Source organism: Megascapheus bottae, chromosome 28 (genome assembly GCF_031878675.1).
Source record: "Megascapheus bottae isolate mThoBot1 chromosome 28, mThoBot2.hap1, whole genome shotgun sequence".
In the NCBI taxonomy this organism is placed as follows: Eukaryota; Metazoa; Chordata; class Mammalia; order Rodentia; family Geomyidae; genus Megascapheus; species Megascapheus bottae.
This window is the reverse complement of record NC_143536.1, coordinates 1,249,256-1,530,870: the sequence shown is the minus strand read 5'-3', so window position 1 is coordinate 1,530,870 and position 281,615 is coordinate 1,249,256. Positions and strand designations below refer to the sequence as shown.

Sequence of the window (281,615 nt, the reverse complement as noted above, 5' to 3'; positions counted from 1 at the left end):
GGGTCAGGCAGGCCCAGGCACCAGCACACCCAGGCAGCTGGTCCAGGGAAGAGGATCAGGACAGCCGGTCCAAGGACCGGGACGCCAGCGAGGCCTTCTTGAGCCCTGCCTCATCACACTCATTGCTTCGAATATTGGAGAGTGTGGGGCCAGGATTGGCTCCTACTTTCTGTCCTGGCTGAGAGAAAAGGAGGGAGAAAAAGAATCGGAAGCTGTAGCCAAGAGGCCTGAATACATGAGGACTATAACCAGACGAAGAGGCTGGAATATTCCGCAGACCAAATGAATAAACTTTATTTCTTCCCCCACCTTCTTGAGCAAACAAGTAGTGTGTCCTGACTTTTGTTCCTGAGAAAGTCCTACTTTGCATGAGACCATAGACAGTTCCAAGCGATAAAAAAAAAAATATATATATATATATCATCAGAGAGATTATGGATCTCAAGGATATTAAAAAAGAAAGAAAAACAACCTTTATTTAATCATCTTGCCCAACAGTCTAGAAAGATACAACCTATCCCCAAAACTGGTCAGATAGGCAGACTTCTGCCTTCTGACGTTGGTTTATTTTATTTTCTTAGTTTGGTGCTGTTGTTTCGAAGTATGTTTTTCTTGGATGAACTGCCCTTGTCATAAAATCAATTTGTTTTATTTCACTTTTCCCAGTTGCAGTGAAAGATGAGAGGCAGTGAGACTCTGTCTGTACAATCCTGAGTGCTTACTGGTCTTCATTCTGCAGAGCTGTGTAAGGCAGTTTTACTGTGCTGCAAATATAGGGGATTTGCACTTGTTTTCTATAGCTCTGCTGGCCCAGCTGGCAGCCACACGTGTAAAGATAGGGATTTTGTTGTCAAATGATAAAAGGTTGCCAAGAAGGCACTGATCTCCACCCAGTGGGCGGTGCTCTGGGGCTGCATCCATTATGGTGTTTTCATTCCCAGCAAAAGAAACCGACCTGGGCAAAACAAACCTGTCAGAGATGGACAGAGGATCTGCAGAGCTTAGCGCTGAGCCAGACTGGTGAGAGAAGAACTTGAGCTAACATCTGCAGCCGAGGCATGCCCTTTCAGTGTGTCATCCTTGAAAGAAAACAATCGTCACCATTCCTCCCGTTTCTTCTGAGTGAAGAGGGCACCAACATGAGGAAGTGACTTTCACTCTGTGGTACATCCAAGTTGTGGAATACCACTCAACCATGAAAAGGAAGGAGCTACAGATGCATGGAATAACCTGGAAGAGTCTTTAAGAACATTTGCTGAGCTGGGCATGGTAGCTCACGCCTGTAATCCTAGCTACTCAGGAGGCTGAGATCTGAGAATCAAGGTTCAAAGCTAGCCCGGGCACAAAAGGACCTGAGACTCTTCTCTCCAATTAACCTCTAGAAAATGGGAAGTAGGGCTTGGCTTGAAGGTAAGGAAGTAGCCTTGCCCAGGCCAAGTTCAAGCCCCATGACCCACAAAAACAATTGCTAAATGATAAACCGGTCTTCACGGTGACAAAGGTGGCATGTTGTTTGCCCACGCATAGATCACGTTTTTGCTCTTTGCCTGTCCTGGAGCTTGAACTCTGGGCTGGGTGTGTTCTGAAGCTTTTGCTCAAAGCTACCATTTGAGCCACAGTTCCACTTATTTTTGCAGGGGTGGCTTATTGGAAGTAAGAGTCTCACAGACTTTCCTACCCAGGCTGGCTTCGAACCATGATCCTCAGATTTCAGCCTCTTGGAGAGCTGGGGCCCCAGACACTAGCTACCAGCACCTGGCTTAAATAGCATTTTTTAAGAGATACTATTTCAGACCTGGAGAACAGACTAGTGAATAAGCCAGAGGTTAGGAAGAGGAGAGGGTGTCAGGGCGCGGGGACCAGGGGGTGTTACCAAGAGATAACAGGAGGAATTCTGGCTCACATGGATGGATGAACCTGGTCCTTGTGGTAACAGGCACCAGTTACGCCTCTGATGGACTTTTACAGAACGGAACACACACACATGCACAGAGTGAGCATGCGTAAAACCTTGGACATCTGAGGGAAAGAACTCCGTCAGTATTGACACTGCATTTTGCAAGATGTTACTGTTGGAGGAAAGCAGATAAAGAATCCACAGAGCTTTCTGCCTTTCTTCTTATGACTGTATCTCAACAAAATGAGCAAAGAAAAAAAAAAGGCACTGTGGGAGAAAAGCCTGAAAAAGATAAATGCTGCAGGGCTTCTACTTCCAAGAAGACAGAAGAGGAGATGTGACAGAAGAATATGCATGGGTGCTCATGCCCCAGGTGGAATCTTTGCTCACTTCAGGAAGCAGCGCATATGGCTCCATATTTCTAACCCTACACATGCTTCTGGAGCCCGGCCGCTCCCTGGGGAGAGTGGTTTCCAGTCCTGAACTGAGAAGGCGTCGGCTTCCCTGAAGACCAGCACATGAGCTGCTGCCCCAGCACCTGTGGAGCTGTTCTGAAAGATGGCGCAGCTTCCACAGGCCTCCCTGTCCTCTTGGGTTTGTTGGCAGTGGGGACACGGCCTCCACGTTGTGAGGAAGCTCAAGCAACCCAGGGTGGCCACAAGGAAGTGCACTTGCTGCTATTGCAGCTAGCTGGGCACATTTTTCTGCAGGGACCTATGAGCCTCTAGGGCCTCTGAGCCTGTCCAGCCAACAGCTGACTGCATGTGTGACGGAGACACAGTGCCGGGAACGAGGTCCGTCTGAATCACAGGTTCACAAGTACGGAAAGGGTTTACTGCAGAAAATATCAGAACGGTTTTGTAACACAGCAATAACTAACTGGGCCAGGCTTCTCTCCAAGAGGAGGAAAGAGAAAAAAAATCCCTGCGAGGGTGATATTTCCTGGCTAGAAGTGACATATGGCTACCTTGTGGGGGGCATAGGCCAACTGCATCTGCTTTATTCATTTGCCATTCTGAAGGCCTCGCTTTGGGGAACCCAAGACGTTTCGAGGCTATCAGAGACCAGAAGAAATCACCCCTAGAAGATGTAATGGGTGATAATTGACTTAATATTTGAGGCGCAGTATGTGTCATCCTAGCCAAAGTGCCGGGTTTCTTTAAAGTTTCTTGAGTTTTACATAAACCATTTCACCCTGGTGCTCCATGCATATGGAGGGAGAGATAGCCATTAAAATGACAGGCAGGAGGCGTAGATGCGGGAAGTTGGATTTGCAGCATTACTATGTAGAATAAAGCAGAGCCCACCCTGCTCAGCCTGCATCCAGTGCCACGCACCTGGGGTAGCAGGTGCAGCTAGAAGCAAGCGTGGAGAGGCCCCACTCTCTGAGCTGTGTGACTAGTGGATGGAGACAGCACGGTGTACACAAGCATGCAAGCAGCTAATAGCCGTCTTTAGATGGGGGATTCATGGAGAGTGTCCTGGGAGAAAACTTGAAGAGCAAGGCAGGATTTTATGTGCAACTCCAGGAGAAGCATTTCCACTCGTTCCTGTCTCCATTCAGGGGGAAAAAAAGAGCAGGAGCCAAGGGAACTGTGCATTAAAGGCAGCTGAGTTGCCTGAGTCTGGACCTGGTGTGGAAGGGGAAGAGTTAGGGTCCATTCTCCAAAGACTGGCTTGGGCCACTGTTCCTGGAAGGGAGACAGACCCTCAACCCTCAGGGTCTTCGAGTGTGACAACATGAGAATTTCAGGAAGAGAAGATTCACGGACTGCAGTCCAAGGTGGAAGCCCGGATGTTCATCTTCTCTTTACAGCCTCTCTGGTTGAGGATTGGCTGTCTTTTATTGTTAATATAAAAATCAATATAGCAGGAGGCGAGTCTTCGCTGCGATAATGCTGGCTCCTTGCAACAGGCGTGTGGAATTAGATTGCTGATAGATGCACCTCTGTCGCCTCCCAGGCTCTTGATGGAATCTGTGAGCTTTGCCAATAAGCACAGTAACAGAGTGTGGCTCAGGGACCAGCGTGTGGCCAAGACTGGGGGAGAAAATGCAATTCCCTTGCAAGACACGGCCCTGGAGGGAGCCAGAGCTGAGAGCATGGGCCCAACTATACCCTGCATCTGGGCCAGGGCTGCCCCGGGAGCTGGAGACCTCTGCAAAGTGCGTGGGGGCCCCTAAGAGAAGAAGAGAGGGGGAAAGGTGGGGAAACAAAATGCAGGCCTTTGAATATAAGAACATATCACACATGGGACCGGGAGTTTGGCCTAGTGGTTAAAGTGCTTGCCTAGCATGCATGAATACCCGGGTTCGATTCCTCGGTACCACATGCATAGAAAAAAGCCGGAAGTGGTGCTCAGGCTCAAGTGGTAGAGCTCTAGCCTTGAGAAAGTCCAAGGACAGTGCTCAGGCCCTGAGCACTGGCAAAAAAAAAAAAGAATATATCACACACAGGTGCATGCATGCGCTTTCTCTCTCTCTCTCTCTCTCTCTCTCTCTCTCTCTCTCTCTCTCTCTCTCTCTCTCTCACACACACACACACACACACACACACACACACACACACACACACAGGTTTGCCCTGGAAGCTGCCTGCCACATGGAGATTCACTGTGGGTCCCCTGCAGAACCACACGGCTGTGAGTCCGTCTCCCATCTTCTGCTCCTAAGAGTCCGTGTGGGAAGTGAGATGATGGCTGAGCAGATTTTTAGGGGTGGAAATAAGACAGGGACTTGCCTGTGGCTGGGTTTGTTGAGGTTATGGTACTGATCCCTGTAAGCATGAACTGAGGCTGTTGGGGATGTCACCCGGTGCTGCAGTGTGTGCTGAGCGAATCCCAGAAGCTGGGCTCCACCTCCAGCTCCGAAAGAGGAATCAGTGTGTAAGGGGTGCTTTGGAAGCTGACACTGGTGGTGGCTCAGCCCGAATCCTGCTACCCAGGAAACGGAGATCTGAGGACTGCAGTCGGAAGCAAGTACAGGCAGGAAAGTCTGAACTCTTGTCTCCAGTTCACCTGCCAAAAGTGGAGCTATGACTAAAGTGGCAGAACACCAGCCTTGAGGGAAAAAGGTAAGGGAGAGCTCCCTGCACAAAAGAAGGAAGGAGGGAGGGAGGGAGGGAGGGAAGGAGGGAAGGAGGGAAGGAAGGAAGGAATCAGATTACTGAATGACAGGCCCTGCCACAGGACAAAACAATCTGTGCCCTGGGGAAGGGGATGTGGAAGAGGAGCTACACTGGCCTCTGTCACCTTTATCCCCAGACCGAGCTGGCTGGAAACGAGGCAGAGGTGCCGAAGGACACATCACACATTCGCTCTTCAAATTCTCACTACTCCATGATGCCTTTTCCCCCTTCCACAACATAGCGAGACAGCAGCCCGGAATTAATTGTATTTTCAGTAAAGCATAGCGTAGTTCATGTTCCTGTTCCTCCTCCTCCTCCTCCCCCTCCTCCTCCTCCTCCTCCAATTCTCAGAAGTAAATTTACTTGTGATGCTTGCCCATGTTTTCCTTCGCTTCTGTGTCTCCCTGAACCCCTCTGCCTACCTGTGAAATCGCATCGCCAGGCAGGTGGGCAGCGTGCACGTCGCTCTTCCTCTCTCTCTCAGTCGTGGTGCACACACGGCCGGGTGGAGGGGAGGGGTGCTGGGGTGGGCAGCCATGACTCGCAGCCACAGAGCAGGGGAGACGAGATGGGAAAGGACATACACACAGGCAAACATGGCTGTGATAAAAGAGGAGGATCTGACCCCCTGGAAACTGCCACGCCAGCACCCCCAGCTGCTGAGCACAGGCTGGCGTGTACGGGAGCCAGTGCAGGGAGAGACCCTCCAGGGAGAAGCATGGGTCACTGGAGGACCACACTGTGTGGTGGAAGCTGACCACAGGGGCAGAGCAGTGACTGCTGCTTTCCACGAGGGCCGCAGACCCAGATAGCACTGTGATTCAGACCAAGTGTGATGTGCCAGGCTGCGTGCAGGGGATTCCTGCGCCAGGTTGCCCTGCTCACTTAGCAGGCAGAGCTTCTCCCCAGGCTGGCTGTGGTGTGGTGAGCCCCGGAGCCCTGTTTCACTCTGGTTCTCCTCCCCTGTCCCCTGTCCCCATTTCCGTGGGGACTCTGCTTTCCTTGGCCTCGGATTTCTGCTTACCCCAGACTCATCAGAATTGATTGAGGGCAGCCTAGGATCCGAGAAGTGTCGCCATGTCTCCTCTAAGAAGTGTCAGGAAGTGGAGCTGTGGCTCAAGTGGTAGAGTGTCAGCCCTGAGTTCAAGACCAAGGACCGGCAAGAAGAAAAAAGAAAGAAAGAAATGTCACAATTCACTCTAATGCAGATGAACTGTCAATTTGTACAGAGATAAAACTGTAATATTAACATGGCTAGATGTGTTTTCTATTTAAAACAAAACAAAACAAAACAAATTTGCTTTAATGCTGTGATCTCAGCAAACCCTGGCAGGGAGTTGTGGAAAATCGAAGGCAGTGAGGAAGCTGGAGCAGAACCCTTGGCAAGTGAGCCTGAGCCCGTGACTTCAGCGCCTCAGGCCCCTGTCTGAGGGAAGGTGGCTGGGACAGGTGCCTGGGGCTGGAGGATTAGAACATGGGCTTGTGAAAATACCACTTCCTTGGGACCAAAATCTGGAGTTCCCAAGGCCTTGTGTCTAGGAGGAGTGACACACTGTGGTTCCCTTTATTCTCCTGTGTTCAGAGCAGGAACAGGCCACCATCTTGGGGAGACATCCATCTTAAGACCTGCCTTGGGGGGAGGCCTGCCTTGGGGAGACACCTGCCTTGGGGAGGCTGGCTTTGGGGGAAGGCTCACCTTGGGGGATACCTGCCTTGGGGAGGCTGGCCTTGCGGGGAGGCCTGCCTTGGGGGGAGGCCTGTCTTGGGGGAGGCTGGCTTTGGGGGAGGCTGGCTTTGGGGGAAGGCTCACCTTGGGGGATACCTGCCTTGGGGAGGCTGGCCTTGCGGGGAGGCCTGCCTTGGGGGGAGGCCTGTCTTGGGGGAGGCTGGCTTTGGGGGAGGCTGGCTTTGGGGGAGGCCTGCCTTGGGGAGACACCTGCCTTGGGAGGCTGACTTTGGGGGGAGGCTCACCTTGGGGGATACCTGCCTTGGGAGGAGGCTCACCTTGGGGGATACCTGCCTTGGGGAGGCTGGCCTTGGGGGGATACCTGCCTTGGGGGGAGGTTCACCTTGGGGGATACCTGCCTTGGGGGAGGCTGGCTTTGGGGGGATGCCTTCCTTGGGGGGAGGCCTGTCTTGGGGGAGGCTGGCTTTGTGGGGAGGCCTTCCTTGGGGGGAGGCCTGTCTTGGGGGAGGCTGGCTTTGGTGGGAGGCCTTCCTTGGGGGGAGGTCTGTCTTGGGGGAGGCTGGCTTTGGGGGGAGGCCTTCCTTGGGGGGAGGTCTGTCTTGGGGGAGGCTGGCTTTGGGGGGAGGCCTTCCTTGGGGGGAGGCCTCTCTTGGGGGAGGCTGGCTTTGGTGGGAGGCCTTCCTTGGGGGGAGGTCTGTCTTTGGGGAGGCCTTCCTTGGGGGGATACCTGTCTTGGGGAGGCTGGCTTTGGGGGGAGGCCTGCCTTGGGGGATACCTGCCTTGGGGGAGGCTGGCTTTAGGGGGAGGCCTGCCTTGGGGGAGGCTGGCTTTGTGGGGAGGCCTTCCTTGGGGGGAGGCCTGTCTTGGGGGAGGCCTTTCTTGTGGGGATACCTGTCTTGGGGAGGCTGGCTTTGGGGGGAGGCTTTCCTTGGGGGGAGGCCTGTCTTGGGGGAGGCCTTCCTTGTAGGGATACCTGCCTTGGGGAGGCTGGTTTTGCGGGGAGGCCTTCCTTGGGGGATACCTGCCTTGAGGAGGCTGGCCTTGGGGGGAGGCCTGTCTTGGGGAGGCTGGCCTTGGGGGGAGGCCTTCCTTGGGGGGAGACCTGTCTTGGGGGGAAGCCTGCCTTGGGGAGGCTAAGCCTGCAAGTTGGGCTGTCCAGCTGGAGCCCTGGGCTGCTGTTACCTCCTGCTGGCTCTGACTTGCAACTTGGAGGAGATGGGGGCTTGGCAGCACTGGACCCTCAGAGAAGGCACATGGAGGCCATTAATGGTGCTGTCCCAAGATATCCCAGCAGAAAGAAATGTTCCTCAGACACAGAGATGCAGACACACATGCACACAGCATGTACAAGACACACACACACACACACGTACACACGCATACACACGCGTACACAGCATGCAGGCATACCAAGGCCTGGGCACAGACCTGCCCTGTGTCTCTGTGGTGTGGCCTCTGCTGTGGCAGACATCTGATTGAACTGACAGTGAGCTAAGTCCCCTCTGCCAAGAGCACATGGTAACTAGCAGTCAGCTTCTGATGTGACCTGGAGACTTCACAAGCCCACTCTAATGGGTTGCTGTGAAGAAGTTCATGTCATACTCATGGCAGGCTCTGGGATAGATTGAAGTCCTCCTCCTCCCTCTTCTCTCCCTCGTCCTCCCTCCCCCCTCTCCCTCCCATCTCCCTCGCCTCCTGACCCCGCTCTGTGCCCACAGTGGAAGACAACTTCTTTTAACAGGAAATAGATTCCTCTGGGGCCAATCAAGGTCAGATTTTAAAGAAAGCTTTAGAAGGCACTGGACTTCCATATGTATGCCTTAAAAAAATAAACACGAAAAAGCCTATACAATGTAGCAATTTTAAAATAGAAAATAATAGTAATACAAAGTAGCATTTATCACAAAATTACAAACATTGCAATTGCATGTTTGTGTCAGGCAGTGATGGCTCATACCTGGCATCCAGCCACTTAGGAGGCAGAGAGCTAAGGATCAAGGTCTGAGGCCAGTCTGTGCAGATAAATTCAAGAGACTAGACAATCATTTCCAGTTTACCAGCAAAAAAAGACTCCCTAAAGTGGAGGTGTGGTTCAAGTGGTGGGATGGCAGCCTGGAGCCAAGGAAAATGCCAAGGAAGAAAACACGAGGTTCAGAGTACAAGCCTCAATGCCAGCACACCCATGCCAGTGTTTTCATCTTTATTTCAGATCTTGTGTTTATATTTAAAAAAAAGTGGCATTACTTGTGAAGCTCATGTCTTCCTGGAGCACTTTGCTTCTTCTCAGGAGCTGGCCACATAGCCCTGTGCGTCTCCAGGGCCTCTTCTGTCCATCCTCCCTTCCTGTGTGTGTGTCCTCCCCTCATCTCCCTCTCCTGTGTCTCCTCCCCTCCCCTCCCCTCCCTTCTCCTCTCCCCTCCCCTTCCCTCTCCTCCCCTCTCCTCTCTATTTGCCCAACAGTTGTGAGCATAAATGTGGTGTCCGTGTCCCCACAGTGCATCTTTGGACGTTTAGCAGCAGGTACCTCACCACAGAGCAGTGACAACAGAGGCCAATGATGTCACGGTGTGACTTTTCTCCCAATGGAATGTTTTTTGCCAGTCCTGGGCTCGAGCTCAGGACCTGAGCACTGTTCTTGGATTTTCTCAAGGTTAGCACTCTAGCACTTGAGCCTCAGCACCACTTCCAGCTTTTTTTCTATGTCTGTGGGATCAGGAATCAAATCCGGGTCTTCATGCATGCCAGGCAAGCCCTCTACCACTAGGCCACACTCGCAGCCCTCCCAATGGCATTTTTATGCGGTGGATGGTTTCAGACTCTGGCTCTGATTCATGTGGGGGGGAGGGGAGGACTAGCTCCCGTGCTTATTTAAGCTTTTCGTGTCTTAGGCCCGCAGAGAGCCCCACATCCCTTCTGATGCTGGGGGGGGGGGTGGCCTTTTCATGACGCTAGCAAACCTGTGGCTTCCCCCCGTCCAGGTGGGGAGTCCTCCTCCTCTCCAAGGCCCACGTGGGTGTGTGACACCTCTCATGAGCAGTGCACAGTTGACGCAGCCAGCCAGGTGACAGGAGAGACGAGCAGAAGGCCCTCCAGCTGGGTGTGCCCAGCCCAGAACCACACTGGCCTTCCGCCTTCAGTATGGGCAGCAGCTCTTCTTCTCCCTCCTGCCAGCGCAGTGGTTGCCTCAGAAGTGATAGACCGTATAATTCTCACATGTCAAGGTTCTAAGCCGAAACCCTCTGGCACCGCCGCTGCCTTTCTCAAGGGATGAAAAGGACAGACGCCTCCCTCCCCTGCGGCAGCCCCTCCCGCCCCTCCTTGGTGCCCCACACCTGTCACCCCAAGGCCTCAGGCTGTGAGCAGGTGCTGGCCCTCCCTGCACACCTCTCTGTCCTCATTTCCTCCCCGAGGGGACTGTGTTCCCGCAGCTGTCCCAGAGATCACTCTAGTCTTCAAGGAGCCACTGCTCCCTGGGCTCCTGGAAATCAGCCAGACCCCACCTTCCAGGCCGCGCGCCACGGGCTGCAGGAGTCCCCAGTCTGTCTTCAGGCAGCCGGACACAAGGCTGAGGCGGCCCGCCTCGCTCGGAACAAGCCAGGCGTAGGAAGTTGCTCCCTGGTGTACGCGTGGGGGCGTGGACGTGCATCCTGGATGTGCGCCCCATCCGGCGTGTTGCAGGCATGGGTGGTGGTGTGTTGTGTGTTTGGTTCATGAGCGCGTGTAAGAATGTGTTGCGTGTGTGGAGGTGTGGCATTTGTGTTTGTGCCTCTGTATGTGTGTGTGTGAGGATGTGACAAATGGCCACAAAAATGAGGACAGGGGGTGTAGCTCAGTGGGAAGAGCACCTTTGTAGTGGGCGTAGAGCTATGAGTTCAAGTCCTAGTATCGCCACAGTGACCCAGCCTGGCCCGTCCCAGGGGCGCAGCCAGGCGAGTAGGGGTCCCAGGCCTCAGGAGGTAACAGCGCGTGCTCCTACCTCATCTCACGCCACGCTCATCCTGGCCCGGGCTGGCCTCCCGTCACGGAGGAAAACAGAAGCCACCAGTAGTGGTAGCTGGCTCGTGGAGTGACTGATACAGGCAGCGCGGGCAGGGCTGTCTCCCCGAAGCTCACTTCATGGCTTTGGCTTCATCTCCATCCCACAGATAGGAATGGGAGGCACTGAGAGGGCCCAGTACGGGCTCCGGAGCACCCAGCCAGGGAGGAAGGGAGCATGGGGCAGGGAGGGGGGGAGTTCTGGGGTTCCACCCTGGGCTCAGCCACCCCACTGCAGGCCTGAGAGACAGGAGACCAACCCCACCACTCTAAAACCTTCCTTCTTGTGGGATTATCTCATTGGAAACACAGAGTGCAGATACTCTCCAATATCTAATTGGTAATTATCCACAATATTTATCCTAGCTCGTTAAATTACATCAGTGGGGGTAGCAAGCACTAGTTTGCCTCTGTAGTATTGGGGTTTACAGTTTTGCGCTTTTGAATAAATAGAGCCAGTTCATTGTGGAAATACTTGTCTCCTATTGAGCAATAAACGGGAAAGTGGCTTTGCCTTAATTATTAGTCACACCACTGCACTGGATAGAATAGAATTGTTTGGGTTTTTTTTTTTTTCCATTTAGATGAGAGGAGGCTGAATTTATAGAACTGTAAGCATGCCTTTCATACTGCATTTAAATATAAACATATGTAAATAGATGCTTGCTATTTGGAGAGCAGGCCATTGTAGAGACTTCCCCTCGTCCTGTCTGTGGGAGGAAGGCCGAGCCCGCTCGGTAGCGTCTGCGGTGGAGTATCCTGTGAGGAGGGAGTCCCGGTTGTGGCTCTGGTGTATTTAAAATCGTTCCTATTTCTAGCGAGACCATTCTTCTGAAAGGTTGATAAGCCACTCCTCTTATTTGACTCTCCACATTAAATACCAAATATGTATCATTTCTCTCAAATGTGTAATCTCTCCTTACTAGGCTCAAGGATAAAACAGGGTGCCGGGGATGAGGAGAGTCTCTTGGCTAGCCATCTGCCCATCTGCGAGCTGTGGCGGTGATTCGGCTTCCTTGCATCTGGGCTGGTGTCAAGTGTAGTGCCAATCCTTACGTCTGAGGCCTCTCTGCCCAGCTTTGGAGGGGGCGTGCTCGCCAGAGTACCCCCTGGCCATGCTGGGGGCCGCCTGGAGGCAGGGCTGAGGGCAGAGGCTGGCTCACCTTGTCTCCTGCGCTGTGCACAGCTGGTGGGACTGAGCTGAGGCTCTGTGGCTTTTGCCCGGAATGTTTCTATTTGGCCCACAGTTTGGCCTCTTTCCAAGTTGGCATGACAATCTTTTAAGACCAAAGCCATGGAAATCAGAAACCAGTCAGCCTTGAAGAAAATGCTTTAAGCCAAGGAGAGAAACAAGCCATGGAGAAATGTGATTGAGGAGAGAGAACGTCAGGCAGAGACGAGAAGCCGGAGACCCCGGCTCCCCTCCTCGCCTCAGCATCTCACCGGAAGGTCATCCTGTCTTGTGTGCTCTTACTGTGCAGGGGGTGGGGGGGTGGGGGGGCTCAGTCCTCGGTGGTAGCGTCTGCTGTTTGGGGACTTTCGCGGTGGGCACAGTCCAGCCTTCTCATGAGCAGGCCTGGGGGTTTTGGCAAAGCTAGGTCAGGAGGGAGCTTGGGGAAAGCACCTGGTCAGGTCCAGGGTATGGCTTGGGCTGGCGTGTCCTCGTGGGCTCTTCGTGGATTCCCTGTGGGTGGGGCGAGTGTCTTGGGACCACCACTGGAATGGCCCGCCATCTGGGACATGGCCGCCCTGGGGGGCAGTTCAAGTCCTCACCGAGGCCCGTGCGGGGCCGGGGTGGGGGGCGCTCAGGCTGGGGTGCTGGAGTGGCTCCTCTCCCTGCCTACCACTAGGATTCTTTTGCTCCCCACATCCCTTTGCAATTACATTCCCCTCCTTGATGTTTCTTGTCTTGGGAAGAGTTCAGAGCAGCCTTCTCAGGTTTCAAACGCACTCCTCCGGGCTCTTTTCATCCCTGTGTTTGGACGACTTCCTGTCTGCCTAATTCCTTCCTTGTGGAGCTCTGCAAATGCATGTGCTGACTTCAAGGTGGATTTCTTTTTCTTTCTTTCTTTTCCCTTTGGAATCTCAGTTCATAAACAATACTTGAGGCTGCAGTGATGCTGTGGACAGTAAAACCCAGGGAAGACCAGATGTGTGATGGTCCTACAATGCCAAGCTGGGAAGGAGCCCAGGAAGCCCCCACTCTCACTCCAGCTCCTGGCACCCCACAGCCCACACGTGGCTCTCCCACACACCCAGGCAGCGCTGGCATCTGACTGCCCTGGTTGCCGTTAAGTTTTCCGACTTTTGTTGCCAGTGGTTTTCCTATCGTTTATTGCCTCTGTGTTGTTCTTTACCTCCTGGCTGCATGGCCACCTCTCGTAGCTCCATTGCAGCTGCAGTGTTGTATTGTGTTGTGTTGTGTTGTGTTGTGTTGTGTTGTATTTTCAGTAGACTGGGAAGACTGATTTCCAGCATCCCTGGAAGGGCAGAATCTCAGCATCTCTGGGACCACAGCAGGGAGACAGTAACGGAAGCCCGTGGGAGAGCCAGCTCTCTGCATGTCGGGTGTGCGTCCTAGTCCAGTGTGCATTCTAATCCAGCGTGCATTCTAGTTGAGTGTATGTTCTAGTCTAGAGAAGGCTGCCTTAACCCTGTCAACATCACTCCCAGTGCAGGGCCAAGAGTCTGGATAAAAATGGTCCCTGCGTGGGCGTGGGCAGGGCTTGGTGGGGGGACATTGGTCTAGTGTGACCCTGAGTTCCATCTCTAGCACCACAGAAAATGTGAAAACTGAGATTGATCATCCAGAAGGCCAGACTCGGGATTTCCTTTGCGGTTGTTTTCCGTCGTGCGGACATGCGGTGGTCACACGGAGTCACTCTGCGAACGGGAGAGGGCGTGTCTGCCCTTCCTGGGGCAGCCCGCCCATCCGCCTCTGTCCCGGGCAGTCTCTCTTCCCTGTGTAGCCAGGCCCAGCCAGCCCTGTTTGAGTGGATCTTAGAAAATGGTCGAGCGAATTGGAACGTGCTGAAAGGGGTTTTAGAAGAGACTCTGCCTTCTCCTCTGCGTAAGTCACGGCAGGGACTTTTCGGGTACTTGGAGCCTGGCTCCAGGAACGTGGTAGACTCACAGCTGTCCTGCTCGTACCTCAGAAAGCAACACTTGTGTGGCATCCCACTTGTCTACAGGGAAAGCAAAATCGACCCACAGGCTGCCAAGTCGGACTCCAGCTCCCTCCCTCTGCCTTCCTCCTTGGCTGTGTCACCTGATTAGACTCCCCTCCGTTCAGACTTCACATTCACACTAGAGCAAGCCTGTTGAAACGGACAAAATCCAAATCCCTGCCAGCCCTGGCGGCGGTGGCATTGTGGAATGCCCTCTGGTTGCTGGTTGGAAATGCAGAGGGGTGCAGCCACGCTGGAGGTAGCGAGCTTCCCTCAGAGCTGAGCATGGCAGAACCACACTGCCTAGCAGCCAGCTCCTCCTCCTCCTGGTTACCCCACCCCCATGGAAAGCAAAGGTACCAACAAATGTTTATGGCAGCTGTCCTGCAGGGGATGGAGATGGAGGGGGGGGAGAGAAGCAAATGGTGGCGCATGGGGACATTTTATCCAGAGATGAAAACAGAGGGACATTCGCACATGCGGAAAGACTGCAGACGGTGTGATTCCAGCCTGGCCAGGTCCATCCTGGCAGAGGTAGTGAGAGTCTGGGACTAAAGGTGGATAGGGGGGTGGGGGGGGGCTGGCAAGAGGACAGAGGGAACCTGGGGTGCCCTGCTGTGCTGGGCAGTCCCTCAGGATGGAAGCAAACCACCACACCTTTGCAAGACCTACAGGAAGTGCAATGCCAGGAGTCAGCCTTCATATCAAGCGTCAGCTTTCATTCATATCCTGTCAGGATCCATATGTCAGTTCAAGGCAAATGCCTGACCAATGCCATTAATGGGGGAGGTGTGTGTGTGTGTGTACACTCGCGTGTGTGCACTGGGGGCCAGCAGCTATGGGAGTTCTTTGTACTTACTACTTAATTCCGCTATCATCCTAAAACTGACCTAGGAGGGTAGAAGGATTAAATGAAGAAGGATGGAGCCAGGAGCAGCGCCTGCTGTCTGTAACGGAGCGGAGCGAGCGAGCGGCTCCTCTAATGCATATGGGTTGTTGCCTGCCCCAGCCCCTGTGGACAAGCCTTCTGCTTGGGGTCTGCTTGTCTTTGCTCCCTGCCGCGTCTGTGTGCCCAGGGTGGAGCTGGGCCTGGGCCAGGCCCCCCCACGCTGCCTCCTCCAGTGCTTTCCCCCCGGCTGTGGTGACTCCAGCTCTCTGATCAGCCAGCAGATTACACTTAGAGCAGCGCACAGCCCTTTCTTCTCTCCCTTCTACACATACGTCATTTTTTTTCTGTCTTTGCTGCAAAGATGAAATCCATCCCAGGGTCTTGAGATTTATGAACTGGGCTGGAGCTGTTTCGTGTGATGTCAGGGGAGAGGGCTTCACTTAGGAGTGTCTGCACAAAGGCTCTGGGTAATTCCTTGATTTTGTAAAGATGTCGGGCTGGCTTAAATGATTAGCGTGTTAGTCCTTAAGGAGGGCTTCACTTAAGCGTTTAAGGTTCTTCCGAGTCTCTGAGAGGCTCTCCTGGGCTGCCTGGATTCTTACATCTGGAAGGAGACTCACAAAGAGCCGTTCCCAGTCCTGGCATGTCTCTGCTTATTTTCCAAGCCCTGTTTGCTTGCATCTGTATTGGGGGTCCTGGCTTCAAAGCTCGGAGGTCAGCAGCCTTCCTCCAGCATGCCTCCTGTCTAGGGAACCGGGCAGGCACCTCCTGGGGCTTCCAGCTCGGCAGGCCCAGGGGATCAGGTTTCAGAGGCCTGGCTCTTCAGTTCCTCTGGAGGGGTCCTTGTCAGCCCCCTGCTGGAGTCTGGCCTCTTTTGGCCTTTGCCGGCTTAGGTGGAGCTCTGAGGACGCCTGCCCACTTTTCCTTTGTACTTGTCTGTGAAGGTCTAAGACTTGGCCTGTCCTTCCTGCAACTTGCCTGCTCTGCCTGCTTCCAGATTGGAGTCCCTTCTGTCCTGCTGGCTCAGTGGGAGCCCAGAGGCCACCTGTGGTGGGAATTCCGTGGCGCCTGGCAGGGAGGAGAGTGTTGCTGACGTCACTCTGCCAAGATGAGTTCCCCCAGTGGCACCGAGGGAAGCCTCCATCCCTTCTGCTTCCAGAGCCCAGCGTCTCCCAGGCCATTCTGGCCAGCAGAACTTCTCCATAAGTCTCTAGGAGCAGCTGCTTTGAGTATGGACCAGCAGCCAGGAGCCAAGGAACCAGCAAACCCTGCTTCCCCAGCAGGGATATGCCAGTCGGCCTCAGCCCCCCCCCCCCCCCCAGCCTGTCAGGAGTGCCATCCCTGTGCTCTGGAGGAATGATTCCTGGCCACATACACTTGCACACATATGAGTACACGTGCATGTGTACATGTGTACACACACACACACACAGAGGGTGGCCCCAGCAGCAACTCAGAGTGGCTGAGCTGCTGTCCCTTCCTTGATGGGGAGGGGCCATTCCTTTGGAGTTTGAGAACTCGAGTGTCTGAATTCTGGAGTCCTGGAATGGAAGCACACTTGCCTTGAGAAGAAGTTAGTACTCAAGGGGAAAAAAGTTAAAAAAAAAAAAAAAAAAAAGCTGGGTGCGGTGGCTCACGCCTGTCATCCTCGCTGTCTACTCAGGAGGCTGAGATCTGAGGGTCACAGTTCAAAGCCAGCCTGGGCAGGAAGGTCTGTGAGACTCCAGTGAACCACCTGCAAACCGGAAGTAGCACTATGGCTCCGCTCTGCTGTGGCTGTGGCAAAGCAGAGCATCCTGGCAGCAGAAGCCGGTGACAGGGGAGCCGTCTGCTTCCTCCAGACGGCATGAGATGAGGGAAGGGACCAGAGGCAGGACAGAGCCTTGAAGGGTAGGACAGGCCCCCCCCACTCCATGATCCTCCTCCCATTTCCTAGTGTCTACCACCGCCCGGTGACGCCACCCGATCGCAAATCCATCCATGTAGCAATGCCCCTCCCCTGCTGACCCTCAGCTTCAGATGACCAAGGAAGGAACGTGTGTCTGTGTGGCAGATGCTAATGGAACAGGAGATTGTGGCTCGTAAGAAGGGACCCTGAGAACCGAGGGCAGGGCTCTCCCCTGCTTCTTGCTGCTGGTTCCCAGGAGACGTCATGGCTTGACCGGGTGCAGCTGTGTGAGCCACGAGGCCGAAGACGCAGGCGGAGGAGGGCGAGTGGATCTGGGGTTCTCTCACCCCAGGTCAAGCCGGCCTTGGCGTTACTTTACCTCTTGGGACTTCAGATGGGAAAGAAATGAGTCTCTGTGTACGGTGTAAACCAGTGGTGCTTTCATTGATCTTGATCTCTGTGCCATGGGTTCTCTTTCCTCTCTCGCTCATCAGTCAGTTCCACCCCCTCACTGACAGCTCACCTGGCTGTGCCGTGATCCTCGTACTGAGAGGGAAGGAGGAAGGCAGAGCCCTCGTGTGCAACACCTTTCGGACCACAGCCAGAATTGTCGGTCAAGGGCTGTGTCCTCTGGACAGCCCGTGACAAAAGCCCCTAACTGTGCTTGAGCATAGGAAGGAGTGGACTCCCCGGGGGGATTCTCCAAGGGTTTGATCAGCCTGCAGCCATTTCCTCTTCCTCCTCTTCTGTGCTGGAGTGGGGGCCAGCGGGGAGCAGCCGTGGCCTCTGGTTTCCCTCAGTACTCCACGCTGTCTGCGTACCAGATGGGTCTTGTTCCAGCCTGCTCTGATCCTGCCTGGCACGGCAGAGGTGGGATTTGGGAGAGGAAGGCATGCCCTGTCTCCCACAGGTCCTCACGCTTTCATAAGTAGCGCGTTGACAAGCTTGAAGGAACTGTTAGCCCTTCTCAATATCCGAGACTATGGCCTGAGACACTTATTTTTATCTTATTTCAAAGGTAGTACCAAGGTTGTAACTCAGGGCTTCACGTGCTCAGTTGGCTTTCTTGCTCAAGGCTGGCGCTCTACTGCTAGAGCCATGCTTCCAGCCTAGCTTCTGCTGGTTAATTGGAAGTAGAGGTTTGCAGACTTTTTGGCCTGAGCTGCTCTCACATCCTGAGTAGCTGCGATTCTAGTCCTCCCTAGAAGATACTTTTTTTTTGGCCAGTCCTGGGCTCAAGCTCAGGGCCTGAGCACTGTCCTTGGACTTTCTCACCACTTGAGCCTCAGCACCACTTCCGGCTTTTTTCTATGTATGTGGTACCGAGGAATCAAACCCAGGTCGTTGTGCATGCTAGGCAAGCACTCTACCAGTAGGCCACACTCCCAGCCTGAAGATGCTTATCTTAAATAACAATTGTGCTGTGCGAGGAGACCTCCCCCCACCTTTTAATGTCTGCTTCCCAAGAGTAGGGCATGTATTCAGAGTTGACCAGCCACTGCCTCTATCTAATTTTAGGATATTTTCTTTGCACCCTAAAGAAGCTCTGGATCCCGCCTGCAGTCACTCTGTACAGTCCTCTATCCCCCAGTACCAGCCAGTGCACAGTCCTCCATTCCCCAGTACCACTGAGTGCACAGTCCTCAGTCCCCAGCCCCATATGGCTTTCTGCAGTGGGATTTCTCACTGCATGGAGCCTGTCACACAGATGAGGTGTCTGGAACTCTGTGCAGTAGTACATGTCGTAATGCAGTGCTTGGTGGATGAGCCAAGTACTCTCTCAGCATGCACTTGGCGTCAGGAGCTCATTGGGGGTTGCGGCTGAAGAGATTCACGTGGACTAGACAGGCTGTCTTTTGTTACCCCCTCCACCTTTCCCAGTGGTTTTACTTTGGGGCTACTATAAATAATTCTGCCAAGGTCCGTTGCCTATAAGCTTTTATCCATTTGGGCGGGCCATGTAGAGCTGTCACACACAAGCTCGTTCACTGCGTTTCACGTTTGGAGGGACTGTTTGTCCCCAAAATGGCTGCAACATCTCACAATCCAGAGCAAGGGTTCCAGCTCCTCCATATCCTCACCAGCAGTGACAGGCCTCCCCTGGCGTCCCGTGGTCTCTCCTAGGACCTGTGAGAGTGTGCATCTTTGCAAAACACATGCGTCTTTTCTGCCACTTGCAGTCCAGATCTGTGGTCCATTTGTGGAGCGGGTTGCTTGTTTTGTGTCATTGAATTCTCACCAGAGTTCACAGATTCTTGAACATCTTGTCCAATATAATTTGTGATTATTTTCTCCTCTTCCACGAGTGGTCTTTGCTTTGCCTTTTACTTTCGGTGGAGCATATGATTTTTAAATTTCATCAAGTGCAATCTCTTTGCCTTCCCTTGCAATTGCTTTCAGAGTTAAGTATATCTAAGTTGGTTCATCTAAAGGCACAAATATTTGTCACTACGTTTCCTTCTGAGCTTTAAATTTTTTTTTCAGTCTTAGCTCTTATATTTGGTCTGTGATGCATTTTGCCTAATTTTTCACATGGAGCAAAAGAGCTGGGCTCTTTCATTTCTCTACACACCACCACCCAGTTGTCCTGACACCATTTCTTTTTTCTGAGAAGGCCGCAGTTTCTCCGCTTGGATGATCTGGGAGGGAAGATGGCTGACCCCATCACAGGTGTTTAGTCTCTGGGCCGTGAATCCTGTTGTGTTGATTTGCGTGGGCCCTGTGCCTCTCCAAGGCCTCCTGGGAGTCAGCAGGGAGTCTCGCCGTCAGGAGGGCGACGCTCGCACAACCTTGTGTTCTCCACTCACTAGCTCTGTAGCCATTCTGGGCCTCGTGCAAGTCCGAGGGGCGGCAGCTGGGATTTTCGGAGGGGCCTGGCGTGGAATCGGTCGAGCCGTGGACCAGTTTGTTTGGAGTGCGTCTCCTCTGGCACCAAAGCCCTCTTACTCATCAACGTATCCCCAAGTTCTTGCACATTTCTCTTGTTCTCAGCAGAGATGGCTCACGCTCCCTTTGTTGAATTTATTCCTAAGTATTTCATTCTCCTTCATGCTGTGACAAGGGGACATTTTAAATCATGTTTCATTTGGGATTGCTTCTAGTGGAATCCAATTAATATCTCCGTATTAACTTTGTAACCTGTCCCTTGCTGTCCTCATCGGCCAGTTGGAGTCCCTCTTCATTGGCTCCTGAGGAATTTCTTGATCCGGGTCATGTGATCTGAAGCCATTTTTCTCCAGGGGAAGGGTGGCTGCATCAGCCAGGGGTCTACAGAGGATGGAGCCTAGAGGGAAGACGGGCCTGTCAACACACACGCGTGCATGGCGTGTACCCGAGCCCAGAGTCACACGCATAGGACAGCAGCAGGGAGCCACAGCCTGTCATTTGACAGGAAGACACCAGAATGAGGTAGATTGGGAGGTTGTAGGGAAGCCATTTTGTGTCCCAATCTGCAAGGCCATCTCCGCCCTTTTCGGTCTTCAGCCGGTGGTCTGAGAACTGCCCACTTGGGCAGGGTGGTCCGCTCTGTCCCGTCTCACCCAGAGCTTGACAGCTTGACTCCATCCTCAGGCACCTTTGTGGACACCACAGTGGTGTGGGCCACAGCTCTGGCCCCAGCCCTCACTCCAGCCCTGGCTGCTCAGTGAATACACCAGCAATCATTGCCGAGGGAGGAATCCAGGGAGACTTTCTACACAGCAGCTTCTTATGTCTTGATATGGACCTCAAACACAGTTTGAATGCCTGGAGCCATTTCTGCCCATGCATTTACCTAGGACTTTCCAGGAAGCCAGAGCCAGGGAGCCGTATGGCTGCTGTGGTTCTGGGGAGAAGTACACGAAGGGACAAAGACGCCCCCTCCTAATGTAGCCCTGTAGCCCACCCCGGGAGAGCTGTGCGGAGAGGAGAGGCCCATCCATCCTGTGGGCTCTGGAAGGAGAACCTGGAAGGCCGGGTTCCTGGCCTTTATTCCACATGGCTCTTTCTGCCCTTTCTTTCACAAAAGATAGAAGGTAGATCACAGAAGGCCTTCACCAACAGAAGTCCCCCAAAACCAAGGGAAACACAAGCGGAGTGTCAAAACAGAAATAAATCCAGCCACGGGGACTCAGGCCCACGAGCCGGTCCTGTTTCTCCACGGCAATAGGAACTTGACTCACAAGGTTTGCTGGCCGCACCAGTGAGCAGGGAAAGGTGACAGACCCCAGACCCAGGACTCTCCCCGTGGGTAGAAGTTAGACCAGCCTGGGCAGCAAACCACAGAGACTTGGAGCCTCAACCTGCTGAGTTTCATACAAAGGTCCCTCCCCCACCCCCTGGGCCAAGGTCCGAGACAACCCCCTCCCCTCCTCCACCCCTCCCCAATGCTTCTTAAAATTCTGCAGGGATTTGTTAAATCCTCCCCCCCCCACACCCGCCCATCTCCCCATGTGCTTAGCAAAAGCTAAAGGCATGAAGACAAAAGAGGTCTCAGAGAGACTGTTTTATTTACGACCTGGCTTTGCCGTCCCTCCCCTGGGAAGGCTTTTTGTAAGGCTGCTTCCTGTGGGAGGAGTCTGGGCAGACCGGCTCTGGTTCCCACGGGGACTGGACCCTGGGGACTAGGCGGGAGACAACTGCTTCCTCAGCACTCAACACCACAAGTGATGTGGCCATGCCTGGTGATGGCACCTATAATCCAGCCCTTAGGAAGGCTACAAAGTCTACCTCAGCCTGGGCCAAAGGAGGGGTGGAGAGCATCCTGGCTTAGATGCTGCAAACAAAATTTTAAAAAAAAGAAAGAGAGAAAAACCACCCACAACACTGTCATTCCAACCCCTGGCCTGAGTAAGAGATGCTTGAGAGGTCGGGTAACTCACCAGCCTGTAGGTACAGGTGCCCTGCCCTGGTGGTTTCGGCCTGGCTCCCACCCAAGAAATACTCAGCATGAATTCCAAGGCCACTTTGTGTGGGGAATGCATCCGTCAAGACTAGGGTTGCCATGCAGGGGTGGGGGGCCCCGACGCCAGGTGGAGGCTTAGCTCTACCTGAGCAGCATCGCAGTCAGGGGCTCCGAGCCCCGCTCTGCTGCCAGAGCTGCCGTTGTGTGTCCCTGGGGCCCGTTGACTTCCAGAGTTACCCACCCCGGTGTCGGCATGGCCGCTCTGCCCTTTTCTGGGTCCTGGGCCTCGCACCATCTGTTGGCACTGACACTGTGAGCTGCTGGGTAGGAAGGAGGAGAAGTGTGGAGAGGAGGCCCTGGGACTCCCGGGACGGCCCGGGACCACGCTGGCATGGACCTTTGACGTCCACGCCTCCCGGCATTGCAGCTTCTCTCCTGGTGGTCCCAACGCATTTGGTTACTGGAAAAAGAAAATTGATGGTGATTAGCATGCGGGCTGGGTAACATCTTGAACTGTTTGCAGGCGTTTGAAGCGCTGCATAAGCTGAAACATATTTCTCCAAATTCCTCTTCCTTTTAATGCTTTTTTTGTTTTGTTTTCTGCTCGTTGCCTGCAGAGGAGGTAGAGGCCATATGTTTTCAATTCCCGGCCTCTTTCTGTGCCCCTATGGGCCTGGGCGCCCAGTGTGGGGTCTTCCTGGGTCCAGAGTCTCCTCGATAACCCCTTCCTCCCCACGCCTGTCCTCCGAGGATGGTGACTGTCTTTCTCTCTGTGAGGAAGCAAATAGGAATGGCAGGTCACCTGGTGAGGGGCCTTACAGCAGGGTAACTCTCCTGAGGGTCACTGACCACCACACTGGGGTGAGGGAGTGGTGGACAGGTCCAGCGTCCGCCGTCTGGGGGGTGCCCAGGCCACTGTCTGTCCACTGTATCTCTTCAAGGGACAGGCTCTTCTTAGACCTTATAAACCATGCCCTCGTGTGTGTGTGTGTGTGTGTGTGTGTGTGTGTGTGTGTGTGTGTGTGTGTGTTAGACATTATAAACCATGCCCTCGTGGGTGCGTGCATGTGTGTGTGTTAATTATAAACCATGCCCTCTGTGTGTGTGTATGTGTGCATGTGTTAGATGTTATAAACCATGCCCTCTGTATGTGTGAATGCACATGTGCATTAGACACTATAAACCATGCCCTTGTGTGTATGTACATGTGCGTTAGACGCTATAAACCATGTCCTCTGTGTTTGTGTGTGTGTATATGTGTATGTGCACATGTGTGTTAAACGTTATAAACTGTGCCCCCTGCCAGGATCTGTGTGTGTGTGTGTGCACGCGTGCACGTGCGTGCGTGCATGCACGTGTTTGCTTGCTCGTGCCCCAGTCTTGAGACTTGAACTTGGGGCCTGGGCACTGTCCGTGAGCTGTTTTTGCTCCAGCCCAGCTCTCTACCCACATGAACCACAGGGCCACTTCCATTTTGGTGTTTCATTGGCGATAAGAGTCTCCTCAGCTTTCCCACCCAGGCTGGCCTTGATGGAGATCTACAGATCTCAGCCTCCTGAGCCCTTGGGGTTGTGGGTATGAACTGCCCACTCCAGGCCCAGGCTCTGTTTTTTGTTGTTTTGTTTTTGTTTTTGTTTTACATACAATTGCATTTTCTTCCCAGTTGTCACACAGTTGCTGTGTGTGCCTGTGGGATGCAGTGCAACATCCCAGTACATGGATTCAGTGTCTAAGGGTCCGATCGAGGGGACAGGTATCTATCCATGTCATTGTAGACAGGCCCTGTCTGTGCTCTGGGACAGTGAACTGCCTGAGACGCCATGGCTGCTCTTCCACTACCCCCCCGCCTCCCCGCACCCTGGACCCTGGAGCTCCCAGCTGAGAGGAGAGCATGTTCGTGGGGTGAACAGTGCTGGAGTTAGCTCAGCATCCCTCTGGTGCCCTGAAGTTGAAACACACACATTGGATCCACTGACGGGCAGTGGTAAATGGTGCTGGTATTTCAGCCACAAAGGGCTCGCTCCCCAGAGAGGACTGCAGGCTGCAGGCCCTTTTGCCTCCCAGGGCCAGGGTTCCTCTGGCTGCAGAAGTCCTCCCTGCTGTCTGTGACGTTTCCTTGTCCATCCTCAGATGCAGAGGGTGACATGTTGCCCAAGTGAGTTTGCAGCTCTCAGAAAAGACACAAACTTTCTCGCAGTTCACACGCCAGAGCCGCGCAAAAAGCCGGTGGATCATGGCAAAGGGAGGGGTGGGGGAGGCACCCTACTGGGGACCCCATGGAGAGAAAATAGAAGGGGAGTGACTTTAATATTACAGGAGTGGAAGATGGCTTCAGCAAACCTGAGGAGACCTCGCCCGCCCTCTGCCAACAACAACCACTAAAGATAAAATAAAAATAAGACATTCATCTTTTTGACTGAACTGGGATGTCAAATGGAAATAAAGACCTATTTACAAGAGATGTGCAGATCTTGGCCTTGTGGGTTAAGTCAGATGCCATTTTATTTTTCACCCCCCAAATCACACGTATTCCACGTTCTATATAGTCTAACCCTGACCACATGGTTTTAATTAAAACCTGTGTTTTGTAAAAAGGCAGCTCAAATGTAATTGTTTTCATAACTTCAGCCTTAAAAAAAAAAAAAATCTCATCAAAGCCTCTCCCGCCTGCCCCATGTGAGCTGTGCCGGGAGCACGTACGTTTCCCTGTCCACTTTCCGGGCACGCTGGATGTCCGGGAGAGCCACACCATCCAGGCAGCTGGGTAGAGCGGCCACCCCTGGCAGGGTCCAGCCTGGGGGTCCCAGACACCCCGCCGGGGCTTCAGGGAAACCAGGATGAGTAAGAGGGGGTCCTTCCTGAAAATCCTTGTGCCGTGAGGTGGAGGGGCACCAGCGGTGGGGGAGGGGCATATCTTCACCTCCCTAGTGCTGCAGGGCAGAAGAACAGCCATCAGCCAGGGCTGAGACCGTCTGTCAGTCGACATGCCCGCTCTCCTTGGGGTGGGGACCCTGAGCCAGGCACATGGCTGAGCCCCACAGAGGCTGACCTCGCTGCGACCACCAGGCGGGCGCCCATGCCAGCATTCTGGTGGAATCTCAAGGAGGAGCTCTTTTGCCCAAGCAACTCTACTTCTCCCACTCTTCTCTGTCCCCAAATGCTTACACAGGAAGGGGGCTTTGAGCCCCGCTCTGTTGGGGAAGGCGGATGGGGCCGTGTGTCCCTGCCTGGCCAGTCAGTGTGTGCCAAGTGGGGGACCTGGCAGTCCTGGGGAAAGGCCCGGTGCCACGATGGCTTTTCCTTGTCCCCATTCCCTTCATCCGATAGATGCTGGAAGTGTTATTAATTCGCCAACATAATATTTTGATGGTTAAATAACAAGTTATTCATTTGAAAATCATCCCTCTCATTCTTCTTTCTCAACCAAGTGTGCATTCCTGATTTCTCTTTCCTGAGAACCCCAGAGCATGTTCTTTCTGGAAGCCAGAAATCATGGCTGTGCTCCATTTTTGGGGACAGTACAGCAGGGGCTGTGGCTTTTCATGAAATGCAAATCCAGAGCATGAGGTGCTCCCCCCTCCTTCCCCCCCCCACACTTTCTGAGCTCTGCTTTTTACAAGGGGCCTTTAAAGGCTCCTGGGCCAGTGGAGAGCCCCCGGCCCCCTTTGTCCAGATGGGGGCGGAGAGGCCAGGCTGCCTGGTTGGCTGTGCTCGGTGGCCCTTCCAGGGAGGCCTGTGATTTATACGTGTGGGCTTGTCACCGAGTGAAAGGAGGGACCACTTTTTCATTTTGATCAAATGTGAGGTTGGAAAGCCACCCACTGCTCTAAACCCAGCTGGATCCGAGAGCCAAGATGAAACACATTGCCCGCTTTGTGGCCGTGATGGCGTTTCAGAAGGCTGTGCGGATGGGCTTCCGAGGCTGTGCTGCTGCAGGCGGGTGGGGGCTCCCTGCAGGGGTGAGGCTCTCCTCCCGGAGGGCTCCCATCTCCACCTCCTCTTCCGCCCAGCTCCCAAGTGCTCCCTCTTGCTGTCCTAAGCCTGGGTGCTTCCCAGTCTGCCTCCGCACAGTGCCAGCGGGCACCGTGTATCACCAGGCCTGTGGCTGCCCTTCGTGGCCTCGTGGAGTTCCCACCAGGCTCCGATCAGACGTCCCCGCATCGCAGTGGCCGTCACAGACTCCTGGATTCCCAGCGGAGTCCGGCCTCTCGGTACACAGGATGTGGCCGTGGGCCTGACCAGGAGCTGTTCGAGGACTATGCATTTATTAAGTACTTTAGCAGCTCATGGACTGTGCACTTATCAAGTACCCCAGCTGCTCATGGATTGTGCATTTATCAAGTACCCCAGCTGCTCAGGGACTGTGCATTTATCAAGTACCTCAGTTGTTTGTGGACTATGCACATATTAAGTACTTCAGCTGTTCGAGGACTGTGCATTTATTAAGTACCCCAGCTGCTCATGGACTGTGCATTAATTACGTACTTTAGCTGTGCGGGGACTGTATACTTTGTCTAGTACTTCAGCCGTTTGAGGACTGTGCATTTATTACCTCAGCTGTTCGTGGACTGCGCATTCATGAAGTACTTCTCGTGTGTGCCCAACTTGGCACAGCTTCATAGGATGTGTGACCACCGTGCTGGACAGCGTGAGCCTGGCTGCATCAGGAAGGGGACACAGTGCCAGAGCCCAGGCTGGACTGGGGTCCCCTAAGCCAGCTCACAGCCTGTCTGATGGGGGAGCTACTGATTCCTCTGCATTACCTTACAAACCTACAACACACGCCCGAAGAGCACTGGCTGTGAAGCCGGGTACCCAGAACGCATGGAGGAGCCAGTTCTCAGAGGGGTGGTACAGGAAGGGACTTGTGTTTGAACTCTTGAAACTGAATGTGTTTCTCTGGAACCCTCAGGACCCAGGCCTCATCTGTGGCTCCAAGAGCGTAACTGAAGCCATTTCCTCCATTCTCATGCTGGCTATCTTTCCAATGGCCTGAAGATTCGTTTGTTGGCTCCTGCCCCGGGGCCTTTGTTTCCTTTCTGGTCTCAGCTCAGTTGTACCTTCCGAACGAAGCCCTTCTCCAGGCTTGTCATTAGCAGTCCTTCTCAAGCTTGGTGTGTCTTACTGGCGCCATCTCTTTTCCTCTGTGTCCAGGTGAGGCGTTCACCTTCCTGGTTAAAGTGATTGGCTCTGTGATGGACATTGACATCATGTGACATGGCCCGTGACTAGACCCCTGAGAGTCGGGAGGCCCATGCTGGAGCTTTCCTCAGCTCTGTTGGGAGAGGAGCCCTGTGAAGGAATGTGCTTTCCCTTGGGAATATGGGGGGTGCAGAATCCTTCCAACTTTACATCTGCTAGGTAGTCGGCTCCCTCTCTGGGCCTGAGATGGCAGGATGTGCGGTGAGCTCTGGCTCCGCTGGGGAAACCGGAGAGGGTCGGAGTGCGTTTATGGACTGCTGACCTACATCTTAAAGGATAAGTGATCCCCTCTGAGGTAAAGAGAAAGTACAGAACGGGTTCAGAAGGCCGGGGCCTGAGCTAAGCCTGCTGGGTTTACATCTGCTCAGTGCTTTGGAGGAGACTCAGCAGGTTCCGTTGTATTGTGTCACAATCCGAGAGTCAGGAGAAGAGACCTGAAAGGCACGTGGGGACGAGGTAGCTTTGTGATGCCATGCCCAGAGCAGCCGCTGCCATTGCTTCAATTAGACGACTGAGTGGAACTGTGAAAACGCATGTGAGTGAGTGAGAGCAGAATCTAAACCCCCAAAATGGAGCCACTCGGAGATGCAGAGGGAATTAGGTCACACCAAAGGAGACACCTCAAGGGAGGGTGGGGACAATGCTCGGGAAAGGCCAGGGACTCCGCCAGCACCCGGTGCCTGTGGCGGGCAGAGTAGAGACAAGCCTGGGGTGCTGAGCAGAGGCTGGCAGGCCTGGGGATGAGTGTGGAGAGCCAGGCAGGGCCAGGTCGTCTCAAGAGGCACTGTTGGTTCTGAATGCCACACAGTGGGCAGGGATGGGGCAGGGGGAGGGGAAAGGGGTTCTTCAGAGCTCTGGGCCTCTACAGCATGTGGCGGTTTGTTCTGGGCGTGTGTGTGTGCGTGTGTGTGTGCGTGTGTGTGTGCGTGTGTTTCTCTTTGGAGATGGCTGAGCAGCTGTGATCATGAGGAAGCTGTAATCACTGGGAATGTTTGAAATCATCAGTAAAAGATTTTTTAGAAGGAAGTGAGCCAAAGAAATGCTGCAGGAGTCTGCCCTCACATTTCCTGGGCGTAAAGTAAGCAGGTGTGCCAGGGAGATTATTTTCTCCTCTTCTGATTTACGGAGGTCTCAGAGTTCAGATCTTGAAACTGCTGAGACAGATGTTCTGGGAGGTTGTCACATGAATCTGAATTAAAATAAAGTTTCTTAGGTGATTCACTTAAAGTTCTGGGCAGTTTTAAAGTACCCACTTTAAAGATCTAGGCAATCGTGTGATATTTATTGCCACCCAAAAGAAAAGAGAGAACAAAGACTTTTGCAGAGCCTGCAAAATTAAAGCCTTAGGGAAAGCCCTGTACTCTCAGGTTGTAGGCTCAGGGGCTGGTGTGTCGTGCAGTCGACAAGAGAACAACACAGGAAGTGATGCAGAGCCTCTTGGAATTTGGAAACGCAGCATCTCTTTCAGACACTATTATAAAGCCAACTTATGAAGTATAGAGCTTGAGAAAAAAAGGTTTTAGGGCGGTGGCTGGACCCCCAGGTAAGGGGATTTTTCTTTCATTTTCCACCATCTGCCATGGTGCTTTCTGAAGAATCGCGACATGATTGACTGTCTACTTCGCTTATGGTGGACCAGCTGGCCAGAGGAGAGACTGGAATGGAACCTGACAAGCAGAGCATGCTGGGCTCATGGGATGGAAGCACGCACACGTGTGCACGTGCACGTTTGCCTCGTGCTGCGGGTCTTCCGAGCTGTGAGACACGGGCAGAGGTTGGGAAGCTAGGCCAGGAGGCTGGTTCCTCCCTCCAGGGGCCGTAGGCTGAGTTGGGGAGGCTCCTGCATGCGGGTTGTGAGCGTCACAGGCCCCCGGAGGACCTGGATCTTCACACATGCGTCTCTGACTCAGGTAGTTCTCTCTGCGTGTCCTTCCTAGGGCAGGCAGCTGGAACACAAGTGGGGAGACCTGAAATACTGCCCGTGCCCCACAGTACCCACGGCCAGTCACCAACGCTGACCGTGGCCCGCTGTGCTGGACAGGAAAGGCCCTGCCACAGGAAGCCAAGAACCGTGGGTCCAGGGCAGCAGCATTTTAGGTCCTCCACTGCCCACTTTCAAAGATAATTTGGAGGTTTGAAGAACAGACTTTAAAAGAAGCACGAAGCACGGCGTCATTGACACCTCCATTACATCGGGAGGGCACCCATTAATACTGGGGCGGTCAAGTGAATCCCCGGTCACTAGGCAACCGACCCCAACAGCCCTTCAGCCTGGCCTCCCCAGGGAAAGCCCAGGGCTGGACTGGCCCTGAGCCCTCTTCACACACAGGCACGTGCCCATCAAAAAAGCAGACTTGTGTTTTCAGAGTTTACAAAGTTACCCAAGGCCATCATTGTGTCCAATATGGCACCTGCTGCTATGACGATACTATTTGTCTGGCCTTGTAAACTTGGGTAACAAGTAACGTGTCACCAACTGTAGCCTGGGAGAGTGGTGGCTGGGAACTACCGCGAGGACAGGCATGGAAGTTGTGTTTGGGTTCACTGCAGTAATGAACCCCCGTCCCACCTGGGGTAGCGGCTGTGACACAGAAGCAGTCACTTCTCCGTCCCCTGTTCTGGTCCTGAGTCTGGTAACAGGACCTCTGCCAGCACCCATCCAGTGATAACCTTGTGCCTCTGTAGTGCTCTGAGCGGGGCACTCCTGAGACACTTCCTCCTTCTAACTGGTCTGTGGTCATGTTTACCAATGTGCTGTTACAGTTCCATGGCCTTGCTGTGTGTAGGTGGGTGGATGATTGCATGGACGGACGGATGGACGGACATCTAGATGGTGCCTAACTTTCTGCAACGCTCCTGTGTTCACTTCTCAGTGTACGTGCTTTGTGCTGTGCGTGTCTCTCTGTGTGCACATCTGATGGTGTATGTGTGTGCAGGCGCATTATGTCTGTGTGGGGATACATCTGCATGTGTGTGCGTGTGTCTCTATTTGGGGTAGTACTGAGTGTGCATCTCTGTGTCTGTACAAATGTGTACTGGCAGACAGGGTGCGAGTGTTTACCTGTGCCTGTGGTTTTGTGTGTGTGTGTGTGTGTCTGTGTGTCTGTGTGTCTGTGTGACTGCGTGTACATACACGTAACGTGTGTGTGTGTGTGTGTGTGTGTGTGTGAAAGTGTGTGTTTCTCCAGGAGGAAACTGGGAAGCGAGTGTCAGGCAGGTGGCAGTTTTTAGTCTTTCCAGCTGCCAGCTGACTGTTGGCCAATTCATTTCCACCAGCAGTGAAATCCACTCAGGGCTGAAATAAGGTCTGGGCGCTGAGGCGCTCACAGTCACGCTGAGCCGGCTGTACTCGAGGGTGCTGGAGCCATTTCCCATGGTGCCCTGGCCCGGCACCCAACTGGGAAGCCCTGGGTGTCCCTGGATTTGAGGCCAGATAAGGCCTTCAGATTAGTGACACAAAGCCTGCCTGTTCTCGTGATCATCTTATCACTCCTTAGTTCAATCAGAATTTGTCTCCTCCCCCAGGGGAACTTCTCCCCCCCTCCCATCTCAGCTGGTCTTTGCAGGGTAGGGGCCCAGAGCTTACTTGAAAGAGTTTTTCCAGGCGAATACTTTCCCATAAAGACACAATTAATGCAAGAAGGAGTCAGAGCCCAGCGAGGGAGAGGGCTAAGCCATTTTGCTTTTCTAACCATTTGCAAAATTCTTCCCTGCTTGGAGAAATCCTGGTACTGTGATCGCTCTTTCACCGAGAAATCCCTCCACCTAGGGATGGGCTGTGGATTTCCTAAGCAACTATGCCTCTTCAACTATGAAGAAAACCCGTCTCTGGTTGAGCAGCCTGTCAGCGCTGTCCCAAAGGCTCATCCCAACAGCGATTTCAGCTAAGCTGCTCAGTTTTAAAACAACAACAGAAAGGCCCCCTTTCACCGCGCAGCGCCCAGGGAGGCGAGGCTGGAGCCAGCCAGCAGCTGTCACTCACCACGCTGCCGCCCTGAGGACTGAGGTCCCGCCTCTTCTTTCTTGCATAGATTGAAGAAGTCTGGGGATAATCCAGGCACTGTTTGTGAGAGGTGCAGGCGTGTGTCTGGGTCACAGGATGGGAAGAGAGTGGAGAGCACCTCTCCTTTCCAAGGGTGCCTGGGTGGATCGTGGTAGCCCTGTGTGTGTGTGCATGCACACACACACTGTGATGATGGAGGGAGGCAGGTGGCTCTATTTGGGGTCCATCAAGGGAAGAGAGTCAAGGGCTTTACAGAGCTCCACTTAGGACATAGGCTGCTCCCCAAAGACCGGACACCACAGCTGCACGAGGCCAGGCTGCGTTACTGGGTGGCGTGGTGGTCTTTCTCTCCCTTGCTCTCAGCACCTCCTCCCGGGAGTCCCCTGGACTTTTCCTCAGTACGGGGAGCCGGCCCCAGCCCTGCTGATTCCAATGCCTATTTCCAGGAAATACTTTCTGACCCCACTTGAGTGGGTCTGATGAGGAGTGGACATTCTGCAGTCCACCCCCAGGGATGGCGCCAGAGTCTCAAGGCAGTGAGGGGCTTTCCCTCTTCCATCACTCCTCCAGATCAGCCTCACAGGCTCTGGACCAGTGTAGGCCATGGGTCACTCCACCCATACTGTCCACTCTCCCTCAGTGGTCAGGTCACTCATGTCCACACTCCCTCTCTGGTTTGGGTCACCGGTGTCCACGCCCACCCTGGCTCTACTTCCCACTGGGTGGTTTTCACTGCAGGAGCAGGCTCTGGTTTCCTTTTTTCAGTCCAGCGCTACCTTCCCATGCAGCGCGAAGACCACGGCCATGGCAGCCTCCCCCAGAACCCCAACCAAACCTGTGCTCCTGGAGACAGCTTGGAAATCCCCTGCCGTGGCCAGAGCTCCTTGGTGGTCTGTCAGCTGCCCACCTTCATACTGCACTTTCTTCCCATGCCACAGAGTCTCCAGTGCAAAGAGCCAGAGAGGCTGTCAGGCAGCAGGCATTCATTCTCAGTCAGGGAGCTGCTGCCAAGGTCACCCGATGCCTTCTCATCCACCTAGTCCACTCACCAAAACATCCATTCATCTGTGCATTCATCTACCCATCCATCCTTCCATTTACCCCACTCATCCATCTCTCCATCATCTACCCACTTGTCCGTCCGTCCGTCCGTCTGTCCGTCCATCCATCCAGTCCCTCCTTCCTAGGGGCCCCTGTCCCATGCCCTGGCTTATGCACTGGAGAAGAGGTGTGTTTCCTCTTTAGTTCTTGGTGCAGGCCCAGCTCACTTACGGCTGGCATCGTCCCCATGGGGCAAGCCCCCCTGTGCATGCTGGCTCCCCGTCCTGCTTGGGCCTGCCAGCTTCATCATCACTGTTTAACCATCTGTAAAGCTCCGATGGAAGCAAGGCAGCAGAGGGCTCGTGAAACCTCTTAGTTCATGGATATTCAGTGAAGACCAGCCCTCCCCCCTCCCAAGCCGACTGTTTGTCCCTAGGATTAGCAAGATTAATGTTTGACCCCTGCATTATTAAATACGAACAGTTGTAAGCTCAGTGGGCTCACTTACCAAAAACAGTGTTAATTATCTGTTTCTTCCAAGTGTCCAGGAAGCTCCTCTGCCTAGTAGAAGCCATGAAGGAGCCAATCTGTAGATCCTGCAGCTTCAGGCTGAGCTGGATTCAGGGACCAAACCAAGCACTATATGGTAATTCTCCTCCTCCTCCTGTTCCTTCTCCTCCTCCTCCTTTTCCTCCTCTTCCTTCTGCTCCTCCTTCTCCCACATCTGTTCCTCCTACTCTTGCTCCACCTCGTCCTCCTCTCTGACCCAGAGCCTCGTATTTTCTAGACAGGTTCTCTACAAGTTAGGCCTCATCCCCAGACGTTTTTGCTTTAATTTTCTTTCAGGCAAGGTCTCAAGTCTATGTCTGAGCCTAAGTGGACCTCAGTCACCCCACGTGGGCCTCCTTGGTTGAGACAGCCTCAGATTCCTCCCCCCGGGCTTGGCAGGGTGCTCCTCACGTTTGCTTCCCCACGAGCTGGAATGACAGGCACCTGCCACTCGGCCCAGCAGGAATGGCCGTGGTGACCACTAGGGTCACCAAGGGTCCTGCTTGCCAACGGTGACACGGAAGATGACAGCAGGAGATGGGAGGCGAGAGGTGAGCTGAGGAGCGTGGCCTGTGCACAGGGCCTGGGTTCAAGTCTTGACTGCGCAGCGTGCCAGATGGGCATTCTTGGGTAACTCGTGTCCCTGAATGCTGACGGCAGATGGGTACGTGAGGGTGACTCGGAGGCAGACTGCACAGGCGTGTGCTGAGTGCGGAGGACTGGGTACATGAGGGGGGGCAGCTGGACCTACAGGTGGGCCTTGAGGGCCCCACAGCCCCTACCTCTCTCTCCACCGCCTTGGTCTCATGAGGCTCAGTGTTCAGCCCCTGCATAAGGAGATCCTCTGGTTAAACTCCCTTGTGCATAACGAAAAAGAAACCCCTTTCATCGCGTGTGTTTTCTCCTCTTTCTCTTGTTTACCCCTTCACCATCAGGAAAGCATTTTCTACTTTGTACCAAAGACTTGCCATTAATACAATCAACCTAAATACTGGCATAACCACTCAAACCTGCAGATGCTAACAAGCAAGCAAACACAACTCACATGTTGGGGGGAGGGGGTAGAAAGCCATGTAGATGGTTCAATGACATAGAGACTTTAAAAAAAATTATCTGCAATTACTGGGGGGAAAATGTGGCCACTATATTAAAAAAAAAATAAGCTATCTGCAAGGAAAAAGACCGTCATTTAAAAAAAAACAAAACAGGAATGCTGTTCTTTTTATTTACATGAATTGAGATAATTTGGACTCGGGATTAATGTGAGGTTCCATTATGGATAACACTCCATCTGTAGCTCATGCTGTTGTATCTCTCTGAATAGACACTGTTAAACCTTCTCCAGCCATATGCTGCCTGAATGCAAGGCCATTATTTAAATTCTACTGGAAGAAAGCTCCAGTTGTATGTCTCCATTCCTCCTGATATATATATACACATACACATTTATACCTACATATCCTGATATATATATGCATATAGGTATATAGAGGTATAGATGTGTGCGCGTATATATGTATATATATATATATATATATATTATATTTCTTCTACCTCCATTTCCAAACTGTTTTGGAGGCATAGTAGAGGCCAGGTTCCCAGGTTGGCTCAACAAGGCAAACTCGGCATAGGGGTCCAACTGCAAAGACCTCTGGGGACAAGTCACCATCGGCTCTGGGGACATGCTCAGGGCAGTCGCCGTGGCTGTGGGGACAGGCTCCCCACAGGTTGGTGTCCTTTGTAGGGTGCTTAGCTTCCCCAGGCCTTCCCCACACAGAGCATCGGGCTCGGCCCCCTGAGATCCCAGTGCAGACCTCCACCTGCTTTTATATGGCTAGACACCAAGTATGTTTGATTTAGAAGATTATTAGTAATGGGACAGGGCTTGAGTCTGTAGGAAAAGCCTGTGTTTTTCCAGGCTCTGTCCACAGCAGGTCGGAGAGCTACAAGGAGACTCTTTGGCCCAGAAATTCAAAGAAACACGTAGATCCACTGCCTGGAAGGAGAAGTTTCTGGCCCCTTCCTCAGATCTCTTTCTAAGCTGGGTGAGCTCAGTTGTGTGACCTGAGAGGCCTTTGCCGGACTCTGATATGCCTTACTGACTGTGACACCACAACAGGAAAGGCCAGAGGCAGGATCACACTGCGTCCACACAGTGGTCACCCAGGACGGTCACATTCAGGCTGTCCTCCTCTTACATCCTCCCTGTCTCTGGCAGTGCAGCGGGAAGAAGTGGACATGGAAGTATCAACCCAGGGGCCTCACCCAGGTCCACACCAGGAAATACCAATGCCTTTCATGAGACAACCTGCATGTGGCTTATTACCTTCCCTCTGTGCCCACCCAGGGCACTATTCCATGCTGACCAGGCCGGAGACTCTGGGTATTTGCCTGCTTCTCCCGTGCCAGCCCCGAAGCACCTGTGAGCCACCAGGGCGTGTCTCCAGCTCTGGAGAGAGGGGATACCCCCTTGGGGCTCAGCAGGAGTCTAAGCACCTGCCCTTCTGAAGGGGTTTTACTGTCACAAAACCGCAAGCTGGGAGATGTAATTTCACCAAAGGATATTTGGAGTTCACTCACAAGAGGCATTGAAATCAAATAATCCATTTATCAAGGTGCCTTTTGTTTCAAGAGAAAGGAAACAATGGCTACATTTAGCAGAAAGAGACATTCTGAGTCTGAGAAATGTTAATAAATCACAAGCGGGGAAGGGAAAGTCTTGGGCTGGCTTGTGTTTCCAGCGAGCCGCAGTGACATGGAAGGTAAGTCCAGTCCTGCTGTCCTTGAGGCACAGAGAGGCAGGGGATGGGGGCTGTGCCTGTCAGGTGTCTGATGTCACCTGGGTGAATGGAGATGTCTGAGGCCGAAGGCGCTGCGGCCATTGAGATCGTGAGCCTCCCTGACTTCAGCTTTCCTTCTGGCCTGCATACCACACAGCCGTCAGTCTTCACGTGTGATCACTGACAATCTCTCAAGCCCCCAGAGCTTTCTTTTACAACTTACCAATGTAGTTGAGATGATGATGATGATGATGATGATGATGATGATGTTGTTGAAAGGAATAACAGTTCCCACATTCTTGCCAGGCTTGCAGAAAATATCGCTTGTTGACCTATGGGAGTTTTAGGCAACTCAGTCAAAACATAAGGATTGTATTGTAAGACTGGGGTATTTAAGGTATTTGTGAAAAGAAACCCCACCAAGTGAGTGCTGTGTGCTTTAGGGACACATTGACTCCTTGTGGAGCTTGTCTGGCTCTGGAGATACTTGCTGTGGTTACTTTTGTCTTCTACTGGAGAAGACTGGACTCACATGCTTCCTGCGTTCCTTCCATGTAATGCTGGATGGCCACCTGGCACTTTCTCTGAGATCACGCTGGATTGGTAGTCTGCCCAGACTTGATGCCAGTCGCACCCTGCTCCCGGTCTGCCCAGACACTGCTCAGTGTCTCGTGGGGGCAGAAGTCACCCTCTGCTGGGAAGCGCCCACTTAGATGGTCTTTGTAAACAGCCCTTTCTCAGCCTGTTCTGAAGCAGCGCCCCCTGTCTGTGAGGCTCCTTGCAGGGGGTTCGGGGCTCTTCCCAATATGGCCCATCCTGAGAACTCCATCCCTGTGAAATTCTTCCATCAGGTGAACACCACAGAGCGGGCCCACAAAAGCCTGGATGGTGTGCGTTCACCTCTGGATGCAGCCCCCTGACGCAGTCCCCATGCTTGGTGAACAGAAGACAGCTGAGGCATCCGCTGGTGTAGGCCTCCGAGCCGCCTGTGGCGAACCGTCTCCTCTCTAGCAGAAGAGAACGCGTGGGAGCAGAAGCAGTGTTGGTTACCGTGACCGAGCATTCTGCATGTGTGTAACTGGACAGGCTGGGTCCTCCTAGGGTGGGCACTGTGTCAGGCTCACTCACACCAGCACCTCCACGGAGGCAGAGCCGTGCCTGGCACTGATGCTCCTGGGGCGAGGATGCCATGCGAGGCTGCAGCCGCTCACAACATCGGCATTGTCTCGGTGGATGGCTCTTGACCCAGGCACCACTGTGCATATGCCTGTGTTTCTTTTACAGCCACAATGGGTATCCATCTTGGAGCAAAATCCATCCCTGCCTGTCTTGCTAGACTGGCTTCCTCTCCCCCCAGCCCACGGGCCACCGCCTTGCTCCTTCACCTTCCCTCAGAGTCAGCCAGGAGGTGTCACCCAGTCAGCATGTCTGTATGTGAGCCTGGCAGTGCAGGCCATGAATGCATCCGGTCAGCTAACAAGGTCATCCCCCGTGTGGTTGGGTCTGGATGCCAGGTGACACAGCCATTCCTAAGGTCTACTATCTCCGCACCTCAAAAACTCCATTTCCAGCTACAGCTTTGCAGTGGAGTCCTGTGAGGAGCAAGCGATAGGGCTACACGATCCCTGAGTCTGCCGGCAGACACAGACAAAGAGAATGGATAGACCGGGAGGTGACAGTGATCAGACAGCTGTCACCAAGGACCCGCAGAGAGGCACAGCTGTCATCTTCTCCCCCCTGCCCCCCCACAGCGCCTCTTTCCATGGCCCTGGGACGCCAGCACTGGGTTCTCCAGGCTATTGACTGGGCCCTGAGAAATCACTCAGTCGCCGTGTCTCTCTGGTGTGAGCGGCTGAACCAGACTAGGAGAAGACTGTGTCACAGGGCTCCGGTGACATGGCAGCCGTGGGCTGGTGTCCTTGAAATCGGCAGATAACGTTTTAGAAAAACGTGTCCAGCAAAAGCTGGCATTCGCCTCCAGTTCCTCAGTCCACTGTGCTGGCAATTCCTGAGACCCGAGAGGTGCTGAGGGGACAGGAAGGCTGTTCAGCCTGTCAGGTGCATACGGGCCATGGGGATGGGAAAGACACGCCGTGGACCAGTGGCAGTCCGTCTTTGGGTACTGGACAGGCCTGGACCTGTTGTACAGTCAGAAATGAACGGATAATAACAGCCAACCCTCCTGGAGCCCCTAGGCAACTGGTAAACACGGGAAGGGTCGTCTCACCTCACTGCCCTTGGGTGGGCCCAGTTGTCCCCTGGGCATGACTGTCCCGTGGTTCGGGCCAGGCTGTCCCGTGGGTATGGTTTTGTGCCGTGGGCAGAGCCTCCAGCAGCAGAAGACTGGGTGTGACTTCCAGCCTCCCTTACCATCAGCATGTCACATGGCTGGCGAGTCGTCCAGCCTGGGTCTCTCTCTGTGGCTTCCATGTACACCCTTAGCCTCTGCCCAAGGTCCCCGCCCTCCCTTCACAGCACTCTTGGCTCAAATTCAGTCTTATGACTTAGAATTCAGAAGTGGGCTCAGCAGAGAAGGCTGGAGCTTGGTGCTGTCTGCTCCCTGCTTGGGAAACGGAAGAGCGGCCAAGAGGTGACAGGCAGGCAAGCCCATGTGGAGACTAAGCCCAGCATTTGTTCCTCAGCAAAAGTCCACCTTGAAACATTCTTCCAAATCTGTGCTTGCAGAAGGAGGATGAGGAGACAGTGTTTGACCCAGGGGCAGACAGGCTTTGGCTTACCATCCTCTAGTTGGTTTCTGAAGCCTTCGGCAAAGAGATAAATCTCTATTTCTCTACGCTTTGAGATCCAAGATACTTTTCTGTTTTGGGATAGGGATGCATATTTCAAAAGAAAAGGATTCGATGTCACAATTGGTTGGATTTTTAAAAAATTAAAATATTACAAGTTTTGCTAAAATTTCTGATGACTCCATTGAGTATGGAGATCCAGAACTCTTCCTGCAGTTTTATGCCGTGGGAGGGCTTCTGGAGTGATGGGTGGAATGGGTTAAGAGAAGTGCTGAGCCCCTCTCAGAGGGAAGAGGACAGGTGCCCACGTTGCTGTGTCCTTGGGAGGGGACCTCGGGGCCAGGCACAGGCAGAAGCCTCATTTCCTGGAACGCCATCTTGACAACTCAAGTTCATCTGGCTGCCTCAGCAAAGGTAGCTTTGATCTGTGGGTAGAGTCCCTGCCACGGAAGGATTAAGGACTCCTGGCATTTAATACTGGGGCTGCTTGGCTTTGTTTGTGAGGGAGGACTCGACGCCAGCCTGCAGGCTGGCGTACTGCAGCAGGCCTGGCTGTGTTCCTGCAGGAAGGGGGAGGTCTTTGCTCCAAGGATCGATAGCTCCCTGGAAGAAAGGGTTGTGGGGAAGAACACCTCTGATGCCCCTTTCCCCCCACCATCTCTCTCTCTCTCTCTCTCTCTCTCTCTCTCTCTCTCTCTCTCTCTCTCTCTCTCTCTCTCTCTCTCTCTCTGTGACAGTTTCAATGTCCGAGACTGGTTCGTACATATAATGTTCCTTTCCTACTATATACTTCAAAGGATTTTTTTTAATGAAGAGATGCTCTTACATCATCACAGGACACTAATGAAAACAAGGCAGGTAACATTGATACAATCTTATTCACTATTTTGGAGAATGATTGCAGATGTTGTCCCCCTTTTTCTCAGTAGATGGTTTGGCTTAGGGTTTTTACTCACCAAGTTCATTATCGTATGTAAAATGCTAACATATTCCAAAAAAAAAATGCATCCACTCTGCCCTTTCATTCCTCTTCCCCAGCCTGAACTCTCGGCTCTTCTGTCTGGGCACCAGTTGATAACCAGTCAAGAATGCTGACTGGTCCTTGATGGGCTGTGTGTGCCACAAATGGGCAGACATAGACTGCTGTGATCTTCCCTTCTTTCTCACACAAAAGGCACCATGCGATAAGCGGTCTTTGTACTTGGCGTTTGTACTTAACAGTACGCCCTGGAAATCTGTCTGTACTGGCTGGTACAGACCGTCCGCCCTCGCTGTCGGGAGTGTGCAGTCTTTTTGGCTGTGTGAAGCCCACCATTTCCTACCTCTGTGTGTTGGTTTGTGTCACAGTGTGCCATGCCACTGTAGGAACAACTTGTGATTAATAACAATGTCCCAATGCAGACTCATCCCGTACCCCCAGCTGTGTCTGTGTCACGTGGATTCAAGCAGGACAATGCCTATGGCGTGTCATTAGATAGTGCTGATTTCTTACGGAGGCTAGGGTCAATGTGTCAGTCGCAACGTGCTGGAGTCTTTTCCACCTACATAGTCTTGTCCTGATGAGTTTGCTGAGATACTTGGTAATTTCTGCCAGCACGATCAATAAGAAAGGCGATCTGTTCATAGTTTTGAGTATGTAAGGGCAACTTTAATGGGGATTGTTTCTTCTCTTTTATTATTATTATTCCTTTCTTCCCTTCACGACAAGATCTCTCTCCAGCAGTGGCCCTAGCCTCCCGTCACCAGGACACGCGGTGCCGACGTTCCCCAGCTTGTCGTTTTTCTTCACTGAGTGAACGGGTCTTGGGCCTGACTGGAGGCCGGCTCAGCCCTGCGCTGGGACGCAGGGCCGGCCCTGGCTTCACCGCTGACCCGCAGCGCCCCGGCACTGGGTGGGGCGGAGGCGGCTCCTCTGCCTCGGCCTGAGTTCTTCTGCGGTTTGCTGATGGGTTTGTTTTGCTGCCTCACTGGTCTGTGTCCCTGTTCCATAAAACCTGGGCGGCCCTGGCGGCCAGGCGCCCCGGCTCGGCGCCCCCGGCTCTGCGCCACGCTGACCCCGGACGCGGCTCCCGGGCCTCGGCGGACCTGCCCGGCCTTCCGCCCGGCGAGGCGAGGACGTCGGCGGCAGTCCTGGGCGGGCGTCGCCGGGCGGGCTCCGGAAGGCTCCGGGAGGTTCCGGGAGGAGCGGCCTAGAGGTGCAGCGCCAGCCTGGGGACGGACAGGCCCGGCCGCAGTGTGGGGCTCCGAGTCCACGGCGCGGGACGGGACTGCGCACGCGCACACGCACCGCTACACCCCGCACGCATGCGCACGCATGCGCACGCACGTGCACGCACACACACTTGCTCACACGTGCACGCGCACGCACCCACACGCTAACGCGTGCGCACACCGTCCCAGCCGGGCCCTGGGGCCTCGCGGCGCTGACGCCGCGCCCCGCCCCCCCCTCCCGGGCCCGGCCCGGCTGACGCCTCCCCTGTCTCCCTCCCTCCGCAGTGATCGAGGCCCGCGCCCCCGCCGCCGCCGCCGCCGAGAACCTCCAGGGGCTGTCGTCCTCGTCGCCGCCGTCGTCGTCCGCGCCGCCCTACCTGCCCGCCAGCCTCCAGGTCCTTGGGGCGGACACCTCCTTCTTCCTGCGGGAGAGCCGCCCCGACCCGCCGCGGAACGCCAGCCTGCGCGCCCGCGTCCAGTCTTTCTTCGCCTACAGGGCCCGGCGGCCCCCGGCGCTGGCCGCCAGCTACGGGCCGTACTCGGTGGAGACGGCGCTGCCGCCCGACGCCGCGCCCTCCGGCTGGCGGCTGCGGGCCCACGTCCTGCGGGACCCGGTGGACGCGAGCCGGCCGCGCCTGCAGGTCCTCTTCCACGTCCTGGGCCGCGACTGGGGCGACGGCCGGGCCCCGGAGCAGCCGCTGCCCTGCCTGCGGGTCTCCGCCGTCCGGGACTCGCGGGAGGTGCGGGGCGGCTGCCGGCCCGGCGGGGCGCTGGGGCTGTGCCTGGCCGAGCTGGAGCTGCCGGCCGGCTGGTTCGGCGCGCCCGCGGGCTCGGCCGGGCGCGGGAGGAGCCCCGAGCCGCAGGACGCGGGCCGCGTGGAGCTCTTCTACTCGGTGCAGCCCGGGGCGGCGGCGCGCTGGGACTGCGCCGGGGGCGAGGCCCGGCAGGGCAACGCCATCCGCCCCGGGCGGGACGGGCCCGGACCCGAGGACAGGACCGCCCGCCCGCGGAGGATCGGCGCCGTCGGCCTCCGCCGCGCGCAGGACGCCGCCCAGCTCCGCGAGCTCCGGCTGGACGCCAACGTGGCCGTCTGGCTGCCTTCCCGGCCAGTCAGGCCGGGAGACGTGGTCACCGCCTCTGTCACCGTCGCCGGGAACTCCACCGTGGACCTCTTCGTCCTCAGGTAGGCGCCCTGGCCCAGCCGGGCCCTCGTGGGGGTGGAGGGGAGGCTGCGCCGCCTTCGGGACCCTGGCCCGGGGCCGAAGCGGCGGCTCCCGCGGAGGGCTGCCCTGGGCCACCGGGGCCGCCCTGCCCGCGCCCTGGGCCGGCCCCGAGCGTACCAGCCTGCAGCGGGATCGGCAGCCGTCCTTGCGCTTGGTCTTCACGCGCGGTCTGGCCACGTGGGACCTGCCACGGTTGAGGGATGGGAAAGGACGGGAATGCTTCACTACGTGTGCGCGCAGGCGAGCGCGTGCAAAGAACCAAGACCTGTAACTTGTGGGGGTGCGGCCAGTGTCGCTGTCGTTGTTTCTTAAGCTTGGTGGGGTGACATGTTGCCGGTGAGTGGTTGGGATGCGGGGGTCTGCACCACAGTTAAGCAGTGATACACGGCGCATGCCCAACCAGGCGCTGGGTCACAGGGCGCATGCGCACCCAGACGCTGGCCCGCAGAGCGCATGCCCACCCAGACGCTGGCCCACATAGCGCATGCGTTCCCAGACGCTGTCCCGCAGAGCGCCTGTCCACCCAGACGCCTGTCAGCAGAGCACATGCCCACCCAGACGCTGGCCCTCAGAGCGCATGCCCACCCAGACGCCGGTCCGCAGAGCGCATGCCCACCCAGATGCTGGCCCGCAGAGCGCATGCGCACCCAGACTCTGGCCACAGAGCGCATGCCCACCCAGACGCCTGTCCGCAGAGCGCATGCGTACCCAGACGCTGGCCACAGAGCGCATGCGTACCCAGACGCTGGGCCGCAGGGCGCATGCCCAGTGAAACCCTAGCCGGCCGAAGCCTTCAACTCCTCCAGCGCCTCCCGGAGGCCGCCCCGCAGCTGGGCCCGCAGACCATCCCGAAGTCGTACCTGTCTCTCTGTGCTCTGGGCACGTTCTGGGGACGGCATTTCTTCAAGCGCAGATGGGGATCGCATGCTAGACATAGAGATCGCCAAAGTCAGTTTCTCTGCTAGGCCAGTGGGTGACAGGCAGTCATGGCGTGAATCTTTTGTATGAGTCGCTGGGGAAATGTTGATGACGGGAACTAACAGGATGTGATCCCATGCTTTGTGTTACTTTAAGTGTGGTTGACAAGGATGGTTACTTTAAAACTTGGCTTCGCCGTTTTACATAAAGTGCACTGAAGCCCCAGACGCGTGCAGCTGAGGACACTTGTGTCTGGGACCAGCTGGCCTCAGTAACCCGGGCGTCCACAGGCTGCCTGGAGACTGTGTGAAGGGATCCACCCTCTTCCAGAAGATGGAGTCTCACTGTTTAGAAGGTCAGGTTATAGAGAGAGTGGACACATCTCAGGGCCCGGACTTTATCTGTATTGAGCAGGTGATCCACTCTGACAGTTTGTCAAGTGGAATTTCAGTCTGCATGGGCCCTCCTCTACCCCTCTTTCCTCTCTTTTCCTCCCCTTCTTCTCCACTACCCTCCCTTTCCTCATCCTGTCATCTCTTCCTCCTCCTCACCCCTCCTCGTCTTAAGCCAATCCTCACCTAACGTCAGCGCAGGGACTTCTCTTTCTCCTCTCTGCCCACAATTTAGGACCTTCTGATGATTCTCAAGAATAATAGAACAGTTTCCTTGCTCTGTCCCCTCTGCTGTGTAGGATTTGTGCCAAGCTGATAATGCAGCCCTGGGGACATCAATCCTAACAAAAGATCTTTTCAAAAGTCAAGTGTGGTGAAGCAAGAGGTACAAGAGAGGCTATTCCACTCAGAACCTGCTGTCTCCAGGACCCCTGCTTTGATTTCAGCGTGGGAGCCTGAGCTGCCATGGAGGGCTATGTTCTGTTCCTCTCCAGCTCTTATGGTTGTGGGCCCTACAGGTTCCTGAGTTCTGCCCTGGCTTGACTGGTGGGTAAAATACGGTCAATGTCATTAGCCACTGAAGTCCTCTTCCCCTCTCCCCCCTGCCCTGTCGGAATCAGCACCACTGCTTCGCCTGTGCTTAACAGCCAAGAAATGTTCCCAGCGTGTGCCAATACATAAATAAAAAGGATGGATGCAGGGGAGGAACAAGCTTTTAGAGACATGTACAAGGTGACTCTTTGTGCAAGAATGCTGAGAAAAGTGTCATTTTCTCTGGCAGATAGGCAAGGTCTTTCCTGGAGGCTCCACTGTATGATAAAGGAATTCAGGTGGCCCTCAGATGTTGGAGTTCACCTCCTCTAAAGGGGATTGTTTTTGGGAAGATGAATCTACTACAGACAGACTCCATCCCCAGCCCTCTCTGCTTATATCCATAGGCTCCTGGTGTGATGCAGAGTAATTAGAGAATGTTGCACAAGCAGGAAGAGCGACACCATTCGCCGTTCCCACAGCATGGGAGCTAACACACTCAGGTGTCCACCCCTCCGTGGGTGAACGGCAAACGTGATGTGCCCAGTTAGTGGAAGATGACAATCCCATGTAAGGGAATTCTGGTGCACACTGCAATGCAAATTAACCTTGATTGACTGATGATACTGAATGAGAGAGTCCACACAGAAGAGACCACACAGTCAATGACCATTTTTTTATGAAGCTTCTGGAACAGGTGACCCCATAGAGACAGGAAGTAGAGTAGTGGCTGCCAGGACCCAAGGAGATGACAGGGATGAGAGAGGAGATTGGGTAATGGCCATGGGATTTCCTCCTGAACTAGATAGCTGTGATGGTTGAAAGGCCTGTGTGTAGGTGGAACGGACTTACATAAGATTGTCCTTTTGGTCAAGCCGGGGTTAGAACCCAGGGCCTTGTCCATGCTAGGCCCCTGTACCACTGAGCCCCAATCCCAGCTAGACGAATGGCCCTCCACCCAGCTGTGCTTTCTTGCAGTGCTATGTAGCACCACTGTGGTGGAGCGGCATGAGCAGGGGCCTTGGGGAAGTGGAGCGTGCGTGCTGCTTCTGTAGGGACAGTGATATGGCAACTCCATCAATGGGTTGTGTGCACAGCTTCAAGAGTGCGTCAGTCAGGGTCAGAGGTTTTAGAGAGAAGCCAGAGTGTGGGCTCTGTGGGATCTTTTGCTTGGTAAGAGTGGGTGGACATCGGAGCCTGCTTTCAGCCATTGCTGTCTGTGAACTGCCATATTGTTCCTCCCCCCCCCCACCCAGAGCAAAAGTTTGTATTAGATTTCCACAGCTGCCATAAAAAATACTTTCACCTTGGCAGTTGAAGCACAGAACTTCCTTCCACTGCAGCTGTGGTGGCTGGGGCCTGAAAGTAAGGTTCTAGCAGCACCACGCTCCCCAAAAGTCTTGTTACTCAACTTGTGGCCACACCACAAGTCTACAGTGACTTCCTGTGCTCCCCTTGCTCCTGTGTGCCTCACATGCCCCTTTCACAAGGGTAACAGCCATTGGGCTCTTGTGGCTGTCCAGAGGGATTTCAGTGGGAGACTCTAATTTTAAAGTGTGCTGCACACGGGTGTGAGTTGCCCCACTGCCAGGCAGCCCCGATGTGCTGAGACCCTCCACTCATCCTTCCCTCGGCTCTTCCGAGCTCTGACATCCTCTGGCATCCTCAGGGGGCTCCCTGTGGTGAGGGAGCAAACTTATAAGTGGAAATCTTTGCCCTGGCCATGTAGAAGGATAAACCCTCCCCTGCCGGAGTCTAGACCAGCTCTCAAGTCCATCCCTCTAATTACTGATCACAGCCTGTGTGTATGCGCTTGTAATTTAATTTCAAGGCGTCGTCTCTTTTTTTTTTTTTCCTGATCTCTTCTATGTCTTCGGATTTGGAAAACCCTCAGAGGCATTTTCCAGATAGCTGCCTGGCTCTGGGCAATGACTGGACCCTCACTTCCCACTGGGCGCAAGTCTGGTGCCTAAGCATAGCTGGACCACTCTCAGACTTTGTCATTTGGGGAGGAGACTGATTTGGGTTGGATTCAGAAGTTCTGGAAACCCATTTTCCCACACTCTGTCTGAAGCTCATTTCCCCCCGTCAGATGCCTCCAAAGGCAGGGGATGTTTTCATTTTCCTCAGCTTGTCATCTTAAATGTATTCTCCTGGAACAGAGAAAAGGAACAATTTTCTTTCCGCTTGGGAAGAAGTGAAGAAATAATGTTTCCTGCCCTGCCCGTCCCCTCACCGCCTCCCCACACACATCTGGGTTGCCAGGCAGCCCAGCCACGGCACAGCTTTTGAGACTGTGGTTTTACTGTGTGGGAAACGACTCCAGCTTTGTGGAGCAGAAAGAAACCAGAGCCCTTCCGACCCTTCCTGCCTCACATCTCCACGTTCTTTACACCACTTAAAACTCGTCTTCGCTCTGGGGCTCCCCGGACCACAACTTTGCCTGTAGCGCACACAGGGCGATCGACGTGGCCAGAAGCCGGCCTGTGATATGCCTTGTCTTTCTAGGTGGACAGACAGACATGGGGAGGAGAGACGGTCTGGTCGGGCTGGCGTTCCAGAGCCCTGGGCACCAACCTGCTGACGGGTGTCTCACGCTAGTATCACTGCACAGTGTCCTCCATATGGGCTCTCTGAACCTCGAAGGTCTTGCAATTCCAGAAGCTTATTAGCCGGGTTGAAATCCTGGCTGGGGAGAAAGACTGTCCATGTTCCCAGAACATTCTGCTCGCGTGGGCCTGGTGGAAGGTCTTTCTTCCCTGGGCCTGTTGTGTTCCTCCCATGTCCCTAGGGGCCATGAGCACGTTCCCTGGGTTTGGGGGTCCTTGGAGCTCCTGGGGGTGCAGGCGAGCTCCTTCCTCAGGTGTGGAAGGAGCCGCTTTCCAGAATGGCAGATGCTCCTGGAGTGCAAACAGGAGGGAATGGGGGGGGGGACTGGGGGTGAGGAAAGCGATCTGCCCATCTCAGCACCTCACGTGCCCTGTGGCTGGACCCCCCTCTCTTCCCATCTTCCCTCCAGGCTGACCCCAACATTCTTACGGCTGACTTGGCCATCTTAGTTTATCTTACATCACCTGGGACTCTTCTGCCATCCAGGGGCAGTGGGCTGGAGGCCTCAGGACGGCCCCACCAGGAGTTCCTGATGCTCACCCTGCCCTGCAGGAGCGACATCTTTACCTCAGCACGTGTAGACACGCTTTCCTGAAAGATGTGTCTCTCTCTTCTGTCTTCCAGAGGAGACCTTTAAGAGCAGAGCTTCCTACGCAAGACAAAGGAACACAGAGCATCACCGCGGTCAGGGTGGGGCTGGGGCTCCGGGGTCTGCCTGGGGCCGCTGCCTTCCTGACTGCCATGTCTGCACTCATTCCTAACCTGTTCCTCAGTGAGAAAAGAATGTCTCCCGATGGGCCAAATCAACCTAGCTGGAGAAACACACTCAGTCCCCTGATAGCTGAAATGCCCCGGATTCAGGTTAAAAGCCTCTGGGTTGGGATGTCCCTCTGTCATCCAGCTCTCTCTTGTAGGCATCATTACGTCACTGGCTGGCTGCCTGGTGACCTGCAGTGATTTCCAGCTGGAACCTCGCTCGGACATGAAAGTCTGCGTCTCTTCTCTAATAAGTCCAATAAGTGTCCTGTAATTGAGTTGCCTTGACTCTGTTTGGGCCGCCTCCCCTCCCTAATCTGTTTACTGAGACCAGCAAATGTTATGTTTGCCTAGCATGCTTATTCTGCAGGTTCTCCTTTGATCTAGAAGGAGCAAACTCATCTCACCCAAACGTGTCCCCTCCAGGTGTACACACAGCCTTTGGCAAAGAGGAAGTCGAGAGGCAGGTAGAAAAGAAGTAGGGTGTGTGAACCAGGCAGGAAGGAAGAACAGAGGAGGAGCGGCCTGCGGAGACTGACCGTCCTACCGGAGGCCACAACCTGGCCCCAGCTCTGCTGTGCTGACAGGTTCCTGAGCTGCCGTGGCCTCCAGAGCTCGCGTGGTCAGTCATCACGCTCGCTCTGCCTGCTCCTGCTCAGAGGCTGTGGGTGTGGCAGGGAGCCTCCTGGGGGGAGCTCACTGCTGCGGCCCCGTCCACAGCCTCTGGGGAGGAGGAGGGCGGCCGGAGCGTCACCGGGGCCAGCCAGGGTTCCCAGCCAGGGGCCACCCTGGACCACCGCCTCCCCAGGGCTGCAGCGGACGGTGTCTGAGACCTGCAGTGGGTGCTCAGCATGGCAGAGGAAGTTGCTATGGCTCATCACAGGCAGAGGCCAAGACATGGCCCAGACAGGTCACTCCATGCAGGGCACATCCTCCCTCCCCTGGGGACCTGTCTGCCCCAGCATGGGCCTGGGGGCACCTGCCTGTAGTGCCAGGTCCTGAGTCAGAAGCATCCCAGCGTGAGCATGTCCCTGTCTCAGAGGCAGATACTCCACACCAGCGTGCCGGGGTGGGAGTGCACGGTGACTGGCACATGTCCTCTGGGCATGGGGCGAGAGCTGTCTGCCCAGACACCACGGCCAGCTCTGCTCAGCAGCACCGGGGGCTTTGCTTCTTCACAGTGTTCTTCCCTGAGGCTGGCTGTAGGTAACGCTGCGGGAACCACTGGCCTCAAGGCCAGTTTTCCTGTTTATCAAGAGCAAGGACTGCCTGTAGTCCAGCTACACTTGGTAGTGAGGATGTCTCCACACGCCTGCCTTTAGAGTAACACAAAAATCACTCTGAAATGGGGAGCACTCGGAGCTGAGCGGACCCCATTGTTCCCCACTGTCAGGCTCTGGAACTGGCCTGGAGCTGAAGATCCAGTCCCACTGACAGACAAACACACCATGCCCCAGAGAGCCCAGCAGGGGAGGCTGGAGCTCAGCAGAGTCCGTGTGGCCCTGGAAGGATGCCAGTGGCTCGGTGGGGCTGTGCAGGGCAGCGTCCTGGGAGCAGCCACATGAGCCACAGAAAATCTCTTCTTCTGCTTTCTGCGGGAGCCTGCCGTGGACACTCACTTGCTCATTAGCACGCCGTAGGTGAGGGACAATAATTTGATAAGGTAAATGGTATTTTCGTGGCATCGCGTTCTTCTCATGCCACTGTTCTCAAGATTCAAGCCAGAGGCATGCTGGGCACAGGCTCCCGTGCGGTTCTCCACACAAACGGTGGATCAGACAGCAGAGCCCTTGCTAGAGTAAATTAATACAGGGAGGGGGCCTGAAGGATCTCCGGGTAGTCAGAGCCAGCGAGGTCTCCAAAGGGACCTTTCTCTCTCTCCCATGTTCACAAGTGTAACAGAGCTTGACGTAGCCACATCTCACAGATGCATATATTAAAGATAAAAAGGAAATGAAGCCCAGCCTTATTTATCCCCACAACCTCGTTTATCATGGTGTCACGAGGGCCTTCCTGCCGCCTAGAGCACACCTGGAAACTGGACACATGGACACATGGATACTCCTGGTCCCTCCTGCCTGCACACCTGCGCTCCCGGCCTCCACCCTCGGCAGTGAAGTTCCTCAGTGACGGTGACGTCAGCGTGTGTCAGATCACGCGTGGAAGAAGTTCAGCAGCAGCCCAACCCTGCCAGGATGTCCGAAGCCTCGGGAAATCAGCCAGGAAGGGAAGATGACGTGCTGGGAGTGAGAGGGCTCTGTCCCTCCTGTGCCCAGCGTGGCGGGAGGGAAGGGTGGTGGGGAGGGGAGTGGCTGAGAACTGCAGGGCCTCACAGGGACAACACAGAGAGGAGGAGCGCTTTGCCGTGGGTATGCAGCCTCTCTGCTAGATGTAGACTTAAACCCTGCAGATCCACTCCGGGGGTGCGGTAGACCTAGGGTTCTGAGGTAGAGCTGGTGGGTAGTTTCCGGAAAACGCCCCGTACTGACTTCCATAGTGGCTGCAAGTGTGCAAGGATTCCTTTTTCTCTGCGTCCTTGACAACACTTGTTTTTTTTGATCATGGTCATTCTGACTGAGGTGAGATTGCCCCTGACCTTCTCTTGTTCAAGTCTAGAGCTCTACCACTTGAGCCACAGCACCACTTCCAGCTTTTTCTGTGCATGTGGTACTGAGGAATTGAGCCCAGGGTTTCACGCATGCGAGGCAAGCACTCTGCCACTAGGCCACATTACTGGCCCTGAGATGGAATCTTAATGGAGCTTTGAATTACACTTTCTTCTGGCAGAGTGGACGGAACATTTCTGCATGTGTCTTTGTTAGTCATTGCCTTTCTTCTTCCAAGAACCATCTGTTCAGTTCATTTACCCCATCTACTGTTGGGCTGTGAGCTTGTGTGTTCTGGTCGTGAATCCTTTACCTCTTAGCTAGGGAAGATTCTGCATGCTGTCTCCTGATTCTAGTCATTGTTTATTTTATGTGCAGAAATGTGTGTGACCTGGTGTGGTCCCATTTGTTAATTGGAATAACCTTCCCAGGCTAAGGACACACTTCCCAGAGAACACGAGGCAGCTGTGAGGCAGAAAGAGGGGCAGGGGTGCCTGTCAGGTGGGAGAAAAACACGGCTTGCCATATGCTTGCCAGATCCTCGGATGAAGTTATACCATCTTTTTAAGTCATGGCCCAGAAGAGAAATTGGCTCAATGAAGGGTCCAGGAGGCTGCGTGTTTGTAGAATGAGATCTGTAACGACGAGATTTGTTATCCAGAAAACAGCAAAACTGGTTGTGGCTCACGGTGTGTTTCACAGAGGTACTGTCTCTGTTGTGCCATTGCATTCATTCTCTCTATCCTAGAAACCTCCAGAGTTTCTACAGAAGGAGGAATCAAGGGTTCCAGTTACCAGCACTCTCCCTTCAGAGCAGAGTTGGGCGTGGGGAACCCAGAGACTTCCTTCCCAGGCAGCGCTGCGTCTCTGCGCTTTGTCTCTGAGAAGGGAGGTCCAGGATTGAATCTGGCAGCCTGGCCTGAAGTGAGGGGGGAGGGCAGTGTGTGCGGGAGGACCAGCTGGTGCTGCAGAAGGGGGGTGCCGGGGTCCCCCAGTCAGGCTGGAGCACCCTTCAGAGCCATCAGCAGGACTGCTGGACCGGAGGGACGTCAGCCACGTCCTGGCATAGTCATGCCATATACGGAAGATCTGTTTTTATTTTTGAGGGGAAGATTGTCTCTGTGTGGCCATTGCCGGGATCTTATGACCCCTCTGAAACCATCTTCCCCGTCTGGCAGTACCTTCCCATCACCTCTCCCGCCTCTGGCTCAGATGTGAGAGTCATAGCTCTCTGCCTTCTGGCTGCTCAGCTCCCTAACTGGGTTTTTATTTGCGCCTCTAAGTGCTTATCGCTTCCAACCAGGAGCTGGCTCCAGTCAGTCCAGTGATGTTGAGTTTGCCCTTGAGTTGCATGGCGTGGGGCCAGGCGCAGACAACACCTGATCCGGGGCTGCTGCTGAGATCAAGTCCTGGGGCCTCAAGAAAGGGGCCTTGCCTGCACTCAGGAGAGCGGCCGGCGGCCACATGCTGGAGTCTCGGCAGCCAGCTATGCCTGTCCTACCCTCACACTGGCAGAGTGCTCCCTGCCGGAGGCTCTGCGCGGGACCCCGACAGGAAGTGGCTGGAGAACCTAGGTCAGCGCAGTCATCAGGGCATTCCATGGCCAGCAGGACCAAGGTGAGGCACACCCTAAAGACCAGGGTGCTGAGTGCCCCTCCCTGGAGGCAAATGGAGGCCACCCGCGAGAAACCCCTGCACCATCCTCGGGTTCAGCCGTGGAGTGTGGCCGCACAGGCCTTCATCTGAGAGCTGCCTCCAAAAAACAAGCCACCGCCTGTTGCTATGGAAAGACAACATTACATTAAAAAACAATACTAAAACTTGTCCCTCCCCCCTCTGGCCACCATCATTTTGTCACCTAATTTAGGCAGCGTGGCGGAGTGTGCCTTTGAACAGAATTGAACACACATTGAAAGAGAAGGGTGCAATTTATAAGATTCCAGTGACCTCTTTTCCTTCTCATTTCCTCTCTGAAGGCTGTGTACTCAAGCTCATTGCTGTCCTCTCTGCCATTTTGGAAAATTCCAGGCATGCCTCCTCCTCGGGTTTGTTATTTGAGGTACAGCCCTAGCGCGAAGGTGCCCCAGGGCGACAGTCCCTCTCCAGCTGCTCATCTGACCTCCCCTGACTGGTGGAGGTCCTGTGTCTGCTACAGAGAAAAGCTTTTGGGGGTGGCGGGTGGAGGCCTGTCCCGATGCGTGAGCTCACAGACCCTTCAGAAAGGCCGCTCACTGGGCTCCGGCACTCGCCAGAATGTTTATGGAATAAGAATGGATGTGTCAGAACAAAGTCAGTGGTGATTAAAAAGGCCTTCCCTAACCCCAGCCCCAACCCTGCCCAGGGATTTACACTGGCTCCTAGAAAGTTCTCCTGCAAACATGGGGTCAGAGCTCTGTACAGAACAGGAATTGCGGGCCTCCAAACCTCAAAGAACCCCACAGCTGAGACACAAGTGTTCTGCTGGAACTTTCCTGCGGGGAGCGGGCACCATTGCTAGAAAAAGAAGAAAGCAAGTTTTCCAGGAAATGGAATGAAGTGTACCACTCCGTGGGCACCAGGGTTTCCCGGTGAAATATCCACGACGACTTTGAGATGGAGGCCAGCGAAGGCTGGGCAGACCGTGGAAAGTGACGTGCCAGGCGACAGCCTGTACTTTCAGTGCCCCTCGGCTTTCCATCGCTGTGGGAACACATCAGAGGCCACTGCCTTTTCACTCAAGACTGGAGCTCTGCCACTTGAGCCACACCTCCAATTTGGGCCTTTTGCTCATTAGTTAGAGATAAAGAGTCTGACAAGCTTTCCCACCCAGGACTGCCTGGAGCCTCCGTCCTCCTGGCTCCACCTCCACAGTAGCTAGGATAACGGGTGAGCCACCAACCCAGCCTGGGAAGACAGTTCTCACCAACAGTGCTACCTGTGCTTCTGGCCAACTCCAGTGCTTCTCAGACACTAATTCACCAATTAGGGTTTATGTTTTATATATATATATATATATATATATATATATATATATATATATATATATATATATGGAGAGGGAGAGAGGGGGGGAGAGAGAAATGAAGGTGCTTAGCAACAACTTGCCAGCACGCATAGGAACCAGGAAAACACTATTTTACAGTGAGTTAGATTTTTGGGATAGTGTAGAAATACAATAGACGGGTTTGCAGGTGAGGATGTGACTGGAGGATGGGGCCACTGGCTGGGGGCGTGGACACATTTTGTGTCTTGTTACAAGTTTTTCCTCTTCCTTTATTTTTGAACAGATACACATGCCTTAGACATAAAATCCTGTCCTTCAGGCCTTTGTGCAGCTGAGTGAACTAGTTTTTCTTTCTCCCTTGTTCCTGTTGGCTTCGCTCATGTTTTTTTTGGAAATAAGCCCTAAATATCAATGTTCATGATGCTATTAGACAAAATTTCTAAACAACAACAAAATAATGGATTCAGTGATTTCCATTGGCCGATCCCTGACCAGAGTAAAAGCTCCACGGAAAGGCCACCATTGGAGATTTGTCTTGTCATTTAATTTTGCTGTAAATGTAGTTGTTTGGCCACTGAGGTGTGAGGAGGAATATAGAAATAAAGTATGCTTAAATCTTACTGCTTTCTTCTCCTGAGCATCAGAAAGGGACAAGATAAAATGGCTAAGGAGGAAAAGGAGAAATACTGTTTTCATTTTTCCTATTGTGCCATGAATAAAAGAAAGAAAAGAAATAGACATTTAGAGCTAAAAAGCATACCTGCGATTACTAGGGCTCCCTTAGGTTCCTGATTCCCAGAAAATTGATCCTCCTCATCTTTTTTAATTTGTGTAAGTCTCCACCTGCCACTGGGAGGGCACGGCCTGTTTGGTGAGGTTGATTAATCAGTGCGTTATTCTTCCTCACACATTCTGGCCGCTCAAGACTGCCCATTTTTCATGAGACCCATTGTTGCTTGGCAGAAAATAAATACGCTATCAAAAATGTATTGCAGCAAGGACTACCCGAGGGAGGGAGCAAGCGTTTCACTCGGGGTCTGTTCAAGCCGAGTTGATTTAGGAAAGAGAAATTCCCTGGAGAGTCTTTCGAAGCAGCCAAGTTCACTTGGCACTTGTTGGGAGAGGGAGAGGGCTTCAGCCAGTCGATAACATAGTCACCCATCACTAAACGTTACCAAGCATCTGCTGAGCACAGGGCATCAGGTTTAAGAGTGAAGGCAGCAGCCGGGGCCGGGCTGCACGGCAGGCAGAGATCGATCCGATCGGGGGCTGTGCTTGCAAGGTCTGCACAGGCAAAGAAAGGCTCACGGGGCCCCATCTCCACCCGCGTTTGGGTGTGGTGGGATGTGTCTGCCAAAAGGGGAGGGGCGTGGAGGGGTGGCACCCTGAGCACAGCTGGGTGGTTGTCAAAGAACAAAACGTGGCCCCTTGAATATGGGGGAAGACAGGCAAAGAACGCAACTTAAACTAGAGTATTATTGTAGGAGTGTCTGCTGGGACTGGGATGGAGGTGTAGCAAGGCGGGGTGCAGGAGAGGGAGTGGGGGAGAGTGAGAAACAAATGACAGTGAGAAGACAGAGCTGCGGGAGCTCTTCTCCAGGAGAGAAGAGGTATCCATCTTTGCCTCTGTGCATTCCTTCCCACCTACATCAACCAGGAAGTAGTCAAGATAACCAGATTTTGCTGCGAGCTCCTTGGCAAGGTACAGAGGAAACTGAAGCACCTTCACTCGAGGAATAATAATAGAAATAACTGTCATTTATCAAGTCTTCATTATATGCCAGGCGTTATGGAAACGCTGTGCGCACATTAATTCACAGGAGGTTAATGTGCTGAGTTTTAAACACAGAGGACACGCTGTGGGTTACCTGCTGAGCGTCGTGTCAACAGATCCTGGAGTTTGGATCCATGTGACCTGTCCACGTGGCTTCAGGAAGATCGGCCGCCATAGTCTCCAGCAGTTAATGGAATTGATACCCAAATTACATGGCTAGGTGCAAATTACCCTGAAATTTAAGGGGTTGGCACGCATAGTTATCTTGCCTTTTTAAAATTCTTTTTGCTTATGATTTTGTGCTCTAGGCCTGGGGTCTCTCATGAGAGTGCAGAGCTTTGAGAGAGCCTTTCTGGGGAGGAGTTTCAAGATGTGAGCTCACGTGACCGGTACTTGGCACTGACCAGTGGCAGGAAGGCTGGGGGCCCTCTGTGGGCATGGCGTTCCCAACAGGGCAGCCTTGGGTGGTCATTTCTGACATGGCGATTGGGTCTTCTCAGAGCATCCCAAGAGATCTTTCCTACAAGCAAGCCATCTGCAGCCTGTCTACCGCTCTGCGGCCCGGGGTGGACACGAGCATCTCGGACTAACGGAAAGGGTTCAGACACCACCCTCTTCACCAGGGGCCTCTGCGAGAACGCGGGGCCCTGTAACACAGCCGCTGCAAGCCTGGTGGCCGTTGGTCCCCCCCGCCTCCAGTTTCCTGGGGCATGCACGTGGGGAGTGGGAGACGTGGAGCCCCTTTCCCTCCAGTCGTCAGGCGTCGAGGGTGACGTCCCGATCCCGGCGGCCTTCTCCTGGGGGCCTGGGCCTGATGGCTGCTTCCACCAGGGGAGTGTCGGGCTCTGAAGCCACTGAGCTCTTTTCAAAAATGATGTACTTTAAGTCATTGTACGGAGGGGTTGCAATCCCAGGAGTCAGCGCAGGAGTGCGATGGGTCTAGACGGGCATCCTCCCTTCCATCCGTGAACGTTGCCTTTCTTCATCCCATCCTCACGGGAAGCTTCAGCTTTCACGTGGCCCTGGGGAATATCGTGGCTGCACACGTCGCCGTCCCTCCCCGTCGCTGCGTCTCCCCACGAGAAGGTGTTTTAGCTTTCTGGCTACCCATCTTTTGATATAGCAGACTTCCTCACGCATTAAATAAGTCGGGCTGAATGGAGTCCACGTTCCTCCGCGAATGTATGTGACACTTAGTGCTGGTAACATTGGTGAAGGGAAATAAGCAGGCTGCTGATGCGGTGAAGACGCATCCTGCCCCGGGTCTGGGTGCTGAGTCTCCAGCCTTTGACACCTGGTCGTGGGGTACCAGTCCACGGACTCATGCAGAGCCTGGATGTGCTTTGGAAATACTGGGCCTGGGCCGTGCTTCTTTCTCCTCATTAACGGGCATCTTTGAATTCTGTCTCCTCTCTGCGCTTCCTTACATAACTGTGTTTCTGTCCATCTTTCCCTGTGTTTTCTTTTCATGGTTTGCTTTGATGTTCTCAAGCATCCTGTGCATACCTTCAACCGCCTTTGCTGGAAGCTTGGAACTCAGGATATCAACCCTTATAGATTGGTGCGGTGATCATTTCCCAAGCATTTCTTTCCAGAGTTCAATGATATTTCTGGGAAATCACACATTTCTTGCAAGGTAGCAAATTAGGTCAAGGTGATTAAAAGGGAACCGTTTCATGTTTTAAATGTGAAATCAAAAGAATATAAAACGCCATGCCGCAGAATCTGCTCGCCTCCTGACATTTGTAGATGTCACTGTAAAAAGTAAGATGCCTTTTCCTGATCTAAAATTAAATCTGAATTTAAATAAAGATGTAACAAATAAGTGCAAGTTTTTGAACCCTGCACATTTATCAGCCGAGCAGTGAGTGTAACTGTGCCTGACAGACCTGATCTGATACAATTACTGCTCACCCAGCCTCCGCGTTTAATGACTTGCCCAGTGTAGAAGACAGGCGCTTCATAACAGTGTCCCTCCTGTCAGAGACTTCCTGCGGTCTGTGGGATGCCAAGGCAGGGCCCGACGCTGTGCGGGCGAGAGGGGGGAGCCTGGGGTCAATGGCGGGGACCAGGGCAGAGCCTGGGAGGAAGAGGTGGGGCTGCGCTGCTGCAGGGTCAGCGCTGGCGCTTAGGGACACATGGGGAATTCGAAGGCCTTGACAGAGACCCAGTGCATGCTGCATTCTCTCCTGTACACAGGTATCCCTACAGTCCCTTTCCCCTGCCTATTGGAGCCCTAAGCCATCGGGACCCCACACGGCTCTGGGAAAGGCTGCAGTCAAAGCAGCCCCTGGATTAACACCCCACAAAGCTGTCCCCACCCTAAGAGCCAAGGAGCTGTGCTCGGCCACTGGATGTCAGCAAGCAGAGCCTGTGTGGTCCTCCCCGGGGCCTGTGTGGTCCTCCTGGGGCTTGTGTGGTCCTCTCGTGGCCTGTGTGATCCTCCCCTGGGCCTGTGTGGTCCTCCTGGCACCTGTGTGGTCCTCCCTGGGGCCTGTGTGGTCCTCCTGGGGCTTGTGTGGTCCTCTCGTGGCCTGTGTGATCCTCCCCTGGGCCTGTGTGGTCCTCCTGGCACCTGTGTGGTCCTCCCTGGGCCTGTGTGGTCCTCCTGGGGCTTGTGTGGTCCTCTCGGGGCTTGTGCGGTCCTCTCGGGGCCTGTGTGGTCCTCCCCGGGGCCTGTGTGGTCCTCCTGGGACCTGTGTGGTCCTCCCCAGGGCCTGTGTGGTCCTCTCGGGGCCTGTGTGGTCCTCCCCAGGGCCTGTGTGGTCCTCCCCGGGGCCTGTGTGGTCCTCCTGGGACCTGTGTGGTCCTCCTGGCACCTGTGTGGTCCTCCCCGGGGCCTGTGTGGTCCTCCTGGCACCTGTGTGGTCCTCCCTGGGGCCTGTGTGGTCCTCTAGGGGCCTGTGTGGTCCTCCCCGGGGCCTGTGTGGTCCTCCCCGGGGCCTGTGTGGGCCTCTTGGGGCTTGTGTGGTCCTCCTGGCACCTGTGTGGTCCTCCCCGGGGCCTGTGTGGTCCTCCCCGGGGCCTGTGTGGTCCTCCCCGGGTCCCGGGTGGTCCTCCCCGGGGCCTGTGTGGTCCTCCCTGGGGCCTGTGTGGTCCTCCTGGGGCTTGTGTGGTCCTCTCGGGGCCTGTGTGGTCCTCTCGGGGCCTGTGTGGTCCTCCTGGCACCTGTGTGGTCCTCCTGGGACCTGTGTGGTCCTCCCCGGGTCCCAGGTGGTCCTCCCTGGGGCCTGTGTGGTCCTCCTGGGACCTGTGTGGTCCTCCCTGGGTCCCAGGTGGTCCTCCCTGGGGCCTGTGTGGTCCTCCCCAGGCCTGGTGGCCTGCTTCAGCACCTGGACAGCGGCAGCTGCTCTGCAGTCTTCCTCTGTTCACCTGAGGAGCAGGTGCAGTTTCGGAGCTCCTGTGCCGCCCTTGATAGATGGCAGCCCAAGAGACGTCTTTGTTAATAGAATGTTTTCTATGACTCTCATCGGCCAGGGACCCCCAGTCCCAAGCAGGATAATAAAACCAGGGACCAGAACATAAATTCAGAAAGAATATTTTGCTGCAGCAAATACTGGCGCATGCTTGAGCTCCGGCTCTTCAGGCTGCAGCCTTCACACAAGCTGACCTCCCATCTCTCTCGAAAGAAGGCACCTGACCCTGTCTGTGCTGGTCAACTGTCCAGCCACCTCCATGGCTTTACTGCAGATGCTGAAGCCACCGGCGGATAAGGACAACGGCCAGCACTAGGTCCCAGTGACATCACAGAGAGGGGTGTGGCATGGAGCCAGTGCTCAGGTCCCAGCAGCTCAGCAGTGGTATCCATGATCCCTTAAATGCACATTCCCCCGTGAGCTCGCTTCTTCCCGCCAGCCCCTCCCGATGACATGGCTTCCTCCCACCTCTTCACCACCTGCCAGTAGCTCCAAGCTGAGGGCCCAGCCCTCCTCACCAGGTGAGCCTTGAGGGACTCCACATTCAAACTGTGGCCCTGAAACTTCTTAGATGGGCTGAGGCAGAGCCCATCCAGAATTGCTAGGTAGCAAATTAGGTCAAGGTGATTAAAAGAGAACTGGTTCGTGTTTTAAGCATGAAATCCAGCCAGACTCGTCTCCATCCTTCAAACCGTCCTCCCCAACCGCAAACTATAAAAATTTGAGATCACAGAGTTGACCAAAAGGGGGTGGGGAAAGGTAAGGCCTTTGTGGTCTCTTTCGTTCCCTCCCCTCTTTTACTAGGACTCCAGAGTGTCAGGAATTTTTGGTGCTCCAAGCAAGCTTGAGATAAGATGAGTCTTCGATGTGATTATGGCTTGAAGCAAAAGAGCTCCCGGTAAATAAATCATGGCTGTCAAATCCAATTAAGTGGCTGTGCTGTGACAGTGCCGCCACCTGAATTCAGCTTCCCTCCAGACCCAGCTCCCAAGACTGGGGAGGCGGATGGTTTAAGAGGCTGATGGGGTGGACGGGAAGGGGCAGGTGAGGGCCTGGCGTCCAGCACCTTGGGCTGGGCTGGGATGGGGTGCCACATGGAACGGGGGAGGTGGCGCTGTGGTGCTCTGAACAACGAGGGCCTTGTCGGTAGGAAGGAGTCACGAGCTTGCTGTTCTCGTCTCTTTGAGACAGGCTGGATGACAGTGAACACATTCAGGACACGGTGGCCTTAACTGCAGTGCTAGTGACACTGGCTTTCTCTATCGCGAGGTTTTAATCAGCCAGGAAGCAACAGAAGCTCTTGTGTGGCGGGGGATGAGGGGACAGGACCGCTGGGCTCCTGGGGGGGGGGCTCTGCACGCCTGGCCTGAGGAATGACGTCAGCGACGCAGACGGGCAGGGGGGCCGGCATGTGGTGGACGACGCCGAGGCGCGAGTGATGGGGAAGGTGTGGCTCTGCCACACCCCTACTCGGGCTCTGGGCCCTGGAAGGACACGGCTGTCATTCAAGACGGCGGGCACCTGTGTTGGCTTTTGCGCTGAGTGTTGGTGACATGAAGTCGAGGGTGGTTTGTCTGGCCCTAGACTAGCTCACTTCTACTCCACGTGGAAAACGTGCCAGGTCCAATCACTGTGACCTGCGTGGAAGGACGCCTCCGCAGAGGGGACAACAGACATGGTGTTGATGTTCCCCGTGACATGGAAGGAGAACGGCAGCCATCCACCGCCTGTCACCTACGGGGTCCCAGCCACCGCCTGTCACCTACGGGGTCCTGTGCTCCTGGGTTCCAGCCACCGCCTGTCACCTACGGGGTCCTGTGCTCCCGGGGGTCAGGAACCCTGAGGGTCCCAGCAGCCAACCGCTGAAGGCCAAGTCTAAGACACGGTGCCAGTTCCTGACGCGTTTGTTTGATCTGAATGACTTGTTTCCCTTCCTTCTCTTTGTTCCCCCTTCCATTGATTATGGAATTAACCGATACTCGCTCACCACCTCTACCTTCCATTTTTTATTGACATCACTTTGATTAAAATCTCCGGTCTGATGACTTTCGACCCTGTCACTAACCTCGTCACCCCCAACCTGCTGAAGCACAGCAGTTCCTTCAGCAGCAGCCCTCCCTCCCTCCCGCCTTCCCTCCCTCCTTCTCTCCCTCCCTCCCTCCCTCCCTCCTTCCCTCCCTCCCTCCCTCCCTTGCTCCCTCCTTCCTTTCTGCCCTCTCTCCCCAGAGCCTTCATGCTTCCTATAGGAGCTGCTGGCACGCTGAGCTCTGTCACCAGAGCTCAGCCTCTGTCCTTTCCTTGGCTCATGTGGGGGCTTCTGTTGAGCTCAGCGTGTCTGAGACTCATCCGCAGGGCAGGTCTCCGCTCTTCAGAGCTTCCTGTAGCATGAACGCAGGCAGCACATTGAGTTCTCCCTTTGGTGCTGTCTGATTTACGTAATGGTGCAGACACTGCTGTGAATGTCTACATGGTAGTGTCTACCTGGAGCTGTGCGTTCAGTGATTTTGGGATCACTGCCTGCCTGTCTGCCTGCCTCCCGCCAGGGGAATCTCTGCCTCTGGTCCTTCTAAAATCTTTGTAGAGGTGGATCCATTTGAACCATTAGAGTGTTGAGGACCACGAGCTGGGCAGAAGAGACGAGCCTGGGGGTGAGCAGGCAAAGTGGCCCATTTCCATAAGTGAGGGGAGCCCAGAGCAGACTGACTTAGGAATGGGAAAAGGAAAGAGTGGCCTGGCCAGCAGAAAAGTGCAGTGCAGCTCTGGCTTCCATCGCGCTGGACAGGGCCCAGGCAGGGCCTCCGGGCTGACCTGTCGCCCTGATTGCTTCCTTGATGCCTCTCGTGGTGTAGCCTTCCGCTCCATGGGGTTCAGGCAGCGTCCCCACCCCTGTGTCCCCCCTCCGCCCGGCCCTCTCCAGATAGCCACCAGCAAGTCCAGATCAAGTGGGTTGTCCTGTGTTCTCCCCGCCATTCACCCTCACCTTCTACCCCGGGCACAGAAGATGGCGGTCAGGGCTGTTTCCCCCGCGCTCCCCACACTGGCCCGGCCTGCACCCTGGGGTACTGGCCAGGGTGCAAGACGGGGTGCTGGCTGGGGTGCAGACCGGGGTGCTGGCTGGGGTGCAGGCCGGGGTGCTGGCTGGGGTACTGGCCGGGGTGCGGGCCGGGGTGGCCGATGCCATGGCTGGCCCTGTGGCCCTGGCTAAATTTGGGAAGGAGTAGCCTGGAAGAGGAAGTGTGTTCATCAAAAGCGGGGATGTCTCTGTACTGTTTTGTTCAGAGGAGGTTAATGAAGGCAAGTTTGTCGGGGGGGGGGGATAACAATAACGTGGTTCTGTGGCTGACCTTGCCGGTGACCCAAATTAAAAAGCCACTTATCTTCTCGGGATGTGTGTCACCTCAGAAAGTTTGCTCCTGGCAGCTGTTAATTAGAAGGATAGAAAAGAGGCAATTGGCATGCTCAAATGCCTTTTCTACTTCTTCTCCTTTCCTTCTTCGGGAATAGAAATGTGCACGGGGAGGGGGCGGGGGGGAAGGGAGGGAGCAGGGGGGGGCGCCGAATGAAGAGAGAGGTGGGACCTGTGAACAGTTGATAAGTGAACGTATGTCCCACGTGAAGACCTTCTAAAATGCTCTGAGTCATTTGAGATCTCTATGTAGGTCATTTTACACACCCGAAGGAAGCAAGGACTGAGGGAGGGAGGGAGGGATGGGGAAGGGAGGGAGGAGGGAGGGAGGGATGCCTCTAGGCTGGAGCAGTGTCTGGCGCTGATGTACTGGTGAGAATGCCTCTTGGGGCGACTCTAAGCCCCGAGGAAACACTGAGGAAATGCCATCCCACGGCCTCCCTCACGCCTCTGCTCTGTCCTGTGCCAGCCTCTGTCCTGTCCAGCCTCTCCCAGCCCTGCGGCTGCAGACGGCTGCCCCTGCCCACTACTTGTCTGAAGGTGGGAGAAAGGGCCGTGTGTTAGCACACGTGTGTCGGGAACATGCACATCCTCTCCATCTTCCTTGTCTCGGAAACCCAGCCACACACCTCCTATTTCCACGTGCCCCTGCCGCGTAAAGGTCCTGGGGTGGCGGCTGTGTTCCCCACTCCACAGGTTTGTTCCCTTTTGCTCTTCCATTGTGCTTATGTCTGCTTTCAGCATCATTTGTGATGCCGAGTATAAAGGCCAAACGATACCAAAACGAAATATTCACTCAGAAGGGTTTTGTCATGTCCGGGAGCGATTTCTGCTGCAGGAGCCTGACCCGAGCCTCTTTCATCTCTTTCCATGTGACCACCTCTTTGATTTCACCGAGGAACGTACACAAGTCTCTACGCCAGCAGTGGTGAGCCGTCGCCCACAGCGCGCGTTGGAGACGGGAAGCATCCTTGCAGCCAGTTTGCCAGTCTGAGGGCCAGGAGGAAGGTGACAGGTGACAGTGGCCTCTGAGGGGTGGCAGCACTGGAGAATGCTCTTGGATGCCTGTGACACCTAAGTCACAGCAGAACAGCCACCTAGCTTGCTGCGGCCCACAGAAACAGTTTATGTTAGGTCAACTTTACATTTTAATCTGCTTAAGTGCCAACATTTAAACATTGTTAAAATTTATTTCTTTATTTTTGCCAGTCCTGGGAATTAAACTTAGGGCCTGGGCACTGCCCCTGGGCTTCTTTTGCTCAAGGCTAGCGCTCTACCACTTGAGCCACAGCACCACGTCTGGCTTTTTCTGTGTATGTGGTGCTGAGGGATGGAGCCCAGGGCTTCCTGCATGCTAGGTGAGCTCTCTGCCACTGAGCCACTTAAAAGCTACACTTTGTGGATTTCTGATTATTCAGTAATACAAAGCCACAGGGGGAAGGGAGCCTTGTCCTCCCCACTCCCCTCACCCGTCCCTGGGTCAGCTCACACTGGAGGGCTGGGCCTTGGCTCCCTGACCTACAGCTTTGTGGGGTTTGAGACAAAGCTGGAAACGTTCAGGTGGTGGAGGAGCCCTCGCCCATCCCAGGAAACCAGGTGAAGAGCTGGCGGATCTTTGAGCGAGCACTGAAGGAGAAGCAGGGCTTCCAGGATGAAGATGGGGGTGGCGGTACAGACACCAGGAAGGGTGCCCTGGTCCACAGGCCGCCCAGAGAAGCCCATCGGCAGGGCCCCGTCTGGGCGCACACTGCCGGCGCAGACCTCTGTCAGCAGGAACCAGAATTCCACCCTAAGCCTGCACAGCCATCTGGCATTCCCACTGAGTCTCCACGGCTTCTCTTGCACACCCAGTGTGTGGAGGCAGCTTCTCTCCTTCTTACTGTGTTTGGGGACTCAGGAAAGCCACAGCTAGCACAGAGTGAAAACAGGAAGACAGCACCTGCCACAGAGCTTCTCTGCACCAGTGAGAAACTCATTTCTTTAATAAAAATAGAGCAGAACAGACCATGGCTGCATCCTGTGCAGAGGGGCGCTGTGAGGCTGAGGGGGAGAGGCCTGGCTGGCTCCGGCTCGGCTGGCGGGTTGAGCTCAGCGAGTTTACACTCGGATGACGGAGCTGAGGGCGATGCGGATTGTGAGCTAAGTGAGCCGAGTTTTGTTGTGTTCTGATCTGTTTCTGTCCGGCGTGGTTCTGTGAGCTACTGTGGATCTGCTTGGCTGGAGTCTCCAGTACCGGGCAGCAGCCTCGGCCCTCGCAGCCACGACTCTCATGAAGGGAGCAGTGACAGCGTTGGGCCAGGCCATGGACACGTTCCGGGCTGTTCGGGGGCCGTGAATGTGTTCTGGGTCATTTGGGGACCATGGATGTGTTCTGGGCCACTTGGGGACCGTGGATGTATTCTGGGTCATTTGGGGACCGTGGATGTGTTCTGGGCTGTTTGGGGGCCATGGATGTGTTCCAGGCTGCTTGGGGGCATGGATGTGTTCCGGGCTGTTCAGGGGCCGTGAATGTGTTCTGGGTCATTTGGGGACCGTGGATGTGTTCTGGGCCACTTGGGGCCCGTGGATATATTCTGGGTCATTTGGGGGCCGTGGATGTGTTCCGGGCTGCTCAGGGGTCGTAGATGTGTTCTGGGCTGTTTAGGGACCGTGGATGTGTTCCAGGCTGCTCGGTGGCCGTGGATGTGTTCTGGGTCATTTGGGGGCCATCGATGTGTTCTGGGTCATTTGGGGGCCATGGATGTGTTCCGGGCTGCTCAGGGGTCGTAGATGTGTTCCGGGCTGTTTAGGGACCGTGGATGTGTTCCAGGCTGCTCGGGTGCCGTGGATGTGTTTGGGTTCTCTGGCTGAGCAGCCTGCTGGGTCTGCGAGCCCCTTAGAGGAGCAGCACAGGCAAGCGTGGAACTTTGCCCTCAACTGAGGAGCTACACGAGAGGGAGCGTCTCTCCCCCGCCCCAACACCCTCTTCTCCCCATCTGTAGAATGAGGCCATGTTCCCTCGCCTGTCTATACTTCTCTCCCTCCCTGCATCCATCCATTCATTTATTCACTCAACAAACACTTGCTGAGCTCCCACTCTGCATTAGCCCCGGGGACTGCCACCCTTACAAGGTCCGCAGCCCATGCCCGAGACACAGGCAGGGGTAAAATCCTCAGTGCAGTGCCCTGGGCTGCACCGCAGGCCAGGCTGGGAGGAGCCTGGCCCTGCAGGCGGTGAGGAGGGGAGGGGAGCACCTCAGTCCTGGGGGGTGAGTTGGCACAAAGCCGGGCACAGATGCTCACGGGTATCCATAGATGCAGGGCAGGGGGACCTCCGCCTCGATCCCTGGGAGCAGGTCTGGGCCCAGACACCCAGCCTCAGCATCTGGGCTCAGGTAGTCACTGCCTGCCGGGCGCGTGTCAGGCTCTGGGTTCAAAACCCAGCACCCCGCGACCACCGTGACTCCCAAACTTGACCTCCATGTGTCAGTGGGATCTGCGTGGGCCTCTGCACGCACACGTGTGCACATTTGCATCTGGAATGAAGAGGATTTGTTGCCAGCTTCCAGCAGTGGCGCTCGGGGCTTGCAGGGGCTGCCTGTGGGGACGAGCTGGCCCCGAGTGCCATTTCCCCTCGCTGCTTACGAGGGCTTCGCGATACCCACTGCGCAGAACTCCAAACACAGCAGCCCCTGCGAGCCCGCTGGAGAGGCAGAGAGGAGACATTTCCACGCCAAGTGGATGCGCTTCTAAGAAGCCGGGTGGAGTGTGAGCGGGCAGGGCGCCAGGCCACCCTCTCAGTTCACTTCTGTCAGGCGGGGAGGACGGGAAGCCTCGGCCACCGAGCCCGCAGCCTGCTGCCTGGACACGGTGCCACTGCGGACAACTTCTCACCAGGAACCCCTGCCCGAGAAGCTGCAGGGGGGCAAGGAGGAGGGAGGACGCCCCTTTCCCGGGCCTCCAGGCCCCCAGCTCCAGTGGCTGCCGCTCAGGCACCAGCCTCCCATGACCCATCCCCTGCCTCTCTTTTATTTCTGGTCTTGGCTAGAGTCAAGTTTCTAACAATTGCTCATTTGGAAGGAAAATATGCAGAATGCGAAGGAGAGAGTTGCAAGGAAAATTATCTCAGATGTGGTCACTTAAAACAACAACAAAAGTGTATTCTCTTGAAGTTCTAAAGGCCAGAAGCCCAGAGTCCAGGGGTGGAGGGCACTGTGCCTGCTGGAGACGCTGCGGGAGAATCCCTGCCACCACCGCCCCCCCCACCAGCCTCTGCCCCCTCCAGCAGTCCTTGGCCTGTGGTGGCATCTTTCTAGTCCTTGCCAGCACCTCTCCATGGTGCCTCTTGTAAGGACACTGTTATGGATTCATGACACACCAGGTGATCCAAGAAATCTTGTTCTGGCATTCTTCATTCATATCTGCAGACTCTTTCCCAGCGGGGGTCATGCCACCTTTCCAGGGTCCTCGGGGTCAGCATGGGGTTCCTCTAGACACCGCCATGGCCAATAGTGTGTGCTGTGACTGGCCGCTCAGGTGCCTCCCAGCACCGATGCACCAGTGTCTAGGCTGCCCCAGCTGGCCCCATAGCTCTACAGGACCAGGAACGTGCCTCCGTGGGGAGCCTCCGGTGGTGTTCATGCTGCCAGTCCAGCACCTGGCCTGCTGGCTTCTGGTCTGGTCTAGAGGGAGCTCACGAGGGCCCTGGCCCCACCTCGATGCATGGGCTACGTTCCTGGCCAGACTCCAGTTCCTGAAGTGGCAGCTTGCGGTCCCTCGTCCTTCAGCGTGGACTGTGGCCCAGCAGACGCACTGCCCTGAGGACAGGCTTGGACCACGGGGAGCGTCCCCACCTGGGATCCAGCTGGAGCAGCTTCGGGGATTCCGTTTTCTCCCATCAAGGTGACGAGACAGCACTTCAAGCATTTTTTTTCTTAAGATGATAGCAACAGCTGGGTCATATTTTGGTACAGGTCCTAGTAATGAGAGGGCCTGGCAGAATACTGAAGTGGAGAAAACGCTGACATCCTGGGAGGAGAAATTACAGTCTGTCCTGTTTGTGCCCCTCTGTGTGCAGCCAAACAGTGTTGTGAGCTCCACAAACGAGCAGCGTCTGTGAAAAACATCCCAGTTGGCACAAAACAGGGAGTCTCCAAAGTCACCAGAGCCTTTCTCCAAGCAGCAGCTTGGTGGAGAGGAGCCATCTGTGGCTTCTGTGTGTGTGTGTGTGTGTGTGTAAGTAATTGTCAGATATACTGAATAAACCCCTTTTGGAATCCTTCTCTGTGGAGAACAAACATACTCAGGGTGCAGGGCTCTCTGTTTGTCTCAGTCTCTGTCTCCACCCCAGAGGTGGAGAGCTGGGGACAGGAGTCCAGCCAGCGGGCTTTCCCCATGGGGTGGAGTCACCTGAGACCCCGGCCTCCCCTCCGTCCCCCACAGGGTGGAATCCCCTCTCTCACAGAGAGACACAGCCTCCCATGCTGGCTTGCCACAATGATTTGTTCCCCTTAAGAACCATAAGTGCTTAGAGACTGGGGGAAAGCAACAACCATAAAGCCAGCCATCAGTGTTTTCCAGTGACCATGAAATGGGCATCCGTTGAGCCTCTGCGTGGGGCTGGCATGGGCGGGCTGTGGAGTTGAGTTGGTGACCCTCGCCAGCCGGGGCCCAGGTCCTAAGCTGCGAGAGCCCTGAGCAGTACCTGTCCACTGGTGGACACAGGAGCGGGAGGACGTGGAAAGGCTTGCTAGGTCATCGTTTTCTTGTCTGAGGGAAGCCAGGTGTGGTGATGGGAGCTGAGTGTCACCTCTGCTTCCACCACGGAGGGGGCCTAGGGCGGCTTCCGTCCCCCAGGCGTCCCCGCGCTCCTTCCTTGCCACTCCTCCTCCCCCTCTGCGGCCCCGCGCGGCCCTTCTAGGTCAGGGTGCTTCCCTCCACCATCTCTGAGCCTGGCCAGAGGCTGGGTTTTAATGAAGAAGAAAAGATGGGGGTACCTGTGTGCCCCTTCTCCTCGGACCCGGAAAGGCAGTTATCCTCAGCACCTCCCCCAGCTCATGTGCCAGGGGCCAGGCCTGCATACCCCCCATCCTGGTTCCAGCAACTCCTCTTCCAGTGGCCAGACTCCAGAGTGCCCCGCTCCACCCTGCCGGCCAAGCTCCTTCCCCTCCCTGCCACAGGACGCTGAGTTTGGCGATGATTCGCTGAAGCAGATCACACCCCCGAGAAAAGTACTTTTGATGGAAAAGAATTGCAGCATGGTGGTTTGACTCTCACACCAGAACCCGCAGACAGCCAGGACCGTGCAGCAGAGACGCAGGGAGTGTGCAGTTCCTCCTCGGAATGGCCACAGTGCCTTCCCCGGGGCCTCTGCCAGCCTGGCTGTCGTTTTGGTCACCCGGGAGGGCCTGCAAAGACCTTCAGACACACGGAAGGGCCAGCGGAGATGCATCCACTGACAGGGCGTCCTGGAGGTGAAAGGCTTCGGCCAGAACCGGGCTGCCTGGCCTCAGGAAGTCCCGTGGCGGCGTTTCCATCCCAAGCCGGGCCTGCGACCCAGGCCTGTGGGGGCCAGGTGTGATGGGGTGAGGATCTGGGCCATAGGTCTCTTACCTCACTCAGCTCTGTGACTGGGTGGGCAGAGCCAACACACAGACACACTCACATCTGAGCCGCCTTCCAGGAAAACTTCATGGGCATTGAAATGAGGATTTGGCATAATTTGTACTTGTCACAAAATATTTTCCCTCTTCTGCTGTTTCTTCTTCGCTCTTCTCTTCTCCAACGCTTTAAGCGCATTCTTACTTGCGGCTGCTCCAGAGCAGGTGGGCAGGCCGGCTCGGCACCTGGGCCCCTCCCTGCCCTTGGCCGCCGTGCAGGGCCTCTCTGTTTAGACACAGAGGGATGGGGTTTGTTTGTACAGGGTGGTTGTTGAGCAGACTTGACTCGGCCTCCCTCTTAGACGTGGAGGCAGCAGGCCCTCTGCCCCAGCACACAGCCACCTGACCTCCCCCCGCCCCCCACAGGGAGGCTGGAGCCCCGTGAGGGTTTGGGGCGCCCACTTTGATGGCACTCTCAGGGGGAGAAGGCGTCTGTCTGACTTCCCTGTCTCAGTGACCCGGAATGGGTCTGGAGCAGCCCAGCCTGGAGAGGCCGGATTCCAGCTGGACCTGGTGTCCGTGGCTCTCCGATTGTCCCAGGCTGCCCTGCTGTGAAGCAGTGGGCACAAGTTGCACTTCCCCAGGCTCGCGCAGCCCAACCCCGCTGAGCCCTTTCCAGAGAGCCCGCAGCTCCACACACACGGAGCCAACGGGCTTAGCGACTCTCCTGTGTGCCCAGGCCGTGAAGGCAGCGAGCAGCACAGCACAGACTGAGCCAGGGGTCGGAGCGTGGACCGTGACCCTGAACCCTGCCTGTCCAGCCCTGCGCCCTGCACCCGCCGTGTGCGGTCGGATGCACAGAGGTGCAGGACTGCCTGGGCGTTCTCTAGAGAAGGGAGGAGGCTGGTGGGGCTCTCGCTCCACAGTCATGTCACCAAGTCACTGCTTAGCCGTTTGAGCCCCTCCCTCTTCCCGGGCAGGGCAGGGGGTGGCAGGCACATCGGGAAGCTGAGTGGAAACCTCTCAGACCCCAGGACCGGAGGTTCTCGTCTCTTTCTGCTTCTCAAGCTAGCTTCCACTCTGCCTCACGAGGCTCCATCCCGGGAGCTTCTGGGTGTGTCTGGAGTGTCCTAGCCCTCTGTGGATTCGCAGAGTCAAGGGCCTGCTGGGAAATGAGCAAGATCCGTGACTCAGGGCTTCTGTGTTTCTGCCTGGCCAGTGGGACGCTCGGCTCCTGCCCCCGTGGGTCCTGTGTGCTGTGCAGGCCCCAGGCGAATGAGAGGCCACGCAGTTCTCCCTTGGCTCCTCAGCACGAGAAGTCACCAAGGTGTGGACTTGAAGGAGGCAGTGGGCAAGGCAGGCGAGGCCTGCAGGGGACGGGGGGGGGGGAGGGTAAATGGTCACTGGAGGGGTCCAGCTGGGACCTGAGGACTCAGGCGTCCCAGTCTTCCAGTCCTGTCGCCACGCCTGCGCTCTGGCCACATCTCCTTCCTCACCGTCTTCCCAGGATCTTTCCCTCCCCGCCGTTTCTCTTCCTGTGGGAGGTGGAATGGCCACCCTCAAGTATTAAAAGGGTTATTAAAGCAGGAAGAAGAACTGCCATGGGAACAGTTTCTAGGAAGAGTTCAGTGCCATTAAAGAAAGAGGTTCTGTAGCAGCCGGAGGTGAGTTGAGTCGCTGGAGAAAGAGCTTCCTCCTCTGACAAGAAATGCGCAGAGTTCAGGCGGAGCCCCTGGCCCTCTGCGCGCGCGGCTTTGAGAGGGAGCAGGAATACCATTTCTTCCATCTGAGGGGATCTCAGCGGTGGGGGTGCAATCCTAACCTTTGGGAATCGAGCAATCTCTGCAGATATTGTGGTTCAGTCTTGATGTGTGTGTGTGGGGGGGGGATCCCCAGAGTCTAGAAGGATGCAGTTAAATGCCAGGAAAAGCAGAAGACAACCCTTCCGCCCCCACACACACACAGCCAGCCTCCATCTCAGCCCGGGAACCCGTGGATGGGCCTCGGAGCCCCAGAAGGCCTCGCCCACCCCCGCACGTTGAGATCTCCAACGCTTCCCCTTGACAACAGCTGCAGATCACGTTGACAGCCGGCAACCCTTCTAGGTTACACTCTGGGCTGTCAGGTCCAGAAAAACGGCCTTGCCCCGACGCCTTGAGATTGTCGGTTCTCCGTGAAGACAGGCGGGGACTTGTGGTGCGTCGGCTTCATTTTTTAAACTGGGGACGGCGCATCACTCGTGGAGGTGGAGTGGACGTCATGGCACACAGCTCTGGGCGTGAACGTGTCGGAGGCTTGTCCTGTGGTTGTGTGGTTTTATCATCTTATATCAAAGTGTGGCGAGAGAAGCCCATGTCGCCACTCCGGGAGGCCCTGGCAGCATCCTGTGACCTGATGAGAAGGTGGCAGTGGGATTCAGACATTCCTATTTCCGAATTCCCATGACTGACCCAGTGGGGAGTTAGGTGAGATGTGGGCAACTCTAGTATTTGTCAAGTCAAGGGAAGGAATTAGCAGTACACCCAGAACTGGACGCCAATAGTGAACATGATTTGGTGAGAATTGGCCTACTGTGTGTCTACAGCCACAGTTGAGAGCGTCTCCACAGGCCTTCCCTGCCCTGCCCTTCCAGGCGCTCCGGCTGCCAGGCTCTCTCACCGTCCTGTCTGCAGGCCCCGGGGTTGGCAGGACTTCCCTGGAGGATGGCAGGACTGGAAAACTTGCCTTCTTTTAGAGAGTTGGTGACAACTAAATGGCCCCCTTGGGGGAGGAGACTCAGTTCTCCACCAGTGCTGGGAAAGCCCAACCTCCGCCCCTGCTCCCTGCCAGGCGATGGGAGCTCACAGATCCCCCGGGTGGGTCATCAGAGGTCATGTCAGGGTGCCCGGCCTCACCCACAGGAAATTCCGCCTTTCCCGTGCCAGCCGGGCTGGTGAAATCTAAGATGCCACATCAAGGAACCATGTGTGGCTCTCTGAGACTAATTTCTCTTCTAGTCTAGACATCAGGGGGAAACCAAAGGAAGGAGTGGACATGGGATGCTTGGTCCAGGCTAGGTCCCAGGCAGGAAACGGCTCTGAGAGTTGGGTGGCTCTGTCTGTCACATTATCTGGTCCTGGCGGGGCCAGGGCAAAGTCTGCCCTCGGGAGACCAGGCAGGCTTATCTCTTTCTCTCCTTCCGTCCATCCCTGCAGGTGACGTTTGTTCAGTTCTTCAATCAATGTCACGATCCATTCTCAGATGCAGACTGCAGCCAGAATCTGGTGATTCTGGGCCGTTGTACCCGAGCAACGGGTTGTGTTCATCTCAGCTCCCCACATCGATCCTCTGTGGAAGAGGACAGGTCTGACTTCCGTTGCCCGAGGGCAGGAGTCTGGCTGCTCTCAGGACGTTGTACCCACATTCATACAGCGCCCTCAGCGTTGTGTTGAGGTTTGCTTGCAGTGGCGCATATACCCAGGGCTGATGCCTTTCACCTCCTGAGTGACATCCTGCCCTTCACACCCTTGCTCTGCTCTGGCCCCGGGTCAGGCGACTCCCCTCAGACCCCTTGGCCTAAGCACACAGCACCCTTGGCCCTCCTGCACTCGATCTGCATAGCAGCTAGGTGCGCGCGCCATCTGCACTATTGAAATAATTTCATATACCTGACACCAAACTCTGAGGACGCTTCCTCACCTGTGCCATGCCAGCCAGCACAGGGGTGGCTGAGGGGCCCGGCGGCTGGCATTCTGTGGAGAGAGGCCAGACCTGGGAGGGAGCCGTGCCCCTGGCTTCCACGACAGCTGCGCTTTTCCTGACCGGCTTGCAAAGCCTCCCACGTGTAGCCAGAGCCTCCGCGCCATCCTGGGCGAGGCAGGTGCTACACCAGGTCTCTCCAGGGAGAGTTTATTTTGTTTGTGTACTTGGCCTGAATAACGGACTTTTACCATTTAGCATAACCCTTCAAAGAAACGTGTTCATAACAGTATTACTCACATGAACATTGGCCTCTTCCTCATGCAACCTGGAAATGAACGTGTAACTAGCAGTAGCACGTGGGAGGGCTCTGCAGGCTGCAGCACACAGAGGTCTCTCGTAATAAATACGCAGGGCGAGAAGCATCTCAGTGTCTCTAAACAGCCACGTCTGTAGACGGATGACTTGTGCACCAGGCCTCCCTGCTCAGCTCTTGTCGCATCCTCATCAGTACCAGCTCCGGGAAGCGGTGGTGTTTCATCTTCAAGCACAGAGAGGCCCTTCAGCTTCTCCTTCTGGGGCGCCTGGGGGAGACCACCGCACAAGTCCTTGGAAGGGATGAGGAGCAGATAGCAGCGCCATCCCAAGGCAGCAGGAAGGCGGCTCCTGCTTCTCTCCACACCTTCCCTCTCCCTCCCTCCGCCTCCCCTGTGACTCCTGTCCAGCCCCTGCCTCCCTTGCACATGCACATACACACACACAGGACACACGGCATGCACGCTCTGTGGGGAGAGGCCACGTGCACACGCAATGCCCACCACTCAGGAGACGCCTTTGCTCCCCCCACCCCAGGCTCATGGTAAACCAAGAGGAGGAGGGGAGGGAAAGCAGGGAAAGAAGAGGGCAGACACTGGAAAGGACCGGGTTCCTTCACGGGGCACGCGCAGTGCTGTGTGGTGTGAACATAGCTCGGTTCAGGGGAATCCTGGCTCCTCTTTGTAACTGCTGGGACAGCCTGGCAGGAAGAACTCCCTGACTGGTTGCCAAGCTATCTGAAGGAGGCAGAGAGGCTGAGCCAAGGTGTGGAAGATAGGTGAGGTTTAAAGCTGCCTCTCCAAAATCAAGTCTTTTAGAATGAGTGAAGTCTGTCTCACAGCATCTGTCTGTCCTGGGGTGTCACGTATTAGCTAGGGCTGGTCATGGCACCATGAAATACGCTTTTCTGGCAAGCAAACACTGGAAGACTGGAAGTGTCCAGTTATCCACTTGTGTCCAGATTTGTGGTGTTTTTAAGTGTGTCATGAACCCCCAAAAGACTGAGGCAGGCACTGGCAGTCTCGCTGACTATTTGTATTCCTAGCTATTTCTTCGAAATGCAATTCCAAATGAATTCCAATTAAGAGGACCAAGTTTGTGGCAGCGAGAATCAATGGAGGTTAATGGGGGAGGTAATTTGGAAATGAGATCCTTTCTTACCCTATCTCCGAGAAGACTTACTTCCCTGAATTGAATGTCTGTGAAACAGGCTGGATTTTGAGCCAGGGGCTTAGTGTTGACTCGGAGATAAGCTTTGGTCATGGATGTGACTCTGTATTGTGCTGGCATGTCACTTAATTTAGAAGTCAGCTCTGCTCCCCAGACATCAGCAGGGCTCTGGTTCCCTTCCCTCATTCTACAAGCCACCCCACTGTGTCCACATAACTCTCCCAGTCCCTAGCTCCTAGACGGTGGGACAAAAGTCTCTCTAACACATCCCTGCCCCCTCCTGGCACCCATGACACAGGCTTGGGTGTGGGCCGGGCACCTCTGGACCTATGCGGGCACAGGCCGGGGACAGGATTAGGGACAGAAGTCAGAGTGACTGTGGTTGTCATGGGGGAAGACAGGTTGTCACCACAGACTGCAGACCACAGGCCTCTGTAGCTCTGCTAGGGCTCATATACCTGTGAATCCATTCTAATTTAGAAGCCAGTGGCAGCACCAAAAGCCCAGGTAAGAGAGAAAAGTATTTGCTAATAAACCAGGAGGCTGCTAATAAACCAGGGTCCTGTAAGGTGGTGGTATTCTAGAAATGTCCCTGGATTCTGATTGCTAAGTCTGAATGCCTTTGATAATAATGTTTGTCTTTTGTAGCACATGAGATTGTTTTTGTTTTTTTTTTTGGTAGTTTTTCTCTTACTAGGCATTTTATAACCTATTTACCTCAGGCCCTACAGTACCAATTGAGGGAAGAAAGAAAGAAGGAAGGAAGGAAGGGAGGGATGGAGAGAGGGAGGGAGGGAGGGAAGGAGGGAGGGAAGAAAGGAGTGACTGGTCCCCAGGAAGAAGCTGAGGCTGGCACCCAGCGTCGTCTGACACCAGGGTTGAGCTCCCCTGCAGGTGGTGCTGGAAGGGGGTGCAGGAGCTGGGCGGGAGCAGAGCAAGGGGTCTTGTGACTAAAAGCTACAAAACAACATTACTAGATACAGAAGAAAAGAAGTCCTGCATGTGGACAGTCATCTGGTTCTGGGATTGGAAGACTTAACTTGGCTAAAAAGCTCGGTAGAAATGATGCATCCAATTCAGAAGTCCACACCAAGGGGCCAAGCCTGTAGCTTCCCGGTAGAGTGTTTGCCAGGCGTGCGGAAGGCCCTAGTTCAGTTCTAGCACCACATACACACAGAGAAACAACACAAGGTTGACTTGAAAGAACAAATAGGGTGTGTACTTGCTGACTCCACAGATTTTTCCAAAGCTATAACAATGACAGTATAGAAGTAGCTATAGGGGCCGGGAGTTCGGCCTAGTGGTTAAAGTGCTTGCCTAGCATGCACGAAGACCCGGGTTCGATTCCTTGGTACCACATACATAGAAAAAAGCTGGAAGTGGTGCTGAGGCTCAAGTGGTAGAGCTCTGGCCTTGAGAAAGTCCAAGGACATTGCTCAGGCCCTGAGCTCAAGCGCAGGACTGGCAAAAAAAAAAAAAAAGAAGTAGCGATAGATAAAGCTATAATAATAATGACAGAATATTAGAAGTAGTTATAGATAAAGGTGCAGATATAGTTACAGATACTGATACATACCGTTTTCTAGAGATCAATGGAATGGAATTAGAATTTCAGAAGTAAGCTGCTCAATTTTGGACCAATTGATTTTCAATGAAGGTTAGTGAAAAGAAAATTCAAAGCAGAAACAATAGTCTTTTCAGCCAATAGTTTGGAGACAACTGGTTCCCCTCACACAAAACCCCATACACAGAAATCAACTTGATGTGAAGACGGGGCAGATAAATCAGAAGCCCTTGGAAGCAGGTGTGTTTTAACCCTGGATCGGGCAACGCCCCACAGTCAGAGCTCTCCGCTCACAAGCCACACAGGAATGATGTTCATCAGACTTGGTCTAGTTAAAAGCGTTTGTGTTTCCAAGAGCCCTATAAACAAAGTGAAGCTTTAATCGGCAGAACAGGGGAATGTCTAAAAGTCACTGTCTGGTGAGCATTCTCATGTCAAGAATTTATTAGTGATTACTTTAATGCAAGGATAAAAAGATGAAGAGCTCCATTGTAAAAGCAAACAAGAGATATTAGCAGACTTTTCCCCTAAGAAGATACACAAGTGGCCAGTAAGCACAAGAAAATATTTTCAGCATAACTAGTCATTGGGGAAAAGGAAATCAAAGGCACAGTGAGATGCCACTTCATATTCATTAAGATGAGCGCGATCCAAAGATGAAAAGAAAAAAAAACAAAACAGCACTGCTAGCAAGGACGCAAGCGTATTGGAATACTTTCTCATTGATGGTAAGAAGAACAATGGCATGCTGCACTTCGGAAAACAATTTGGCGATGCTTCAAGAGATAAAGTGGTGTACAGTTAACATATTGCCCAGTTATTATTATTCCAGGATTATTACTATATTGTTATTATTGCCTATTATTCTATTATACATTTGAAAGAACTGAGACATCTATATACACACGTCTGTGGACAGACAAACAGACGAACAGCATGAGGTACAGCCAGACAGTGGAGCACAGGCTGTGAAAATGAACAGAGGACCAGCTTGTACCATCGATGGACGTTGGCGGCACAGTCCCTGAGGGACGTCACAGCCCCTGAGGGACGTCACAGCCCCTGAGGGACGTCACAGCCCCTGAGGGACGTCACAGTGAAAGTCTTGTGTGGAGCCTCCTCCCCTTCCTCCTCCTCTTCACTGCCCAAGCTCCTCTGCCGTATTGTAGTAAAAGCCTGTTCCTTCCAGACACATAGCTCTGCTGCTGTTTGGGACGTTGCACGGACGTCAACAGGACACAATGCCTTCTAGCCCGCCTGCGTTAAATCTGGGCCTGCTGGGGACAGCCTGCTTGACCCTTCAGTGCTTACCAGTCGGCTCGCCTCGGGAATTCCTTTACCACCCCTACATCGCCTTCCTCTCCTTTCCTCCTCTACCGGGTCTCCTCATGCCTCACGAAGGTGACTAGTAGTTCAGAGCCACCGTCCCTGCCGGCTAGGCATCTCCTGTGAGGTCGCCCTCAGCTCCGTGCAGCGCTGGACTGTGGAAGAAGCCGCCGTGTCCCGAAAGGAAGCCCTCGGATGCCCACTCTTGGTTTATTTTTTCCTCTATTTCTTTTTGTTTGCCTAGTCTCCTCTGTGCACCAAGGGAAGAGAGTTCTTGTAGCAGAGATCTCTACCTAGGCTGAGGTAGAGATCTCTTGGGGAGAAGTCCGATGATCCACCCTGAGACAGAACGAGGAGACTGGATCTGGGTATCTGCATAAACTTTTACAAGGCCTCAAGTTAGCTAAGCGCGGTGGGAAAGGATGTGCTAACCCTACAGCACCGGTGATAAAGGCAAAATGACACATCCCAAGGGACTGGGTGTGCCTCCGAAGGTGACGATGGCTGGATGGGGCTCTGGATGTGGCAGCCAGGTGTCACCACTGTGGCAAGGATGCAGCAGAGGCAGGCGACAAAAGGTCCTGCGAGCCACAGGGAAACGGCATGTGCAGAGACACCGGTCTGCACAGTGGACATTGCTGGGATGCTGTGATCCAGTCCACGGGGAAAGCACAGTCAAGTGTGGACAGGCAGGAGAGCTGTGGGGAGCAGGAAGGAATCCAGCTCCTTTGGTCCTGGAAAACATCTAAGTTGTCATCCTGGATCGTTCAGACGGCAAGGACACTGGCTGGTCAGCCTGAGGTGCTGGTCACGTGGTCAGCACACTGGAGTGTCCCTGTGAGCCACGCCACATCTCAGAGCAGGAACGATGGTGGGAAGGAAAAGGGCAGCGGCTGGCAGGCTCTTGGTTTTGACCTGGCCTAGCCAAGGTGACGGAGATCTATGAATAACCTTGCCCCCTCCAAACGTGTCCTCCCGAGAGGCTGTAATGGCCCAAGTGTGTGACACCCACGCCCGAACCCCGCCATGACAGAGAGGGGAGGGGGGGCAGCTCCGAGCCTGGGCCTTTTGAATAGAAGACACACATCAGTAGAACTTTCCATCCACTCTCTTCTCCCAACCGTCTCCTACTCTGTCCCACTTAACCAGTCACAGGGCCTTTTAGACGGCTGCGTCAATCAGAGGCTGGGATAATGGCTCTCCATTACCTCGAGCATTGTTGAAACATGAAGGGCAAAGTGTGTCTCATTATTCAGGTTTTCAGAAGTGATGGCACCTAGCCAAAATGGTCCCATTAACTCTGGAGCCCTCACTTTGAGGCGCTTTACCTTTCAATAATCACGTCTTTGAAAGGAAGGGAAGAAAGTTGAAGGCTCTCATCGACCTCCACGTGGCAGGCATCCTTGCATCCAGCGATGCATTATCTATGCACGAGGCCATCTTTTGAGGGGTTGACGTATACTCCTTAGACTCAAAAAAATCCTCCCATCCTTGACTCAAAACAGTAAGGAATTCAAAAGAGCAAGGAGCAGGGGTGGGGGAGGAGGTGACGAGTCTCCATCCGGCCTCTGCAGGGCTCTCCTTCCAGCGGGCCGCTCAGACACACCCTTGATCTCCATCTGTCTCTTTGTGGAGTAGAGAAATGGCCCAGGGTTCAGCTGGGTGCACATGGTCGGCAAAACTACCAGCTACAGCTGAGAGTTCCCAGGGAACGATGGGCAGTCTGACCTTTGCCCTTGTCATTGTCCTTGTCCTCTCCTCAGGGTCATGAAACGTCCTGTCACACCTTCACCCTATGGAGGATAGGTGACATCCATGTGGTTTCACCTTCCCACCATTCCACCATCCACCATCCACCTTCCACCATCCCACCATCCACCATCCACCATCCACCATCCCACCATCCACCATCCACCATCCCACCTTTCACCATCCACCACCCACCATCCACCTTCCACCATCTATCATCCCACCATCCACAACAATGACCCCATTGGTATCTCCCACCCTCCTTGGACCAGGTGATGGGAAGGACTTGGCCAGCTGGCCCTAGCTCAGACACAGATGGGATAGCTGAACAGACCTTGAAAGCCTATGCCATGAACGCTTGCCGCCGTGCTTCCTCTGCCATTCCCTTTTCTGCTCTGCCCCCCACACACATGCCACCTGGCCTTATATTTTCCCATCACCTCAGGTCTTCTCTTGGCTCTCTGTATTGAGGTTAGAGGACCACGGGGCAGTCAGACGATTTGAATGGCAGATCTAGAAACAGAGAAGAGGGAGAGAGAGACAAATGTGTGAAACAAAGACATAGGCCCTGTACTCCCTCTCTCCTTGTAGTGCTCCTATGAGCTGGGCCCACAGCCTATGGTCTTCCTAATCCCGTCATTCTCCTAGAGCCTGAAGGTCAGATAATGGCCACACTGGGTTTACAGTTATCCTGGGGGGGGGGTGCCCTGGAGGGAGGGGTCCTTGGTCACCTCCTCTGAAGTAGAGGCTCTTACACAGCTCAGTCAATGTTCCCCAGAGTCAAACACCAGGATGCGGCACCAGCTACCACAAAGCTGAGCTCTTGGGACAGCAACCGTACCGGGCGGGGTCTGGAGAAGATGTGCTTTGTAGACAGCTTCTTTTGCTGACATGTAATGAACTGGTAACGGGTAAAGGGCAATGTCAGGAGGCCCTGTCCCACGCTGGACGGCTGCTTTGGGCCTGCAGCAGCGCAGCACACTGCAGTGGGAGCACGTGTGGAGAATGAACGCAAGAGGAAAGAGGGTGGATGAGGTCCCCCAGCCGTCTGTGGCTCCCTGCTGGGTCTACTGGGACCCCCAAGGTCTTTCCACAAGGGCCACACTGTAGCGTGGGTTTGGAGTCTCATCTGGACAACAGCAATACCCTGGCATGTTCTCTGCCTCCCACTGAGGGACCGTGGCCTGTGGGCAGGGCGGGGCCTGAGGGCACCTGGGGCCTGGCTGGAAACCTCAATCACCCCTTCTCTGCCCCTGCATGCCTCCCGACTCTGCCCTGAGCCCGGGACCTCTGGCCACATTTGGTATAGGATGCCACCGTGCCGGGTGAGGGTGGTACTAAGACACCGTGACACTTTGTTGCCACCATGCGGGTGAGGGCAGTACCGAGACACAGTGACGCTTGGCTGTCAAAAACAAGGCCCTCTACCTTCTCCCCGGCATTGGGAATTGGGAACTGAAGCCTGGTGGAGAGAAGCAGAGCAGGTGCAGGAAACAATGCTTTCCACCAAGACAGGCTGCCCTGGTGACCCTGCTCCTGATTCGTTTCCAATTCCATTATCCAGAGTTCACCTGGAGACCTAATTGGACTTGAGACATGCTGGTCCACAGATGAGAGGAATGTGATAATGAGATTTTAGGATGGAGAGGGACAAGAAACCAGGACTCACAGAATGTCTGCGTGTGAAAGCTTCACAGGCTGCTTCTTTTTATGAGACCAAGACGTCCCTGCGGCAGCGGCGGCTTTCAGATGAGATTCCGAAGGACGGCATTTCTCCCGAGGCGCCGTCGGTGCGCTCGCTTTCCGTGGCTTGTCTCTCGTAGAAAAAGTTCCAGCAATGTGGGCGAGAAATCTCGGCGGGGACAGGAAAGAAAAATCTTGTAGTAGGAAGGGTGGTCATTGACTGGGCTGCATCTCACACAAGTCACCGGATCTGGTAAACACTTTAGGTGTCGGGGACAGGGGTGAGGGCTCTCAACCGCTAACACGTCTGTGGAAAAGTGAGCAGTGCTCTCATAACTGCGTCCGGAAGGAGGAGGGGCCCCCAGGCCAGACCATCTCTGTGGGTAAACATGCCATGCTGGTGAGCAGAAGCTGGTGCAGGCCACACTCCACAGCCCCGGGTGGCCTGCACCTGGCCCTTAGCAAAGGCAGCTCACGGCCTCAAGGGTCACGTGTCTCCGTGAACTCATTCTGATCACTGCTCCTGATCGTGGCCCACTCAGTAACTGACAGCAGAGTCTCCTCCAGGCTGCTGGCCCGGCGACAGAACCCTCCGAGGCTCCCTCCCTGACCTCTGGCCCTGTAGATGGGAGCTCACTGCCCGCTCTTCCAGGGAGAAAGCAGAGGTTGTGGCCTGCAACCTGTGTGGCCTCAAAGCCGGTTTCTTCCCCCAGACCTGCCTCAAGCAATAACCACTGCCTCTGCAAAGAGCAGCCCCTGGCTCTGACCACCACTGGAGCCTCTTGGCGTGCGGTGACCTGTGTGTCCCTCCTACTTCGTGCGCAGCCTTGGGGCCCTCACCCTTGGGGAAGCTGTTCTCTTCAGCACACATAGCTCCACCCCCTCCAACAAGCCCATCCCCCCATCGCTGTGGATGGGGCGCACAGCCGCCTCCTTCCCCGCCTCCTTCCCCGCTTCCGGCCAGGACCCAGCAGAGTGCAGGGGAGATACCGGGGCCCCACGGCTGTGGGTGTTACCCCTTGCTCTCTGTCCCGCTGGGTGGACTCACCTGTCTTCAGGTGGTTTTGCACATTCTGATTTTTCCGAGTGTTTGGGCAGCTCTGCTGCTAAGTCAAGAAACATCTCTTGGCCTTGTGGGTTTGTTTTGCAATTGGAGGTTTATGTCAAAAGACTTCTCTATGCAGATACATCTCGTACTAAAAGGACATCTTCTCTAGTGCTAACAGAGTTCTCTCACAAACACTTGCCATGTTCTCAGGAAGTCGCTTCCAAGCTCTTTACCACAGTAACACTGTACAGGAAAGGGGACATGTTTGCTGGACAACGCGTGCTTCTTGATTAAATGGACTCTGTGTAACTGGAGCCCAGGGGTAGGCCCGCTGGGCAAATGAAAGGGTTGCCACCATTCACCCCAGGGTGGCCCAGAAGGAAGCCAGACCTCTGGAAAACAGGGGAGATCTGCTCCTGTGGGCACCAAGTGCCCAGTGGCCATTCTTCCTAAAAAGAAGGCAAAGAGCCTAGCTGAATCATGTGACAGAACTGAAAGGAAGGCACCGGCTGGGTGCTGGTGGTTTATAGCCATAATCCTAGTGCTGTTCGGGAGGCTGAGACTCAGAGGTGGGCAATTCTGCCCAGCCTAGGCAGAAAAGTCCCCTGGGTTCCAAAAGTAGGGCTCAACATGTGGTTCAAGTGGTAGAACACCAGCTCAGCAAGGAACCCAGACTCTGGGTTCAAACAGAAGGAAGAAGAGGAGGGAGGATGGCCTCGTTGCTTCGTCGTGGAGAGGCTTCCCCAGTGTTCATTGGCTGTCAGGGACCGTCAGGACCTGCTCTTCACCCATTGGAAAGCAGAAAGCAGGATGAAGAAGGTGGCCAAGCTTATGCTTTAGGAAAACAAGAAGTGGCATCCTTGGTGATGCTCGGGAGAACTCCACAGTCCCCGGCTTCTGGAGCAGGGACCAGCAAGGAGTCGGCTGTGCTCCAGGTGTGAGCAGGGCGTGTTGGCCTGAGTGGGCTCCGTCCTCCTGGAGTCACTGTAGTAGCAGATGGCAGCCCTCTCCTCAGGTTAGCATTTACCCTCCCTGTGAGATCGTTGAGTCCCTGTTCCTGGATCCTGAAGGCACCCTGCTATAACCCGAAGGGTGGCGGGAAGAAAGGGTCGCCCGCTTGACCCTGCCGTAAATCTGCTGAACCAAGATGCTGGGTGGGAGAGTGTCTGCTGGGGAGGCAGGGGAGGAGGGAGGAGCAGGGGATCTGGGGAGGAGGAATTGGGGGAGGCAGGACACACAGCGCCAGGCACCCTGCGCCTAGACTTGGCAAAGGGAGCCCGTGCCAGCTCTCTGTGGTGGCCCCAATGACCCAGCTGTGTCCCCTCCGCTCTCTACCGTCTTCTACTGTGCCTGGCTGGCCGAGGGCTGTTCCCTCCCGGGCCTGCTGAGGAGCGATGCCCTCTCGAGCCGGCAGGCAGGGCAGGGGCCTCAGGAGCCGAGTGAGTGCCGGGCCAGCCTGGGTGACCCAGCACTGGGCTCCACCAACCCCGCCCGCCCCACGTCACCTCGGGCGGAGCTCGAGGCAGAGGCTGCTCTGGGATTTTTCATTCCCCAAATGTCCAAAGAGCATCTCTTTGCTCTTGGACTGAGTCCATGGATACTTGGGTACAGAGGATGAAGGGGCCAGGACACAGCCCAGTCGCCCTTTGTGAGGTCTGGCCTGCCAGTGGGGGATTGCGGGTCTCACATGTGGAATGACAGCTCCTGGTCTCCCTCCTTGCACATGGGCGGGGACGGGGAGGGGGTGGAGGCTCCCGGTCCCACAGAGTGCAACGTTTGCTGTGGGGCTCAATCCTCAGCCAGTGGAAGAGGGGAAGCAGCCTCGCTTTGTCAGAGCTGCCCTGACATTGCCAATTACGCTGGGAAACTTTGTTCCCAGAGAAGAAGGTGAAGCTAAGTAAGAGAGCTGACAGGTGTAAAATGAGATGCAGCCCTGGGGAGATTTCTGTCACCAGAGCACAGTCTGGGAGCTGGGAAGACATTCCCTTTAAATGAACAAACAGCTTCACTGTGCCGGCCCTCCTCTGTGGTCAGCAGCCTGGACCCCACCCAGACCCCCAGGGGACGGCTCCTCCCCAAGGTGCCAGCCCAGGTCAAGCCCACCCCCCCAGCACACTCGGCCTCTGCAGGAAGGGGACATCTTAACCTATGCTCACTTTGCCATTCATACTTTGAGACTGCAGAGCTTTCCAGGCTGGACAAGGAGTGAGGTGGAGGGGAATCAGAAACTCACCAGCCTGCCTGGTAGATGAAGGAACGAGTCTTCTTCCTGTGTGGACAGAAAGATTATTACCCATTTCCCTCCTGGGGAACCCTGAAGCCCAGGCTCGGGGACATTCCCAATCGAGTTCAGAGCTGGGTAGTCCCAAGGAAATCAAGGCCACCGTCCCAGGGGATCGCTTACCACTGATGCTCATGAGTACTCGTGACTGTGGCTAAGTGCCTTCCGAGTGCCTCTCCTTCCTCTGCCCCTCCCCGTCCTCCAGGGTTCGGTCTTCAGGGTGGACTTCTGCTCCCTTGGTGAGGGTGAGCTGACCTCCGCTGTCTCTTCTGCCTGCGTCACACGTGGAATCTTCTGGTGGTGAGCACAGCCATGCCTCCCTTCGGAGCCTATCGTCCACGTGCAGGGCTCTCCTCCCGTCTTTCACGCCAAGCAAATAGGTGTGTTTGCCACACCGATGTGTTTCTTGTAGATAACGGATGGTCAGATTTCGCCTTTCGATCCCACTCAGCGTCTGTGTGTTCTGTTGGTTTTGAGTCCATTTTGATTGAGTATTAAGAGTGAACGCTTTGTTGCCGTTCCCGACACTGGTTTTCAGCCTCAGTGTCAGATTCTTTCCTTCCTCCGGTGTGGCTCTGCTCATCTCGTTGGGCTGGTTTTCTCCACTCCTCTCTGCCTCCCTCATGTGTCTTCCGCGGTGTTATTTTTAGTGCTGCTGAACTGCTTTTGTTTTATTTGCCTTGGAATATTTTACTTGCCCTTCTGTTATGAATGATTGCCTCCTGGTTAGCATGTTTTCTGGGTGGGTAGTTGTTAAACTTTTTGGTGTTTGAAATACGTCATTCTTAGCCATCCTTGTTTCTCAGGTTGCTGTTTTAAAATCTGCTGTTATTCGGATGGATTTTCCACTACAAGTAACAGGCTTTTTTCTTCTCTCTTTTGTAGCTTTACAGTCTCCTTTTCTTATTCTCTGTACTTACCGCTCTAATTATGATATGCTGTGAAGAAGTTCTTTTCTGATCGTGTCCGTCAGGTATTCTGAAAGCTCTCGGTCCCTGTATGAGTGTTTCTTTTTCAAAATTTGGAGATGTTTCTTTTTCCCCCTCAATTACTGAGTGGACCATGTTTTCCACACCCTTAGATATTTCCTTCTTGCCTTAATCTATACCCATTGTTTGCAAATTTGGCATTCTTGCAAATTCTTCCATAACCTCTCCCTTTTCATATTTTCTTCTGCTCTTCCTACTGTGTATGGCGTCTATGTATTTAAGTCTTGAGAGTCTGCATTCCGTTTCACATGTGGCTGGATGGCGAGATCTACCATTTTCTTTTCCGTCTCTGCTACTTCAGTTTTGTGGCTGTGGCGGTCGGGGTGCCTGCCTCTTGAGGCCCTTCTTCATGCCATACACTGGCTCCTTCACTTCATTCGGTTGTTTCTATGGTCTTCCTCGATCTCATTTCACCACTTAGCTCTGGGCCTTCCCTCTGGGCTTGTGTAGAACCATTTACATGTGTCTTTCCTTAGGGTCCAGTCAGCTTTTCATCCTGCCATTCTGGCTGCATTGCTGTAGTTGTTTGCTTGCCTTTGAGTTCATCCAGTTGCTTACAAGTATACATACAAATATAAACACACATATATGTATTTATATGTATATCTGCATATAAAATTTATATTTAAAATGCATTAACTCATATAAACTGGTATGTAAATAAAGGCTCCCGTGGGCATACCTGGGCTCCTGGAATATGGTGATGCCATGGGGCTTTGCCTGTCCACGGAAGAGACCTGAGCTCGTCCTACAGCAGGAAACCCTCAGCAGCTTGGCCCCCTGGGCAGATCTCATGGTCCGGACTGCAGACCGAGGCCCCGGCCTCCAGAGATGCATCCACACAGAATGCTTTCTCTCCAGCAAGGTCTTGGGTCTCGCCTGTGAGCTTCAGAGACTGTGTAAAGCCAGTCAGTGGAGAACCAATGGTTTACATCCCAGGGGAGGGGCAGTTCGGAAACCACACACTTGTGGTGTGGCAGGAGTACAAGCTGTGGACAATCACCACGCGGGATTGGGGGACGGAGAAGTCAAGGGAGCCCTCGCTATGCTGGCCTCTCTAAGGGATGGACAAGCCAGACAGCGAGGGTGACAAGTCATCAGACAGGCTGATGTCATTAGAGAGGTGTCTGGAGAGAGGAGCAGTCCAAACCAAAGTCAGAGGCAGGCCCCCTGCCTGGAGAGCAGGAGGGAGAGCAGGAGGGGAGCCCATGTGGAGAGCAGCCCGCTGGAGCTCCGAGTGAACAGCGAGGTGGAGGTTGGACGCTGACAGAGCTCAGGCGTGACCCTGGGCGGGTGGCCCCAGAGCACGTGCTTCCCGTCCTGCCCCTGCCGGGCTTCCCACGGGGTGAGGACATAAAAGCATACAGCAGGGAACAGTGTGCTAGGAGGAGTGTGAGAAACTCAGAAACCAACCTCAGGATTCCCTGCCCTCCAAACTGCCAAGAATGACAGGGAGACGGATTTCTGTCTCAGGGGGCTCACAAACTCTGCCGGATGGAGCGCTGAGAGACTCAGGCTCCTTCAGGGGCAAGTTAGTGGGTCGGCCATATCAGATATTCATGGGCCAGCTGCACTGAGTTGTCCTCACCCTGCCCTGCCGTCACACCCTATGAAGGCAGCCGGTGCTTGCTAGAAGTTACTTATGGAGCCATTTGGCGTTTGATGGATGGGCTCTTTTGCCCTTACTGGTGTTTATTATTAATGCATTCTTTTGCACCAAGGGCTCTTGACCAAAGAGCAGTCTGTTTGCGGATCAAGTTAGCAAATTTGTGTATGTGTGTGTTTGTGTGTGTGTTAAGCACACGCAAGACATACAGCCTTGTCTATTTGTGAAACGGAATATGCCTCTTTGAAATGGCAGCAGAAATATAGAGACCATGCTGGAGTCTGCCGGGGTGAGGATGGGCAGAAAAGAGCACCCCAGGCTCCAGAAGCCTGAGCTTCAGCTGTGGTGTGGGTTTCAGACTTCAGGGGATGCGGCTGTGCAGAACTCCACACCAGAGGAAGCAGGTGATGTGAAAGCAGGACTCTGAGTCACAGTATCACGCCAATGTATTTTCTGACTTTCACAGTGAGCCATGATCATGTATGGTATCATCCTGAGGTTATCATTATTATTATTATTATCATCATCATCATCATCCTTGGTAGACATGTAGGACTCTCTCAAGGGGCTCTGTGGGTTGCTTTTTTTGGATTTTTTGTTGTCGTTAGTGGTGGTGGTGGTGAGTTATGGGGAGAGTGGTAGCTTCTTGTTAATTTCAAGCTATTAAATTATATCAAACCCCACTGTTACTATAAAACAGCACTGCTACAATGGTTCTCCTTCACTGCCCTTTTTTCCTTGCTCAAAGACAAATCTCTCCCTTACCTGGTATTTTCAGCTTATCCCTAAACACCAGGCTAGTGTGGTTATTCCCTAAATTAGATAATACCTTCCACCTCCCACTAGACAGGAAAGGCTGTGTGTCACTTTCAACCTCCCTTCAATCACCACGCTTCCACAAGAATGGCATCTTAGATTCAAATTCAGTGCCTAAAGTATTGCAAATGAATATACAAATGGGAGTACAATGAAGTATTACGAACATCTTCAGAATCAACCACTGTTTTGGTTTTATTCTTCTTCTTGGTCTACTGGAAATTTCATCTAGGCATTCCAAACTCTACCCAATTCGTATAAATCCCAGGAGTGTTCCTTCCCATCAGCCTGTTAGGAACAGCCCTGTTTGCTTGAAAGTTCCTGCAGGTGTCCTCCAGGGCCATGTCCCCTGGGAAAGGTGTAGGGAAGAGAAGGGAAGGGAAAGGAAGAAGGGGGGAGGGGAGAGGAAGGGAGGGGGAGAAAGGGGAAGGGAGGGGAAGGGAAGGAGAGCAGAGGGGGGAAAGAGAGGGGAAGGGAAGGGAAGAAGAGGGGAAGGGAGGGGAGGGAAGAAGAAGAGGAAGAAAGAGGAGAACGAGAAGGGTTCCTTCACCTTCCTCTAAGTAGGATTTGGGTTGGCTTTATGCACATGTCGGCGCTAGAGCAGCACTCTGTGTTCATCTATGAGGAACCTGAGGTCTAAAAGGCCATAGTTTGGAGAAACAGCAGCCCTGTGTTTTCCTGGGCGGCGGGCTCGGGGGACCTTGGGGGGACCTTCGTGCCCAGTGTCCTGGGCCAGCCACGCCAATCAAGGAGAAAACGTGCCCTAAAGAATCGCTGGACTAAGGAACAGGCATGATGTGTGAGCAGCTTGTGCCGCCCTGGTGTGTGCTGACACGTTTGCCCGTGGGGCAGCGTTGCATGGGGGGAGGGTGTGCCACGTCGTTAGAAAGCCAGCACTGGGCCAGGCGTCCTCCTTCCAAGGGGCCCCACACCCGCTGAGACACTGTGTGCCAACCTTTCCCGAGCTCTGGCCATCTGGCCTCCTCCCTGCCTCTGCCGTTCGGGGACAGCACCCAGCCTCGGCGGGGACAGCACACGTAAGTCTCTAGACTGAGCCCGACGGCCAAGCAAGACACAGACACCTGGAGTGCGGCTGGCTGAACCCCCAGTGCTGTTGGCCCTTCACTGGGTGCCAGTTGGGTGGGTGGCGGGGGGCAGGGGGGGGCGAGCCAGGGCCCCTGTCCTCCCCGTCGAAGTGGAAAGTTCCAAGATGGAAGATCCCCTGCGCAGTAGCCTTCTGTGTCTTCACTCAGCAGCCCCAGCACAGCCTGTGCACTGTGCCGGGACCCCTCGGGGGGAGCCTCTGAACCCCTCGGGGGGAGTCTCTGAACCCCTCCGGGGGAGCCTCTGGGCCCCTCCGGGGGGAGCCTCTGGACCCCTCGGGGGGAGCCTCTGAACCCCTCCGGGGGGAGCCTCTGGACCCCTCCGGGGAGAGCCTCTGGGCCCCTCCAGAGGGAACCTCTGGACCCCTCCGGGGAGGAGCCGCTGGGCCCCTTCGGGGGGAGCCGCTGGGCCCCTCTGCCGCGGTGGATTCTAACACCCTGGCTCTCGGTTCCTCTCCCTTTGCAGAGCCAAGGTGAGGAAGGGGCTCAGCATTCTCGGGGTGCGTGCCGGCGAGCCCGGGCAGTGGGCTGTGAGGCAGGAGACCGGCAACGGCGGGAAGCACACCACCGCCTCCGTGGCCTGCCAGCGTCTCGGCCCAGGGGCCAGCAACAGGTAAGCAGCCCGGCCTGGGCACGTCTGGTTCTCGCCCAGCCCCACCTGGGCGGCTCAGCCTGGCCTTGCCTTGACCTCTGGTGGCGGGCCGAGCAGTTGAAGGACAGATCCACCTGACAAGGCAGGACATGGGCTCCCCACGTGGGGCTCCAGCCTGGGAGCAGAGCTGAGTCAGCCCTGTGTGGTCGCCGGAATTCACCTCCTCGGGGTTTGGCCTGCGTTGTCGGAAGAGGCCGTAACGGATGCTCTTACACAAGGGCCGAGAATTTTGTCTCCAGGCGGAAGTGGCAAGCCACTCAGGGCCGTGCCGAGGGAAGAGAGGCCGTCCCAGGTGTAGCCCTCATGAGTCAAGCCCTCAACAGATTCCGGGGGACGAGTGTTCACTTAAAACAGTCGCGTTTTCTGGTCACACAGCCAGCACCGCTGCATGTTAGAATATCTGTAAAACAGTTATTCCACGGAGCACATCCGTTCCTTTCCATGCAGGGTCACATCATTCAGAGAACTAGACAGATAGATGCACGAGTGAGTGATATTTCAGTACATGTGTGCAGTTATACTATTGGCGTCTAGTCTCAAAACGATGGTTTTCTAAGGGCATGATTCTACCTGCTGTGTTTTCTTGAACCAACACTTAGTATTTATGGAAGAAGTGTTGAGTTTGTGGCCACGTTTTCTAAAATGAAGTGGCAAAGCTAGCTTGTAAGTCAGGGAGTGCGCACACACACACACACACACACACTCACTCATCTCCCACTTGCTACTGTTTCTAAACACTTCTTCAGTCATCTGGCTCAGAACAGTCCATGGCTTGTAACACCCCTTGTCACCAGCGTGGGTCCAGCAAGGGCTGTTGGCACATTTGGGAATGGAATTGAGATGGGTTCTGAACATCTGAATGTTTGATGCTGCTAAAACATGGCAGGAAAGAAACATGTGCCAGTGTCCCTTGGTAGAAGAGAGATCAGAGGCCAAATTAAATCTCCTGAATCAAATTCACATGAAGTCTAATTAACCCACAAGATTAGTGCTGATTACACAAATGAATGTGAGTGTGTTAATTAACAGATTGAATTTATGTATGTCAATAGTTCTTGGAGTCAGAGACAGAATGCCAGCCCAGGAGAGGACGAGAGGTAAGCCTGCAGGCTACAGCCTCTGTTTGTCTTGGGGCCTTTGGGAGCGGGCGCCGGCAGGCAGAGCCCACAGTGTTTGCTCAGAGGGTGATGTCCTCAGTCTGGGAAGGTCTTGGCAGCATTGGGGTTGATTCTAGTATTGACTCCCTTGCAGACTTGTTTCCTGCTACTAGTCTGACCCTATCCAGCCACCAGTGTGTGTTGGGGTGGAGAGGCCTGGACCCACCCTGCCTGCCTTGGCTTTTGTGAGGAATTCCTAGAATGACGTTCTGCCTTGGGCTTCTGTGCCGGATGTCTTGAAGGCAGGTCTTCCTCGCCAGAAGGAAAACCACAAAGGAGCAGGTTGGAGTCCTGGAGGAGGGGTTCTTCCTCCTACAATCACCTGCACTCTTTGTGAAGGCCCTTGTGCTAGCGTCTGCTTCCCATGAAGCTGACCTGGCCCCGGCAGCACCCCAGCTGGCCTCTCTGGGGCAGGGGGGGGCCTCTTGTGTGGAAGAGCCCAGGGCCTCCAGAAGACGCATGGACTCCTGGTCCAGAGCCATAGGTCTGAAAGCCCAGGGCCGAGGGAGATAGCTCGCCCCTGGGCCTGCTTGCCCCTGGTTTATGCCACTGTCTGGTTCTGTGGCCTGGCATGTTGGCAAGCTGAGGCAGCCACCTTGGCCTTCAGGCAAAGCCAGCTAATGACTTGAGGAGAGCCCCTCCCCTCCCTGGGGTGAGAGGCCCACCAGGCCGCTTATGTCTGTTCACACCTTCCCCACAGGAGCCACAGACTGAGGGAGCCCCGCCGAGGCCTCTGTGGGCAGGGGAGGCAGGTGTGGGGACGTAGAGTCTCAGGCAAGACTACGTTCCCTTCGGGGGTTTTGTTGTTTTGTGGGGGGCCTTCCTCTACACAGTCTTAGGGAGCGCCTTGCACTCCTCTTCTGTCTCCCTACATCGTTCTGAGCCTTTGTTCAGACCTAAGTACCCAGGCTAGTCTAGTTGGAGCAGCTGGAGATCAATTTTCCTGAGGGCCTGTGAGTCTGACCTCGTGTAACTGGCTGCAAGAAAAGCCTGGCTCACGCCCCCTTGATTTCTGTGCCATACCTTCATCTAATGAAAGCTTCTGCCTGGAGCCTTCTCTGAGCCAGAGAGGGAGGGAGCAGGGGAGGGAGGGAGCAGGCGAGGGAGGGAGGGAAAGAAAGAAGGAGGACGAGCCACACCTGGCGACCAGGTCTGTAAAGGGCCTTCCTTGGTGGGTGTGGAAGCCTCCAGACAGCCCGGCGAGGTTCCTTAGACAGTCTCAGAGCTTTGGGAGAAGCCCAAAGAGGGACAGGCTTTTCATCTCCCCGGTCTGGCAGGGGCAGAACCCCTTCTCTGCCGAGGGCCACGTGGACACGTGTCACACGTGTGGACCCATGTAACATACTTTGCGGGTTGTGGATAGTGATCTGCGCCGGCAGCCGCTACGCACAGTGGCCGATATGCCTGGAGGAGCACAGGTGTCGGTGCCGTCCTGAGCCTCGTGATTCCCTAGGCCCCCCGCAGCCGTAAGGAAAACCCGGGGTCCTTTGGGACCCCCCACCAGGACTCCTACAGAGGCTGTCCCGGGCTTGCAGGTCTGGACTGCAGGACTGGAGTTAGCCAGGAGTGCAGCACAAAGGGTTCAAGTGCAACAGAACCCAGCAGAGAAGAACCTTGGGCCTGAGAGTACAGCCAGCCCCAGGCGGGGAGGGGTGGGGCGGCCACTCCCAGACTGGGTGCCCTGTGGGGACACAGGCTGCACTTGCCTGCAGGGGACACTTTCCCAGCTCCCAGAGTTTTCTATGCCGCCAGATCTCCGGGGTGATTGTTTTTTAAGAGGGTCTGAAAATCACATTGCCATGTGAAATCTCCCAATAAACAGCGGTTTAGATTTTTTTTTAAATTGCTGTGTAGTTCAAACAAAAGGATTATTGTCCCGGAGAACAGCTCAGCAAAAAGCCAATCTGAAGACAGAGCAGCCAATTTCTGCCAAGATAAAGCCAGCTGGCCTTCAGAGGCCTTCAGAGGCCGATTGTCGGAACTTGCTAGGTTTAGAGCCTGGGCAGCACAATGTGGCCAGTGCGGTCCTCACCGGCTCCGGGGTGTGGTGTGGTGGGTGGCCTGGGGCGTGGACCAGCCAGCACTGCCCAGGAGTCTGGGGAGAGCTTTCAGAGTTCACGCCCTCCCACCTCCCAAGTCAGGAGCAGCTGCTGTGACCCCCAGTCCCTCACCCGAGCTTCCGGCAGGCTGGGCACAGCGGGGAGATGTAAACCAGGCAGGTCATATGAGCAGAAGGGCTTTCAGAAAGCAAAAATCACTGGGAAAGGTGAGTAAAATGCCTGCCGGTGGCGTTGCTCGTGGGACGGGACGGTGTGCACACGCCACCCGCGTAAGCAGCTCCGGATTCTCCACGCGCCCAGCTTCTCGCTGGCCTCTGCAGCCCGTGGTTTCCAAAGTCACCTTGGGTGTATACAGATGTGCGTACAACGTCCATGGCTTCTCCCCTGCTCCCCATCGGTATAGCCTGCCTTTCCCCAGGCCTGTCCATTAGATTCTCTTCTTAGCTTTCAGACGTCTGCACACTGTGGCCTGGAGTGCCACATGACCCCCCACCCCCACCCCCTTAACTGGGTTTAGGTGATTCCCAGTCGTCTGCCTGAAAGAACAGGCAGGAATCGCTTGTCCACACAGCACGTCACCCTTGTGCCCTTTCTGTCTCTGAAGTGCTCTGGAAGAGGAATGGCTGCGGAGAGGGCAGGGGCATTCGGAAGATGTATTTCTGACATCCATGTGTCACCAGAGCCTGCACCAGCGCACGCCACAGCCACTGGGCCCTGGGCTCTGCCAGGCTCCGGGCACCTCTCCCGATTCCCACGGCGACCTCTCTGATTCCTGACCACGGATCATGTGTCACTGCACACGAGAACCTGTGACGGTTCATCTTCACTATACACTTGGTGGCAAAGGCCAAAAGTGAGGACCACGTGAGAGCCCAGCGCCGGCCACTCCCTTCCCCCACACCACAGGCGCCAGAGGACAGAATGCGTAGGGCTTTTATTCAGAAAGAAGACATAACAACACCTGTAAGAAAAGCAGAAGTGGGGTGTAAAGAGACCATCTCTCTACGTGGAGTCTTCCTGTGGCGGTGAGCAGGTCCTCCAGACCTCACACGCCTTCCAGAGACAGGATGGCAGGCTGTGCTGCAGACTGTTCTCAGCGCCACTCCTGAGCCCTGCACGCCTTCTTCCTCTCTGTTTTCGGCATTGCATTAATTCTTCATAAGTGGTCCTTATTATTCAGCTCTCGCTTCCTCTCAAGCACAGCACTTGCTCGCTGGCCGTGTGTAAACTAGGCCAGCTAAATGGCAGAGACACCTCATCCATCATGCTGCTAATGGCCCACCTTGGGAAGAAGTGCCGAAGCTCCAGTGAAGGATAAAGAGAAGCCACCTTAATCCTCCAGCGGCTGTGCCTTCGCTGGCGAGGGGCCCCGAGCGCCACGTGGGCTCCGTCGTGACGGACGGCCAGCGCCTGGGACAGGTCCATCCCAGACAGCCACTCATTCCCAGGACAGGAGTCACCTTCTCTCTGGCACGATCTGTGCCGTCGCCGTGCATCCCCGCTGCATCCAGGCAGCCACATGTCCTCAGACTCCTGCAGCTCCACACAATCCAAAATGGCTCGCCACCGCCAAGAGCTCCAGCCTGTGGGAGGCATGGTGGGGACCGGGGGACTCCTGCTTCCTTTTGAAGGCAGCACCTGGGCAGAGTCCACGGTCCCAGCCACGCGCATCTGTAAGGAGACTGGGTAGGCCGTGTGAGGCCCAAGCGGGAAGGAGGTGGTGGAAGCACAAAGGAAGACCCAAACTGGTGTCTTGTGGTACAAGGTTTCTGAGTACCCACTAGAGGCAGGCTGGTCCGTGGAAGCCAGGCGCGAGTGGAAGGCTCAGGGAAGGAAACAGATTTCCAAAGCAGGGGACAGGAGAGGCAGAGGCCCCCGTGGCCTGGAGCCAGGAACTTTGTCTGTGCTCCCAGTAAGGGAGAGAGAGCAAGGAGATGACCAAAAGCAGCCGTGTCACTGCACAAGAATGAGCCCCCGAGACCCGAGATTCCAGGACTAAGCAACCCAGAAAGCTGGGGTAAAGCGACTTCAGTGGGCAAGGTGGAAGGCTCCACTGGTGGAAGGCTCCACTGGTGGCTTCCCTGTCGAAGCAGTCCCTGACTCACGGCTTCTGTCGTGTCACGTGACAGCATGGTGACCTCCCAGCTCTAGTCTAGCAGGACAGAAAAGGGCCGTGTCCCTCTAGCCAGAGTGGAGTACCCCAGGCCACGCGGCCAGTCCATCTCTGGCCTGCACACCTGCCTCTGGATGAAGTTGCACCAACAGGGCCCTAATTTTACACACACACGGTAGTGTGTGCGTGCCCGTGTCTGCCAAGAGCCAGGGACAGATTTGATCTCTAAGCCCTGCCAGATGAGGAATGTGCTTGCCTATGTTTTACCCATGACAAAACAAGCGCAGGTTGAGAAACTGAAGCTGGATGATCCATGGGCGGCCAAGCTGGGATGCCGTAGTCACCCAGCAGCCCAGCTCAGGGCCCCAGCTCTTGGCTTCCCAGGATACGGACAGGGGGCCACCTCCAGGGGCTCTTTTGTGACCTGGCGGATTCCAGATGTTCAAGTGTGTGGTGAGATGCTCACCAATGCTTGCCTCACCCTCCTGGGCCCTTCTCTGGCAGCCTCAAGGGGACGGGGGGTGGGAGGGGTTGAGCATGCACAGGTCGTCTGGGGAGCCTGGGGACACAGGTACAGGGCCGGGAGCAGCAGGCCAGTTCCCCCAGCATTGCTGTATGACCTCACCACGCTGTAGGGGCCTTCCTGCCTCTGAGGGTGGGGACCCCAAAATCTTCACTGGTGACTTCCTCAGCACACGGAGCCCCTCGAGGGCCCAGAATCCAATCCTCTCGTCTTCTGTCCACGTGTGTTCCTGACCCTGCCTCTTTCTTCGTTGCTGGACCCCTGCAGAGCTCTGTGAGCTCGGGAGGGTGGAGCGGGGAGGGTCAGGAAGGGAGAGAAGAAAGCGCAGCTCGCCTTCTCCGCTTTCACCATCTTTATTAGCCAGGTCCACGGGGAGACAGGGCTGGCGCTAGGCACTGCGTGTGGGGGGAGCCGTAAAACTTGACAGGCAATTTGGTAAATCAAGGCAGCCAGCACACAGCTGCAGAGGGGGATATTTGCCGGGATCTGTTGTTTCTGCAAAACCTTACTTCCAAGTGGGCGCAGAACAATTCTTCATTGTCCCCAGTTAAAGAGGGGATTGCTTACAAAGCTGTCCCCCCAGAACCTCAACGGCTTTCCGTCGTTTGCCAGGAATCATAAAAGACATGGGGCTTGGAGGAAAGAAAATATAATCACACAACAATCTCACATGCCTTGAAGTGGTTTCGCCGACCCCCCCCCCCCCCCCGCCCTGTGCTTTTGTGGTTGTTGTTAGGCAGTGAGTTTTCTTTGATCAATCGTGGTCTTTTTAAGATCCACACGAGAAGCAAAAGGCACGAGGGAGAGCATATTGGGGGTGAAAGTATTTGTAAAGCATATCGTAGGCAGAATGGAGAGGACTGGAGTCTGGATGTTCTCATCAGAAAGCTCCTTGGCACTGAAGGAGAAAAGCAAGAAGAAGAAAGCACAAAGCCAGCCAGCACTGTACCAGCACGCTGAGCGTGGGGCACAGGAGAGGGGGCTTGAGGGGGCTTGAGGCGCGGGGGGCGGGGGCTGGAGCGGCCGCGGTGGGCGGCTCTGATATGGAGCTGGAACACAGCCACGAGGGACACACGTTGTGTTGTCAATTTCCTCTCCAAATAATTAACAACACTTGAGTGCCTTCACATATCTTGTTGTGACATGCACGTCAGGGAAACGCAGCTCTGATGAATAGGGCTTGGGTTAGAAAATTCCTTCCAGAATTTTCTTGGATTCTTTTCTTCTTTAAAAAAAAAAAAACCACACACACACACACACACACACACACACGTTCATTATCCTAATGATGCTCTTGCTGCTGCCCTCAGCAGAAACCGCAGGACAGCGGCCTAGTAGTTTGTGAGGTTCCCTCCACCGGGGGTGACGGAGGTGAATGACCACTGCCCTCAGCCGAAGTCTGTGTGGACTGCTCTGAAAATGTCCAGGAAATAGAATCATACACCACAGGCTTTTTTCACCCCACGTGGCTGTGCAGTCCCCCGTGGCTGTGAGCTCCCTGGGTGGACCTCTGTGGGGACCACAGGGCCTGGCCTTGGCCTTCCACACTGCCCCGCCGGAGGGATGGGGACAGGGCCCAGGGCTGTTGGGCCACCTCTCATGCCAGGGTGCCCAGCCCGGCCCAGGTGAACGCTGCTGTCGGGAACCACGCCCCTCCCCACCACACCGGTGCCATTTCCACTCCAGGCTTCCCTGGAGCCCTGCCGTGAGGCCCTGTGTGCTGCGCTCGGCCTGGCCTGGGCCCTCGTGGCTTTAGCCCAAAAGCTCAGAAGGTGCAACCAGGGCCCGCTCTGCCCTCACCTCCTGAAGCAGCACTCACCATTGGAACGGTATAACCCATCTCCGTGTCACACGTGGAAGGGCAGCGACAGTCCACTGGGCAAGCGGGATGTGCAGCCACCGTGGACAGCGTGTCACCCGTGGGTAGCGTGTCACCCGTGGACAGCGTGTCACCCGTGGATAGCGTGTCACCCTGGACAGCGTGTCACCCTGGACAGCGTGTCACCGTGGACAGCGTGTCACCCGTGGACAGCGTGTCACCGTGGACAGCGTGTCACCCGTGGACAGCGTGTCACCCGTGGATAGCGTGTCACCGTGGACAGCGTGTCACCCGTGGCTTCCTGCCCTGTGCTCAAGGCCTACTTGCTGACTTGCTGACTGCAGGATGTTGGCGGGTCTTCTCATCCTTGAATTCTGCTCTAAGCTTTGCTTTCTCTGTGTACACCACCCGCAGAAAAGCAGTTTGTTGCCTTCTGGATGCAGCTATACTTGCTGCGCCAGCCTCTTCCCTCATTGTGGGTTCCCAAGGATTTCACAGCCCCAGGCCTGCCCTTCGAGCAGGAGGAGGAGGAGGAGGAGGAGGAGGAGGAGGAAATAAAGGTCATAGAAAAGCAGTTACAAGTATAGAGGGAAATCATGAAAACCTGACCCCAAACAGACGTGACTTCTGTTCTTCGGGAATGACTCATGTCCTGCTTATGTGGCAACAAATAAAACCAAACCCCGACGGCACTGCAGTGGAATACTAAGGCCGACGGCTGACAGCAGGGCCAGCGATGGGGAGCAGGAGACGCCACTGGACCGCACGGGCCCAGGTCAGGCCAAGGCGCTGCCTCTGCATCGCTGGTCCCAGAGGGCTGAGCTGCTCTAGACGGGGCAGACAGCTGACCGGAAGAGGAAGAGGAAGCCGGAGCAAGAGAAGAAGAGCCCGGGCCAAGGCGGGGCGCACGGGCTCTCGAACAGAGAGGGGGCCCTGGCCGCCACCCGCAGGACTGCCTGGAGCACCTGGGACCGAAGACGGAATCTCCCCAGCCTCCGCTCCTCCATCTGCAGAATTCCAGTCCTCCCTTCCTCTTCCTCCCTCCCTCCTGTCCTCTTCCCTCCCTTCTTTCTTCCTTCCATCCTTCTTCTCTCTCATTCAGGTTTCCCTTGCAGGGCACCCTGGTGGAAGGTCAGAAAGACTTAGCAGTATTTCAGCACTTGCTTTGAAGAGGACTGGTTCTCGTCACGATCACAAAACCCCAGGGTCCCTGCATCGGAGCCTCTTTCCCCAGTCCTTAAAACACAGCTTCCTGCGATCACAGCCGTGCAGGATCTGAGGTGCGCGTGAGACCCAGCTGGGATGCATTTTGGAGGCAGGCAGCGGAGGTCGAAGTTCCTGGCTTCTCGTCTTCTCTTTTACAGCATTAACTCGAGGGCCTGGCTCAGGGCATCCTGGTGCCAGCCATCACGGAACAAAATGATGAGGAAATGGAGAAAACAGATGATGGACGCACATTCTCTGGAGAGATGGACTGGGCGTGATGCACGGCTGATGGTCCGGTGCCACTGAGAAAATCCTGGGAGGGGGACAGCACAGGAAGGGTCTTGACACTCACTGGCCAGCTGGCCGGCGGGGAGCTGGCCAGAGAATGGCGGGAGTCACATCCCTCAGCGCCCACATGCCCTGGCTGGAGAAAAACACGCCAGATAGACTGGCAATGTTGCAGCTCGTTCAACAGAGGATAAGTCCTGAGAATAAGACAAAGATAAACAAGCCCGATGGAAAGTTGTCGAGCAATATACAAACAGGCCTTTCCCTACAAAAGAAAATCAGAGTTGCTCACAAACCAGCAAAAATGATACCCCTGCTTAATAGGAGCTGAGGGGGCACACAATTAAAAAATAAAAGAACACATGAATTCCAGCCCAGGCACCAGTGACTCAGCTACTCAGAGGCTGAGCTCTGAGGACCTCAGTTTGCAGCCAGTTCAGGCAGGAAAGCGCACAGGGCTCAGACCCCCACTCACCTCCCAGAAAAGCCACAAGTGGAGCTGTGGCTCAAGTGGTAAAGTGCTAGCCTTGAGCAAAAGAAGCTCAGGGACAGTGACCAGGCCCTGAGTTCAAGCTGTAGGACCAGCACACACACACACACACACACACACACACACACACACACACGAGCGGGGTTCTGTGTCTGTGGGTCTGGTGCTGGCTCAAGCATCTAATAATCTCATGTACCGAGACGTGCGGGACTGTATATTGGAACTGACACTTTGCAGAGCGATTTGGGATCCTCTCTTCAACTGATAACCATTCTCTGCTTTGGGTACAGAAATTCCAGGTCTTTGGCCACTCCAGAGGTCTTGGTGACACATTTCCTGGACTTCACTTGTGGCACAAATAAGGGAGAGGCGTGTGAAAGCCTGCTGGTTAAACTCCTGGGCCGCGGACCTCCCAGCACCTTGGCCCTTAGTCTCCTCATGTCATTTCTGAGCATGGAGTTGGAGCTACGGGCTTCTGTCAGGTTTGGGTGAGTGCAGGCCTCTGAGCTGGAAGGCTGTGTTAGCAAAGGAAGTGACAAACCATCAGGGACAAAGCGTCCGAGTTAGGGCCTTACGCCTGCCAAGGCAGGAAACCTGGGAGAGCCAGCAAGAAAGGCTCCCCACCGAGAGGAAGGGTTCCAGCTGAACCTTAAGGAGGACCTGTTGCTCCCCAGAGGCAAAAAATAGGGCAGCTGTCCAGAAGCCGGGCTGTGGGAAGCTACTCTCCACACAGGAGCTGTTGGTCTCTCCTGTGGCCAGGCCCAGAGTTGGTAGTCCTCTGAAATCCCGCCCGGAGGTGGCCATCCTCCACACAGCAGCCCCCCCGAGATACCCGAGCAGAAACATCACCTGTCCAGTCAGTGCCCCGCGCTTGCCGGCAGAGAAGGCTGAACGGAGGGGCTCGTTGGGGCCTCTACTGAATGGGTCTGCGGGAGTCTGGACTCAGGAGGTAACTGGACAGCATAACTGCTTCCGCCCGGGAAAGGAGAAGACAGGCACGTGGCTGGCTAGGCCCTGCGGTTCGCTCCGTTAAATAAACACCAGCCCGGCCATGACACAGGTCTGAATGCCAAGCTTAGTGGTGACCCAGATGTCGCTGTTAGAGATAGTTCTGCCGTCACTCAGGCCCCAGCGTCCAGCCTAGCCTGAGCTGACAGCCCTGAGCTCTCACTGCATGGGAGAGGTCCCACCGTCCCCGAAAGCACATGAACCAGTGTGGGGCTGTGAGAGTCGTGTGCTTGGCCGTTGGTGGTGGGATGGCGCTGGGCTCCTCACGAAGCCAACTCGCCCCTCCCTCCTTGCCCCATGCATTCTTCCATGCGGCCGAATCCGAATCATCAGCCTTCTCTCCCTCTCTGCCTGATCACCGACAGGCACTGTCAAAAGCTGGGGTTGCTTCTGCCTTTCCGAGTTTTCTGTGCCCACAGCACTGATCGCATCCGCCCTGACCCGGTTTCCACGGCCTTTCTCCGGCTCACCACGTGCCAATCCTTCAGGTCAGTGTGGCAGGGTGGACCTGGTCTGGCCCAGCCTCGCTCCTGTCACACCCAGCCAAGATCTCCACCAAGAGAGGAAGGTGGGGTCCAGAAAGGGTCATCCACTGGGGGCCCAGACAGGGCACCAGGGCTCCCGTTCGTACCCCAGCCACGCGGGAGGTGGGGGGCTGGGTAGAACTGTGGTCTGAGGCCAACCACCGAACACACCCAGGAGACCCCTTCTTACCCGGATTTGTGTGGGATGGCACTGTCACCCCAGCTCTGTGGAAAGCTGCAAAGCAGCAGAATCAAAATGCCAAGCCAGCCAAGATGGCTCACTCCACAAGTCTCCGTGTCACCAGAGCTGGTTACGAGGGAAAGCCTCAGAGCAGGCGGTCACAGTCCAGGGGAGCACACAACAGGGGCGAGGCCCTGTCTCAAAATACGCAGCCCCCAAATACTGATGGTTCTGTTTAGCAGCCGAGCATCCTCAGGATTCCAGACCTGTGAGTCCAAACACAGCTCCGCCAAAACAAGCCGACAAAGCAAGCGTGCCTCGTCCAGTGCAGTCTACTTCTGTCGGCTGCTGCCCTGTCCTTAAACTTGGTGTTCCTGTGGTGAAATGTCTGCACGGAGGCCTTGCTCTTTTGAGGTTGTCCTGTGGAACAAGTCTTTTGTTTGCAGGCAGTGCTGGAGGTGAAACCCAAGGCCTAAGACTTGCATCATGCAGGCATTTCCTTCCCAAGTCTTTTTTTTTTTTTTTTTTTGCCAGTCCTGGGGCTTGAACTCAGGGCCTGAGCACTGTCCTTGGGCACATTTTTCTCAAGGCCAGCACCCTGTCACTTGAGCCACAGCACGACTTCCAGCTTTCTCTGAGTATGTGGTACTGAGGAATGGGACCGGGGGCTTCGTGCGTGCTAGGCGAGCACTCTGCCAGTGAACCACACTCCTGGCCCTCCCTCCCCAGTCCTTGAAGCTGTAATTTGGCTCTCGCTTTGGGGACAGCGTTTTGGTGAGATGAGATTTGAAATGCCAGTCCACGGTGACCCACCATGCCCTGTGGCTTCTTACAGATTCAGTGGCACCGTCTGCCATGAACCGGAAGAAATGAGCAAAGGACATTCTAGTGCTCCCATTAAGTGGAATCCTCATTGGAGATGAGATCTAGAAAGGCCCAGAAAGTTCTCTAGGGAGCCCTGTGAGACCCTGGGGAGGAACCCAGCGCCCTGGGGGTGGGAGCTGTGCAGACGGACGGGAGGTGCCTGCCCCCCCCAGCACCGAGTGCTTGTGTACCCCGTGTATTTTGCCGTAATTGTAAAGAAACAATAGCTCCATGTGGGAGTGGACGTGCCGTGGGTCTGAGCAGCTGCCCGGAGGGGGGGGCATGGGAGCTCAGTGGTGGGTGGGAACTGAATGCCAGGGAGTGCGGTAGTAAGCCTTTATTGTGTGGAGTGCTTGGATTTTGTGTGTGGCTGCAGGCAGGTGTCACATTCTTAACTGTCTTTAAAAGTCAGGAAAAGAATTATCAAATAGGCTTGCTTTGGCAATATGTAACAAATACGTACTATCTGCTTACATGTAAATGACAGCCTGGATGGCACTGTGTGACTTCACAAGTGCACAGCATTCACATAGCAGTGTATATTTAGCAATCTGTAACCTACTTTGCCAGACTAAAATTCTGCTCTGTTATGGTTAACGGGATTATTGGCTGCGGGGTGGAATGAGACTTGGGCTTGTACTTTTCCACGCTTACATAAACACGTAGAGCCACTAGACTGCCCCGTGTGCTTCAGCATTCCTTTAGGTGTGGGGCCCACCCCTCGTTCCCACCATGCCCCCCATCTTTCCACGGGGAGAACCATGGCCCTTGTTAGGCCGGAAGCTAAGCTGAGCCGTCCAGGGGTAGGCAGATGTGTCTCTGAGGTGGAGCTGTGTAGAGAAGCCCCCCGCTGCCCAAGCAGGGCCCTGAGTCAGGGTGCTCCCCACCCACCCCTTTCCCTAGGCTGACTTAGAGCTGCTCCCTTCGGCCAGTCTGGGTGTGCAGCTGGCATGAGTAACAGACTTCGGGGTTTTGCCTGTGTGTGTGGTAAGGGGGGGGGGGCTGCACAGAAATTAAAGCGGGGCAGACCCCGCTCCACAGGCCCTGCGTTTGTGAGGAGAGCGCTTGATCTGTGCACACAGGCTGCGTGTGGCCTGCAGGGCTCCGACAGTGCTGTCACTGCCACCCCCACCCGACTCACCCAGGAATCCTGAAGAGGGAGGCACGCCCAGCGGTCAGAGCGAATCTCACTCCTCGCCACCGAGCTGCCTCAGTGGGCGTGAATTTCCAGTTGTCTCTGGTGCTGAGCTGCAGAATCACAGCCCTCTGGAGAGGCCAGGGCCCGCCCGGTGGGAGGCCAGGAGGAGGGGCAGAGCCTGCCCGGCCCTTCTGGAGCTCTGTCAGGAGCAGGGTCCATGCCTGGAGCCTCACACCACCTCAGAGTCTGCCCCCTCCCATTCAGCCCTCTCCTCTGGTCTCTCCCACCCAATTTGAGAAACCACTCTTCGTTGCTGTTCCGTCTCCGTTGGCAAACCACCTTGCACGTTACAGATGCACAATCCATGTTTTCTGGAAGGTGTGTGTTGTGCAGTGTGATGAAGGTCCCTAGAGGCCCCTGGCCTGCCGGGGACTCAGCATTGCCCCCTCCCCTAGGCAAGGCCATGGGCGGGAGAGGGGACAGAGGCCCCATCACCCTCTCCTTCCACTACTTGGGTGCGAGGAGGGCGGTGGGATTGAAACCATTTTTCAGCAAGCTGATGTTTTCCATTTGTAGTGTGAACACAGCATTAGTCAATTCCCGTCGGCCTCTGAGTCCAGGGAGCCCCCTAAACAGAGTTTACTCCAAGACGAAATTGCAGCCTTTACACTGATTTCTCAAAGGATGCAGTTCAGCGCAGCCTCTTTACTCTCTACTCGGGCTGTTTCCAAGACATCTAAGAATGGCTCTTTCTAAATTGGAGGTCCCCTCGGATGGCCCCGGCTAAGCAGCTATGGCTTCAGTGGCTCAGCTTTGAAACGCTGGGCTCCGGGCTCCGTCTCTGCTGCCTGAGGGGAGGCGGGAGGGGCTCCTGACAGCCAGGGTTCCGTCTGTCCGTCCTGTGGGTCCCATGATCCAAGGAATTGGGAAGAAAACATGCTCGCTGGAGAACAGAGTGGGGAAGATGGTTTTGATCCTAGTTACTGGTTTTATCATCCCCTGCCCTCCCCCACACCCACTCCCTGATTCTCCCGCTGTGTCTGGTGACAGCTGTGGAGGAGGAGGAGCCGTGGTCCTGGTGACCTCCACCTGCCTCTGTCACAGGCCACTGTGGAGTTAGAACACGAGGGCCCTGGAGAGGACAGCAGGCCTCTCGTGGCTGCCAGACAGCCCGGTGAGGCAGGGATCACTGTGCAGGTTTTCCACGGCTCTGCGTCCCCAGTGTCTTTCTGGAGCCAGAAAATACATATCCTGCTGTCCGAGCAGTGGCTTACGTGTCCTCTTACGAAGAGGAAACTGAGGCCAACGGAGGCGCAAGAGTCACGAGCAAACAGGTGCCTGGAGCGGGGCTGGGAGATTACAGAGCAACGAAGGCAGCTCTGGGAGCAGGGGCCATGGGTCGCTAGAGGCAGCCGGAAAGGCTGGGGTGCGAGGAGAGCCACGAGGGGCCGAGGCCACGGCCCGTCACACGTCCCCCGCTTCCTTCTTGGCAGCGCAAGAACTGGGAAGGGCCGGTCCAGCCGGCTTGCCTCACCAGCCCTGCAGAGCTGCGGTGGACTCCGACATTCTGGGTTCAGGCTGGGTTACCCCCAGGAAGTGGCCCTTTACCACAGGTCCGGCTGACAGGATAAGAGCAGTCCGCAGACACACGCTGCCAGGCTGCCATGCTAGCCGATGGGCGGCCGTGCTGTGCCCTGAGATGACAGACATCTAATGCATCAGAGCTACATGCTTCTCCCAGTCCTTACGGGACTCCCGGGCTGCTTCGGTGGGGCTCTGAGGCGAGTGAAGGGGGGATTGAAGGGACTGCTGCCACCGGGGCAGGACAGCCCTCAGCCACCTGGCCCGCTGAGCTGGGTGCAGCACCCGTTATCCAGTGCCATGCCATCTGTACAGTCACAGAAGTCCTGGGTGACAGGGGTTATTCTCTTCTACACGGTAGTTCTGTTCTGATCCTCTATTTTCTGTGGCCCCCAAACGTGGCTTTTCCTAGACTGAAGGTGCTGAGCAGTTAAGGCCCTGGGTTGGGTGGATAGGGGAGGCCATGCCAGGACTCCCCCTCCCCTTCTGGTGGCCCTGGAGATTCAAATTCAGCTCTGTGGGCGTAAGGTGGGACTTGCAAGAATTTGACTTTTCTGGAGCAGGGACAGATTGAGGGTTCTGGAAGTTATGACAGCTGTGCTCTCCAGTGGCCCCCCATAAGTGAGGGTCACTTTGTCTCCTCTCCCTGAGCTCGAATCTGCTCCATCTGCCTGCTGTACCCCTGGGAAGGGAGCGGGCGGTCTGCAGGAGGTGGGGCTGGGGCATGCACCCGCAACCCCAGCAAGGAAGCTGGAGCCCACCAGGAGAGCAGTAAGGTGCGTTCTTTAAGCCAGGGCAGACGTGATCGCCACCTCCCAGGTTTCCAGGCATCATGCCCAGGGGACATGAAGGTAACCCAGACTAATTTCACATCTCAAGAAGCTGATGCCACGGAGGCAAGTGAGGAGAGGGCCACTGAGACCCACAAGAGTTGCAGTAGGCATAGCTTTCTGGCAGCAAGATGCCATGGGGTGGGCCTGGTGCAGAGACCAGGGCCCAAGCATTTGAAGGTGGTGACTCCTATGTGGAGAAGGAAAGCAGGGCCAGCTGTGCAAAGGACAGCCAGAGGGACGGGCCGCTTCAGGGGTGAGGTTGGCCACCCTGGCCTCCCCCAGCCGCAGCTCGGCTCAGTTTCCCTCAGTGGCCCTTTGCCGTTGTGGCTGTGGCTCCCCTGGGGTTCGGTGTGGTTCCTGAGGCCATCGTGCCTCCTGCTCTTGCTGGCCTGCCTTTGTTCCGTCCGGGCCTTCCTTGGTCACTGGAGAGAGCTCCCTCTGCAGAGTTCCCGACGCGCATGGCTGTGTGCAGCCCGCAGCCGGGCTGGGGTGCCGGCAGCCAGGCTTCCTGCAGGCCACCGGGAGGCCCGGGGTCAGCGTAAACCCAGGACACCACAGCCTGCACCTGGGGCTCTGCTTAGATGAATCTCCCATCTTGCTGCTACTGGATTTGACACCCTTCCACCCAAAGAACTAAAAGAAGACAAAAGAACCATCATGCACTCTAGTTCTGACCCTGGCTGCCAAGGGGTGCCCTGAGAGCCTTTTCTAGAAGGAAAAACGACGCCCAAGACCACCAGAGCCATCTGGGAAGTGGAGGACAGAGACTGCTCGTACAGAGTCCACCACGCTGAGTGCTGCATGTACTCTGTGTGCAGCGGTTCCCCAGGGGCAGAGGGAATGCCTGCCTGGTGGACCGTGACATTGCACTGGACTCCAGGACCAGAGCCAGGGAGCGATGGCACCCAAAGCCTGGCCAGCCTGCCTGCGCTGGAAAGGTCTCACTACTTGCTGTGTCTTTAGAACAGGAAGTGAACAGCAGATATCTGGGACTTCTTGAGGTGACCCTCACCCCTCCCATCCACAGGGGTGCATTGCACAAATCGGCGCCTGTCAGATAGGTGGTGGATGGATGAGGGGGCCGTGGGGTGATGGGCAGAGCAAGCCTTCTGTTCCAAATGAGAAAACTTTCCCCGGATCCCTTTTGGGGACTTTTTGTCTCAGCAGTCGGTACTGCCACCGAGACCCACAACCCATCAATTACAAACATTAACGGTAAATTACACTTTTGCATAGTTAATTCAGCCTCCTCATTATGTATTTAGTAGAGCTTAGCAGGCATAAAATTCAATACCGCGCATTGGAGTGGCTCCAGCATCTGTCCTCGGTGATATTTGGGGAATGCAAAGTTTTCAGAGCGGACTCTCGAGCCTGGCTTGCTTCCTTGGAAGCTTTCCAGTGGAGTCTGCCTCTCTCCCTGCTGCTGGAACCAGCCCAGCCCGCCTGGAGAAGCCGAAAGCTTCGGAGGATGCCCTCCCGCCGTCCCCAGCCAGGCAGAGCTGCTCGCTCTCCTCCCGAGCAGAAACTCATGTGCACCTGAAAGAGAGGTGTGAATGTCAGAAGCTGGCTCCTGGAGCCGCTCATTCATTATTCAGTCAGCAAATATTTGCTGCATGCCTCCCCTGAGCAGAGCAGCACTGTGTCCCATGGTGGGGACGGAGGGACACAGCGTCCACGCTACCACACAGCCCGCACTGGCGAGAGAGGAGGCAGGAGAGGAACTGCCAGGGCGGTAAACACCCACAGTCCTGGCCAGGAGGTGCCTGGTACACACCCTGAGCCCTGGTGACAGTTGGCAGCGGGGTGAACAAGCGAGCAGTGGCACAGCATGGCCACGGTGACCCGTGAGCCGTGGTGGACGTCGAGCGCAGACACCTGAGAGCAGGACAGGTCGGGGCTGGGCAGAACGCTGAGCTGTCACTCTGCACACCTGTTCTTCTTGGACTCCACTGTGTCTGGTCGTGTTGAGGTGTCCGTTCAATCTTCTCTCCCTTATCCGTCAGTCCAGCAGTGGTGGAGACTTCAAAGCCAAAACCCCTCACTACCCCACAGTGGGGAAGTAACATCTTTGGTGCGTTGTTTGTTTGCCGCGTTCTCAGACTCCATTTTCTCACCATTTGAGTCCAGTGGTCAGGGGCTGGATGCATTGGGTCTTCACCGATTCAAAGCTGTTGTAACCGTTGGGAGAATTTATTTGCTTTTGAGTAAGAGGGGTTTTTTTAAGCCAATTTTGAAATTTTTCTTTGAAGAGTAACTGCGGTAAATCACAGTATTGATTTTAGTGAGTTGTGACTCTGGGTCACCTAAGTGTGTAAATCCTCTATTTATTACTCCAGCAGCACTGCAGTCCCCACCAACCTGGGGCGGGCTCTGGGCGTGCTCAGGGGAGGGCATGGCAAAGTGATCAGCTCGAGACAGTGAGGCTCGGGCCACAGGCAGACCCGTGGTGGACTTCCTGCCACCCTGCATCTGGGGCTCAGTCTGGGGGGGGCGGGGAGCTGGGCTCACAGACTGGAAGGAATCAGGGTTCATAGTGAGTGGCGGAGTCTCCCCGCTCCTGGTCGCCGTCGGAGAGCTCTGGGCCAGCCTTGAAGAGCACGGCCCCGTCCAGGCTCTGCCAGTCCAGCCAGTGGTCCCTGCAGGCACCCTCAGCATCCAGTCCTGCTAAAATCCACTGATGTGTGCAGAGCCTCAGCCCCCACTCAGCCACCTTCCTCACGCAGAGCCCACTGTGCTGTCCATCGCGGGGTGGTTGGAAGAGTAGCTCTGACTTTTAAATCCAGGGGTGTTAGAGAACGACTAGTTTCCAGCCGGCCCAGGCCAGTCTTGCACTCGCAGCCCCTGCCAGGCAGATGTAAGAGGAATGACGTGCAAATGCTGCTTAGGAGAGTGAGGACCAGAAACATGAGACGCCCCCGCCCTCCGGCCCCCGCCCCTGTCCACTAAGTGTCTCCTTGCTCAGGGCTTGCTTCTCCCCTAGGCCATGGGGCCGCGTCCCTCAGAGCTGGAGGAGGCTGGTGGGCCCGGGCTCCCCGATCCTGGCTGGTTTCCGGCAGGCGCCTCTCTGACTCCCTCCCAGACTGCCTGTGGGCACCAAGCAGCTTCTCCTCTCTCGGGGCCCAGTGTGGGTTCTTCGTGCCTAGATCGAGGGAAGCTGGCGTGGGCGCGGTCCAAGGTCGGGGCCTGCGTGAGCTCGTCCGTGGCGTGGGTTCATCAGGGCTGGTCGGCCCTTACGGTTTTTCAGCCCAGACTCTGCTGCTGGGTGAGGCTCTGCCCCAGTGCTCCGCAGCCAGCTGGTAAGCCTGGTGGGCGGGCGGGGCCCGGGACGGAGCCACTGACAGCCCTCTCCTCCCGCCCTTCCAGGAGCGGCAGCGTGCTCACCGAGGTGGTGCAGGTGACCTTCGAAGTGGGCAGCGCCAGCGGCCTGTCGGGGACGCAGCTCATCACGTGGCAGGTGGAGTACCCGCGGAGGGGCACCTCGGACCTGGCCGTCTCCGAGATCCTCGTCAGCCCGAAGGAGCTGGAGGGCATCGTCCCGCTGGCCGCGGTGAGGCTCTGCCCCAGGTGGCCGCATCCCCCCCCCCCACGGCACCGTGGCACCCTCATCCTGCCCCTCCCCTCCTCGCTGGGATGATCACTATGGGGCCCGGCTCCCTGCCGCCTCGGCTGGTCCCGCTCATCTCCTGCCCTTGGAAGCAGCATTTCTTAGCAAATCTCCCCTTCCCTGACACTTCCAGTAGGCCTGACGGGGTGTGCGGGCGGCTCACACAAAGGACAGGGATCGCGGTGTGTGGAATGAGTATTTCAGGGCGCTTGCTGAGATCCGAGGGCCTGGCTCGCAAGTTCCTGCCTCACATTGCCGCAGACACCGCCTGCTGTGGGAGGCCGGGAGGCTGGCGTCCCAGGCGGCCACCGAGGTTCAAAGGCAGTGCTTCGGGGAGAGCCCAGAGCAGAGTTCAAGGCGGCCTCCAGCCTCACCCACCAAGCATCCTTGAAAGAAGAAAGGACAGGGAATTTCATTTCTGAGAAGCTTACGTTAGGTGCACATTTGAATGAGAATTAATCTTGGTATTCTGCTTTATAAATTAATATAAGGCCAACTAGATGAAACAGGATTTTCCCTTCCATCTGGAGCTTATAAAGGTCAGAGTCCACGCATTCATTTATTTCCCTGAGAGGTATTCCCTTTCTTCGCATGTGTGCATGTGTGTGTGTGAGGTAAACAGTTGTCAGAGACACAGCTCAGCACATGACAGCACACAGTCTAGAACCCAGCCATTCTCACAGAGACAGTACGCAGTCTAGAACCCTGCAGTTCTCGGGTCCTTTGGACACCAAGCCATGTAGCCCTCACGAGGTAAAAAATGGGACCAAGCGATGGGCGTCCAGGTGACAGCCACAGTGAAGGAAGCCAGCATAAAGGAATCACATGCCTAAAGGAATATACAGGACTGCATATTGTAGGAAACAAACTTTCCAGAAAGGACAAAACCATGGAGACAGGAAGCAGACTTGCCATTGCCTGCCCAGATTTCCCAGCAGAGATTGAGTAATGGCCTGAGGGAACCTCTCATTGCTATGTTTGTTTGTCCTGTGTTTGGGGACAGGCTGGCCTCAAACATTGATCCTCCTGCCTCTGCCTCCTGCGTGCAGGGATGCCGGGCACAGGCCACCACGTTTGGCTTTTGAATGCTGGAGGTGGGGTGAGACAGGGTTGGGTCTCGAAGGCCCACGGAGTTGAGGTTCGGGGCCCAGGACTCCTGATGTGATTGCATTACATCTCATCACAAGCACTTCTGTGATCCTCGGAGGCGCTCTGGTTCTGTTCACCGTGGTAGGAGGGTGAGCTCCACTCTGCTCCGGTGAAGCATGGTGGTTTTGCTTTTGCTGAGTAAAAGAAAAGGGAAAGGCGCTCGGGTTGTTTGGGAGACGCCTCTCCGCCACTAGGGGGAGGTGTCAACCACTGTTTACAGCGGGTGCTGGTGGGGAGGCCCAGCGGGGCACGGGCTGGAACCCGTCCTAGGCTGCACCCCATTCTGCATCCCCCCACTTCTGGGAGCGGCCGTGCCCAGTGCAGACCTCCAGGCTCCCGGGCTGCGGTGGCTGCAGCAGTGATGGGAGGACAGCGTGGTAATGACGCGCTGTCTCCGCCCCGGGTCCTTTCCTTTCTGGGCAGGGAGCACGTAGCATTGCTTTGGGATGTGGCTCTCACTCCCTCCCCTCGCCACCCCAAAGGACAATCCAGGTAATGGTGCAGTGATAGCCGGACCTTCAGAGAACAGCGGCTGCCCAAATTGAATTGCTTTCTTGTTTTAAATGCGTGCTTGTGGAATGGCTTCTCCATCTTGTGTTAGCAGCAAATTGACAGATGGGTGAAGTGTGTGTCCTGTACCCAGCTTCGCGCCCAGAGCGACTTGAACGTGGAGGAAGGAGGAGGGGTCTCCCGCAGATAGGGGCGCAGTGGTGGCTGTGTCCTCGGGAGGGAGGCAGGGACATTCATTTGCTCAGCCGCCTTCCGAGGGGAGAGGCGTTTCCCTGGGCTGCGTGGCCGGCCGGCGCAGGTCAGCTGGCCTCCCTCGGCCTTCCCGTCCCCAGAGGCCTGTGGAAGCCTCAGCTCCCCGTGCTCCCTGCCACCCTCCCGGCGCCACCTCGATGGTCCCATCACTTGCACACTTCTGAGTCTTTGCCTGAAGTAATTTGGCACTCTTGATGAGTGTAAAAAATTAAAAATACAATTTGTGAAAGGGCTAAAGCAGTATACACTTACGGGGAAGAAGGTCAAAGGACAAAGATGCAACCTCTTTCTCGGGGAGGGAAGATGTCAGCTGTCCCCACCCCGCGCCCTGATGCCCAGGCACACCCCAAACCTGCCTCTGCGCACACGAAAACCACGATGGTTAAGCGCTCCTCTGGCACTGCTCCCCTTGGGGACGCGGGGGAGACCGAGGCTACAGGATGGCTGGCGCTGGCAGGCCCAGGGGCGGGAGGGGGCCCGGCCCTCGGTCACTCGAATCTGCTTCTCGGCAGGACACGGAGCTCCTGAACACGGCCATCCTCACCGGGAAGACAGTGGCCCTGCCCGTCAGGGTCGTCTCTGTGGAGGAGAACAGCACGGTGAGGGACATCTCAGAGCTGGTGGAGTGCAGGGCCACCGACGAAGACGTCCTCAAGGTGAGTGACCCCGGGCCGCCTTGCCCGCCTCACTCCGGCCTCCCAGGCACAGAAAGCCAGCACTCCACACACTGCACAGGGGGCTCCGGAGCCGCGGTGAGGCGAACGCTCTGAAGAGAGTGAGGGACAGGTGGAAGCTGGCGCAGTGAAGGCGTGGGTGCCAGGAGGGCGGGCGCGGCCACTTGGGGTCGGGAGAGTTCTGCAGACGTCCTCTGGCCTCTAGAGGAGAGACGTCTCAGAGCCTCTGGTGGCCAGGAGAGGAACGAGACTTGGAAGCGAATGTGGTGGAGTTGCATGCAGAACCCGACCTCAGTCCCTGAGAGTGGTGGTGATGTGCAATGCACTACTGATATTTCCAGGAATAGAATCGGCATCCTCGGGGAAATAAACGCATTCAGATTGGAAATTGCCTCCTGGAATGAGCGGGGAGGGGCTGGGCGGGCTCCAGGCAGAGTGGAAGAAGCCAGGGGGCTGTGCTGCTGTCGGGTGGGCCTGGGCAACACGGCCCTGAGCCCAGGCTGGGCGCAGGCTCCCATCCAGCTATGTGAGGGACACATACAGAGCTGGCTGGGTAGGAGCCAGGCCTACTGGGTGCCCTCTGCTGTGGGTTTAGTGGGCGATCCTCACCCGGGGCCTAAGGCCCAGAGATTTGACCCTGGATGCACAGCGGGAGCTGCCAGCAGAAGGCAGAAGATGGGGTCAGAGGCAGAGACCGGGGCATCAGGCATCTTCCTGCTGTCCATCCCCGCAATGTAACCCAGGGTGAGCCGTGTGTGTCCCCAGCTGTGCTGCTAGAGAAGCCTGGGCCTGGGGAGCGGCCCCTGTCTCTGGCGGGGGGATACGCGTGGAACACGCCTGCACTGAGAATGCCTGGGTTGGTGACTACACCTGGAGGTGTGCGTGTGGCTCTCAGGACACCACTCCTGTCCTTCTATAGAAAAGAATCCTGAGCTGGGAGTGTGGCCTAGTGGTAGAGTGCTTGCCTAGCATGCATGAAGACCCAAGTTCAATTCCCCGGAACCACATACATAGAAAAAAACAGAAATGGAGCTGTGGATCAAGCAGCAGAGTACCAGCCTTGAGGGAAAAGCCCAAGGACAGAGCTCAGGCCCTGAGTTCAAGCTCCAGGACTGGGGGGAGGGGAAAGAAAAAGAAAAAGAAAGGAAAAGCATCATGAGAGGAAGTGGAGTTGGTGTCTGAGTCCTCAGCTCACAGCAGCCTGTGCTGACCGAGCAGGGAAGCAGGGTTTTGGTTCATCCCGTGAAGCCCTCAGTGTGGTTCCTGCCACCGGCCGCTCAGGACGTGATGGACAGACTTCTCTGGATGTTTATGACCCCGCCTGGGACAGCCGGGGCCCGGGCTCCATCCACTCAGCAGCTCCAGCCCCCGGCGCTCCTCTTAATGATTGATACATTCTGGAGAGGCCGCGTTCCCTCCCGCCACGCACAGAGGAAGCCAGTGGTCTGTAAATTACAACACTGACTGGAGGCACGCTCTCGCTCTTGAAGCTACTCTGGCCAGGAGTGAGGAGACGGGTCCTCAGGCTCCCTCCCCGCGGTTGATGCCATCGCCCCTGACAGATGGCGGCAATTCTCCAGGTCCAGCCCTTGCCAGCTGCCTGCACGGACCAAGTGTGAGTGGCAGAAGGAAACGGGGCCCGGAGCGGCCGTTGAGAGTCTGAGCATCGTGCACGGAGATCACGGCTCAGCTCTTGGCAGGATCCACGGCCCCCGCCCTGGGGCCATGAGGGGACAAGACGTGGGACAGAGACGCGGAAACCAGCTGCTGTGGAGGGACTCCATCACCCGAAGGCTGCCTCCCGCCGTGCTTCAGCCAGAATCCACTTTCCAGTATTCTCAAAGGAGCCCGTGGCCCCACCACGTCAGGAAGCTCTACTTGAGAGCTTGCTAGAAGTTTCCAGATAGATATGTGTCTCCACTGTCAGGCTCCCTCAACTTCTCATAGCCTCCAGACCCACGATGGGTGTCCTGAAGCCTTGTTGTCACCCTGCCTTCCCATCTGTCCATCCTCCATCGGCCCTCTGCAGCTGTACTCCATCCGTTCATCTATGTGTCCGTCCCAACTCCTTCCCGGTCACCTTGTCCACTCCCCCCTCCTCGATGAAACCACCAGCCCCCGTCCCCTTCAGTGCACCGGCCGCCCCTCCAGGCTCGGGGAGCAGCCCAGACTGAGCGCACGAGCTCTGCGAGCAAAGAGAATGAGCTGCGGGCGAGGCCCCGAGCACCCCCCTCTGTCTGTCTTTGCAGGTGTCCGACCACTGTAACTACGTCTTCGTCAACGGCAAAGAGGTGAAAGGCAAGGTGGACGCCGCCGTGAGCTTCACCTACCAGCACCTGAGCGCACCCCTGCACATCACGGTGTGGGCACCACGGCTGCCGCTGCAAATCCAGGTCTCCGACACGGAGCTCAGCCAGATCAAGGGCTGGCGGGTCCCCATCCCGACCAGCAAGCGGTGAGCCGGGCGGGCGGGTGGGGGTCGGGGCCTCTGAGGGCCCTGGAGAAGGCCCTTGAAGCTCCTGATCCCAGCAGCAGCGTCTGCCGCCGACTCCAGCTCCTTGTTTCCACAGGCCCACTCGGGAGAGCGAGGAGGAGGAGGAGGAGCAGCGGGGGCGAGGCTGTGCCCTGCAGTTCCAGCACGCCACCGTGAGGGTTCTCACCCAGTTTGTGTCCGAGGGCGCCGGGCCCTGGGGCCAGCTGAGCCACCTGCTCAGTCCCGACTGGCAGCTGGACGTCACAGACCTGGTGGCCGACTTCCTGAAGCTGGAGGCTCCGCACGTGGCCACACTGCACGACGGCAGGGTCCTGGTGGGGCGGGAGGTCGGCATGACAGCCATCCAGGTAGGACACCATCTAGTCACTCAACAAACTTGGTCCACAGTCCTACATCCTGTTCATCAAAACGAATAATAAAAACCACGTCCTCGGATTTGGGGGACGACGTGCTGGTGGGGCGGAGCGGAGGACCAAGAACTCGGCTCTGGTGCACAGATCGAGCAGAAAGCATCTCCCGGGACTCCGGTCTGCAGGCTCACCCTGTGCCCTTGGTCAGGCTGGGCAGGTGCAGGGACCGGGCCCCCCCATGTAAACAGCAGGGGCCTCGTGTAGCAGCCCTGCAGACGGGACAGAGCTGGGGCTGGGGGGGAGGTGTCCGTGGGGAGATCAGTGGGGGCAGGGGAGGAGGGGTCTGTGGGGACCTCAGTGGGAGGGGGGAGGAGGGGGTGTCCGTGGGGGGGATCAGTGGGGGCAGGGGGTAGGAGGAAGAGGTGTCCATGGGGACCTCAGCGGGGAGGGGAGGGGCTGTCTGTGGGGACCTCAGTGGGGAGGGGAGGGGGTGTCCATGGGGACCTCAGTGGGAAGGGGAGGAGGGAGGTGTCCGTGGGAACCTCAGCGAGGAGGGGAGGAGGTGTCTGTGGGGACCTCAGCAGGAGGGGGGAGAAGGGAGTGTCCGTGGGGACCTCAGTGGGGAGGGGAGGTGTCTGTGGGGACCTCAGCAGGAGGGGGGAGAAGGGAGTGTCCGTGGGGACCTCAGCGGGGAGGGGAGGTGTCTGTGGGGACCTCAGTGGGAGGGGGGAGGAGGGTGTGTCCATGGGGGGGTCAGCGGGGGAGGGGGGTGTCCATGGGGACCTCAGTGGGGAAGGGGAGGAAGTGTCCCTGGGGACCTCAGAGGGGAGGGAGGGAGGGAGGTGTCCGTGGAGATCTCGGCAGGGAGGAGGAGGTGTCCGTGGGGACCTCAGCGTGTCCTGTGCTGTGTGCCTCACGCCATTGGCATGGAGGCACATGGCTGGCAGAGACTCCAGCTCTGCGTCCCCATGTCCCCGCCCCACAGGTCCTGTCCCCGCTGTCTGACTCCATCTTGGCGGAGAAGACGGTGACCGTGTTGGAGGACAAGGTGTCGGTGACCGCGTTGGCTGTGCAGCTGGTGGCGGGGCTGTCGGTCACCCTGCACGCCAGCACAGACAGGAGCAGCGCGGTCACCGCCGTGGTCACTGCCGAGGAGCTGCTGCGAGCGCCTAAGCAGGTGTGGGGGGCGGCGGGAGGGGCGGCCGGCCGGCACCGGGCCGCGGTGGGGGACACGCACCCCCTGACGGCCTCTCCCCCTCCAGGAGGCTGTGGTCAGCGCGTGGCTGCAGTTCAGCGACGGCTCAGTGACGCCCCTGGACATCTACGACGCCAAGGGCTTCTCGCTGGCCGCCGCCTCGCTGGACGAGGCCGTGGTGTCCGTCTCGCGGCCCCGCGGCCCGGGCGGGCCCACGGTGGTGGCCGAGGGCGAGGGCCAGGGCGCCCTCCTGCGCCTGGACCTGAGCATCGCCGAGGCCTGCCAGAAGTCCAAGCGCAAGAGCGTGCTGGCCGCGGGCCTGGGCCGCGTGCGGGTCAGGTTTGGGCAGCGCGACGCCGCCGGCGCGCCCGGCCGCCCGGAGGACGGGGGCCTGGAGAACCACGCCAGCGACCGCCGGGCCAAGGGGCCGGAGCCCGCGCGCCCGGGCCCGGACGGGCGCCCGCCGGGCGGCTCCTCGGCGGAGCGGGACGAGGGGGCGCCGCCCAGGACCGGCGCCCCGCCGCCCGACCGCCGGGTGGTGAGGGGCGGCCGGCCGGCCGGGGTGCGGCCGGCCGGGGAGGCGCCGCTGCACCGCATCCCCATCGACTTCGCCCACTTCCCCGCGCCCGCCGGCCGGCCCGGGGCGGGCGCCGGGCCCCCGCGCGCGCGCGGCCCCAGCGACCTGGAGGTGGGCATGTACGCGCTGCTGGGCGTCTTCGGCCTGGCCATCCTGGTCTTCCTCGCCAACTGCGCGGCCTTCGCGCTCAGGTCCCGCCGCAAGCGCGCGCCCCCGGAGGGCCGGGCGCCCCAGGCCCACGCGCACGACTGGGTGTGGCTGCAGGGCGGGGGCGCCGCGCCGCCGCGCCCGGACGAGCGCACCACGGTCCTGGACCGAGGGCTGGGCGGCGGCGAGGAGCGCGACCGCCTGCTCCTCAACGGCGGCGCCCGCGGCCCGGGGCCCGGGGCGGCGCCCGCGGCCCCGCGGAAGAAGGTCAAGTTCGCCACCTTCTCCGCCATGCCGCCCCAAGACGGCCGCCGCCCGGACGAGGAGGACACGGAGTGGGTGTGCAGGGGCCTGGACGCCGCGGCCCCCGAGGAGCGCAGAGACTACCTGGGGAAGTAGGGCCTGCGAGGGCGCCCTGGGCCGCGCAGCCCCGGAGCCCCCGAGCCCCGCTGCGAGCCGGCAGAGGGCAGGGACCACGGGCAAGGCCCGCCGGAGCGGAGGCCAGGGGCGTCCTCGTGTTTCCCAGGGGTGAGGGCGGATTTTTGGAATCCAGGCCCTCCGCCACCAGGAGGGGAGAGAGGGCAGGGGGTACGGGAAGCTTATTTTACCAGTCACACGACAACACAAACTACCAAAAACTATTTGTTAAAAAATACAAAAAGACAAATAAAAACAAATAACCGGTTTATATTTCTAATAAAAAAAAAAGCAAAATATAAAGTAGGGCGCGCCAAGACACATTTTCCATTTGGATTCTCCGCCCAGCGTCCCGAGTCAGCCCGTGACTGTCAGCCGGGCAGGGAAGAAGGAAGCTCCTTTTGTTTGTTTCACACAGAGCCGGGCTAGCCGGAACTTCTAGGTCTGTGATTACAGACTTGAGCTACCACGCCCCGCCGGTCATTGCTTCACATTAGCTACCTCCTGGGGTAGAGGCAAGGAATTTCATTTTAATTGAACAATGGCATCTCTTTTCCGTATTCGTGTGTATGTGTGTCACCGACTTCCATTTGATTAATATTTAATGCTTCCTGCGCAAGTGGCATATTTTTCTTCAATGAAATATAAATTATATTTCCATTCTTTAAATGATGTTGTTAGAGAAATGTCAGCCCGCCACTGTTTAAACGATGACTGCAGTGCATCTCTATTCCCCAGCAGGGATGGTATTTGCTGGGGCTGTTGTTGTTGTTACTGCTGTTGCTGTTTTTTTTTTCCATTACAAGAAGTGTCTGTTGCCTTCTGTGGGAGATGGGGGCTGTGAGAGCCTCCCTCCCCTCCCCTCCCCTCCGCTCCCCACACCACAGGGTCACCGCCAGAAACTGCCCTAAGCAGACCATGCAGGGTCTCCATTCCTATGGGTCCAAGGAACACTCCTGCCTGAGGATAACCGCATCCGACTCGAGTGACAGGACAGCCTGACCTGGTGACTGGGACACCATACAGGACTAGCATGGAGTTCTGCGTGCTTTTTCACTCAGCTGTGTGGAGCACACCAGTACTGACTCAGGAGGCTGAGATCTGAGGATCGCTGTTCAAAGCCAGTCTGGGCACTAACGACTGTGAGACTCATCTCCAGTTAACCACTAGAAAACCAGAAGTAGCGCTGTGGCTCAAGGGGTAGGGGTGTAAGCTTTGAGCTGAAGAGCTCAGGGACAGCGCCCAGGCCCAGAGTTCAAGTCCCATGACTGACCAAAAGGAAAAATAGAAAAAAAAAAAAAACCTGTTAGCTAGCGTGTCCACTATGGTTCTGAGCAGCAAAACTCATTTGGCCAAGTTGCATGCTCGTGCAGCGTGTGTGGGGACAGTGACCGGGAACCTTGGGTCCCCTACACAGCCACCAGGGCCCGTGAGAGGTGCTGTCCTGGGGCTGGGCAGGAAGACCTGCGGCCGCCCCTGGTGTGCTCAGCCAGGCAGAGGTGGGGTGGGTGGGTGTGTGTGTGCGTGCGTGTGCGTGTTGCTCCAATCAGTAGATAAGAAGGGTCCTGGATGCCTCATAACCCGGTTTGGATCTATAATGTTCGTAGCTCATGTTATGGATGGAAAGAAGGCATTATTGATACCCACAATGCCAAATGTCATTAAAAGGCTTCCCGTGGCTTGACAAGCCTGCTGTGTCCCTGCGATGTTTCTTGGCTCACGGATACTCTCCCTTCTGGAAGGACTACCTGGCGCACAGCAGCATGGCCGCAGACCTCCTGCCTGTGGCCTCCACACGTGTGCACAACCCCCACGCCAGATCCAGCACAGCCGCTGACACGGCAGGTCCGCTCTGAGACTCCGGAATGGCCCCTACCCTGGGGACGCAGTGCTGTCTGTCCACACCGGCCCACGCCTTGCAAGCCATGCGCCCACAGCATGAAGGCCCCAACAGTGCGCAAGTGGGCTAGCTCTCACGTGAGAAGGGCTGCTTTACTCGAATGTGCTCGTGCATGCTCAAGGCTGAGCGAGGGGCTTGTGGCCAGGAGCGTGCCTGAGCAGTCCCAGCGCCCCTTTGAGGGTTCGGGTCCAGGCGCTGCTCTCCAGCCGGCTTCGCCACCAGGTGTCCAGACGCTGCACAGGCTCACCCACCCAGACACAGCCTTCCCACTCCGTGCTCACGCTCTCTGGCTCCTCGGTACCTCTTGCTCTTGCTTCCTCCCTGTGCCGCTCTAGTCTGCAGCTTCCAGGAGCACTGGGGCAGAGCACGCAAGTCCTTGTGTGGCAAGGGCAAGAGTGGCCCCTACGCTGGGAGCCCCTCCAGACAGACTGCCCATGAGCTGGAGCACTGAGGGGAACGCAGGCTGCACCCCTGAGCTGGCTCAGTCATCTCCCTGGATCCAGAGCAACCCCCCCCCCCTGGAACCCGGACCTCAGTGACTTCAGAGTCACCTCAAACCAGAGCAGAGCCGTGGCCAGCCCGAGGGAACCTCCCCTCTGCAGCCACGGACACCTCACAGCTGTGAGCCCAAACCTGGTCTTTGTTCCCCTTTTTTGCAACGCGCCACACTTCCTCTCCGCCCCTGGAAATAGACCTGCATCTCCGAGCCCCCTTTCTCTGTGCCTCCCCCTGCTCCCTCTTCTCTTGGGGAGGGCCAGGGCACAGGTGGTAGAGCGGAGATTCTCAGAACCTGCACGGTGGGGGCCTTTGGCCCTAAAACCCCGAAGCTGGTTCCGGCCAGGCCTGTGCAGACGTGGACAGGGTCTGCAGCTGGCAGGCCCCGCACCCTGCAACGCCAGGGAGCGCACCTGCTCCGGGGCCTCTTGGGTGTCCTGTCCTCCGGACTCGGGAGCTTGGGAGCCAGTGCTGGCACCAGAGCGCTCGGTGGAAAGCTGACTCAAACCAACTTCGTCAGCTCACTTTCTAGAAACCCGATGAAAGTGTGAGCGAGCCTAACTGACCTGAACCTGGCCTCCTTTCCGCGTGGAATCCACACCCAACAGTTACAATAGGTTACTCTCCCCCAAATCCAACCATGTACCTCCACCCTTCCCCACAGTCAGGCGGTGGGAGGGCCTCACAGGGGGCAGTCTCTGGAGGGACCCCGCAGGCCTGTGCTTGCCCCTCCAGGACCCAGAGAAGCCCCACACACCCAGCGGTGGTGACTACTAGCCTCAGAAAACTCCAGAGTCTCAGTGCAGTCCCCTTCCCCCCCCACCCGCCCCCGCAGGTTTAATGCCCTCAAGTTGCAGAGCCTGGAATTTTCGAAGCATGCCCAAAAGCCAAAGGCTTCCCTCTGGGTTGAGACTGGGTTGGAAACCTCCGGGCCCAGGTGTGGCCTGGGGATACACACCTGTCCACAGGTGGAGGGAGCACTGTCTCCTTTTGTGTGTTCTGCAAAGACCTATGAAGCCCTTATGTCACTCTAGGAGGGCGTGAGAGGCCAGTGTGAGAGCCAGGCAGACTGCCAGCCAGCCAGGGACCTGCAGGACTCACAGCCAGTGACTAAAGTGACCATGACGAAGGGTGGGGGGCGAGGGAAGAACCATCCTCAGCCCAGGACCCCGAGCCTAAATCCTGTACTCCGATGCTTTTGATTAATCAAGTGGTTGTCCCATCAAAAGAAAGAGAGACACTTTCTTGCATTTCCTTTTGTGAATAAATGCTCTGTCTTTTAGAAACTGTTGGAAATCTGCTTTTTTCTCTGCCACCCATATCAGGCTTTCTTTCTTTAGTTCTGAAAATGGTTAATCTAGCAAGACCGGGTTATTTTTCTATAAGGCATTTAAGTCAATTGTCCTGCAAGCCAACTAATACTGGCAAAATGCCACTGGCCATGCCAGGAGACCCGCAAAGAGTTTTGTGGTATGCACAGAACAAAGCTGGTGTGGAGGTAAGACAGGCAGATGAGAGACGTGAGACTTCAGGCAGACCCAAGGCCACCTGGTCGGATGAGCTGGCCTGCACCACACCACCACCAAGGGCTGCGCTCGGCTCTCCTGGGCCACAGTAGGGTCACTTGTCACTGTTCCTAACAACATGGGTGGCCTCTAAGCTTAGGTCCTAAAAAAGAGGCAGTTCCAGCCTGAATGTCTTTATATAACTCATGTTCTAAGGCAAGAGAACTGCTTCACATGGTGTAAGAAAGCCCATCACGAAAGACCACACGGGCCCTCCCCAAGAGACCACACAGGGAGACCCTGAGAGTGACCACACAGACCCCACCAGGGGAGACCCCGCAGGGACCACACAGACCCCACCAGGGGAGACCCCACCAGGGGAGATCCCACAGGGACCACACAGACCCCACCAGGGGAGACCCCACCAGGGGAGATCCCACAGGGACCACACAGACCCCACCAGGGGAGACCCCGCAGGGACCACACAGACCCCACCAGGGGAGACCCCGCAGGGACCACACAGACCCCACCAGGGGAGACCCCGCAGGGACTACACAGACCCCACCAGGGGAGACCCCGCCGTGACCACACACACTGACCCACTGATGCATAAGTTCCCTTGTGACCCAACCACCTCTCAGGAATGTGACCAGCAGAAACCCAAGCTTTCAACACAAGTCACTGGAGAACATTCTAGAACAAAACCATAGTGCCCAGTAGTGGTAAGTTTGCCCCAGTAAGTTGTCTCGGGAGGACACAGAGCAGGTTCCCAGGGCTGGGTGGGAGGTGAGGGCACTGGCGAGGGCCCTCTCAGAAGATGCTCCCCCAAGCAGCCAGCCTGGGAGAGCAAGCTCATGGCTGGCCCTCCGAGACAGCTGAGAAGAAAGCTTCCAGCCTGTGGGCTCCAGCAGCCTCTCTGGATCCACATCTCAAGATGTTGGGCTGAGGTCCATGTTTTGCCACGTGTAACAGCTTCTCATCTATTACAGCCCCGAGAAAGGCTGGTGAGCTTGAGCATCGGACCTGAAGGGAGCCTGGGCTCCCAGGGAGGGAAATCAACAGATGGAGCGGTCAGGAAGGTGCAGGAGGCACCGGGGAGTGGTCACGGAGGAGCCCAGAGCCACCGAGGCCCGCACGCCCTCTGTGTGGAGACCAGTGAGTCAGAGATTGCAACAGTTGTCCTCTCTCTGCCTTCTACCCTCCTTCCTCCTCCTGGCTGTACCTCGAGGGCTGCGTGCAGCGGGAGCTGTCTCCCAGGACACGGGGAGGGCACATGGACGTGATGGAGGGCTGTGGAGAAACAGCACCCCAACACCCCATCTGAAAAGCGCAAGGAACAGAAGGGGCCCTCCACACGGTTAAACGGAGATTCCACGCCGTAACAGGCAGCGAGGAGCTCCGCTCAGTGCCTGGCACACAGCAAGACCCAACCAAAGAGCCCCATCCTGGCGAAGCTGAGTGACCGTTTCAATCACTCCCCAGTCCCCCAGCTCCAGAACACGATGTGGAGGAGAACTTCGCTCATTTATCCCAGGTCCAGCCCCACGCCCACCCCTGCCCTGCCCCTTGTTAGTTTGGGACCCTTGAGGGCTGGGTTGGGGCTGTGCTCTGCCCACAGTAGCTGAGCAACTCACCATGGAAGGAAGGGATGCAGGCGTCTCTGCATGCAAACGCGCTGCCGCTGCCCCACTCCATCTGCACCAGTGTGGCAGCCGTCTTCACGTCTCACACAGAGCACACCCTGTGACTGAAAACGCGCCCAGAGAAGCCTCTGCCTTCCACTGCCTGCTTCACAAACGCATCTACCCTCCCCTCGGCTCAGAGCCAGCTGAAATCACCCAGCCTCTTCTGAGCGCCGAGACAGGCCGTGGGCCTTACTCAGTCTCCCCCACAGAAACACCACCTCCGGGACAGTGTAGACTGTTTTGTTCTCACTGCAAACCAGCTCCAGTCTTCAAAGCCCAGTGCGTCATCAGAGACGCAGGATACTGGTGAGTGGACAGTGTGGGGTGTGGTAACGGCCGTCCCCGCTGGCATCACACCCCTGCACGGGAAGACCTGCGCCCGGCGTGGCATCCCGGACATCAGGAAACGCTGGGCCTGGGCCCCTGGTTTTCGCCTTTGAGTCACCTCCACCCGAAGGGTGGTAGGCAAGAAGCCCTCCAGGTCCATCTATCCTGCCGAGTACCAAGCCCTGGGTGGCTCTGGTCGGCCGTGACCTGCATGCACCCATTCCTGTACAGCTTACAAAGACCACCCACTGTGTGGACGTGGTGCTGTGAGCTGCAGCCATGGGGGGCCGCTGGGAGAATGCATCCTGGGGGCTCATGCAGCAGGTGGCAGAGCAGGGATGTTGCGTCCCCACCACTGGCACCAGCCTGGGGGTCCGCTGATCTTGGCAGCCGCCAACTGTGACATGCGTGGTGGCTGGCACTGAGACGGTGTGCCTGCAAATGACACCTTCTGGCCACTGTGGACTTTTCTCACATTTCCACTCCACTTTGAATTATCTGGCTCTTCTCCCTTATTATGTTCCATCTCAACAAAACCCGTTGTGTACTCTTCCTCCAAAGATGGCCTGCCATGTGCTGTAAGGTGTGCCGTGGGCTGCCTCCCCGTGCCAGCTCCACTCTGCTAGCAGCAGACCTGCGTGCAGGTGTCTGCAGGACCGGGCGCCTGCCGGGGCAATGGACACCAGCTGCACTGGCGCTCCCTCGGCCTGCAGGTGCCCCTGGTGGACCTCAGCTGGCCTTACACCCGGGTGGCCGCTAGCCCGGACTTCAGGACAGCAGAGGCGCAGCCAGGCCTTTCTCAGCACCTCCCCCATGACACTGGCCGCTGTTCCCACTCCACCACGTGCTCTGGCCGTTCCCCACACTCAGGTGAGAACGTCAAGGGTCTCTAGTCAGGGGTGAAGGCCCCAGCCAAGCCACTCCTCCAAGGCACGGACCGGGGAGCCTGCCATGACACTCAGAGCTGGCATGCCGGGCGGAAGACAGCTGTACATGTGGTTGACCACTGGGTCATCTGCTCTAGTGGCTCCCAGAGCTCTCATGTAGGATGGTGGCCAGGACAGACAAGGCAGCCAGGATGAGGTGTGCAGCAAGGGCTACCCCTGAGACCCCACACCTCCACGGCCAGGAAGCTCTCTGGACCTGCGGGCGGCCCTCTGCTGTGCACAGCACTGGGAAGGTGTCGTGCTGCTGGATACCACAACCGGCTGTGACCACTCCCAGCTGGCAAATGAGGCTGGAATCCAACATGCTGACAGCACAACTGCCCCGGTGGCCAGTCCCCAGAGGATTCCAGGTACCCCAGACAGGGCCTGGTGAGGACAATATGTTTCTGCCACCTAGGAGACTGCACAGGCCAAATGCTGACAACCCCTGGCACCCAGAGCTCTGGCCAGGACCAGGCCGAGGCGGGATGCGTGCTTTCCACAGGGCTCTACAGGGAGGTGAAGGCCACGCCTGGGCAGACCCCGTGTGGTTCAGAGGAACTGAGGGCAGAGCCTGGGCAACCCCTGCTTCCCCACACCAGAATCTAAACAGTGTTCTGTCCTGCGACGCAGAGCCCAAGGCAGGCAGAGCGCGCTGTGCGTTGGCCAAGTATGGCCAGGCATACTTGAAGAATGAAAAGTCACAGGGCTGTGCCAGGGTGGACAGGCTGCCTGAGGTCTTGACAGGGGGAACCTCAGCCCACCCACTGGTGTGCACACGCCTACCAGAGACGCGTGCAAAGACCACACGCACCATCATGCCTGCTCACAGCCCGGAAGCTTTAATAACTAAATGATGCCAACCACAACCTCAGACAGAACGCAGCATAACAGTGCCCGCAGCCCCCGGTCTAAGTGCACACCCATGCCAGTCACCAGGTCCGCGGAGTGATTCCGTAACACAAGGACCTTCACACAGCCACCCACGCTCCCTGTCCAGTTTCACTAGTATGCAAACGAAGCGTGGACATGGGCAAGGTTCACGACACCCTTACTGGCTCAGCAGCAAGGAAGGGCTCAGTCTCGTCCCTGACACATGTCCCTGCCTCCTTTCAAGTCATGTCAGTAGTTTAAGGAAGAAGCATCTGGAGGCAGGAGCCATGCACACCACTAACCTGTATCTAAGACGCCTGCAAGGGCAAGACCTGCAGCTATGAAAGTGGAAAACCACCTGGCACCGGACATGTCTCTGCCTCAGGCCAAGTCAGTGCCTGCAGATTTACAGACGGAGGCATACAGGAGCCAACCACACACCTACACTTCCCTAAGACTTCACGCCCTCGACACCTGCGTTTCTCCCCAAGGCAGGCCAGGCTGCTGGGAGACAGACCACAGAAGGCACTTACCCAGTTCTGGGCAGAGGGGGGAGGAAACAGTTACTGTGCCACGCAGGTCCGGGAGGCCCAGTGACAGCAGGACCAGGGCCAGGTACCTGTCTGGTGTGCGCACGAGGGCCCCAGGCCCTCAGGCTGGCACACATGGGGCAGCAGGCCCACTGTAGTCAGGTTCTTCCGCTGGAGGGGCCACTGTCCACTCTTCTGCTGGCTGGTCCGCCATCTACTCTTGACCGGTGGAGGTCGTACTTCACAGAGACAATGAGAAAAAGCAGGAGCGTGACTCCTTGAATGGCAGCCAGAAGAAAGAAGTAGTAGTTGAGGTGGCATCCATTGATGTTACCTGTGGGGCAGACAGGAGGTGTGAGGGCAGCCCTAGAGCAAGTCTCAGCTTCCCACCCAAAGCTCTCCAGTAATCACTGCTCAGAAAGAGAAATAGCCACTTGCCCACCATTCAGTGCCCACCAGAGAAGCCACACAGCCAGCACCGCTGGCCTATGTAAGTCTTATGGAATTCATTTCTTCAGTCAGGTCATGGGGGGGGTGCCACCTCAGTGGGATTCCATGCACACAAGGAACACAGGCATCCAGCCAGAGGAGAGGGGAGGAAGGCAGGGGAGGCAGGAGAGGGTGGGGCCCGGTCCTCCCCTCTCCCCGTGTCCCTCACCTCCTCTGCCCCCTCCCCGCAGGCCAGCCCTCCAGCCTGGTCACCCCACGGGAGGCTCTTTACCAAAGTCCTCGTGGTTGCTCATCCACCCGATGGCTTTGACAGACACCAGAGCCAAGAGCCCTGAGCCCACGAAGGAGCCGACCCCCGAGAAGAAGAAGAAGAGGCCCATGACGGCGCTCTGCATGGACCTGGGGGCCGCAGAGTAGGCAAACTCCAGCCCTGGGGAGAGAGGGGGCATGTCACCGACAGACCCTGCAAGGTGGTTTCCATATCCCATCACCGTGCTCCTACAGATAGTCCAAGAAGCCGAATCTCTCCTGTGTGAAAACCAAGCATGTGTGCTGAGACAAGGAAGCTCCCTGGGGACTTGCTTGAAAGGCAATACATAAAACCCCTCAAGAAGTCCACGGGAGCAGGTGGAGAGACACGCCACGTGGTCTAGTGAAAGCCCACTTCCCCCACCCCAGCAGGCAGCAGTCCACACTGTGAAGTGTCCCACAAGGCCATGGTCTCAAAATCAGATCTGCTTTAGACCCAGGAGCCGGCTGAGCCACAGGGGCCAGCACCAGAGGACAGCTGTTGGCTCTTTTTCTGTCTGGTGACTCATGGTGGGAAAGCACTGTCATGCAAATATTTTTGAGGACACTGTTTCTGACCAAGCCCAGCCTCTAGCACACCGCTGTGCACCCACTTGGTCTAACTGCCTGGGATGGCCAGGCTCCTGGCACCGCGCTCACCTGCGATACTCGCAAATATCTCGCTGATGCCAATGAGCACGTACTGGGGAAGCTGCCACCAGATGGGCAGGTCTGCTGCATGGTAGACCACGTTGCCGATCGTCTGGTTGATGGTTTTCTCTTTAACAAGGTCCAGCCTTTTACTCTCCAAGATCCCTACAGTGTGTAAGTGAGTCAGTCAAGCCGTACCATCAAATTCAACAAGCAGGAGCTGCTTCCAGTGACTTCTGGCAAGTATGATTCAGGTGTTCAAGGCACTCACCCGCAGCAAAGGCGGAGGACATCACGAAGAACATGCCCACGGCGATCCTCTTGAGGGGGGAGGGCAGCAGGCCACTCCTCCGCAGCACGGGGTCCACCAGCTTGTCCTTGAGCGGGATGAGCAGCAGGATGAGCAGCGCGTCAAACATGGTGAGCCAGGCTGCTGGGAACTGGGCAGAGCACAGCACAGGGGGCTTAGTCCCCCCTCACAACACCCCCGCAGGGAGACGGGAGACAGCCCTGAGCACCTCGGAACCACCGGGGAGGGGGGAGGGAGGGTAGGGAATGGGGGGAGGGGAAACATTGATGTTCACTTGTCCAGGAAAGCTGAGCCCGACAGACAGAATGGCACTTTAGGCAACTGTGAGCCAGTGCGTGCCACCTGCTCACACTAACAAGAGAGTCTGTGGGCAGGTCTGTCCCACGCCACCCCAAGTTCCTTACCGTGTGAGGGATGGTCGTGATGCTTGAGATCTCTGGAATCTTCAGATGAAGACTCTGCAAGACGTATGTGGTCTGCATCTGCATACAGCAAACAGGACGTGCGGGTGATGCAGCAGCACTCTGCAGGCCTGTGGCACCTGCCACCATGGCCAGGAGGCAGAAATACACAATGGTTCAAGCTACAGAGCAATGGGTCAACCAGCTGCCTGTCCTACAGCCCCTTGAGGACCAATTTTGGCAAAGATGGCAACTACCAAATAAGACACTATGCTAAGGGGCTGAAGAGTCAGAAACATGGGGCCACTCCTAGCTTTTCCTTGGAAAAGCTTCCGAGTGCACAGAACAGACAAAGGAGCCCATAGCTAAGCCCTGACTCCAGACCCCAGACGCCAGGGGTGGGAAGGCCTGGGGGCGGGAGGCCGGAGCCCTGCCTGCGGCACTCACTTGAAAGTAGACCGTCCAGTACGGAATCAAAGCCAAGAACACAGGCACGATCTTGACCAGGGCTTTCATGTCTTCCACTGTGTCCTCTGTGAACGGCCCTCCACGCGACATCTTACATGAATCAAACAGACTTTGTTTAGAAGACTGCTGAAAGACTCCACTGCCTTCACTTGGGAAACAGAATGAAGGAATTAGTCTTCTTCTACCCCACACAATTACTTGGCAGCAAATTCAGTCTGGGGGTAGGAAACCAGCTGACTATCCTGAACCTCCTCTAACTCACTTCATTATCAACTGCACACACCCAAACGAGAGCCACAGTTCTTCCTAGCTACAGTAAGCGGCCATCACTTGCTGACCCAAGGGCCTGCTCAGTGCCACGTGTGGAGGCCAGGAAGGAGACAGACAGCAGAGCCTGCTCACAATGCCACAGACAGGCCAGTGTGACCGGCAGCAGGGAAAGCTGCCAGCCGACTCTTAAGAGAAGGGGCGACATCGAGCCTGGCGGCAGCACATCGAATAACAGTGCCTGGTGCATGGGGGGTACAAGTACTCATGTGTTAAGTCTTGACCGCAAACCTAGGTGTTTTGAAAGGGCAATGCAAGGAGGACATCAGGGCACAGAGCAGTCACAAACTACACCTGGGGCTGCAATTCTCCCTTGGGCAGTCCCGGCCTGAGGGGTACCACAGGTCACAGCTACTCCTATACCCCCAGCCTTGCCTCGGCCCCACATGTCGAGGCATAGAGAATGCTCCCTTGCCAAGGACCAGCAGGACACCATGCATCCTATCCTGTGTCACATGGGGTGGGGTCAGGTGTTCCCCACCCGTGAGGCCGGGCCTCCCACAGGAGCCTGGAGAAGGCTGGGGGAGGGGGCTGCACATAAGAAATGCCAGGCAACAACTAACAGCAAGTTTGCTTCCAACTCTGGACTCAGCCATGGCCAGGGTAGAAACCCAGTCTCCTGCTTTCCCAAGCTGCCACTATTTGGCCTTATTCTCTTACAAAACACACACGTGGATCTACTACAAGCCACGGGCTCTTCTTGTTGGGTACCGGGGGCATATCGTACATGTTTTTGAGGACACGAGTCAAATCCTTAGGAAGCATGGTCTATACAACAAAAGGAAGTATAACTTCCAAGGTATTACTGATTCCTTTATCCAAAAGATTTTCTAACTCCTAACATCCTGATCTATCTAAGGCAGTTATTACCAGCAATTTAGATCATGTAAATGAGTTTCTATAAAAGCATGGAAGTCACACACAGAGTCCCTCTCTGCGGAGAAATTGCTCACACAGGCTGCTGACAGGATCCCTGTTACCGGAGCCATTTCAGAACTGCTGGCTCCATGCGTGGCATCATTATACCAGTGCCTGCAGCACAATGTGAGGCCATGGGCGCAGAGGACAAGGAGGCAGAGCAGACTCTGCTCCTCACAGCCTGTGCTGGACTTCCTGGCTGGGTCAGGTAAGGTCCCAGGGGCACATAGAGCCCTGCAGCCTACAGCAAGGGCCCACAAGTTCTCAGACGGACTCTAGGATGTGGAGAGAGATGGAAGCTCCTGGGCCACTTCCAGTCCAGCATGAGGAAAGGAGTAATCTTCACCTCTCAGTTAAAATCGGAATTCCACTTGAGGGGATAGCAACTGAGGCCAGATGAAGCTGGGCCGCTCAGGCAGCCAGGCAGCTGCCACAGACAGCCCCGTCGTGTGTCAGGTGTCTGGGAGAACTCCAACTCCCTACAAGCCAGCCGCTGCCACCACACAGGGAAGCAAGGTGGCATGGCCGGGCCACCATCTGGCCACGTATCTGGTTGAACATCTACCTGACCACCACCTGGCCCACTATGACTGCCTGCCACCTTGTACTGTACTTGGGAGGGGCTTCCAGGACTCACGTCTCCAGCACTCCAACTGGTACTGAACCACCCACAGGAGCGCCGTGGCTCTCACGACGTCCCTCAAAACTCGGCCTCTGGAAAGTGCAGCACTGACTGCGGCTCCCATATCCACCACTGCTGAAATCCTTTCGTGATCAAGCACCACTCAGAGGGCATGCACTCCACCCGCCCCCATCCTCTGTAAGCCACGCTGGCAGCCAGGAAGCTGAGCATGGGGATGGCACGAGTGCCTTCGCCTCAGAAAGGGCACACTGCACCCTGACCTCCAGAGGACGCAGGTCGCAGGACCCCAGACAGCGGCCTGCACACACCACATGCTGCCTGAGATGACAAGGAAGCACTTACCCACTGCCTGGGTGCCCGGCCCGGCGCCGCTTGGACCAGCAGGAGTAGGTCAGGATTTTGAACATATCCGTGAAGGCACTGCCATCTGGGGGCTTGGTGATAAAGACCCTCTGGCCACAGAGGAAAACCACAAACGCCACAGCCACGCAGACCGTGGGGATCAGATAACCAGAGAAAAAGCTCACGTTCTGCTGGACATAGGCAATGCCTCCTAGTGAAAGGATCGCTCCCAAGTTAATGCTCCAATAGAACCAATTAAAAAATCTCCTGGTGGCTTCCGGACCTCGATCTTTGACCTACAATAGCAGAAAAGGAAAACACTTACCAATGCATGGTAACATCTCATCCTTTAGTTCATCCCTTCCCTCCCCCTCTCTTATCCATGATGGCAGCACACGCACCTTCTCAACTTGTAGACAAAGCTCACCTTCCAAAGGAAAAAGATAATCCTCAATGGCTTCACAGAATCCTAACCTTAAATCTTAGCCACCCTCATTTCCTATAAACTTCCTGGTAGTGAATTTGTCTCAACTTTTCCGAGGGTCTATAACCAAAATGTCTTTATATCCAAGGCTTCCCAGGTCATAAGCCCACACATCAACCATTCCACACAAAAGGGTGCTGCCTCTGTGACAGACAGATAAATGCCTCTGGCTCCTGGCTCAGGGCTACCACTCCACTGGGCATCAGTCAAATTACGTCACCAAGGGCACAGCTGCATCCAGCCCTGCCAGGACAAACAGCTTTTCACATGACTGGTCCAAAGGAACTCCTAGAATCAAGCCAGGCAGCAAAGCTAAAGGCCTGGATTAAGTAACTTGAGCTAAACAGTTGGCTGTAGACATGGCTGACTTGCAATTTTCCCCACTAGAAAAAAAGGCATTATTTGTCCTTCCTCTTTCCGATCCCTATTGCAAATACTAGATCCATCGCTCAAGGACTGTCACTGGGGTGCCTGGAGCTAGCAGAAGCACTCTGGAGGGTGTCACCCTTGAACTCAGCTCACATCCCATGAGAACCATCCACCCACCCCCTTAAAGCTGCCGACCTGTCCCACTCACCTCTTGGCAGAATGCCTCCCAGGGCCCAATGTAGACAGATTTTAAAGAGTACCTTAAACACAAAGACATGGCCTCCACAGGAAAGGGCAGACAGATGGACTAACCCCACGCAGACAGCAGCTTTCTTCCCTGCAGGAAGCAGCCTACACCTGAGGGACCACAAAGGCCTTCGAAAGCCCCTCAACGGCCAGCCAAGATCAGGTAGTTGGCATAATATCAAGGGCTAAACATGCAACATTTATGTTAAACATGTGGCCTTTTGTGTATTCAGTAACTGTCCACCCCTGTAGTAGCAGCCACTCAACTACCACCTGTGGTCACTGAGCATCTGCCTGTGCTGGGTGCTCTAAACAACTCTCAGGGGCGCGAGAGGGAGACCTGCATGTGCCTTCCTTCAGTACATCTTCAAGGTCCGTCAGAACTTAAGATCTTTTTGTGCGGCTGAATCACAGGCCACCGGGAGCCTCTAGCAGCAGAGGTGTCGTGGTAACTAAACCAGTACTGAGCAGACTTGGCACAGAGCAAGCCCTCAGCCACAGCCAGTGTGGGCCAGGCACCCAGGGCCTTCCTGGGTGCTCCTGAGGGCACCCACCTACCACTTCCACACAAGCAGGGCTTGTTATCCAGGTGTCTCTCTGGCCAGGAACAGCAGACTAACCTGGAGCCCCGGGTCACCACCTCCCACACGGCACTCTCTGGACAGACATAACCCTCCTCCCATTGGCAAGGAGCTGACCGCTGTGAGCTGAGGTGCCAGGGGCCCCTGTAAGGGCCGCTGGATGCTGCCATGTACCTAACAGGTGGGGGAAACCCAGAGGGGCTGTGTCCAACAGGTTTCACTTTGGAAGACTGAAACCCACGCCTCACAGCTTTCACTCATTACACAACTCTTCCCGTCTCCAACCACTTACAAGCACAAAAGAGGCCCACCAGAGCCCTCAAAAACAGGAAGTAGCCCTGATTTGTCACCGGGGCCCCTTGAGCCTTTCTTTTCCCCTGGGAGATTCTTGAGTCCTCCCTCCTTCGTGCCAGGGGCTTAATGCCAACCAGAAGCACGCCTCTTCTTTTCCCATCTGGCCCGTGTCACCAACGAGGCCTTTGACGCCCAGAAAACAGTGAACAGGGAGGAACCGTGCATTCTCACTCTACAGCCATGGCAGGGGCGCCCAGGCCTTCCCGGGCCCAGGCCCCCCGCATTTTACCCTTATGTGCAATCCTGAGAACAACCGCGAGCTCCCCTGTCTCTCAAGTCTGGGTGCAAACGGCGCCCCCGACTAGGCCTTCGGGGTGATCCCGCTCGCGCTCGCGGCGCCTGCCCACCGTGCCCGCCGGGCGCTTCCTCCTCGCGGAGGGCGGGGACCCCCCGCGGGCCGGCGCGGCGGCCTCACCTGGTCGGCGCCAAAGGGCGCGATGTTGGCCTTGACGGTGGCCACGCCCAGCCCCACGAGCGCCAGCCCCGCGAAGGTGGCGGGCGCGCAGCGGCGGGCCGGGCCGGGGCCGGGCGCCGAGCCGTTGCGCGGGCGCCCGGGCCGCGGGGCCCCGCAGAGCGCGGCGCGCGTGGCGGGCGCGGCCAGCAGCGGGAAGGCCAGCATGCCCAGCAGGTAGAGCGCCAGGCTGAGCAGGATGGCGCGCGCCCGGCCGAGCCGCGCGTCGGCCAGCCAGCCGCCGAAGGGCGAGCCCAGGTAGGTGAGGCCCATGAAGAGCAGCAGCGCCTGGCTGGCCTGCGCGCCCTCCCAGCCGAACGGCGCGCCGTTCAGGAACAGCACCAGGTCGGCCGTGACGCCGTAGAAGGCCGCGCGCTCCAGCAGCTCGGCCAGCAGCACCGCCCCGCAGGCCAGGCGCCGGCCCGCGAACGCGCCCGCCGCCCGCCGCGCGCCCAGCAGCGGCGCCCGCTCGGCCGCCGCGCCCTCCATCCGCCGGCCGCCGCCCGCAGCCCTCGCCGCGGCCGCCCGGACGCGTTCCCGGAAGACCCTGACGCCGCGATCTCGCGAGACCGCCCTTCCCTCGGCGCCCCCATAGGGCGGGGCTGCTGTCCGTCATCCCCGGGGACTTCCTGCCCCGCCCCGGAAGCGCGGCGGAGCCGCCCGCCTGCGCTGCCTGGGCAGGTGCTGAGGGCCGCGTCCGGGCGCCCTGGACCGAGGGACGGAGCCCGGCGCCCCGAGGCCGCGGCCGCGTCGCAGCCCGGGTGTGGCGGGGTCCCGGTGGCCGTCGTGCGACGCGAAGGGCTTGGCGTGGGGGCACTGAAGACGGTAGGGTGCCCTCGGGGTACCCGGCGGCCGGGGCACGTGGCTGGGACGGCGAGGCCTTCCCCGGGCCGCGGGGCGGGGCCGGAAGAGGCCCAGGCCCCACCCCGCCCCGGGCCCCGCCCCGCCCCGGGCCCCGCCCCATCCCGGGCCCCGCCCTGCCCCGCCCCGGGCCAGCGAGGCCGTGGCTCCAGGGGCCCCGCCAGCCGCTGCGGAGGCGCACGCCTGCCCTGCTGGGCTCCCGAAGGTCCCCGCCCGTCCGCCATCCTCGCAGTCCTGAAGCCCCGGGAGCCCCGGCCCTGGCCTGCCCTCCAGACCTGAGTCTCCCGGAGTAAAATGCTTTCGCGTGCAGTGCCGACCGCAGGCAGCCTTCACAGCGCCCGCACCCGAGCTAAACGAGTAACCACGGAGCCAGGCGCAGAAGGGGCTCGGGGCCTTCATCCTGAGGCCAAGCAGAGCCCCCACAGCCGCTCGGAGCGCACAGCCTTCAGCCTTGAGGGTGACATGGCTTACTTTTGTAGAGGATGTGAGAAAGTCAGGTTTGGGTGTGACTTTTTTTTTTTTCCCCAAGCCCTCATTTTAGTGGATCCTATGAACAGAAACTTGGGCCTCTTAGGTGCTTTTCCTCCAGTGTTTAAAAAACCCACAAGACCAGTGTTCACCCACAGGAGGGGCAGGAGGAGAAGCCGAAGAAAGGGAAAGTGAACTTCCATTTCAGTCCCTCCTACCCCCCAGGATGTCAATGTCAACACCCAGGCAGGACAGCCACACCTAACCACCCTGTGTCAACTAGTCCTTTTAAGGTCCCTGACTTGCGACCCTAATTTATTTGGCAATCATAATGTACACAATTGGAAGTTACGAAATGTATTTTGGTATTAGGTTGGCCCCTACAAGGAAAAATAATGGCGATGAATGAACAAGAACTGAAAGTGTGGTATGAGTAACAGCTGATATATGAGGAAAGGATAAACTGATCAATAAGCTCTGTTGGGGAAAGTGACTAAGCATAAGCTTCATATTTAGTACCAATTCCAGATGGATTAATATGAAACCAAATAGACCAAAAATATAAAAGCATTAGGAGAAAAAAAATTGGCAAATAAAAATCTTGGCAGAATGTTTTACTAAGCCAAATCAGAAGCAGTAAAGAAACAATTGATTTGACTACGTAAAGTCTTAAAACTTACTTGGATAAATAACAATAATTGCAGAGTCAAGGGTTGTGATGTTAGTGGAACCTGGAGGGCCAGTTTGATCCTCTGCATAACAACACTGTGCGGTGTCACCCCTTCATTCACTCTTTCCTCCTCACCCCCACCCACAAGTTGTACAGTTCATTTGCAATAGTGTCCAGTGAATGTTTACCCTTTGTCCCTCCATCTTTCTTTATCTGGTTTGAGATAGGCTCTTACTAAGAGTTGAGGATACTCAAGACCCACCTCCACACAGTGATCCTCTTGCCTGTGCCTCCAAGGTGCAGCATCTGTAGCTTGTACCACCATGACTGGTTGGGCTGAAGAATTCATAAGACCAGGATGAAAGTGTAAACATACCATACAGAAAAATGAGCAGAGTGGATGGCCAGGGCCCTTAGGGAATACTGCTCATATTTATATTGGTCTCTTTTCTCTATTGATAAAACTGCACGTAGGGATCTTTCTTAGTTAATCCATGCTGCCTGTGACTTGGGTGGGACTGCCCGGCATTCAGGGTTCTGGAATGAGCCTGTAATCTAAATCTATCCGATCCATCAGCATTTTATCTGCCAAGCTAAAGTGATTGGTTCACACAAAGGCACATGATCCATGATGAGTTGCTCAGGTTTAAACCCAAAGCTTATTCTGGAATGAGCAAGAAAAAAGATTCTCCTTTCTGCTGTATTTAGAGTTAGAAAAATATAATGGACCATCAAAAAAAAAAAAAAAAGCAACCCAGAAGGGAGAAATGAGACAAAACGTCTTCCAAAAACTCAGCCTGTAGGACTTGGTGCTGGTCTTAGCTAAAAGCATTTTTTCTGATATTACACTCACTTATGAGCCTGTAAATCCTCTTTTTGATAATGCAGATGGGAATTTATCTTAGCTGCAATTGCGATGGTGCCAACTAATATAAGTAGTACACACTTACCCAGAGAGGAAGGCAGAAAAGAAAAGAATACAGATGCTTTTCATGAAAACAATCAGGTTAAACCAGTAATTCTAAAATGCAAAGGGGGGGCATGTTTTGTCACATGACATGAAAAGAGTTTGGTGGGAGCAACATTTTGGGAAGTGAGCATGCTTGTAAGTGGTCCATGGAAAGGTGAACTCATGCAACTTCTCTGGATGGCAGAGTCCAGTGTGTGGAAACTTAGTTTACAGATGATGCAATTCTACTTGTAGGAATCTAAACACCTTTACTGCAGCATTGCTGATAATAGCAAAATGCTCAGAAACAGCACAGGGTGAGCACTGGGAAAACATTGGTTGAATTATGAAGCATGTATATGCCAAGGTTCTATGTAGTTATTTAAATGATTTGGTCCATGTAGGACTATGAAGAGGAAAAGTACTCATTGTCACAGTTTTCTTGTTGGAGACTGCCTCTGGGTTTCTTAACTTGTTGCCTAGGACTTTTAATATGATAGGCTTAGCAAATAGCTTTAAGCTGCTCTGCTGTGTTAAGAAACATCTGGACTGTTATCTTGACAGTTGATATATAGACTGTTCTGATTTACGTTAAAGAAATGTTTGAAGTGTTATCTCGACAGGTCGACTTGCTCCATCTCCTGTCTTCTCAAACCCCCTTTCCTGCTTATAATGAGATTCTCGCAAACTCCCTTTTCCTGCCTATAATGAATCTTGCAAATTAAAAATTCCGCTGCACTAGCCCCTGCTTTAGAGCCCTATATAAACCCCCTCTGACTTTCAATAAGCAGACCTTGATCAGAACACTGTCTTGGTCTCATTTCTTTGTGTTTGTCTGTCCCACTCATTTAGGTACAGACCTAAAGCGTCGCCACTTGTGGGGAGCCGGAGCAGCCGAGACGGCGCCTGTCCCCTGTCTCGCTCATTGTATACAAACTTCTTAGTTCCCCTTATCTGGTGTGTGAGTGCAGAGCCTTTGCTCGTTCCAGTCTGCGCGTATGACGTCAGAGGCCTGACCAATCCTGAGTTTTAAAATGATCCTGGCAACACAGCAGCCAATGGAAAAAGTCCCGCGTTCCTTGATTGTTTATAAGCAGCTGCCCCTCTGCTTCAGCTCTCCCTTTAACCAAGTGGCTCTTCATTAAAAGCGTGATCCGAGAAGGATCCTCGGGTGGTGTCCGTTCTTCCCTGCTGGTCAGGGGTGCCGGGTGCCGCAGCCACTGAGAAGGACTGCGCAGTCAAAGCCACCCCAAATTCAGAGGATGAGGAGAACCCGCCTGCATCCACTGCCAAGGTAGGAGAAATTCGACGAAATGGGACAGAAACTTAGTAAGCAAGAGTTGTTTGTTCAAGGCTTAAAGACTTCACTCAAAACACAAGGAACGGTTAAAAAGAAAGATTCAAAGGCATTTTTCGATTACCTAGAAGAATTATGTCCTTGGTTCCCCAAAGAGGGAACGATTAATGAGGTTAAATGGCAAAGAGTTGGGAACTGTTTAAATGATTAAGAAGATTCATGTTTTTATAAGAATTTTCATTTAATTATTGCAATTGTGGTCAAATAAGGAACATTTTCTGCTTGAAACTGTAAATAGTGCATGCTTGGCCATGTACACTGTAAATAGCCTTTACCAAATGTGTTTGACAGGGAATTGTTTTTATGTAGATAAAATGATCATTGAGTTTAAAGATTGCTTTTTTACAATTCCCCTACACACTGATGATATTTTGTTGGCGGCTCAGGACAGGCCAGATCTACTTTCTAAAGCCTTTCTTAACCTTGGCTTGCAAATAGCTCCTGATAAAGTCAGTTTCGTGTTGACTGCCTCCATACCTTTAGATATTCAATGGCTCAGGCCTTATTTAAAATTGCCTAATAATATCTTTTGCCCCTCAATGATATTCTGCGAGGAGACTCTGACCCCCTCCTCTGCCCCCCCCCTTAAGCTTACAGCAGGACTGTCTCCACACCCTGTCCCTGAGGAGCTACAACCACCTGCCTCTCAGGCCTTAAGTTCCCAGGTCCTAGAAACTGCTGCAGGCCCTAGCTCCTGGGTGTAGCTGGCCTAGCAGCATCCTAGCAATTGGCATGCCCCTGGTCCTGGCCAGAGTCATTCAGCCGCTGCTCTTAAAGAGAACCTGCCCTATAATCTCTAGGGAGAGACAAGATACGGATGTTGTGACATTCTATGATGACTGCATTAGTTATGAAAAAATTGGCATAGAACTGCTCCCCCAATTCTAGGGGCCACAGTCTAATCGCATGGGCGGGAAAAACAATTGAGGCTACTAAAATTCATAAGGATCAGGCAAATACAAGTTTCAAATACAGGTTTCTTCATGATCTCCCCGCAGTAAATATGCTCATGGGAACCACCCAACCAGGGCTCCCAAGTCTTTCACCAATTCCTAATAATTTGTATATTTATGCTATTGAGATAAAAGATGGCTTTTTTCTAGAAACAGTGGTTTTCCTTTAACAACCTTTTTTGTAAAAGATTCCCAGGTGAAAAGCAAAGGCCTCCGGAGGTAAGTAGAAATTGGCTGACCCCCTGTATGTCTGTGTTTTGTTTTGTTTTTAAGAAAGTGCACTGTGGTCCTAAAACAGAGAGAAAAGAAGGCTGGATGCAGCAAGGTCTCTAAGGCCTGGGTGGTCAAGGGATGCCTTGACCCCCCTTCTGAGTTTCTTGTGGATAACAGGGCATACCTGAGAGTCCCACCAGCAAGACATGTCTAAATCTAAAAATAGCTGTTGGGTGAAAACATTCATCTGAGCTCATGTTTTTGTGTTAAGTGTATCTGATTAAGTCCAATTTTCTTGTTATATGTCAATGTCTGATTTTGTTTCAGAGCCTTTTGTAGGTAGGTTAGGATGGCCTCCGTCTGCCAGCTACCAGGGAACGGAAATCTCTTTCCGTCACTCTGGTAGTTTAAGGCCAGGCATGCCATCAAAACTTTAGGAGTTACTTAAAAGTCTCTGCTTCTCTGTCTTGTTCGTGTTACATATTTTTCCGTGTCCAGTTTTGTCTTTAAAACTGGTACCAGTGCTAAATATGTTTCCTTGTGATTTTTATGTATGTATATGTCTCTGTTATTTATTTGAACATTTCTGGGCCTGGTGTGGCAGCTACCGCGTGTCTGCAGTTGTAACAAGCCCTGGAAAAATAAATTCCAGCTAAGTTGCCTTGTAAAAAGTTTTGTTTTGAACCTGGTTCTCACCTGTAAGAGTAAAATTGGCAAAACTCTCTTGAAACAAACTTCGGGAAAATGAACGGCCGATATTAATTTTGCGCGCTTTAAGATCTTTGAGTATGAATGCGTGTGTGAATGGGTGTGAATGAATATGGTCAAGGTTAAATTGTCAGCATGCTATGTAAACAAAGGATAAATTTATACTTGAAACACAAAAGCAATTGGGTAAATTTAAGTTTAAACTTCAAGAAAAGTATTAGGTTTAAATGTTTCCTATGTCTCAAAGGTGCATTGTTTTAAAAAGAAACTGGTAAAAAGTATTTTTCTAAAGATCCTGAAATCTGCATTTTAAAAACCTGGTATTGCAATGGATACAGCTGTTTACATTGCAAACATTGTATCCTGTTTAGCACAGAGATATTAGGGAATTTGGGATTTAAGTTAAAGTTTGGAGACATGTATTAGAGATTTAAATGTAAATTTGTTTATTAATGTCAAAAATTTTGCCTGTCTGTCTTTTCTTGCAGACTGACACTAGAAATCTGATGGTAAAATGTGGATAATGTGATTAGTATTTTAAAGGAATGTTTAAAGGTTTATCTCCATGCAATTGGGTGTATTTTTAAAAAAAGGAAGGAAACTAAGTCCAGATTTAGACTTTTGGTGCACTGATGTCCGTAGTTCTTGCATTAGGGAAAAACTGTTATTTGAGTTTAAACTGTTGTAGGAGTTCTAGGCAGTAATCTAAACTGCAGGAAAAAACGAAAAGCCTCTTCTAAGGCAAGGGGAGAGCCTTGAGCCCTAAGGGGCCTGGAGACAAAAGGAAGTTCCTTGAGCCCTTGAAGGTTTTTCAAATGCAAATAAAGACTAAAGTGTTAAGTGTTTAAGCAAATATCTGTAAAAGTTTTAAAGAACATTAGAAATGGGTTTCTGAATAAAATTTGAAAGTGAAGTTGTCCTAAATGTTTCAAGAAAGAGAAAAAAGGAAAATTAGGACTACCAAAATGATTGCTTAATTGCTATTTAGCCTGCTCTTATAAAGTCTCATAGCAATTTCCAGCTGGCCTATGGAGAAGGACAGCAATCCTTATTCAGATGTAACTTTGGCTCTTACCAAATTCCAGGTAAGATCATGCTTAGAGACTATTTCTGTGTTGACCACCTTGTTGCTTTAATTGGAGTAACGTGGCCTTTTGTAGGACTCATTGATCTGAAAGCTGCAGTTTCCAGCCAGCCCGGGCAAAGCAAGATCCCTGTGAGACTGTGGTGTCTAATCTGCCAGCAGAATGCTGAGGCAGAGTTGCTTTGGAGCTCAAAGTGGCAGAGTGCTGGCCTTGAGCTGTAGAGTTGAAGGACAGCACCCAGACCCTGAGTTCAAGTCCAGCAACCAACAGAGTGAAGTGCCAATGGAATGTTCATCCCTGTGTGGAAAGACACCACTGGGACAAAAGAAATAAAGCATCCAGATGCAGAAACCTCTGCTTGGATGGCAGAGATGGTGTCAGATCCTAGAGTCACTTGTGCTTAGTCATTCAATATTAATCAGAACCGGGAGGTCATAGAACAGTTTGTAAGCATGCCTTACTAATGCCCGTGCCTTTCATAACTGGGCAGGAACTTGTCAATTATCTGTGATAGTGGTAGTTTCAAGCTGACTAAGTGAAGTTTGATTTGACACCAGCCACAAATTCAGGAAAGTTTGTGGATCTGAGGTTTGTGTCCCTACTATCTGTTTAGATCTGGCAACTGAAGCATAATTAGAGTTGCAGGGATTAAGTTCCCCAGACAATCAAGAAAATGCCTTGGCAAATGGGTGCTAAGTAAGCTAAACTATTGTAGCCAAAGAAGGTTTGTGCAGTTGTTAAAAGTTGAATATGATCTCTAGTTTGGAGCAAATCATTGTTCCTGATAGCTAATCCTGGCAACCCCTTGGTAAAATAGGCTAAACCTTTTAAGGTCCCTGGTCAAGTACAGAGACAACACCCCTGAGTCAGCTTGAATAAGTTACAGAAGCTGAATCTCCACCCATCAATCCCCTTTAGATAAAGGGACCAGGGAATCACTGGGAGAATTCACTGAAGTCAGGCCTTAAGTTAAGCTTCTTCAACCAGTTTGTGCAGAAATTTGCAGGCAATCCAGCAGGAGGTGTGACATTCCATTGGAGTTCCTGAGAGATGAAGCTGCTGCCACATAGTCTGCCCTGCCTGATTCCACTACCACCGCACAACTGTTTCCTGAGAGGACTGGAAAAACTCTTGGTGATGGGAATTGGAGATGTACAAGCATTATCTAGTACTGTCCGAGATTTACAGGAACAGCTAGATTCCTTGGCAGAGGTAGTACTTCAGAACAGGAGAGGGTTAGATCTGTTAACTGCAGAAAAGGGAGGTATCTGTTTGGCTTTACAGGAACGATGTTGCTTCTATGCAAACAAGTCTGGCATCATCCGAGACAAAATCAAAAACCTTCAGGAAGATTTGGAAAGAAGGCAAAAAGAGCTGGCTGACAATCCCCTCTGGAGAGGATTCAATGGACTCTTACCTTATCTCTTGCCCCTGCTAGGACCCTTGCTTGCCTTATTACTAATTGCTATGGTTGGACCATGTATTGTTAATAGGCTTGTTTCATTCATAAAGCAGCAGATAGATACCCTGATGGCAAAACCCATACAAATCCATTACCACCAATTGGCTCTTAAAGACCCGGATGTACCATATGGCTCTCCTATGGAGACTGCGCCTTAGTCCCACATGGCGCACACCCTTTGGGTGAAGGCATCTGCTTAAGAGGTGCACTGCTAGTGCAAAGGGGCTAGTAAAGCTAGCATGTGGGACCCCTTGAGAGATACGCACGATAGCATAGGGGTTGGTGTCGCATCATCATGGGACGCGGCCTTGTGAGTACAGGACTGTTTCCCCTGACAACCCCCTCCTTCTCAAAACGACACCCGAGGCTTTGAATAAGGGACACGACTGCCAACCAACAGTTCGCTCCCCTTGTTCCACCTCCAAAGTGCATGAAGGATCAGTGCCTCTGTCTCCCCTCTCAGATTAATGCCTATTGTCACCAATGTAGCCATATGTGGTCATTTATAAAAACAAAAAGGGGGATTTGTTGGAGAGTGCCTCTGGGTCTCTTAACTTGTTGCCTAGGATTCTATATGATAGGCTTAGCAAATAGCTTTAAGTTGCTTTGATCTGTGTTAAGAAACATCTGGACTGCTATCTTGACAGTTGATTTGTAGACCATTCTGATTTACCTTAAAGAAATGTTTGAAGTGTTATCTCGACAGGTCCACTTGCTCCATCTCCTGTCTTCTCAAACCCCCTTTCCTGCTTATAATGAGATTCTCGCAAACTCCCTTTTCCTGCCTATAATGAATCTTGCAAATTAAAAATTCCGCTGCGCTAGCCCCTGCTTTAGAGCCCTATATAAACCCCCTCTGACTTTCAATAAACAGACCTGGATCAGAACACTGTCTTGTCTCATTTCTTTGTGTTTGTCTGTCCCACTCATTTAGGTACGGTTCCCTCCCGGGTCTCAGTTGACTGAACCCTGCGGGCTGGGGCATTTTCTGTTGCTGCGTAACAAATTGCACAATTCCTGTAGTTCAGAACAACACTGTTTATTAACTCAAAGTTCCACAGGTCAGTAGTCCACATAGGGCCACAATTGGCCCGTCTCTTAATGTCCTCAAAGATGAGTGGGTAGACACTTCACCCAGAGCCCTGAGTTCTCACCCCGCTGCAGAGGGCCTGCTGGCATACAGCAACTTGGGGTGGTGGGTTGAACTGCCCACTTCTTTGCTGCCACAAGGATCTGGGGGTTCTCCCAGCATGTCATGCCACATGGCACCACCACAGTGAAAACTGGCAACAGAGAACTGCCCAGGGCCCCTCTCATTCACCTTAGGAAATTTTCAGTCCCTTCACTCTACTTTTCTCTTGTTAAGATGCAGTCTCTGGGTGGCCCTGAAATTCAAAATCCTCCTTCAACATTCTCCCAAGTGCTTGGATTAGAGGCCTAGACCCTGCAAAGGCCACCCCTGGATTGTGGAATGATCACTGCCGTTAAAGGGGCAGTCACCAGGTAAGACTTGCCCTGCATTATCTTCCTGTCACAAAGAACCAAACCACACCTGCAAGTTCTCGTCCCAGGAGCTCTCTAAATGGTGTTTGATTGAACATAGCTGGGGGAACAGGTAAGCATACCACATCGCTTATGGGCCATGCAAGAATTTTGACTGCCACAATTATTAATGAAAAGAACTTATTACCACCACCAAAAAAATAGAGACTTCCTATTTCTTGTAACAGTAATAACAGAAAACAGAGACAACAAAAATCAGCAACGAAACTATTTCCCATGGGGGAACCAGAGAAAACCAGTGCAAGAATACTTCATGGTGGTCAGGTTCCAGGACTTCTGGGTCCCAGGCTCGTGTGAAACTTGTTGGGGACACAGCACTCCAGCTGAGGCTGGCTGGGGACTCCCAGAGGAGCAGAGTGCTAGAGCTACATTATGTATAGCGAGCACCTCGAAAGCAGGTCCAGGAGCGTGGCTCGTTTTCCAACTACAAAGGCTAGAAAATATGGAATATTGGCAGCAGCACTTATCTCAGGGCTGTGGGATGTTTACAGTTCTTCTTTGTTTGCTCCCTGGCAGGGATGAGAATCTTTGGGATGTGCACCAGCACACTGAGGAGTTACAGTCCAGTGCTAGAAGGCTGAGGCTCTGGGGAAGAATGCTTCTGCTGGACTTCAGCCTGTGGGTGAAGCAACCCTTCACCTCAGGTAGACTATATCTGGTCTTTATTAAGTGCTGTTAATGAAAGTCAGGGACAGGAAACAGAACCAGAGCACACAAACTACAGTGACACACATTTCTTCTCTTCTTACCATCTTTCTGTTTCTTCTTCTCTGCCACAAGCAAACATGCATGCCTGTGGACACCACACACACACACACACACACACACACACACACACACACACACACACACACTAGTAGTTCAGGAATACTGAAAGCACAAAGACCAAAAAAAAACCCCAAAAAACTGATAAAAACAGGTGCAGGGTGCCCCACTACTGACTGCCATGAGGAAAAAGATGCCACGTGTTGATTTTTACAGCAGGGCTTCCCTTTCCCTCTGAAGCCAGTAAGCCCATAGGTCCAGGAAGACAGTAACCTTCATTTGTCCTGGTGTGGGGATCTGGAAGCACACCCAGCGCCACCACTGGCTCTATGTGCATTTCATGGCCTCTCTTGGAATGTTGAAGCAGTCCCATAAGAGGCGCCCTGTATTCTGCCTTTGACACCCGTCCTCCTCGCCAGAAATTTTGTATAGATACCTCATGATGATGTGTTTGGCTCAGTAATTACATCCTGATACCCCATGATAACATATTTACCTCTGTGCTTCTTTCTATTACTTGATTGGGAGAATCATGAAAGATTCATTAAAATGAGCTAATTAACTATGATATTGTTTATGATTTTCTGATTTTACAAAGGAGTAAACGGAAGCAGAGAATATATAGCATAATAGGTCCCAAAAGATACATAAAAAAAATCTCTCTCCTGACAAAACAGGTGCATTTCTGAAAAATCAGAGTTGCCATCCAGCGAAGCTTCTCTTATCCCTGGCTCCTCTGAAACACAGGAGTGCAGGTCAGGTGTCTCCAACCTGGAGTCTGAGCTTCTTGGCAGGTAGAGATTGAGGGACCATGGTTTGAGGGCAGCTGGCACAAAGGTTCTTGAGACTCAGTTTCAACCAGTGGTTGGGTGCAGTGGCACAGACCTGTCGTCCCCATTCATATGGGAAAGAACAAGTAGGAGGTTCAGCTCTCAAACCAGCCTTGGCAAAAAGCGAGGCCCTACCTCAAAATTAACCACAGCCTACAGGGGCTCCAGGCGCGGCCAGTGGGGAGGATCTGCCTCCTATGTATAGGCCCTCAGTTTTCCTCACAGCGCCGCCACCAATTTAAAAGGCAAACCATAGCCACACTCATTCAGTGACTTGGTTGTGTTTGGCATGTGTCTTCTGAGTGCCTTGGTAGCACCTGTGCCCTCCTGCTTGGGTAACAGAGTAGGGCCAGTCAGGACTCCATCAGGGGCAGGGCTGACGGCTCTACCACCACGATGGCTCCAGCGACTGGATCCAGGACGTGGGAAGGGCACAGAGAACCTTCCCAGATGGGGTTGTGGGGGCCTCCAGGGGCAGCACCTCTGGAGCAGGGAATTGTGTGGAAGGCGGAAGGGCCAGAGAAAGATATGCCCATGTCCTAATCTCTAGTCTCCATTTGTGCTGCTAAACACAATACCATCTCGTCTCCTCTGGCCCCGGGAGTCCATGGCCCATGTTATTCACAAGCCTTCAGAAGCCACTGGTGTAAAATCTGCTGGTCCTGGTTCTCTGGAGACCCCTGAGGAAGGGAGGCAGCTGTTGACATTTCGGAAGGATAGTGCTCTTTGGGCAAGGCTGTCCAGCACACTGTAAAGTGTTAGAACTGCCTGGCCTTGTAAACCATAGAGGGCTTTCCTTAATCACACTGACAGCAAATTCCATCCATCCCCACCTTTCCCAAAGTCCCCTGAGAGCAGCTCTGTGTCTGCCATAGAGGGGCTGGAAAGGAGGAAAGTCACAGGCAGGCAGTTACTACCTGACAGGATTAAAACCCCAATGATGCACCTGCTTATCAGGAAACTGGAAGGTGAAGGAAAAGAGCAGGGTGCAGTGGCCTTTGGGGAGAGAGAGGTGATGTGTCTCTAACTGTGCTGCAAAGGCAGGATCAACCTCCTTCCCGCTTCCTGCTGTAAGGAGTGGGTAATGGGTCCTAGGTCCTGCTGAGCAGAGCTAGTGGTGGTACTTGGGGCTCTTCAGGCTAATGAAGGGGCCGCAGGGGCTCCCCAGCTGGAAGGTATCTACCCGTGCTAGGGTGGCTTCCCTCGGAAGTATTTTGGGAGTGTGACCCATTCCAGGAGTTATGAGTCAAACAGGTTGGGCATCACTGTCTGTATGTATCATTGCAAAATTCTTACCACTGGGAGTATTTTACAATCACCCAGATAACCCACACCCGCTGTCCAGGTGTGCTGGATGGGCCTCTCAGAGGAGGTCCAGCTGGGAAGAGGAGCTGCACTCACTGCGGTCCACACAGCTCTCCCCAGTCAGTCAGCCCACTAAAAACCTCAAGGCTGTGTCCTGTGGGACAATCATTCAGGCACTGAAGAAGTGAGCTTATTAGGAAAGACGGCACACGGGGAGATGGCACTCCAGAGTGGCTGTGATCTCACGGGAGGGGGTCGGGTTCTTGAGGTGACGCATGTCAGAGCAGGACATGATGCCATGGGGAGATGGCACTCCAGAGTGGCTGTGATCTCACGGGAGGAGGTCGGGTTCTTGAGGTGACGCATGTCAGAGCAGGACATGATGCCATGGGGGGATGGCACTCAGAGTGGCCGTGATCTCACGGGAGGGGGTGGGGTTCTTGAGGTGACCCTGTAGCTCTGCGGTGCAGCCCGATCGTGAGTGAGCCTCGTGCGGGGTGACCTGTCCCCGCCAGCGTGGACAGCCGTCCTCCTGGTGATGGTGATGGACCCGGGCAGCTCGAGGGCAGAGGCCTGTGCGCGGGGTCGCCCCACCTCCTCCCCAGCGGGCCCCCCGCGCCGCCCCCGCCCCCACCCCGGCTCCCCGGCCCTGGACCTGACCCGCTCTCAGTCGGTGGCCTCCGGGCCTCCCGGGCGGCCACCCGCGGGCGGCCGTGCGCGGCTCCGGCCCACGGGCGTGGAGCGGGCAGCCCCGCCCCCCGGCTCGCGCGGGGCGCGCGGACCCCGAGGCCCCGCCCCGCCGCGCCGCCCTCCGTCCCTCCGCCCTCCCACCGCCCCGCCGCCCCTGTCCCTCCCCTCCGCTCCCCCGGCGCGGCCCCGCCCCGGCCCGCCGCCCCCTCCCCAGGCCGGGCCCCCCCCGGGGCCGGGGCGCCGGCGGGCGGGGGCGCGGCCCGGGGAGCGGCGGGAGGGCCCGGCCCCGCGCCTCGCGCAGCCCGCGGAGCCCGAGCGGGGCGGCGGCGGCCGCGCCGTGGATGGCGGCATGCGGCTCCTGTTCCTGGCGGTGCTGCGGCCGCACACGGGCAACGCCGTCACGGCCCAGCGGGTCCGGTAGGCGCGGGGCGCGCGGGCGGGCGGGCGGGCGGGGCTCCCGGCGCGTGCCGAACCGACCCGGCGCGGGCCCGCCGGCCACCGGGGCGGGCGCGGGGCGCGGGGCGCGGGCGCGGGGCGCGGGGCGCGGGCCGGCCGGGCTGGGGCCGCGCGCTCGCTCCGGGTCCCACCGCTCCCTTCACCGCGGAGCCCGGCCCAGGGCGCGGGCCCTGCGGGGCGGGCGCGGGGCCCTCCGTCCCCCCGCGGCCCGCTAGCCGGCCGGGTCACCCGGGGCAGTGCCCAGGAGGAGCTGTCCCTGCCCTGTCCTGAGGAGCTGGCCGGCAGCATGGATCCCCACTGCCTCCCCGCGTGGAGGAGGGGCACTGACGGGGAGCTCACTTGTGTGGCCCACGGGCACGGATGCCCCGCAGAAAGCCAGGCTGCTCGGTCGTGGGTTCCGAACCCCGGCCTGGGCGCTGCGCTTGGCGCCGGGCTAGCGCTCCACCCCTGCGCTCCTGGGCTCCCAGCCTCTTGAGGAGCGGGACGGCAGGCGCGGCCCCCCGCACCCGCAGCAAGCCGATCCCGCCCCCCACCCAGTGGAATGGAGTCTGGAGGCCCGGCAAAGCACGCCTTGAGCCCGGGAGCTCCCTGCCCCCGGCATACAGGTAGCAGGGCCTCACCATGCGTCGTCGGTAGAGTTTCCGGGGACCCAAGGACGCGGCCGCCTGGGTTTCGCTGGGGCGAACGGGATTCATCTGAATTACCGCCATCATTGCCCGTGGGAAGCCAGACTTCGGGCCCGTGGCGTGTGTGCCCGCTCCCTCCGCTCCCTCCGTCCTGGGAGCCCCAGGGGCAGAGCCGGGAAACCAGGCGGAGAGGCGCCGGGAGACCACTTGCAGCACTTGGCCTTTCCGCTCAGCTGCTCTCTTCTCTTTCTTTCCCCATACTTTCCGAACTCAGGGGCCCACAATCGCCAGGTGGGTGCTCTCCTCCTCCAGCCATGTCCCTTACCTTTTTGGCTCGCATCGATTTTGCCCCCTTTTCTGGTCTTGTGTTTTTGCCTGGGACTAACCTTGTACTGTGAACCCACTTCCTCTGAATCTGAGACCACAGTCGTGGAGCCACCAAGCATCAGCTGTTTCGCCTTTTGGTGGGGAGGGGTGCCAGCCCTAGAGCGCGAACGCAGGGATCTAGGCCTAGGGTTATAGGCAGAGCCACCTGGTCCTGGTATGAGCTGGGTCTTTGTTTTGTTTTCAGTCCTCCCGATCATGGCCTCCTGAGTAGCTGGGATTACAGCGGGGTTAGCTGCTTTCTGCTAGTGGAAAACAAAGCATGAGGGGACGTGTTATTAAAGTTCTTCTGGTGTTTCGTCAGAACCGTGCGGCAGAACACCTAGGCAAAGTCAACTTAAAGCAGCAAAGGCTTCTTGACTCCAGTCCTTCAAGCATTCCGTCTGTAACTGTTTGGTCCCACCAAACTCTTCATTTTTTCTGTGAGATGTTTTCATTCTCAAAAAAAAAAAAAAGTTTCCTTTAGAAGAATAAAAAAAAGCTATCAGAATTCCTTGGGTTGATAAGTGCTCTGAGAATGTATTAGTAGAGTTGAATTATGACTTGATGGAAGGAATAAAGGCAGAGCAACTTAAAGGTGGTATAAGTCAACTAGACACAGGGTAGAATATTGGTCCACAAGGTATTAAGCTTAACTTTTTATGTAGAACATTTATGAGATCATAAAGGGAGGTGTCCGAAACGGACTTACTAGATGAGTTTTCCGTACTATCTTGTTATCTGTACTGACCGCCTTCTTCACTTGGTTCTCTCCCTACCAACCCTGCAAAAGTCATGGATCTCTCAGGAACAGACTCTCCTGAGTGGAATCCAAACTGGACACATTTTCCCTGCCTCTTATTTCTTAGTGCTTCCTGAAGACACAATGACAGTTCCTTGCTCTGTTCAGAAGTGTGTAGGAGCCTGGTTTCTGTGTGATGGAGTCTTCAGGGGAAGGGACACAGGACTGGGGCTTCTCTACTACTGCTCGCCTGCTAGGGCCCGCAGTCGCAGACCGGGAGCAGAGACGACTGTCCCTGAGTGCCAGTGGTTGAGTTGGATTCCACCGTGGAAACCAAATGTACAATGGGCTTCAGTACAGCACTCGCCGCCTTGTCTCCAATGCTGATTTTCTTCATTTGCAGGGTTATTGGTAGAACGTGGTGTACTGAACTTACATATCAGAAGGGAAACAAAGAGGGACAGTTACCATTTGAGAATGATCATGGGGTAGTCATGTCACTATGCACCCCAGAAAGAGCTGGAACTTGGGGACTGGAGCCCTCCCCAGGCCTGTGCTGGGCTGTGGCCCCCACACCTGGGTGTGACAGCCTTGTGCTGGTCCACTCCCAGTTATCATCATGCTATGCATGTGGCCATTGACGTGGTAGAGAAAAGAGGTATATGTCGTTCATCCTTGAAGAGCTTCAGGCTTGAGGGCCACACAGAGTGCTGGACCTCTCGCTGGCAGTCTCCAGGCAGGTGCAGAGCGTCCTGTGGCGAGGGATGGGCACACATGCAGGTGCGTTCTGGCCTCGCTTCCTCCTAACATGCCACCAGTTGTCCTTCCCCAGAGCTCTACCTTCACTGCACATTCTCAGCCTCCCATAAGCCCCGCCTGCAAATGCCCCAGGTGAACCATCCTTGGTCTTCATGGAGCCCAGTGAAGATGAAATTTCCGTACTAGCCTAGGGTGTGGGGTGGGTGTGAGGGGTGCCACATCTGTCACATCTGCCTGTCATACTGTATGACTTCATGCAATATCGTCCATCAATTCAAGCTAGCCACTTGGACTGTCCAGTAAAGGAAATGACTACTTCATTACCAGAGCTTAAAGAAAAGGCTCTGTTGGACTTGAATTTTGTACTAGCAAGCTATTAGATTGGAGGCTTTGCAAGGATAATTGTAAGCAGATTTGACAATCATTTATTTGCTGGTTTTGAACCAGAACACCAAGTGATTGCAGGACTGTGGTCAGAGCAGGCCACCAAGCTCATGGGTCAGGCGTTAGGAGGGTGATCTGAGCTCCATGTGCGGGGGCGGAGGCAGCGCTGGAGCTCTGGGAGGGCGTCCGGCATTGCTGTGCCAGTCTGGGTCAGGGGTGTGCAGGTAGGGCTGGTAGAGGTTCCATTCTCACATTGTTTAGAGGGGCTAGGACAGCTCCACAAACGCTTCAGTCAGGGCAAGGAGCCAGTTCCCGTATCTTATTTACTTGCCTATTTGATTAGTTAGGCAGTACTGGAGTTTGAACTGAGTCTCACACTTTTGAAATCATTTGAAGGAAGTGGGTATCAGAGACCTGAAGAGAAGCCTTAACCATCACATTGCTGGGGAGGGAAGGAGCAAGAGGGAAGTGGAATGGAGGCTGGGATGGGGGTGGGGGACGGTTAAGACCCTGTGGAGCACACACCACTGACTGCAGATGGCAGAGAGCACCAAACCAGCCTGAGTTAGGTTCAGGGTTCAGCCAAGGTCCCAGACACTGGCCCAGGCGTGGGCGACAGTGGGGCATGTCCCCGGGGACGGGCTCCTGTGATTTAGGGCTGACAGCATCAATGGGCAGTGGGCATCGTCTCACCAGTGTGTCCTGCCCTGCCCTTCCTTCCTGTGTCTGTGGTACAGGGACCACCTGGAGGCTGCAGGACACGTGTGCATCCTGAGAGATGCCTTTGACTTCGAGAGCCCCTCCGACGTGGCGGACCTCATCACGGCTGAGAACGTGGACGCAGCGCTGGCGCTCCATCTCTACAGGGGGGGACGGCTCCTGCAAGGTAAGCGCTGCCCTTGCGAAGGACCGCGGTGGAAATGCCCTGACTGTCCAGCCCATGCGCAGTGGAAGGCATCGGAAGCCTGGACAGTCCCTATCCACAACGAGTAGATAGCAAAGCCATGTCTGCTTTCACATTTTTGGATGAGGCACTCTCAACCTATTCTCCATTGCAAGAAGCCCCAGGACTGCCTGAAGGCCATGCTGGCCATGGCTACAGCCTCTGACAGAATTCTCCCTTCATCCCCCGCTAGCACACATTCCCAGGTTGAGTGCAGGGTTTGGTTTGGCGAGTCACCCACAGACTGCCATCCGCAAAGGTCCCTTGTTCATGCTGTGAACAAGGCCTATGAGCCAGCCCTACTTCTCCTCACGGTGGTGGGATTGCCCCAGGCTCTCCCCCGATTTTGCCATTCTTGACGTCTGCTTCAAATAAACACAGAGACGCTCTGTGTTAGGCTGCAGTCCTCCGAGAACTGGGCGGAAGGACACCCTACCATCCGTGTCACAGAGACAGGACTCCGGGCTGGGGCTCCACTTAAATATCAGGAGCTGCAGCAGCCCCGCTCTTGGTAACTTTGGTTTAACTTTTACCTGTGTATTCCTGGTTGTTTCTATGGAAATTCAGCATCATCTATACCTGAGACTTGGCTTTAAAAAAAAAAAGTCAAGCCACGTAGCCTGACTTGTGGAAAGCGTGGCCAGGAGGACAGGACAGGCCTCACAGGACACTGTGTCAGGCCTTACCCCGTCCACCTCTGCCCCAAGACGTGCTCCTCCAGCATGCCATCACTGCATATAACCCCGATGCTACCCCGGCACTGAGCTCCAGGACCGTATACGGCACCGTTGAGTAATTAAGACGTACTACTCTGTAGCTACATATTACCAACCTGTGTGCGACACCGTTAAAAGATCCACCAGGCTGGTCCAGAGGTGTACTCCAGGTTCACTCAGATATGCTGCGTTGTTACTAAGATACGCTACGTGCTGACTGAGGTGAGCTGCATTGTCACTGGATAATGTGAAGCTGGCCTAGTGTGTTTTCATGAAGCCTTTCTGTCTCCGGTGCAGAATGTGCTTTAGGTCTGAATGTAATAAGAAAGTGGATGGGTCAGTTGACTAAGAACAGCGGCATCTCTATTGGACAGGCATAAGACCTATCCTTTCTTCTCCCTCCCCTCTTTCTCCTCCCCTTCCCTCCCTGTCCCCTCCTTTCCCTTTCCTTCCATTCTCTTCCCCTCCCCTCTTCTCTCCCCCTTTTCAGGCTCTCCTTATCTACCCATGATGTCTAACTCTGTGTGTTGTGCATGCCTTGAAGACTTGGTCAGGATCTCCTCTCATATCTGTGCCCTCTTGGCTGCCAGTGGACATGATAATAAAGTGCAGCACTAAATTTGGAGGCCCTTTTTCTGTCATAAACCTGGAGGACTGCAGATTAACTAATTTCCTCGGAATGAAAGCGTGGCTTTGATAAATGGTGATAAATAGTATTTTCCACTTGTTAAAAGTTAAAGCAAATTAATTGGAAACTGTCCTGGCAGTGGTGGTTGGTGCCACTCTCATGAATCTCAGCACTGCTCTACTGCTCAGGAGACTTACATATGGTCAACAACAAAACACAGCCTGGGTGGTAGCACCCCTGTGTTATCCCACTATACAGAAGGCAGAGGTCAGAGGCTATCCCAGACTGTGCTGCCAGACTCCATCTCAAGAGCACCCGGAACTTAGCTCAACAACAGACCATCGCCGTGTGCTGGGAGTTCGGCTTTCAATCCTTTGCTTGAGCTGGGTTGCGGGGGGTCCACAGCTCACCTCTGCTCCCGAATGTCATCACTTTGTAGGTCATCACATTCCTTTTGGGATCATCTTTGGAGGGACTGATTTAAATGAAGATGCCAACCATGGATTCAAAAGCGAAGTAATGGGAAAAGTTCTTGAGGAAGCCAGGTAAGACCCGAGTCAAGAGCCAAAGCCCTCTGGAGGGAATGGAAAGAGTTGTTTGGGAGTTTCATATCTTACCCCATAAAACCACTTCCATGTCCTTTTTTCTTTCATTTGACAGTTCTATTTTGCTATTTGTCAGATAATTTGGCTATTCATTCTTTGGGGGAGGAGGGCGTCCCACATTGTTAAGACAAAGTTTGTGTTTTCTAAGCAGGAACAACACAGGCAAGAGCTCCAGCTTCATGAGCACACGAGTTAGGGTCCAGGGGCCCTCAGGTTCACAAGGTATCCGTTCTCGGCCCGGCCCTTATCTGCAGAGCTCCCTGAGCTCCGTCTAGCAAGAGGGCTGCAGCAGATGCTGAGCTGCTCACTCACTCCTGTTCCCATGTGGCTCGCAGCCATCCAGGGACTGCCCTGGACGTCACACATATCACCTGCCTGCTGTGGCCAGCACCCCCAGATGCTGCCACCATCTCATGGGCCTCTAGTGCCTTGCTGAGCCCTGGGTGGGGTGCTTCTAGCCCCCCAGCACAGAATGCCTTCCAGACCTGTGCTCCTCGCTTGTTTGTGGGGTTGTTAAAGTTGTCAGAGGCTGCTTGGCCAGCCAGCCTGAAACAGTGGCACTGCTGCTGAGTGCCAGGCCATTGGCCTGGATACCCACACGGGTCTTCCTTCCACAGGAATGGAGGAGCTCGTGGGAGGCCCCATGATCCTGAGTCAGGGTCATAAGGACCCCCCCTCCATGAGCCCCACAGAGAGCCGGCTCTCTCTGCACTGTCCTCGGCCTTCCCTGCCTCTGTGGCCACCTTCCTCTGCTCAGCTACACTCAGCAGTTATCACTGTCACCTGGTCTAGAATCTCCTGAAAGCTGGCTGAGGTCTTGAGAACTAAACTGGTTGCTATCCTGTCTTTCAACAAGGTGTACTTAAAAGACAAAAGAACATTTATTCTGCATTCTGGAGTGAATTAGGAGTTTTAGCAGGACAAATGAAAAGCTCTCCACCATTTTCTTTGTATCACAAATTTGACAATAAACATTGAGAAAGTGGTGATAGTAATCCAATTTCTCTACATGCATGCGGGAAAAGAGAAAATCATACAAAACGAAGTAGAAGTGATTTATACCCAAAATGGAGAGCCTGACTAGTGATGAATTGTCTGCGGGCAGGTGGGGCGTCTGAGCCCTTTAACTGTCTCAGGCAAGCGCGGTCTGAACAACCTGAACTTATTCCTTGTACCGGGTGGGGGCGAGGGGAGTGGGTGGTGATGCTGATGGAGCATCCTTTCTTGAAGTCACTAGAAAAAGAAAAGAAAACCAGGGGATATATTTTTAGTGCAATAAACCACAGCCACCATCTCCCCTGACTCTCACCTCCTGGAAGCACTGGCAGGAAGGAGGGAGCGTCTCCATCTCGGGGTGACTTCAGGGTGGGGACTCCTCATTCTCTTGGGTCATCTTGGTGGTTTCTCATGTAATGTGGGTATTGGTTTCTGTCACTTGTCAATGCCGTGGTGACAGGAACTTGTCAAGTTTCAGGGCCCTCATTCGTTCACAGTATTTCCTGAACATAAGTACTATGGAAATACATTTCAGAAGTGGAGATACGTGTCGTGTGTGTGTGTGCGTTTGTGCGTGCGTGTGTGTATGTCAGTGAACAAAGGCACCTCGGGCTTGCCTTGGAAGGCAATCCATCATTCCAACTTTCCTTGCATTCTAAAAATGCATTGCCTTTCCATTCACATGGTTTGTGATTGCACAGTCTCACAAAGGGAAAGTAATTCCGGTTATTGGAAACAACATCGAACGAGTCCGCCTTACACTGTTACCCTTCATATTATTCATTGCATTGGTATTAAAACAAGTATTGATTTTTATTTGGGGTATTGATTGAGGTTAGCAGGCAAGAAAGTTGCATGAATCACAGCCGTTTCTTGTCCAACACAATACAACACACTTTTCTATTAGATGAGGTATTGAATTTGTCTAGCTTTGTAATTAGCGTTTTATTCCTTTGTTTCTTTATTTTGGTTGGTTGTGGGGCTTGAACTCGGGGCCTGGGTGTGTCCCTGTAGTTTTTTTTTTGTTTTTTTTAATCCAAGGCTAGTACTCTATCCCTTTGAGCCTGGGGCCACTCTGGTTTTCTGGTGGTTAATTGGAGATAAGAATCTTACTGACTTTCCTCCTCGGGCTGGCTTTGAACGTTGATCCTCAGATCCCAGCTCGCTCCTGAGTAGCTAGGTGTTTATTTTGTAATGAAATGCATTTAAAATCAGTGTGTTTTTTATAGTGTATACCCTGTACTTTTGCAGTATTTTAAGCCCTTCTCCTTTATGGTCTCCTATTCAATCTTCATTGAGCATTAGCTTTTCAGCTTGTAAGATAAAATAGTAGAAACTTGGGAATTGTAAAAATAAAAGAATTTCTGAAACTTGTGGGAATTGGTTTGTGAAGGGCCATGCAAGTACATTTTGTACTTGTCCTATTTGAGTTGTAGCGACAACGAAGAAGATTGCAAACCTCACGACGAGTTAAAGTGAATAAATGTTACTTGAAAGGGCATCGTTGAGCCCTAAGTGGTGAAGTCTTGCATCGTTTGTAGAAAGTGTATTCTTTTGTTTCCTTGCACTCTCAGGAGCTTTGGGCTGGACCCCAGCATGTTCTCTTAGGGAGAGGTCCAGCCAGGTTCCGGGGAGGGCGTTGCTGCCACCGCAGTGTGGGTCCATCAGTGCATGGGGCAGGAGGACCACATTGATATCAGTCCTCCTGCACCCCCTGTCCCCCAGTCCCTCTCCCCCAGGCACCCCGGGGGAACGTGGCCTCCACGCGCCTTCTTCCTCCCTGGCCTTGCAGTAGCATCTCCTGTCCCCTGTGGACAAGTGACTGCCAAAGGTGTGATGGGAGGGGTAGCCCGCCCTCCCCACCCTTGCTCTGTAACTCTGCTCCTGGGGCTATCATTCTTTTGTCCTCTTAACTTCCCCATTCATGATCCCCTCTCCTTGTCAGACAGGTTTTGGTTTATCAGTTTACCCTGCCATCTACAAGTTGATTGGTGGCCAGTATCAGTTGTGTCTTTATACAATGCCTGATTCCCACTGAGGCTTGGGCCACCAGGTCTCTGCATTATGGTTCCATGCGTAGCCAAGCGCGTGTGTTGAAGAGATGGTGTTACAATGCAGGCCGGGGCTCTTGTTGTGCTCAGCCTCCTGGCAGATCCCAGACGCTGAAGCTTGTCCTTCCTCTGGCCAGGCTCGTGGTTCACAGCCCCGCTGCACTCTCATGAGTAGCCATGGCTCCACTTCTCTTGGAGTCCCTGTTGTGATTTTATCCCTGGTTCTCTGGCCTTAAGTGGAAAGAACAAGGAAAGTAGGAAGTTGAGGCCATCAGAAAAACAAATAGAATTTATTTTTTAAGTGGGTAGCGATTTAGCCCAGTGAGCCTAATTGTCTCTGTTGTCTTTGTTTGCTCACCAGGTTTGCGGTGGCTTTCACCCAGTCCATGAAGGAGAAGGCGCAAGCTCAGTGGGTAGGTGCTCTCCCGGCGTTTCCTCGTTCCTCAGCTGTCCCGGTGGAATGGTAGACTTGGGACTGGGGCCTCTTTGGTTAGACGCCATGGCCCCAGAGTGGATGGGTAATTCCCGTAGACTGATTCATTTTTTCATGGATATATACTTTGAAGACCTCACTGAATTTTTTTTTTTTCTGGATGCTGTCATTGGACATCAAGGAAACCATGTAGTCACATCTTTTTACGTTTTCTCTTCAAAGAGTCGGGACCTTGTAGATGGGCAGATGAATTCACTCATTGCCTTTCCTGTTGGTGCTGTGTTTGGCACGTGACGGGAGCTGGGCAGCGAAAGGGGCTCTCAAGGAGGCGGGACGCCACCCAAGAGCCCGTGCTCTCTGCAGAAGTAAGGAGAGCCAGGGATCAGCGTGCTCTGGTTTTGAGCAGTTAATGTTTGCTCTTCATTATAGAATCATTGGTTTTTCTTCTATTTTAGTGAGCACCTATTCAATGCAGGTGCAATGAGTTCATTTTACCCAATTATTATCAGACCCAAACCAACTTTCAGTAACTCTAATTAGGAAGATTGGGTGGGAGTTGCCTTTGAGATTTCAAAAATAAGAATCTATATTTATATGGAGTTTATGTAGGTAAATATAACTTGGAGCAGACAAATGTAGTCCACAGTCTGTGTGCTTTCTTTATCTTCTTTGAAGGAGTTGACTGGGTGAGGCAGGTGTGTTCACAGGCTTGCTTGACACGCATGCTAGCCCACGGGATGCAGTGCCAGCCGGAGAGAGTCGTGGGCGTAACTAAAAACTGCAGTAGTTGCATAAGGAATAAATCAAAACCAGTGGAGTTAAGTTCAGTGTATCTTTATTACCATCTGCAATTCGAGGTGTAGTGCTTTGCAAAGCATGGAGAGGGTCTTTTGTGGATCCCACCTGCGGCCACAGGAGGAAGCCGGGGGCCTGGGCCCTTCCAGGGAAGGACCCACATTAAAGCCCCCCAGAGGCTGGGATGTCCAGGGCGGAGCCTGTGGCATGTGCTCCACCTCAGGGGCACTGACCGAGTCCGGGGCCCCAGTTTTTATTGGGGTTTCTGTGTGTCGGTGTGTCTGACGCTGTGTGTCTGTGCATCGGGGTGGCTGACTCAGTCGTCTTAGCGAGGCCAGCACCACTAGATCCAGATTTCCCACCCTGAATCACACGTCTGGTCTTTCTGGTAAGGCTGGCCCCACCCCGGGACCACTGAGTGGGTGTGGACGCCAGCGAGGTCTAGACTGGTCAGTCCTGTGAGAATCATGGCCGCCAGCAGAGCCCCCAGAGCCCCCGGGCCAAGTTCTTTACCACACACCCACTGTGCCCAGTGTGTCACTCCTACCTGCAAAGCCCCTCACTCAGACCAGAACTCCAGGTTCTCCCCTGCGCTGTCGCCTGGCGCCTGTCCTGGGAAGGGACCTGGGTCCCTCCTGAAGCACCGGCTCAAACAGCCTCTGAGCCGGGAGACGCAGTTCCAGCCACGAGCAGTTCTGTCCCCCGGGAGACACCTCCAGCCTCTGAGAAGGCCAGGGCATCTAGGGGAGGCTGCTTGGACCTATTAACGGCCAACAGACTCGACACAAATTGGTTTCATTGGATTTCAATAAAGATGGGCTTATTTCAGCTCTTTTAATTTGGGCTGCTTTTATTGAGGCTCAAGTCATTTTTTTAAAATTTTTATTGTGGGTCCCTAAGTTGACACCATGCCTACTTTGTGGTGGCCCAGCCGGGGCTCTCCCTGACTCACACCACGCTGGGGGCGGCGTGTGTCACCTGCCGGGCTTCAGGCCGCATGCTCTGTTGCTCTGTGGGGTCATGTCCTCGTTTGCTGTCTAAGGAACAGATGGATGGCTCATTCCACTGCGAGACGTGCAAGCCGGGGATTTACGAAGCATCGGGACTTGGGGCTTCAGATTCTTGTTACTGTGTGTTAACAGACACACCTACTGCTGCACTCAGAGTGTGGCCGCTTCCAAGTCTGGTCCAAGCTTAGAATCCTTCCTCTGAATTCACCGGACTTTTTAAATTTATTTATTTTTATTTTTTTTTCCAGTCGTGGGCTTGAGCTCAGGGTCTGAGCACTGTCCTTGGGCTTTCTCAAAGCTAGAGCTCTACCACTTGAGCCTCAGCACCACTTGTGGCTTTTTTTTCTATGTATGTGGTACTGAGGAATCGAACTTGGGCCTTTGTGCATGCTAGGCAAGCACTCTACCACTAGGCCAAACTCCCGGCCTCACCAGACTTTTTCTAAATGTGAACATTTTTACCACAGTAATAATAAAAGTTGTGTGTATCAATGTCAGCTTCTTGTCCCACCATAAGCACACTTGCATTTACTATACCCCTATTGTGTCCAAAATCCTCCAGCCTTACCCAGTTAGCTAAACCGCAAGTGAGTGAATACACTTGAAGTGGTTATGAGATTAGAAGAAGCTGGTGAGGAGCAGATGGCACACTCTGGGCTGAGGTCCGCACTGAAGTCAGTTACTGTTATTTTAGATTTTTCTTTCTTCCCCTTCCTATCCTTCCCCACGAGTTACATAGTTCATTTCCACATAGTGTACATTGAATGCTATGTCTGCACTTGCAGTCCTTTTTATTTGAGTCAGTGTCCTCTGGGGCTTCATTTATTTTCTCCACCTTATAACGAGGGGGAAAAAATGCCTTCTTTGAAGTAGCTCTGTTAGGCAGTACCTCAACAGTAATTTTATTTTCAGCAGATGCATAGACTCATCCAGATTCTTCTGGGAATTAAAATACAGAGAGCCTGACAGAGGTCAGTGGTGGCCCCGGCCAAGTGGGCGCTGCAGGTGCATCCAGCAGGTCCCTGGAGGCGTCAGGGCCAAGCCGACCGCACCACTGCAGCCCACATCCCCGGGGTGCCGTGAAAGCCTGTCCCCTACGCCGCCCAGCCCTTCCTGCATGGCCACCGCCTCTGTCTGGTTGTCCCCACAGACCACCTCGATGGTAGTGGAGCCACTCCACACACCTCTCCCCCTCTCAGCTCCTGAGGTGGTGGAGAGCACAGCGCCCAGGCCCTGGGGTTCTTCAGGCCGCCTGAGTGGTGGGGGCTCTGCACAGAAATTCCAGGGCTGCTTCACGTCTCGGAAGCAGATCACGTCAATGATGTCTTTCACTTAAGATGGGCTGTACCCCGGGGTTTCTTGATAGAAATGTATGTGCTACTAACTAACCCCAGCTGGGCTTCAGGGCGCCTCCCCTAACCTTGGACAGGTGGCTTCAGGAGGGGAGGGGGGACATTCCCCAGCATCCTCTTGTCTCTGTCAGAGCAGAGTCTCTTCAACTGAGCTGAAGTTGTTTCTTTCTATATTTTTTTCTTTTTGGCCAGTCCCAGAGCTTGAACTCAGGCCTGAGCACTGTCGGACTTTCTCAAGGCTAGAGCTCTACCACTTGAGCCACAGCACCATTTCTGGCTTTTTTCTATATATATGGTACTAAGGAATCAAACCCCTGTCTTGGTGCACACGAGGCAAGCACTCTACCACTAGGCCAAACTCCCGGCCCAAGCTGAAGTTGTTTGAAGGGCAGAAAACCCCTAGGCTGGGCTGCATACGTGGCCTGGGCTTTGTCAGGGTTACCCTCCCCCTGTCCCCTGCTCTCCTGCATAGAACAGGGCACCAACTTGCTTTGAATGCTACTCACCACCTGCTCACGTGTTTTCATGACTTTTTTGAAGTCCAGTTCACTGGCAGCGCTGGGCCCCCCTTACCCCTTCTTTTTGAATTTGAGTTTCTTTCTTTGCTTGGTAACAGATTTTTTTTTAAGAGAAAAAGAACAGGAGGGAAGGAGGAAGGGGGGAGAAGGGAGGGAGGAAAGGAGAGTGGGAGGGAGGGATGAAAAGAGAGGGGGAGGGAGGGAAGAAAGGAGAGGGGGAGGGAGGGAGGAAAGGAGAGGGGGAGGGAGGGAGGGAGGAAGAGACACCGTATCCCATGAGACATTCCCAGTTTACATATGATCCATGGCGCACACCTATGTTGTGAGAATTGTAGGTAGGGACTATGATTTCTTTGAAGCAGTTTGTAATTATTTTACATACACTTTTACAAAGCTAAAATCAAAAGCTGTATGGTAGTCACAAAGAAAGCATATCATTCTTTTTGTTTCCTACCCAGTACCGGGTTGTGCTTGTATTACAAAAATAATAATCTGTTGTGGTTCGCATTTGCATAGTGTAATTTCAGAAGATGGGCTTCTGTTTTATTTTGGTTGCTGTTGTCTATTTTTTGTTATAAAAATATAGCAAGTAGCATTTGGGCCTCTTACAAAGCCATACCTGTTTCTAAGCATCTATTCAGTGAGGTTTGGCCTTAAATACCTAATAATGGGGCCAAATGACACCATAACTTATCATAGACACACCTTCAAGTTCATTCAGTCTTTATTTTATTTTATTTTATGTATCAGTGAGATAATCTAGCAAAGCAAATAGTGATAGACAGAACGTGGACTCCTACTATCTCAGAGCAAATGGAGCAAGAAATATTGAGCAAAGAAAACCATTTGTATTTGTAACGCTTTAATACAGAATGTGCTTTTCAAAGTCAATACAAGCCAATTCACTTTTGACAGATTTCTTGTAGTGTATTATTGAAGAAAATAAAAACACAGGTCTAGGTCTCTTCTCTATGGGAACTCTGTTTTCTTGCCTTGCTCGGAGGAGCTCTTATGATGTCGTTGATGGCTCGTTTTAGAGGTCTGAATGAGACTGGGTACTTACTTACCAGGCTTTCATTAAAATTTAGCAAGTTAGCACTGCGGTAGGTGGCGAGGAGGTCTTCATGTATAGTTACCCCCACTGGTGGTAGAGTTGAGAACACAGTTTGGTGATTTTTGTTCTTAATGAGTTTAAGCATTTCCAGTGGATGAAGCAGCTTCCTGAGGACCGTGGCAAGATTGTAGCTCTATGTTTGCCTCACCTTCAAGAATCAAGTTTCTCTGGAGTGGAAGCTGGTATGTCAGGCGCGTGCCCCCACCCAGGCTGCCAGCCCTCGGCCTCGGCGCCACTGCACCGAGGTTTCTGCCCAGCGCTCATCACAGACCAGGGATGATGGTTCTGAGATGCCGGCCTCCCTGAGGCTCAGCTCGGCTGCCCTCTGGAAGAATGACTGACATCAGCTTTGCCTTCCACTGGTTGCTGTGGCTGTGCACCCTGTGGAAGCTGGTGTATTTTTGTTTTTATTATTTTTAACTAGAAGGGAGAGGGGGTTTCCCTCCAGCTCACGTTCATGATGCTCAGGGGTGCCTTGTATGGCCTGTCTGCTGCATGGTTCTCGCAGAGGGCAAAACCCAACCAGCTGAGCCTCAGTGTGCTGCGGGCTTCGGCCTGGAAGCCACTCTTCCAGACCTTGTCCCACCACCCGGCAAGGCCCTCCCTCTCCATGCCCTGTCCCTGCCTTGTCCTGGGCCACCTCACCCTAGCCTGGTCCCCAGACTGAAGGACTGGCTTGGGAACTGAGTAGAGCAGCCAGTGCCATAGCCATGTGGCCTTCAGGACGGTGCCCTGGCCCGGCCCCTGCTCAGGAGAGGGCTGAACCGCCGCGAGCTGGTTGTCCGGTTAGATTGGTCATTCCCACATTCATCTGGAGACTAGGACGCAGAACAAAAACGTCTCACATCTGGGGCTTGATTGGTGTTGGCAGCCAGAGACTGTCCCCTTGGCAATGAGTGGTCGATCTGCACTGAGCCGTGGGCCCTGTTCCCAGCTACCTCCACCTTCTGTTACAACTTAATTGCAAAAGTTCTACCATCATTTCTCAGTGAGCCCAGTTCACTGAGTTCTTTTGAGCAGCTTTGAGACAGATCACACAAGGAATAGTGAGCTTTAGTACCTTGGAACATATGCCTACACGGGCAAAGCAAAGGTTACTTCATCCCTGGACTCCAGGAGGCGTCAGAGCAATGCCACTGCCCCAGACCCGCCCTGGCACAGGGCCTTACCACTGCCTGAGAGCGCCTTTCTGGGCCCCTTTCTTCCCCTGGTACCCCTTCTTTGTATCCCTTCTCTTCTCCCTCCCTTTTTCTTTTGATCTTCTTCCTTTTCCCTCTCTTTCTCTCTCCCTTCCCCCTGAAGGCTGGGGGATTCTCATCTCCATTCCAGGGGTTTCTTTGCTCCTAGAAGTCTGGGCATGAGCTGCCCTGTGGCTCTGTGCACCCTCCAGCTTCAGTAACTTCTGCTGCCCTAGCAGAATGTTAAAACTGCATCTGCCTTTTTACTTCTTACCTTCCCGATGCTTGGTTTATAGCAGCAAAGCCCATTAATGGCAGAAGTAATCCGCAATCTTAAAGATCCGAGCAGCATGCCAAAGACGCGTAAATGTTTTTCAGCTGAAACTTAATGACTTTTATTTCATCTCTAAAAAGCATAAAATAAATCATCAGATTTACTTTGTTTTTCTTTCTTCTTCTTTTCAAAAGCCACATGCAGAGGGGAAGATCTATGTCCAAAGCCAAGGTAAGATTTAGTAATTAACATGTATATATATTTAAGAGATATATACTGAAATGTTGATTCATGACACAATAATGCTTTCTGGGATTTACATAAATAATTAGAATGCAGGCATTTTTCTCATTAATGTCTAACATTAGAATAAAAGATGAATGGGCCAAATGATAAAATAATAATTGCGGGGTGCCTGTGGCTCACACATCTGTAATCCTAGCTACTGAGGAGGCTGAGAGCTGAGGATCAGGACTCAGAGCCAACCCAGGCAAATAAATCCTAGAGACTCCTAAGTCTGAATAGCCAGCAAAAGGCCAGAAGTAGAGGCATGACTCAAGTGATAGAGCATTAGGCTTGAGTGATAAAAAGCTCAGCGAGAATGAGAAGCTCTGAGTTCAAGTCCCCAGTACAGTAAATACACACACACACACACACACACAATAAAATGCCAATCACTTAAACACTTCGCCAATAGAAGTTCAATATATACTTCATCCCCTCACTGAACAAAACAGGACACCGTGTTGAGCGCCTCTAAGCTGGCTTAAGTCAGGGTCCCTGGACTCCTCTCCCCCACCTCCTGCCAGGGTCATGGCACCTGGCTCTTTTACTCAAATGCTCCAAGCTCACTTGCACTTCTTATAAGACCTGTGCGGCAGGGTGGAAGCTGAGGCCTGGAGGAGGACATATAACTAGTGCTAAACCTAGGTGAGCCCAGAAGTATTCCAGGTTAGGGAGGCCCTGACTTTACCTTGCCATCCCCGTGCCCACACTCGAGGCCAGAGGGAAGTCAGCTGACCCCTTTGAATCTTGGTTTCAAAGACTGGAGGAACGAGCGTGCCCCGGGGGTCTCCATGGCTGGAGCAGCGGGTGGAAGACACCAGCTCGGTCAAGATGAATCTGTCAAACACTGACAAGTGGAAATTTGGGACTGGGGCTGGAGCTCTGTAGTTGGGCACTTGCCAGGGTTCTAGTCCTAGGACCGGGGAAACCTAATGAGCACACAGAAGAGACAGAACAGAAGGCGCAGGGATTGGACTGGGACATGTAGAGGAATAGGGAAGTGCACGGGGCAGTGAGTGGGGAGGGGCTGTGAGCCAGAGCTCCTTCAGGGGTGAGTCCCAGAAACCCGTCCCCATGGTGAGGGACTGGGAGCTGGGCAGCCTGGGGCGAGCGGCGGGGTGTTTCTGTGGAGTCTGGGGCTCTGCTTCAAGCCCACTCCTCGGGACTCTGAGCAGCTGGATAAGCTGGGAACGTCACAGCACGGTGGCCTGCAGTGTCAGCTCTTCCCGTCCCTTCCTTCCCCCAGGAATTGCAGCCACACCTAGCCCTGCCTTCAACTGGGAGGGATTTCTCCAGCAGTCAGGTAAGGAAGGGGCTCTGAACCCTCAACTGCCTAACGGTGCAAAGAGTGTTTTCCTTTTTCCTCCTTCCAGAAGTTCTAGCATTATTTAATGCTCTCATTTAAGATTGTAAATTCACCTGAGATCAATTTTGGATGTGATGTATGGTAAGGATTTATTCATTTTTTTATGTCCCATCACTCCACTGTCGTTTATTGAAAATATCCTTTTCCATTGAATTGCTTCCCTGCCTTTACTGAAAATTAATTTATCATGTATGAGAGTTTCATTGATGTGTCAACTGATTGGTCTTTATGCAAATATTAACTGCCCTCTTGGCATAGACTTTTGTCAGTGTAAAACTCAGGTGGTGTTAGAACACAATAGCTATTATGGATTTTGTGGCGTATCTGTACAAATGTTAGTGTTTGCATAGGCTCAAGGCATTGAGCCTAGAGGTCAATTTAAGGAGAGGTGACATCTTAACTAGGTATGTGTTGGTCTAATTAAGTCATAGTTACTTCACCTTCACATCTCCACAGATTTCTTCCGTGCCTTCTGTTTCTATCCTGAGTTTTAATTCCTTCACACTATTATAGTGAACATTATAAGTTTATGAGTCCCCTGTCCCTGGCTCTCTTGTGCCCTCATGTCAGTGGTAAGTCTTTGATCTTCCCGCCATGCCCAGTTACTGGTCATTTCCTTATGAGGAATTCCACACACCAGTGTCCCCGTGTGAGGCTGGGCCCTTATCACAGCCCTCCAGCATCTGGAAAGATCGTCCCCTGGGGCGAATTCTCCTGGCGTTGGTACCCAGCTCCTCAGCGATGGGCAGGTGGCAGAACCCTACCTGGAGTGGAGCTGAGGGCATCTCACACTGTGCTTTCTCCTGTGCTGTAGAGTGAGCACAGAATTTTACTGTCCAACACCCATAAATCTAGGCTGTTTGGTGTTCCGAGAATGAGGCCCAGATTACAGCTCCCATTCAGGTTGCCAACCGGGTTAAGTCTGAGCAGAGATGCCAGAACAGGTAACGCTGGCTTTGCACATGCCAGTGGAAGCTTGAGACTTCTGCACTAAAGCAAAACCTGCTTCCTTAGAGGCCAGGACGGCCGTGCAGAGGGCTGGGACCCTCAGCTGAAGTGGCAGGTCTTGCCAGGCCCTTCCCAGGAGAGCCCAGGAAACCAACACAGAAGGCCTGCTTTCATTGCAGAGACTTCAAACGATGGGTGCCAGCATGAGTTTCCCTCGAAAAGAAAAATCTCCAGGCATTTTAGTGGAAAGTTTGCGTGGTGTGTTCATCCACGCTGGTGACAGCAGGCTGGCAGTTCTCCGCATTACAGATGACCCCATGTCCCCAGATGGCTTCATCATGTCAGCGCCGGTGCCGTTGTTCAGAACCAGGGGCCCTCTGTAAATTGCCTGCTGTAACGTTACTTCATCTTCAATCTATCACAGGACACAATTGCAGCCTAACTGAGACCCATCATTTCCAGCAGCAGAGTGGTTGTCACCAAATCCTGCCATCTCATGGCTAATGTCTGGTCTTGCTGCTGAGCAGATTAGAGACCAGCCAAGGGATTTTAAATCCTCCTCTGGAGACCCAGTGGGCCACCTCCTCCTCTTGCTGTGGTGCAGCTAGAAGTCGAGAGAATGTGCAGAGAGCCTCTGGCCACTCGGGCAGCTGGTGGCCGACTGGAGAGACTGACGTAGGGGAGCTGTGGAATTAGTCTGCGTCTGTGGGTTTATGATCAGGCGTCAGCCCTCATTTGTTCGGTCCTTTGTCTCTGTCGTGTTCTGGGCTCTGGAAATGGGCTGTCGTGTCATCCCCACTTTGTCTTACCTCGCCTCCAGAGCACAGTGCGCTGGATGACAGAACGCTAGTGGTCAGTCACCTCTGAGCTCCGCCACCCCCTCTCCCATCCAGACACCAGGAGGAGGGCAGGGGCTGTCATCAAACATGCCCTCTGAGTAGCTGGGAAGCCCGGCGGTCTCGAGGCTTCACCCTCCGCCTCTTGAATGTCTGATGCCTATGTTGCAGCGTGCTCCTCATGCGACTTGAGACAGGTCTTCCAACCACGCCCCGTCCTGCCTCTGATCACTGGCTAACCAGCGCGTTTCCTTCTGCTTATGACCCGGACCCATCTTTAGGCTCGCTAGGGTCAGTGTCCAGGCAGATCAGCCAAGGACAAACGAAGAGTGAAATGAATTAAATGCGGTAAGCGGCCTTGCCTTCTCTCGTGGCGTTTACGACATTTATTCTGCTGGGAAGATAGAGATCAGAAGTCAGGTTACTTCCCTGGCCATTGTGGCTGCCTCTGCCGTTGTAAATGTAGGTAAATTATGATTCAGTACTCCACCATTCCTGTTGTGAACCCCGTGACTGACCTCTCTAAGTAATGACCTGCAGACCATCCATCCAAACCTGGGAGATTGGCCCACACAGCCTACATACCTTTTAATGCTTCCCATCTTATTTTACTTCTCGTTTATTTACTACGCCATCCCCCTCTCTGTCCCTGCCTCTGCCTTTCTTTATTAAATCTCTATTTGCATGTCTCTCTGGAGACCCCAAAGCCTGCTGTCGTTTTTTCTCTTCTGCTGGCTGTAAGAAAAGTCACTGGTTCTTCAGTGCAAGGTGACTGCTCTACGCCGGCACAGAACCAGACTTTCTGGCTAAGCTTTACAAATCCTAAATTTCCTGACGTAAGTCTCGAGTGCTTTTTTTCCCCCCCTCAAGCATGTGAAGAGAAGAGAGAGTTTGGAGCAGAGGTTGGTGCTGAAAGGTGGGAGAGGAAGGGGACTCTGTCACCCACCCTGGATGAGCCTCTGTAGGGTGCAGACAATGCCATGTTTAGTCAGTCAGTGACAGACCACAGAAATGACACCTTTTATTTTGAATAAGAACATTATTCTGCAGGAAACGATGTTATTGGAAAGACACATAAATGTGTGCATGTGTAAGTGATGAGCTCACACCCTGACTCACGTCTCACCTGCATATCAGAGGAAAAGTGACTGTTAAAGAACAAAGTTCACTGAAGCACAAGGCAGATACCAACCTTGTCTCCCAAGGGAGGCTGAGGTCCCGTCTGTTTAGGTTCTTTTCTTTTCTTTTTTCTTTGTTTGGGTGGGTCGTGGGGCTTGAACTCTGGGCCTGGGCACTGTCCCTGAGCTCTCCAGCTCTAGGCTAGTGCTCCACCACTTGAGCCACAATTCGGTGGCTAACTGGAGATAAGAGTCTCAGGTGTCTGAGAGAACAGCCCTTGGGTCCCTGACAAGGGCACAAAAGCCACCCGGCCCTAACCATGATGTCTGCATCGTATTTTTCTTAAATCTTAGAATAAGACCAGGCATGAGATACTTCATTCTGTCATCCTGTAATTTAATTTCCTAGATTCCATGACATTCACTCTCCCGGCTGGGAAGAAGATGGTGGAGAGGCAGGGCATTTGGCATTAGCGCTGTCAGTGCCCTCTGAGCCAGTAGCCTCAGAATCAATCTAGAGCTGGGGACAAATACTTTACAGAATCGAAATAGAACGATGAGAAAACATCACAGTGTTTTGCAGTGACTAAAGCAGCCGCCCTCCCATTTTTTTTTTGCATGTACTAGTTGGACAAAGGAGTTTTATTTCATTGTGATGTCTGCACGCGTTCGTACGATGTACCCCTATCAGATTCACCCCACCCCTCTCCTCACGTATCTCCCCCCTCCTCAAAACAGTTTCAACAGGTCTTACTGTTCCGTGTGCAGACACGTGTAAAAAGTGCCAACTATACTCACCCTCCTCTTCCTTTTCACTTGCTGTCCCAGCCTGGGGCCAGACAGAGCCTGTGCTCTGCTGCTGCACAGAGCAAGCAGGCTGCACTGGGTGGTCAGCTCACCTCTAGTCAGGGGCCCCAGGAGTCTGAGCTAGGCACTGGCCCAGCCTCCCTCTGGACAGGGGGGAATGGGCTGGGCCAGGCAGCCTCACCCCACCTCAGCAGGGCCTGCGTCTTCAGAGCCCACAGTGCTCCCAGAAAGGAGCCACTCAGGTCCCCAGCACCTGTGCCTGCCCATGGCGTCAGTAAAGAACAGGTGACCATTTCACCAGTGTGCCCAGGCTGCAGCTCTGGGATCATCCTTGGGGGACGTTTTGGCTTTCTTATCTGTACCCCTCCTTCAGTGGTGCACATGTCTGTTTTCTCTTTGGAGAGCCTTCCCTCTTAGCTCTTGTGCCTGTGTGTGCACAGGTGCCCACCAGATCAGAAGTGTGACTATCTCACTCGGGGACACACAGATTTTAGTGAATAGATGGGCTGTGTGTGCTTGCACATGTGTGTGTGTGTGTGTGTGTGTGTGTGTGTGTGTGTGTGTGTGCATGCCGGGTCAAGGTCTCTGACATTCATGAAGGTGACATCTTCCGATTTCTCCATCTTTCTGGCAAATGTGCTGTCCACCTCTGCCCTCATCGAAGTTCACTCAAGTTCCAGCATTCACGAGTGGTTCTCCCCTGAGGATGTGGACATTTCTCATGTCCAACCCTCTCTCCTTACATTTCTTCTTCCTTTTTGTCAGTTATGGAGCTCAAATTCAGGGACTGGGCACCGAGCACTGTCCCCGAGCTCTTTTGCTCAAGGCTAGCACTCTACCCATTTGAGTCACAGGACCACTTCCTTTTTCTGGTGGTTCACTGGAGATGAGAGTCCCACTGGCCTTTTCTGATCAGGCTGGCTTTGAATCGCAATCCTCAGATCTCAGCCTCCTGAGTAGCTGGGTTACAGGTGTGAACCACCAGGGCCTGGCTTTAGATTTTATTAAAGAGCAGCATCACCCATGGCTTATTAAAGAGAAGGTTTTGTCCTCTCACCTCAGAATCCAGTGCCTGACTTCAGATTCCCTGACCTTGAGTTCACATTCTCCACATAGCTTCTAGGTCAGAGTTTAGGTCACACAAGTGACCATTCAGGCTTGGATTAAAGGTTGATTTTAGTATAGTTCAGGTATGAGCACCGGCAGTGCCTGCCAGGTGGGTGTGTGCCTGGAGTTCACACACAGACTCCACAGGTCCCCTCGCACATATCTTAACCCCGTGGAGGCCAGGGCCTGATGACCAGGCACCAGTGTGTCACAGACGGCCACTGGAGTGGACAGCACCAGCCTGGGCTATAGCCCGGACAAGGATCAGAGTGAGAGTCCTGGGCTGGCCCGGAGGCCAGGAGAAGGGTCAGAGGGCGAGTCCTGGGCCGGCCCTGAGGCCGGGAGAAGGGTCAGAGGGCGAGTCCTGGGCCGGCCCTGAGGCCAGGAGAAGAGATGGCAGCCCCACTTCTTTATGGAAAGAGGTGTCAGGAATGGATCTCCTCAGCTGCTCCCTGCAAGCAGCTTGCTGTGTGGGCAGGCAAGCCTTTCCTGGAGAGGAGGAAAGAGGGTGGTAGGGAGGGAGGGAGAGAGGGAGAAATACGTAAGAGAAAGAGACACAGTCTGATATTTTTATTTTTTAAACTTTTCCAAAGACATAGAGTTGTAATGGATAAATCCAAACCAGCTAGGTAAGGCGTACCACAGGCGTGACTGGACATCGTGGCTATTTTCTTTTGCAATCCATGGGCCCATGTTCACTTAGACATGCGAATGTGAATTCTCAAGTTTGCGACTGCATAAGCCATTCTCGTCAAGGAAACGTTGGTGCCAGCTGGCACCAGATCCATTCCTCCTGGACCCCGGGTCAGGGGTCCTCGGTCTCGTCCTTCCTCATTGTCTAGGCGATGAACTTGGACTTCACAGGCTGGGGACGGCTCAGAGGGAACCGGATTCACAGTGGGGAGGTTGGGGCACAGCTGGGAGTAGGAAGTTGCGTCTGGAAGCTGGGGGCCTCTGGCCTTGGCACCATCTCTGGTGCCCGGGGCTCCTGGCTGACACATCCTCCCTCTTCCCTGACAGAGATTAGCCCAAGCTCTGACAACCTGCACATTTTCCTTCTGATCTGCGGCCTGCGGCATGTGAAGGACCCTCTATTCTTGGTGGACGCGTTTTCAGGTAGGCCCCAGAGCCTGCGCACTGCCAGTGTTCCTCATAGAGGAGCTGCCAGGGTCTTTGGCAGTGTTCAGGACTTGGCGGTTATACCAGAGCAGGACTTGAAGACGGTTGCTGTGGAAATAACCAGAAAGATAATTTATGGTATTAATATCTCAGCATAGTAATTTCAGTGTCGTTTTCTGCCCGCCTGTGTCATTTTAGATCCGGGGGACATCATAAAAATCGCACATAACTTATAAGGCTAACAGAATTTTATCTGGAAATATTTTGTATGCGCTCGTTTTTAGGATACGCCTGTGGTCTGCTTTCATAGCTTAAACTGATGGCATGTACTTCAGTTTATCTATCCTGAAGCCCAGATTAGATTTCCATGACAGTTTAGTGTATTAGAAATGCAGATAATGCATAGCATTGTATGTGTGTGTGGGGAATCTTATTTAAAAGTGTAAGATGTCAAATATTCAAATTCTAAATTAGTGCAACTTATATTGGCTAGTAATAGGGCTGAAGCCATAATGATTTGAGATCATTTGTGTTATAGAATAATTTATGCTAAACTTAACTATTTATAAAGGGTTTTTTTATTACAGTTATGTGTTTTAGATTTTATTTTATTATAAGGGTGGTGTCAGAGGGATTACAGTTACATAAGTAAGGTGATGAGACACTTCTTGTGCACCTTTTTACCCTCCTTTGTTTTTTCCCACTTTCTCTCCCCGTACCCCCAACTTAGTTTTGAAGGTTTAAAAAACCCGTTTGAAAAGTTGTGTTTCTTTCTTTTGTGTCTTTTTCTTTTCAAGAATGGCACGCGGAAGAGCCTGGTGTGTTCTTGGTGATTGTCGGCCCTGAGGTAAGGTCCGTAGCTCACTTACCAGCGTGGTTTCTAAGTAGGTTGTGTTACTCTCTAGTCAACTGCACTTTTGTGTATGTGCACGTGTGTGTGTGTGTGTGTGTGTGTGTGTGTGTGTGTGTGTGCGTGCGCGCGCGTGCATGCGCATGTGCCATGCACACGTTTATTTCTGTAGCAAGCCACACAGGTTCAAGCTTTTCAGAAGGCCTGGCCCTGTCCTGCTGTGAGAGGAGGCCTGTCTGGACTGGTGGTGGTGTACATGCACGGCACAGGCTCCAGTGCTTGTGGCTCAGCTGGCGGTGCCTCCGTGTCTCCATCTGCAAAGATGGAATAAGATGCAGCACCTGCCTTGTGGTGGGTCGTGAAGCCCCAGGAGTGAGAGCGCCAGGGTCTGCCTCCCGGACGTGCCCTGGGGTGTCAGAGGAGAGGGGCTGCCAGGGCAGCCTTCCCTCCTTTCTGCATCCACGCGCCCAGGTCCTGCCTTGGTGGCAGACACTTGGTGCCTGGCTTTGGTTTTCCATTTCAGCAAAATGCATAGCTCCTGGTCTGGGCACCTGGTGTGGTGCTCGCTGGGGCTCCTAGATAAGGAGCGAGCAGGAATGTTCCTGGTGGGTATGGCGGCTTAATAACTTCTCATATCAGATTATTTCCCCTAAGCCTGAGAGCAGAGACAATAGGTTGCTGCCAGAAAATAAACAAGCTCAGAAGGAGGAAATGAAGACAGCCTCTGCCGTTCACTGTGCTTTTGCCTTGAAAACTTTCATAGCTTTCATTAAATAAAAGTATCTGCCTTTCCTTCCTCCTTATCACGCGTTTGGTTACACTTGACTTCCCCAAGATATTTGAAAATACCTGATGTGGAAAGGAGACCCAGAGAGTAGTGCAGTGTGTAGTTCCGTCCCCCGAGGCTGTTAGAACTTCTGAGAAACTCAGTTCAGGGGCTGGGTATTTCAGAGGTCTTGGGAATTTTTATTTGATTCCTTGACAAGTTATCTTTCCCTGAAGAGTTAATTTTGAGTGTAAAAGTATGCTAATCAATCAACGGGAGGAAGTTGGTAAGCTAAAATTATTAGAAGTAAATGATGAATGTGAAAATGAATATGAAGAGCAAGTCATGTTTTCAGTGGACGTTTATTTCTCCCCATGCGGTGCCCAGAGATAATGGAATTAACTTCGAGGCTCCAGGGGACTGGGCCCGGGAGGGACCAGGGGTGGGAATGGAAAGCTGTCCTTTCAGCCTGGATTCCCAGCACAGGACTGTGCGCCCAGCAGCTTACGGGCTGCAGAGCGGGTAGAAGTGGAGGGCAGCGGTCCCTGCTGCAGGCTTGTGGGGAGGAGCTGGTTCTTCCAGCAGTGTGTCTGTGAGGTGGCATTGTCTACCTGGGAGGAGGGTCTGAGCGACACGCCCAGAGAGACCCGGACACAGACAGGTACAGACAGGACCCAAACAGGGATTCCACGATACCGTTTATGAGCAGAAACCAGCCCGGTATTATGAGCTCACTTGTCTCTGGTTGTGAAGACTGGCCAGCTCCTTCCCAGTGTGTGAGAAATAACCTCTCCCAGCCTCTGTGTCCCTGTGAGTCAAAGGGGACGGATGCCTTTCAGGGAGGAAGTTAATGTGTGCCAAGGGCTTAACCTCGAGCGGAGGAAACAAGTGAGGAAATAAGCCAGCCCGGCTCCGTCCCAAGACCTCGCCAGGCTGAGGTCCAGGCTCCACGCAGCCTCCGGCCGGGGCGACCAAGGCCAGCAGCTCAGTGGCCTCCATGTGAAAGCGCCTGGCACCCCAGCCCCACGGTCCTCGCCCAGGCCCCAGCCTCGGGTGGTGTGGGTGTGGCACACACACAATGAAACTCTTCCCTTGGACCCAGGCTGTCATGGCTGCGTTCCCACCTGCCTCCTCCCTGAGCTGCAGCGTCTGGCTCGGCCGCCATTCCGCATAATTCTCTCGAGGCTGGACTCACGTCCACTCTTCTCAGGTCTTCCTCTCTCTCCCTCCAGGTGGATCCAGAGTTTACGAGAGAAGTCAAAGCCCGGGTGAAGAGGTGAGGGAAGAGGAAATCTGCATGTTCATAGTGCTCTAGGACTTGCCTGGCCCCCGAGGGCTCCAGTCCTCTCTGCCCCACGACGCAGGCCTGGAGGTGGACAGGTGCACGCCGAGAATCCCCACCCCACGCTGGCCAAAGCCACTCCAGGGCGATAGGTTTTTCCGGGGCAGATTGGCAGAAACAGAAAAGACTGTACGTCTTTCCCCTCTCAGGGTTTGGGAGCACAGGGAGCTGCTGAGCGGCCGGTGAGGGTCACTGCAGCCAGGCACAGACGGACTCCCGAGCCCTGGGTGTAGTGACCAGATGCTCATTGAAGAAAATCTGAGTGGGGCGTGGGTGGCACAGGCTGTAACCCCAGCCCTGAGGCTGGGGCCTGGATTCCATGCCAAGATCCTGTCTCCAGAACAAACCTGAGAAGCATAGAATGGAGGACGGGTGGCGGGGGGCTTCACCGAGACTTCAGGGCTCGGGCTGCTGCTGACTGGCCTGGCACCCCTGGCCTGTGTCTCCCAGCCTGTGACAGGCCGTCTGCCACAGGACCCCATCCGTCCTTTGGTAGGCTACTGGACAGGGCAAGAAGGGCCCGTCCTCTGCCGAGCCTGTCCCTGGAAGGGCTGCCTGCCTCCAGGGCCCGCGAGTGTGGTGGAAACGGAGAGGCTTCCCCTGCATGTGAGTGGGGTCTGCCACTGTCACAGGCAGGTGCCCGTGTTGTGTCAGGGGGCAGCAGCGAGGGTAGGGCCAGGAAGGAGCATGGATGGAAGCAGGCCCAGCCCCTGCTCAGTGACCAGTGTGACCCGCAGGGCTTGGGCTCCGGGTGGCAGGGCATCGGCTCTGGTGTGCACATCCATGCGGACCCTGCACGGCCCTCTCACGGATTCCGCTGCCTTCCCCCGGAGAGTAAGCCGGGGGTGCCTCCCCTGCCTCTCACCCGCCTCCCCTGTGTTCCCTCCCGGCCCTCAGGGCCCCCGGGGTGCGGCTGGCCAGGGAGATGTCGCAAGGAGACCTGCACGCGGCCATGAAGAATTGCTTTGCGCTGGTGAACAGCTCCGTCTCCGAGGGCATGTCGGCCGCCATTCTGGAGGTGAGTGTGGGGCGCAGCCTGCACCCCTGCCTGCTCTCCGTTCTCATCTCCACGCTCAGCCCTCACCCCCGCCTGCTCTCAGTTCTCATCTCCACGCTCAGCCCTCACCCCCGCCTGCTCTCGGTTCTCATCTCCACGCTCGGCCCTCACCCCTGCCCGCACCCCTGCCTGCTCTCGGTTCTCATCTCCACGCTCGGCCCTCACCCCCGCCTGCTCTCGGTTCTCATCTCCACGCTCGGCCCTCACCCCCGCCTGCTCTCGGTTCTCATCTCCACGCTCGGCCCTCACCCCTGCCCGCACCCCTGCCTGCTCTCGGTTCTCATCTCCACACTCGGCCCTCACCCCCGCCTGCTCTCGGTTCTCATCTCCACGCTCGGCCCTCACCCCCGCCTGCTCTCCGTTCTCATCTCCACGCTCGGCCCTCACCCCCGCCTGCTCTCGGTTCTCATCTCCACGCTCGGCCCTCACCCCCGCCTGCTCTCCGTTCTCATCTCCACGCTCGGCCCTCACCCCTGCCTGCTCTCGGTTCTCTTCTCCACGCTCGGCCCTCACCCCTGCCTGCTCTCAGTTCTCATCTCCACGCTCGGCCCTCACCCCTGCCTGCTCTCGGTTCTCTTCTCCACGCTCGGCCCTCACCCCTGCCTGCTCTCGGTTCTCATCTCCACGCTCGGCCCTCACCCCTGCCTTGCTGACAGAGGAACAGTTTACAACGCCAGTGGTACAAAAGAAGAGTCCTCTTCCCAGACCTGAGCAGCCAGTGCTGCATGGCTGGAGTTTGGCGTCATTTAACAAAACCCCCCAAACAAGTAGCATCACATGCGGTTTGGGGCGGGTGGTTTGCAGGGGTGTGGCCAGGCACCAGCCAGCGCGCTGTGCCTCGCCCTGCCGTCCACCGTCGGGAGCTCTCAGCTCGGGAGCTGGACCGCTGGGCCTCCCTCCCGATGGGGCCGGTACTGAGCCCCTACCGGCTGCTGCTTCATCTGTAATCACATTGTCTTTTTCCTAATGAGGGACTTGGGAAGGATTTTATAACTAGCACAGGCTGCATTTTGCTGTGGGTGAATTGCTGTCAAACCTCGTTTACTTCAGAGGAAAGCAGCTGCTCACTGCTCCAACTGCCTTAAGATGTGGACACCTCGTTCTTTTTGAAAAGTCCAAAGTAACGAAGGGTTTTGAATAAAACTGACTTCCAGGGAGTGGCGAGAGGGAGCTTTATCTCAGTCGGTTCAGAGGACCAGTGCAAATCCCAGAATGATCACTTTACCTCCCCAGCCGGGCTCTTTTCCTGTGGTAGCATGTAAAAATGCTATTTGCCAAAACACGCTTCTTACTGACAAGCTGCCCCTTTCCCAACACCGTTTTGCCAGAGCCACCGTCAGGCTCTCTTCACCCGGAAGCAGCTCTGCAGCGTGCAGGTTTCCCCAGGTGGCCCTGGGTGGGCTCCTGCCGACGTGCAGCCCTCGGATGGCGTTAAGCAGAGGCTGTCTTCCACAGCCTGGATCTCGCCCCAGGGTGCGTCCAGGCCCCGCTAATCTCCACAGTAATTGAAAGGAAACTGCCAAACTGTCAGAGGGCTGCTGCGGGCCCTGGGTGACACTGCAATGATGGTGTCAGGCAGGCGGTGACAGTCCTGTCTCCGGAGCTTCCGCGCAGGGGCAGTTACAGATCAGGTGTAGCTTCCCAGGGCAGGCTGGTGGGGGTTCGGCCATTTTGGCCAGCCTGTGTTTTCTGAAGTGGGTCCCGGAGTCCACAAACCCTTCTGCAAGCCCCTCGCCCTCAAAGTGACAGTCCACCCGTTTGTCCCCCATCTCCCCAGGCCATGGATTTGGAAGTCCCTGTGCTGGCCCGGGACATTCCTGGGAACGCGGCCGTGGTGGGGCACGAGGTGACCGGGCTGCTGTTCTCGGACCCCCAGGTAAGCGCAGGTTCCGGCCTGCCTCCCCTGGCTGTGCCCCGTCCTCCTCCCTGCCACCTCAGCCCTGTGTGCCTCCAGGGTGGCCTGCGGGTGCCCAGTCCTGGTGGGCCAGGGTGTGGCTGAGGAGTCTGGGGTGTTTGAAGATGCAGGGGCCCGAGCCTCACTTCTGGGCCCCGGGGTGCCCGGCTCAGCCACCTCCCACCTGGCGGTTCCAGCGTGCCGTCCCGCGGGGCCCGGCCCAGCCCTCCGTCCACAGCTGGCTTGTCACGGGTCACAAAGTGATTCCTGCAAAAACAAGCCCCAGGTCAGCTTTTGGGGCAGAGGGTCCGGTGCGTCCCTGGGCATGGACGGGTGGTGGTGGCACTCAGGTGTGGCGGGCAGGGAAGCCTCCTGGGACCCTGGGGTCACTGTTTCTCTCACCAGGTCTCTGTCCGGCCGGTGCCTTCCCCTCCCCTCACACCTAAACAGAGCAGCCAACACCGAGCCGGCTCAGGATACCACTGACGCGTCCTCGGTGACCCTGTTGGTACTCCACACACAGGACTGTTCTTGTCACTCAGCCAGTCCCGGCCAAGCTCCAGGGCACAGAATATCGTGTGCCGTGCTGGCAGAGCTGTGTTTTCTTGTCCCTCAGGGGTGTCCATTATCCCGCTGGGCTCAGCTTCCCAGCGTGAGGAGGTGTGAGGGCTCTGCTGGTGCCTGTGGCAGTGGCACACTGGACGGGACCCTGGGCTCTGGGCGATGCCTACAGCTTTTCACCTGCCACCAGCCCGTGCCCAGAGCTGCCAGCCTCTGCAGCGCATCACAGGCATGCGTCCATGCAGCCCTCCCTATTCGTTTCACAAAGGAGGCTTTAAAATTTTGTTTAACACAACACAGGCCTTTCCCTTCCTGGCTTCCCACGGGAACGGCTGATTCTGTGCAGCCTGGAACTGCACGCTAGACGTGGATGGCACACCGAGTTTGGCGTTTGTTTTCTTCATAGTTTCAACCAGACGTCACCAGTTCAGGGTGGGAGCTTTGGCTTTAAAAACAGAGATGCGGAGTTGGTTTTGTTTTTGTTTTTGTTTTTTTAAAGCAAGTCTAGCGCTAGATTGTATTGATCCCAATGAAGAGACTCAGACCGCGGTCGCGGATGGCCGGCTGCCGGGCTGACAGAATGAATGTGCTTTAGAAACTGCTTTCTTTCTTCAGAAGGATCCCCAGCCTTGCAAGTTAAATATGTATACAAAGGTATATATCACAAATGACAGCATGCTAGTCTAGTTAATAATCTAGTCTGCCTTAGCTTTTGTATTCTTTTTTTTTTTGCCAGTCCTGGGCTTGAGCTCGGGGCCTGAGCACTGTCCTTGGACTTTCTCAAGGCTAGAGCTCTACCGCTTGAGCCTCAGCACCACTTCCGGCTTTTTGCTATGTATGTGGTACCGAGGAATCAAACCCGGGTCTTCGTGCATGCTAGGCAAGCACTTTAACCACTAGGCCAAACTCCCAGCCCCTGCCTTAGCTTTTGTAACTCCCAGAATATACAGAAACCTGACTCTCAAAGCTAGATCTCCAGGCCAAAGGCAGAAGTTGTTTTTTGTTTGTTTTGTTTTTTTGCCAGTCCTGGGGCTTGAACTCGGGGCCTGAGCACCGTCCTTGAGTTTTCTCAAGACTAGAGCTCTACCACTTGAGGCACAGCACCATTTCTGTCTTTTTCTATGCATGTGGTACTGAGGAATTGAACCCTAGTCTTCGTGCATGCTAGGCAAGCCCTCTACCACTAGGCCACACTCCTGGCCCAAAGATTTTAAGAGAGGCTGGAGTGGCTGGGGCCTGTGCAGGGGCCAAGTGGCAAGGAGCCAGAGGCAGCCCCCGCTTGTTGAGAGGGTCCCCAGACTGCAGGAGAAGGGGGGCCTCTGCCCCAGGGTCACAAGGAGCTGAATTCTGCCAGCAGCCACGTGAGCTGGATGGAGGAACCCGTCCTGCCGCAGGGCAGAGCCCAGGCCAATCGAGACCAGCCTGGAAGGACAAGGAACGGAGAATCAGCTCTGTGGTGGACTGGCTTTGGCCCGTGGACAGGGTGAAGTGGGTTGGTGGCAGCCCATTGGACTTAAGTGGCACAGGAGAGGCGAGGACGTGGGCAGCACCGACCCCAGTGCCCCAGCCCCTGGCTCCTGCTGAGGGAGCCCCGCCCCGCCCCGTGCCCTCCCCTGAGCTCTGGCTCCCACCTCGCTGCTCTAGAAACGACTGGAAATAGGAACCCTGGGTGCAGAGTGGCCAAGCAGCTGGACCTTCACTCTCGTGATGCGTACTTGATGTGGAGGAGGGCACAGACGAGGAGAAGCCCCGCCTGACCCCAGTGGGCCGCGAGCCTCCCCTGCCTGCCACGGGGTCCTGCATGTTGCAGGGCTCCCCTCCTGGAGGTCAGGAAGGTCCTGCTGCTTTACTGGGCCTCCCCCCAGCAGCGTGTGCAGCTGGGAAGTGGGGACAGACAGGTGCCCCTCTTTCTCTTCTTCCTTCTCACGCGTGATGTGTAGAAGGGATATGGTTACATTCGTAAGGTGGTGAGTACATTGCTTCCTGGACCCTGTTACCCCTTCCCATGTTTTGTGCTGGTAGGTTTAGTGTGGCCTTGTTTCTGGACACCTGGGTAAATGGTTGCCCCTCTTTCTTTTGGAATGTCGGGCTCTACATTTTGGAGCTAGGCACTGGAGGCAGTGCCTGTTACCACGGGCAGACTGAGGATAAGTACAGGGAGCAAGATCCAGCACCCCCAGAGCCAGAGCTGCACCCCCACAGCCAGTCCATTTCCCAGATCCAGCTTGTCTGCATAGCTAAGTGGAGCCTGGAAGGCAGGGGCTAAGTTTGCTGGGGTCGCTTATGAAGGAAGCTGACCAAATCAAATACAAAAACCATCTTGATTTTAAAAAACTGATGACTGGACACATTGAGCTGTGGGAGGGACAGAATACTCTTATTTTTATACACCCAACCCTGGAAAACTTCAATTTAAGCAAAGCTTTGCAGACCGACCCAGCATTGATTTTTCATTACTTCAACAACCCCGTTATTTCTCCTTTGAAGAAGGGGGAAGAGCACAGTGATTTTCCTATTTGTTTTATAGCTGTATTTTATTGCTACCAAATTAAGATCCGTGTGGCATTTAATAAAAGCCATGAATCCATTTTCCCTCTCAGGGTCAGACTCTTAAAGGGGAGCCCAAGCTTATTTTTTCTGGACAGTTCTATTTGTTTTATAGAAAACCACAGGGGGGGAGGGGGAGTAAGATTTGGACTATTAGTGAGGATGGTGACATTTATCAGGGACATCCTATAGTCTAGTCCCTGTCCTTTGGAATTTTGAGGCATCACAGGTCTTTTTTAAAATCAAGGATCCGTTCTTTAAACAGCAATTGTGTAGCTGAGTTAAAGGTACCGCGGGACCCGTGTCCATAGCTCAGAGAGTGCCTGGAGAGATGGCCGCTGGCTTGGACACAGTGTGCCTGACCTGTGAGCCTGACTGGCTTCAGCCAGTGCTGCTACCATGGTCCCAAGAGGCTGAGCCACAGTCCTGGCTTATCCCAGTGGGACCACTCTGAGACTAGCCTGCAGGATTCTCCCAGGCCAGGACTAGAACCAGGGAGGCAGAGTCCAGGGTGGGTGCTCAGCCACAGCGAGCCATCCCCCACTCCCGGCCCTTCTCCCTGCCTTCGGGGTGCGTCTCTCTCCTCTCCCGCTCACTGTTGGCCTCCCACTTCCTCCTCCTGTCTCTTCCTGCCCACCGTCTCCTCCCCTCCTCTGTCTCTCCTGTCTGGTTCTCTTGTTCTTCCTCCCTCCGTTGACTTTTTCTCATTCTGCAAGGGTTGTGTGCACTTAGGCTTTGGTATCGTCCTGCTCCTGGGGAGAGTCCCGGGCCTGCCCCTGTCCTGGGAAGTGTCCAGTCTGCTCCCCTGATCCCTGTCCTGGGCCTCCCCCACTGACCGGCCATTGCTGTCACCACAGAGGGTGGCGTGGTGGGGAGTGAGGGTGAAGCCACAGCTTGGCGGGTGGCTGGGACAAGACCGGCCACCAGGTGGGGCTCATTCCACATCACAGCTGTGGCTGGGAAGCCCTTGCTGGGGGCCTGGCCTGGCCAGGGTGGAGCTGAGAGAGGACCAGCCCACCAGCCCACCGGCACTGGGGCTTCGGCCTGCCAGCGGCGGTGGTGAGGGTGAAGCCATGGTCTTCTGTCGACGTGGGCGCTCGGGACCCCATGTCCCCGGGCAGGCCTTTACCACTACTGTAGCCCTTCCTACAGCAGGTTAGGTTTTCAAGTAGGCTCTTGCACTTTTGCCTGGGCCTGGCCACAAGCCTCGGCCCTCCCACCTGTGCCACTCGTGTAGCTGGCGACTAAAGGCCTGGGCCCTCCACCCATGAGCTGTGTGTGGAGAGGGGATCCCACTGGCAGATTGCCCGGGCTGGCCTGGGCCCACACACAGCTTTGCTCATCTCTTCCCGAGTGTCTGGGATCACAGGCCAGCCTCCTCGACTCCCACGGCCCTCCTACAGGAAGAGACACTGCCGAACCTGGGAGAGCCCTTGCCTTTCAGAACCCTGCGTGCATTCCCCTTGCCCTGCCCGGCACTCGCTGCCATCCACGCCAGTGCCCACACCGAATCCAGCTCTTCCCTGCTGGGCTTAAGTCTTCTGTTCCATTTTATTTTTCTTTTCAGACTTCCTTATGGCTAGGAGAAAGAGGGCATTCTATCACAACCCATTCCTAGAAACTGTCACTCAGGATTTTGCTGTAAAAGGGCCTTACGTTCCATAGAATTGTCTAAGCAGGGCATTGGTTTTCAGCCAAAAGTCTCTGTGTTGGGTAAATCAAAGATATGAGCAATATCATAAAATGATTTTCCAGGGCTATAAGTCTCTGTGATAATTTTAATATGAGTGCTGTGCTGCTGCATTTTTATTATGAAAAGAACACCAATTTACTCTAAAGTGTACACACCATACATAAAAATATAATTCTCTCATAAATATTGCTATTCCTATTGTTAGCCATAAAAGGCATCCAATGCTGAATTAACAATAACTTTGAGGGTATGTGGACATTTCCTTTACAATAGCCGCGTACCAGGGCTCCCGTGGACTTGTGGGGATTGGTGGAGGGCCAGTGGGAGTGGCGACCACTGGGTGTGTGAGGCTGGGCCTTCAGTGCTGTGTGTGGCACTGTGCTTGTGTCGACAGCTCAGGGCCGGGACCCAGGTGCTGCTGTTGGCGAGGACAGGAGCCCCCGGCCTCGGCGACTGGCTGGCCTCCCTTCCCCAAGGCTCAGGCCTGTCTCTCCTCCATGTCCTCTGTTCCAGGAGTTCGTTCAGTTGGCAAAGAGGCTGCTCCATGACCCGGAGCTGGTGCGGGAGATCGTGGCCAACGGGAAGGAGTACGTGAGGCGGCACCACTCGTGGCAGGTGGAGAGAGACACCTACCAGGACCTGGTGGGGAAGCTGGCCGGCCCCACGGAGGACTGAGGAGGGGCGGGGCCCAGCGAGGCTCCCTGTGCCGCAGGGCGTGCACTGCCCGGGCCTGGCCCAGAGGGTGGGGTGGGGGCTTCGGGGCCCCTGGAGGGGGACTGGATGATCTTTGCAACTTCCTCATGGACAACTACCTTGGAAGACCTTGAGTGACCTGTCCCCACCACTGCCAGTTCAGAGAGCAGAACAGCAACGGGAATGGTGAAAGGAGGGCTCAGTGCGCCGTCAGTGTTTGTGACCTGGTCCAGGGCCCCTGACCTGCCGTCTGCACGAGGCGCTGGCTGCCTGGCGCACAGGCTGCTGCCACGGGCCCTCGAGGAGACGTGGGAACCACAGCTGGCACTTTCCCTCTGCCGATGCCCTGCAAGGTAGGCCTGCTCTGTAGAAGAGGCCAGGCTGCCCCCAAGGCCCCGCCCGCCCCTCCTACCACCTCTCCACGGCCGGAGACAGTGCTGCCCCTGCCTCCCAGTGGAGGCTGGGCCTCAAGGAGCAAGGACAGGCCAGCAGCCCCCAGGACTCCGCTGTGAGATGCTGCCAAAGGCACCGTGGCCGTGGGGGTGGCCACCCTGCACGACGCCCTCTGGAAAGGCCATGCCCACTGCCTGCAGCCGAGGCCTTAACCTGTGCAGAGCTCTGCCGGGGCCCAGTGCCATCCTTTCATAGTAAGCGGGGAGTAGAGGCCTGCAGTGGCTTGAGCCAGCTGCTCGGAGGAGAGGGGAAACCCTCTGAGAGCCACACAGGGAATGTTCCTGCAGGGTGTGTGCAGGCCACCAGGATCCTTACTCCAATCCTGAGGACACATCTGAGTGTCTGGATCCCCACCATGTTCTTACCAAAAAAAAAAAAAAAGCAAAAGCATCCTCTCACTTCAAGTGTGCACAGGCCCAGTCCACGCGGGGAGAGGGATGGTCTTGAGTTAATAAAGCGTGTTGCCATCCCCTGGATGTCAGCCACTGTGTGTATTTGAGAAGCAGCCTGCGGCCTGGGTCCCAACTGCTAGCCTCCTCCCCGAGGAGAGCCTGGCCCTGGAGCACTGTTTAGACGGTGCATTCATCCCCAGGTGCCTCGGCCTGCTCTCAGTGGCTGCAAGAAACACCTGTGACAGTGCCTAGTTTTGTGGCTGAAGGCTCAGCTTGCAGGCTGCACGAGGATGGGCTGAGAAAATCCACCCAGGCCTTCTAAGGCTGCATCTAGATTTGTTTTCAGTGGGCAGTGCCACGTTGTCGTCCTCTGTCCCACGGTAGTCCTGTGACTTTACGAAGGGAGGATGCAGAGGCTCTGCCATCACCCTGGGGAGGTGACCCCAGGAGGGAGAGGGGGCCGGCATGTCTCCAGCTGGGGTTTGCAGTGAACTCTTCCTGCCTCCCCTCTGTGCAAAGCCAAGACAGGTGTCCCACCCAGGCCTGCCCAAACAGTTACCTGGGGCAAGTTATGTGGCACCAAGTTTGCTGCTGAGAAGCAGAGGGATTTTGATCAATGTGTTAAATATAACCAGGGTTTTTTTTTTCCAGAATGCTTTTTAGTGGTCTTGAAATAACTATCCCCTGGCAAACCCTCTTAAGCTATGGCACCACCCTCTATGTACACATCTGAGTACATTTTGGTGACAGAGTCATGCCCTTGAGTAGTAACGGGTGGTATTTCTTTGCATTTGCCCACATTGGCCTGTGCAGATGTGGCCCTGTGGCACGTATGTGTCCAGATGGCCACGGGAGCTGCCTGGGGCATGCTGATGCATATTGCCCATTCCGATTAAAAGTCAAGTTCTTGACTTTGGATTTCATAAGAGGCTTTTGAATATCAAAAGAGAACAACCGTCATGCAAACCAGCCTTTGAATTGCAAAGTAGAGCTCTTTTGAGAGAGAAAGGTTTTAACATTCAAGTGCAAGGTCTGTACATGTGCCAGAAAGGGCAGCATTGTGTCAGACTGCCTGGGACGGGTTGTGGGGGTGGCAGGGAGCAGGTGCTATCTCCCCCCACCCCAGGTGTAGCACTGGGGATAGACCAGGACATCTTCATGGGAAGCTAAAAATCATGTTCTATCCAAGGACCTCCTGGGTTCTAGCCTTGAGGCTGGGTTTGGGGCTCCTAGAAATATTTAATAAAATGTTGGCAAGATGGGAATTGGACATACAGTCAGACAGGCCTCAAATGGGATGCCCTGAGATTAAAAGTTGAAATATTGGGGGCCGGGAGTTTGGCCTAGTGGTAGAGTGCTTGCCTAGCATGCATGAAGACCCGGGTTCGATTGCTTGGTACCACATACATAGAAAAAAGCCAGAAATGGTACTGTGGCTCAAGTGGTAGAGCTCTAACCTTGAGAAAGCCCAAGGACAGTGCTCAGGCCCCGACCTCAAGCCCAGGACTGGCAGAAAAAAAAAGTTGAATTATTTCTTGTATCTTAACCAGGACCTCCCATGCTAGCTCATTCAGGACTTCAAGAAAGAGATTTTGAGTAAATTTCCACTCAAGCACGGCATGTGCTTATAAGGAATCTGTATGTTTGAAAAGAGAAGAGCACACTGTCCTCGCGGGATGTGTATGACACAAGCCAGCCCCAGACCGTGCAATGAGTCGTTGCTTACAGTGGGAGTGGAGAGTGTGATTGTCGCTGGGCACGGGCGCCTTCTGAGCAGTGTGGCTCCTGGGCCAGGCTGCCGCTTCTGGGAAGCGCCCAAGGTCTGTCTCTCTCACCCATTCCAGTCCCATGGAAAGGAGAGTGTTTGCCGAGCGTTTGCCACGCTCGAGGGAGGTTTCTGTGAGGAAAAGGAGCCTCCATCCTCACCGAAGCTGAGGTCTTTCATGACCTGTCCAATGCTGGTCAGTGCCATTTCCTCATTCGGGACACGGTCCTCCTCGTGTGGCTCTTTGGGGCTTGACTGAAGGACCCTGGGAAGTGGGCAGCAGCATGCAGGGGCCCAGGGAGTGGCCAGCGGGCCTCACGCCCAGCGTGCCCAAGACCTGCGCTCTGGACTTGTGCTCCAGCGCCTCCGTGGTGTGTCCTTTCTATGGCACATTCTTCCCCAGGCCGTCTCCACCCCTCCAACCCCAGCCCATTCCTTCCTCCTTCGTGGATGCTGAGAACCTGAGAGGGTGAACGCCTGTCCTCGTGGCTGCAAACCAGTAAACACATGCATTTACAAACGCTAATTCTAATGGTGCTGAGTGGGACGAGGGTGATAGAGCAGGGGTAGGGGCTGGCTATGGTCTCACATGGTGACAGTCCCAGGTAGGGAAGGTGTCACCTGCCCCGGGGCGGGTGTAGACAGTGCGAGATAAAGCTGTCTATGGGAGGGGAGAGGAGGTTGGAGTCCCATAGCGGAGAGGGTGATGGAGAGGCAGGAGAAAAAGGCCACCGTGGACAAAGCACACAAGACAAGCGATGGGACTGGAGGTAGGTCAGGAGTTGGGGTGTCGGTGCTCGGGGCTTGAACTCTGGTCTTCTGTTGTTTCTTGCCAGTCCTAGGATTTGAACTCAGGACCTGGGTGCTGTTCCTGAGCTTTTTTACTCAAGGCTTGTGCTTTACCACTTGAACCACAGCTCCACTTCCGGCTTAAGTTTTTTTTTTAATTGTTATCTTTACATAGTTGTACAGAGAAGGTACAGAGTAGCTCTTGCCACGAGTGACAGACGCAGGTCCCAAGGATGGGGACACTGAAGTGTCATACCTGCCTCGCGCTCAGCGTGTGGCATCTGCTGGTGACTGGCGCGGGTCCGGAGGGCAGGCCAGCTGCCGGCGGCACCTGCCGATAGGAGCCAGCTGCCCTCTGCTCAGTGGACGCAGGTTGACTCCGCAGTGAGATGGTAGCAGCTCACGCCCGCAGTAGGGTCTTAGCAAGCCTCTGTGGAGGTCATGTCAGAGGTGAGAGTGGACGTGGCTCTCCCTCCGCTCTGGCCTGGCTCTGGGGTGCCCTGCGACAGTGGCTGGAGCCTGCCCAGCTCCACACAACCCCCTGGAGCATTCTAGTGCACGTGTGCTGTGCTTCCACCTCCACGGGGCCCGTCCCCTCCTCCATCTCCTGGCAGGGGTGCAGCCACAGCCTTCCCTCCACGGCTGGACTTTTAATTTGGCTTCCTTCGGTGGCAATGACAATGGAGCAGAAACACGAACACCGGATCTCCCCGGCTTGAGTTTGCCAGGTGTAAAGAGTAATTCCTCTTAATTGCTCTCTTGAAAATCCAGTCGTTCTTCCCCAGCCTCTGGCTTTCATTACAGCAAGCCGCAAAGTCCCAGGAGTGGTGCCAGAGACCACGCAGAGGTGTGGCTTGGCTGCAGAATGCACACAGGCACACAGCAGAAGCCACGGAGTCACGGGGACACTGTGTCCTCTCCTCTGCCCAGGCTCTGGTGAATGTAACCTGGTAGAATTGGTATTCAGAGGGCACCAGAGTCCACAGATCCACACCAGCCACAGGGAAAGAGGCCTGCTGGAAGAAGCTTTGGCGCCCAGATGGCTCTAGAGTTGAGGTCAGCCCGGGCCAAGCGGCTGACCGCGGACTCCTGCATGAGTCAATCTTTGAGCAGGAGAGGGTGACTCAGTGCAGAAGCAGAGTTGTGAGCTGTATGTAGGATAATTAGAAGCCACTAGGATAAATCCTGAGCATCATCTGAACGGTGCTATCATTCAGAACCTGTTGTAAGTGGTCAGGGTGAGTAAGCTCCTTCACTGTAAGTCAGTGAGGTTGTGGTGTGGTTTGCTGTGCAATGGCAGATAGAGGCGGGCTGGAGTGAAAGGAGCACAGGCAGGGCTGTGGTCTCTTTTCTCATTGCAACTGGATCTAAATAGGAAAGACAAGCTGAGACAACACTGAATAAAGAATTTCCAGTTTCCATTTCTTCAAGAAAATGAAGCCTCTGCCCAAACTAGTGAGTCCTCCCGGGTGAGGGGCCCTGCTGGCTGGAGCTCGGCGGGTCCAGGGCCTGCCTGTGCACTGGACTCACTTCCGGGTGCATTCCCGCGGCCTGCAATGGGGCCTTGTCCACGGACACTTCGCCTCGTGGCTCCCAGGCCGTCTATGAATGGAGCAAGAAAGCTCCTGCATCAGTCACTCGGATGTCTTACCCAGAGCCACTGACTGTGTGGCCTGGACAGCCAAACTCGTACTTTTTCATAGCTATGGAGGCTGGAAGTGTGAAAGCGATGACAGGAGAACAGAATCCTTCTGACTGGTGGATGACGTGAGTGGCTGGGGGAGGGGGGAGGAAGAAGGGGAAGAGGAGGGATGGGGGAGGGGAGAGGGAGGGGAGGGGCACCTGAAATGGAAGGGGTGTGGCACGGCACCACCCGCCACGTTCACTAGAGGAGAGGCTGCAGGAGGACTGGACAGAGGGACCCCCTCTGGGGACTTGGAGCCACGTAAAAGCCTCCGAGAGGCTGCACTCAGGTAACTTCACTCCGCGTTGTTGTTGTTTTTTAAAGCATCCACACACGGATTGTGGTGGAGAAGCTAGGGATTCTTTCTCAGTTTAGCCTCCTCTTGAATAAGCAACGCATTCACGTGGCACACACATGAAGCCTTGCCTTTTCCCCGGCTCTGCTCCACACAGGCCCGGGCTGGCACGCAGAAGAGGGCGCCGCCATGCCGACAAGAGAGCCTAACCTACTCGCCTGTTTTGCATACAGAACCACAACTCGCTTTTCTCCTCCGAAATGTCTTTTCTCACACCGGTCCAGTGGGGGACACCAAGCACCCCGTCATGAGCCCAGCAGGAGGCGGAGGCCATTGTTGGTCCCTCTGGCGTGCATGGGAGATGGGATGGTCTACCAGCAGCCGGCGAGGGCCGGGCCGTCATGGTGGGTGTTCTTAGACATGTGTGTCACGAGTGTGTGTGTGGGGGAAGGCCCGGCAGCGGTGGGTCAAGGCGCACACAGGTGTAAACTTGGTGGCCATGCCAAGCCCCATATGTTGCCGGCGTCGGCTTGTGTGGCCGGCAGCGAGGTGTGATCCCCCCTTTCCACAGCTCCGCCCGCACGGCGGCTTCCCGCGCTCCGTGGCTTGTGCCAATCTGCTCAGTTGAAAAAAAAATGCTATTTCCATCTACTTCTAATTTATATGTGTGATATTATGGAGTCAGATTGAAGACTTCTTCATATGTTTTATATGAAAAAAAAAAAGGCTGCTTTTCCTTTCAGAGCACAGTTTATCCACGTGAAAATGACATCTGTGAGCCGGGCTGTTCTGCACAGGTATGTGCGTAGAAGCTCTCTGTCCTCACCTCCCCCTCGGCTCCTCTGTGGTCCAGAGCAGCCTGGGGGACAGTGGCCACTTGATGGACTCCCAGAACCCCGCAAAGGGCTCACACACACGGCTGCCGTTTAGAACGACGGTACAGACTAAAAGGAGCACGGGCAAGAGGTTCAGCGCCAGGAGAGTCCAGCTCAGCTCTCCCACGGGAGTCTGCTGGACAGCTCGTCCTTCTCCCCGCCACCATGACAGCAGAGCGGGGAACCAAGGCGAGCCGCACCTCCGCTGCGGAGTGGTTCTGCAGACACGGCTGACCTAGGCTGACCGATGACCACCCCGCCAAAGCCCTGCATTGCCCTCCGGCTCAGGCAGGGGCAGGCCCTGCTACACGGAGACACCGTGCTAGGATGGACTTGGCTGTCACTCGTGGGCCGTGCCGATGTCCTCGAGGCGGAGGAAGCGACTGTCCACCCCTCCCATGTCAGAGCACAACCACGTCCCTGGCCTGGCTCCCTGGCCCTCCAAGGAGCCGTCTCCGGTCTCTGGAGGACATCCACAGCCGGCGAGGGGCCGGACCACTCTCTGCTTCACACAGCCCACTGTCCAGTCTGTGCCTCTCCTCTCGGCCTCACCCTGGCCTCCACCTTCCACCTGTCTCTGCTGTCTCTGTATCAGCACTTGCTGCTGCTGCTCCTCCTCCCCCCTTCCTCCTCCCCCTACCTCCTCCTCCACCTCTTCCTCCACCCACCCCTCCCCTCCTCCTCCTCCCCCCTCTTCTCCCCCACCCCTCCCCCTTCCTCCCCCTCCTCCCCTTCCTCCTCCTCCCCCTTCCTCCTCCTCCCCCTTCCTCCTCCTCCTCCTCCCCCTTCTCCTCCTCCTCCTCCTCCCCCTTCCTCCTCCTCTTTCTCCCCCTTCCTCCTCCTCCTCCTCCCCTTTCCTCCTCCTCCTCCTCCCCCTTCCTCCTCCTCCTCCTCCCCCCTCTCCTCCTCCCCATCCTTCTCCTCGTTGCCCTCAGCCTCCCTGGGAAGGAAGCACTGACTTCCACCCAGGTCTTCAGCCACCCCTGCTGGGCTTCCCGCCCCGGCCTCCCAGCCTCTCCGCCTCAGGCTCTGGAGGACAGGGTCGGAGGAGGCCCTGCCCCGAGGGAGGTGAGGCCGGCCTGCTGGGCTCTGCGATGGCTGACCAGCCGGGCCCCAGAGTGTCTGCCGTCACCTGCAGTAAGCATGCGCTCGTGTGTTGCACACACACCAGGCACTGTTGCTCAGTAATTTTGGCAAGGCCAAAAGTTCCCTGGAGCGTGGTAATTATCTCCACTGGAGCTGTCAGGAGTGTTTACAGCTGAGGAAGGAGGCGGCCGCGCCGAGGAGATGCTAAGATGCTCCACGGATTCCTCAGACTGCGGCCTGGGAGCCAGGAGCAGCCCTTCCCCTCCGCCCCGCTGCCTGTGGTCTGGGGTCCTGCAGGAGGAATGGCAAGCAACCAGCGTGTGCACCCCATCTTCCGTCCACGGAGGCCCCGCTGGCCAGGGCAGGGCCTCAGGTCCCCCGTCTCTCACAACCCCAGGGCTGGGACCAGAAAGTAGCGAGGTCCCGTGAGACGGGGCGGGCGCTCGCAGTGGGCCAGGATGGACTTGCGGGCTGCGATCTCCCGACCCGAGCGAGCGTCTCATTGATGTTTTTTCCCTGTGCTGCTGTGTCTGGACCTTTGGCCTGGCGCATGGAGAGCGAACACTGCCCGTGAGCCCCACCCCGGCTCACCGGAAGCAAGAAGCACACAGCTCTGTCTGCCTGGGCCCTGACTGGTCTTGGTGGGCCTGGACAGGGCTCTCTTCTCACCATACCAGGACAGCACACTGGGCAGCCAGGTAGAGGTCATGCCACCCTGGCCCAGCCGATCAGAGGCACCCGCCTCAGACCCAGCCCCAGGCTGGTCCCTGGCTTGGCCCTTGGGCAGTGGGGAGCTGTCTGGGTGTGGTGGTGTGGAGGGGAGCCTCCAAGTGGAGGCAAAAGACAAGGTGACCCCGAGGCCTGCCTTTGGCTTCCCTGTCCCCTCTCCCTCTCGGTGGGGCTTCGGGTTCCCCACAGCCCATTGCTGTGCTGCTTCTCCTCTGGTCTGCTGTGCCTTGAGGTGTTTGGGGCCATCTGAGGACCACAGGGGACACAGCCCAGCCTGTGCATCCCCCCATCAGCAGGACAGACTCTAAACCCCCAGCTCGTGGTCGCAGGGAGAAGGCCAGTGTCCATACTTGGCACAGAGAAGGTAGACAGGTGTCTGAGTGCGGGGCCCAAGGCCTCTCCAGAAGCTCTCGAGGGCCACTGCTCCCCTGTGGACCTCTTCACCCCACAAGTCCAAAGATAAGCAGAGGTCCCCCCACTCCCAGCCCTGCCCCAGCTCCCCAGCCAGGGACACATGTTTGCCCTCCCCGCAGGGGCCTCCCCTGCCCCTCCGGTCCACGGAGCAAGGAGCATGAGAACACATCTTAGCTACTGGAGGCTTCAGAGCTTTCTGCACTGTCACCCAAAGAAATGGCCGCCACTGCAGGGGGCAGCATGGCCCTGGCCCCGTGAGCACACCAAAAAGGCTGGGGACTCCACCCCGTGCCTGGAGAGCACAGGAAAGGTGCTCCTGAGCCCCTCCTCACCGGTGGTTGGAGCTAGCCACTAATCACCAGACGCCACCACCAAGTGCCTGCTTGTGCAGACAGAGCAGACAAAGCCTCGCTTGCCGGGAAGCTTTCTGGAGTTGTGCACAGCGCAGCTGGCCACAGAAGTTGTACTCCGATTTTCACCCTGCTGGGGGAAGCACAGACCGGAGGCCGGGGGCTCCCTCTTTCCCATCCCCAACCACGTCTCAACCCCACCTCCACAGATTCTCCTGGTACCAAGGTGCAGACTGGATGGCCAGGTGTGACAGGAAAAGCAGCAAGAGAGCAGAGAGCCGGCCGTGGTCCCTGCATCCACGGCCTCCGCGTTAAGCTCAGGATTCTTCAACAAGAGCACGTTTTGAAAGAGCAGAGGCAGGAGAGCTGGGTGGCTGCCTGAGAGGTGAGGCGCAGGATCGGGGTGGAACGGGCAATGTGAGGGCCTCCCGCCCCAGCAATCTCAGGCCACTGAGGAGAAGAGTCATTCTGGGAAAGCTGCTCAGCAGGAAACAGGGAAGAGAAAGACCCCCTTCTGCTCCGAAGATTTAAAATCACGCTGCCTTCAGTTTTTCCTGTTTGTAGGTGGTAGAGATAGAAAGACATTTCAGACCTTGGCAAAAGAATGTTTGTCTAGCTTAGAAAACCCATCAATCCCAAAGGGAGATTTCTAACCCGCCATTTCAGAAGTGAGCCACCGCCTGACGGCTTCCTGCCTTTCCCCCGGGGCAATCCACCTTTGTCCCGAGTCCCAGATGGGGTGGGGCCCCGGGCTGACCAGACAAAAGCTGGTGTGTTAGTGGCCTCTGTGCAGGGGTGGGTACCATGCAGCCGCAGGCCTGCCAAAGGCCTGGAAACCATTTGGCACTTGGTTCCTTGCGGCCGTCTGTCCATAATGATAATATGACCCCGGGGACATCTTTAATATCCAAATGGCCCTTCAAGGAAACTGGAGCCCCCGGGGCTGGCGGACTGCTGGAGACAAGAGGACTCTACTTTCTGGTGGACAGCCCACTCGGCTGTCAGTGAGGGTGAGTCCAGTGGGTGGGAGGGAGTGGGGGAGAGGCCTGACCATGAGGCTTCAGCAACATTTCCAGAGCCTGAGCCCACGGCCCAGGGGGATCTAAGTTTGGGGTGGTGCTCCCTGCACTCCAGTTTGTTAACGTGAGGAGCCTTTTCTACGGGAGTTGGTTTGGGCTGGGTTTCAGTTATTTACCAGTGGTTGACGAGAACTTGAACTCAGGCACTGCCATGCTGGTGTGGTACGTGAGGGTTGAACATCGTGGCTGGGTACTCACAGCCACTGGGAAATAGTGTTCAATAAAACAAGCGACAGGTCTCCCACTGGCGCTGGATAAATGTGATTCATTGCTCTCCAACCGTGTTTACTGCAAGACTTGTCCTCTCCGAGGCTCACTTGGTTAAAGATCTTATTTTTAAAAGGTTTTTTTTAAATAACACATTACCAGTCTCTGATACAGGGAATCTTGTCCCATTCGTGTCTCCTGGGGACCTAGGAAAGCAGTGTATCGCCTCAGCAGTGTCCTCACGATGCTTCCGGAAAGTTCGCCTCAGGGAAGCATTCCTGTAGACAGTTAATTCTGTGTCTCCTTGTTATCATCTCCCGGGTTGACTTAAATCACGTCTAGATTAGAGAACTTCTGTTTTGGAGTTCACCTAAGGTACCTTCATTGTCAGTGTTAGAAATTGCTTTTGACGAATCAAAAGAGGAACAGATGGCATTACAGGAATGCTGGGAATCTCACGAAACCGCAAAGTAGGCTAAAGAAACAGGCTAAGGATGGGCGGGAAGTGCCCCAAGCGCAGAGCCAGGGGAGGTGCCAGGGACTGACGCTGGGACCTCGGGATGTGCTTGGGCTGGGTGATTGACAGTCCCCCCTCCAATCCCAGAACCTGGGTGATTGACAGCCCCCCCCCCCCCAGGGGACACAGCTCCACCAGAGCCAGCCTAGGCCTGGAGGTGCTTGGTCACGAGTGCATGTGGTAAATCTGTAAATAAGGTGACCCTGATGTGGAAAAGGGCAAAGCAGCAGGTGACCCCTTCTGCCGCTCTGTCTTGATGGGCATGGATGGCATTCACAAGTCTTAATGTCTGGTGCCAAGTCATCCATCAGGACACAGCTGGCCACCAGCTGGCCTTGCCAGGGTCACGCCAGGCGTCATTTTCTGTTTTCTGGAAGTTGAAGTTAAGCCTCCTCCCCCTTTCTCCTCCCTCTCCCCTCCCCCCTTCTTTGGCTACCCTCTTCTATATCTTCATCCTAGCACATCTGCTGAATGGAGCACTGGGCTGGGAGTTCAACTGGGCTCTCAGGCCAGGCCCTGGCCTTCTCATCCTCAGATTGGGGCTCTGGACCTCCACCAGCAACGCCTTCAACCACGGTTGTTTTCTTAAGAACCTCTTTGCCCATCAATGGAAGCCGGGCATCTCCCTCCCTTCCTCCCTCACTGCCAGTCCCCAACAAGACAGCCCGTCTCTGGGCTGCTTCCTTCGTCTGAGAAGCTAGATCACCGGGGACTTACCTCTGCTCACTCCTGTAGGTCAAAGGTAAAAGTATGCACACTGGCACACACCCACAATGCCGTGCGCTTCCTGCTTAGCGGTTCTGCTGTCCCAGCCAGCTTTGCCGGGACAAAACCCCTCCTGAAGACCAACTGGGTCTTCTCACCCTGGAGACCAATGGCTTGATTCCCTCTACCAATTACTAAGCGCACGCGTTCATGTGTTCACTAACGAAGGGCTGCGTGCTGTTCGCATTCTTCAAAGGAGGTGAAAAAACCCCGAGCTAACCTCAATCTATAAATCAAGTTAACTAATTTCTATTTCCTGACACAGGGAACTTGCTGTTTTCACCCTGTGTGCTATATTATCTGTGAGAAGCAGACGCAGGCGGAGGGGACATGACAGGACATTCTACGGAAATTTAATGAAGAGGTGGTATGACAATAAGTGAAATGAATAAGGCGAGACACCTTCCTGGGTTTGGTGTTACAATCACCACGGCGTGAAGGACACAGCAGAGATGCCCGGGGCGGGCGGGAGGGTGACCGCATTTAAAGGTGCCACCAATGCCCCACATACCGGGAACCCACAGGCCTCGATGGCACTATTTACTTTCAAATGTTCTTGGGAGTGTGGGGCCTGGAAAAGCAGGAATGTAGACAATGGACAAGGAAAGAATAAACCTTCGCAGGCCTGAGTTTTTCTTTAAATTTCATGAGCCAGGTTCTTGTGTTTTCACTTTTAAGATCTGTTGATGGCGTGTGTGTGTGTGTGTGTGTGTGTGTGTGTGTGTGTGTGTATACATACACATACATGCATGGCTACCTCACTTCAAGGGTCTAGGAATGTGGGCCCCGCAGACAAGCAGGGATGGCTGCTGTGGACATGTGAGCACACACACACACACACACACACACACACACACACACACCTTATATGCACACCGTACTCACCCACACAGCTGTCTACACGTGCATCCCCTGGGGTCAATCCTGTCCATCGAGTTCTGGCTCACACCTTTCTGCCCAGGTGGGTCTCTGTCTCTGCGGTGGAGGAGAGCCAGCCTTCCACACTCCCAAACCCTAGTTGAGAGGATTTTTTCTGGGCTAATGGACTCAAAAGATGTTCCCTTTTCTATTCTGTTAACCACATTTATTTTCCACTTCCTTGGGGGGGACACCAATGAGTCTGCACATTCCCAGAGGCTTTTCAAAACACGGGGGACTTAGATTTTGTCTGTTTATCCATGGAGAAAAGTAATTTGGGAAGTTTCTGGCCCCGGGTGTCTAATCTATCCAGGCTCCGTGTCTCATATGTGATGGTGGGAGGGGACGAGGACCCCTGGGTATGCAGGGACTTGCATGAGGTAGGTCGGAAGCAATGACCCCTGCCAGGCTCATGGGGAGAGGGCGAGAAAAGCCAGGCCACCCACAGCTCCTTCCCGGGCCACGCAAAGTGTGGAGACTGAAGTCAGTGGAGGGCGCTGTTCTGAGGACTTGACCCTCGGGTTTCCGTTCTCCTAAAGCAATGGGAATGAAGAAGGACCTGGTGGCGCCCCCTTCCAGGACCTCCGTGCACCTGGGGGAGGACTAAACCTGGTCTCCTGGAGATCATCTTTCTTTGGGCTCTGGCACTTGCTCCCCCCGCGAAGGCTGAAAGACTGCCATGTCCTGGTAGAAGCTGGTGCCCCACTATGTCCAGAAGCTAGCCTCCGTGTGGGCCTCTTTGGCTGGCAGCGGCAGAGCTGGGTCAAAGGTGAGGAGGGCAGTGAGCCTGGACCCCCAGGCTCCTCTGGGCCTAGTTAAGAAGATGCTGTCACTGATGGGCTTCATGTTCCATTCACACCTGGCGACTGTTCCATGGCTGTCCTGAACGTCACTCCAGTGAAGCGAAGCATGGCCTGCCCCGTGGGGTGCTGATGTGCTCCTGATCCCGGGCAGGCCAGGCGCAGTGCAGCACAGGCTCAGACTCCACAGAAGACCTGTCTGGCAGAGCTATTGTGTTGTTAAAGCACCCATACCTGACGTTCTTCCTCGAGGTTCCCGGGCTGAGAGGCCCTCCCCACCTCACAGGAGGTGGCCCTGAGCCCCAGAGGCTGCACGGCATCTCAGGTACAGGATGGCCGTGTTACAGAGCACTCAGGGCTAGCAGGGAACACAGGGGCATCCGGACAGCCAGGCTTTCCCGGGCACAGCGGAGGCCACACAGAGGCTGGAGCCGGGAGGCTGCCCACATCCGCCGACTGCCAGAAGGAGTGGGGTCTGGCATGGAGGTCGGTCACGCTGCTTCCTGACCTGAGGTTTCTTGGCATGCCCCAGGAGGTTGGGGCAGCTGCTGGAAGGCACAGCCGGGCGGAGCTGGCTGACTGGGAGCTATGCAGCCCCCCTGTGCTGACAATGGCCGTGGAGGAGACAGCGTGCAGGAGACAGTCTGTTCTGGGCTGGATAATGAGCTCACTGGCTTCTGCATGTCCGGGCACTGCTGGTAAGCAGAATCACAATGAGGCCTCAGGAGACCTCTGGGCTTGGGGGATGGCGTGTCTCTTCTGACCCTCAGGCCAGACGCAGGCAGCCAGGTCCCACAGACCCTGACAGGGGGTGGTGCCCGGGTGGGGAGCTTGCCCCGCAGAGGCCACTGCCGCAGCCAGGCGGAGCAGGGCAGGGCTGCTCTGTCAGTGAACAACCCTGATGAGGGGTGGTTCTGGGAAGGGGATCCACCACGAGCGCCGCGGGTTCTGGTCCCCCGACAGCAACGCACGGGGCCTCGTGTGATTCCTGCAGGCAGCGGGGGGCTGACGCTGGAGGTGACCCCGCATGGCGAGCCGCGGTCAGTGCCAGCCTTGCCCCTGTCCCCCGGAAGCCAGCCTCTGGGATTGTCTGAGTGAGGGGTTTCTGCCACTGGAGCTGTGGACCGGCTGTGGCCGTGGAGCTGTGGACCGGCTGTGGCCGTGGAGCTGTGGACCGGCTGTGGCCGTGGAGCTGTGGACTGGCTGTGGCTGTGTTCAGACCACTCTGCTGTGGGGTGGTGCTGGCAGGCGAGGCCCTGAGAAGCAGATGGGGCTGGAGGTGGCTGCCTCCAGTGTTGGGCTCTGGCTCTGGGCCTGGTCTCTGCACAGAGGGAGACGGAGCCGCCCAGCCCGGTGGGCCGTGGGACGGAGGGAAATGTGGCCTGGAAGTCCAGTCCCATTCATAGCGATGTCTATGGGAGCTTCTGCTCCTTCCCTCTGGGATCCTGGGCACACAGACCACGTCCCACGCGCCCCTCAACCACGCGAGGGCGTCCCACGCGATGCCAGTGTGTCCCTCGCGGGGTGGTGGGCTGTGGTCTCTGGACCTGGAGCAGGCCCGGGAGTGTGCCTCTCCCTCTGCTCATGCAACACTACCCATGGACTGTCTGGGAAACGCTCCTCTGCTGGCAGCCACCCCTGCAAACCCCCGCAGAGAAGCTTGGAGAAGCGCTTCTTCTTCCCGAGAGGTGGGAACAAATGGAATTGGTGTGGGGGCCACATGCAAACCAGTGCTACTGATCCTGAGGCCTGTGAGAGACCCGCTCCCCGCGCCCACCGCCCACCCCAGCCACTCCGTGTGTGGAATGAGCTGGGGCCACCGCAGAGAAGGAGGCCTAGGGGTCACTCTCAGCCTGGCCCGGTTACTCAGCGAGGACGGCGCCCTCTCTCCCTCTCGCTGGAAGGGGCCGGGCTATACACTTGCCTGCCAGCGCCGCTCTTGTGACACTCGTTTACCATCTGTCAGCAAGCTTTTAGGAGAGAATTACATGTGTGATTTATTTGCAAATCCTTTCGGGTCCTGAAGGAGAGATACTTAACCCACAATGCATTTTGTCATCCTGTGTCAGCATCCCCTCAATGCAGAGAGTGGCATTACATGATGTCAGGGTGTAATTGGATTGTGCTGGATCCTTAAATCTGCATTTTCATTTACCAAAAGGCCTAGCATGGGGAGTGCCATTTGCAACGGATGGCAGGCCCTCAGAGGGGGTCAGCGTGTGGAAAGACAAAGGACAGCCGCGAAGCCGCACAGTGTGCACTGTATGTTTACAGTCTGGAAGTTTATAAATATATATTACATTCTTACAATCTACAATACATTCCACACAGAGATGGGGCCGGGAGCAGGCAATCCCTGCAGCACACAACTGAACGTCACAGGGGTAGGAGTGGGGAGAGATGTGTTTGGAGGTAACTGAAAGCAAAGGATTATCATGGCACCCAACTCAAACAGTGGGTCACCTTGCAGACAGAAACAGGTGGCTTGCTGGCTGTGGGAGCTGGGGCTCAGAGCACTCAGATAGCACCACAGCCAGAGGGCTGGCAGAAGGGCGGGGGAGGCTGGTGGGACTCCGAGTGTCTCTAAAGGAAGCAGGGTCATGTGATAGAGAAGAGGAGAAGGAGGAGATACACAGAGGAAGAGGAAGAAGAGGAAGGATGAGGGCCAGAGAGGGAAGCAGATGGCGACAGGAGAGGCAGAGAGGTTCAGAGAAACACAAGAGACACAAAGAAGAGAGAGGTTGGGGAAGAGTTCAGAAGAGCAGAAAGAAAAAAAAAAACAACGATGTGAAGTTAAACAGCGCAAAGAGAAGGATGAGTCCACAGGCATGGCTTCTTCTGTCGGCTCCCGCCATCTCTGAGGGTCCCATCTGGTGGGGACAGGCCAGCCCCCGTTCCCTGCCTTGGAGCGAGCAGGAGGAGGGGAGAGTCCTTCGCGGGGTGGAGTGGGCTGACTGCGGGGCCAGAGCCTGGGTCTCACACAGGCTCCTTCCCTGGGGCTGTTCAGTGTGTCTGGGCCTGGTGTTCTGCCACCTCCGCCCCTCAGCCTGATCCACCGGGGTGGGGACCTAGTGGACCGGAGACTCAACATGAGTCACAACAGAGCCATTACACAACAGCCCTCTCTTCTTTCTAGAAAAATAGTGTGTGTGGGGGGGGGTACACGCCAGGGTGTGGAATCCACTGTGGTGACTGCTGATTCAGCTGGACCAGCGGAGGACGTCAGAGCGGAGAACGTCGCCGGGGCTGAGGGAATGATGACCCCAGAGTGCCCACAGCGCCCCTGTGACATCGTGGGGAGCCTGGCAAAGAGGCTGGAAGTCCCAGTCCCCCGGTGTCCTTGGTCTACACAGACGGAGATGCTCTGAGGCTCGTGTGTGGCCTGCCTGCCTCTGAGGTGGCTTCCATCCGCGTCGGCATCTGCCTGGGTCCTCACCCGTAGCCACGGCCAGGCTGGACCCCGTCTTTGAGGGATGGCGGCTCTGCACCCTGACTTCCGGGTGGCTGTGACCGGGCTGCTCTGAACGGGATACTTCTCCCACGGCTCACCTCCCTGCCACCCGCACCTCGCTCATCCTCAGTCTGCTACGTCGAGTATGGAAGTCACGTGGATTTGTTTTTAGCAAACCTGAGTTGTTCTGATCCAAGAGAAGACGGATTTTGCGGAAACCCTCCAAGCGCAGTGATTTGGAAGCCATCCAGCAGGGCGAACCTCTGAGCTTTGAGCAAGAAGACCTTGGGGCCAGGATGTGTGCGTCACTGCAGACCAGGGGCCCAGCTGCCAGTGTCGCCCGGGGCACCCCTCCCGGTGTGCACAGCTGCCACACGCCCGGGTTAAAGGCCGCATGGTGAGAGTGAGTGTGTGCGTGGATCTGGCTTACACGTGCGCGTGGAGCCTTTCCAGGTAGTCGTGTAGCTCTGTGCACTCCCTGGCCTCCAGGTCCTGGCAGACCCACTGGATGTCCTCCTCGCTGGCCCCCGGCCCCGCGTGGCCCTCGGGACGCCCGTCGTCATCGTCGGTGGGGACGGCAGTGAATGTGGTGAACGTCACTCGTTTCCTTTTCGAGGTGGGGGACGCTGGGGGCTCGCTCTTCCCCTCGGGGAGCAGGGCTCCCGCGGGCTTCGCCAGCTGCCCGTGGAAGTTGCTCGGGGAGCTGGTGCCCAGCAGGTATTTGCTTTCCTCCACACCCAGAGCCCCGTCCACAGCCGTGATCTGCTCGTCCCGGGCCGACGCCAGGTCCGCAGGGCTCTCCAGCAGCTCCGTGCGGTTGCTCAGCCCCACCCAGTCGTGGGGGTGGCTCAGGCCCTCCTGCTCCTCCAGGGGCGTCCGCTTGTGCCGGGACTTGAGCGCGAAGGCCGCGCAGTTGATGAGGAAGACCAGGATGGCCAGGCCGAAGACGCCCAGCAGCGCGTACATGCCCACCTCCAGGTCGCCCAGGCCCCGGCCCGCCTGGGCCAGGTCGCTCTCCGCCGTCTCCGCGGGGCTCCTGGGCGGGGCTGCCTGGTCAGGGAGGCCTGCCAGGTCCGTGGTGGCCGTCTGCACTAGGCCGTCACCATCCCGCAGGCTGGCCCGGCCATCTCCGGACTGCAGGGTGGAGCGTGCCGTGGGGCCCCCGCGCCCCTGCCCCTCCATGAGCCCCAGGGAGGAGCTGCCGCGGTACGGCCCCTCGGGGCCCCAGTCCTGCACAGGCCTTTTGGACCTCCTGTCGCTGACGTCACTCTCCAGGCGGACCCCCGCCCCGGGGCGTCCACTGTCGCTGGTATTGGGGCTCGCGTCATTTTGGCCAAATTGGACTCTGACGTCTGCGCTGCCCACAGCCAGCACACTCCTGCGCTTGGACTTCTGGCACGGCCTGCTGATCACCATCTCCACCCTGACCAGAGCCCCCCGGCCCTCCGCTTCTGCCGTGATGACAGGCCACTTGAGCCGGGGGTCCTGGCGGACGGAGACCACCTTCTCGTCCAGGGACGTGGCCAGCAGGCTGAAGTCCTTTGTGTCATAAATGTCCAAGGGGGTGACCGACGCATCACTGAACTGTACCCAGCAACTGATGGCCGCTTCCTGTGGAGGAGAGGGAAGAATGAAAATGGGCAGGGCAGCCGTGAGGCCGACGGGCCAGCAGTCACCCCTCGGGGGCATCAGGGTGCCAGTGCAGGAACAGGACAAGAGGCACCGAGGGAATGCAGTCAGTTTCAGTAAATACATCCAGCCGGAGCAGACCACAACAATAAAAGCAACAAAGCAGGGCCAGGTTAAAAAAGGCCATGTTGGGGGCCGGGAGTGTGGCCTAGTGGTAGAGTGCTTGCCTAGCATGCAGGAAGACCCGGGTTCGATTCCTCAGTACCACATACATAGAAAAAAGCCAGAGGCTCAAGTGGTAGAGCTCTAGCCTTGAGAAAGTCTGAGGACAGTGCTCAGGCCCTGAGCTCAAGCCCAGGATGGGAAGAAGAAAAAAAAAAGGATGGAAGCTGCTGTATTTTCTTGGAAGACAGAGAGCCACATGGACTGCTTGGGAGCTGCAGGACTCCATCACGTGTCAAAGGTGTGACCGGTATGTGGCTCTCATGAGGGTCTCATGTTGAAATGGAAAGCACCCACCAGGACCCATCGGAACACGGAGTCTCGTCTTGTTACACGGAATTCAGGTTCTAATCTGGCCAAGGGCCGGGAGACACTGTTGGTATTGGGCCAGCTTTTCTGGTTCTACTGGAATAGATTTATCCTTACCTGACAAAGCCATGGCTTAAAGTTAAGCCAGTGAGAGGCAGGGGTGCCGGGTGGAGACCAGGCCTCCAGCCCTTCCTGCCCTCCTCTCCACAGAGCGGGAGGAGAGTGGGAGATGGCGGCGCAGGAGAAGGCCTCTCCCACTGTGCTGCTTCCGGCTGCCCTCTGTTAGGAGTAGGCTGAGCTGGCAGGCCATTGGAGAGGACCCTTCCTGTGCTGTGCACCTCCAGTCACCAGCGGCTTCAGGCTTCACTGCTTCAGCACCGCGGACAGCGCACCTCGCCCAAGGGCGGAATGGCCCTTCACCTGCCCCCATCACTACCGCCGACCGGCACACAGGACAAGCCGCCGTCTGACGGCATCACTCTGAACAGTATCCAGTGGCTGGTCAGTCTCTCCCTCTCCCTCCCTTGCATGTTTGAAAGAAGACAGACAGACAGAAGCTGGGAGCAGTGGAAGGGCAGGAGTGAGAACTCACCCATTCCCCAGGGATGCCCCTCTTGATAAAGCAAATGTTTGGGTGCCATGTTTACCCACCGGAAGACAAAAAAAGTCTTAAAAGATCAGATTACCTCACAGAGAAGGGGGTGTGGGCCGACAAGACTGTCCTGGGCCTGCTAGCTGGGGCCTCAGACTCCTCAAGGGTTGGGATCCCCCCCCCTCTTCCTCCCTCCCTCCTTTCTCCTCCCTCCTTCTCCTTCTCTCTGGAAGGCTTTGCATGGGCTCTGCTTCTTTCTCCAGCTCAGCCCATGACTCCTTATCTTGGTAGACATTGGCTTGAATTCGCTGCTGGATGGAAAACTCTGCCAAGATGCAAAATCCCCAGGACCCAGCATGGATTTCCAGGTTCTACCCATGTGTTCTGAAGCCTTGGCAGGAAAGTCAAACACACAAGAGGTCTCTCGAAGCTAAAATGTCAGAGCCATGCTGCAACAGGGACCCGGGCTAGCCCAGCCAGTCTCAGGGGGCCGTGTTTACCGCTGCATGTCAGAACTGGATTAGCTCTCTGCCCTGTTCCAGTGGCCTTGTCATTTCCTTAATCCTCGCTGGAGGTCACTTGCTGTTACCACACCGAGAGGACAGAAACGGCCTCTACTTAGTCACTTGTGATCTAGGCCTTGCATCGTGGCAGCCGTCCTTCTTCACACAGAGGAGGTTTGACTTGGCCAAGAATTTGAATCTGTTGATGGAATCGTCCATGCTCCAATGGTTTCTAGTGCAATCCTCTGCACACAAAGGCCACGGCACCGGGGACCAGCGGTCAGCTGACATGTGAGAGGGCAATGAAGTAAGGGTCCAGGCTGGGAGCTGGGAGGGCGCTGGGAACCCCAGCCAGTCTAGCTCAGCTCCCTCCGGCTGGAATGGTCAAATCTCAGCCAGGGTCCACTGCATCGGGCAGCTCATACTGTAGAGGGGAGCCAGGGAGAATGTTCCTGACTGCTGGAGAGCTGCCAGAACATCTTCGTGACGGGCTGGAGGCATTCCTCATTCCCAGGAGAGGAGGGCTCCTTGTGCAACGCTTCTGATGTGTGGCTGAGTTACCCGCTCAGATGTGTGCCGGCCGTGAGGCCTGCCCCGGGCCTGGTGACCTCCCGGGATTCGAGGCCTGCCCCGTGCCTGGTGACCTCCTGGGATACATGGCCTGCCCCGTCCGTGGTGACCTCCCGGGACGCGAGGCCTGCCCCGTGCGTGGTGACCTCCCGGGATACAAGGCCTGCCCCGTCCGTGGTGACCTGGCCTGCCCCGTCCGTGGTGACCTGGCCTGCCCCGTGCGTGGTGACCTCCCGGGATACAAGGCCTGCCCCGTGCGTGGTGACCTCCTGGGATACAAGGCCTGCCCCGTCCGTGGTGACCTCCTGGGATTCGAAGCCTGCCCCGTGCCTGGTGACCTCCCGGGATACAAGGCCTGCCCCGTCCGTGGTGACCTCTTGGGACGCGAGGCCTGCCCCGTGCCTGGTGACCTCCCGGGATACATGGCCTGCCCCGTCCGTGGTGACCTCCCGGGATTCGAAGCCTGCCCCGTGCCTGGTGACCTCCCGGGACGCGAGGCCTGCCCCGCGCCTGGTGACCTGGCCTGCCCCGTCCATGGTGACCTCCCGGGACGCGAGGCCTGCCCCGTGCCTGGTGACCTGGCCTGCCCCGTGTGTGGTGACTTCCGGGGATGTGAGGCCTGCCCCGTGCCTGGTGACCTGGCCTGCCCCGTGTGTGGTGACTTCCCGGGATGTGAGGCCTGCCCCATGCCTGGTGACCTGGCCTGCCCCGTGCCTGGTGACCTGGCCTTCCCAGTGCGAGGTGGCCTCCTGGGCCCCAGCCCCATGGGTGTGTGACAGCCTCCGGTGAGGAGGCCCTGTCTGGGTGACCCCGTCCTGGCTCCTCACCTGCTTGGGCCTCTGCAGAAGTTCCTGAGCCACCGCAGTGGCAAAGATGGCCCTGTTGCTCCCTGGGCTGAGCTGCAAGGCGAGCGAGAGCCCCGTGACCAGCTGGACGCCGAGGTCAGTGATGGTCACCTTGTCCTCCAGCACGGTGATTGTCTTCTCAGCCAGGATGGCGTCAGACAGCGGGGACAGGATCTGCGGGGCAGAATTCCCATGAGAAGGGATGCCGCCCCGGGCCGTGGGGGAGGGGGGCAGGCCACAGGTGGGGAGCGGACTCCTCCCTCTCACCGTGGCTCTTGAGCCAAGAGCTGCCCCACCAGAGGAGTGGACGCGCTGTCCCTTGGCTGCTGGGACTTGGCCTGGCTCTCTCCTGTCCTTGCTGTTCCACATCTGTCTAATCTTTCTTGAGTGGTTTCTTTCTGCAAAGCCTCCATAGACGCAAGTAGCAGCGGGTTTGCTGTGCTCACTGCTCGTTCTTGCAGCTCCTCCTCCCACCCGGAGGCTGGAGCACCACTCAGTGGTAGAGCCTGTGGGGCCGGGCACCCTCTGATCTCCTCTCTGGCCACCCAGGGCCGGGGCCTCTCTGCAGGGTTGTCTGGGCCCCCTCCCCCCACGGGTTCTGACTCCATCCTGGTGCTCCCATCCCAGGTCCCATTTCTCCTGGCCCCCTGTACGGCTGTGACCCGGACAGTGCGGCTGGCCCCAGAGCGAGAGCCTGGCTTTCGGAGACCGCCTGTGGCCTTGGTGCTCCATCTCCACTTGAACGCTCTCCCCCTGCATTTCCTGCTTTGTGAGAGTCTGGCGACGCTGAGGAAGATGTCACCATGCCATCAGCTCGGTTGTCACCCAGTTACCTCTGGCTAGGCTCTGCCCCGAGTGAGGAGCGCGGGGCGGGGGCGTGGCCGGCCAGGCTCCCCCTGGGGCCTCCTTACCTGCAGGGTGGTCATTCCCGGGTCCTGCCCAATCAGCACCTGTCCCCCTTGAAGCCTGGCGATGCTGGGATCCTCCACCTGCATGAAGGCCTTGGTGAGTTCGGTGATGTCCACATGCCAGTCGGAGCCCAGGAGGTGGGCCAGGGGGCCCCCGGGGTCAGGCGTCTCAGCCACAAACTGCGTCAACACCCGCACCATGGCATGCTGGTACTGCAGGGCACAGCCGCGGCCCCTCCTGTCCTCCTCCTCCTCCTCCGCCTCCTCCTCCCCCTCCTCCTCCTCGCCGTCCCGAGCCGGCCTGTCAAGGAACCACTGCAGTTGAACAGATACCTCTCTGCGTGTGCACAGGGGAGGACACAAGCAAGCTTGCTGCCAAGGTCGCCGCAGCTGGGCGCAGTAGCCAAGCTAGCTACGCAACCTGCCGGGTGCCTATCTGAGGATGGAGGCGGAAAGGAAAGGTGGTGGGTACAGCCAGGAGTCTGACTGAACCCTGGAGAACGCGCTGGTGTTGTGTGCTGGAAAATGGGAGGAACTGGGGGTGATGGTGTTAGCTGACATAAGCCAGTCCCACAGAGAAAAGCAACCAATGTTCCTTTTCCCCCATATGCAGGATCCAGGCCTGCCTAAAACCATCAGGACTAAAACAAGGACGTGAATGTGACATGGACAGGAGAGGGCGGTGGGGGTGTGAATCTCACCAGAGCGTATTATATACATGAGTGGAAATATCACAGCCAGGTCCCTCACTCTATACAATTAACATGCCCTATTTTTTTTTAAAGTGTGATTAGGGGCCAGGAGTTTGGCCTAGTGGTTAAAGTGCTTGCCTAGCATGCATGAAGACCCTGGTTCAATTCCTCGGTACCACATACACAGAAAAAAGCTGAAACTGGTGCTGAGGCTCAAGTGGTAGAGCTCTAGCCTTGAGAAAGTCCAAGGACAGTACTCAGGCCCTGAGCTCAAGCCCAGGACTGGCCAAAAAAAAAAAGTGTGATTACATGGACACTCTTAAGACTTGGCTTTAAAAGCACGGTACTGGATTCAAGTCGGCCCTAGAGCTCACTAGACAGCTGCTCCACAGCTGTGCCAGATCTCCAGACTTGATTTTCCCTGGCTACTTTGAAGGAGAGTCTTCTTTCCTATTCAGGTGCCTGGAGATCTACTTTTGAGTGCTTTTAAACAACAAAAAAAGGTGTGGATTGTTGAAGTTGTCATTTGAAATATGATGTAGAAATCAATGTTAATAAATTCTTTAATAAAAAGAAAGGTGCGGGGTCTTGGACGTGACCCTCGGGATTGCCTGCGTGGAAGACACCACGCCTGGCTGGCAGACGTTGGATCTAACTTGTGGGGGACTGTCCTGAAATCATGATCCTCTCAATGGCCTCCTGCTGGACAGATGGACTTGCTCTGCTTCCCTCCTTTCCTGGTGCTCACCTGGCTTCTGGGTGGAGGGAGGAGACTTGTACCATTCTGTAAAATGCCCTCCGTGTGGCATTAGCTACAGCGGGCATGCTCGGACCCCACCTCCCTGAAAGCAGCTGCCGCTCTGGCTGGGCAGAAGCTGGGCTGAGTCCTCCCGGGAGGCCCTGCCCTGCTCTTCCTGCCCTGCCCTCCGGTTCTCCCGCCCTGCGACCAGTCTGTTGGGCCACGCAGGCTGGTCCTGGCCTCCTTGGGCCCCAGCTAGGGGCCTGTGGCCCAGTTTTCTCTGCTGGCCAGGCAGCCAGGAAAGAAGCAGACAGGACACCCAAGTGAGGACCTCAGCTCAGGACTGCTGCTGAATCTGGGGGAGGGAAGGCATGGGAGGCAGCATGGAGGAAACCAGCAAGCAAGGGTACAGCCAGGAGAGTGACGCAGAGCGGGGGCAGAGCGGCCAGACGTGACGGTGACACACGCATCCTTGGCCACACAGGCCGGGTGTGGGCCTCTGTCACCGGGCCAGGCCTCACGCACCTTTTGTTGGCGAGGATGGGGACCCTCCAGCCCTTGATCTGGTTGAGCTCTGCGTCCGACACCTCGATCTGCAGCGGGAGGCGGGGGATCCACACTGTCAGCTCCAGGAGGCTGTGCAGGTGCTGGTACACGAAGTCCACCCCCACGTCCACCCTGCCTTTCATTTCTTTCCCGTTGACGAAGACGTAGTCGCAGCGGTCAGACACCTGCCGAGGGCCAGGAGAGAGTGGGGTGAGGGGGGCGAGAGGGGCCTCACCGAGCTCCCAGCCCAGGGACCCGGAGGGAATCCCTGGGTAAAGCCGACACGTGCACATGGGCGCCAGTGGTGGCTGTCCTGTAGAGCAGACGGAGACGCTGCCCGGGACGCTGCAGGCCTGAGGTCACCGAGGGGCTTTTATGATCGGTGACTGACAAGATGGCATCTGTTTTCTGTATGTACACAACACGATGTATGCATGACACAGCCTCCAGATCCACTAGCCTTCCTCACCAGTGTGTGTGGAGGAGAGGGAGAGGGAGAGGGAGGGGGAGAGGGAGGGGGAGAGGAAGGGGGAGGGGGGAGAAGGAGGGGAAGAGGGAGAGGGAGGGGAGAGGGAGGGGGAGGGGAGAGGGAGGGGGAGAGGAAGGGGAGGGGGAGAAGGAGGGTAAGAGGGAGAGGGAGGGGAGAGGGAGGGGAGAAGGAGGGGGAGGGGAAGGGGAGGGGGAGAAGGAGGGGAAGAGGGAGAGGGAGGGGAGAGGGAGGGGGAGGGGAGAGCGAGGGGGAGAGGAAGGGGGAGGGGGAGAAGGAGGGGAAGAGGGAGAGGGAGAGGAGAGGGAGGGGCAGAGGGAGGGGGAGAGAGGGAGAGGGAGGGGGAGGGGGAGGGGGAGAAGGAGGGGGAGGGGAGAGGGAGGGGAGAGGGAGGGGCAGAGGGAGGGGGAGAGAGGGAGAGGGAGGGGGAGGGGGAGAAGGAGGGGAAGAGGGAGAGGGAGGGGAGAGGGAGGGGCAGAGGGAGGGGGAGAGAGGGAGAGGGAGGGGGAGGGAGGGGGAGGGGAGAGCGAGGGGGAGGGGGAGAAGGAGGGGAAGAGGGAGAGGGAGGGGAGGGGGAGAGGAAGGGGGAGGGGGAGAAGGAGGGGAAGAGGGAGAGGGAGGGGAGAGGGAGGGGAGAAGGAGGGGGAGGGGAGAGCGAGGGGGAGAGGAAGGGGGAGGGGGAGAAGGAGGGGAAGAGGGAGAGGGAGGGGAGAGGGAGGGGGAGAGAGGGAGAGGGAGGGGGAGGGGGAGGGGGAGGGGGAGAAGGAGGGGGAGGGGAGAGGGGAGAGGGGGGAGGGGGAGGGAGGGGAGGGGGAGAGGGAGGGGAGAGGGAGGGGGAGGGGAGAGGGAGGGGGAGGGGAGAGTGAGGGGGAGATGAAGGGGGAGGGGGAGAAGGAGGGGAAGAGGGAGAGGGAGGGGAGAGGGAGGGGGAGGGGAGAGGGAGGGGGAGGGGAGAGTGAGGGGGAGATGAAGGGGGAGGGGGAGAAGGAGGGGAAGAGGGAGAGGGAGGGGAGAGGGAGGGGGAGAGAGGGAGAGGGAGGGGGAGGGGGAGGGGGAGAAGGTGGGGGAGGGGGAGGGAGGGGGAGGGAGGGGAAGAGGGAGGGGGAGGGGGAGAGTATTCTACCACATATTCGGACCTCATTTTCCCAAGCCACTCCCCTACTTTGGGTACTTGGGCTGCCATGGCTACTTTGAAAGATTATCTTAAGAAAACTAGGCAACCCTCGGTTCTTTGGGTTGGTCCTAGCTATAATCCAGCTGCCCTCGTGAGAGGGAGGCAGATAGAGTTCTGTGACTGCCAGAGAAGGAAGCAGGCCTGGGACCCCTGGAGAAACGCTGACCCGCCATCTTGAGGGTACAGGGAGGGTCTGGGGCTGTCCAGTCCACACTGAGGCTACAGCCCAGGAAAACTGGTGCCCGACCCCTGAAGATCAGCATCGTGGGGTTGGGGGTGGGAGACAGGTCACGGCTGCCTCTTGGAGGAGAGGAGAGCGGCCCTCGCCTGGGCTTTGCCGGGCAGGTGTGGACTGCGGCAGGGGACCATGAAGGCTCCATTTACTGGGCACTGGGTCACAGTAAGGCTGCCAAGTCTGGCCCAGGAATCCTCCAGTGCTCCCCCCACTGCCCCCCGAGCTCGGCCCCAGACAGGGACAGGCACTGCTGCCGCACCGGGGATGAATCAACCGGAAGCCAGAGATGCCAAATCCATCTCTCAGGAAATGCCCTGGCAAGAGGCAGAGAGCTGAGGTGGACCCCGCTGCCCTGCGTCCTGCGCAGGCGTGGTCCCAGGCCTTTCCTGGGTGTCTATCTGTTCTAAGGACAAAAGCCTCCTGCAGCACTGGGGCCGTGAAGAAACAGAGCAGGAATTGCTAGGTTGTGCAAACATAAAGGCACATCGGAGGCAGGTCCTTTTCTCTGGCCTCCGTCTTCGCAGATACCAGGCTCACAGGAGGAGCTATTGTGAGGCCGGGTCTGGGTAAGGCTGATTGGTAGCTGGGAACAGAACTGTGTACCTGGCTCCACTTAAGAGTTGGAAGAGTTTGTTGTCCCCAGTATCTGCCAATAGCAAAAGTACTTAAATCTGATTGCAGAGTGGAATAGAACGGACTTGGCTGGTTTATAATAATTTGTGGCCTGGCTGTGTCTCTCCTCGCTTGAGGCCCAAGGACTCTAATTGAAGGCTGTTTCTCTTTCAAGCCTTCCATTTCTGACTCAGGCTGCACAAAGGAGCTGGCTTCTTGAATGGGAGAGGCGGAGGGAGGGAGCAGGGAAGGAGGGAGAGAGCAGGAAGAAACAGAAGAAGGATGGGAGGAGGACTGGGGGAGGGGGAGAGGAATAATAAATGTCTGTTAAGACTCATTTTCAGAGAACAGGTTTACTCATCCACGTAACCCTTCAGGATCTTTTGGTTAAGCCACACCTTCCAAGAAGAGAAGCCTGCGCCGTCCTGCCCCTGGGCTGGCTGCAGTGCAGGGGGGAGGAGAAGGGGCACAAAGACCGGGCTGCAGCCCATGAGTGCCCTGCACCCAAAACCAGGAACCTGCATCTGCTGTCTGAAGTCGACAGACTTCACTGTCACAGCGGCCCTGGGAGGGCCACTCCTCAGCTGGGACCCCCCTACACTCGCTGCGTGCTCCTGCTTGCTCCCTACAGAGAGCTCCATCGAGCCTCGAGGAGCCCCCACAGAGCCCCACAGAGCCCCTCGGACCTCGGGATGCTTTGGGGCCCCATGGAGTCCCGTGGAACCCCACAGAGCCCCTTGGACCTGTGTGACAGTCCTGGTCTGGTGCTGGGAAACCCAGCCCAGACTCCCCAGAGTGAACCCGGCCTCTCACCTGGGCTGGAGAGCTGAGCCAGGACGCACGTGTGGGAACGGGGGCAGAGCTTCTGGGTCTGGAACTCAGCACCCCCTCCCACCCCCCCACACCCCCACCCTCTCCCACCACAGCACACAGATGTGGCCTCTCAAAAGGCCCCTTCCCACAGAGGCAGTGTGGAGAGGCACTGACCCAGGTGAGCCTACAGACCTGCCGCCGCTGCTCATGAAGAGATGGCTAACGGCCCTGTCCCCTGATTTATTAACTGCCACGCTGCCAAGCTGACGTGGTGACGGGACGATCTGCTAACACTCCCAGCCTCTTCAAGAACCCATTTCCAGCCAGGCGCACTCTTCTATTATGAAGACAGAGTTAATATTTCTGACTCCAGTGAGTATAATCCAGCACTTATGTGAATTTAATGCCCTTCCCTTCTTTTCTGTTTAAATGCTGGGTGAATTTAAATCTTATTGAAGTATCACCCACGCTTGTGGCAGAATGATTTATGCGCTTCTGCCCTGTCCCTCCTCCCCATCTCTCCTGAGTGTTTATTGAGATGCTGCTTTGTCCTCTCCGATGGCGCTGGTAACTCACCAGGAGAGGCCAGTGTGAGGGTCGCAGGTGGCCGCCTTCCTTTTGTAATTGCCAATCTCTTGGGCCTAAACTTCAGCACCCACAAGAATCGTAGCACTTGTTGCTGCGGAGTGCCTGGCAAAGGTCCCAGCTTGTTGGAGACCTGCAGGGAGGCAGGACCACGAGGACGCCCACGATACGGATAGGCCAGCAGGGGAGCGGAGCTCGGCTGGCTTGCTTGAGTCCACGGCGGGAATCGATTCAGGCCGGCCATCCTGGGTGCCCTTCCCAGGCTGAGGCGGGGCCAGCAGGTCCACAAGGGTCCTCTTGTGTGCAGAGGCCCACTCCCCGCGCGGGTCCACAGCTCACAGACCCTCCTCGTGGATTGCACAGTACACACACGTGCTCACACACGTATGTCAAAAGAGCTATCAGGGGGGAAACTGGAGACCGCAGAGAAATCTCCAAGTGGACTGGGTTTTCTTCCACGTGCAGCTGTTGAGCTCCCCCCCTCCCCCTCCACTTTGCTGAACCTTTCCCTGGACAGCGTTTTTTCCTTTTTGAAGATGAAGAGTATTTATTAGCCAAAGGAGTCCTGTAGAGGAAGTGCATTTTAAAGCACTTTAATTGGCATCTAATAACTTATGGAGTAGGGTGTGATAATCCAATAGCTCTGTACATTGTGATATAAAAATCAGGGCAATTAGCATTTCCACCTTCCTTAAGCATTTAACTTGTTTGGGAGGTACTGAAAATCTTTGAACTCCACTCTCGTAGTTCTCCATTCAATATAGAACAAATGACAAGAGTCCCCCAGCTCTCACTCACAGCCATCCACATTCCTAACAGCGCTGAGGGTCCAGGAGAGTTCTCGAAGCTACTAACTGCATGCCTTCTTTTTCATTTCCTGGAGGTCAAATATGTTCTCCACCCTGAAGGATCCGTGCATATGAATGAGCTGATAGGCATTCACCAGCTTCGGCCCCTAAAGCCCATTCCCCATTAGGGGATCTTGTGAACTTTGTAGCCCACTGATGCAGGAAGGAGGCCCCTGGAAGATGGAGTTTGTTCCCGGAGCATGCAGACTGCTCTGCAGCTCTGCAGCTCTGTGCTTTATCAACACAAGTTGACACAGGACTGGGAATGGGGCCTCGGGGTAGAGTGCTTGCCTAGCACGCGTGAAGCCCTCGGGTCTGCTCCTTAGTACCACATACACAGAAAAAGCCGAAGTAAGACCGTGGCAACAGTGGTAGAGCGCTACCTTGAGAAACCCCGAGGACAGCGGCCAGCCCTGAGGGGAAGCTGCCCGGTGAAGTCCAGAAAGATCCAGGCACGGGTGCTGCTCTGACTTAGCTCAAGACGCCCACGGCGGCTTCATGCCCTCACTGGCAGTCCACGGTCTCCCCCTGGTGGGGCCACGCCACTTCTGCCCCAGGGCCCGGAGCTGCGTTTGGCTCTGAAGCTCTTAGGGGACGGCTGGCATTTTGTCACTTGAAAGAAAGAGAAGGGCTTCAAAATGTAAAGCAAAAAGACTTCAGGGTGGCTCTCCACAGAACCAATGCAGGAATATCCTCACCGTGGCTCGTTTAGGAGAGGCCACAGGACGTGGCCCCGGCTGTCCTGCCACAGGTCTGCCCCTGCCCGCACGCCGGCATCCTGCTCAGAAAACTCCAGGTGGCTCAGGAGCCACCCAGCCTGACCCCAGGCTCCCGAGCGTGAGAAGAAACCCTCACAGCCATGCACGGGTGTCTTCTCTCAAGGATTTACTTCCCATAATCCACAAAACTCTGCCATCTTTTATGAATGTTTCCTATGGGCTTTCAAAGTCCCAATACCTTACTGGAGATTTCCTTTGGAATTATTTTTGTCATAAAACTGAGAACATTGATTCTGGTTCATGACTGAAATGACAAAGACACATGGGCAGAGATTCTGGGACCCCCTTTCCTGGCCAGAGCCTTCCCGCCCCCCACTTCCAACTCCACCCTGAGAGGAGCCATGGATAGCCCACGTGTGTGCTCCCTCCAGATGGAGTCTAGGCGTGTGCGAGTACTTGAGCTTTCCCTTCCTCCCAGCCCTGGGCGCCCACACGCCCAAAGAAGGGGTCCATGTTCCCCCTTCTTTGTCTGCCGCTTCTGGAAGCTGGATTCCAGGACAGCGTCCATGCCACGGGTTCCCGGTGAGTCCCGGTGAACTGGGCCACAGAGGCCCAGCAGGAACTGCAGGCGTCCTCGGACACCATCTGCAGCTCGAGGTCAGCCGCAGGCTGTGTAAAGGACACCAAGCGAAAGCCTGCTTCCACGCTCATCACGCAGGGTGTGCTCGGCATGCCGGTTTGCTAGTAAAACTTGACCTGCTGTTATGATATTAAACTAAGGTCTCTGATGAAATAGGCCGCGGGACAGATGGCATGTCCTGGCCACTCCAGGCTGCCGTCCGAGGCCCAGTGAGCTCGTGGCCTCTGTGGTCACTGCTGCGAGTGGCCCAGAGGACAGCACGAGGGAGCATGGTGGCAGCCGGAGGAGAACCAGGGCTCCCCGGCTCCGGGCGTGAACTCAGGGAGGACAACGCAACTAACTTGATTTCTTCAGAGCGGCCAGTGAAGGACCTTGGCGGCCAGCAGCCGTGTGGCCTGCCTGTCACCCCAGAAGACCCCGAGGGACCGGGCATTGGGGTCACACCAGCGCAGGATGTCCCCCACGTGGCCCTCGGGGCCCTAATCACTCATATCCTCACCTGTGGCCTTTGAGAGAGCCGCGAGCCCACTCTGTAAAATAGAGCTGCCCACACAGTTCAGCCTCGGTGTGCTGAGTGCCTCCCCAGCCCCAGACCAGAAGGCGGCCGAGCCGCCGAGGCCCTGCTTCTTGGAGGGGCTGCAGCTCCATCACACAGAGACATAGGGAGCTGGACAGCCTCTGCAGCCCCTGCCTGTTGACCAGGCTTCTGAAGGCCAGGAGACGACCCAGGCTCTGTGCAAATAAAACGGAACGAGCCACGTGCATGAGAAAATGTCTGCTTAGCTGGAACATGATTCACCCACTCTCATTTGCTGCCTGTGGGCTTCTAAAAGACACGTCTCTGTTCTTTTGCCTCAGTTTTGGGACAGGGAGACAGGAGCTGTGTCATCTCAGAGCCAAGGGCAGAGGAGGGAGCTCAGCTGAGCACAGGCACCTCAGAAGCCTGGACTTTCTGGGTTTCACTGGAACCCATTAGACCCCAAAACTCATCCCAATAATTCATCCCACCCGGAGCACACAATCTTTGCTCTTGGAAACATTAGAGGAAATGCCAAAATTAAAAGCAAATATTTTCTTAATATCATCCCAATTTTCTCAGGAGGACACACACACACCAAGCTTGGAGCTGGGCATCGCTTGAGTGATTCTTAAATTTAGTCAGCCTAAATTGTTGGAGTCAAGTTTGCAAAGATGTATTAGAGCAAAGCAATTATCCTCTGTTTACCGAAGAGTTCGGTTTCAAAGTTTTGTCCTATACCTCATTGTCATTTTTATGAGCAATAAATAATTTACAAAGCATTTTAAAGGAAAGGAAAGTTGGCGTCATCAATTGTTCTGGAAAAGAAGAAAGTTTCTCCTCTAAATGTGTTTGCCAATAACCTGTTTTTACAAAAGAAAAAAAAAAGTCTGTCTTTCCTTTTGAGCCTATTGTCTGCCTTTCTATCTTTCTCTAGATCTACGTGTCTACGTACCACCTGCCTGGCCACATGTCTTTCTAGATAGATCTAAGGAAATTTGTTGGTCACCATTGGGCAACACCCCGGCGTCCCTGGAAGCGGGGAGGCGGCTGAGATCCTCCCCGGGACGGAAACAGGTATCCAAGACCAGACCAGCCATGGCCGGATGACCTATCCACAGGAGACCAGCGGGTTCTGGAGGAGGATTATGATGAGACCTTCATTCCCATCAAGCAAGAAATCCTGGAATTTGCCCGAGAGATTGCTATCCATCCCCTCGGGGAAGCAGAGCTGCTGTGGCGGGCTGGGGAGGGCTTTGTGGAGCAGGAACCATGCCAGGACCTCATGGGTGATGTTTTCTACTTCACCTTCGCCCACGGCAGTCCATGGGGGACCATCCCTGTGATGAGCACCTTCGGAACTTGGTGATCCAGGGGCGGGAGGGGCTACCTACTCCAGGGGCCTCTAAGAAGAAAGACAAGAAAAAGAAGAAGGAAAAGAAAAACAAGAAGGAGAGACCACTAAAAGTCCCGGGCCCTGGCTTCCTCCTTAGCCCCAGTGCTTGTTCCTCTTTGGGGCCTGGGGCCCTACGAGGTCACGCAGACGTCCCTCCCTCTGCTGTACGCGGATCTCAAAGCATGGGCCCAGGTCGCGCAGCCGAATCTGGTCAGCTTGGAGAATTCACACTGCCTCCACAGACGCTTAGGACTTCTGCTTGTGCCAGGGCGTCTCTTGGGCACCATCCATCAGGACAAGAATGCTCTCAGCCTCTTGGCTTTAGGGGAGACCACTGATGAGGAGGATGAAGGGGGCAGTGACATCCAGAGTGTCCGAGGTTCCGGTGAGCTTCTCAAGAACCTGCACCTGGACGTTGATGCCCTGGGGGATAACTTTGGATATGAGGACCCTCCAAGATCAAGTCAGCCAGAGAGGAAGGACATTTCTCTCCACCCAGACATTGCTAGGCCCCCCTCTCCTGGCCGCCTCTTCAGCCAAGGTGCAGACAGCAGCCTGGGCATTGCCGATGGCACTGAGCAAAAGGAAAGAGGGAGTCCTTGGCCCCTGGAAAAAGAAGAAGATGAGAAGACTGATCCCAGGGATCCCGTGAGTCCAATGGTCTCTGGGACAAAGCCTGGGGGGATGAGCCTGCCCTAAAAAGCCTGCCTTCTAAAAAGAAGCCACCAGTCAACTCGGTAGATATAGGAGAGGAGGGTTCCAAGCGGGAAGAGGCAGCCAAGGAGGCCAAGAAGGAGGACTCTGACAGGCAAGAGAGCAGGTCTGATGTCAGCGAGGAGTCAGAGATCATGGAACATGTGAAGGAATCATTTCTCCCGGGCAGACCTAACAATCTATGTTCTACTTCTTCACGTATCCATCATCTACCTAGCACTGGTTATTTTACGCATTACCTGTCTATCACGTAACGTCCATCTATCCGTCATTCATCCGTCTTGTTTCTACCTATTTATCATCTGAAAATTCTTAAATGCAAAGGGAAGAGTCTGGCATGAGGAAACATTATGATGTGCATAACATTTAATTAGCTCTGGAGAACTGATTTCTCTGGCAAGTTCAAAGTGACTGTTCACAGGTCCAGAGGCCTTAGTTGAAGAAATTAAGATAAGCTTTGTCTCGTCTCGCTCACCTCTGGGGCTGGTGGGGGTCAAGCTATGGCTTCTTTGTGCTGGGGGCGTGGAGAGTCCTCGGGGCCCAGGCGTTTCAGGTGGACGATGTGTGATCACAGCGCTGTCTGGAGCTGCTGTGATACATACCAGGTCGCCTGAGGTGTGTGTGTGTGTTATTATATATTATTATATATTACATATATAATGGACAGCTGCCCGCCTCTGCTGGCCCCCGTTCCCCTCGCTCTCCCCATTTCTTCCAGGGCAGGGGAAAATGTTTGCCCTCTGTGGGCTCCACTGGCAATCACGACACAGTACATCGGTGCAACCCAACTTGAATCTGCTTCCGATCCGTGCAGGAAGCCCAGCACGAGGCCACGTGGAGGAAGCCCGAGGTGAGCCTCGCAGGTGTGCTGCGAGCCGCCGCCCAGACCTGTCCACCTGGCCGCACCGGCTGTCGGCACCAGACGCACACCGTTACGGCTCCTCCTGGAGGGCGGCTCGTCCTGGAGGGCGGCTGCTGGGCCCGCCAGTCCGGGTTCTCCCCAGGCAGTGGAGAACCCAGCCCCGGGGAAAGGAAGGAAATGTGCCATTTACCGCCACACAGATGAGCCAGGAGGAAACACTTCCTGTCCCGATCTCTCTGTAAGACCTAAAGTATAGAGAGACTGGGCCTCAACTCAGGCCAGCAGACATGCACACACGCATGCACACACATGCACACACACGTGCATGCACACGCGCACACACACGCACATGCACACACGCACACACACGTGCACACGCTGCACTCACCCTGGGAAGCTCTGAGTCTGAGCTCCAGGAACCCCCATCCACATCACACGGTTCACACCGTACTGTCCCGAGGTACCAGGGTGGTCTTTTCCCATTGCACTGGTCGTACGTGGTGGCAGAGACTCCATGTGCCCACCCCAGTGGAGCCGCCAGCACCATGCAGCCCCGGCATGCCCGAGGATTCCTGAAAAGCCTTCCAGCCCTCCAGCGCCTGTGACTGTCTGGTCTCAGTGAATCACCAGCTTGGTGTGTAGCCTCTGCCCCGAAGGCGGGCCCTGCCGCTCGCCTTACTGCAGTCCTGACCAAAAGAACAAGCAGCAAAGACAGTGGGAAGCAGGATGTCCTCCCGTGGGACACAGAGGCTGGAGGTCTCAGCTTCGTGGCATCTCCTCGCACTGCTGGCCCACACTGGTGATGACTGCACTCGACGAGAGACGGCTACTCTGGACTCACCTCAACTTCCTGCCTCCCAGCTGTGGCCAGTAAAATTCTGCCACAGACTTTGACGGTGGAGAGAGAAGAGAGGGCGGGAGGGAGAGAGAGAGGGTGATGTCCACAGGGCTTCCTGACTTACAAGTTCTTTCCTTTCCCACAGAAAGTGGCTGACTTCACAGCAGAGGATGTGTGTGTGTACATGGGCACTCATGTGCATGCGTGTACACGCATGTATGTGTCTCTTCTGCACACATAGGTATCCATACGTGTTTGTCACACGCAGTGGCCACAGTCCAACACACACACCAGCCGATGGCTCCTAAATAGTCAGATACCAGCCACCGCAGCCCCTCAGCTCGGCCCCAGCCCAGCCTGGGGCAGGGACGACCCCTGGCAAAGCCGGGCCACCACCAGGGCTTGTGCCACACGCCAGGCCACAGCAAGCCAAAGCGCACGTCACAGTTTGTCTCCACCCCGGCCATAAGAGGACCCCTCTTTACACAGTGAGCGCGTTGTGGTGTTCATTTTCCTTTGCCATTTATTTTTAATTGACAGATGAAAATTGTACACGATATACGTTGGCGGGGGTGATGTTTTGATATATACTTACATTGTGCAGTTATTAAGCTAATAACAAATTAGCTAATCACTAAGCTAATTAAGAAATCCATCATCACACATGCTTACCGTCTTTCTGTGTTGGAACCAGTTGAAACATATTCTCTTAGCAATTTATAAACATACAATAATTGTAGGTACTTACGGGCGATGTGGCGTTTTGATATATGTGTGCACTATGAAATGATAAAATGGAGACAATCCATATTCACATTACCTTATGCCCTTATTTTTTTGCATGAGAACATTTAAAATATACTTTTTTTAAAAAAAACAATAACATATTGTATTAGATTCATTCCTACAGCTTCCATACATATATTAAAGGCATCTGAGAAGTGTGCGTTTGGGAACGAGCCTCGAGCCGTCTGCTTCTCCGTTTATGAAGGCGCTGTCCACAGATGAACATGGGGGGACTCTCCAGTCCTTATTTCACTGCTGGGTTGTTCTTGGAAATTGCTCACGGTCTTCTACCCACAGCCACACTCCACCACACCGCCTACTGGAAGTGCGGTAAGAGTAGATTTCAGTGAGCAGAGGAATGGACTCTTGCAGCAGACAGGTGCCTGCTTGGCTGCATGCGGCACCAGGGTTCGAGCTTGGTCCTTTCACTGCCCGCGCCCGTGGCTCTGCCCGGTGCCAGGGCGGAGGCGTTCCGTGGGCCGCTCTGTCCATCCGTCCACCAGGTAGTGGGTCTGGGTCCCTTCTGGGCCTTCCTTTTTTTGTGTGACCTGCCTCACGTTCTCAGCCAAGTGGTGAGACGGGAAATACTGTCCAGTAAATGTGTTCCATTACTCATTCATCCAGCACACCAGTATCGCACAACTGTCAAACTCCTGGTGTGAAGCTCCGGCCTAGAATTTGGACACTCGAGTTGCACACATCTTTGTTCTTTGGGACTGCAACTGGAAGCAAGGAGAAAGGCAAGGGAAAGCAAGGTGGCTGCATAGGGATCCAAGCCAGTAAGATTTTAGCCTGACATTAGATGAAGCACTTTCCAGAAGGACTGACTGAATTGCAGGCCTTTTCTGACCACCACAAGGATAAGGCTGTTCTAAATGAGCCCCGTGGTGAAGGAATTTGAAAAATGCACGAGCGTGTGGCATAACCAAAACATTGAACACGCCCTCATATGTGTGTAGAACACAGCTACAGAATAAACACTGAGCAAAGGCAGTCAGACGTGCATGGATGCTGGGAAAATACACCTGCAGTTTCTGTGTCCTGCAGCGGGGCACAGCTGTTTCCACCATCAGACCTCAGCCGGCAGCTGCTGGTTGTCTGCACTGTGAGGAACATTTACCCCAAAAGAAACTACAAGGAAAGGAGGGTAATGAACACATTCATGCTTGGCATTGGATCTCATTTCTATCCCGCGTTTGTGCAGTTTCAGTGGATTGGTTTCACGCCCTTCATTTACTGAGACTTCTGTCTGCTTGTGAAGGTGTTTAAGGAGTTTATGAAGACGGATTACACTTGTGGTTTTTTTGTTTGTTTTGTTTGTTTCTTGTTTGGAAAATCGCGATCGAGTTTATAATCAATATTTAAGTCCGTCTAATGGAATCTAATTTGTGAAACGTGTTACATTCCAGGTTTAAATGAATCTGTTCGCTGTGTGCGTCGTAAGTCGAGGTCTGGAGAAGTACGAATTGCTGGGAGAGCGGCCCACAGAACAGGGAGTGAGTTCAGAGTTGCAAGCATTGCTCTGCCAGGTCAGTAAGGGGGGGATAGGGCCTCCCGTGGGGCCACTCTGCGTGGCTGCTCTCGTCTCCCCTCCTCTGGGCTCTGGTGAGGAAGTCCACCAGCGGCGGACGTCAAAGCATGGCCTCCGTGGGAGCCACTGGACCTAAGGCCAGGTCTCCCTGGACCAGCTTGGGCCACATAGCTGTCCTTCAGCAGACACGTGCCCCTGGGCTTGGCGCTTGGCTGAGAGGGAGTCTCTTGAATTTCTCTTTGCTTTGTCTGGCTCCAGTTGCTGTCCTCCTCCACTGTCTCCTAAATCGGACTGCAGGCTCCAGGGCCTCACCCAGCGTCCATTTTAGCCAGCCGTTTCCTGGTTACTAGTTCAAGTCTCCTTGGACACGAAGTAAAATCGGTGACACTTGCCATGTTGACATCTTGACTTTACAGACAAGCTTAGAAGTGGCCATCAAACACATTTTTAGACAGTCTGGTGTTTGATGTGCAGGGAGGGGTGGGAGATGCTTTGTGTTTTGGGAGCAGCAGAATCCAGGGAGAGAGAGGGAGGTGCGGAGAGATGAGGAGACGGTGGCTGTTCCATTCCTCCCCCGCCCCCCCGAAACTGTGAAACTGAAAAAAAATTGCTCAGCTTCCCCAAGTTTGGCAATTTCTATCAGGGACCTTGAATGAGCTGACACTGATTTATTCATTAAATCAACAGATACTGACTCTTGCACATCGGAACAAGAGTTAAGGCTGAACGCTCTGGGTATCAGCTCCCTCTGTGCTGGGCGCCCTGGCACCTTGAAACAGTGTCGGGTGGTGGGGTACAGGTCTGTGGACTTTGGAATAAAACATCATTCCTGGGGCTGGGAGTTTGGCCTAGTGGTAGAGTGCTTGCCTAGCATGCATGAAGACCGGGTGTGATGCCTCAGTACCACATACACGGAAAAAGCCAGAGGTGGTGCTGTGGCTTAAGTGGCAGAGCTCTAGCCTTGAAGAAAGCCAAGGACAGTGCTCAGGCCCTGAGCTCAAGCCCCACCCCCCAAAAAAGTGAAACATCATTCTTAAAACTTAAGAATGACACTGAATATATTCTGAAGAAGGATCACAGATGTGTGAAATTTCCCGTTTCTATATCCAGCCACTAACAGATGGCGCATGCCCTGAGCCACTGTTTTCTTCATCCACTTGGTTTTCTTATTTCCTCCCCCTCCCCCTCCTCCTCTTCCTCCTCCTCCTCCTCCTCCTCCTCCTCCTCCTCCTCCTCTGAACTTCCTGACATCTTCGAGATGGCAGCTCTGATGACTTAGGCTGTTTGAGGGGCTCAGGTCAAGGGCGTTTGGGGAGGCTCCCGAGTGAGGGTCTTCACGCCGTGGACAGACAGCCCACGCTTGGCTCCTGTTCCTTCCTGCTCTGCAGCATCGACGGTGGGGATCGGGCTGTTGACCACAGAGTAGCGCGCGCTCCTTGACGCCGTCCAGCGCTTCCCGTGTCCTCTTCCACACCTGCAGGGCACGCACTGGGGCTGCCCCCGATAACTCACCCGTCTACGGCTTCTTGCGACGGTAGCACACGTATTTGGAAGAACACGAGGATGGGTGCATGGTTCTTCCCTGTGGACGAAGCGGGCCCAGGACCCCGTGCGTGTGCCCTGCTCCCGTGGGCTCCACAGCCTCTGGTTTTATACCTGAGGGGGACAGATGCCTCTGACAGCCGGCAGGCCAGTCTCTTCTCCCTGGCCTTCAGCCACCACAGTCGTTTGGTATACAGAGCATTGCAATACACTTATTAGTGAGGTGCCTCTCTTGAAATGTTGTGAACATTTCCAGGGCTCTCTGACAGGTTGATAAAATCCAATTTTCTGGAAGTCACGAGAGGTCTTCCTCTTTCTTCCTTTCGACTCACAGACGCCCCTGCCTATAAACCCCCCTTGACGCTAACATCACCGATTCAGGTGTGGCAGAGAGACTGCTGTCTCCATCACTACATTTCACACTCCAATTAATCCGCATTAAGCTATCGACTCTTTGTGGTGAATCGAGGAGGCCATGTCCACATAATAGAAACAGCAGCCACCGCAAACTTAACAAATGTAAATGAAATGCACGGACTGCATGAAGATACGTTCTCTGATATTAATTCCACCCTGATAACGGAATGTGAGCTGCAAGCGGTGGGGCCCAGACCATCTGGTGTGTGTAATGCCTCCATAACTTTAAAATTGTCATGATTATTAACAACATCATGCGGCTCCTCAGATAATCACAGTGAATCTGCTGTTCAAAACGTACGACCTAGGTGATTTCATTGCTGTCTCCTCTGCAGCCGGCAGCACACTGGTCCGGTGCGTGATACGATCTAAGTGGAGATTGTGTGACATGATCTAAGTGGAGATTGTGTGATACGATCTAAGTGGAGATTGGGCTCCAGGTTGGGGAGAGAGGCTCTCGCGTGGCACACTTTTGGAAGCAGAGTGAAGACAGCTGAAGAAAGAGACGTGGGTGGGGGAAGGAGAGGGGAAGACGTGGTTAGACCTTTGGCTCTGAGGACTGGGAGGGGGTAGTGGAGACTATAATTGTTAAAGGAAGGTCACTGGAAGATGGTGACACAGGTGGGGGCAAGGGTTACACTGGGAGCTGTGGGAAATGGAATGAGAGAGATGACGGCGACACCGGTGGAGAGAAGGGAACAACTGCCTTAGCCCGTGTAAAGACATGATTCAGAGGGACAGTATTACTTTAATTTTTTGTGGGTTGTGGGACTTGAGCCCAGGTCCTGGGTGTGGTCTCTGAGCTCTTTTGCTCAGGACTAGTGCTCTACCTTTTGAGCCACAGTGCCAGGTCCAGTTTTAAAGCGGTTAATTGGAGATAAGAGTCTCTTGGAGACTTTTCTGCTCTGGCTGGCTTTGAACCACAATACTTAAGATCCCAGCCTCTTGAGTAGCTAGGATTGCAGGCATGAGCCATGGGTGCCCGGCAGAGACTTCGTTATTGAGCCCTATTGACTGCAGCCCGTGTTTTGCAGGAGACAGGAGGCCCAGCGAGGAGCAGAAAAGCCTGGCTCCTTGCTACTGGAATAGAAAGCACAGATGGGCAAGTACGGCTGGAGGAAGGAGGCCTGTGATTTGGGACATCTTGGATGTTAGTCATCCAGGTAAGAGCAGGGCAGCTGACGGTGCAGGCGGCATGCCGGGACCTGGATGGAGAGGGACGGTCACTTGAGGGGACCGCCAGACGTCTTGGAGGCAAATCCACGAGTGTGCTAAATGCATGCATGGGTGCCCTTGGAAAGGGGGTCGAGGGCCCAGCAGATGGACGCCCGAAGGACGTCTGGCCAGTGGAGGAGGAAGAGCCAGGGGAGGGAGTGGGGGACGGGGCGGCTTTGTGAGATCTCCATGAGGCGCCATCAGCTTTGTCAATGGCTGGTGAGAGCTGGCTGAGTTGTGGGAAGAAAGCGCATCTGCTGTGGACACGTGGAGTTGCACTACCCAGCAAGTCATTCCAACTGAGCGATGGGGACGCTCCAGGAGCCGGGGCGCCACGCGGGGTGGCAGGGGCCTCGCCAGAGCCCATGGCTGGGCCGAGAAACCTCTCCACTGCGAGGCTGGCAGAGCCCTCATCCAGGAGAGCTCTCCTCCCTCTGTTCTTGCACAGGAAGAAAGCAAGGGCACTGGTCAATGGCACAGACAGGACGGGTGGGAAACTGACCAGACCAGACCAGGGAGGGTGGGGGTCGGCACAGGCGGCTCGGCTGCAGATCCAGCACGGGAGAAGGCCACCCCTTCCCAGCACCACGACGCCGAGGGGCAGGTGGGGAGGGTCGTGTGAGGGGGGCAGCTGGGGGGCACCGTGGACGGGAGCGGCCCGGAGCCGTCCTTGGGCGCCTGCAGGGTGAGGAGTCCCGAGCTGGAGGAGTGCAGGGTGGGCCTGGCCTCTCGTCACTCACGTCTGTTACCACCGCCTGCTGTGGAATCCTGGACCCGTGCAGGGGTCTCTGCTTCACAGTGCCGTCCACGGAGGGAGGCTCTTCACCACTTGGCCTCTTACCTCGTCTTTCCACGCTCGTGCAGATAGCGAATCCAAGAAGTATGAGGTGAATGAATGAACGAGTGAATAAAAATTATACATATTTTTGCCACCAGCCTTCTCAAGCTTAGCTGTCTGCATCAGCCATCTCTGTGGTTTCATTTCTGCTACTGATGACTTGGCTTTTGTGAGACAGATGTGCCCTTAACTTTTCCTAAGAAAGAAAGATATAGGCAGCCATGGCTTTGGTAATGCCAGATATATTTTAAAAACATATATTCAATAATAAAAGTCCCCCAATCCAGTGCTTAAAGTGACCTGTTTACCACCTACGACCCCCACTGCTCGCTGGCTTGGGATGGTGGCACGCAGACTGGGGGACAGCACGCCGGCCACAGCCAGTTCTTAACTGGGTCCATGGTGATCTGACTTCTCTTGACTTCTCCCGGGTCAGAGGTGAGGCAGCGCGGGCAACTGTTCCCACAAGCTCCAAGCGAATGCAAACTGTGGATAAATAAAAGACGATGGGGCTCTGAAGTCAGGAACAAAGGCCTGCCGGCCGCAGCCCGTCCACGAGCACTGCGGAGAGCTAGCCAAGCAGCCCAGCCAAGTGTTGGTGGGGCTGAGATGACTAGGGCTTGGCTCCAGCAAAAGTCTTCAAACAGATTGCGTGGCGATAAGATCCTGAGGCTTTCTGCTCCCAGAAGAGGCTTTTGTATTGTATCTCAATTTTGTAAGCCAAGATTTTCTTTAATGGTAGCTTATTTCTCACATTAGCTCAGACAGCCTTTATCTAGATGACTTCATCTATTTCTGTCACGGGAGGTTTCCAGCCGGAAAGGCACACTGTCCCCTTCACCTGACGAGGGGACAGCCCTTTTCAGGCCTTCGTTTCTGACTCATGTGGAGTAAAGTGAGTGTTCCTTTGCCGTGCGTACGTACGCTGGTGTTCGGCTGTCACCTCCCCTCCGGCAGCCTTCCCAATTTCCTCGGGACCTTCTTCATCACTGAGCCACGGGTGGGCACTTTCTGTGCATGACCCAAGACACACAGCTGCGCTTGTTGCTATGAATGCCCTTTGCGGCCAATGTCTGCCCGGTGCCTCAGGAAGGAGCTGGGCCACCCGTCCTCACTGCCGGGCTTCTAGGCCCATCACCATCTTGGCTCCTAGCATCTCAGGATCTCTCTACTTGGCTAAGGCCACGAAAGAAGCTGTGTCTCGGATGAGTGCTGCGGGCCTCTCCTCCCCTGCCCTGGGCAGAGCAGACCAGGCCTCGGGATGGGCAGAGCCGATGTGGTTTGTTCCAAGAGTGCCCACTGCCCGACACTGCACAGAGCACGGTTTGACTGGCGTGAAGTGGAGTCTACTTCTGGAACCCAGTGAGCACAGCAGACCCCTCACTGAGTCACTCCGGGACAGCCGCCATGGAGCCTGGCTCTGGGAGCACCGCTGAAAGGACCAGGCTGAGCTTCTTTACCATCCAGGACCTATACCTTGGCACAGGCGCCCTCAACCTGTACCTCGGCCGTCCCTGGCTCCAGCACCCCAGTGCGTTTAGTCCTAGAAGAGCTGCCACCGGGGAATCCAGTCAAATGCTTCGGGGCCAAGTGAGAACACAGCTGAGAATAGTCTACCATTATTCAGAGTGAACTTTATGGCTAAAAGTTCCTTGTTAACGTAGCATATGGTTTGGAGATTCCATGCCAACAGAGGGCCTGGCGTTCGTTAAAAAAATACAGGGAGAGGGGCTGGAAAAAAAACAGACTTTTTCAGATTAACATAGGAAGTGAGGAATTAATAGGACCAAAAGAAAAATGTCATTGACTATTTAAAGTGAGAGTAGCAATGAGAGTATCATTATTGGTAAATCTCTAAGGCTGAGGCATTCACCGATTAAAATTATCCAGATATTTTTTGAGGGCCTATTACCATCTGGTTCACTGTCTGCCATCTCTCAGTGGAATGCACACCCCATGAGAGCAGCATTCTACCCCAGTAGGCTGGAGCGTGTGTGTGTGTGTGTGTGTGTGTGTGTGTGTGTGTGTGTGTGTGTGTGTGTGTGTGAATGGAGTCTGCTGCAGGCTGTGTGTCCTGTGTAGAGGCTGAGGACAACAGAAGGAGAAGAGTGTTCTCTATTCCCGCATGCAGCTGGTGGCAGGGACGGTTCTGGTTTCTGGCATCTGGCGGGTGGCAGCATCCTTGTCATTGCTGTGTGGTTCCATTGCTTCCCGCAGCCTCCATAGCCAGCCCAGCAGGACTGGACAGCTTTCGGGCGGGTGGAGCGGCCTACACGTTGCACCGAATCTCCCCAGAGCTGTTAGGACAGGAAGTGGTGGTCCCTGCTGCCTGCTGGCTGGCCTCTTGGTGCTACAAAGAGCAATCATGTTCTCTCCCGGTGGCTCCCGCTCCTGGCCCTGCCCCCGGTCCAGGGCTGTCTGGCCTTGCTGAGCTCCGGGGCTCTGGTCGGCCTGGGTGGCATTCATCCTCATCACCGCAGCTGGACCTGCAGTGGATCCCAGAGGGGAAGGAGCGTGGGTTTGGGTTGGAAGTGGGGGGCCGGAACATGTGTTTCTGCCTCAGGCTCTGGGCCTCAGAACCCTGGAGAGCGGAGCTGACCCAGAGCTAAGAACCCTATGAGATGCAATGGCAGAACAGGTTTGTGAGGTGACCCCAAGAGAGTCCAGTGGAATCTCAAATCTAAAGCCATCAACATGTGCCTGGGCGACCTTAGGCCGAACCTATTTATTTTTAAAGATTACAGAGCAATTCTGAGTTGAACCTGAAGGTGAACGTAAAGGCTGGAATTCCAAATTCTTTCTCCAGGGAGAAAAGGCCTGAGGCCAGCCGCGCTGTGACCTGGCAGCTGACACGGGGCGAGGAGGTCGGCAGAGCAGACGACACCGCGTGTGAACAACCATTTCTCAGCTTCCAGAGAAACAAAGGCCCCTGTCATCCATCGTCACCGAGAATCAAGCCGCAGTGCTTGGAAAAAAATGAATCACATCCTCCGTTCAAAAGAACATTTGAAGATGAAAACCACAACACATGGAGTGAAAACAACCTGGAATGTGTTAAAACAGCAGAGTACCTGGTTCGTTTGTCTTCCTGAGAGCTGGCTATGGGGCCAGCTCTCCCCAAAGAGGTCAGCAGCAAGTAATTTAGTGTGTCCAGTCCTGTCAATTAGCACCTCCAAATTAGTTTTCCTGGGGAGTGTTTCAAATGCCTGTCATTCTGTCTGTCCATCTGTCTGTCTGTCCAGGATAGCCTCTCCATCTGCTATCTGTCCGTCACTCTGTTTATTACCGTATCGTCGACCTCTTACCAGCAATCCACGTTCTGTATCTCATGTGTATTGACTCTGAGTGTCCATGCTACCACTCCTGTCACCTGTGTCTCTCCTTCTTCCTCTGACCACTGAATTCTGACAACTTTGCGCATACGCTTGGTGACTCTTGACTTTCTGGTAGGACCCCGAGGCCCTGGGGACACTCTTACTCTGGCTAAGTTCCTCCATTGGTAGACCTGCCAGAGAAGCTCTAGACGGACCGGCCTGAGGGCGCGCACGCGGAGGGGCAGAGCGGAGCCCCCTCCCCCAGCGGGACCCTTCCTGAGTGTCCCACACCTGGCCGCAGGGACTCCACTTGTTGACCCGCTGAGGCTGCAGACCAGCCTTCCCTGTACAGGATTCCTTTGGGCAGAGGGCCGTGGCCCATGGCCAGTGCAGGTCCTGCTCTCAGGATGCCAGCCTGACGGCGCAGCCCAGCTGTGCCTCTGTTTGACCTCCCCAGGCCATGACCTTTATGGTTCTCTGACCTCCAGCAGGCTTTCCGGGGCACCCTGGGCCCATGGCTGTCTTTCCTGAGCCACTGCCGCAGACGTCTGTTTTCTGTGGTCCCCACTGCCTGCCGCCCTTCCCTTCGTCTCCTGGCTCCTAATAGCAGTGCATTGGCGATGGGTCCCTGGTGAACTGTGCCAGACCTCCAGCCTGGCGCACGTTTAACCTCTGCGCACCCCAGCTTCCTCATCGGTGACACGGAGCCGGTAAGAGCCAGAGCACCGTCAAGGAGAAAGCAGGCCCTTGCGGTTGCTTGCTAACCACAACTGCAAGTCCACTGCGCAAAGGACGACTTCATTTCTCGCAGAACCGATTCTGCATAATACTGATAGTTTACAAGTGTTCAGAGCCTAAATTCTTGATGCAAGCTAGATACAATGCAGTCCCTTGTGATCAAAAGAAATAAGAGAGAAATCACAACTACTTAATGGGATCCGTGTTAAACAGTTTCTGCCAATTGAATGTAAAGACTCGAGACTCTCCCCCCTTCCGCTTTCAGGTGGGAAACGTTTTTTTTTCTACCAATGGCCTGAGTTTGTTCTTCACCCTTGCCTCTGTGGAGATCACGTGGCTGCAGTCCTCGGCCACAACCGCATCACGTGGTTTTCATCCTCTCCCAGCTCCACAAGTAGGCGATAGGGAGGCCCAAGGAGGGCAGAACCGGGCACATGTCCCCACACGGAGTGGAGACAACGTGCTATCGCAGATGAGAGATACCCACTCTGCATGTAAAGGTGCACCAAGAAGGCTTTCCTTCTTGGAGTGGCAAGCATCACTTTGTTAAGCAGACCGTGATACCAGCCATGGAAAATACTAGCTCCGTCCCCAAGCCAGCACCTGGAGATAAGATGAGGCCGTGAGGCTTTGACTGAGTGCGTTAGAGGCACATGACATTTATAAATCAGGAGAGACCCGGGGTCTGAGTCTGAAATATTATTACTTAAGTGGGCATGGCCTCCATGCATCGCATACCTGAGTTTGGTACCCAGCACCAAAAGCACAACAAAACTCAGCACAGGGTTTCCACCTCTATCATAACTGTCAAACCGAAGGCCCTGGCACTCCTGCGCAATGGAAGGCAGAGTCATCTGGTGGATGTATGGGCAGGGTTGGGAGCCGAGCATTGTGGGTTTGCTCCTGAGAACTGAGTGACCTTCCCTGGGGGTCACCCAAAACCACCCATCATTTCCACGGAGAGGGCCTCCCGCAGGGACTGGGCCGGCCACGCTTCCCCTCCTGTACCACAGCTACCTGGAGGAGTGGCATTTCCTGTTCTGCTGTGTGTGTGCATCCATATCTGCCACCCTATCCGCACAGCACCTGTGTTTCTATGCCCGCACATGTTTCTTTACACCAACTACTTTTAAAATTCAGTCTGGTCTTGTGGAAAAGAAAATAATCACAGCCGGATATGCCAAGACACAAGTTATTCCAGTAAACACTGAAACAGAATCAACACAGACCTAGACATACGAAGAGAGGTCTTCTCACCATGGAACACAGATCTGCAGATCGCACCTCCGATGGAGGACGTGGCGTCTCTGTAAAGCCACACGGCTCTGTGTCCCCCTCTCCCCAAGGTCCTTCAAAATGCTTCAAATTGCCTCCCAACGCTGCCTTCCATTCGGCTTCATCCTGTGAGACGCTGCGTGAGGTGTTCAAAGCACAGAGGATGCATTAATGGCCGTGCTTCCATTCGCTCTCCACTTACAAAATGTCCTCCGAGGATCCGAGGCCCCGCTGTCCGGCAAGGCAGAGCCACCGCCTGTCAGAGTGGCTGACGGTGCAGCTGAAACTGACAGCCAGGCTCGGCTGCAGTGCCTCCCCTGACTCTCACAGAATCCCGCGTGGAAAGCACGTTGCCTCCTGTTTGCAGACTGGCTGTCTGCCTCTGAGGTCAGACTGCGCCGCGGCTGGCTTGTCCTCAGCAGTCTGCAGTTTTGGGACGTGGTGCGTGGAAACACCAGCCCCAAGTCTCCCGGCCCCCGGAGGTGCTCGGATGTGATGCCATGCGTCTTCTAAAGCGGGCCTCTCCTGCGTCTGGGCCTCCTCTGGCTACTGCTGCCTGGACCTGAGGCTGGACCTGTGGGGGGCCTGGGGTCCAGCCCCTCCCAGACACTCCCACGGGGTGGTTCGTGAGAAGCGAGGTTCCAGGAAGGAGCCCGTGCTATGACCTGGGCTGCTGTGTCCACAGCTCTTTCCTCGACGTGAGAAAACTGTCCCTCTGAGATTTACCACAGCAAAGGCCTCTAACCCTCACCACGCCCCCTCCCTCCCTCCCTCCTGCCCTCCCTCCCTCTCAATCAAAGAGCCAGCCTGGAAGAAAGATGGTAGAAGCCTCCTGTAATCACCCTAAATTTAAAATCAAGACTCTGAGATGTCACTTACACGACAGACACTTCAGGCCCTGATGGACTAATAATGCGACAAGCGCGCCCTGGAATAAGTAAAACCTCAACTCTGGAGTTCAACACACATCTTTGCTGTCGTCTCCCTACATTAATCTTTAATTCTGTTGTGTCAAGAGACAGGATCATGCCTCTGGCTGCATATCAATTACCCACCACCGTGGTAATGCATGAGGGTTTCAGGTGTGCAGGGTTGAGGGGTGGCAGGTGTGTCACACTCACATAAATGTCCAGGGTGCATGATGTACACGGTGGTGGCTGCAGACTTCTGCGGTGGAGACTGGATTCCCGACCCCCAGCTCAAAGCACTCCATTCTACAACTGGGTTCCCAGAAACAAAACGGCACTGTGCCAGTCACGTCTGCTCTGACCACCACGTGCAGTGCTTACCCACGGGTCTAAGGCAATGTGTGGTGTATGAAGCCTGCCTAACACAGGGCAGGTGGTCCTTCTTCATGTCATCCAGAGTGACTGGTTGATTCACGATCATGGGATCTGGACTCGGGGCCTGGGTGTGGTCCTTGAGCTCTTCAGCTCTTCACTGTGAGCCACAACGCCCCTTCCCATTTTCTGGTGGTTAACAGCGTGAGTCAGCAGTGCTGAGCTTCGCAGAACTGCTCATCTATCTAAATACTGCCTATCACAGAAGTAGAGGAGAACCAGTGTACATTCTATAGCCGAAAACTGAACAGATCATCTATCACCACCAGACTGGTTCCCCCTGTGCAAGCAGGAGCTGTCCAACAGTCGACAATCAATAAATGGAAGGACAAAAGCCATACAGTCATCCTAATAGATATACAAAAGACTTCAATGAAATTTTATGATAAAATCTCCAAAGTAATTAAGGATAAAAGAAATGTAGTTCAATGTAATAAGGTCTCTAGATGATAAATCTGTAGCTAACATTACACTAAATGGGGGGAAATGGAAATCATTCTCTCTAAAGTTAGGATGAGCCCAGGGTATCCACCCCCTCCACTCTCATTTAATAAAGTCCCTGACTTCTTAATCAGAGCAACAGAGCAAGAGAGAGGAGTGAAAGGAACACAGATAGGAAAAGAAGAAGTCAAATTATCCCAATTTATAGATGATATGATCCTACACTTGAATGTCCCTACACCAAAGAGCTGCAGATTATCAGCATACAAAGTCAATGTACAAAAACCAGCAACTCTTCTATATCCCAACATTCATCCTGTGGGAAAAGAAATCATCATAGTCACAATAACCTAACACATTTACCTTGCAGGAAGCCTAAGGGATGAGAAACGGAAACTATGAAGCCCAAAGAAAGAAGCTGAGAAAGCAAGAACCTCCAGAAGATGAGAAGACCTCCCGCCCACGCTGAGGTTACCAGAATTAATCATGGCCGCACAGGGGTGGCTCACACCTGCAATTCTAGCTGCTCACGAGGCTGAGATCTGAGGACCACCATCTAAAGCCAGCGGGCACTAACGTCCAGGAGACTCCAGTTAACCACCAGAAAGCTGGACGTGGCGCTGTGGGTCAAAGTGGTGGTGTGCTTGTCTTGAGCAAAAGAGCTCAGGGACAGCACCCAGGCCCAGAGGTCAAGGCCCACGACCACCAACCACCACCAACAATAAAAATTGTCTATTACTGAAAGTGACCTGGAGCTCTGATGCATGCTGACTATAAGTCCAATGAATTTTTAACAGAAGTAGGAAAAAAATCAATCCTAACCCAGAATAGCCAAAGCATGAGCAAAAAGAGCAGTGTTGGGGGATTCATACTGCCTGACTCGGAATTATACAGCAGAGCCATAGTAACAAAAGCAGCACTGTACTGGCACGAAAACACGTGGAATATCCTATTTGAACAGAAGACCCAGAAACGCATGTATCCACAGAGCTTCCCCATCTGATCTTGCACAAAGGCTCAAAAACAGAGACGAGCCAGCCCCTTCAAAAAGGGAGCAGGGGAGGCCAGGTTTCGGCGTGCGGAAGGCTGAAAGTAGGCCCTTGCCACCCTGTGGAAAAATGAACTCCAAGTGGATCAGAGGTGACAAGGAAAGACTGACTGACAAAGGGAATTCTGGGCCCGACACTTGACGAGCTGGGCAGGGGCGAAGACTTCCTGAAGAGGACTCTGATAGCTCAGGAAATAAGAGCAGGAACGACACGTGGGTCTGCATCAAAGCAAGAAGCTCTGCACATCAAAGGACACAATTACCAGCGTGAAGAGACAGATTACAGAAAACTTTTGCCGGCTATTCATCTGCCAAGGAATTGTGATCCAGAATACATAAAGAACTCAAAAAATCAAACACCCCAAGAACAAATAAACCAATTAATAAATGGGCAAATGAATGGAACGGATTCTTCTCAGAAGAGCTATGAATGGCCAATAAATACACGAGCACATGTCGAACAGCCTTAGCTATAAAATACCCTGACGTCCCATCTCTCAGCAGGCCGGCTGACAGGATGAGAGGCAAACAACAAACGCTGGAGAGGTGCGGGGCAGGGGTGGGGAAATGGGGGAAGGAGGCCAGGAAGCCTGAGTCACTCCACGCACAAACCAGGCATCCATCGTGACGGCCCCACCACATGAGTCCTGTAAGTCAGCGTGCGGCGGAGACACCTACACACCCATGCCTGGTACTTACCATTTATGACAGCCAAGCAATGAGTTATGAGGGATGGATACACGGACATAAAGGAGCATTATTCAGCCATAAAGAAGAATGACATTGCTTCACTGGCGGGAACACGGCTGGGGTGGGAGACATGCTGTTAAGGAAATAGTGCAGATACAGACAGGCATACATCATGTGTTACAGCACCTCTGTATACACACACGCCTGTGTGAGGAGGAGGGGGCTGTTTGGGAAAAGTAAACAGTGGCAGCGGGGAGGGGGAGGGAGTGTGAATATGATCAAGTCACTTCATATGCATGCACGTGTGGAAATACCACAGCGAGCCTCTGTGTAACTGCCACACACTGTCAGAGACATGGTTCCTGAGTGAAGCCACTGACTGTCCGGGACTTGACCTTCCAGAACCACGCAGATCTGGACTCTCAACACGCAGGACTGCTCGACTCCGCTGCTGGGCCGCCTCTCGAGCCCCGTCGGGAGGGACTGGCCGTGTGTCCACCCTCTGGCCCCAGTGCTTGGTGAAGACCGGCTCGGTGTTTGTTGACTGCTTTCTACGTGGCCCAGGGGCTGCCTGGCCGCTGGCTTCCCAGCAAGGGGGAGAAACGATTCCTGCTCAGAGGGGCGCGCTGAGCTGCACAGCCCCGTGCTGGACTGGTGAGAAGCCACAGGGCGGCAGGAAACCCCGCCCCTCCACCTGGCCATGCCAGGGGTACGTTCCGGGCAGACTCAGTGGCACCTGTCCCTCTGCCTTCTGGTGTCTGTGGAATGGTGGCATGGCGCAGATCCACCCACCTCTGCCTTTTGGAAGGAAGCATGCAGCCAGCTTCTGCCGGCAGAGGGCTGGGCTGGAGGCCTCTACCTCATACTTCCCCGCTTCCCCGAGGGATCTGTGTCCCGGGTTATCTTTGCAATGGATTGGAAAGAGGAGGCTCTGGAAGGCAGGCAAGGAAGGGGAGCATTGCACGCCTCTGCCCCAGGCTCGGGGGTGTACCCGAGGCCACAGCCCCAGGCTCGGGGGTGAACTTGAGGCCTCTGCCCCAGGCTCGGGGGTGTACCCGAGGCCACAGCCCCAGGCTCGGAGGTGTACCCGAGGCCACAGCCCCAGGCTCGGGGGTGAACTTGAGGCCTCGGCCCCAAGCCGGCTCTGGCACCAGCTGGGAACCCCAGTCCTCATCGACTTCACACGAACACCAACCTCAGAGTGAGGACGCCGTGCACCTGCCTCGTCCCACCGCTTTCTGCCACTGCTCTCAGGCTGAGCCAAGGGCCAGTGGTGGTCACTGACCCTCTCCTTATCTAAGCAGTGAGCAGCCAGAGCAGGGCAGGAGGGACTGGGGGGCTGGGAAGCGGGGGACTTGCCTTGATCACGTCTTCATCAGAGGACCGGCACTCCACAGCCTCCTCCAGACTGGAAACCGTGCCGTCCTCCTCCACAGACACCACCTTCACGGGAACAGCCACCGTCTTTCCAGTCAGGACCGCGGTGTTCAGGATCTCTGCCTCCTGGAAGACAAAGGCACCTTCCTTCAGGACTCCCTGATGATGCTGCCGCCGCCGGTCCATCCTGCCACCCACCCACCCCAGAAAGCCAGGCCACAGGAGCCAGGAGCTCCGCTTTTCACATCACCCCATTTTGGCAGCAAGTTTCCAATGAACAGTGTTTGTGCAGGTTCGTCTTGAGAGCCTTATTAATGACGGGAGCCGCCATTCTCCTGGTCTTACGGATGGCATGGACAGCGAGCTCTGCATTGTGTTTTCTGAGAGGTGTTTGGTTTCTCAGCGTTCTTCACTTCCCAGCAGAGATCAATAAATGAATGAAGAGAGGGATGACTTATCGCCCCGTCTTCGCCTTTCATCTGTCTGCCCAAGCTCTGCACCCCTCAACAAACAGCCAACACTGCCGGGAAGATTTGTGGTGGGTCTCACAGAGTCCACATTCAACTGAGGCCACGGAAAGGCAAGGTCTAATTAGTGAGAGAGCAGCCACAGCCCGGGGCCCATTAGCCATCGCTCAGTTTACACCTGAGCTGCACTCAGGGCTCACACCCCGCCCCGCTTATCTTAAAGTGCTCCAGCATCTCGGGCACGGCACCGGGAATGGCTGTGTGCTAGCCAACACCCCAAAATAAAACGATAACTCTGCCACCTTTGCACAAGGGGGCGGCTTCCCACCACGGAGCCTGCAGGTCTGGAGTCAGCTGGCCCGTTTTCTTGGGGACCCGAGTCTCCATCCAGTGGGGACAGCACCCCACCGCCCCGGGCTGGCTTTCTCTTTGTACAAATGTGAGTCTCACCATCTGAGCATAAGCTCATTGCTACATTATTCATTTGCTTTTCTTTTTTAAAAATACCTTTAAGTACGAATGCTGCCACTGAGCAAAGCAGTTTATGAACACAAGGCACCTTAACGTTCTCACCTTCCCTCCCCTCCTGTAATTCCGTGGGCTATGCACTGGAGTCTTGACTCATTCTCCCCTTCTTCTCCCCTTCATGCGCCCGCCCCTCTCTCCCGGCCCCACCTGACCCCAGTCGCGTGTGATGCTGCCTTTCTAAGGAATCACACGATTGGAGTGGTAAAAAGTACCAGACAAGAGGCTGTGGGTGCCACGGCCTCTCCAGGGCCTGCTCTCCCCAGGCCCCACATGAGTCACTGCCTGGTCTTTCTTGACACCGCAGCCTTGGATATTGAATTTCAGATGGCGCAGTTTTATCTCTTACCCAATGACTGCAGGTGCTTTTATCCATAACCTAATAAATAGAGTAATGGCTTATTACCCTGTCCTTGTCTTTATTCATCCCAGGCCCATCCTCCCGCCCCTGCCCACAGAAAAGACCAACGCAGCCATAATGTCGAGGCCCTCCATTTTCTCCTATTACTTTGTCGATACACAGAATTTAGGATGGCTTTTTCTATTGGCTGCATTTATATTGTCAAGGAAACACTTCTAACCAAGAGATGATGTCACACAGAAAGACCACAGGGCCTCACATGCATGTGGCTTGAGGACGAGTGGCAGATAGAGAGAGGGTGCAGGTGCTGGGAGTAGAGAGAGAGGGTGCAGGTGCTGGGGTGGAGGGGGGGGTGCGGGTGCTAGGGAAGCAGACCAGGGCTCCTGCCCAGACTCCCGATGATAAGACGGTGATAAGGTTCTGGAGCTCTAATGCCACCGCTAACATGCAGTGTGCTTGAAATGTGACAAGAGCGTAGTTCTCAAAAGCTGCCAGTGGGGGAAAGCAGCTCTGAGTTGGTGGATCTATTAGCTCGTTTGATTGATGGGGGTGACATTTGTTTCACAATGTAAACAGAGCAGGCCATCTACTTTATACAATTTTGATCTGTCAATTATTCCTGTCAGGGTGGGATGGTGACGCTGGCTCCCTGGGGGGGGGGGAGACACACCTCCACACGGCACCCGGCCCCTCTGCCCCCACAGCCTGCCCCAGATCCCTGGCCCCCACTGAGTGGTCGGATCAGCAGACCCCGTGGACTTCCAGCAGTGGCCCACAGATGAGGCCTGGGAGCTGCGTGGAGACGAGTCCAGAGCCATGCCTGGCTGTGCAGAGAGCCAGGGACCTGGGAGAGGCCGCTGCCGCCTCTGTTCCACCCCAGAGTCGGGACAGAAGGGAATATGAGTGACTTTTCCTTATGAGACTACGCGTTGATGCTTCCTTACACCTGCCCACTCCACCAGACGAGAAGATGGCTTGCTCGGGTGTTCTCACGCTACCTTCCCAGCTCTCCTGGTTCGTGAAAGCCTCTTTTCCACGCTGGAGGTTGGAGAAGCCCACCTCCTGTCCCAGCTGTCAGCAGGCTGTGCCAGGACCGAGGTTGAGTCTGGAGGTGGACCAGGCCTCTCCCTCGGCTCGGCGGATGTCCCGGGCAGCGTGCCAGGCGCAGAATGGTAACACCTTGTGGTGGCTTGGACTGACTGGATTGAGAAGTGCCAGGGGAGGATCAGCCAAGCACCGTGATTCCTTCCCCGAGAAGGTGAAGAGGGGAAGCACAAGCTCCGCAGCCAATGGCACCCTGCAGCGTTTAATAGGCCAGGGTCCCAGAGGAGCCAACGAGGAAGAGCGAGCCACTGGACTCTGCATGCATGGAATTCCTGCAGGAGTGGAGAGTCAATACTTCCGTGTGAAATCCCCCACGGTGAGTCTCAGGTTTTGCGCACACCACGCAGAGCCCCAGTACAGCATCTGGAAAGCAGGGTTCCCAACACTATGATTCCCTCAGGCCTCACAGAGCTTCGCCCTGGCAGCGGCGGGTGGCAGTGAACCCCTGCCCGCCTCGATGGCCTCGGTAGCGCCGAGGTGAGCCTTTTCCCAGGACCCCGATTCATGTCTCTGGATCATCCCGCAATTACTGCCGTCTGGGAATCAGACTTTCTTTGTCCCAGACTTCCAAAGAAATCTCCGGATACCACAAAAGTACTTCTTAGCGCTGCATAAGTAATTTCAAATCCTATTTGGAATCTCGTTTTGGAGGGAGGATGCTAAGGGACAGCTGTTTCATTAACTCCTTAAGCTGCTTAGCCGGCATTACTGAAAACCCCCTGGCTGTGTGAAGGGTCAGGGCTGTGAGCTGCCTCAGCTTAGACGGGAATCTACGGAACCCTCAGGCGCAGGTGCCGGCACCTGCAGGGTGCGGTCAGGCGTGAGGTGTGCTCGCCGCATTCGGGGCTGAGCCAGATGCCAGAGGAAGAGGAAGAAACACTTTGGATCTGCTAAGAATGCACGGAAACTGCAGCCCTGAGAACTTTCTCGAGAGCACTTGCTGTGATGACTGCGCAGGGGATTTGTGGCACCAGGAAAGGGCCTCCGATGAACCTTTGTGCCCCACGCCACGGCTCGTAGACACAGATGTTGTCATGAGTTTAAGACTGTAGGCTAATTTTGTCCCTACAATGACATTGTCTAAAAGGGGGCTCAAGGGGAACGAGGGCAGTCTCTCCAGAGTCTGGCTGCCTGTCCCGGATGCCAGGCCTGGAGAGAGGCCACAGTGATGGAATGACTCCCTTTTTAATCTTTTTGGGGCTTCTTGGGATGGATAGACATGAACCAAGTAAAGAAGGAAGAGGAGAGAGGGAGGGAGAGAGGGAGGGAAGAGGAAGGAGAGGAGGAAAAGGCTCATGAGGGAGGAAAGGAGGGGAAGTAAAGGGAGAGGAGAGGAGGAAGGAAGGAAGGAAGGGATGAGAAGCAGGGGAGAGGGACATGAAGGAGAATCTGGAGTTGCACTTTTTCAGAAATTTGACACGCCTCATTTTTAGATTGGGTTTTAGTGAGGGATTTTCCATTAGCTGGGGAGGAGAGATGTAGCCAGGGGCTCAGAAGCTGATGAGTTCAGCTCCACAACAGGCAGAGGCTTCTTGGTGGCGGTGGGGTCAGTGTAATAGGCATGGAATTCACACACAGACACACACACACCCATCCGCTCACTCAAAATGGCCTCTCGCTTCATTTTTCACATCTTCACAGGTACGTGCCACATCACTCTGCCTTTACAACCGTTCAGTCACTGCTGACAGAATGATTCTTCAGCTTTCCCTGTTCCCTCCCTTCTCCAGTGCTCCAGTCTAGCCGTGTGAGGTCTGTGTCAGGCTGGTCCCACTTGGCATGACGTCCCAGCCTCCTCCTCACTCTGGCATGGCGTGGAACTTCAGAATTCCTTCCGTGAGTCCTTCCCAGCGGGCAGTGGCGTGACCCCAGTCAACAAACATTGACGCTTCACGTGCTCGTGCAAATCTGTTGAGAAAACCACATTTCCCACTTCCGTGGATAGTGGACAGGTCCCGCCGGGGGACATAGTTCATTGGCTGTGCAGACTGAATTCTTGGTTAACGCATTATAACCTTTATGCTGTCTCAGGACTTCAGAATTGGAGGGATTCTGGGTGGGATTCAAGTCCAGTCGAGAAGCCATCTTCTTCTCAGGACCCGCCTTTGCTCAGAACTTTGGAGTCTGGCATCCTGGCTTAGATGTTTCCAGAATGTTATGAGGAGTCAGCAGGACCAAGAGCCAGACAGCTGAAGTGAAAATCTGTAAGAAACAGGAGGGCCACCGGGGAGGGCCTGGGCTTCATCCAAGAACTTTGCTTTTGTTGAAAGGGAGACTCCTTGTGTCAGAAATACCCAACCCAGTGATTCACTGGCCTTCTCAGCAAGAAACGTTAGACGACCTGGCAGCGCTGCTGTGAAGAGCCTGTGTCTTAGTCCGTGCGCTCAGGAGACACTCAGCCGGAGAGCCCCACCACCATGGGACATGGCGTGAACACCGAATCCGTGCCTCTTGATGGAGTCCTGAGCTCTTGGGGTTCCACGCTTTGAAAGTAAGGGAAGTTTTGCCTGTGGCCTCTCACCAAGCAGTTCGCATCCTCCTCTCTGTTACTACAGAGAGATGCGTGTCCAATCGTCAAAGGCAACCGTGCTTTCTGTAGGCAGAGAGAAGCAGCGTATGGGTTTGGTGGTTCCTGCGACTAAGGTATTAATTCATTGGTGCCGGGAGGAAAGGCAGAACGAATAAGCATCAAAGGGCTGTTCCCGGCTGCCGGCTGGAGGAGGTGGTCCTGATGGAGGGTCTTGTGGAGAGCGGGGTGCTATCTGTCCCCACCTGCAGGCCCCAGGGGCTCCAGCCAGCCTCTATCTCTGGGCCTGGGAGCAGCTCGGCAGCGTGGCTGTGGGACATAGTGTGTTTTTTCCTCCCCTCTATCGCTGCCAACGTCTTAATTCTGTCTCACCTAGGCTAATGTAAAAATGAATTTTCCCCATGTTCAACAGATACTTCACACCGCAGTTTTGTTCTGCACTCCAAATACAGCAGATGGCTAGTGGGTCCTTCTAGCTCTCTCCAGGACTCTTGCTAAAAGCGGGAGTGGTCTGGCCCCACTCAGGAGGCTTAGGTGAGCCACGAGTCTCACGTCTACAGGAGCCAAAGGACATCAGACTTAGGCTCAGCCCCAGTACGACAGGGACCAGGGCGTCCCTGGCTGGGATGTCCACCCTATCATTGTTTTGGGGTTGTTGCCACCATTTTTAAAAATTGTAATTAAGCCAGGCTTTGGTGGAGCCCTCAATCCGCAGGAAGCTAGCAAAGCCCCTGCCACTCGCTCCCAGAGCTGGCAGGGGTAGGCGGCGAGGAGACTGGGTCTGCATTGCTGTCAGACCTGGCTAGCTGGCGTGGCAGCCCCAACTCTGTCCCAGAGACTCCTAATTACGCAGGAAAACGCAGACACATCAAAGCCAAACGCTCCGGCCTTCCCCAGGCCCCAGAGCTCATGGGCTTCAATCCTGCAGGGTGACTTCCAACCTCAGTTCAGAGGCACAGATGGCCCATGAAATACCTGCAGCTGGCACCTCACTCGAGACTGTTATGCCAGAACTCCTCGTCTGCGTGACCCGGCTTCAGCCTCCCCTCCCCTCGTGTGGGCAGGAGGAGGATGGCGCCACAAAGCAAACCCAGGGGCGGAGGAAGGAAGGAAGTCCTGCCCTACATGCAGAAGCACCCTCTGACAGGCAGCGGGCGGCTCCCGATTCCCCGCTGGGCTCCCCGCTGGGCAGAGTCTGGGGCAGGCCAGCCAGGCGAGACTGCACAGCCAGCTCTCCATCCGCCCCTCACCTCGCCACCATCACCTCCCAGGCCTTCTCTGCACACTGGACTCCTGGGGGTTCTGAGCTGCTTCTCCTCAGCACCTCCTCCTTCACGCTCAGGAGCCACAGTGGAATGGCCCTGATTTGTACGTTCATTCAGCTACATCTCAAGTCATCTGAGTCCTTTACCAGCGGCACTGTGGAACAAGGGTGCCTGGCCCTGGACAGAGCACCGTGACCCAGTCCTGCACAGAGGGGTGGACGAAGGATCCCAGGGCTGCTGGAAAAAGGCGGTGATTTGATGCCTTCCCCGCTGGACTCCGGTTTTGAGGGGTCAGAGGATTCAGATGAGAGCAGCAAGGCGTGCATCTTAAAAATCCACAACTGGACTCGCTCTGGGGGTGACACCACAGCAGAATGGGGAGGACCCAGCCGCAGACCCCGCATGGCAAAGCCCGTTCTGGGCGGGCGCCGACTCCGTCCAGCCCTCAGCCGGCAGCGGGAACCAACGGGCCTGCAAGTATGTGTCTGCCTTGATTTTGTGGCTCAGTGGCTTTGAGAGTTGGGCCATTTACAAAAGATGCATAAAGGCGATTACAGGAAGAAGACAAGAACTGTGCTCCACGCTTCCTTGAATGCAGCCGAGGAAAGGTGGTGGGGAAACTGCAGCAGAGGAGGGACTGGCAGATTCTGCTACTGGTTCTTTGCGAATCTGGGGAGTTAAACCTCCCCCTGGGGTCCCCAGGGGATCCGTAATGGCTGCCATTATGGAGAGGCACTCTGCTCTGCCCCTGCCGGAGGCCCCAGGAAACAGGCTGGAGGGAAGCGTTGCTAGGCTCTCTCCCAGCCTCTGCAGCCAGGACAGACTCTGAGCTATCTCCTCACCCTGGCCCTGGGGTGTTTAAGGGAATGGCCCATCTAGATGCTCCAGAAAAGACCTCTTGACTTTGGCTTTTATTACTGGTGCCTTGAAAAAGCCACACCTCTCCAAAACTAGATTTATGATGAGCCGTGTCCCTGTGTCACCTGCCCTGATCATAACGCCAGCCGTGGTTTTTGTATTTCTTTTCCACTATGAAGTACACTAAATAAAACGTCCTGTCTTGTCTAAATCTGTGTGAACTATGATAGGCCTGCTGGAGTCACAAGTCCATGAAAGGGTGCTAACGGTATGACACACATGCAACTGGATAGGTTTTTAATAACTGGTAGAAACTTCAAATACTATTATTGTGGCAGATTCTAATGACTCTTACTCAACAAAGCAATCTATGGGGCAAGTCCATTATCTTAAAAGTATTTTGATAAGGATAAATCTATGTAACAAAGACGCCGAATCTCATATGCAATTGTTAAACTCCATTAAACATGCTTAATAATTAGTTGGCCAAAGAATCTCATTAGATGTATATTAAATGTGTATTTAAGCCGCATTTGAGACAGATCGTTAAGAACAGCGTGGTGAGCTTTACCACATCACTTTAATAAAATTCCGCTTCAACTAAAGCTTGAATCAATGCTACTTTACTTTGTCTTTGAGGAGGGATTTTTTTGTGGATTTTTTTTCTTATCCCCAAGAAAATCAGCTTCCGCCATATTATGCATTTCAAAACTGCTCAGGGTTGGTGTGTTTTCCATGTGATACATTCACCCACTTTAAATCCATCGTTACACGCTTTCAGTTGTGCAAAACTATCACCACAATCAGAACATCCCAGCACCACCCCAAGTTTTCCTCTGACTCTTGTTTTGGTCAATGACGATGTTATCCTTGATTTTTGGCGGGGTTTGATTTGTTTTTCATTATGGCACAGCATTTTCTGGAGAGCTCACACATAGAAGTCATCGGGCACGTGGCCTTTGGTGACTTGCCTCTTTCCCTCGGTACGTTGGTGTCGAGGTTGATCTTTGAGGGATTCAGCGTTTTATACTGTAAGTGATGTTCCAGGCTGAAGTATGGAGCACGGCACACGTGGTCACTTCATTGGCGCTTGGACTGTCTCATTTCAGCTACTTTAAATCATGTGTGTTTGAATACTCACTGTGAGTCTTTCTTCCAGAGGGCGAAATGGTGGGATCCTAAGGAAGATGGCATCACCCAAGATTGACCAGTGCTAAGGAGAGCCCTACTTGCAGCTTTGTTCTCTGTGCTCAGGGCTCTACACTTTGGCTACTGAGGGCTTTGGTGACTGTATGTGAGTTTTAGGATTATTTTAAATATGGCGGGGAAATGTGCTCTTTAAACTTCGATAAGGACCACTTTGGTTGCTTTGGGTATGACGGGAATTTTGACAATGTTAGTTTTCCAAGCCTTGAACATGGGCTCCGTGTGTGTGTGTGTGTGTGTGCGTGTGTGAATGCAAATTTCATCCATCCATATCTGAAAGCTCTCAGGGAGTGGATTCGCTTCACCTAGTTGGCTAAATCCATCTCAAAACACTTGGTAGCTTGGATGCTCTGTTGTGCATGGCTTGCTGTGTTTATGTGTTTATAAACCAAGCCCGTTGTCCAAACCAGTGACACGCACGTTGCCAATTTCATGTCTTGGGTCTGTTCTGAGTTGAACTTGTGGAGGCTCTGAGATAAGGTTTCCACTTTGCTCCTTTGTAGGTGAGACTTGGTTTGGCAGTAGTATTCGTCAGGATGGCATTTTTCAACAATTTTGTTCTTTGTTTTCTGGAATAAAATTCCCCATCCCCTCCCCCCATCACCTTCAGCTAAAGGTCCACCTCTTCTTTCTCTCCTCCTAACCCAGACTGGGCCCATCCTCTTTCCTTAAGCTGAAACACCACCCTGCCCTGGCTCCCTTCCCTCTTCCCATTCACCTGGAGCATTCTGGTTCACCATCAATTTGGGGGACAGGGTTCCCCAGACTTCTCTCAGGAAGCCAACTCCCTACCACGGCTCTCGTTCACAGCACTTGTCAGAGATAGTGTGCTGTATTTATGTGTGCAATTATTTGACTAAAATCTATCTTCCCGCCACATCCTGTGTTCCCTGGGGCGGAAAGCCCCGCATGCTTTGTTTACAGTTTATCTTCAGCTCCTAACAAATTGCAGAGATTGGAAATATTTGCTGAGCGGAAGGCGCATACCAGGAGCCCAAACTCATCAGACGCACGCATGAAGCCGAGACCAAGCTTATTTAAACAGAAGAAAAATAAATGAGTTCTCTCCTCTACCCTCCCCACCCTGCAGACTCTTGCGAGGGACTCTCCTGGAAGGCTGGTCCCCTGACCTGCACGTTTGGCCGACAGATGTTGAATCATGGCTACTCAAGGCTTCAGTGGAGACCCAGATGTGCTGACATCCTGCAGCCCTCCACCCAAAATGCCTGAACGTCTCAAAATGACCTTGGACCAGCCACTGGGAACTCATGCTGGTCTTCCTCGCTACTTGGGTGGCCGAGAGCTGGAGAATCCCGGTGTGAAGACGGTTTGGGCGGAAAAACACTCTAGATTCCATCTGCAAAAACAGCCACCAGGGCCAGGAGTTTGGCCTAGTGACTGAATGCTTGCCTAGCATGCACAAAGACCCGGGTTCGATTCCTCGGTACCACATACATAGAAAAAAAGCCGGAAGTGGTGCTGAGGCTCAAGTGGTGGAGTTCTAGCCTTGAGAAAGTCCAAGGACAGTGCTCAGACTCTGAGTGTAGGCCCAGGACTGGCAAAAAAAAGCCACCAAACAGCAGGGCTGAAGGCATGGTTCAAGTGGTAGAGCACCAATCTAGCAAGTGTGAAGCCCAGGGATAAAATGCACTGCTCCCCCCACACCCCAAAAAAAGATTTCAGTAAAATGAAGTTTTCTACCTTCTCTCCTTGACCAGTTCCACGGGCTCTTCCTCCTCTTTCTGGCTAATGAAGTCAGTCTGTAAGGATTCAGGAATGTTATTTCAGGTTAAACTTCACGTGCATAGAGAAATGCCTGCATGTGAATGGATAGCACAAAACAGAGCTAGCCAACATCTTTCTGTCTACTAATATTTTCTGCTTTAGTCTGTTTTGTTTGGTGGTTATAGAGCCTCATCAACTTTGTTTTGGTTATGATTTTTAGTACATTATCTTCCATCCTCTTATTCTCAATGCTTTCCAGTCCTTACATTTTAATCTTTGCTTTTCTTCCCGTTGACAACTTGGGTGTTTCAGCTACGAAATGTAATCGTGCTTTATTGGTTGCCTTCCTTGTGTATTTGAATTCATTTCGTTTGTGCTTTATGTGTTCTCGCTTTCTCTTGGAGGAGGCTTTTAAAGCTTATTTCTTCTCTTTATTGTTTTATTCCCCCTTTCATTTTAGATAAAATTGTTCTCTCTTCTTTCAGTTTCTCTTTCTCTCTTATTTTTGGAAATCACTCACTTCCATCCCTTATTTTCCACAATTATCCCAGCGATTTCGTTTGTAATGAGACTCATTGATCAGTTAATTAGTCCTTTAATTATTACTGAGTCGTTACCAAATGCTAGACGCCGGGACCATGGAGACGCACTGAGCCGCGCGTTTGAAGGGATTTTAGTGAGCCTGGAGCAGCGCTGCTGAACTAGATCTGTGCACGTGGCCCGTGGGGGGCCTATCCTTATTTCTCTCACAGAAGACATTTGCATCTCACTTTTTATTTACTTGTTTGTTTATGTTTGCTGTACACATCTAGTCTTAGACAATGGCTGGGATCAGTCCCTGCTACAAGGAGACAAAGGTGAGGGAAGACGTCCCTCATGCCAGAGACTCCCACAGGCCAGTGGAGACCACCCCGCCCCACACGAGACCACCCCGCCCCACACGAGACCACCCCGCCCCACATGAGACCACCCCGCCCCACACGAGACCACCCCGCCCCACAGGAGACCACCCCGCCCCACAGGAGACCACCCCGCCCCACACGAGACCACCCTGCCCCACACGAGACCACTCACCCCACACGAGACCATCCCGACCCACACGAGACCATCCCACCCCACAGGAGACCATCCTGCCTCACACGAGACCACCCCGCCCCACATGCCCCCATGTGCCTGGGCGGAGGGGAGGCCAGCAGACCCACCCCGGGGCTGCCGTGAACTCAACACTTTCACTGCACCACCAGGATCTGGGGTTGTTGCCTATCGGATTCCATTTTACCAGTGAGGGCTAGTGTCTGTCACCGGAACTCGGATTTGTGAACAAGTCTAATGCTGTTGGCACTACACTGAATAGTTGGGGGATGCACAATTTACATACATTTGCATGTCCTGCATATTTCGGTGACACCATGTGCGAGTGGGCAAGAGGGGGGTCGGCAGTGTCACCTTGGGCTGCACCTTGCATATGCATGCGGTTGCTGAACAAATCCGTTTTTGCAAACTAGATTAGAACAAGGCAAGGAGTTTGGCCTTTGGCTCATGCTTGTGTCCTCGCCCCCATGAGGCTTCATCTCCATGGCTAATTCCCAAGCGTCATTATCATCACTTGGCAAGATTTGATTTCAATTCTGGTAAAGGTGAGTTTAATGCAAAGTAAATTGGATTCCTTAATGGTATTTCCTTTAGCGTGAGGGGAAATACAAAATGTCAATATTAAATAGCAAATTCTTCTCAATTAATTTTTTATGGGCTTAGCTAACGACCGATTGACTGTGTCTTCCATCACTTCTTCTCTGAACGCCGCAGCTCGGAATTTCAACTGACTATTCAGATGCTCTCCCTTCGCCCGGTTCTGGTTTGCGGAGGAAACGGGAGGGAACCTGGCGTAGCTGTGCACCTGGACTCCCCGCATCTCCTGGGCAAAGAAGTGTGTGGAAGGGCCATTTTCTAAGGACTGGAAAAGCCCAGAAGAAGATCCAGACAGCAGTGAGGGGGCCCTCGGGCCTTCACTGAGTTCTGAATCAAGAGTAGGGATTAGGACAAGGTGAACCAGTAAATGGGAAAAGATGGAGCACTGACGTGGGTTTGCTGGTGACGCCAGGGCTTCAGTCCCTCACAGAAAGAGCGCAGCTCCACCTGGAAGCCCTGGCGGGTCTGACTGCAAGGCGGCTGACCTCAGTTCCCTAACACAGCCAGAGCCGACACCCCAGGGCCAGGCGTCCCCCCACCCCCCGCCCCCAGGCCTGCGGAAGCTCCCTGACCTCGGAATCAAAGGGAGGCTGAGGTTAATTTCTCTGCCAACCCATAACAAATGGGGTCTTGGGCAAGTAATTAAGTTGAGTTACAGAAAAGCAAAGAAATAAATACTTCTAAATCAACTGTGCCTGTCAACTGAGATTTATATCCACCAGAGCCAGACTTCAGCTGCTGAATGGACTTCAGAAGTGGAGCCTGCGGGCTGGCCAGCCCTGGACTGTCTCTGCAGGGCTGTGGCTGAGCTCTGGCGTCCCGCAGAGCGAGGGAGAGTTCCCAGGCTCGCCGGTCAGCAGAGACATGGCTGCCCCTGCAGGGGCTGCCATTTTGGATGTTTCTTCTTTTGTTGTATGAGTTGGAACCAGGTTTTCTGTGATGTCCACAGCTCTTAGTGAGCCTGCAAGACCCTAGGAGAGTCTGTGTCTGTGTCATGTGTCTTCCCACCAACACAGGAGCTGGAAAGGGTTAGGTCCCTCCAGACCCCACTGGAATGGGAAAAGCTCTTTGAAGTGGCCAGGAAGGAGGAGAGGGCAGGCGGGCACAGGGAGGTGCACATTGCATGCATGCTGGACAGTGTCACCCTTATTCTGAGCAACTGATTTATGCGAATGAAAAACCAAGCACCAAAGACAGCAGACGTCTGCTTTCCAAACCAGACGCCACCAGACCTAGAAGAGTTGGTGGGAAACAAAGGCAGGAAGCTGCGTGGAGCTTCCTGCACCCGTGCTTCGTGGCACCTTTCTGGGGCAGGAAGGGTTAAGGAGGAGGCTGGAGCAGGGTGTCCAGGCCTAATCTGCTGCTCTCCTACTTAGTAGGGTGCTGTCGAGTTATTTAATCTCCATAAGCCACAGTAATCAAATGGGAATAAAGGAGAGTATCTCAAGGGTAGATCTGGGGTGAGGATTAAATGAGATTAGGCCTGTAAAGAGCTTAGCATGCATTTGGGAATAAAACTATGCCCAAACTCATGAGTGACAAGAACTTAGACATCCCCCTAAAATCAGGTCGAGTTTCCTGTGGCTTACATTTTTTTTTAAAGTAGTAATTATTATACATGACCACCCCAGTGTGAGACGAGATGTGAACATGGGGAGCTACGAGATGGTGTTGTGTGCCAGTCTACACACGCAGAGAGACGTCGTGTAACCCAGAGGAGCTGGGGGGCAGTGAAGCGGACAGAGGCGATAACCGTGCAGAGGTGATGGGTGGAGAATTGAAATCTCCCAGACTCTCGTGAGTCCTCATGTTATCCCAAGACACAAGAAGCCCAAGTGAGCGTCAGGAATACCAAGTGATTCTAGCGTAGTTATATTCCCAAACTGCACAAGGCCTAAAAATACTTGTCTTCTATCCAATTCCTCAGCCTTACCCCCAACGTAGCCCATCTCTTCTACGGCCCCCCTGGAATCGGCCATGGCATTTCTACTCTCTCTGGCTCCACACAACACTGGAGAGGGAGGGAAAGGGCAAAAACACAGGCAGGAGTCTCTTCCCCAGAAGTGCTGGTGAATCTCTCGTTATGTCTGCTTGGCTCTGGTTGCATTAGCATTAGACGAGAGTCGGTCCCTCGGTCCTGGCCTGGGCACGCCGAGTAGGCTAGTTACTCAGGCCAAGGGGTGAAGGGAAGGACAGCTCTCCCGTGGGGAGGGGTCAGGGTGTGGGTGTCAGCGGAGGCCTGGGTGTCTGAGGGCCTGAGCCATTCTTCTTTGACCTGTCACACTGCCTCTATCATTCAGTTCTCAGTGAGAATGAATCCCAACACCGAGGCTCGCGGGGACCCTAGGAACACAGAGGGGGTGCCAGGAGCAGGGCCTCCAGGAGCCTGTGGTGGTGGGCAGGCCCTCCCCACCTGGGCAGGCCAAGGACCTGCTGGCAGAGGGCTGTTTTCAGAGGCCTGGCGTCGAGGTAGCCAGTGGAGCAGGAGCAGGAGGCAGTGCTGAGACGCTCTTTACACAGACCCTGGACTGCACAGCGCCCTGGTAATGTGGACAGGAGATGTGGGATCGCACGGACCTTTGTGCCTACGCCAGGTGGGGCGCAGTCATGGCATGATAATTGAGAGAGCCATGGCTCCAGCACTCTGTGTGCAGCTAGCTCATGCATGATGCGAAAGCGAGGCGCACCGCTGTGTTGTGGACTCTAATCCCTCCGCTGGCTGCTCTCAGGTAAGTCATGCAAACACGCTGAGCTTCGGTGCTCGCATTTGTAGACCTGGGCCAATGCCACTTCATTTGCAGGGGTACTTAAGGGATTAAATGCACCTACGGCAGTGGACAAAACGGACAGCAAGAGCACTTTAGCAGTGGTCAGTCATTCCCAGAGCAGTTAGGGCAGCGAGCATTGTGTGTACGTGCACACACACACACACACACACACCCCACATATACATGCACACCACATACACACACACCACATACACACACACACACACATACACACACACACACCACATACACACACACACCACATACACACACACATACACACACACACCACATACACACACACACCACATACACACACACACCACATACACACACACCACATACACACACACACACCACATACATATGCACACCACACATACACACGCACATGTACACGAAACTGTCCTTCATCTTTCCTGAGAATATCGCCAAGGCATGACTCCGACGGAGAAGTTTCTTATCCTCAGCTTGCTAGATCAATCTTCCCTAATAGGCTTTGGCTTATGGAAACCCATTGAGAGAACTATTTCTTGAACGGGAAAGCTCTGTGACCTCCCTAAATGAGTTAAAATGACACCTGCTTCTTCTATTTTGACACAAGCAACTGGGGTTCTCCTCCCAGGGCCACGCTGGGAGAGGAACAGCCCTAGGAAGGGGAGGGGACAGGAGTTGGCCCTCAGCCACGTTAAGTTTGAGGCACAGCAGACATCCTCAAGAAGCCACTAAAGAGCGAAAGGGGGTTGTGAGGCTCAGAGTCAGGCAGAGCCTGGGGTGGATTTTGTGGGACCCAGGACTTAGACGTGAGATTGAACAGGGAGAGCTAGGGGACTGGCAGACAGGCGGAGCTTGACTCTGGGGAGAACAGAGGGCATCACGAGGGACCGGGAGTGGAGCCAGCCCAGGTCTAAGGCCTGGCATCTAAACACCATCACATCCTGCGGTTGGGTGGGTGGACACCGCCCAGGGAGGTGGAGCACTGGAGCCCCAGGACGACACTGAAGAGATCTTCTTCCAGGGCAGAAGGAAGCATGCGGCCGTGGGGTTGTGGACCTGTGTTCCCTGCTACTCGGCTGGTGGCGGGGGGAAGGCCACTGTCTGGGCTAGCCTCGGCTAAAGTAGAAGAGAAAAAGGCTGGAGGCGTGGCTCCACGGTGGGGGTCAGGAGGGATGGGGCCATCATCACCTGACAGGGCCCCGGGCAGGGGGTGGGGTAGGGAGGGATTCCGGGCTTCTGCAGAGACCAGTGTCTTTCTTGGAAGGGCCCGTGTGCCGCTGCCTGTCAAAGCGGTTCGTTCATGTAATGTTTGTTGAAATGTGCATCAATAAAGCAGAGTATCAGCTAATTTCTTATGGTAATATCCTTGATCAAGGCAAAAGACCATAATTGAATAAGCAATTATCTTTGAAAATATTAGCGCATGCAAAAGCATAACAAATGAATTTGCTAATTATTCTACTTTGCCAGAGCCATGCGTCATCCGGGAGTCTGGTGTGCCCATCCTAACGCATCCCCTGGCGGCTGCTGGGTTTGGCGCCCGTTACAGGTGCAGGCCGGGAGCCCAAACTGACCGTCTACCGAGCTGGGGAGGTGGGTGACTGGACAGAGTGTGGGGGCTCGAAGGCAAGGGCAGCCACGGCCCAGGGGGACGCGAGCGAGGAATCTTGAGGACTGGTCAGTAACTCTCATCCAAGGAAAATGACTGTCTCACTGTATGTGCTGGAGTCCCCAGTGTGCAGACCCTGCCCGGGGCCCATGCTGGGGTCTCGCTCACGGTGGAGGAGGGAGGGGCAGTGGGGGTGCCTGAGGCTCTCAGAGCACAGCTGAGCACAGGACCAAGGCACTGGGGCCATCCTCTCTGCTGGCCCACGCCTCGCTAACCTTCTTCATGAGCCCATGGCCTGTCAGCCGCTCCCACGGCCTCTCCAGCAGGGAAGACAGGCGTGTAGAGAGGGAAGATGGAGCTACTGAGTGAACCACCCAAGAACAAAGAAGAGGGACGGAGGGGGGAGGTAGCAGAGGTCCACATGGGTGGGAAACCAGCCCAGGGTGGCCTTCCATGAAGCCTCAGCCCCCGCCACCCCATCACCTCCGTCCTCGGGTCTGCGTCCTCTTGCTTCCCTAGGGCCTCCCAAGCTCAACGCCATTGCTCATGCCCGATCCAGGCCCCGGTATCTCCTTAGCGGGGATGCTGACGGCAGGGTCTCTGCAGCAACCTCAGGGATGGGTGGGAATGTGGCTGAGGCCGGGGGGTGGGGGGGGGGAGAGAGGCACTGATAGGAGCTGAGAAGGGGAGGGAAAAGGAGGGGAGGGAGAGGGAGGGGAGGGGCTGTCCCCACCAGGGCAGGACCCCAAGGCCCTCACGTCCAGCAAGCCACTTGAGAAAGCTGGGCTGGGGAAGACGGGCTTCTCAGGAATCTGATGAAAACCCCAAGGTTAGTTTGGTGTCTTCAGATTTTTTTTTAAGTTCCCATTTGTTAGGGCAAGATTCTGTCGGTGTCCTGTGTGCAGACAAGATTCGTGGCTCGTTCTTCTTGTGGCAGTGATTTATCCTCACCGTTGCTGCCAGAAAGGCAGCAGGTCTCTCAAACCGGTTTAACAGTTGCTGGTGGTTACCAGGACCAGAAAGCCCCCCCCCCCCCCCCCCCCGCCGCCCAGGCTGGTCCCGTTGCCACGGAAACCCTGCAGCGCCAAGGGTGCCACTTGAGCTGACAAGCTCTGGCTCCAGGCTCAGAGATGGAAAATTACAGGATCTCCACAGTGAGCCAGGGAGTGACTCGGCCATCAGGCCGTTTGCAAGGCCACAACATGTCATCCATTGTGGGTATCACAGGCACGGCCTGGCCCGTGCTCACGAAGGCCAGGCTCACCCGTGCCGTGAGAGCCGCAGGGCTTCCCCGGGCACCCCTCCTCCTCCACAGTCTAGAATCCCACAGCCTTTGTGTAGGTGTGAGCGCTGGTGGATGAGGCAGGAGGCCTGTGGTTCAAGTTTGGTCAGGAAAGCCGACTTTGCATTTTTTCCTTTTGCAACTGGGCTTCTAAGGTCTGCCATGCACAAAAGCCTGAGGTGCTTTCAAATTCTGGCTCCTCTGCAAACCTGGTCACATGTCAAAATATTAGCATTCCTTTAGGTTCCCTCCAGGTAATTACAGTCACCACGGGGTTGAATTGGGATTTGTTTAAAAGAAAGAAAGAAAGAAAAGGCTGTAAGTGAGGCTCTTGTTGTTTTCTAGGCGGTGTGAGTGCACACGTGTACTGTCCCTGTGTCGTTGCTGCCGTATCTGAGTTCTCAAAGCCATCACTGTGAAAAGCAGAGGGAACAAATTGTGTCTCACAGTGGCCCAGGCATGCGCATAAAGATTTCTGCATTTTGGAGTTGCCTTTTCCCCTGGAGCAAGGGCTTTTAAGTCATGTGTGTGAAACTCCCCTGAAGAGGGAGGTCAGGTCATTGCTTTCTGGGCTTAAGTGTTGCTGCTGGGGGCAGGGAGATGACACGGAAGCAGTTTCTGGGCGAGTGGGAGATCTTCATGCTGTCTGGGGAGGCGGCTGCTCTCTGCTTAGTCACCAGACTAGAAGTCTTACACATCTCCATGAGAAGACGAAGCCTGAGGGGAATTTTGAGTGTGTGTGTGTGTGTGTGTGTGTGTGTTTTCTCCCCCTGCCCCCCACAATTGGTTGTAGTTGAATGCTAGAGGCTAAAGTATCTCAAGAGTGAGAGGAGCAGGAAGAGAAGAATGCCAAGCCACCGAGGACCAGCTGTCCTGAATGGCAAGGTGGGGTGGGATGGGGGTCGAGGTCAGGGTCAGGTCCACCCCAGCCAGGGATCCAGCTCCTTCCAGATACCAGGCGTTTGGTGTTGATTGTAATGCCAGGCATTATCTGGAGCTGCCAGGGTGAACTCACTGGAAACATGGCTAATCAATTCCCTGTCCGAAACACCAGCCCAGGGCTTTTGTTTTCTGGAGACAGAATCTGTTGTTGAGGGCACCTGCAGCCGACTTCTAGTCCGGGGTGTACAGGCTCGCGTTCTGCTGGTGGTGGCCCAGGGTGACAGGGCCCCTAACCTCCATCTCCTCTGCGTTCCCCACAGTGAAGAAGCCTCTCGTCCAGGTCTTCCATTGCAAGGGATGGAGACGGATTTTCTTTTCTTCCACTGAGATTTGAACTCAGGGCCTTTGCTTGCTAGGCAGGTTTTCTACCCCTGCGGCCTCACCTCTTGTTCTCATTATCCCGGATCTTTTCCTGGGTCTGCTGTGGTCCAGAGCCTCTTTTGCCTCCTAGAGAGCTGGGATTAGAGATGTGAACCACGGTTCCTGTCGTGTTTGTGGAGATGGATCTTACTAACTTTTGGAGGTTTTGTGGACCCCCGCCCTGCCTTGCAGTGGCATCCTCCCACCTTTACCCAGGCAGGAGATTAGAGGTTTAGGTTTTCCCCTGCACAACAGGAAGCTGGGACAATGCCAGACATTCACAGGGCTCCCTTTGGAGAGGCGGGGTCCCGCAGCAACCGCCTGGGTATGGATCTCACTCCTCCCGGGCCTTCCTTCAGCCATGGATCCAGCTTCCAAGGGCTTAGAGCTCAGGGGGAGGCAGGCGTCCTCTTTGGTCCTCCGGCGACAGCTTTGACTCGTTCAGATGGCTGAGCCAGCGTGGCACCAGTGTGAGCTTCCACCTCCAGATATGGGGTCCCCCTCCTGCACCCCGTTTCCCCTCACCAAAAGCCAGCAGGAAGGAGATAGGGAATTGTTGCCTTTATCACGCATCCATATTGCCCGGCCCTGAGCATCTTCAGAAAGGCATTTAGTAACCAAGGTGCAAACGGGGTCCATATAGAGTGCAGGCTAATGGTAGGAAGGTGACAGGAAGTGGGGGGGGCGCCCCCAGGGCTGCAGGAGAAGAGGCTAAGGTCCCAGGGGAAGCAAGGATCTGCTCCACGCTCCCTGGCTTCTCTGCCAGCCGTCTGCCCTCCAAAGAAGCTACTCTAACTCCCGCTGGAGAGGGGGCACCCCCAAAATGAGCAGGACAATCATGTTCCCGCCCGTCCTGGGTCCCACTCCAGGTGCCAAAGCTCAGCCATTTGGAAGGGAGGAGGAGGACAGAGCGGCTTCCCTGCGGGTCCCAGGCAGAGGTGGCTCATGTCTGTAATCCTGGCTACTCAGGAGGCTGAGCTCGAAGGACCACAGTTCAAAGCCAGCCTGGCAAGAAATAAAGAAATAAAGTCCATGAGTTACTTAGCTCCAATTGGCCAGCTAACAGCTAGAAGTAGAGGTGTGGATCAAGTAGTCCAGCGCCAGTCTGGAGCAGAATAAGGGATCATGGGGTCCTGAGTTCAAGTCCACTACCAGCACTTCAAAAAGAAAAAGGAAAGAAGACGTGGGGTTGTCATGTGTGGCTCTGGCTGCGGGCACGGCTGGTCCAGCTGGCGTCCAGTGTCCGACGCTCGCCTTCCCCTTGGTGCGTGGGGTGTGAGCGGTTTCTCGGGGGACCTGGCCGATCTTCCGACGCTAGCAGTGTCACTCCATTCTGTCCCAGCGCAGATGTCTGCCCAAGGAGAGTTTTCAGTATCTACTCACCAGGAAGTAATGTTGATGCAATGCGCTGAGCATTCTTCCCTGTGTGATTTGGGACTTTTTTTTTTCTTTTCATTGCTTGCTGCCCGAGGTGCGGTTTGGTTGAATAGCTGCATTTAGCTGGAAACTTTATCGCTGTGTCTGCAAACCACGCAAACCACGCTGTCCAGCTAGAGAGAGCCTGCAAGGTCTTTTCTTTCTTTCTTTTTGTTAACAGTTAGATTTGAAGGACACTTTCGATAAATCTATGAAAAGCGAGCTACTTACAAGCCAGGGATTTATGGAATTTGCTGGTTATTTGTGTCCCTTCTTTTGTCAGTAGCGTTAAGATTGGCTGTTTGTGTGGAATTATCCACTGACCCAAATCCTACCAAGCTATCGAAATCTGTTTCTCAGATAAAGTGCAGGCGCACGGTGCATTTATCAGTTCCAGGCACACAGCCACTCTGCAGAGGGAGCTTTGGCTCTCTTCTCTTGGCCCCAGAGAGACAGGGGAATATAAATGAACCCCGGCCTGCTTGCACGGGGAGTTTCAAACAATTACTGCTTATTTTGTTTGAAAAAACATTTGGAGTGGCAGGAAACAACAGAATCCCTGCTGTCTGTTTCCTGCAAACTTTTAAAGTACAATGACAGGCGATTTGTCTACCTAATGCACTGCCCTGAGAATTAACGACAAGGCCCAAAAGGATGCATTGTTCTTACATTATGCAAAACACTCCAGTTGGCTCATGCTTCATTATGCAAAATCAAAACCTCTGCTGTTCACTTGAAGGAGTCTCAGTGTTTCCATCCCAAGGGCCTCCGGGATGGGCCCTGGAGCCGTCTGAGACGCCACAGCAAAAGAATGCCCCCAGACCAAGTGGTGCAAGAAGAGATGCTAATCTAGCCCCTCACTAGCCATTCCAGAGCCAGGAGGGAGTGGACCAGTGTGAACCACCAATTTAATGAGTAAAATAAATACAATGAAGCAGAGGCCTTGGGTGTCCTGGCATGCGGGACAGGAGAGAGAAGGGTGTTAACAGCACCTTGGAGATAAGCCAGAGTCCCCCTTCTCTTTTGTTGTCTCTTCAGGGTCTCTTCAGCAGGAGAGATTTACTCTCCTCCCCTGGAAAACCTGAACTTGAAGGGTTTGTGCCAATGTAGGGCTTAGTTACTATGTTGAAATGCTTACCGTGGACAGGCTCTGTTTGGTTAAAGGTTTATTCTGCTGCCTCAGGAAGTAAAGACGGTGAGTGGGTCAAGTCAAGGGAAGGGCGTGGCTTACACCGTGGCACCATTCTGAAAGCCTGTGACAAGGATGCTGAAATGCCTCTCTGCCGATCCATGGGTGCCGCCAAGAACCTGAAACACTCATCTAGATGGATGGCATGCAGCCAGGTCCCTGTGTGCCTCTGAGGGACAGTGGGGCCAACGCCGGAGGCGGGTGACCCTGAGGAGGTCACCTGCCAGCCCGTGAATGAACAATGCCTGGCCGGCAGTTTCTGGACCCCACTTCCTGCTGAGGAGCCCCCCCACCAGTTGGGAGCGCTCGATACCTGCTGGGGCAGACCTGGAAGAACAGTGGGGAGCTTGGAGGGAAGAAGGGAAGGGACTGGTGCAGCAGGGACTCCACCCGGGCCACGCCGAGGGGGCCGCGCCGAGCGGGACCAGCGTTGTCCACCTTTCAGCTCAGCCTACACTGCTCTCTCTGGCTCGGAAAGGACAAGCCCCTCCAGGATCCCGGGGCCACTGGCCGCCTCACAGCACCCTGCTGTCTTGAGGTCCTTCCATGCGGGAAGGGCTTCTGAGGACTTTGCCTCAGGAGGGGATAAAGGGCATTTTGCTTAGAAAAACAAGCTGTGCACATGTGATGGTGCAGCCTTAGAACACGGCCATTAGAATTCAGTGCCCCGAATTAGCCATCCTAACTTGCCTATCTTAATAACAACAACGTTTTTAAGGGGCATTTTGAGGACTTAGGACCGACCCTAAGGAGCGGCGTTTCTGCTGCAGAAGCACGGCCAGTCTGGAACACTTGACGGGTCCTAATGTTTTAAACAGGAGAGTGGCAGAGCAATGCTGGTGAGGACCGGTTCCAGACTTGGGTTAGGAAGACGGCATGGTGCGCAGTCTCAGAGGGCGGGGGCCCGGTGAGTCCTCGCTGCGGAGAGCACCCATGGGCTGGGAGCAGGGGTCTGGCAGTTTTCCCATGGCTGTCCTCTTTTCTATTTGATTTCTTTTCCTTACTTGGCTATTTTTTGGAGGGGGGAGCTAGGTACAAAATCCCAAATCTAGGGAAATCTTTTACAGGGAAGACTGAGTGCTGAAAGTAAGGAATAAAGAGTCTGCGTGAACAGTTCTCAGAAACCCACTTGCCCTACGTGGGAGGGACTCTGCCTCACCGTGGGGACTGGGAGATGGCGGGAAGATCATCTGTGCTGTGCTCCGTCGTCTCCACCCCTGAGAAGAGTCAGGGACAGCCTGAGCAGCCAGCGATCTCGTTCCTCGTGCCCTTTGCTTCCATGGCATGACTTCATCAAGGGCAGAGGCAGAGAAGGCCCTTGCATCCTCAGCGAAGTGCCTGAATGTGGCTGGGATTCATTTTCCTGGTGTTACATTGCAAACGAGGCTAATAAAAGTGACATACTGACTTTTGCAAAGGAGGGTCGTTGGCTTATGAGGAATGGCAGCGTGCAAGCGAGTTGGCCCCAGAGCCTTGTTAATTATGCTTTACCTGTTAGTTAGGAGGGGAAGTGAGCCACTCGTTTCACAGGAAAGAGAGCCCTGTTGCTTCACACAGGAAAACACCTGTACGGAATGCTCTCATCATGGCCCCACACGTAGCTACGAGAGAGGAAAGGGAAGCAAACATGCACACCACGGAAAGGAAGCCAGCCATCTTGCTGGTCCTCTCACCTTCCTCGCCACCCTTTAACCTGCCTGCAGGTATTTCCTAAGCAGTTCCACAGATGGGGGCTGGCCGGGTCCAGGAGGTAGCCCGTGCCCCTCGGCTGTACTGTCCTGGTAGTCCACGAATCTGTTCAGGACGCAGGTACCATCCACCACAGTGAAATTACGGGCTGCGTTTAGAATGGGTCCATTCTGCCGGATTTAGTCAGAACAGTAAAAAGAACATGGAATGCGGGTGTTTATTATTTCACGCTATGAGTGGACTTGCCTGTGGGTCTCATGGGAAGTACAGTGTGTGATCTCTGTCCCGCTGCAGAGACCCAGAAGCCACCCCAGACCATGATTCTCCTCTTAGGTTTTGGTTCCAGTTCCAGGCCCTGGTTCCTGTCCCGGGCTCTGGTTCCCATCCTGGGCTCTGGTTCCTGTCCCAGGCTCTGGTTCCCGTCCCGGGCTCTGGTTCCCATCTCGGGCTCTGGTTCCCATCCCAGGTTCTGGTTCCCGTCCTGGGTCCTGGTTCCCGTCCTGAGCTCTGGTTCCCATCCTGGCCTCTGGGTCCTGGCCTGGGCTCTGGTTCCCATCCCAGGTTCTGGTTCCCATCCTGGGCTCTGGTTCCTGTCCTGGGCTCTGGTTCCTGTCCTGGGTCCTGGTTCCCATCTTGGGCTCTGGTTCCCGGCCTGGCCTTTGGGTCCCGGCCTGGGCTCTGGTTCCCATCCCAGGTTCTGGTTCCCATCCTGGGCTCTGGTTCCTGTCCTGGGCTCTGGTTCCCATCCCGGGCCCTGGTTCCCGTCCCGGGCCCTGGTTCCCGTCCCGGGCCCTGGTTCCCGTCCCGGGCCCTGGTTCCCGTCCTGGGCTCTGATTATCCCAGGCCCTGGTTCCTGTCTGAGGCCTTGGTCCATCTCAGGCTCTGGTTCCCATCCTGGGCTCTGGTTCCTGTCCTGGGCTGTGGTTCCCATCCTGGCCTCTGGGTCCTGGCCTGGGCTGTGGCTCCCATCCCAGGTTCTGGTTCTCGTCCTGGTCTCTGGTTCCCGTCCTGGGCCCTGGTTCCTGTCTTGGGCCCTGGTTCCCGTCTAGGGCTCTGGTTCTCGTCCTGGGCTCTGGTTCCCATCCCGGGCTCTGGTTCCCGTCCTGGGTCCTGGTTCCCATCCTGGGTCCTGGTTCCCATCTTGGGCTCTGGTTCCCGGCCTGGCCTTTGGGTCCCGGTCTGGGCTCTGGTTCCCATCCTGGTCTCTGGTTCCCGTCCTGGGCCCTGGTTCCCGTCTTGGACCCTGGTTCCCGTCTAGGGCTCTGGTTCCCGGCCGGGCCTTTGGGTCCCGGCCTGGGCTTTGGTTCCCATCCCAGGTTCTGGTTCCCATCCTGGGCTCTGGTTCCCATCCTGGGCTCTGGTTCCCGTCCTGGGCTCTGGTTCCTGTCCTGGGTCCTGGTTCCCGTCTTGGGCTCTGGTTCCCAGCCTGGCCTCTGGGTCCCGGCCTGGGCTCTGGTTCCCATCCTGGTCTCTGGTTCCCGTCCCGGGCCCTGGTTCCCGTCTTGGGCCCTGGTTCCCGTCTAGGGCTCTGGTTCCCGTCCTGGGCTCTGGTTCCTGTCCTGGGCTCTGGTTATCCCAGGCCCTGGTTCCTGTCTGAGGCCTTTGTCCATCTCAGGCTCTGGTTCCCATCTCGGGCTCTGGTTCCTCGCTTCCAGGGGCCCCACAGTGCCCCCGTGCACAGGCCTGATCTGGAGCGCTGCTGAAGGATATGGAGGCATCCCTTCATCCTCTTTGGAATAACGTGGTCAGGCTAGGCTGCCTGCTCACTGAGGACAGACCGCATCCTCTCTGTGACTGGGCGTTAGGCCGTGAGCGTGTCCATGCTTGCAGCTTCAAGACTGATGGAGAGGACAGGGCCCCTCTCCCGCACAGTCTGCATCTGTGTGGAGGCCCAATTGTCACAGCTCGGCCTCCACCCCTGCCCCCTGGGGATTTGTGCATCTCTCCAAACTGCCATGGCCAGCACCTGGCTGACAGAGAGTGCTGAGGACCAGCTTCTGTGCCTCAGGGCTCCCCTGCGCGCCGCTGCCCCAGTTCCAGCACACGCCAGGGTCTCGCCAAGGCTGTCTGGGCCCTTCACAACCTCTTGTCCCACCCCACTCCCTTCCTTCTCCTCTACTTCAGGTTTCCATTCCTGCTGGAAACCCCAGCCCAGCTTCTCCTTTGACAGAACCCAGCCAATACACAGTTAGAGCCCTGGGATCAACAACTCAGGAGGGAGCAAAGCTGGGGCCGCCCTGATGTGCCCGGAATCTGGGCAGAGCTTCAGGGGAGGAGAAGCTAATCAATCACCTCTGCAGGTGAGACTGGGCGCGGGAGGCAGAGGAATGAGTTACGGGTTATGTCAGGGCCTGGGGACCAGGGCTGACAGGGCCTCTGTGGACCCCTGAGGACAGCAGCTGGCGCAGGAGGCACCTGCATTAAAGCCACAGGTGCCCGCTGCAGGCATGTTGGCACAGATACCGATGCCCGGATGGGGGCCAACACTGAGCCGAAGCCACAATCGCCCAATTCCTAAAGGAATCCCACACAGAGAAGAAGAAACCAAACAGTACATGGAACATGGGAGAGAAGAGCCAATGAAGATAAGGGAAGAATAAAACACTCCACAAACAACAAAATGGCAGCAATCGGTAAATTCCTCTCAGTCACAACACTAAACTTTAATGGTCTCCATTCTCTAATGAAAAGACACAGGCTTGCAGACAGGATTAGAACAAAAAAAAATCAAGACCCAGCAGTCTGCTATCTACCAGAAATGTGCCTCACTTGTCAAATAAACACGAACCTAAAGTGAAAAGATGGAAAACCATTTTCCAAACTAACAAGCTGGAGAGCAAGCAGGAATTGCTGCGGTTGTGTCTGGGGCAGCGGGCTGCAAACGCAAACGGGCCAGAAGACACAGAGAAGGCCTTCAGAAGCTCCAGCGGTAGACATGCCTGCGCAGGAAGTCAGGGCTGGCACTGCCATGACACAAACACGCCTAGACATGACAGCACATTTCTAGGAAGGGCCTCGCACAGACAAAAAGGGGCAGGGAGAGAGTGTAGATGGGTGGCTGCCCAGGGCCGCCAGGGGGTGGGGAGCAGAAGCCGCTGGGCGTGCGTAGCTTTCCCTGTGCAGTGGTGGAAGGTCCTGGCGCTACTGTGTGTGGATGGACGGCACGGCATTGTTCCCTTCTGTGGCTGCTATTTTGCAGGGAGCATTTTCAGAAGCAATGGCTCGGGTAGGAATCCCTGAACGATAGTAGGATTTGAGAAGGCCCCAAGCAGACTCCAGAAATGAGAAAGCCCTGCCAGGCCCACACCGTGGCCCCTGCTGGACGAGGCAAAGCGCCCGCTCCCTGACTCTCCTCCACCACAGCTCTCCCGAGTGAGCTCTGTACAGACGTGGCACTGTCACCAACATGTAAATCAAGCTGCCGAAAAGGTAGGCACGGAAGTGTCTTTCTTCTCCCTCTGAAAGGAATTTCAGTGCCCGTGACTCTTCCCGTCCCCGCAGTGGCTTCTCCTCACCCCCCCCCCCATCTGTCAGGATCCACACTAGGTTTTCCTTAGCCTCAGTGGTAGGGAAGTTATCAACTCACCCCTCCATAGCCCCATGCTTCCACTGATCCAGACAAGAAGCTAGGAAAGCCCATGATTTTCTTCTTGCTAACAAGGAAGACTTATTTTAAACGAGCAGCTTGTACAAGTCTGTGGCAAGCCGTCTCCTCAGTGCCCAATTCTGGAGAGAGAGTTTCTCTTGGTTTCAGGTTCATTAGGGAGGAAGTTGAACTAAAAATAAGATCGCTAGAGTTTGAGTCTGGTCTCCATCATTATACGGGAAAAATAGCTACCAGCAACCCTGGGGCACAGGATCCAGCGGTTCAGCTGACACATTTGGAGAGGGACAAGGGACCTGGGTGGTCTACTGGACCTGCCACCAAGGGGACAGGCCACGTGTCAGCGGAGGGAGCACACAAAGGCCCAGGGCACTGGAAGGGCAAGCCGCGGCCGAACAAGGCAGCGCCTGTGCCCACCACACCGAACCCCTCTTTCTAGGCCCCAGGGTAGGAATTTCCTGTCCTGGGGAAGGGGGGATGGGCCTTGAGGACGCACAGGGAGGTAAGCATATGACCCCAGTCTCCGCAGTGTGCAGACGGCTTCCCTCACGCCTGCACCGGTGACGAGGTGATCTTCACTCCAAGGGGTTGCTTCTGGCTCTCCCATTGTCTTAACAAAATATTCAAGAGAACTCACCGGGCACAGGCCTGCGGAGGCCAGATTATTTAGTGTCCCCCAGCCCTCAGCCCCATCTCAGGCATCTGGATGTCCCATCAGGCATATGGATCTGACCCTCTTTTTGAAGGCCACACGAGGATGTCCGTGTGGATTCATTCCCGGGTCTTTTCTGATGGGTCTTGCCTTTATGCCAGGACCAAAAGTGACTTGGCGCCTACAGCTCTGAAATATCCCATGGACTGCAGACCCGGCTGCTCAGGCCCCATTCTTTCTGAGATGGTTTTGACAACTTGGGGGCCTTTGTGGCCCTCTGTGAATTTTTAAAGCTGGGTCCTCACATGTGAAGGGATGGAAACAGACTTCTTATCTTATGCCGTACACCGAAATCAATGCGAAATAAAGACTTCTTCCTATACACAGGACACGGCAAAATTCCCAGGGGGAAACCAAGGGAGTCTCCATGACATCTGTCTAGACAATGATTTCATGGATCTGACCCCAGACCTCAGACAACAAAAACACAGGCGCAGACAAGGGGAATGACATCAAGCTCATAAACCTCTGCACAGCTTGAGACGGCAGTCCATAGACCCACAGCGTACGCGACCTCGGCAATGTTTGCACACCTCGTATCTGCTCAGGTTTGAATTCTCAGCTATGTGAGGAGCCTCCAAATTCCAACAGACGAACAAAAACAAGCCCCAAGAAATATCCTTCCCTTAGAACCCAATTTAAAAGAAGTTGCTGAATACTTGAAAAAGACAGGTGTCCAGACAAGACGTACAAATGGCCGGCGGAGGCCATGGGAAGAAGGCTGCTGGGGCTGTCAGCCAGCTGCTAACCCAAGCCCTAGGAGATGCCTTTCACACCTGTGTGTCACACAGACCCTCCCTGCAGAATGCATCACTCCAGCAGCCAGGGCACGGCAGGGTCTGTCCGTCAGGGGATCCTTCACGACAGGAGGACATTTCCAGAGGACATGGGGCCCATTCACCCGTGCCTCAGTCTCAGCCTGCGGGGGTTTGAGGCTGGGTTCCTTGGACCCACATTTGCAATAAAGTTTCAGCCATTTTCCGTTCCAGTCTCTCCAGGCAGTTAGACAAGCTGGGCAAATGGTCTAAATGAGGCCATCTTCCCCGGCTCCCCCCTCATCCTGGACACCCTGAAGTCAGCGGTGTCACCCTTGACTGTGTGGACAGTATTAAACATGAATGTCTTTTTTTTTTTGCTTTGCCATTGGTATTAGGTTGAGTTTGCTGCTGAGACAGGAAGGCCCTCGGCCGTGCCAGGCACAGGGTGGGGGGGGGCAGCACAGCCAATCTGCCCCGGGCCCTGGTGCCATGAACTGGGTTGTTTACAGAGCTACCCCTACGCCACCACTATCCAGTCATGGCACATCATTTTCACCACAAACGGGGAATTAGCCAGCTGCACAAAGCTGCCTTCAGCACTTCAAAGGTTGCCAGTGAAGGTGCAAAACGTGAGGGAGAGATAAAAGCCTCACACCTTCCCCTCGCTTTTGTGCACGCCCGCACATTGGTTTGCGGGCACTGCTTTGGGGAGGGGGCTTCTGGAGCGTGCCTGGAGCCAGCTGGCCTGCAGGAGGCTCCGAGCTTTGTGGCCAGATGCTTAATGAAAAGGCAGGGGAGCGTGGCCCCTCTCCAACATGCCAAAGGCCAACCGGTGCCCAGAGGAGCTGTTAACCTGCAGAGCGAGGACACTGCCAGCTTCGGAGAGTCGTAAAAATAGGATGCCATTGACCCATGAGGGGAGAAGACATGCTGTGTCTGCTTAGGAGCAAGTATTGGCATGGGACGGCAGGGGGCACGAAACACAGAGCCCCTGGGAAAGTGAGGACACAGGCCCAGCCTCTCCGAGCCTGTCTACTCCATCATGGAAATGGGTCTGCTCAGAGCAGGGCCCCAGGCCTACCACAAACCGAGTGGGCTGGTGCAGAGGCCTTTGTGAGCAGAACCCGGAACATAGTAAGGACCCATCTGGGTTTGCTATTATTAGTATAAATAAATATTAATTTGGATCAACTTGTAGATACAAGGCAGAGGGAGAGGGAAAAGTCATAATTAGAGCTGTTGAATAAGACTTGCTAGTTATGCTTTTCCTGTGGAGTCTTCTGAAAATAAGGCCTTGTGTAAACGCAGCTTCGAACCTCGGAGCGTGGCGGCTTACCCACCAGCCAGCTGTCAGAGCCGCGTTTAACTCTCTGCCGTTCCTATTTTCTGCGACTGTGCCATCCTAGGACTGCCTAGCACAAAGCTTCTCTGCTGATTATAACCACGGAATAAACAAGGCCTGGGGTTTATATAACACCTCTGCTAGCAAAAGCCAAAAAGTACATCTCAGTGTTGTACTTAGGTCTATTTTCCCTCCATCCCTGGAAACTTCACCGAGTTTAAGGATACGAGCCCAGAGGGAACAGAGCCGCTCCCCCCAGCTTCCATAGCCCAGAACGAGAGGCAGCCCCCCCTCCCCGCAGGCCCAGCACGGTCCAGAACCTCAGCCCCAGGCCTGTCCTGAAACAATAACGACAGGGGCCACCATGGCTCCAAAGGCTGACCCAGCCCAAGAGCTTCCAAATACAAAAGCAGTACTGGAGAGCGCCTGCCTGCCATGGCTCACCCATGAAAACAGACTGAGCCTAAGGAACCAGAGCGTGGAGGACAGCCAGGAAAGGAGGGGAAATTCAGGGGGTCGAGCCCCCAGGGGCGGGCTACCTACCAACATGGCGGCCATGAGCACTCCACTGGCCCAGAGCAAGGGAACCGGATGAGTCAGGGACTGATGAGTCTCCTTTAGAGACTTTTTAAGATGTCTGTCATGCAGAAGCGAGACAGGACAAGGAACAGAAGACAGGCTTGTTATTTTTTTTTTCAGTCTAAGTAAATTTAGCATTTCCAAATGTAACGCGTGACATTCTTGGAGGTACTATTCAAATTTGTTTTAAAACGAGTGCCACTAGTTTCAAGAGTCGTGTGTGGTCATGCAAGGGGGCAAAGCAGATATCAGGGTGTTTCTAAGAGAACTGGAAAGTAGAGAACTCCACGGGGAGCAAAGGGCCCATCTGTGTTGTGCGGGGGGGGGGGGGGGAGGGGGGGGAGGGGGCGGGGGAAAGAGGAGAGACTCCCACGCCTGTGCTCACGAGGCAGGGTGGAGACTGGGGGTGGGGAGGGTGTTACCACCAAGCCATGCTTTTCAGCCCTGACCAGACAAGGCACCAGAAGCCTCACCTCTGCAGAGTGGGCACTGTTCTTATCCAAGCTAATTCAAGCCTGGAGATAGGGCGGCCTGAAACAGCCATGACTTAAAAATAGAGAGGGAAAAACCCACCATGCACAATCATACAGATAAAGCTGGAGGAAATTCTGCTGAGGGGAGGAGCCGACACAGAAAGACAGTAGGTGGGACTGCAGGACTGCTGTCCTGCTATCCTGCTGCATTCCCTGAGCTGCTTACCCCAGGTCCCTTGTGAATCTCTTACATCCTTGCTGCTAACTCCAGGGAGAAGGACCCATGTCTGGGTTACTCTTTCCAAGCTTTAGAATTGACTCAGTAATGGCCAGGCGTGAATTAAACACACAGATATATGCATAATTGTATATGCATCTATATGTATCTATACATAGATATATCTAGATGCATACATGTCCAGATGTGTGTGTCTATAGACATAGATGTACATATATGGATACACGTGTGTCTATAACATACCTATCGATGTATGAGTAGATAAGGAAAATTCTATAATGGATTCTTTATGAGGAAGCGACTTCGTCTGAATGTATCATACATTATGTAAGTAACTGGGAAACATCTAGGGAAGGATAATCCACTAATTAATTCCCTTTTTTTGCCACCCCCCACCACTATGGCCAGCCAAACACAAGCCGTGCTTTCTGCCATTGCTTGCCTTTCAGATAATCAATGACCCAACGACTTGTTTAGGCATCACAAATTGAATACAGTGGTGAAAATAAAATGGTTCTTCAGAAAGAGCAGAATGCCTCTGGTCCGATCCTCAAAGGACTCACAAAACATAACAAACAGCACAGGCCACTTAGTGGGTTTATTAACTGCAGTGTGGGGAAAGGAAGAGAGGGGTTGACTCGGCCATTGTCTCAGGGCAGTTCTAAGAGCATTAGATGGAGAGGGAGCGTCTTGGCAAAAGGGCCTTCCTCTCTGCCTGAAGTGGACATGGCTGCCGGGAGTGGGTATTGATTGGCTCCTATTTAGATGCTGCATTACTGCAAGGGGGCCAGCAGGTAGCGAAGCTTTTAGTCTGCTTTGGAAGGAAGACATCTTGAGGTTAAGTGACCTATGTGAGCTGAGGGCTGGGAACAGTGGCGCCCAGGATAACCTCTGTTCACCCCTCCATTTCAAGAGAACCCAAAGTATCCCATGCACATCCTATAAAACTCGGGAGCTTGGTGGGGAGGGGAGGGCTGGGAGGGATGGGGGAGCACAAGTAAGGAGATGCATTGTGCCCACAAACTGATGTGGGAAATGGTAACTCCTTTGCCTAACTAGTGAAGATAACGAAAGAGGGAACCACTCCCCTCTCTCGCCTGGAAGGGCATTCGGGCAGCCAGGAATCGATGGAGAATGTGTTCTTCAGTAGCCAGCTCTTGGAACAGCTATCCAACCGTTGTCATTGACCAATCATGACTCCATAGCTCCCTAGGCACCAAATCACCTGACCTTCACCGTGGGTCTGCCTCTGTCACCCTGGGCCCGTGCTCCCTTCTCACACCGAGTTCCTGGGGTGGAGGCCCAACCTACAGGCTCTGTTTCACACACACTCGCTCCTGCCTGGCCATCTTGAGGAGGCTGTCCTCTGGCAGGCCCTGAGTGCCCATGGCCAACATTCACAATTAAGATGTGCTCGATAAAGCGCTTATTGGAACAAGCAGCACAGCCCATTTCCAGCTCCCTGAAGGGAAGAAGGTGGCCAAGCCAGGCACAGGGAGCCCTGGGAAAAAGAGAGCAAAGCCAGACTTCTAAAAACAAAAGCAGGAGGTAAGAGAGCAGCCCCCAAAGGCCACCTCCCGTCACTCGAGACGCTTCTTCCTGTCAAGGCCCATGGCCAGAGGAGGCCTGGAGAGCAGGGAAAGCCACAGGCCATGAAGCCTGGCCGAGGACTCCGATGTCAAGGTGTTTGGATCAGAGTTTTAAAAGTATTGAATGCAAGACGGATTCTTCCAGAAAGGCAACAGCCACCTGGGGCCTGCCATTACACCCAGATTTTCTTTTAAATCCCTTTAACATCTCTTTCATACAGGAAGAGCTGTGGCACCAAGCACTTAGGTTACGTAAGGTGGTGGGTGTGGCTGCCCATCAAACTGCAGACGAAGGGTCGTGAGTAGAGCTCCGGTGATTCTCCGTGCAGCGTCTTCATACCTGCACAGAACGACGCATTCACCAGGCCCCGAGCCTCCATGCCCACGTCTGAACTGGCGCAGGACCCATGGACCATCCTAGACACTTGCTTCTGCACCTTTTTCTCTTGGAGGGGATGTGAGCTGTGTCAAAGTCACTTTGTTTGTTTTTTAAACTGTATATTTTTTGTCTTTTCTGTTTTGGTCCTAGGGATCGAACCCAGGACATTGCACCTGCTCGGCAAGCGCTTTGCCACTGAGCTGCATCTCGGCCACTTTAAATAGTGGCTGCTGTGTCTCTCGGATGGCAGTTCTGAGGAATCCCCACGCGGCCATTCGTTCTGTTGCTTCACAGTACCGCTGTCCCTGGAGTGTGAAAGAGTCCCATCCGGCCTTACTTGCTGCATGCTTTTATCATTAAAAGAGCCAACACAGCGACCTCTCCTCCACGGTAATCTTCCTGTCCTCTGACTCCAGAGTCATTGCGTTAGGAAATGGGAGCCACGGTTAATGCCAGGCTCCAGATCGCAGCCCAACACAAACAAACCGCCTGATGGCGTCCAGCACTAGACAAATCAACCGGCCGAGGCATCACCGCCCGTGAGCCAAAGAAAAATTAAATTGACTCTGCAATAGATTTATTTTTTTTCCTCGGGGGGGAAAAATATGATGAAAGTAGTTAGGTTTTGGGCTGAAGGTGGTCAAATTACTCTGCGACGTGTGTGTAAAGATCCTTTTCACAGGGGAAGACCGCGGCGTATCCACAATACATCGCAAAACTCTAACCCTCCGCCGAAGCTCAGTCTTCAACGCGACGTCCCCACCCAGTACACTGACTCAGGTCTCCAGAGACAGCCGGGCCAGACTGCTCAGCAAGTGCGATGGGGAAGCAGCCCATGGCTTCCCCCAAGCCTGGTGCACTCAGATTCGGGCGTCTCCCCAGGAGTTCTGGTTTCTTCGCCAGCCCCCTGGGCTTGCACCACCTGCAGGCTCGGGCCTCGGCCCCATCGGTTGACAGACACGGTGTTCTGCTGTCATGAGCAGGTCCTCCTTGGGCAGGAGCAGCAGAACCCACAGCCCCGCAAGACCAGAAAGACTGTCCTTTCCTGGAGGGCAGTCAACCGTCGTCTCCGCACTATTGGCACTGAAGCTCCCCTTACGTGGCGAATATTTATGTAAGAATAAAGCAGCATTCACGTTGTCGTTCCAAGATGAGAGCCACCATCTACCAATGCTCACACCTTAAAACACAATCAATACACTATTCTAGCTGAATTACAAAGGGGAAATAAAAGCCAGTGTCTTACAATAAACTAATATTTACCGACCGCATACATCTGGGGGCGTTCTGATGGGAACTGGCGTTCCGGGGCCATGGGGAGGTAGCTGACAGGGGGAGCTCGTGTCCAACACCAACGCCTCAGCTGCCATTGCTGCTGCAGGAGAGGGGTGGCGCCTTTTTGTGGTGGGCACTCTGCACGCAGCACCGTCATCGATGAAGGGAGCGTGCCCAGGACAGGGGCCTCCGGGCCCCCAGTGTCTCCTGAGGGCTGCACCCAAACAGAAGCCAGGGGACAGGGCCTCGCTAGCTGTCCATCACAAAGAAGCTCCAGCGGCCCAGAGCAGGGCGGCAGAACTCAGAAAACGCCGTGGAGGGGTCCCCGAGCTCCCAGGGTGTCCCCTAGAGCGGGGCCACTGGGCTGGGCCTGGCCAGCACTCCGTGCCTGTCCATCGGAGCAGTTTCTTCCTCTAACCCCTGGACTGGGCCCACCTGCAGCCCTTCCGCCACTCGATCCTGTTCCTGAACTGGGCGGCAGCTGTGACAGCGGCTGCCATGTTGGGTGTGGTGGCATCTGGGGACCTTCCACCAGGGATCCATCTGCCCAGTGGGCTCTGACCTGGCTCCAGTCCGCAGTGAGTCCTTAGGGCTGCCACAGGACACACAGTCCCAGAGCGCCAGCCCCACCCCCTCCACGGGTCCCTTCTTCCTTCCTCCCTCCCTCCCTCCCTCCCTCCCTCCCTCCCTTTCTTTCTTTCTTTCTTTCTTTCTTTCTTTCTTTCTTTCTTTCTTTCTTTCTTTCTTTCTTTCTTTCTTTCTCTTTTTGAATCTTTAAGCAGTTGTGTAAAGCAGTCACCAGAGCAGCTTATGAATAGAGTGGGTGGGTCTTGACCACTGTCACCCTTCAACCTTCTCACCCCCTCACATTCATGGTAGGTTATGTGTTTAATGTCTTCTTTGCCTTTTTGGGGGGGGCCAGTCCTGGGCTTGAGCTCAGGGCCTGGGCACTGTCCATGGACTTTCTCAAGGCTAGAGCTCTACCACTTGAGCCTCAGCACCACTTCCGGCTTTTTTCTATGTATGTGGTACCAAGGAATCGAACCCGGGTCTTTGTGCATGCTAGGCGAGCACTCTACCACTCGGCCACACTCCGGGCCCTTCTTTGCCTTTTAACAAAGCAGTTTATGTGTGCAGTGCCCAGGTCCAGCTTCGACATCGTCACCACCCCGCCTCACCCCTTCTCTTACCTTTCTAAATTCTGATTCTCCTCCCTTCCCTTTCATTCCTCCACCCCCTCCCCTCGCCCCGACCCTCTCGCTTTTTACCCATTTCCGGTACTTCTTTTGCTGGGTCTTGACTTGGTCTTTTTAGAGAATCACACCATTTGCCTTCTCCAGAGTCTGTTACTCTTCATTGGTTTGCTGCAGTGGCTTGCTTGCCAGCCGGTGCCACCTTCTTACGGGGCGTGTCATCAGCGTCACCCCAGGACGCACCTCCCCTCCACCACTGCCCAGCCTGTGTTCTCATGGCGGGCAGAGCCATCGTTTCAAAGCAGATTGTGAATCAGACCAGACAGGAAGACCCTGAACCAGGGATTCCACAGCTTGGCACCCAACAGGAGGACCCAGCTTCCCTGAACCCCCTCATGGCCCGGGCCTCCCAGCCCAGCACCCACACTCCACCCCAGAGCTGCTTCCCAGCCACAGGGGACTTTCCCACTCAAAGGACCTCCAGCTGCTATGGAGCCTCAATGTCTACCTTTCCTTCTGCGCCGACAGACAGACAGACAGACAGACAGACAGACAGACAGACAGGTCTTCCCACTGTTTCCCAGGCCAGACTGGTGAGTATGGCTTCCACAGTGGCCACCTTGCCTGATGGTGCCCCTCCCCCAACCTCTCCCTGCTCCCTGCACTGAAGTGGACCCCTCCCCCAGCTCTCCCCCTTCCCAGCCCAGGAGTGGACCCCTCCCCCAGATGCTCCTCCTTCCCAGCCCAGGAGTGGACCCCTCCCCCAGACTCTCCCCCTTCCCAGCCCAGGAGTGGACCCCTCCCCCAGACTCTCCCCTTCCCAGCCCAGGAGTGGACCCTCCCCCAGACTCTCCTCCTTCCCAGCCCAGGAGTGGACCCTCCCCCAGACTCTCCCCTTCCCAGCCCGGGAGTGGACCCCTCCCTCAGACTCTCCCCCTTCCCAGCCCGGGAGTCGACCCCTCCCCCAGCCTCCATCCATTCCAGTCTTGTTCATCCGGTGCCTGGTACACAGTGGGGACTCTGTGGAGAGCTCTCCCCCCGCCCCGAGTGGGCTGTGTTTCTGTGGAGCCACAGAATGAGTCCCCTCACGGGCATTTGTGTATGGGAGTGACTGGACGTCCATGCTGGGGCTGCGTTCACCACGCTGCAGGCAGCTCCTGCACCCGTCCACCTGCACTGGCTTCCCATCCTGGCCCGGCAGCAGCTCTGCCACCGGCACCGCCTCCTCATAAATCACCTCTGGAGAGAGAGGCTCTTTAAGGAGCATGGGGTGGGGGGAGAAGACAACAGTAGCTTTGTGCATTATAAATAATTCACTTTCAGATGACTCCTCCTGTTTTAATAAGGCGTCTCCATTTTGTGCTCCAGTGGCACACATCTTTGCACTTACATCGTCTGAAGCGTTTCTTTTTCTTTTGGCATGCTGCCCTGATCAACAGTCGACATTCTGTCATAGCCTCTGGTGGACGCACCGGACTGGCTATGAGAGTAAACTGCAGAGCCCATCTATCCGCTGGCACCGAGGCTGAGCCGGCAGCGTGGGCCGGGCTGGGGCTCTGTGTGCCCCCGTCCGCGTGGGGCCTGGGGGAGAGCGGTGGTCGCTTCCCTTGGTCATGATGGGGCTCACACGTGTGCAGTCATGCACAGAACCCAGAGCATAGCGCTGTACCTGGAGCGGACCTGCGGCAAGCATCTGGCATAATTATCTTGTGCTGTTTGGGAACAGCGGCCACTCAAGACACACACAAAGCGAGACGGCGTCTTGGCACGGAGCTGTTTCTCAAGGGCCGTGGCTGCGTCTTAATTTTCACTTGGTTGAAGAGCATGAAAATGAAAGCGGCGGTGTGTGATGCAGTGTGACTGAATTTTCAAAAAGTCTAAGTGAAACAACAGAGGGGGTGTGGTATATTAATTAACAGGTTGACACAAGAAAAAAATACCGTGCACAGTGAAATCACACGAGCCAAGCATTGGCTTTGGTGCCCAAGATTTTTCAAAAGAAAAAAAAGTTTTCATTTTAGGAGCCAAGAAATCACGGTCCCTTCCATAACTGGGGTGGGGGGGAGAAAGGGCTCTTCCTCTAATCCTGAGTGACCGCAGGTGGCAGGTTTCCTGTGCACACTTAGACACAGCCCTGAGAAGACGAGCCAACCACCCTTGCCATGCATGCCTATTGCAGGCATGCACTGTGCTTTCCGCTGGGTTTAAAGATGAGGAGGACATGGGGGGGACAGGCAGGCAGGAAGGCGGGGGGGGCGGGGGGGGAGGCAGGCAGACAGACAGACAGACAGACAGACAGAGTGGAGCTATTGCACAGCCAGATTCTCAGGACACTGCAGGTGGCCAATGAAAAGCAAATTCCTTCCATTTAAGGATAGAAACGTACCAGGTTTGGGAAAGCTCACTTAAGTGTATTTCATCAGAAAGCTTGTAACGAAAAAAAATTATGTGGCTATAAAACGATTTGAGAAAGCTTGGCCTACAGGTTTGCAGAAAGGAAGACTCTCAGCCGAGTTATAGATTAGGGAGACATTCCTCGATCAGAAGACTTAAAGGGGCGCCAGGCACACCAAGAAAGATGACTTCCCTGTCATCCCGAGTCCACAGGGAAGGAACAGAGCTGCGGCCGGCCTGCCCACCACGCACCCACCACGCCACCAGGGATAGGGAGCTTGTGTCCCCGCTAGCTCGCGTAGGAGGTCACCCCAGGAACGCCTGTGCTGCAGCCTCGCTGCTCCGCCTCTGAGGGGGCCTTGGGTGAGTTTTAAAGACCCAGATGAAACGAGGAAGGACTGAGCACACAGGCAGAGGACGCGTGAACGTGCCAGCTCCCAGATGTGGACATGGCCAGAGGAACTGTGCCTCCCGGGCCGGAGCTCAACAGGAAAAGCCATGCCAGCATGGGAACCCTGACTCCCCGGCCCCCCACACCCCCAAGGAGACAGCAGGACCTCTGGATCACACGAGAGGGGCAAGGACGACCCCTGGACAGAGGCGGGAGGCCACAGCTCGGCCTCTGAGCCCCGTTCAAGCCTTGTTTGAGCGGCCCTTTGTGAGGGGCCGTGTGTCAAGGGCTCCTCTGAGTCCTGTTTCCCCTCCGCCTCTGTGAGCATCCCAGAGGATGTCCACGGCTGGGTCTGGAAGTGATGCCTCTGGGCCAGGCCATCACCACCACTGGACACCACCACGACCCAGGCGCTGGGCATACACACTCCCGTTTACACTCTCAGATCATGCTCATGCTCAGGTGTGCACACTGCTCCGACGCTGCCTCCTGCAGCGTTCCAGATCAATAATAATAATAAATAATAATAATAATAGCGAAGGCCTGCCCTGGCCCTGCAGGGGAGTCAGGTCGGCCACTCCCCTTTCCCCGGCCTGGAGCAGCAGCGGCCCGCAGTGCCCGTCTGGCCCGCAGTGCCCGTCTGGCCTCTCCCCGCAGCGTCCGCCACCTGCGACCCCTCTCCGGCCCTGGTTGGGCGCATGTGCACCTCAGCACGGCTATCTCTGGACTCTGGCATGGCTCAAAGCTAGTGTTCCAGTCCAAACTCAGGAGCCAATGAGACGCAAGAAATGGCTCACTCTCCTCCAGCCAAGTGCAGCGCCAGAGTGATGCAGTGCCTCTAAGAAACCCAGATGCCCCCGCCCCGCTCAGACACCGACACGTGGCTGCAGATGTGCATTTAACAGATTAATGCTAATGTACATTTAATGATCCTTTTCTCAGAATTCTCCTCCTTAAGGACAAGAATGTATTTTGCCTATGACACAGTAAAGCATCATTTCTTGTGTAGAAAAAGAAAAGGTAGTGAAACACATAAAAATATATGATTGGATTAGGAAAATAAGAAAGCTTTCAAGGCTCTGGACACCCAGGGAAACTGCCTCTCATTTCAAAGCTTGCCTGAAGATGAAATTAAGTGACACCTCCATGAAGAATGCGGTTGGAGCTGCAGCTACACACACATCAAACGCTGCCCGGCGGGAGGTGTGGCTGCTGCATCTGCCTCGACCGCTGCTTCTGGAAGCTTCTCGGCTGCTTATATCTAAGTGGGCTGTGCTTAGATTTTAAGTTCGTTCTAAGACTTGCAGGTTTCACGAGATAAATACAATAGGAATGGGTTTTCCTCTGGATGCAATCCAGGGGATCTAACATGTTTCCATTTTGGAAGAGATTGATGGACCTGATCACATGAAAACGTAAACAGGCAGACCCCTCTGCATGCCAAAAAATACAGCTCGTAAAATGATAAGGCAAATAGGGAAATGGTGAGGCTATGGGCATTGTGTCAATCACAGAGTTAGGGAAGAGAACGGGAAGGTTAGAGAAGGGCACAGGCCATGTGAACATCCAGGAGCAGCAGAGATACAGGCACCGCCTTATCCAAAGCTTCGCTGAGGACACTGCCACCGTGTTAATCGAGGGTCAAGCAGGAGCACAGGTGAAGAGTCAGGTGCAGGATTTGTGTCACCAGTACAGGAAAGGGAAGGTGGCCCCCACGTCTGGAGAAGAGGGAGAGCATGCACATAGCAGGCCGGCACAGGGTTTAGTTTTTCCACGTGGAAAGGTTGTCGAGATGTGTCATACATGCCTGTGAGCACACTTAAAATGGCTAAGACGACACGTGATTATGTGATATTCTTTTCCATGACAGAAGATGGGAAATCTAGCAAAACAATCAGAAGAGGGTGGATTACCCATGAGAAAATAAAATGGGCAAAGACAAATATTTAATAAAGAAATTAAAACAAAAAGGAAATCCAAGAAAGGCAGATGGAGGCAACGCAGATAATTGTTGCTTAACCAGTTGTGGATTTTTAAAAATTAACTGCTCTCTGTGTTGGTGAAGTTGAAGGGAACCCCCTCCTACCCCCCTGCAGCAGGAGGAATTGTAAATTAACTTCACCTTCCTGGAAGGCAATTTGAAAACCTTGACCAAAGCGCATTAGAATGCTTCATATCCTTTGATTCCTGACCTTGCATTCGAGTCTAGCTCTAAAGGCTAACCTCAAAGAATCAGAGATGTGTGCAGAGGTCCATATACAAATCTAAACCACAGCATTTTTTTTAATAGCTAAAAAAAACCCTGTCACCTTTGTGTGGTGGCGGCAGCAGCGGCACAGCGCAATGGGGTTGTTTAGATGGAAAGGTGGCACTCATCTTCCATGCACCACTTCCAGGGCTTGGAAGTCCTCACCTCTGCACCCCTCTACTTTCCCACTTCTGTGCCCTGGGACTCTCGCCTAGGGGGCGGGCAGGACAGGCCCCAGGGTCTCTGGGGCGTCTCTTCAGTGGGCCCCCAGCAGTGGGCAGAGGACACAGCCTCCAGGACGGGCCTCCCCTGAGGCTAGCATGGCCACTTGTCTGAGCTGTGAGCTGGTGGGATAGGGAGCAAACCAGGCCACATCTGCCCTCACGCCTTCCCTCCTCCTGCTGGGTGCAAAATCTTCTTGCTCTAAGGTCAGGGGATGAAGAGGACATCATTCCTGGCACACCCAGAGACAAGTGGACCCCGAGCCCCCACTGAGCCTGGCCAAGTCTTCTCCCTCCCTGCCGGCCTCCGCCCCTCTTGCCTCTTTCGTGGTGATGCTAGGGACACAGGGCGCGTGCAGGCGAAGCTGGGCCAGAGCTCTGAGCCCAGGCCCAGCCGCTGTCTCCCTGGTTCCATGAGCGAGAGGACGCCTTCCCGCCCTCCCCAGAGGGAGAGGCCATGAACAGTGGAGCGGCGGGGTTCCCCGTGGGTCAGAGGACTGGGCCGGGCCAATGTGCCTCACTGGAGCCTCACAGAGGCCAACAGGGACCCCAGACAGCCTGGTGGGGACAGCAGCCGAGTGTCCAGTGAAGGACGGCCTCGTGTGCCACTCTGCCAAACCCACCCCCTTATGGCAAGAATCACGCAGCACCAGAGAGCAGACTCCTCAGCCTCGGCCGCAACGCGCCTGCTGGACAGTCTCCCCGCGGTTGCATGCGGTGGAAATCCGTAAATGTGTACACGGGTGACGCGCTTTGCGCATTCATCCCATTGTCAATAATCTTCACAATGAGGTGGGCTCGCCTGGAATGCCCGGGGTCGGCTTTGCAAACCGTAGGTTGAGTGCTATTTGGGAGTGGGGTTCGGTGTAGGAAGAGAACCGAGGAGCCGGAGACGCTGCAATAGGACCAACACGTAGGGCAGGCGTGGCGGCGAGGGCCCCGGGCCTTCTCCTGCCCGCACGCTCTTACCATGGCCAGTGCTACGATGCCGGTCAGGTCCTTGTGGTGGACGTGGATCTTGGACACTCCCAAGTCAGACGTGAGCTCTCCCGGGTACTCCACCTGCCAGGTGACCAGCCTCGTGGCCGGGGGGTCGCCGGGCTCCTCGACCTTGATATCAACCTGCATGACTTCGTAGGAGGTGGCGTCCGCCCTGGGGAGGAGAGCAGAGGACAGCGGCGTGAGGGAATGGGGTGGACGCCTGCCTGTCCCCCTCCCCTGGTGAATTCCTGCGGTCACATCTTCCCCAAGGATCCTTTAAGAAGGGCACGCGAGCTGCACATACAGCTATCCGGGATGTGAAGCTTGGGGCGGGGGTTCCGTGGCACTGCACAGGGTTTTCCAGGCCCTGGAGCCACCCCACCTCCTGCCCCCTGCACCGTTCTGTGAGAAGCTCAGCAGGCACCATGGCAATGAGAGCCCTAACTGCTCTCTTCTGACCCAGTACATCTGAGAGACTCCTCCCCAGCAATCAGAAACCCCGCTCCTGCTTTGATGGAAGTTTCCAAGGCCATGGCCAATTCCAGTGGAAGCACAGAATTCTGACAGCATCTGAAGGTGATGTGGCTTTGTTATGTGGCGCTAATGAGACAGGATGGGGGAGGGGGTGGAGACAGAAGCCAGGCACGAATGAGAGGCCAGCGCCTGCCCGTGTCATCTGCGGAGAGGCGTGACTGGGACCAACACCAATTTTAGGCATCTCGGTTTCCACCGGGCACACGTCTGGAAACAAACCAGGGCAATTTCAGAGGCTGTGTATGTTTAAAGGCGCGTTGCCTCTTCTGCCTCTGTGGAGTCTGGTTTTGTGTACTTCCTGCTCTTCTATGCGAGGGGTCAGAATGAAGCAGCTTTGTGGAAGTCACCCCCTGAGGAGGTGAGGCCACGCAGGCGAGAATTCAGAGGGCAACTCAGAGGGCTCAACCCAGACCCAGACAGGTGTCAGGAGACAGAGAGGAAAAGAAAGAAGGAAAGAAGGAAGGGAAGGAGAGGGCAGGGGAGCGGGGGGATGAAAACACAGCCTTCCTTTTATCCTCAGCTCCATGGAGTTTTCCTCAAGGGAAAGAAAGTGGCGTCATTACCCACACTGGAAAACACTGGGGGTGGAATGCCATCAAGCACAGTTCTGTCTTTACTTGCTGGATTTTTTAAAGAATTCTGGTGAGAGGATGTGATCCCCTACCTGGCTTGCTGAGCTGTACCTTGTGTTTTTAGTCAGAGTGGCCGATGGGTAGAACCCAGTTGGGAGAGGTTGAGCTCAGGGCCTTGGGACTCACTGAGAAGCTGCCCTGCATGGTTCACACCCCTCTCAGCACCCCGCAGCCATCTCAAGGAACCACTTTTGCATTCATTACACAAGTATGTTCCCCTTTTAGATTCCATGTATTAGTGAGAGCATGCTTTGCTTACGGAGTTCAACATGTCATAAGTAGCTCATAGCCTGCTTTTAAATTGTTCTCGTCTACCAAGCCCGTGGAAGACCCGCTGCCGTAATTCATCACGTGATCTGCTTCCTCTAGCTTTCCGCTTCCTGGAAGCTCATGTGATGTCTACAAAGCTTCGTCTCCCTTCACCTCCATGGCTGCCATCCAAGGTGGAAGTGCAGCCGAGTCTCTTCTGCACTGAGCGTGCTTCTGAAGCCCACTCCAGCGGGAACTCCTAGCCCCAGGACCGGCGCAGTCCTCAGGAGGCTTGTGTACTTGAACTTCACCTGTGCTCATTTCTGCGTTAACTCTCCCAGGTGTGAGTCCAACGGCTGTGTGGACAGTGAGCTTCCTGGCCAGCCTCTCTGGGTCCTGAGAAGAGGAGTCACACGCCTCGACTTCTAATCTAGAGGACAATGCCTCCTATTATCAGAAGGAAATCTATCATTTGGGCTATAGCAAGCCAAGTCCACCTTGACAAAATGCATCTGATTAATGCAACAGAATTGCCCTGAGGGATTTTACAAATAAACCATGACCAACGAGCCAGGCCTCAGGCCCTCCTTCCTCACTTCCTTTCTCCATCCCCTCTTCATTCTCCTGCCCACTTAGATGCCCAGGAACTCACGTCGGGAGGGCTGAGACTACACTGGCAGTGTGTTGCTCTGGTCCCTTCCTGCCCCTTCCTCTCTACTTCCAGTCCATCCTGAGGGGAGCTGCTCTGTCCCACCCTCCTGCCATGGTGGACTGAAACAACCACCAAGAAAGCGCTCTCCCTCTAGCCTGATTCCATCAGGAAGCTGGTCACAAGAATGGTAAAACTGGGCCGGGAGTTTGGCCTAGTGGTTAAAGTGCTTGCCTAGCATGCACGAAGACCCGGGTTCAATTCCTCAGTACCACATATAGAAAAAAGCCGGAAGTGGTGCTGAGGCTCAAGCGGTAGAGCTCTAGCCTTGAGAAAATCCAAGGACAGTGCTCAGGCCCTGAGCTCAAGCCCAGGACTGGCAAAAAAAAAAAAAAAAAAAGAATGGTAAATTGACCCGCACAGTGCTTCACATATACAAAGACCAGAAACCACACTTAAAATCCCACACAAGACAAACAGGGCAGCTTATGATGATCATTTTCAGACGCACTTTCCATTTGGGGTCTTCTGCCAACCCCTTAAGTCCTAAGAGGTTTCTGCAAATCCCAGTAGAGACACGGAAGCGGCACAGTCGAGCTGAACGCTCAGCCACCAGAAAGCTTAACTCTCACTCGAAGAGACCGAAAAAACAAGCAAACATGCAGCCATTAACTAGAGAACAGAACTGTTTACAGCTGAGAATTTCACACACAACTTGTGCCACTCAATGCATATGTTGTTTTTCTTCCAGAGGAGAAATCCAGTGTCTTAGGTGGGACCTCATGAAGTATGCCAGCGATTAAATATCACAGAGCCACCCCCGGCCCGCCAGCTCCTGGAGAGCGCAGGGAGGTTTGCGGGGACAGGGAGGGGACGGGTGGGTGAGAGATGTGGAGAGTGAAATTCCATCTCCACCTTAAAACTCTCCAGACAGATGTCTGAGGAATAAATCGGTAAGAAATCTGGAAACCAAAGTAAAGCCAGAGAGAGGGGAAGACGGTCCCATCGGCGGAGGCGCCTTCCTGAGAAAGTGCGTGGTGCTGTGCTCTCAGTTATTCACAGCACGGTCTGAAGGTCACTTTGGGGGAGGCGTGGATGCGAGGCTGGATGTTGTGGAGGACAGTGGGCTCTGAGTGTGGCGTGTTCGCTGTGGCTCTCATAATATTTGGAGCTACCAAGCTCAGAACTATAGGGACCTCAAAGTGCCACCAGTCAGCGGCACCGATCAGTGAGGACGACGGCGGTTACAGCTTCTGGGCCAGAAACAGAGGTCACGGAGAGAGCGGGGGCCACAGACCTCAAGCTCCCTGCAGAATCACCCCGAAGCCAGCCACTGCCCGGAACCCCACATGGCCCCAGCTCTTCCTTCCGGAACCCTGACTGCACCGTCCCGGGACACAAATCAGCCGCACACAAAGCCTGCTTCTGAGGAAATGGGGAGCATTTTCAGAGTAAGGGTGGCACCAAAGGCAATGCATAAACGTGACTTGAAAGGCAGAGACTGGCAGTCCCGGAGCAGAGGTGCGGAGAACCCTGCTTTGGGGAAGCCAGCTCGGGGCAGTCAGCTCCCCGGCCTGCCACCCCATCCACTCAGTGACATTGTGGAAATTTGCATCCGACGCCCACAGAGGCTAGCCCATGCCCTCCACGGTGGCGAGCCGCTGTCCTGTGCCATGCCCCCCTTCGCGTCTTGTTTTCAAGATTAAAATAAGGATATTACTCAAACAAATTGTTTCTTCTGAGACATTATCACACGATTAAAGTTTCCATTACGGACATCTCGTCCCTGGGTTTTTCATTAGCATTTTTTGCATAAGACCTTTTATGAGGAAGTAAAGTATGCAAGGTCTTTTTAATGTGTTACATTGTAATGCGATTTTCGTCACCGTACACGTGTCTTTTCCCTGTTCCCTCTCGCAATGAGATTAATTCTGGAGCAGAAGTAATAGGTTGTCCGCAGCTGCACTGGGTGGAGGCTCTGCCACCCTCCCGTGATCCTTTGCTCTGCGTCCTTTTCTTTAAACCACCAATCAGAGTGCACGGAATCGGTGCCGTTGACTGCCCGAGGGATGAGTACAGACCACGGTTCAGCCACCGGGGAGTGCGATCCTGAGCTGTCCCCGGCTGACCCCAGGAAGTCAGCCAGGGCCGGGAGAGCCGGGCCACAGAAACTGACCATCGCCCCCCACCCCGTCAGATTACCAGAGACAACCTCAAGGTACCCGGTGCCCTGGGCAGGGTCTGTAGAGGAGGCACTGTGGGGGAAAGATGGACAAGGTATGAACAATCTTACCAACAGGACAGCAACTTTAAGAATGGATGGAGCACGAGGGTATCTGGAGAGAGAAGAGATCCTTGGAGGACCTGCTGTCATTGGGAACCAAGGAGAAGTCCCTGAAGAGGCCAGGTCTGAGCAGTGGTCAATCTGTATGAAAGAGGAGTGGCAGCGAACAGGGAGCTCCCAGCAGAACTGCTTCCTGGCTGGCCAGAGGAAATGGGCCGGCAAAACCCGAAGCAGTCCACATCCCCAGAACCCTCCAAGGGCCCAGGCCTGGGACATGAGACGCAGATCAAAGGCAAACCATCAGCGGGCCGATCAGACCCACGCGTAGCTTGACTCTGCAGCACCGCTGAGCCCAAACAGGTTTTTATTTTACGTTTCCCTAATAAGGTCAGATGGCACAGAAAATACATGGTCTATAAAGGCGGACACATTGCTTCACCATTTATGAAGGAAACACCAACTTATGACCTTTATCCTAAGAAAAATGGAAGCTATCAAATCTGTACAAATAATAAAAGAAATAATAAAATACCTCATTAGAAAAATATATAAAGTGGTTGAACACGTCTTCCCCTAGAAGATGAGTTAGTTCAGATTTGAGAGCCGACCTGAGACTCCTCTGGAAAAGTAGAAGAAAGGAGAGGGCAGATGCTCCCACAGCAGGCACAAGAATAAAAGCTCCCATCGGGGTTGGAATCTATACATCAGGCTTATCCAGGGAACAATAACAGTATGAACCGACCTTCACCGACACAGGAACAAGGTGGAGCCGAATTATACCTCGTGGCTGGGAAAACGTGTGAAATGGAAAGGCACTTTCTCTCGAGAGGTGTGGGCCGACAAAAATTCAACAGTACCAACATCAGACCATCGTTCCGGGTGGAATGTCCCCCGGGGCCCTGCCCACGGGGACAACGGTCCAAGCTACCCCCAGCTCAGCCAACCGGCCTCCTGGTGGATGGACCCAGGCCACCCTGCCTGACTCTGGACTGGTCAGTTCCTGTTAGAACTGGATGCCTCCAGCCGCATGTGCCACTCTTGTGCAGACGTTGGTCGGAGGATGGGCCGGCGAGGATGGATGGGAGCTGGAGGTGACCAGGAGGGTGGGTGAGGTTCCCTTCTCTCTAGGATGGGCTATGGGTGCTGGCTTCCAAGCACCCACGCCCGGCACCTCCACAGATGACCAACTGCACGCCTGACCCCCGGACATGCAAACACCACACGCATGCGCTGCAAAGGGACGATACGAAAGATAGTGTATCTACGAAGCTACCGGATGTGATCCGGAGAGAATTTATTCAGATTACTTGAGGCGCTCATGCAACCACCAATAAATAGGGTTACGGCAGGGTTAGATCCAAGAGGGTTTGACAAAGGAAAGCCAGCAGGGACAAGGGTAAGCCTCAGACCTACCATGTGGCGAGAAAGCAGGAGACAAAAGCCACCTTTCTGGAATAGATCCAAACTAAGCATTTACAGGCTATTTCTGAGTGTTTCTCGCTCTCTGAGAGGAAGGTGCTCACGGGTTCCAGCTTCAGTTAACTGGAGATGAAGGCCCCTCGTCCTCTTGGTTTGGAGCACTGCGTTTAGAAGGCAAATTCCTCATCCGACCTCATAGGTTCCTACACAATGGCCTTTGCAGCTGTTCTCCCTGGGCCGACCTCAGCGATCCTACACAGGGCACGTGGTATGGTGAGCACAGGAAGGCTTTCACAGTCCAAAGCCATGGAGAGGGGAGAATGACGAGGGAGGAGACAGAGTCGGAAACCTCACGAGCCGGCAGTGTTCCACTCTGAAGGGGACACCCTGAAAACCCTTTGATCCTGTCCCCTCATCACCTCCGTTCCCAGTCTGGAGGTGTTTTCCACACTTGAATTAGAATCTCCACTGCAGAAAGAGGAACACAACTAAAGCTAAATGTTTCGCCTCCACACCATGACATTTTCTTAAACATATTCACTTGGAGAGAGATTTTTTTTTTAAAAACCCATTTCTTTTTGTTGGGATATTTTCCCTAAAAAAAAAAAAAAAGGAAGAAGAAGAAGAAAATTCCACGTCGTATGTCAGAGACACATTAGCGTTCCTGCGGGGGCAGGCTGCTCAAGATCACGCCTCGTCTGCATAAACAGGCATGGGAGGTGCCACAAACACCTTCTCCCAGCCTCCGTGACGAAGCCCTGGAAGCCCTGATGCCACCCGAGCAGACTACATACAAGGGCAGTGAAGGAAGGCCGAGGGGCCCCGCACCCCCTCCTCTGGGGAGCGGCCCAGGGGTCTGTGGTCTACGGCTGGCTGAAGAAGTGTGCGCTGCCAGGCCATTCCTCATAGACGTGGCTCTCAGGAGTTTTTCATTAAAATTCCACCCCCCCACGCCACCCGCTGAATCTGGTAACCCAGAGCTTTTGTTTTTTTCTTTTTTTTTTTGTGGGTCATGGTATTTGAACTCAGCCTGGGCGCTGTCCCTGAGCTCTTCAGTTGAAGGCTGCCACCTGCCCCTGGAGCCACAGCCCCACTTCCAGTTTTCTAGTGGTTAAATGGAGATAAGAGTCTCACAGACTTAGTGCCCAGGCTGGCTTTGAACCTCGATCCTCAAATCTCAGCCTCCTGAGTAGCCATGCCTGGCCATACCTGGCCATTAGAGCTTGTTTTTTTCATATATTTTTTATTGTAATTAATAGAAGGGTTACATTATGTTCACCAGATAGAAGGGACATTACTTCATATACATTGATACCCTTTCTCATGTCTTGGTCCCCATTTCTCTCCCTCCCCACCCTCGCCCCTCATCTTGTTTTCCTCCCTTCCCTATCTGACTTCAAATAACCAAATGCACATATATACAACATATCAGATAACCAGGTGAAATACTGTAACAATATGAGATAACCAAGGGACAGCAAAAGAGATGAGAGTTACCATAGCACATTAAGGACAACAATCACTCGTTATATGGCTTTTGTTTCTATATCCTGGAGGTCCTTTCATTTCAGAGCTTGTTTTTTTTTTTTAAATTTTCAGCCTACCTATTGTCTGTTACCTCAACTGAGCAGGGTCTGTCCCCAGGCAGGTCTGAGAAGGGAAGCAGACATGACTCCACAGCTCGGGGCTGGTGGCCTGGTGTTGGGGAATAGGAAAGGCATGGTGACGGGACATCCCTTTCTTCTGCAGAAAAAAGGCGGTGTCCTCTGCATGGACTCTCATCTGAAACCTCACCCACCTGCCAGCTCAGTAGCAAACCACAAGCGAAGGCTGCTTTTCTGGATCTAGCTGTGATGTATGTTTCTTCAAGCACGTCGTTGAATTGCCGGGGTAGGCAGATGCACTCTGCATTCATTTGAAAATGCAGAAGAGCTTATTAATTGATGGTGTGATCAGCGCTAAATCTACTAATGGTTTCCCCAACTCCCATCTGACACCACAAACGGGGGTGCTGAGAGGCTCAGATGTTTTATTATTTCACGACAACAAATAATTCAAATATGTATCTAGCTGATTCCGCCTCTGAAAGAGAATTCCGTTTCTTTAAACTCCCTTGTGGGGTGCCACGCCACAGCAGGCCACGTTCTGTGATCAATACATAATTGTGTTTCCGTCTGCCATTGCCCGGGGTCTGAGGCTGAGGAATTAATTTGCTGGGTGAGGTTAATGGAATGTCAATTAAATTCTTGGTATAAATGTCAATACATTCAGTTAAGCCTTGAGATTTAAATAAAATTAAAGATAAACTTTGGAGTCGAGGCTGCTTTTGGTTTGGGGTCTGATGAGTGATCCACTGAAGTCTCACTAAGCCACGGTGGGGAGGTGAGAAATGGATGGAGACGTTTGCTTCGCTCATGCAGCCGTTAGGTGTGTTGATTATCTGCTCGGAGTGAGGGAGGGCCTTGGAGCTAACACCTGGTCTTTCGTCTCCAGCTTCACACACACGTCCATCGGTTCACCTCATTGGTGCCTGTCACTCACCGGGAGTCTTTGCCGTGGGAAGGTCATCTGAACTGTGGACCCTCTGGGTCAGGCGGCAAGCCGCCGGAGTGCAGCTCAAGGGTGGACAGGATTGGGTTGGAGCAGATTACCTCCAGGGCAGAGCTCTGAACCCTGACCCCTGACCCTTGACTGTGGCACCGATCACGTTGTGCTGTGTGTCCCTCCTTAGCCTCTGACTTGCAAACTGTGTCACCATCAGCCATGGCTGTCTCAGCTGTCAGGACAGCCATCCAGGGAGCACTGGGTGGTTTGGGGATGTGATTTACGTAACCAAAGTGGCACAGCTCTAAACTGTGCCAAGCGGGGCGTGTGCGACCATGAGAGGCCAGCCTGGCACTGCCGCTGCAGTGAAGGGCACTGGGTGCCAGAAGAGGACCCCTCAGAGATGTCCGCCGGACGCTTGCAGAGGCAAGCAGGCTTCAAGCTTGGAGTGAGTTTGCCCCTGCTTTTTTGAAGTGGGAGGCAATGCGACTGCTTAGGAAACCTTTAAATTTTCCCACAGGGGGTGCTGGCTCTGGAGTCTGCCCTGAACCTGGGCCGTGGAGAGGAGGGAGCAGCGCCATGTCAGCTCGCTGGTGCTGTCCAGGGCACTGGAAGGGAACAGCATGGAGGGCGCCGCACCCGCCCAAGGCCCAAGGTCTCAGGGGAAGCTGCAGGCAGGAGGAAAGGTCCCTGGACCTCGGGGCTGGTCCTCTCCCAGTGCTGGTTTCTGTGAAGATTCAGAGATCTGCTGAGCCATGACTCCCCACCCGTGGAGCCGGTCTGTCACCACCCTCCTGGGCGTGGCTCCCCACGCAGTCTTAGTGCTCATCAAGAGAAAGGCACTCGGGAGCAGGGGCTGGGCAAGGCTCCTTGGAGCTGGCGGAAGGCGAAGTCAGCCACAGCGTGCAGGCGGCAGCAGCCTCTCCCTCCACAGAGCGCAGAGCGGAGCCAGGCCCTTCTTTGCAGGAGCTGGGCTGTGGGGCGGCTCCTCTTTCCTGTGTATTTCTGCCACAACAAGCTCAACAGCCATTTGCCACTGCACATAGGAGAGGTGATTTGTCAGGATCGCACACATTGTGTTTACAGTAATTCAACAAATCATTCAGCACCGCAAGGAGCAAAGGCAGAGTGGTTTCCAAACAGTGGCTCCTGAGATGCACGGTCCAGGCTGAAGACCTGGGGCTGTGTGCTCACCGCAGAGAGGAGCCACTGGATGGCGGCTGGACCCTGGGGACTGGACACGCAGTGCTGACGTCAGGGTCTCCCCCACAGGCTGTGGTCTCATTGATCTGGATGTGAAGTCGGTGATTTTCAAGCTTCCCATTGTGATTCCAGCACAGAGCCAGTGTGTGCAGACGGGGCCTTTCGGCGCCCTGGGCCTCGTCCTTGCAGGAGAGCCACTCGGGAAGTTGACAACCACGTGTCTAGGCTCTCTAGCCACACACACTGATGCACGGGGCTGGGGGCCCCCGTGTGCCTGGCTCAGATCTGGCGCCCAGTGGCTTAAACATCAGATGGAGATGGATGCTCGGCTGGAACCAGGGTGAGAATGGGGTGTTCAAGTGCGGGGGTGGGGGGGAATGTCACAGGCACATCGGCATCCGGCGGCTGGCACTTCCTACCTCTTGGTGCAGATGCCCCACATCTACTTGGACCAGAGCAGCCGGCCAAAGTGCTGTGGCCTGGACTTCTCCCCCACAGCCTCAAAATAGGGCCAGGTGGATCTCGTACGGCAGGGACCCACAGGGGACCTTCCATCCCAGGTCTTCAGCCAGGAAGGCACTGCACTCCTGTCCCATCACTGGCTTGGGCTCTGTCGGTGGCGGCTGTGAATCTTCCCTTGATAGTCTGTTGCACATTGGGATACTGTGGGAGGAATACGCAGTCTACTCCCCACAAACACACAGAAGCACAGGGGCGAAGCCAGCTGGAGCCCCCTTTCCTCCCCGCTAGCCTCTCATGGGAGCCATCTGGATCACTCTTCTTCTCTAGGGTTAGACCTGGAAACCAAGTCACGCTGGGACACGAGCAGAATTCACGAGGATGTGAGGAATTTACCACGAAATA

General features: G+C 54.9%; 4 protein-coding genes across 5 annotated transcripts in view; 2 read left to right on the top strand and 2 right to left on the bottom strand.

Annotated features, from left to right (window-relative positions):
- The window catches only part of Tmem132c (transmembrane protein 132C), a 140,144-nt gene extending 25,689 nt beyond the window's left edge, over window positions 1-114,455 (top strand). The window contains exons 2-10 of the mRNA XM_090319948.1: window positions 40,389-40,402; window positions 40,436-41,286; window positions 87,091-87,237; window positions 106,425-106,608; window positions 109,089-109,232; window positions 111,500-111,705; window positions 111,821-112,091; window positions 113,080-113,271; window positions 113,357-114,455. Of these exons, the coding sequence (XP_090176074.1) occupies window positions 40,389-40,402; window positions 40,436-41,286; window positions 87,091-87,237; window positions 106,425-106,608; window positions 109,089-109,232; window positions 111,500-111,705; window positions 111,821-112,091; window positions 113,080-113,271; window positions 113,357-114,412 (3,065 nt within the window). The 3' untranslated portion in view covers window positions 114,413-114,455. The remainder of the gene's footprint in view (window positions 1-40,388; window positions 40,403-40,435; window positions 41,287-87,090; window positions 87,238-106,424; window positions 106,609-109,088; window positions 109,233-111,499; window positions 111,706-111,820; window positions 112,092-113,079; window positions 113,272-113,356) is intronic.
- Window positions 114,456-122,089: 7,634 nt separating this feature from the next.
- On the bottom strand, window positions 122,090-130,443 carry Slc15a4 (solute carrier family 15 member 4). Its single transcript, XM_090319851.1, has 8 exons — window positions 129,919-130,443; window positions 127,470-127,765; window positions 125,219-125,387; window positions 124,775-124,852; window positions 124,332-124,500; window positions 124,070-124,225; window positions 123,393-123,551; window positions 122,090-123,005 (listed from the first exon to the last, which is right to left on the bottom strand). The coding sequence occupies exons 1-8, from the start codon at window positions 130,441-130,443 to the stop codon at window positions 122,830-122,832; spliced, it is 1,728 nt and encodes a 575-aa protein (XP_090175977.1). The 3' UTR covers window positions 122,090-122,829.
- A 13,689-nt stretch (window positions 130,444-144,132) lies between these two features.
- Window positions 144,133-179,694, top strand: Glt1d1 (glycosyltransferase 1 domain containing 1). Of its 2 annotated transcripts, XM_090320609.1 has the most exons (12): window positions 144,134-144,250; window positions 147,901-148,049; window positions 149,890-149,995; window positions 153,464-153,515; window positions 159,971-160,007; window positions 161,308-161,364; window positions 167,264-167,359; window positions 168,160-168,209; window positions 170,211-170,254; window positions 171,218-171,338; window positions 173,155-173,253; window positions 178,586-179,694. In XM_090320609.1, exons 1-12 carry the CDS (start codon window positions 144,183-144,185, stop codon window positions 178,745-178,747), a joined length of 1,041 nt encoding a protein of 346 aa, XP_090176735.1. In that variant the 5' UTR covers window positions 144,134-144,182; the 3' UTR covers window positions 178,748-179,694. The 2 variants fall into 2 exon arrangements, with proteins under 2 accessions (XP_090176736.1, XP_090176735.1); XM_090320610.1 differs by lacking the exon at window positions 147,901-148,049 and having other exon boundaries at window positions 144,133-144,250.
- A 15,636-nt stretch (window positions 179,695-195,330) lies between these two features.
- On the bottom strand, window positions 195,331-271,406 carry Tmem132d (transmembrane protein 132D). The gene is made up of 6 exons (XM_090319908.1): window positions 271,226-271,406; window positions 229,864-230,007; window positions 202,869-203,074; window positions 200,916-201,213; window positions 199,987-200,178; window positions 195,331-196,945 (listed from the first exon to the last, which is right to left on the bottom strand). Exons 1-6 carry the CDS (start codon window positions 271,382-271,384, stop codon window positions 195,761-195,763), a joined length of 2,184 nt encoding a protein of 727 aa, XP_090176034.1. The 5' UTR covers window positions 271,385-271,406; the 3' UTR covers window positions 195,331-195,760.
- Window positions 271,407-281,615: the final 10,209 nt, after the last annotated feature.

Excerpts from the sequence above, each read along its gene's own strand:
- Tmem132d (XM_090319908.1), bottom strand. The coding sequence starts at position 271,384 with ATGCAGGTTGATATCAAGGTCGAGGAGCCCGGCGACCCCCCGGCCACG. Across the intron at positions 203,075-229,863 it reads CTGATGAAGACGTGATCAAG|GTGTCTGACCGCTGCGACTA; the intron begins GCAAGTCCCCCG and ends GGCCCTCGGCAG. Across the intron at positions 196,946-199,986 it reads TTCTGCAGAGGCCCAAGCAG|GAAGCGGCCATCAGTTGCTG; the intron begins GTGAGGAGCCAG and ends TCTCCTCCACAG.
- Glt1d1 (XM_090320609.1), top strand. The coding sequence starts at position 144,183 with ATGCGGCTCCTGTTCCTGGCGGTGCTGCGGCCGCACACGGGCAACGCC. Across the intron at positions 170,255-171,217 it reads GTCAAAGCCCGGGTGAAGAG|GGCCCCCGGGGTGCGGCTGG; the intron begins GTGAGGGAAGAG and ends CCCGGCCCTCAG. Across the intron at positions 171,339-173,154 it reads TGTCGGCCGCCATTCTGGAG|GCCATGGATTTGGAAGTCCC; the intron begins GTGAGTGTGGGG and ends CCATCTCCCCAG.
- Slc15a4 (XM_090319851.1), bottom strand. The coding sequence starts at position 130,443 with ATGGAGGGCGCGGCGGCCGAGCGGGCGCCGCTGCTGGGCGCGCGGCGG. Across the intron at positions 124,226-124,331 it reads GTCCTCCGCCTTTGCTGCGG|GGATCTTGGAGAGTAAAAGG; the intron begins GTGAGTGCCTTG and ends TACACACTGTAG. Across the intron at positions 123,006-123,392 it reads GAGCAACCACGAGGACTTTG|GTAACATCAATGGATGCCAC; the intron begins GTAAAGAGCCTC and ends TCTGCCCCACAG.